The following is a 278229-nucleotide window of genomic DNA, read 5'->3' on the forward strand; positions in this document are numbered from 1 at the left end:
ATATAATACAACAAGATAAAAAAAGATACCGTCTCTGCCTTCAAGCCACTCACCATTCTTTACTAAGCACCTATTATGTGCCCTGGACTGGGCTAGGCTTTAGGGATACAAAGATGAATAAGCCTTGCTCATATAACCTAGTGGGAGGAGATAAGTACAAGGAAGTACTGGGGGGCTCTGTAGAAAAGTATTATATACAGAGAGGCAGGAAAGGGAGAGAAAGTGACAATCTGTCTTTTAAAAGATGAGGATTTGTCAGGTGGAAGCAGAAAGGGATCCCAGAATGAAGCAGAGCCTGGTTCCAGGAAGAACTGCATATAGGATGTGACTAGAAAACAGGGCCTAAGTCCTGCCAGCATTGAAGCTGGAGAGAGCACGAGCAAGGGCTGGAGGGGTCCTTGCTATACCGTGCTTAGTAGCCTATTCTCTCCGGAGCAGTGGGAAGCAAGACCATGAGCCTTGTGTTTGAGAAAGATCACTCTGGAAGTACCCTAGAGAATGAACTGGTAAGAGAAGGACTATTTGAGACTGGCAATATTGTCTCAGGCGGAATATGAGGAAGGCTAGGAACCATGGAGGCTAAAGAGCAAGACATGGATTTGAGAAAGTTCAAGGAGGTAGAATCTAGGGCACTGGGTTGCCATTTGTGTGAGAAAGAAGGGGTCAAAAAGGTTTCCCGGGTGTCTGGCAAGGAGATGTGATGAATTCGAGGTGATGCCTCCTACAGCAGGTAGGTGTGCAGAGTGGTTCAGCCCCGGGCTGGTGGGAGGTGACATAGGAGTTGAGAATCATCCAGTCTGCTTCCCTCTCCTAAACCGAGGAGAGGGGAAGAAAAGGGGCTGATGAGGACCCAGAGGCTTTTTTTGTCATTTACTAGCACGGCCCCACGGCTGACCCGCGCGGCTCTGCGGGCTCCCGGGGCGCACCGAACGCCCGGCTTCCCCGACCCCGCCCAGCGCTCCGGGGGGCGGCGCCGCTCGGCCAGCAGGGGGCGCCGGGCGGGCGGCGGAGCTGCGCAATGGCCGCCACGCGAGTGCTGCTGCTCCTGTCCGGGCGCGCGGAGTCGCCCGGCTTCGCGCACAGTGTGTGTCGCCTTCTGGGCGCCGGGCCAGGGCTTGGGCCGTGGAGCACGCACTGCGGCTTGAAGCGAGGACGACTCGTCCTTTCGGACGGGCCACTCCCGGGCGCTTCCACCAGGCTTCCGCTGCAGGTCGGGAAGCGGGGCCCCGGGGCAGGTCGGCGGGAGCTGGCGCGAGAGGCCGGGGGGCGGGCAAGGGCCGCCCAGACTCGACCTCCTCCTCCCGCGTCGCGCGGTGCTGCCCGTATTAACTCAGACGGCCACCCCCGCCAGCGGTCCCCGTTCTGCCCTTTCGCGGCGCTGGAGCAGCAGTTCGGGGCTCGGGCGGCCGAGCTGCCCACGAATCGAGGTGTGGACCTGGGTGTGGCCGTCATTCTGCAGTCCAGCGACCAGACTGTCCTGTTAACCCGAAGGACGAGCACCCTCAGCGTTTCTCCCAACCTCTGGGTACCCCCAGGTGAGTGCCCTGAGAACGAGATCCCCAAGTCCAAGGAAGAGGCTCCTCACCCAGCAGTGCTATTCCCAGTCTCAGGAGGGCAGAGAGGCAAGCCCAGAAATGCAGTAGGTCCCCTCTTCACAAGGAGTGCCGGTGACCTCCATGACCTCTATGCCCACCGGAGGAGGGGCAGCGCCAACAGTGCCCGGGGGTTCCTGGCCAGGAACACCGCCAGTTAACCGTCGCTCCCACTGTTGTTGCAGGTGGTCACGTGGAACTTGATGAAGAGGTAACCCATCTGCTAACCCCACCTTCCCCCTGCCCTGAAAGCAGAGGCCTCTGTATGGACTGAGAGGAGCAACAAAGGACCTGGAGGGGTCAGGCATCAGCCTCTCCCACCTGCCCTCTCTCTCTCTCACAGCTGTTGGACGGAGGTCTCCGAGAGCTTTGGGAGGAGAGTGGACTACAGCTGCCCCAGGGCCAATTCTCTTGGGTCCCTTTGGGGTTATGGGAGGTGAGACAGGAACCTGTAAAAGGTCCCTTCCTTTATTTGACCAAGAGCCCTCAACAACCTGGAATCCACCAAAGCCTATAGACCAGCCAGACACGCCTTGGCCACTGGGGAAACGACTGAGTGTGGGTGGGTGGTTTGGCGTCCCCAAGCCCACAATCCCCACCTGTGTCCCTCCCACACCATCTCTACCCTCCACTTCTTTAGCTGTCTTTACAAAGTCTCAAAAAGAGAGAGGAAGTTCTCATTTTTTGCTGTATTCTCTCTTAGTCTGCCTACCCTCCTAGGCTCAGCTGGGGTCTCCCCAAATACCATCACATCATTCTCTATCTACTCGTGGTCTCCCAGGAGTCACAACAGCAGCTGCAGGTAGGGCTGGCAGTGTAGGAAGGAAATGCCGGCTGAGACCCAAGCAGAAGGGTTCTGTGACTAAGGTGGTGGTGGTGGGGGGGGGGGGGGGGGTAGCATCAGAGATAACCAAGAAATCCAATAGCCTCTCCCCTTGCCCCTGCCCCAAGTCTATGTCCATTCCACCTGTGCGTAGGCTGTGATCAAGAACAGGCCTCCTAGGGAGGCCATGGCTAAGGGGTCTACATGTCTCCCCAGGCCCGGATCCAACCAAACCCAAGTGAGGTGAGTGCCTTTATGTGGCTGGGACCAGATGTAGCAGCTGCAGTGGCTGCCACAGAGGATGGCACAGAGACACCCAGGCATCTGCCGCAGGAGCTACCACCCTCTGTCCTGTAAGAGCTTTTGCCTGACCCTCCAGCACACCAACACATACTCATTGAGAAGTTCAATTTCTAACTCCTCCTTGGGGTAGGGGCTGTGGGGGTGTGTGTGGCGGATTTTGTGTTGTGGGAGTGTGTTGGCCAGCTGATGATGAAAGGGGCACAAGAGATCAAAGACACTGTCCATCCAACTCCAAGGGTTCCTGCTCCAACTGGCTAGTTCTAACTGGGCTTGAGTCCCACTCTCCCAGAGGGGCAAATCATTTAACCTTCCTTGAACCTGTTCCTTTCTGTGAAATGAGGTGAACATCCACCCACCCTTCTGCTGTGGTTGGGAGGGTTCCATGAAGAGGGCTAGGCCACAAGGCACAATCCAGACAGGAGCTGTTACTATGCAGTGCAGTGGAACTAGAGGAAGATGGAGGAACTCGACCTCTGGCCTTGCCTATGTCTACGCTGCTGCGGACAACCCCAACCACAGCTGAAGGCAAAGAGAGGGTCAGCACTGGGACCAAGTTTGCCCTCCGGCTCTGGCTGCAGCATCTGGGCAGGTAAGGGCAAAAGACTTGAGGGTTCTGCAGCATTGGGTTGAATGGTCTGGGAGGGAGATGGGGGGGGGGGGACAAATGCTCCTGGAAACCCCCAGTGGGACACCCCTACCATGTGCAAATGGACCCAGGGCCTGCAAGGAAGAACAGAACATGGGGCCCCTGCCCCCAACCCAGGGCTCTGGAAAACGAAGTACATAATCCCCTCCTCAGCCCACCTCCAAGACACTCCCAGACATTCACAACCTTTATTATGGGTAATAACTTTGCTACAACTTTGAGAATAAAAAGTAAAATTACAACATAAGTCCTAGGCCCTGGAGGAACCTGAAAAAGGAGAATAGGGAGGGCATGAGGGTCCTCCCACCTCCCAGGAAAGGTGCAGAATGAGCCAGACCGAACCACGAGGCTGTGGGCCTCTCCAAGCTCATGCCCCAAGCTGGTCAGCATATGAAACATTGTGAACTTAAATATATAAATAGAGAAAGACCTGGGTAATTGGCCAGGCCCTGCTCCCAAACCCCCTGGGGATCAGGGCTAAGGCCTTATCTCCTCCTCAGTCATACTGGGAAGTAAGGAGCAGGGGAAATCATCTTTGGAGTATTTTGGTTTTTCTCGTTTATGTACAAAAAAAAAAAAATCTGCAACCCAAAATAGAGTTCTCTGTCCGTGTGTCTGCCTGCCTCAGCTTCTCCACTTGTCTGTTTGGCCAAAGAGAACGGAATGGACACGAAGAGACAATGGCTGTGGGGAAGGAACAGAACCATAGGTTTGGGGAAAAGAAGGCATCTAGGGGACAAGAGAGACGCCCTTGCTCCACGAGGCTCTAGCAGATTCGGCCCTTCCCCCACCTCACACCCCATCCTGTGTGCCTCCCACTGCCTAGGTTAAGGTACCCAGAGGAATGTGCCAGCCATCTAAAGAACATTTCCAAAAATAGAACCCAAATGTCCTTAAAAAGAGGTTAAATATTAACCCTTTGGGTGCTGGCCTTGTCAGGCTGAGGGAAGGCCAAAAACAGGTATCCATGAAGGTCTTTCTGACCTTTGGCCAAAGCCCCCTGGGAGGTCAGAGTGGCCAGGAGTCCGGACCCACAGCGAACGTGCTCAGTGTTGGGTGGCAGTGAAGTTTCCATCATCCGGGGGACTTAGTCCAGGGAAATGATATCTGACCGGCAGCCAGTTAAAGAGGGACCCGCGGACAAGGCTCCTCCAGGCCCCTCCCTCAAGGGCCCCCCAGGGGCCACGATGCTACTGACGCGGCCAGAAGGGGGTGCTGGAGTGCCGCTGCGGTGAGAGCTCCCCAATGTGGGGGTGAGTGGGCCCAGGAAGTGGGAGGGCGTCCCTCGGTACTGGAAAAAGTGGCCAAGGGCATCCTGTTCATCTAGCGAGGTGATGACGGAGGGACCATAGTGCTGGGGGGAGGCAAGGGCACAGTTTCAGATTTTCCCCTGACTTCACCTGCCTCCCAATCACTCATCTCAGAAATATCCCAGGATAAATCAAACCCTCTGGATCCCCAGGTATCCTCTGAGAAACAGGAGAAGACTCTCTCTTTCCCCTACTTCCCTGCCCCACCCCTACCCTACCCAGACTCCCTGCCTTGAGACAGCCCCTCCAGCTTGCTAGGTTCTTGGCCTTGTGGGCGTCTGAAATGCATGGAATGTCCGGCTGGGGCAGGCATGGCACTCAAGTGCACAGGGGTGCGTGGGGGCGGGGGAGCAGTCAGGGGCAGAATTCTAAAAAGTCTGGAGACAGAAGAGTAATAGGGGATCCAAGAGACATGGGTGAGAATCTGAAGAAGCGCCAGTAGGGCCTAGGAGGGAAATAAACTACCCTCCCACCCCACATCCTCCTCCTCCAGCCCCTGCCTTCCCTCACAGAGCAGGTTTAGGTCTCAGGGGAAAATGACAGGTGGGGAGGGGCCCCTTAGTGCCTAAAAAGGACGTTTCAGAGATCTGACATCTTCATGGGGGCAGGGACCACTTACCTGACTCTCGGTCTGAAGGAAAGAGAATAAATCTAAACCTGATAGGAAAAGAAAAACCAGAATCAATCTCCTGTCTGACCCCTTCACAGCCAAAAGCAAAACAAAACAAAAAACAAAGAAGCCCCTTGCAAGAGAGCCAGAAGGCTTTGAAAAGGAGCAGGGGTTCTGATCTGGTTTGGGGGCAGATGTGGAGGGTACAGCCCACCTTGTGATCGGTGTCCTACCTTGGATATCGGCCCCCAGTGGGAAAGCAGGTGGGTACTCATGTAGCGGGAGACTGGACAGGAAATCCCCACCCAGAGTGCCCATAGCAGGGCTCCGGAGCACCGAAGATGGCTGGTGACCAGATGTCAGGACTCTGTGAGGAGAGAGGAGGAGCTGGGGCAGCCAGCGAACCACAGATGCCCTCACCCAGCTCAGCCTCCTGAGTTCCCTCTCTGCCCCAGGGTCTGTCTGGGGCTCAGAAAGCATTCGACTTCTTCTTCTGCCCCTTCTGCTGTGGACTCAGCCTATCTCCTCCTACCCTTTGCTTCCAGGTAGAGCCGGGATGGCAGCCGAAGTGACAGGACAGTGCTTTTTGGTCGGGGGCAGGTCCTCCTCATCTGATGAACTCTCTATTGTCAAGTCAATAACTTCAACCTTCTTCTTATTCTCTGATGGATTGCCCTCTTGGACTGGGCTGTACTGGAGGCCTGTGGGTGGTAAGAGGACTGTGTCTCAGAGAAGAGGCCATCAGAGATGTAATTCAGATGGGGGACAGGGGGTCACTCACCATCCAGCCCATACCCTGGCGGGGGGCAAACCTCAGATGCCTCCTTCTTGGGTTTCATGGGGCACCAGGATCCATCTTCCATGAACTGGATTTCATCACAATCCGAACAGGAATTAAGTATCTCCATGAATAAGCTGGGGGAAGGGAAGAGATGAGAATTCATGGGGCTAGGAGATGGCTGGGAACAGTAGCCAGGGAGTTCTGGGACTCACCTTCCTGAACCTGTTTCCTCATCTGTAAAATAGAGACATTATTCACCCTATTCAACTCTCTTGAGTTGTTGGAAATAAATAAATGGGATTCCTGGGTGGCTCCGCGGTTTAGCGCCTGCCTTTGGCCCAGGGCATGATCCTGGAGTCCTAGGATCGAGTCCCGTGTCAGGCTCCCAACATGGAGCCTGCTTCTCCCTCTACCTGTGTCTCTGCCTCTCTCTCTCATGAATAAATAAATAAAATCTTTTTTTTTTTTAAAGGAAAAGAGTAAACTAAGGTTTATAAAAGGGCTTTTAACTTTAAATGCTAAGTTTTACAAAAAATACATTCTAAGCACGTTTCATATAGTACTTGTGACAAGACAAAAGGGACAGAGATGCAGAACTCCATAAACCGTCTCAAAGAGGGCACTAAGAATGAGGAGAGGACCATAATTTAGGCTCTAGATGGGGGTTAGGACCAGCTAGACCAGTACATCCAGACCCTCAAAAGAACTTTCCTGCTGGGCTCAGTGGGGAGGTCAGGTTCTATGAGATACATTGTATCAGTTCAATACATTGACTCTGCCACTTACTAACAATCAGAACTTTAAGCAAGATAATCTAAGTCTCAGCTTCCTCACCTGTAATAACCATACTCCTCTCACAATGTTAATTATGAGGATTCCATGAGATGAGGCATGCAGAGTGCGCAGCACGATGCCTAACGCAGTAAATCCATACTGTTAGAAATATATACAGTTGACCGTGAACAACATGGGGGTATGAGCACTGATCCCACACGCAATCAAAAATCCATGGATAGGGGCACCTAGCTTGTGCAGTCAGTTGAGCATCCAACTCTTGATTTCGGCTCAGGTCATGATCTCAGGGTCGTAGGAGAGAGCCCCTATGTCAGGATCTGCTCTAGGTGTGGAGCTTGCTTAGGATTCTTTCTCCCTCTGCCCCATCCCCCCTTCCCCCCCCAAATACACATGCCCATTCACACTCTCTCTCTAAAGGAAAGAAAGAAAAAAAAATTTTTTTTTTTTTAAGGAAAGTCTTTACATCTTAAAAAAAAAAAAAAAAAAAATCCATGGGACGCCTGGGAGGCTCAGAAGTTGAGTGTCTGCCTTCAGCTCCAGGTGTGGTCCCAGGTCCAGGGATCAAGTCCCATATCTGGCTCCCGGTGGGGAGCCTGTTTCTCCCTCTTTCTATGTCTCTGCCTCTCTCTGTTTCTCATGAATAAATAAAATCTTAAAAAAAAAAAAAAATTCCGGGCAGCCCGGGTGGCTTAGCGGTTTAGCGCCGCCTTCAGCCCAGGGCGTGATCCTGGAGACCTGGGATCGAGTCCCACGTCGGGCTCCCTGCATGGGGCCTGCTTCTCCCTTTGCCTCTCTCTCTCTCTCTGTGTCTCTAATAAATAAATAAATAAATCTTTAAAAAAAAAAAAAATCCGTGAATAACTTTTAACTCCCCCCAAAACTTTTTTTTTAACCAGAAGCCTTACTGATAATATCAAGTCAATTAATATATGTCATGTGTATTACATACTGTATTCTTATAATACAGTAAGCTAGACAAAAGAAAATATTAAGAAAATCATAAAGAAGATATATTTATATTTGCTATACTGCACTGAAAAAAAACTCTGTATATAAGTGGACCCATGTTCAAGGGTCAACTGTATATTATAAAAGGACTGATAGGTTAAGAGTTGGGGTTCAGGGCAGCCCAGGTGGCTCAGCGGTTTAGCGCTGCATTCCACCCAGGGCCTGATCCTGGAGACCCAGGATCGGGTCCCATGTTGGGCTCCCTGTGTGGGGCCTGCTTCTCTCTCTGCCTGTGTCTCTGCCTTTCTCTCTGTCTCTCATGAATAAATAAATAAAATCTTAAAAAAAAAAAAAACGTTGGGGTTCATGGGAGGGGAGGGAAAGAAGGTCTCCTGATACATAGATGGGGATTCCTAGTGGATGTCCTAGGTAAAAGGAAGCAGAATGCAGAGTGACCCTACCCATCAATGATAAGAGATTCATAAGGAGCTTTCTTGTCACACACAGGACATGTCCATGTTGGCTTCTTTTCATTCATTTGTAGATAAAGGGCAGCATCGAAGCTCTGCAGGTGGGCGCAGGTGAGGGCACGACAAGGGACTGTCAGGCGCATCTTCCCTAGCTGAGAAGAGACAAATTCTCTGCTCAGAGTCCCTATATTCCCGGAAGTCTCACTCTGGTAGCCCTAGGAACCCTCAACTGGGTCCAGAGTTAAACCCAACCTCCCTCCCCCTTCTCATCTCCCTTGTACCTACCGGGCACATGAGTGACACCCGGAGACTTGTAGTGGCCACCTCACTGTCTGGGTCAGCGGTCAATTTCTCCTTGACTGAAACAAGAATGAGACCAGAGCCATGGGGTCAGCAGAGCTGGAGATGAAGCCTAGGAGGTGGTGAGGCCAGCAGCAGATGGCTCTGGCTGAGAAGCAGCTGGGTAGAGTGCCTTTGGGGGCCAATGGGATGTCATATGGGGGTGGTCTTTGAGGCCAGTAGGATATCACATGAAGACTGGGTGTGAAGGAGAGATTTCTCCATCCCTGAAGATGCTTAAATAAAGCTGGGTGACACTTTGGCAGAGATGACTTAGAGGGAACTGAGGCATAAGAGAGTTACATTACATGATCCTTAAGACTCTTCCAGTCTAAAGAAGCCATATCCCAGCAGGGCTGGAGACAGGGTCTGTGAGGTGCAAAGCAGATGTATAACTGAGAATGCAAGGATATCACTCAGTGCCTGGGAGTCCGCTAACTTCTCAACCATGAAGATTAGTAAGGGGATAGGGGGAGGATTGGGGTTCAGGTGAGACGTGAGGGATACTTGTCACAAGAGGGGAATGGGTTTGGTTTTAAAAGCTGGAGGACCAGGAAGACTTGGATCCAAATCAGAGCGGGAAAGAGGGGCAGGATGTTACTTACTCAGTGCCCGAGAGTGGTCTGGGTTCCGGATACCCTTTGCTCTCAGTTTTTGTAGAAGGGTCCCTGCAGTCAACTGCCTCACCAGGTACACAGACAAGGAATAGTTCTACTTGGAGGTAGGGGGAGACAGTTAGCCTCTGCTCTGCTCCTCGCAGCCACCACCACCACCACCACCACCACCACCACCACCCCAATCCTTTGTCCCATGAGGATCAGAGACAACGGGTTAAGGCAGAAAGACCCATAAAGAGGAAGATGTTTTCCCAACCCAGGACACTGGACGATGCCCCTCACCCCCTGCAGGCTTCTCCAGGCTCCCTGCCCCAGCCCTGCTCACCCGTCCAAACTCAGATGACCAGTTGACCACGATGGTGTTGGGAACAGTGGCTGAGAGTCGAGCCAGAGGTGTGATGTTGATGGGGCGGCTAGGCCTTTTGGGCTCAGCCCCATTCTTGGTAGGAGGAAGGTAACCCTAGGGAAGGGAGGGGCTGGTCAAGACATCTTGTCTCAGGTTACTCACTTCCTGGAAGGAAGACCAGCTCACTCACTGACCAGGGACATGGGGACCCATTCAGTGACTCACAAAACTGAAGCACTATCTAGGGTTGTGTGTGGGGTTCATTCCTGGGGAGAAAGGAGAGCTTATTTATTGACCAGGGAAATAGAAACCCACTCACTGAGCTCCTGAGGAGGAAGAATAGGGTTGCCCCACTACTTCTAACTTTCAGCTCTGAGGTCATCACTTCAGAGAAATCTTCCCTGAACCTTTGGGTTGAACTGATGTGCTTCCTCTGGGTTCTGACAGAACCCTTGTGCATCAACCCTATCTTAGTATCCTCTAGATTGTATCCATCACTCAATACGCTGAGTACCTACTATGTACCAGGCACTGTGCTACACACATCTCTTCATTAATACGTTTGTATTTAACATTTAAGAACTGAAAGAGGGAAGGGGTTACTGCCAGAAGAAGGGAAGAGCATTTACCGGCAGGGGGCACAGTTTCCCATTGACCTTGACAAAGAGGTTGGGGGGAAAATAATCCTCCTGGGGGCAGCTGGTCTCACAGAGACAGAATCTGGTAAGAGAAGAAAAGATGAAAGGGTGGGGGAGGTAGTCTCTTGAGTTGAAGCTGACAGAAAGGCAGGGAACCTCAGTCAGCCAGTCACAGATCTCTGTATCTGTAGCCCTCAGCACCCACAAGAGTCCCAGGGTCAGGGTGGACGTAGCACAGCAGGGCTATCTCCTAGCAGTGTCCGACATACCCTTATTTCATTCCCACCCCCAGTGGAAGCCCAGCAGGGAAGGAGGCGGGAGGATCAACTCACCTGAGCTGCACCTGGATAGTATAGTCACATTTAGCTCCTGGAAGAACCTCTCTATGACAGGGAGGAGAGGGAAACATGTCAGGATGTGGCCCCCAGAGGGCCAGGCTGAATAGACAGAGAAACAGTTACGTGTCCCAGAGATAGAGAAGAGATGCACAAGAGAATGAGAGATGACACAGGTGCAGAAGGATGGACAGGCAGGAGACGAGGACAGACGAGAAGAAAGGCAGAGAGCAGAGTCCCGGGATAACCACCCCAGGTCAGAGGTAGGAGGGTGGGAAGAGAGGTACCTGGATGTGAGAATCTGCTGCACTTGCTGGGGTGTGAGGGCAAACGTAAAGTGTGCCTCTTCAAACCGCTGGCTAGAAGTGGACGCTGAGGATACAAAGGAGCAGTTACTCCTGAGCCCATGACAGGCAGCCACAGACGCTACCCCCATCCCAGGCCACTGATCCCACAGGACTAAAGCCCAAGGCTTGGGCAAGAGGTAAGATTCAGGAAGATGGAGGAGGCAGAGCCATACCGAGGGTGGTGGGCCGGATGAGCTCCCCATAGACTTCATAGAAGGGCAATGGTTTCATGGTAACATCAGGGTGCACAGGCTGGGGCAGAGGAGGGTGCATGTCCACCTCACGCTTGGGGCCCAGCAGCGTGCCAGGGGCCAAGAGGGCAGGGGGAATGGGAGTAAGAGGGCCAGGGGAGCCGACAGGAGGGGGGCCAGGGGGCAGAGAGAGGAGGGAGAGATCAGAGGGGCCCAGGGTCTTCCGGGGAAAGCGTCGGCGATAAAGCTCCTTGATCTTCATCTGGACGCTGGGGGCACAGCTGGACTTGAGCAGGTGCAGGGCCTTGGCCAGGAGTTCGTGCTTTCGTCCACTCTTGTTCCGGCCAGCAAAGCCCAGCAGAACCTGAAGCTCAGACACCCGGAAGCTCATCACCATGTGCTGCAGAGAACAGAGACATTTGAGAATACTGCCAAAGAGGCAGTGCCTCCCCCGCCCCCCTCCCCAAGAGAAATATGCTTTGCAGCCAGTGATTACAGCCGGACAGCCAATCTGGCCAAAGGGACATCTCAGTCCCATTCAGCAGCCCTCAGGTCAACCTTACCACTGCCCCCCCCCCAGAGCCTGAGTAACCCTATCTCCCCGTGCCTGTAAGCTGGCCAGGTGGGGCAGGGTGCAGGCAGCAAGCCATCCACAGGCACACCTCCGAGTCCACTGTGGCCTCCTACTTCCAACCCTGCCTTGAGCCTAGACGCTCCTTTAAGCAGCTTATCTCCTCTCCTGCCCTTTCTCAGACTCTCAGACCCAACCCAGCCTCCTGGAAAGAGGGTAGGAGACAGGGAGAAGGAGGGGGAGAAGAGGAATCAGGCCAGACAGCCCCACAGGGAAGAAAGGGGGCAGGTGGCCAGAGGATTGTGCACCATGGCACACCCCTCCCAACACTTCAAGCCACCTCAGCTATTTTCCCCAAGCCTCTGAAGCGTCTGTGGCCAGGGTTTTCAGGTCAGGGTTCAATGCTTGTAACTTCCCCCCAAATCCTTTGTAAGCATCAACACCTTTCCCTCAGTCCTATTCTTCTAGGAGATAAGCGACCAAAACTTGGGGCAAAGGGGTTCATAGTAAATCACCCAGTCCAGGGTTACTTTCTTGTTTACCTGTTTACTCCATCTGCCAGGAACTAATATCCTGTTTCTCTCCTACATAGAGAAAATAAGTAATCCCCCCCCCCCCCATAGCCGTGGGAGAGGAGAGGGCTAAGCTGTAAGCAGGGGCCCTGGGGAGATGAGAAGGCTGGGGCGCCTTCCCAGCCTGGGGGCAGACCTGCAAGTTCTCCTGGGGCAGCTGGACCCAGGGACTAGCCCGCCAAAGACTACGGCTCCATTTCAAAAGGCAGAACAAAGCCAGGAGGCAGGGGGATGAACCCAGTGGTTTTTTTAAGGTTCTGTGAGATGTCCTCCGATAGGGGTACCCTCAAGCCTGTGTGGCAGTAGGCGGGCACCACACGCTCGCTCTCTCGCAAAAGGACACCCTCCGTGACTCCCCGGGAGCCCTGTCACGGGCGGGCTCTGCCAGCCGTCCACGAGTCGCCCCCTCCCAGGAGCCTCCCTGGCTTCGGGCCCCTTTTGAGGAATGCGGTGAAAAACTGGCCCATCTACCTTTCTCCCACCCTCATTTCCTCTGTCCGGTTTTCAGTTCTCCGTTAGCTTTGTCAAGAACGTCCCCTTTCCATCCCACAGCCTCACACTCCTGTACCTAAGCCCAAAGACCGATCCACCAGGGCAGCGGCTTCCTCGCCGCCCTCGAACCCGCAGCCCGCGCGGCCCCGCCCCCGGGATCTCCGCCGCCCGCGGTGCTCCCGAGGCTCGGAAGCCCGCGGCAGCCCCAGAGCTGCCATCCCCTCGGCGGCACCGCGCGGGCGCCTCCGCACCTCTGCCCGCGTCCCAGCCCCGCATCTGCCCCCTACTGTCGCGTCTCGCGGCCTCGGTGACTCGCCCCCCGCGCCCCCGCGGCAGCTGGGACCTCGGCCTTCCTCGGGCACCCGCCCCGACCACCGAGTCCGACCCGTACCCCCGCGTCCCCGCCCCCTGCGCCTCGGCCCCCGACAGCGGCAATTCCCCTCGGCCCCACCCCTGCATCTGCCCCGCGGCCCCGCCCCCGAGCCCGTGGCAGCCCGGTCCGCTCCCGCCGCCGCTCGGCTCCCGCTCGGGCAGCCGGTCTCCGCCACGTCTCCGCGCCCCCCGCCCCCGCCGAGCCCTCGGCACCCGGGCTCGGTCGCCTCCCAGACTCGGCGTTCCGCGGGCGCAGTCCACACGGGGCTGGGGGAGGGGGCCGGTACCTTTAACTCGCCCAGCTCCGCCATCTTGAGACATCGCCGGCGCCCGAGCCCGAGCCCGAGCCCAGGCCCAGGGACCGGCGCGCAACTCCCCACCCCGGCGCCCGCCGCAAAGGCCGCCTGCTCCGCCCCGCCCGGCCCCTGCGCCTCCCCTCCCGGCCCCGCCCGCCCGGCTCCGGACAGGCCCCGGCCTCGGCCCCTCCCTCCGCCCGACCCAGCCCCTGCGCGGCTCCGGCTGGGGTGCCAGAGCGGAGGGTCCCCGGGGGTGAGGAAGGGGAGGCGGGCCCGCAGCGCCCGAGGGAGGGCTCTGCCACGCCGGGACTGGGAGGGGGTGAGCTTTTAGAGAGCCAGAGACACTTGAAATACGGGGGGAAAGTAGCGAGAACTGCTCAATCTTAGAGAAATGGGGGAGGGGTGGCGAAGTTGGAGCAGACACCGTCATCTCCTCCTCGACGAGTTTAACCAGCTCAAGTCAAGAGTTCTACCAACTCGGGGAACGGGTGAGATCTGACCCGCTTCGGAGAAGCTGTGCAGTGGTGACGGTCAGGACGGCTGCTCTCGATTCCTCGCCCCCCACCCCCACCCCCACCCCCACCCCCACCCCCCTCCCGGCCAACCAACTACAGTGCTGCCTGGGGTCCCGCGGCAGGACTCAAACTCCGCAGCAAAAAAGTTTGGTGCGACGAGCGGGACTTACCAGCACAGCTGCGGGGAGCGGGGAGGGGGCTCGGGAGGCTCGGAGGGTGGGCCGGGGAGGTGGGGGGGCTGCAAGGCTGGAGGTCGGTCGGTCCGGCAGCTGGACGCTGCAGCGGCAGCTCCGCCCGGACGCGAGCTCCGCCCGGCCCGGCGCTGGGGCTGGGGCCGCCCCCTCCGGGTGAGCCCGCCAGGACCGCGGAGGCGGGGGCGGGGGCGGGGGCGGGGTCGGAAGCGGGGAGGGGAGGGGCTCCGAGACCCGCGCCCGGAGCTTAACTCCTTGAAAGGGTGCGTGAGCCAACGGGTGGGAAGGGAGGACGTTCTGGGGACTCAACCTGCTCACTGTTGCTCCGGCCCCTTGCGCTGCTCTGCCCGCCCGGCGCGATCATGCTGCGAGGAAGGCCGGGCCGACTGGGATTTGGCCGCCTGAAGAGGTTCCTACTTGGAACGAGACTCCTCTCCCTGGGGGAAAGCCTGGGCTGCTAGAATCTAAAGTGGACCTAAGCCCCAAGTCTCCCTGTGGTCCCTCACCCCCTACCCCAAATACTCAGACCGTCGCCGGAGACCCCACGCCTTTGGTGGGGCTGAAGGTGAACAGAGGGGAGGTTTTCTTCCCAAAACAGTCGTCTTTCTGCCCGTCTATGAATTGCCTACTTTTCTTCCAAAGCCTTTGCCCTTCCAGAGACCCCATTCTCTTTAAAATAGGGATCCCTGGGTGGCGCAGCGGCTTGGCGCCTGCCTTTGGCCCGGGGCGCAATCCTGGAGACCCAGGATCGAATCCCACGTCGGGATCCCGGTGCATGGAGCCTGCTTCTCTCTCTGCCTCTCTCTCTCTCTCTCTCTCTCTCTCTCTCTCTATATCATAAATAAAAGATAATAATAAAATATATATATTTACTTATTCATGAAAGACAGACACAGAGGGAAAAGCAGGCTTCCTGCCGGGAGCCTTATGCGAGACTAGACTCGATTCCCGGGGTCGCAGGATCATGACCTGAACTGAAGACAGATGTTCAACCACTGAGCCACCCAGGCATCCCCAGAGAGGCCATTCTCAACCAGGCTGATCACTCACATGCAGGTACCAATTCAAGCACCAAAATTAGGGCAGTTTACCCAAACTACATACTGGAAAAACTCAGCATTTTAGGTTAGTTGGCTGGGACCTAAGCCATTATGTCATTTGTTCAACAAACATTTGAATGCTGTTCAGAGATTGTTAGGTGCTGAGGAGATAAAAAGCTTTTCAGGAGCTCTTGGTCTAGCAGTGGCAGCAAGACAGTTAAACCTATAATTGGCATTAAAATAATAATAAATAACATGAATAACCCTCTCATATAGCTTAAACCTTCAGTATAATCCTTCCCATGAGACCCTACCCAAGCCACAAGAATGAAGGTACCAGCCTAGCAACCTCCTCAGATACCTGTTGAATTGGACCATGACCAACTACTTTGTGGATTTTGTCCATAGGGAAGATGTGTACCCTCTCCTGACACTCAGGTTCTTTCCCTGTTGCTATACTCCCTACTCCCAGGTAAGACCAAGCTAAACTCAAGCTCAAGTATTTGATTCTAAGTCTTAGCTGCCAGAGTGTCTAGGTGGCATAGTTGGTTAAGTCTCTGCCTTTGGTTCAGGTCAGGGTCCTGGGATCAAGCCCTGCAGTAGGCTCACTGCTCAGCAGGGCGTGTGCTTCTGCTGCTCCCCCTACTTGTTCTCTCTGTCAAATAAACAAAATCTAAAAAAAAAAAAAAAAAAATACCAACTGCCCCTTCCAACACTTGAGTTTTCATCAGGCCCAGAGCTTGTTTTTTGTTGTTGTTGTTGTTGTTGTTGTTGTTGTTGTGTTCAGTCCTCTAGGTCAAAAGTTACTATGAATTAGTTTGTATATCTCATAGAAATTTCAGTGATTTGGAGAGAAGGACGATTGAGAGGATAAAAAAAGAGAAGGGGGGATTCTTTGGGAGTGATAGATAAGTTCATTATCTTTTTATTAAAAAAAGATTTCATTTACTTATTTGAGAGAGAGAGAGCACGAGAAGGGAGCAGAGGCAGAGAGAGAGAGGGAGAAGCAGGCTCCCGGCTAAGCAGGGAGTCCATGTGGGGCTCAATCTCAGGACCCCAGGATCTTGGCTTGAGCTGAAGGAGGATGCTTAGCTGACTGAGCCACCCAGGGGCCCCAGATATGTTTGTTGTGTGATGGTTTTATGGGTATATACATATGTCAGAACTTACCAAACTGTACACTTTTAAATACATGCATTTATTGAATGTCAATTATTCTAACTCATTAAAGCTGTAAAAATGTAAAAGTAAAAAAAGAATGTCAACCTCAGCTTGAATCCTAATGGTTTTGTAAAGGAGGGCTCTTTTTTTTTTTAAGATTTTATTTATTTATTCATGAGAGACACACAGAGAGAGAGGCAGAGACATAGGCAGAGGGAGAAGCAGGCTCCTCTCAGGAAGCCCAATGCGGAACTCGATCCCAGGACCCCAGGATCACCACCTTAGCCAAAGGCAGATACTCAACCACTGAGCCACCCAGGCACCCCAAGAAGGGATCTCCTTTATTTTTTTTTTTAAGATTTTTATTCATTTACTCATGAGACACACACACACACACACACACACACACACACACACACACAGAGGCAGAGAGACAGGCAGAGGGAGAAGCAGGCTCCATGCAGGGGGCCCGACACGGGACTTGATCATGGGTCTCCAGGATCACACCCTGGACTGAAGGCGGCGCTAAACCGCTGAACCACCAGGGCTGTCCCAGGGCTCTCCTTTAATAGTTAATTTGAAGTTGTGAGTTCCAGCATCCCTACAGGATCGCTGAAAAGTAGGAACTAGGGTGCCTGAATTTGATCCTGTATTCCAGCTCAGCAAGGACAAGAATCTTTTAATCTTTTCTGTGGTGCTCACTCTCTATCCCCAGTGCCTGGCCCATAGTAGACTCATGAAATATCAGTTTAATGATTGAATGTTATCAAAGGAGGGAAACTGCAAATCAGGACCAAGTTCCAGATTGAAGGCATTCAAAGACATAGTCTGACCCCATTGTGGTGACCAAGCTTTACCTACTCCTACCCATATACTCCTACATGTGAAGCCTGAGGGACGAGGGGGGAGAGAAACAGGAGTAGGAAGTCCCTACTTAAGTCCCATTAGACCAACAGCCTGGGAGGAATGGGGGGGGGTGCACACAGTAGGACTAGAGTTACTTTGGGAAATAAAGATTTGTTTATGAAATCAAGGATAAATTTCAGGGTTTGGGGTTGTTGGGGTAAGAGTTTATGGGGTTGTATAAAGGAATATTGTTTGGGAAGCCCGGGGGATGGGGAAGGTTCCATCCTGTGTTAGCATTAACATCACTGACCATTCCCATAGCTCAGCCATCCTAGGATCAGCTTTACCAAAGCTGCTTCCTGCCTCATACTTGAACTTAGCCAAATAAGCTCCACCACCCCACCACCACCACCACCCCCCATCTGGACCCTCTCAGTTTTTTCATTCTTCCCACCCCACAATCCATAAATAATAAGGATTCTAACAGTCCTTTTATATTCTTTGGTAACTCAAAGAGCAGGAAGGAAAAGAGGTTCTGTTCCCCTTAATGGCAATGACTCGGATCTTTCTGATGCTCTTTTCGGGCAGCTGTACCCTCTTTCCCCATCAACCCCTCCGGTCCCCATTCTTCCTGCCTCAAAGCAGTCCTGTACCCAACCACATAAATCCCAAAGCTGACTGTCATCTTCTCTAGGATGTGATCTACACAGCTGCTCTCTTCTGGGCCAAACCCTGGAGCGGGCCCCCTATCTTCCGTTGCAGCCCCTCCCCAGTCTTCTTTCCACCCGGTCAGGCTCTTTACTGCCATACTGTGGCCTCCTCCGACCCAGCAAAACCCAGCAGGGGGTGGGCTGGGAGAAGGAACAGGGAGGGATCCAAACCGCAGTTCCAGATTGGGGAGGAATTCACTGCCTGGTGTCTCACCTAGCAGTCTGGCTGGTGGAGGGACAGGAAGGAGAGGAGACCCATGGGAAGTGGCCAAGAGAGGTATATTTTTTTTAGTCTGAGAACAGAACGGGAGCGAAAAAGCTAGCTCTGAGTATCCCTTCCCCCCTTTCCCGGGAATCAGACTTTGCATCCCACTTTGTACCTGGGCAAAGAACACAGACCATGTGAGCCCCTGTGCCTCATATCTAGATGCATAATTTGACACACAAATATTTTAGACTGTACAGCATGAAGAAAACCCAAGTCTCTCAATCTCTCCTCCTTAAAAAAGATAGTGGACGCAGGAATCACAAGATATAGAAAAAAGAAAGAGACAAATTTGAGAAAGAGAATATCAATCTCCATTTCTACAGAGAGCTGTTTTTCAAACGTGGGTCTTGACCCATTAGTAGGGGTATTTTGAGAAATATTTTTTTCCATGGAATATAATAGCAGAGAATATTATAAAATGAAAACAGTAAGGGTAAATACTATTTCAGATATATGCACCACCATATAGAGTGTATTTCTTACTGTGGCTCATAAAGTTTGAAAGCTGCTGACTTTTGGGGCCATTTGTGATAAAAAAAAAAAAAAAAAGGAATAAGAATGAAAAAGACTCCTTCCCCCACTCCCCTTCCAACAGAGAAAACCATGACACCCAACACCACACTGCCTCCTGCTTTATTTTCACAGAGCTGGCCTCCATGTGCACCTTCTCTGGTCTCATCCGTGATGATTCCAGGCTTCAGGTTCTCAGGTCTGGGCTCCATACTGTCAGGTGAAACCCCACCTACCCATCCTCACCGCCTGCCCCCTGCCCTTCTCCACATCCTGGTGGAGCCTCTGGCAACCAGGGATGCTCCTACTCCCTGAAAGAAGATATTCAAGGGTGAAATGCACACACATCTCCTCAGTCCCCTCCCACCCACGCCAAGATGCTAAAGGGCATGTCATCTACCTGGACTGGAAAAAACTGCCAGCTGAACAGGGGTGGCAAGAAGAGTCAGGGGTGACTGCTCTCTGAATGAGTAGTGTGTGAGCGAAGGAGAGATTCTGGAGTTCATGAGGTCCCACCCTGGCAAACAACTCCCTGCCACTCTGCCACCATGGCTACTTTTCACTGGCATCTCTAGCCTGGGCCTTAGGAGAGCCATTCAGCAAGTCTTTTTAGTCCCCTGCAGTGTACCTGTTCCCTAATTCCTGCTTCTACCCAGTGATTCCCCAGATTGTGTCTTCTCAACTGACTCACTTCAAATGCTCTATGCCCCACAGGGCTCCCCAGTGTCAGCCACAACCACAAGGAGCCAAAGAAGACTCCAAATCCCATCCGTAAGTCTCTCTCCCCAAGTCCTTTCTCCAGGTTCGTCCTTCGTCACCCTGATCCACAACTCACCACAGACAAATAGCACATCCCTCAGGGCACCAGCTGCCTTACTCTTCCTGGATGCTGAGGATTCGCAGCAAGATATTGTACACATCTTGTTCCATGTAGCCCTGTAAGTGGCAGGAAGGAAAGAAAAGGGGGCAAAGAAGAGAAAATGGGGAGAGACAGGCAAGGGAACATTCTGTGGTTTAGTGGAATGCTATTTACTACGCACCCTGGTTTACAGTGTGTGACTTCTCTATGGCTGTCTCCTGGTCTTTACAAGGAAGATAATAATGTCTACTTTCTGGGACTGCTGTGAGGGCTAAAAAGCCAATGACTATGAAGCAGAGCACCTGATACAGGATAAATGTTCTGTTCTTTGTAGTTACCATTCTTCCTAATAAAGGAGCAAGCCACCCAGCTCTTCTTCCTTGGTGAGACATATTTAGCTCAGGATGAAACTGAGAAAGGGTATAAGGGACAGGAAAAGGCCTTTCAGAGAGTTCACAAAGGATCAGGGAATTGGCAAGGAGGGGCAAACACTCTCTCCCCCTCACATTCATGCACATCCTCTCTTGATCTCTTGATCTACCTAATGAGATCTAGACACCTGGCACTGGAACATCTAAAGTCCAGCTTTCCAAGAAATGACAGGTATGTGCAGGTAAGAGGAAGGATCTCAAATGTAACACCCCCTGCCCAGCACTCTGTCTCTACTTCCTCCCTTGCTCACCTGAGCGGCATTCAGCAGATGGTTCCTGTAGGTGGAGATGATCTCTTCGTGGTTCTTCTGGGAATCCTGGGAGTGAGCGTCAATGAGAGATTATGTGCCCACCCTAGCACACCCACCCTGACACACACAGTCCCTCATGAGGAACAATAGAATGAACTGGTGAGCTGTTGGTAGGAATGCAAACTGGTGTAGCCACTCTGGAAAACAGTACAGAGGTTCCTCAAAAAGTTAAAAATAGAACTATCCCTATGGCCCAGCAATTGCACTAATAAGTATTTATTCAAAGGATACAAACATAGTGATCTGAAGGGCACTTGCCCCCAATGTGTGTGGCAGCAATATCCACAATAGCCAAACTATGGGAGGAACCCAGATGTCCACTGACAGAAGAATGGATAAAGAAGATGTGATATGTATACAATATAGAATACTACTCAGAATACTACTCAAAAAGAATTAAATCTTGCCTTTTGCAATGAGCCAAACTATGGGAGGAACCCAGATGTCCACTGACAGAAGAATGGATAAAGAAGATGTGATATGTATACAATATAGAATACTACTCAGAATACTACTCAAAAAGAATTAAATCTTGCCTTTTGCAATGACATGGATGGAACTGGAGGGTATTAAGCTAATCAAAACAAGTCAGAGAAAGACAAATACCACATGATTTCACTCATATGTGGATTTTTTAAAAGATTTTATTTATTCATGAGAAACAGAGAGAGAGAAAGAGAGGTAGAGACACAGGCAGAGGAAGAAACAGGCTCCATGTAGGGACCCTGACGTGGGACTCGATCCAGGGTCTCCAGGATCAGGCCCTGGGCTGAAGGCGACGCTAAACTGCCGAGCCACCCAGGCTGCCCTCATATATGGAATTTAAGAAACAAAAGAGATGAACAGGGCAGCCCGGGTGGCTCTGGCTCGGTGGTTTAGCGCCCCCAGGGCATGATCCTGAAGACCCCGAGATCGAGTCCCACATTGGGCTCCCTGTGTGGAGCCTGCTTCTTCTCCCTCTGCCTGTGTCTGTGCCCCTCTCTCTGTGTCTCTCATGAATAAATAAAAATTTTTTTAATTTTTTAATAAATAAGATCTTTAAAAAGAGAGAGAGAGATGAACATAGGGGAAGGGAAGGAAAAATAAAAACAGAGAGGGAGGCAAAATATAAGAGACTCAACTCTAGGAAACAAACGGTTGCTGGAGGGGAGGTGGAGGGGGGATGGGGCAACAGGACGATGAGCATTAGGAGAGCACTTATGGAATGAGTATCGGATGTTATATACAACGGATGAATCACTGAATTCTATTCCTAAAACTCATAATACCCTATATGTTAATTAAAATGAATTTAAATAAAAATTAGGGGGCAGCCCAGGTGGCTCAGCGGTTTAGCGCCGCCTTCAGCCCAGGGCGTGATCCTGGAGACCCGGGATCGAGTGTCATGTCAGGCTTCCTGCATGGAGCCTGCTCCTCCCTCTGCCTGTGTCTCTGCCTCCCCTCCCCCCACCGCCCCGTGTCTCTCATGAATACATAAATAAAATATTTAAAATAATTAAACAAAAATAAAAAAGAAGAATGAAGTGATCAGCTCAGTCTCCCTTAGCCCACCACTGCCCAGCCTGGCCCACTGCGTGGCCAGGCCTCTATAATTCCCAGAATCTTTCCCACACGTGCATCACTTCCATTGGCCACTCTTTTCTCTAGCAGCGTCTATTTCCCTGAGGGCAGAACATACCTGCAGCTGCAGAGCAAGGTGAGCATTTTCTCCCCGAACTGCTAAGACCTCCTCTGAAAGCTGCTCCAGCTTCTTCAACAACTCCTTGATCTGAAGCCACCAAGAAAGAAAGGGAACTGAGGAGGCCCAAGTCATTCCCCACTCCATACCACCCAGGGTCAAGGTCAACTTCCTTTTAGTGGATATGTACTATATGCCAGATACTTTTAACACTCAAGAAAGCTCTTCTTCTGTTCTGAGGAGAACAATGCTTCTCTGAGGGAAGTATTAGTATTCACATTTTGTAGATAAAGAGACTGAGTTAAGTGACTTGTCAAAACTATACAGCTAATAAGTAATGAAATAATGATTTGAACCAAGATCTCCTTGAATGCATGGTCCATGCTCTGAAGTATATACTCCCTATATGTTTTTTATATCATTCTACATTTGAGCATGTACACAACTTTTACTAAGACATCCGATTTCATCGATTTCATTCATTTCACAGGTAGTTCTAAAATTACTAAATTCGTTTGGAAATTGATTTTTTAGAATTCATTAGACATGTCTCCTAGAAGCATTACACTGACTTTGGGAGGAATCATTGGAAAACTCTGGTTTCTAACAGCGGTGTGTATGTATGTATGTCTTATTTATTTATTTATTTATTTATTTATTTATTTATTTATTTATTTATTTGCCTTGGTTTTCTCTTTGCCAGTGGAAATCTTTTGTAGAACTCACTCTGACTGAAGTGGGAGGGGAGAAGAGGAGCTTGGGGCTAGTCTACTTTTCCAAACCCATGGGCCCCCAAGTGACCTCCCCAGAACCCTAGCAAAACCACAACAACCCACCATATGATCAGGCCTCTTCCTGGGCTAATCTTTTGAAGCGAACACGTTAATAAGCCGCAGTACTCCAGGGCAGGGGCTCGCTAGCGCCGACGGCTCGGCTTCTGAATGCTGAATCCCAAACTTTAACACGGAAGCCCCGTTGTCTCTGCTAGTTATACCTTAGCCTCACCTCGCTCGGATCCCGACCCCCAAACCCCGAGACCCGGGGGAACACGGTGGTCCTTGCGAAGGCCTTGCTGTTGCGCTCAAGGTGTTCATCCGGCTAAACCAAGCTGGATGCACGTTAGCGGACCCCGAAGCACCCCTTGTCCGATGGTTGCCCGGCCGGCTCACCTTGGCCTCCTTGTCCCGGCAAGCGCCGATGAGATGCTCCACTTTGTCTTTGAACCGCTCGGCCGTTTCCTCAAACTGCTGGGAGCGGCCGCGCATCTCGCTGGCCCTGCGCTCCTGCTCGGCCGCCCGCGCCGCCAGCTCCCCGCTGCGGCGCCGCTCCTCGGCCACGGCCTCGCGCAGCGCCCCCGCCTCCCGGCACGCCGCGTTGTACTTTTCCAGCAGAGCCTTCAGCTCCTGGCCCCAGGCCTGGGCCTGGGCCACCAGCGACCCCCGGGTCTTCTCGTGCTGCCTCAGGCTGGCGGCCTCCCGGGCCCTCAGCTCGGCCACTTCCTCGGTGGCTTGGTAGAGCAGCTGCTTCAGCTTCCCGATCTCCTGACTCTTCCCGCTCATCGTGGCCTGGACGGCCCGCAGCTCCTCCTCCAGCTTCCCCAGGTCTTGCTCCAGAGCGGCCACCTCGGGGGGCGCCGGGGCCTTGGAGGAGGCGGCCGGGCCGGGGGGCCCCCGCAGCTGCCGGTTTTCGTGCTCCAGGCGGGCCAGCGCCTTCTGGCCTTCGCGGTGCCGCTGCACCAGGGCGCGGAGGCGGGCCCGCAGCTCCTCCAGGGGCTCCGCCGCCGCGCGCCCCGTGCTGCCCTCACCCACCAGGTCGGGCGGCAGGGAGTCCCACAGCCCCTGGAGGCCACTGGTCTGGGAAGCCAGGCGCTTCCGCAGTTTCTCGGTGGCCTCCTTCTCCAGGGCCAGTTCGTCTGTCAGCAGCCCCACACTCCGCCGCAACTGCATGAGCTGGACGTGCGCCTCGGGCTTGGGAACGAAATCCCGCTGCAGCCGCTGGCTCAGGGACTGCAGCTCCCCCTGCAACCGCCGCCTCTCCTGCCCCAGCTCCCCCAGCTCCTCCAGCAAGTTAGTATTGCTCAGTCTCAGTGCTGCTACCTCCTTCTCCAGCTGTCCCTGGGCCAGACCTCCTCCTCGCATCTGCTCCCCTCCAGGCTCCCCCGGGGCCCCGGGAGCCCTCTTCTGCCCGCCTTCATTCTCTTTGGTGATGGTCGCTGGCTCTGCCTTTGGGGCTCCCTCGCTGGGCTCCTGGGCAGCAGCCTGAGGTTTCACCTGTAATCCTGCCTTTGCCCGATCCAGCCTCACCAGCACCTGCTCCAGCCTGGCCTCCATCTTCTCCCAGGCAGCTGCTGCAGCCTCAGCCTGGGGTGTCCCCAGAGCTCCCTCCAGGACCCGTCTTGACAGAGCCCCCCGCGCAGCATCCTTTTCTCGCCACACCGCAGCCAGCTCTTCCCTCAGTTGTAGTAGGAGCTGATTCATGGCTGTTGTGCCCAGGGGTTCAGCCACTGTGCCTGTCGGTTCAGCCCCTGGGGCCCAGGGCCTCTCTTTCTGGCCGCCACATGGCTTGTCAGTATGATCAGGGCCAAGGGCCTGTCCACCGTTGGTGGTCAGCTGCTGTCCTGTGGCTTTCCCAATGGTCTCACAAGTTGGGCTCTGGGGTGGCTCTTGTTCTTCTGGTGGGAACCTTCTGGGGGCTTCATACTGAATCTCCCCTGTGGTTGAATCCTCAGCCTTCTTAGAAGCTAACACCAAGTTGGCTGGGGCTACAGCTGCTGCCTGCTGCCGCTTCCTTAGCTCTTGAATGCGCTGAGCCAGCAGGCCCAAGGGACAGCCATGCTCCATACCATCTCCTCCAGGCCGGAGACTAGAGCTCTGCCCTCCTGGAGCTCCAGGCTCTTGGGATAGGAGGAGCCCCAGCTCATGCACCTGCTCTCGAATATGGTTCTCCAGGCCCAGGTAGGCTGCAGCTTGAACCTTAGCCTCTTCAGTCTTTTGCACCAGCTCCTGCTCCAACTGGGAAACCTTCCTCTGCTCCTCTTCATACTTCCACCTCCACTCATCTGAGCATGGGTCTTCCTCCTCCTCTTCCTCCTGCTCCTCCTCGGGCTCTGCTCTGCATGGGCTCTTAGGTGGAGAACCCACGTGAGGCTCAGATGGAGAGGCCTACATAGAAAAAGGAATAGTGAGTTAAAGGCAGCAGCTAGTCTAGCCCCGGGAGGGCCTTTCCTCTCTTAGACTGTCTTGTTGTCCCCAAAGATCACTATTTGGGAGATGCCCCAGTGGGATAGCCTGGGGTGGGTCAGAAGCAAGAGACACATAGGGTCTTACCTGGGATGCAAGATCTGGATGTTGAACAAGCCCCTGACCTATATGAAAAAGCATGGGGAAAATGAAAGTGGAGACAGGTCTTCTTCTAGCCCACGCTTTATCTCCAGACTTCTTTCCGTTTTTCTTTTCTTTTCTAAGATTTTATTTATTCATGAGAGACAGAGAGAGGCAGAGACATAGGCAGAGGGACGAGCAGACTCCCTGCAAGAAGCCCGATGTGGGACTTGATCCCAGGACCCTAGGATCATGCCCTGAGTCAAAGGCAGATGCTCAACCGCTGAGCCACCCAGGTGTCCCTATCTCCAGTTTTTTTCTGAGAGGAACAGCCCCCAATGTGATGACTCTTCCCACACACATCTTTGTGGTTCCAGGAGCCACTGCTGTTGAATGGGTCCCCAAGTATCTAACATTCCTGGTTCCCTTAGCCCAGAGATAGGCTAGCTCATTCATTTTGTTTGCTCACTTATTTAATTGGACGCTGTGCCAGGCACTGATATAGGCACCAGGACCTCTGGTAAGCAGAACAGCCATGGCCTGTCATCTGGGGGGGGGGGGGGGGGGGTTCCGGTCTAGTAGGGAAGATGGAGATTGACTCACAAATCACACAAACAAATACACAATAACAACTCATAAATGCTAGCAGTAGTATAAGCCAGAGTTGCCTTCAGAGAGACAAGGCTGCATTCAGGAATTTTGTGACCATACTTTTGGGATATTGGGGTCATTTCACAGTAGCAGCAATAAATAAGTAAACCCTCACCTAAAGTGACAATTATTTTTCAGAGGGATTATTTCTATGGGAACAAATGGCATTCTAAGAAGCTTCTTTGATCCTAAGAAGAATTTTGAAGTTACAAAAGGGACTCAGCTTTACCTCCCCGCTGCCCCCGGCGGTTCAGAGCCTGCTGCAGCAGCTGGCACAGCACTTTGTCTTGTGTGCAGAGAGCGTAATGCAGAGCGCCGTGCCCCATGCTGTCCATTGCCCCTGCATCTGCTCCATGGCTCAGGAGCAGTTCGGCCACCTCAGCGCTGCCTTTCTCACAGGCCAGGATCAGAGCCGATCTGTGGGTTGGGACAAATCTAGGCATAGGCTTTCCCCAGGAAATCCAGGAGTCCTGGTTCCAGGAATTGCACTCCTGGAGTCAGATCTCACTCAGTGTGGTGAGGAGAACCACAAACCAACAACAAAAAGCATTAGACCAGACCAGAACTTTCCAAATGCTGTTTCTTGGAGCTGCAGCATCAGAAAGCCCAGGGCCAATTAGGAGGGCTCTATTTTCAACTACTGTATATATGGAGGTTCTGCATAAATTCCTTTTTTTTTTTTAAGATTTTGTGTTTATGTATCCAAGAGAGACACAGAGAGAGGTAGAGACACAGGCAGAGGGAGAAGCAGGCTCCCTGCAGGGAGCCCGATGCAGGACTAGATCCCAGTACCCCAGGATCATGCCCTGAGCCAAAGGCAGACGCTCAACCACTGAGTCACCCAGGCATCCCTCTGCATAAATTCTTCATTGGAAAAAGGATTCCATTGCTTAGAGGATAGTTTGAAAACCAGTAAATTGAACTAATGGATCCAGAAGAATGGATTCTACTTCCACAGTCATCTATGCCAGGAAAATGGTGGTGGTAGCAACTGAATAGGAAAGTCTAAGGAAAACTTTCTCAACTGCAAAACAGCAGCCAGAGCTCTTCCAAACAACTGCTCAGAATGAAGGAGGTTCCTGAGAAAACAGAGACCAATCTTCTTTCTTCCCCCAAACACACACATACACACACAGACATACACGTACACATGCACATGCAGACACATTTGCCCCGGGGCTCCTTTCTAGAGTGGCCAATGTCTGGATTTGGGATGGGGAGATAGAGAAGGCTCACTTGTCATCCTTGTCTGTGACATTAACTCGGGCACCTCTCTGCAGTAGCTGTGAGCAGATAGCTGCGTGACCACCCAGCGATGCAATCATCAGGGGTGTCCGTCCATCCTGCACAGATTGTGGGAAGGAAGTTCAAGAGGAGCCCAGGGGAGCCAGGGGCTTGACAATTCTACCAACTGCCCTCTCCCGACACGTCTCCAGAAAAAAGCCCAGATCCAGGGGCAAAATTCTCCTTTCTGAAAGGTTAGAAGCTCTCCAGAAGATAAGGACTAACCTCTCCATGAGAGAAAGGAGGAGGAGTGGAGGGAGAAGGAAGAGGAGATGTGCATAACCCCTGGTCAACAGAGCTTAGCTAGTCAAGCTCAGAGAGAACAACAGCCTCCCTGTGCAGGGCACTGCCCAGCTGACACTCACATTATCCAGGACGTCCAGGAAGGCTTCATGGTCACACAGCAGGAGCACACTTGACGCACAGCCAGAGGAGGCTGGGAGGGTTGAGGGATGATTGGGTTAAGGAGAAGCAGGAAGGACACCTACTCAGACTACAGCCCCGCATTCCCTCCAACCATTTTAGCAGTCAGCCCTGGTCTACCCTGCTCTCCAAATGTTGTCCTCCCCTCCCTTCCAGCCCCCTGGTTCCTACAGCCCTGTTTCCCACCAGCCCCTTGGCACACACCTGCCCAGTGCAATGGACTTCGGTTTTCTGCATCCACAGCATCTTCATTGGCACCATGCTGCAAAGAGCCACCAAGGGAGGCAGCATGGGGCATGGTAGTACCATCCTTATCACATACCCACCCTGTTGAGTCATCAACTTCCATAGTACTATGGGGAGGGAAAGGAGGACCTTGGCTCTGGCCAACTACTAGGCAAGCCCAGTCTACTCCTTGCAGAGGATAGGCAGCCTTGAATTTCAGCCCCAGTTCTTAAACCTAGGGCCTAAGAAAAATCAGATTATAGACAAATAGGCACATTAGGGAAAATGACTTCTGAGTCCATGACCGGTATCTTAGGATCATAATTGGGGAACTTGGAAAGGTCTGGAAAGAACAAAAGCAGAACAGCCATTCGCCCAGTGACCTGTTGAGCTATGCCTCTTGGACTTTTGGAGACCGGCTTACAGATTGTCCGCGTGTCATTTCACATATATATTTCTCTTAGTGCTCCCAGATTGCAAGCTCCTTAAAAGCAGACAGTGGAACACTGGATTAATTTGAACACTCCTGTCCTCCTCTCACTTGCCCACCTGCTGGGTGGTTAGTCTCTGCAGGGGCTCTGCCAATGGCATGTGGATGACTGGCAGGCAGTCCCCGGGAGCTCTGCTTTATAACCTGCCCTCAAGGGCAGCATTAAGTGTGGTGTCTGCCCATAGTAGGTGTTACATAAATATCTGTGAATTAATGAATACATGATGATCAGCTCTCTTACTTGGGATGAGAGGGGTCCTGTTGACCAAACATTGCTTGTGACCAGAAGACACAGAAGATTTAGAAGATTCTGGGCCCATTTCTTCCCTTCACAAAAGTAGTATCAAAAGGGTGCTCTTACCTGCAGCAGGACCTTGACACATTGTGGCTGGCAGGAGATGGTGGCCAGGTGCAGGGCAGTGCTTCCTGGAAAGAGAAAGAGGGGGAGATGGAAGGTGGGTGGCCCCACGCATGCCGATGACTCACAGGGAGGGAAGGCAAGAGACGCACAGATAATCAGGGGGAGATTAGAGAGAGAAGCTCTCAGCCACACAGGCCTGAAATTCCTGTTCCCCCAGTGCCTGGAACCTGTGCTGGAGGTGGGAGTGGAGGTGAGGTAAACCAGCTTGCAGGGAGAGGAGCCCCCGGAAGGATGCTGGCCAGAACTGATGGGGAGAGGAGTGGGAGACCACAGTTGGAACCTCCAGCAGTCAGCCCTCACCGCTGCTCCAATGAAGGGAGAGACCAGCAGTGCGGCCCAGCGCAAGACCTAACTCACCGTCCTCATTCTTGCTGTTGATGTCAGCCCCGTTTGCAAGCAGTATAGTTAGACATTCTGTCAGGCCTTTGGAGGCTGCCAGATGGAACCTGCTGGAATCAAGGCCAAGGGGCAGAAGGATGAAAGGACCAGCGGATGAGGGATACAAGAACCTTCATAAACACTGCCTGCTATGCTTCTTCACCCCAAAGCCAATCCCAAAAACAGACGGGGAAGTTCCCCTAGCCTGACTTCCTGAGGAAAAGGCCAGAGGAGGCTGGAAGCCAAAACAGAAATAAGAGCTACAGGTCTCAAGCCACCTAGACAATCGTGGGGTGTCCAGCGAACATGGAACTACCTGTTGCTCTGACCACAGGACCCTTAATAGCCTGGACTGTCATAGGAGGAGGCAGCTGGAGCAGACAGAAGGCTGGGTGGAAGGGACGAGGGATAATCTCCCTCCTGGCCTCACCATCCCACCTGGCCAGCTGATGCTCACGGCTACAACCACTTTGTTCCTAATTTCCCAAGCTACACACCCTCCTACTTGTGCAATAAGTAAACACTGTATTTAGGGAATGTATCAGTTTTCTGTTTGTTTCATGGGCTTGATGTCCTTTTGTTTTGGGGGCTTCCCCGCCAAGGTTTGTCAATCTGGGCCATGAGACGGATGGGACTCAGAGACGCTATCTCTCCCCTCCCTGTTTGCAGCACTTGATCCGTAGCAAACAATGATGGATATGTTTGCTGATTAAAACAAAAAAGGCTCTGGGGCTTTAGGCATTCCCTGGTCCTACCTCATATCAGGGTTGGAGGCTTTCGAAGGGAGCCACATATCAAGGGGGGCCCGGGAGGGCTTACTTACGGAGACTGGCCGTTGGAGTTCAGCTTGGTGGGTCGGGCAGACTTCCTTGAGGCCAGGGCAGCCACGCGTCCCACATCCCCCCGCTGCACCGCCTCTAGCAGCTTCTGATCACGGCGGTTCCATCTCTCCACCTGGTCCAGGGCCACAGATTGTATGAACACAGGGGGGTGGGGGTGGGGTAGAAAAAGGAAAGGAGATGGTTAGGATGTCTGGCCAGGGAAAAGAGACCTCTGCAGGCCACCGAGAAACTACTGCTGGGTATTGCCTGCCCTGGACCAAAAGGTACTTGGACTAGTGGATTAAAAATCGTGTTCTACAGGTGCCTGGATGGCTCAGTGATTGAGTGTCTGCCTTTGGCTCAGGTTGTGATCCCAGTGTCCTGGGATCGAGTCCCACATGGGGGCTTCCCTTGAGGAGCCTGCTTCTCCCTCTGCCTGTGTCGCTGCGTCTCTCTGTGTGTCTTATGAATGAATAAATAAATAAAATCTTTTTTAAAAAGTCATGTTCTAGCACTGAGGGCAGAGTTTTTCAGATGTCCTTTTTGTTTTTGTTTTTAATCATCATGTGATTATTGTTGTTAGGTGCACCAGCTCAGAGCAATCCTAGCCATGACTCCTTTCCCTTCTGCTCTCTAGGTCTTGCTGGAGCAAGCTGAGCCACGCTGACCACTCCCTTTTGGGCTCACATTACCTCTCACCTCCCCATGCTGCTCTGCTTCTTGTCCTCAGATTTATGAGAGATCAAGGCATCTAGCTTCACATTACAGCTAGGAGTCCAAATATCCAGCCATACCATCCAGTCTTTTGGCTGTGGGCCCCAAAACTGGGAGGGAAAGCAGAGTTTCTCTCTTCCCATCTCGTTTCTATGTCCTTTAGTTGATTGCTCTTCCCCTTCCATGGCACAACCACCCAAAGGCAAAAATAGGTCTCTAGCTAGGGTTGAGGAAGCAGCAAGAGGCAGCTCTCCTGCTCCTCCCTCCCCAACCCTCTCTTCTCTTTTCTCTGGCAGGGAGCAGCTGTCCCAGGCCACAGCCACACCTGGGCATGCATTGTTCTATCATTCCAGCTTGCCTTTTGAGGGTGGTAGGGTAATTACAATAATTGAGGTATCACAGGGTGTGAAAGAGAGAGAGAGCTGTGTAAAAACACCCAGGGCTGAAGGCACAGAATAGCCTGATTGGATCCAGAGAGGGGAAGGGGAAGGAAGACAGGATGCAAAAATCTGTGGGACGGTGGAAAGGGTCCTGGATGAATATTTTGTCAGCAGTCCTACTTTCTCAGCTATGTGACCCAGAGTAAGCGATTGAACACCTCCGTTTCCTCATCTATAACATGTGGGAAATAATAACTACCTCATCATGTTGTGAGCATTAAATGAGCTAACCTCATATGAGGTATATAAATTCTCTTCATAAACTGTAAAAAACCATACTAGTGCATGGTATCCTTATAACCAAACAGGAAGCAGTGAAGGATTGGTGGTGGCACATCACATTTTATGAGGTATAATCTCAACAAGAAAGAGGCTTTGGGAGGAGGTGGGAAAAAATAGGTTCTATGGAAGCCAAATAATTAATTTTCAAATACTGTCTACCTAGCCAGGGCAAATTATGTAGCAAAATCAGGGAAGATTTGAAATGCCCAAGCCATAAAATGATCTTGGGCTAGATGGATGATAAGGTAATACTCCGGTCCAGCACTTGTAATTCTTCATAGTCATTTCAAGTGCTGTTTCCATTAGCCTCTCCACATCCCCAGAAAGGAGTTAGGGCTGATATTATTTGATCTATTTGAAAGCAGAAGAAACTGAAGTGTGCTGAGGTTGGATAATTGTCCAGGTTCACATCACAAAATAGGGGTAAAATTGAAATTAGAACCCAGGCCACCTGACGGGCCCGACCTGGTTCTCACCAGCAGACCACATATACTATGACAGAGCCCTGGAGGAAGGTTTACTTATTACCATGCAAACAGTCTAAGACTGCCTCCAGGCCAAAGCCACCCACCCTCGAAGCTATTCCCTACACAGAGAAGAGTCTCTGAACAGGATAATTCTCAAAAGACAAAATAAGCCAAATGACTGGTCCACATACCAAACAGATTCTAGAATGTAGGAACATGTTATCCAATGTCCCTTAGGGACCAGTTACCCTCAGAAAAAGCAGAAAGCTATAATTATACCTCCACCACAGGATGCTGCCATCGGTTGACCTCTAATCTGAGGTTCTCTGTTTAAATCCTGATTCTAACACTTTCTATGCTGGTGAATTTAAGTATGTAACAACTTCTCCGAACTTCAGCTTCCTAGTGATATAACACACCACAAAGCACCTAGCACTGTCTGCCACAGAGTCGGTGCACAATAAATGCTGGGTCCAATCGTCAACCTTCCTAGCTTTGCTGGACACATTTTGGATGTACCAGCAATTCTGAATTCAGAGTTCTTCCCCCAGGGAAGTGAGAGGAAGGGATCTTGCTTGTATCAGCCAATGTATAACAGCCAGACTATAGAGATGGTAAAAGTGCTTCTTAGCAATGTAGAGACTTTTCTTTCCAACTAGACAGCTCTAAATCTATCCGATTTATTTCCTATAATCTTGTTACACTAAGAAGATTTTAGAATAGGTGGAAATTCATCATGGTCAAACCTCTGCAGAGCTAAGATGGAGAATAGAGGGATGCTTCCAAATTCCAAGATCCAGTCCTCGGAAGAGAGGCACTGGATCACCATCACAGCCTCAAGAGAAGAATCACCACATTAATCAGCAGACTCAAAAACAAGGATAAGCTCTGTATATATGTAGCCAAGATTAGGGGGCTTTTGTAGGAGTAATTGCAGCCTCTCCTTATCTCTGGCTGGGTGCCTATAAGCATCCTATTGAGATGGAACCCACCAACAGAAGAGAAAGAGTAGCTACCATTGTAGGACAGGTGAATGGATATAGAAAGGCTGCCCTAGAGGATCCAGGAACTGACTCTCAATATATATATTTTTAAATGCAATGGACATTCCTCTAAGTTGATTCCAGTAAGCACTGGCCAACTGTTCAAAGCTATTTTCTGGTCCACTTCCTACATAGGCAGGTAAGCTAATATATAAGACATCCTCAAAGGCATCCTCTATTTGACTAAAATAAAATGAGATTGTAAGAGCTGGTGTGTGTGTGTGTGTGTGTGCGTGTGACTTCCTAAATTTTGGATAACTTAGATTAATTTGAAAATGATCACTGATCTGTCAGTACTGGTCTCAATCAAAGGATGCAGGGCTCTGGCCCTGGACCCAGGGGCGGGAGTGAGGACAGGCAGGGGCAATCCTCTGGTATGACTGGGAAGCCAGGCTTTGGGAGTGGCCAGGAAGGCTGTTGCCCTATTTCTTTGACAAAGGGTTCAGAGTAGTTAGCCACCCAGGGAGTGGAGAAATTTATCATAAGGGTGAGGAAGTTTCAGGAGGAAACAATTTGCAGCTGACACTGGCCTATTTTTAACCTTTTTGCGATCCTATCCCGACTGAGAAAACAGCTCTTTCCAGCCAGATAGTTCTAAATCCACACAATTTACTTCCTATAAGCTTGTTACACTAAAGAGAGTTTAGAATGAGTGGAGATTCTTCATGGCCAAAACTCTGTAGAGCTGGGGTGAAGAACAGAGGGAGAGATATTTCCAAATTCCAACATTCAGCCCAGTGCTCACTCCACCACCTTGGAAAGACTGGAGCCCAAGGATTGGGGAATAGGATAAATGAAATAATCTCCCATTCCTAAGGGCAGGCAGACTCCACAGACGTGAAAGGGAAGGGCAATGCGGAGGACTCTCAGCCACTAAGGAAGAATCCGTGTGAATAAGAAAATCATTAACAGTTAAGATGGAGTTTCTGGTACCTGTTCTAGTCATCCAGTAAATGCATTTTGATTGGTTGATCTGTGCGTGGAGACCAGGTGAAGAAAAAATCCAAGTGGGACAAGAACAGGCCTCAACAGAGTCCCTACTCTTGCCTCATAGCTCACTCACTTCCAGGCTTCTGCGGCCTGCCCGTGAAGAGTGAGCTGAGCGTTTCTCATGTTTGCTTATGAATGACACTCCTAAGTCAGGTTCAGTTACATCATATTCCCACGGGTCATTGGCTACCTCACTTCTAAATGAGCCATCATCCCAACCTCCCCAGAAAATGCCATCCCCACATAGGAGGTCTCTCTCTAAGAGATCTTCAGGGAAGAGACAGCTACACCCTCTCTGTGCCCCACCTTCTGTAATCTATCTCGTGTTGTGTTCTGGGAGAATGTGGCGAGAAGAGGGACTTCTACTGGGAGCTCACAGAGTGCATCTACTCTATCCTCTTCTACTGTCACCTTTCCCCAACTCAGTCCAGAGAAGCGGAGAATACAAGCCCTAAGCAACTGGGAGGGTTTAGAATGAAGGAAGATTCTGGGGAGAAGAAGGCAGAAGGCCTTTGACTTGCCCAAGAACCAGTCTGATAACCAGACACTGCAGTGAGCTGGCTAGGGTGGATTCTGCAGGCAACTTACCCAGTTTCTTGGGGAGCAGCCAGACAACTATGCCTCCTCTGCCAGTGCCTGGGAGGATGGCGGAGTGCAAGACTAATCCACAGAGAGCAGGCAAAAGGAGGTTGGGGCAAAAGGGGGAAACGTGGTGTTGAACAACCACTGGAAAGAGAGGGGCAGCAGTTGAAGGGGGAACAGGAGGAGGCTGCACCTGTGTGGGAGCACCAATTGGAAAGAGGGTTGGAGTGATGTCAGAGAGCCAGTGGTGCTGATGAGAGAACAGGAGTAGAAGGGGTGAGGGGGCAAGGACAGAGAGAACTCTATGAAACAGGACTAGGGGAAGGCACCGGCCTGGGTGTTTGTTGGGCCAAGAGGAAATAGTAAGGACAGAGCCCTACGGGCTGGCAGGATTGTGAGGACAGGTCAGGGCTGAAAATGAGGCCTTGAGGCAGGACTTGGGAGATAGAGCAGGACCTGGGACTGAGCAGGGGCTGGGGATAGAGCAGACGTTTGGAGGTGTTCAGTCCTGGAAGACAGCAGAAGTAGACAGGACCTTCCGGGAGGGGCAGAGCCTGCAGGAAACATTTCAGAAGTTGGGGGTGTACATGCTAGGAGGACAAGAAAGGGCCAAGGGGAAGGAATTTGGGGAGAGCACAGGTTAGGAAGGCAAGTCAGAGGCGAGGAGACAGGGTCTTGAGGAAGGCAGGGCTGGCAGGCTGCACTGCGGGAGAGGAAGCGCTGGAAAGACCCATAAAGAGAAAAGGCGACGGTGCGTGAAGATGGGACTCAGGACTTCTGTCACCAGGGCTTGCCCAGCCCCATCCTCCCAGACATTTTGGCACCTACCGCCACCTGTGAGCTGGAGCAGGAGAAGAAGCGCTTCATGGCCGGGGCCGGGGCCACGGGGGGAAGGGGACGCGCAGAGAGCGGGGCTACAAGTTCCCGAACCCCGGGACTCGGCTGCGGCTCCGCGCGAGGGAGCTGTCAAAAGCAAAGTGGGACCCGCCCCAGGACCCGCCCCAGGACCCGCCCCAGGACCCGCTGGGCTCAATCAGATGCAAGAACCCGAGAACTGGGCTTCAAACTCCTCCCCTGGCCCTGCCCTAGTCTGACGTTGCAGAAGCCAAAAACCTGCAGTCTTTGGCTGAGATTTTGGACGAGGTGTCAAGCCTCGCCCTCCAAACCAAACCCGCCGGCAGCTCCGACCCGCTCGGGGGGAGAAGGTACCGCTCGGGCTCAAGCGAAAACTCCTCCCGCAGCCCCGCCCCGCCCCGCCCCGCCCCGCGGGCTCAGGCGCCCCCGCCCCCGCCCCCGCCAGCCGCCGCTCCAGGCGCCGCTGCTGGGCGGGTGGGGGGCGGCCAGGTCCGGGATTCGCTGGGTGTGCTGTGGTCTTACCAACTGTCACATTTAACCGCTGGTGACGACATTTTTATTATATCAAGAGCTCTCTGGCCCGCTTAGTTACCTCTGCTTCCTTCCTCCATTCCCTAACCAAAAACCCAAGCACCAAAGAGGCTTTGAAGAAGGAAGCTTGGAAACCAGAGGAGATTGTGGTGCAGAGCGGGGGGGGCTGAGCACGAATGATGCATGACCCTTCGCAACCTGGGAAATAAAACCTGAGGGAAGGGGGATCGGGCCTCCTATTGTAATGCAACCCCTAAGTTGGAAAATAGCAGAGGGGGAGGAGAGAACTCTTTATTTTAGGCAGCCCCTAGCTGAAATAAGCCCCACAGAACTGTCTTCCCTATTTGCACTGCCCTTTAAATTCAGATTCTCAGCAATTCTTGCTTGAACAGCCAGTTGCACCTAACTAGTCTGCCTGTCTCGTCCTTTTGATGAGGGACAAAAGTAGAAAAATATTCACCTTTAGCCCAGAAGGCTTACCTATAGCCTGCATCGTTTTGATTATGATCAGATAGGTGACGGTTGCTACATTTTTTTTAAAGATTTTATTTTTATTTGTTTGAGAGAGAGAGAGCACAAGCAGGAGGAGCAGCAGAGGGAGAGGTAAGCACTTTCCCAACTCAGGGATCGACCCCACCACCCTGGAATCAGGACTGGAACTGAAGACAGACACTTAACCAACTGAGCTACCCAGGCATCCCATGGTAGCTGCATTCTCAAAGGGTCTTACAAGTGCCTGTAAATCTCATTAATAGTTAATATAGAAATGAATGATAATCACCAGGGGAATCTTGTGAAAGCAGAGATTCAAAGAAGACATTTAAGATCTAGTACTTCCTGCTTGTCTATTCCCCCTTGAGCACTAAGCATATAACCATCAGCTTCTCGAAGCAAAAGTGCAGCTCTTCTGCCCACAGGTCCTATCCCTGTGCTACTTAAATAAACTTACCAAGTTGCACTGTACATCATCTCAAGAGTTCTTTCTTGACTATCACTCAACGATCCCACAACATTTTTGGTGACCTGTCTAGGGACAATGAAGTGAATACAAGAGTGCCCATGCAACTTAGTAAATCTTCTCCCCTCCCCCAGTGTGTTTCTTACCTGTTCTTTTTCTTTTTCAGAGATGTCCTAAATAGTATGACCCTTCAGAATGTGTCTTGGCCAAGTGCTCAGGAGAGGACCTCTTGAGCATGGCTATACTACAGTGAGGGATAGAGACTCTTGCTATCTGGCTGAACACTATTTCCTGGTCCTAAAGACATTGGGCTCAGAAATCAGATTCTCTTTATTTTTCCTGTTCTGTTAAGACATATATTCTTGTTAGGCATGGGACAGCCACATATGTCTTTAGGACAGCTGCCAATCTCAAGACTCCAGTGTAAGGTTTCCCCCTAAATAATAAGGCATGATCTCTTGATGAACATAAAAATCCAAGATACATCTGACTATGTGCTTCCCAAAAGCGACTGGTTGGAGCTATTACCTAGTTGGGGCACTCACCCAACAGGGGACTGCTTCCTTGGAACTGGCTTATAGATAAAGCTCAAACAAAATTGCCTAGGGGCATCTGGATGGCTCAATTGATAGAGCATGTGGCTCTCCATCTCAAGGTCATGAGTTCAAGCTCCATGTTGGGCATGGAGCCTACTTAAAGAAAGAAAAAAAGAAAGAAAACAGGAAAAGAAAAGAGAAAGTTGCCCAGATTAGATAGGAGTTCCATACTTTTGTTTTTTCATATCTATCATTTTGTCCTCACTCATAGGTTGTTTGGTGTTCTCCATCCTGCTCTCGGATTGAACGTACTTCTAGCTTAGATATATGATGCTTAATATGATATAAAATAGCTGCCCTTTCTTAACAAAGGCCTGGACCTCTAACCCATCCATTAATACTGGATCTAGAGGTTTCCAATTGGTACTATTATTGGTCAAATATATAGGCTCCCCCAAAATGGAAAGAGGCAGCGCCAGTGTCTGCATCATTTGAGTCCATTCACCAGCACCTGCTGTAGTCTGCAATGGGGAACTGAGGGGAGGTCGACATCCCTTCTCAGGTAATACAAAAGTGTCAGAACAGTCAAGAAAAAAAAACATCTCCCCCCACTCTGAACCCCAGGAACCTCCATCAATATTCCTGACAGGATGCCATTTGGAAGCCAAGGGGGATTTTGGTAATGGACTTCTAGTTAGTTCATGTGCTCTCCTCATTTGTTTTGTAGGAATTGACTATGGGTTCAATTTCCTCAATCCTGAAAGATTCCCCTATGCCCTGTCTCCTAACACACTGTAGTCAATTTGGACAACAGGGTTTAAAGAACCACCTTATCTTCTTCTATGATAATGCATGTCCTCAATATTCTCTGGAGAATGATGAAAAATGGCCCATTTATGGGTCCTTAAACTTCAATACTATTTATTAGTTAGACCTTTTTTGTGAGTGTCAAGGAAAGCGGACTGAAATCCCACATAGTCAGGCCTTTATGGCCCTGTACCAAAATCCTGATCTATTCCATACACCATTAGAGGGCCCCAGGACACCCCTCTCCTCGCCCTCAATCCACCATCAGCACAGCTGCCTGGAGCCCTCCGACTCCTGTTAATCCACCACTTGCCTGTGTTCTATCACGTTCTCTATGTGTTCCCCTTTGACTCTCTCGTAAACACAGGTTGCTGCCAAGATCATGTACATGCCTCCCTCTTTTTCCTGAGTCACTTGTTTCCCATCTGTTTGCTTTCTCTTTTGTGTAACAGAAATATATCTTGAGGGCAGCCCGGGCGGCTCAGCGGTTTAGTGCTGCCTTCAGCCCAGGGTGTCATCCTGAGACCAGGGATCTAGTCCCACAGCGGGTTCCAGCATGGAGCCTGCTTCTCCCTCTGCTTGTGTCTCTGCCTCTGTCTCTCTCTCTCTCTCTATGCCTCTCATGAATAAATAAATAAATAAAATCTTTTTTTTTTTTTTTCCCAAGAAATATATCTTGAGACTGCTGGATGAATGTTGAATGTTGCCTGACTCTTGTTGCATGGGGCGGGGAGTGGTCCCCCTCGTTCACTTCTGGGTTAATGGCTATGATAACTGGAGCCAGTTGTCTGTGGTTAGTCTATCTTGTGACAGGGACCTTGAGGAATATTCTCAAGCAACTGCCAAAACTCCTTTTGTATCCAGAAGGTTCCCTGTCTTCTCTGGCCCCACATGGGCCGTTTATTTTCACTTTTTTTGGTGTAAAGAAAACATGTGTCTGTTCATCTGTCTGAGCTGTTGAACTCTAGAACCAGGAGTCCCCTTTCTCTGCCTTTTGGGCTTTTACCCGCCTTCAGCCTTGATGGCCACACCTCATCTCCACTATCTCCACCTCCCTCTTCTGTTTCTGCACCGCCTGAGCAGGGCTTGCATAACTGACTTCTCTAGTGTTCTCTGCGTCTCCAGTGCTCACCATTGGCTTCTGCTCCTCCTACCCTTGCAATCAAGGAGAGGACAGCACCCCTCCTTGGACTTAAATGGCCCACTTAGATTTCCCCACAGGTGCCCCAGCTAAAAATTGACACTGACTTTTGAGTTGAAAAAAAGTGAAAAGTCACAGTGACTTTTTAAACAAATTGACTGACTTTTAAGTTGACCTATGTGCAACATACTCAGTACTTAAGCTAATGTAAGTTTGTTAGTTATGTAGACATGTCTTTAGTTATCAGCATTAAATAGAAAACTTTTATTCTACCAATGATTGCTAATGGTCAAATAAGCTCATGTTCTCTTTCAATTTGTCCCCAAAAATGGGTTAAAATGACAGTAAATTTTGTCTGTCTCAAAAAGTTCTCATGGGTAATTGTTAAAACAGCTTTCAAAATCTTTCCACCTGAAACCTTGACGTTTTGCTCAGTTAAATGATAAATTGTATTGAATTCATTGGATATCTAAATCTTTTCCAAATGAGATAAAATATTAAAGCATTGATTATTGAACATAGATTTACCTGCTTTGCCTTCTTATCACAGAGAAACTGAGGATAGTGAAGTCTCTTGGTAAATGTACTTTATGCTTTATTGAAATATTGTTCTATGGGAAAACATGTTTTTAGAAATTATGAAATATACTCATAGATTTCCGATCTAAAGAGTTTTGGTGTAATAGTTCACAGTTGGTTACTACTTAATTTTCACTGGAGACTAAGGTTTCTAAAAGTTAAAATTCTGCTAAATGTAATTAGGACTGATGGAATGAAGTAACTCTGTAGGTGGGAAAATAGGAAATATATAAGGAATGGAAATACATTTTGTTGAGGGGAAAAAGAAGGTAATTCTGTCTTAAAATGAGACTCCTTGTTTAGAGAGAAATGGCTTAGGACAAAATCTGAATGAAGTATAAAGTTGTACAAGGTTTCTAAAAGGAGATTTTCAGGGAAAGAATTTTTTTTTTAGTTTTTTTTTTTTTTAACTTTCATCCATGCTCTTCTTTTTATTTCTATTTTTTTTGTATATTTTTTATTGGAGTTCAATTTGCCAACATATAGCATAACACCCAGTGCTCATCCCGTCAAATGCCCCCCTCAGTGCCCGTCACCCGTCACCCCGTACCCCTGCCCACCTCCCCTTCTACTACCCCTTGTTCGTTTCTTAGAGTTAAGAGTCTCTCATGTTCTGTCTCCCTCTCTGATTTTTTTCTAATATTATCATTTAACATGCTGTTTTCTTGCAACCAGGTAATAATTCCGCACAGCATTTCTTAAAATAACACAAAATATTGCTTCAGGGACGCCTGGGTGGCTCAGCGGTTGAGCATCTGCCTTCAGCTCAGGGCGTGATCCTGGAGACTCAGGATCGAGTCCCGCATCAGTCTCCCTGTGTGGAGCCTGCTTCTCCCTCTGCCTGTGGCTCTGCCTCTCTCATGAATAAGTAAATAAAATCTTAAAAAAAAAAAATATATATATATATATATATGTATATATTGCTTCAAACTTCTAATGTGTTTTGATATGCTTGGTTGAGCAGAAATAGTCCACCTTGTCTTTTGATTTTATTTTTAAAGATTTTACTTATTTATGAGGAACACAGAGAGAGGCAGAGACATAGGCAGAGGGAGCAGCAGGCTCCCTGCAAGGAGCCTGATGTGGAACTCGATCCCAGGACGCTGGCACCACGCCTTGAGCTAAAGGCAGGCTTTCAACCGCTGAGCCACTTTTTTATTTTATTTTATTATTTTTTAAAATATTTTATTTATTTGAGAGACAGAGTGAGTGAGAGACGGAAAGAGCACATGAACAGAGGCAGAGGGAGTGAGAGAAGCAGACTCCCTACTAAGCAGGGACTCCAATGTGGGGCCCAATCCTGGGACTTCGGGATTGTGACTCAAGCCAAAAGCAGACACTCAACCAACTGAGCCAGCAGGTGCCCCCACTTTTTGATTTTATAATCCTACTGTCTTTACAGAAAGAACTAGCTGCAATACAACAATCTTTCCAGTTGAGCATTTAGTGATTACTATATATTCCTTAATTTGCTTAGGTATGCACCATTTGTCAATGAAAATTAGTGTTTTCTAGAATAAAAAGGAAGCCTTAGGGCAGCCCAGGTGGCTCAGCGGTTTAGCGCCGCCTTCAGCCCAGGGCGTGATCCTGAAGACCTGGGATTGAGTCCCACGTTGGGCTCCCTGCATGGAGCCTGCTTCTCCCTCTGCCTATGTCTCTGCCTCTCTCTCTGTGTCTCTCGTGAATAAATAAATAAAATCTTTTAAAAAAGGAAAAAAAAAGGAAGCCTTATGTTTATCAGAAAAGATCAGTGCAGGCACCTGTAAGAGTGAGATGAGAAAGAAAATCTCAAGGTTCCATATTGGCCTCTGAATAATCTCATAATCTGGTGACTAGATCAATTTTTACAGTTCTGCGAAGGTCCTCCTTTGTCTCTCACTTATGAGTTTTATTGTCGTGGAAGGTATAGAGATTCCGGAGCCAGACAAATCTAAGTGTTAATCGCACATTCACCACTACATGTAGTTGTACAGCATCAGGTACTTTGCTTAGCCTGGGCCTCAGTTTCTTCACTTACACAACGTAGACACTACTCCTTTCCCAGCCCACTTGTTGGGTGTTGGGTTGATAGATGGCATGGAGGTATGGAGCCTCTTCTATGAGGTTATTCCTGACAGGCTCCTGCCATACTGTTGATCAGACTCCTTTTATGTCCCATCTGCACCTGACAGGTGACTTCTATCATGGCAAAGATGAATAGCATGTGGTTCCTGCTCTCAAAAAGTTTATAATCATCAGTCAACCAAAAATTCTTTTATATAACCTTTTCTCTCTTGGGAGACAATTTTACTTGTGGTCAGGACTAAGCTTGAAATGAGTGGATTTTAAAAGTACACTGGTATAAGATTGAAATTTTGCTTTTCAGGGGCATGGGTGGTGACTCAGCTGGTTAAGCATCCGCTTTGGTTCAGGTCATGCATGACCTCAGCATCCTGGGATGGAGTCCCACTGGCAGCAGGTTCCCTGCCCCTACCCCCTACCCCACTTGTACTCTCTCTCTATTGCTCACTCTCTCTCAAATAAATAAATAAATAAATAAATAAATAAATAAATAAATAAACTTTAAAAAAAGAATCTGCTTTTCTCTTTGTTAAAAAGAGCAAGTTTTCTTGGCTTGTTGGCTTCCTCTTGATAAGAAAATGTAAACAGAGTTTTTTTTCTCTTTTCTTTTTCTATCAGCCCAGAAAAACCAAAGCTTCTATGTTTTCTCTTTGATTACCTAAGAAATTAAAAGATCTCAGTGTTAAAGGAGCTTACTAACAACTATAGAGCTTCCTGTAGAATCCTTTATTGCCCCCTTGGTTAAATGTTAGTATTAAATTTATAACAGTCTGTAATCCTTTTTAGATATGTGCCTTAAAACTTTCTAAGATTTTTAACACACTTCCTGAGATTTAAATGATAAATGAAGTTTTTGACTAGTTGTTAGACTTTTTTATTTGGTGTGTTAAGTGACACTGGAAGCACTGTTAAAGTAATAATGATAAGCATTAGCTAGCATTGTTCTGGTAAATGCTAGAATTGTTCTAAAAATTATACAAATTCCTTAAAGTTTTTGTTTTTAAGATTTCGAGATAGAGCCTGCGTGAGAGAGCAAGGTGGGGAAGAGAGGGGCAGAGGGAGGAGAAGCAGACTTCGAACTGAGCAGGGATCCCAGGAACCCCTGGGATCTCAGATCATGACCTGAGCGGAAGAGACAGATGCTTATCAGACTGAGTCACCCAGGTGCCCCAAATACAGTTTCTTACAACTCTTATTTGAAACATTGCTGGTTTTCTAATGTTTGCTCCTCCAGATGAATGAGTTTTCTATTAAAATATCCATAACTTATAGGAATATGATAAAATACTTTTTTATGAACAAATTTTTTAAATTTTTTATTTATTTATTTTTTTTATGAACAAATTGAAGCAATTTTTCTCCCTACCTAAACCTTCCAAAAATCAGAAACTCGTAATAAGTATTTTTTCTTCCATGGCAATTACAGTTATTTGCATTAGTTCATAAGAATCTGTTCTCCTTATAACAGGACACCATTGGAAACGTTGGTAGTATTACCAAGGCTTTAGCTGAAATGTCATGTTTGAGAGAGACATGCATAGACAGCTTTAAGGAACTAAGGTTGACTTTATGGAGCCAATAGAGCCTCTTGGAAATGGTGGCCTGATATCTTGCTCACAGAGTTCCCAACAGTCTTATCATGTGAGTAAAGAATGTCACTTCCTGGCAAGTGCAGGAACCTCAGGATATTTTGGGGACCTCGAGAAGAGGAACATACCCAAATCTACAGGTATTACAGGCAAGTCTGATGACATTTATTTGGATTGGCTCTGGCCTCCAGAGGCCACTAAAAGTTCAAGCTAGAGATTCCTTATAAAAAGTTCCAGCAAAGCAAATAAAAAAACAAAACAAAACCCTTACAAGATCAATCACTATTCTTGCTGAGCTTTTGTAAATATTGAGGCCAAGTTTGTTAAAGCTGGACTGATTTTAAAGCCGAATTAAAAATAAATAAATAAATAAATAAATAAATAAATAAATAAATAAATCCGAATTAGGGGACACCTGGGTGGCTCAGTGGTTGAACATCTGCCTTTGGCTCAGGTCCCGATCTCAGGGTGCTGGGATCAAGTTCTGTGTTGGGTTCCCCTCAGGGGGTCTGCTTCTCCCTCTGCCTATGTCTCTGCCTATCTGTGTAAATAAATAAATAAAATAAAATCTCATTTATAAATAAATAAAATCTTTAAAAATTAGTCTTGATTTGACTATCTCTGGAAATAAGGGTGAATTTAGAGAGAAAAACTGTTTCAGTAATACATCTTTTTTTCAATATTAGAATCTAGTTTTGATTAATTGTCTTCAAATATCTGTTGTTTGCCTAAGCTAGACAACTTGAGGTAAACTGCAGAGAGATTGTGATCATAGCTCATAAACAGAGAGCCTTTCTGCTTATTACTCTGTGGGGATAATAGAAGGGACCTCATGGACATATGATTATTTAAACAACTGGACAATGGGATGGAGTCCCCAACAATTGTGTAACTCAGCTGTCACCTTAATCAATTCTTTGTGGTTGGGATAACAAAATCATTTCTGGGATGCCTCGGTGGGTCAGTGGTTGAGTGTCTGCCTTCAGCTCAGGGCATGATCACAGAGTCCCGGGATCAAGTCCCTATCAGGCTTCCTGCATGGAGCCTGCTTCTCCCCCCTTTGCCTATGTCTCTGTGTCTCTCTCTCTGTGTCTCTTGTAAATAAATAAATAAAATCTTAAAAACAAACAAACAAAAAACAAAATCACTCCTTAAAGTCAAAGCATACGCCACTCCATGGGGTTAACTATGAACTTGTGGAGATAATGGATGGCCCCACCTTCTCTATAACTGGATTGAAGAATGCACTTGGGGATGCTCTTATCTCCCAGGACAAGTTATCTCCCACTTGCTAGTGATTTCTCATAAGTAGGATATTGCTAAGGTAGATGTCAGGCAAAGAAGGCTTCTTAATGGTTTTATCCCTTAGCCATATATGTCCTGGGAGCCACCTCTATTGATATAAAATGCAAGTAAAAGCATTGGCCAAGTATACATTAGTCACCTTTAACCAAACTCAACAGGAAGTCACTCCAATACCAGAATATACGGGGATATTTCTACTACTAAACAGAATGTTTTGGGATGCCTGGGTGGCTCAGTGGTTGAGCATCTATCTGCCTTTGGCTCAGGTCATGATCCTGGGGTCCTGGGATCAAGTGCTGTATCCGGCTCCCCAAAGGGAGCCTGCTTCTCCCTTTGTTTATGTCTCTGCTTCTCTCTGTGTGTCTCTCATGAATAAAAAAATAAAATAAAATAAAAATAAAAAATAAAAAGAATGTTTCTTTGCCTATGATGTTACATGGGACTCTCCAGGCCATAAGAAGATTTTCTCAGGGATCCCTGGGTGGCTCAGCGGTTTAGCGCCTGCCTTTGGCCCAGGGTGCAATCCTGGAGTCCTGGGATAGAGTCCCACATCGGGCTCCTGGCATGGAGCCTATTTCTCCCTCTGCCTGTGTTTCTGCCTCTCTATGTCTATCATGAATAAATAAATAAAATCTTAAAAAAAAAGAAGATTTTCTCTTATCCTCAAACTATCAAAATAATTTTTTTAAATGTTTTTATTTATTATTTATGATAGTCACACAGACAGAGAGAGAGAGAGAGAGGCAGAGACACAGGCAGAGGGAGAAGCAGGCTCCATGCACCGGGAGCCTGACGTGGGACTCGATCCCGGGTCTCCAGGATCGCGCCTTGGGCCAAAGGCAGGCACCAAACCGCTGCGCCACCCAGGGATCCCCTCAAAATAATTTTTTAAAGATTATTTATTTATTTGAGAGTGTGAGAGCAAGAGGGAGACTCCCCAGTGAGCAGAGTCCAATACAGGGCTCAATTCCAGGACCCCAAGATCATGACCTGAGCCGAAGGCAGATGCTTAACTGAGCCACCCAGCTACCCCTCAATCTATCAAAATAGATAGGCTCATGACAACAAATTCCCCAAGTATGTAGTTCTTCCTATCAAGGCACCCAGGAAAGATTATATGAGGTATAGGATGGATATATATGGCTTACTCCCACAATAGGACAATTAAGCCAAAAGACCCTTTTATGCTGGGAGAAGAAAAACCATACCCTTGATTCATGGTCCAATAGTACTTGCCAAATGGGATGGCTCCCCCCACCCCCCCTCAGAAGCCAGTGATTTTACCATCATTTTACAGGCAACCAATTGGTTTGCTACTGACTAGACAAGGTAACCAGATGTCAGATGGCTAGCGCCTAATGGAACACAATGGTTATGTGGGCCAAATTTGTGGCCATGGCTTCCACCAGGCTGGATTGGAAGATGTACTTTGGTTATGCCTGGATTCACAGCCGTAACACTAAAACTAGCACAAGTCCAGTTCATCTTCCATATCTAAAACAATGATAGACACGATCTGCGTTCCATTGGTATGACCATCTGACATCTATTTGTCTTCCATCAAAAGTTTTAGAAATTTCATATGGTACATGGAAGCCCTTGATAAGTACACAATTAAGGCCTTAAATGACTCTCAAAATAGCATTGCATTATTAAACACTAAAGTAACTCAAATGTGTAAAGCAATTCTACAAAATAGAATGGTATTAGATATCTTAACAGCAGCACCAGGAGGAACAGATGCCATTATTTAAGTAGAATGTTGGGTCTACATTCCAGATTATAACAAAAATATAAATAACCAAATCAGGCTCTTAAAGACTCTACATTATCTTAAAGACCTTAATGATTGGTTAAATTCCTGGTTGAGAGGTAGACTAGGTCAATCCTAAAGGATCTTATCACACTTCTTATTTTTATTATAATAAATATATAAATGAATCCTAACATGTTGTCTCTTTTGCTTTGTTCTCTCCTATTGTTGAGATACATGTAAAGAGTTCCTCACTCCTTTGTCCAGCCAATAGATGATTCTTAATACTCAAAACAAATTCACCCCAATGTACCCTCTAGACTCTATAGCAATGGCCTTCCGTAATAGTTCCTTGTAGGGACAGCTTATGATCAATTTCGGTCCACAAGCAGGGACATCTCTATAATTCTTGTCACTGTGAATAAGCTACAGAAGATGAGCCCTTTGCCTTTCAACAACCTTAAAGATTTAAGGACCCAAGAATGGTCAGGGGGAAATGATGAGGGATAGAAGCAGAAAAATGTTCACCTTTAGCCCAGAAGGCTCACCTATATGTCCTGCATAGTTTTGGTAAGGATCAAATGCATGCTGGTTGCTACATTCCTTTTTTTTTTTTTTTTTGGTTGCTACATTCCTAAAGGGTCTCATCACTGCCTATAAATCTCACTGATAGTTAATATTGAATTGAATGATAATTACCAAGGAAATCTTGTGAAGGTAGTTTTACAAGTACAAATGTGAAGAAGATCTATATCTTACACTATATCTATACTTATGATCTAATACTCCCTGCATGTCCCCTCCTCCTTGAGCACTAAGCATATAACTGCCAGCATCATTTGGCAAAAGCACAGCTGTTTCTGTCCACAGGTCGTATCCCTGTCCTACCTACAAAACTTACTAAGTTGCATCACACAACTTCTCAAGAATTCTTTCTTGGAGCACCTGGCTGACTCAGTAAGCCATGTGACTCTTGATCTCAGGGCTGTGAGTTCAAGCCCCATGTTGGACATGGAGCCTACTTAAAAAAAAAAAAAAAAAAAAAAAAAAGATTTCCCTCTTGACCATCATACTCAATGATCCCTCAACATTTTTTCTTCCCTCTAACCAGAGCCACCACTTAAAGGCAGACAAAAGCCAAAAATCTACCTTCTAAATCTCTGAATCCCTCAGGTGGTTGTGTGGCTCATCAGGAGCTACACCTTGCCTTCTCCAGTCTCATCTCTCACCACATTCACAAATAGCCCAATGCTCCAGCTGTTTCAATCCACTACAATTCCCTTTCTGAGTAGGGATTAATCCTTTCTGGAATGCCTCCTCTCATGCTTGCTGGCCCCTGAAGCCAATTTTTTTTTCCTGTAACTATTTCCTGGGGCACCTGGGTGGCTCAGTGGTTGAGTGTCTGCTTTGGCTCAGGTCGTGATCCTGGGGTCCCAGGATGAGTCCTGCATCAGGCTTGCTGTGGGGAGCCTGCTTCTCCCTCTGTCTATGTCTCTGTTTCTCTCTGTGTGTCTCTTATGAATAAATAAATAAAATCTTAAAAAAAAAAGATTTCTCTTACATCTCTGCCACCCCCCCAAAAAAAGTGTGTCTCTTGTGAGTGACACACTTCTAATACTATGCTATGTTGTATGTCAACCACCTTTCTGTATTTGCCATTATTTTTTTCCAAGTTTGTTTTTCCTACTAGACGAGGCTCTTTGATGGTAGGAGTTGTATTTTATATTGTTCTCATTGCCTGGCACATATTAGCTGCTTAATGTCTGGTGAGTGAATGAACTAAAGATGAAGGAGGGAATGAAGAAGCAACGAGAAGAAAGGAAGGCATACTCCTGTGTCTGAGGAGACCCTGCTGTTTCTACAGTGGCTTCTCAAACTGGCTCTGCTTCAGAGGCTTGTTTAAGAATAGGTTGGGTTAGAGAAAGTCCCACTCTGGAGCTGAAGGATAGAGAAGAACAGGATCTTTAGGTGGGGAAAAATACTTAAAATGTTCTTTTAATTAAATGGATAGAGAATTAAATGAACCAGTCCTCAAAGAGATGCATCTCCCTTTTGGTGCTGACTGGGAATAAAGAGGGAGATCTGTCCATATAACCATGGCCTCTGTTCCAGCCTCAGAAAACATGCTCCATAAAGGTTGATCAAGCGATAGCCTATATGAAGTGCACTAAGGGTCACTATAGACTCCCCCTACTACAAAAAACTCACCAGCGTGCCACAGAATGTCGTCCCTGCCTATTGGCCAGACCAGCCACCATTTTTGGAGTTAGACAAAGAGGGAAAGAAATGGTCTTAAGCACACATGTTCCTTGAAAGTACTAGAAGAATACTAGATGTCTAAAAAAAATCAAAGATATTTGATTTCTACCATTGGAAACTTCTAATTATCTCCTTAGTGGGCATGAGGGCTTCAAAGGGAATGAGGCGTAGGATGAGATTTAATGGCGGGACATGACTTAAGGAGCACTGGCTATTGTGTAAGACTGATGAATCACTGAACTCTACTTCTGAAACTAATAATACACTATACGTTAATTGAACTTAAATTTAAAAAAAAGATTTAGTGGCAGGAGACAATAGCACATAGGCAAAACAAATCTTCAGGACTTGTATGAAGTAGGAGTGGGTCACTAGATTAGGGGCACCACTTAGTGCTTCGATATACATTCTGACTTAACCCTCACAATACACAGCAAGGTAAATTATTTTATAATAAAATATTTTTATAACAACAGTTATCCTTTATTGAGTACTTAGTATATGCTTACTTTACTTATCTCCTTTGGCCCTCACAACCCTAGGAAGTTTAAAGTCAAGAAAGCCAAGACTTAAAGAAGTTAAATCTGTCCAAGGTCAAACAGGTTTTAAGTGGTATAGCTGAGATTTAAACCCGAGCCTCAGGGTAATTATGACTTGTCCAAGGCCGCACAGCTAATAAATGGCAGACCTGGGGTTTCAATCTAGGCCTACAACTCTGTAGTCACTTAGGTAGATGAGGATTGCAGGCTAGAATACATCTCCAGTGGGAGAATCACAGAAAACATTTCAATTATTTTATGACTTTGCCTTCCAGAAACTCAACTGTATAAGGTCTCAGGTGGTCCAAGAATTTCCCTCTCACCATTCCTTGAGCCATCCATATCCTTGGGAACTCAAAGAGAATCAGAAATCATTTGACACTGAACTTTTTGTTCTGACCAACTGATATACCTGTCCACCCTGCTAGGAAACAGAGACAAAGTCCTGTGCAAAAGGCCAGAGACATGCCAAGATAAACATTGTGGCCAGGCCTCAAGAGCAGCCCTGGAGAACAAGTTCTGTGGCTGCCAGTCAATTGCCCAGTCAGGCCTCCTCTCTTCTCAGCTCAAAACTGGTACTGATTCTTCAAATGGCCGTCAGAGCCAAGCCTTAGAGACCAATAATAGACCTTGGTGTCCAAAGTCTTGATTACAAAGAAATGTAAGTTACCCAGTTGTTGGTGAAAATCTAATTCTCTCTACTACTGGCCATGACCACAAAACGGGAGGAGAGGTGGTGAGGTGACCCAGAGATAGAAATTGGGAATTTCCAGTAAATATCAGGCAAGGCTGCCAAACTCATTCCACCAGAGAAGCCCTACAAGGAATGCCTACTGTTGCCCCAGAAACATTTTCCTAGAGCCACACAACCCATGCTAAGTGAGTGAGGGCTTACTCCCCAGAGACCTCCTTCCACCTACTTTGGCTTCTTCATTAATGTGGACCTGACTAGTTTAGATTCCATGGAACTGCTGCTTCCCAAAGCCGGTGAAAGGGTTTCCAACTATCAAGAAGTCATCTCCCTTCTCTCTTGTTTCTAAAAGGTGGCCCCAAAGAGGGCTCATGAGTAGGTGAGGCCCGCTGAGAGAGGAGAAAACACTGCCCACAGCTATTCAACTCTCCATGGCCAGGACCAAAACCCTGGGACTTTTCTCTGCTACTCCAGCTCTAGCCACCTGGGGGCCCCTGGCTCCGGAGAATCAGGCACTCAACCCTGGCTGTGCTCCCAGGGATAGCTGAGAGTTGGGAAACCCATGCCCAGCAGGCCCCGGGGCAGCTCAGTTTCACAGGCACCTGAGGGCGGGCTAGTGCACCATGAAGTCTCAGGTTTCAGGGGGATGGCGGTTGCCCGTCTAAAAGCTTCTCTGTTCCTTGGAATTGTACAGAATGTCTCTTGTGGCTTTTCCTCCTCCCTCCTTTTTTCCTGTTGACTCTCCCCATCCGGCTCTCTGAATCACCAGACTCCACAGGAAAGCAGCAGATGTTGACTTTACTTTCTGAAGCCAACGTCAGCTCCCTCTGTGGAGTATGGAGCAGGCAGGAAGGTGAGACTCCGGGAATGGAGGAAGATAGTCCTCATCCTTTCCAAACTTGAGGGAGGATGGAGGGGGATTCTAAAAGGAGTCAGGGAGCTGTGGCAAAAAAAAATCTTGGTTCCTGGGGCTAAGGAAAAAGGGGCCCCAAACCAAGGCCCCAGGGTTGGCTGTAGAACTGGGATCACGAAGCGGGAAGTACAGGGTGAAAGTGTTTCTGGTTTTGGTGACACCCTTTCTCGTCTGAGGTAAGGCCTCATCTCTTCCAGCAGCATCCTCATGACTCAAAAGTCAAGTCAGGCTGTAGGTCTGGGGAGACAGTCTAAAGGCTTCTTCTTGTCCATCTGAGCCCCCAAACCTTGGCTCTTATGCAAGTCTTTTGGAGAAGCTGCCAAGGAGGACTTTCTAGGGCGTTATTCTACATTCATTGCTCCAATTTCCCTTCTCTTTTTTCTTCCTCAGGGATTTTCTTACGGGTAAAGAAGCCAAGCTGTAGAGGAAGAGATAAGAGTCATCGCCAAATGTCCTGCCTGGGGACCTTGCCAACAGCCCTCAGACATATCTGAAATCTTCACTTTTCTTCTGCTTCCAAAAATGAGATTCTAGTTTATTTTATTTGGCTTAGATTAATCCAACCAACATTTGTAGACTAGAGTGAAAGAGATCCAGGCAGGACACCCACAGCCTACTTAGCTGGCCAGCACAAATCCAGTTCCCCCAGGTCTAATCAAGGAGCCCTAAACTCATGGGCACCATGCCCCATATTTCCCACCAAAGCAGTGCTTACCTTCCAAAGACAGAAGACAAGGAGAGCAAGTAGGAGAAGCCCTCCCAGGACACTGCCAATAAGGATCCATAGGGAGATGAGGACAGGGCGGGTCTGAATCACCTCCAGCAGGCTCTGTGTGGGGAGGAGAGCTGTTTGGTACTTGTACCCTTTGTCCCAGCTAGCCTCACTTCCCATTATTGGGGTGACATAGAAGAATAAAAGAAAGAAACTGAGGCAGGAATAAGGCAGTCAGACCCAAGCATCCTGATTTATCACTTCCAACTCCCCAGCTGCTGCCTAATGAGGAGGCCTGGCTTCTGAAAAGGCCTCCAGGTGCCCTTGCCCAAATCCCACCCTCACTCTTTCCACTGCTCTCAAACTCAGGCTCCTATCCCACCTCACTCCAACGAGAGGCTTCAGGCAGCCGTAGGACACTGCCCTCCTTAGCTCCCAGCTCAAAGGTGCTGACCACCGTCAGAGACTTGAATTTGGCCTGTGGAACAAGTGGATTGGAAGACATTTAAAGTGAGCCATCATCAGGTGATATGGTCTTAGAACCCCAACAGCAAAGATGAGGCTGGTAGGTACAATTTACAACATCTTCCAGACCAGAAGAAAAGGTTGGAGACCAATGGAGAAAGAGAGGAAGGGTGATAGATGGAAAGTCTCTGGCCCTTCATATGTGCTGTTTGCTCTACGTGGTATTATTTAACTCCCCTTTCTTTGGCTAGCCCCTACCCTTCCTTTAGGTTGAAATTTAGATGTCATCCACTCTGGAAATTAGAGAAATGTTTCCTCCTAACCCTCATCACCCTGGATTAGGTCTTATTATTCTGTTTACTTCTCTTTTACCACTGGACTATAAGGTCCTTGAGGTCAAGAGCTGTGTCTTACAAATGTATGTGTTTCTAGTGCCCGGTGCCTAGCACAGTACCAAGTACACATGAGTTCCTCAAGAAAGCTTTATTGAGAAAGTAGATAAATGAATGAAAAAGGATACTGAGGAGAGATAAAGAGAGAACCAGACTTAGAGAAGGATGGTATCTCAGACTTTCCCATAAAATATACCTACATCCCAGGGATCTTGTGCTATTCAAAGTAAATAGCCCCTAGTGAGAAATAGCTGTTATAATTAAGATGTCATTTCCCTGCTCAGAAAGTCACACTGACTGCTGACTGCCTATCATATTTAAGTTTAATTTCATCTCCCTAGCTTTGGAGAACTTTCATAACCTAGATCCCTTTAGCTCTACAATCTTGCCTCCCATTACCCTCCAATACTTATCATGCATATAATATCAACTATTTATTTACTTGTTTAAGAGAAATGCATTGAGTCACCATAATGAGTTAGGCATGGTGCTAAGTGTTGGGGACATTCTCCTCAGTATCTACCTAATACAGGTCCGTTTATATAGTAGGCATGTGATAGATTATTAACTGTTGGATTTAGATATCCTATAAATGTTGGTTATTGCCATAGCACCAAGGGATGATAAACAGAAGAAAATACAAGGATAATAACTACCTTTAATGAATCCATCTCCTTATTCATTTATTCTTTACAACTCCATGAAGTAGGTATTATATTCCCCATTTTAGAGATGAAGAGAAAGAATCAGAGAGAGATAAAATAACTTGTTCAAGGTCCAACAGATAGTAGGAGGCAAAGCTAGAACTTGAACATGAGTCTATTCCAAAGCCTATGAAGTTTCAGGTAGGAGTGGAAAGATGGTAGTAGAATAAAAGATTTTAAAAGAAAAAAAAAGAAAAGAAAAGATTTACCCTCCGGAAAAATTCATTGTGAACCAGTCTCAATAGTCCAACAGAGACCTCGGTCCCCTTTGCCAGTCGCCCAAGATGGCACCTCACGACCTGACACCGAGTGTTGCTCCCATTCTGCCAGAAGAGAGAGACAGATCAGGATCTTGGAGTGGAAAAATCGTCTATTCCCCACCCCAAGTTCTATTCCCTGCCCCAAGGCTCTGAAGTTTACTGCTCCCCTCTGCATTCCCACTCTGGACATCTTCTTCACCTTCTTGTGACTCATACCAGTCTGTTCATGTACTGAAACTCCTCTGGGTGCACAGGGGGCTGTGGAGGCTCGGTCAGGTTCTGTACTGTGCAGCTTGCCTAGAGGGAGATGCAATGTGAGAGACCCTCTTGATGGCAAGAGGCCAGCCATTCCAGGCTGAGCAGGAACATACTCCCACATTCTGTGGTTCTTCCCTGGGAATCCCTTTCTTTCTCCTCAAACAAGCCACATGTGTTAAAGAAAGGTCTTCCAGAGGAAGAAGCCCTGAGAGCGGTGACCCAGCAGATGGGAGGTTAGGTAAGTTCACCAGATAGAGATGGCAGGGATCCATCCACCCTTAGCCCAGACTCACATTGTTAGTGACGACTTGAGACAATGACAGGAAGTAGTTGCCCCCATGGGCTACAGCTGGAAGGAAGGCTGAGATGATGAGGCCACTGACCACATAGCAGCCAAGGTTCTGAACCTGAGAGGAGGATTGGAAATGGGAAGAAGTGGGAGATAGAAGATCCTTCCTCTTCTGTCCCTTTACTCTAGATGCCACTGGAAATCTGAGAGAGACTCCCCTCCTTTGCTCAGGACTCCTCCTCCTCCCCCTCCCCCTGCTCATGCCAAAGCCCCTCCAGCTTCTCACCCTAAGAGTGGTTTTGAATTCGGGACCCACTGGGAGGGTCCCATATGGGTGAACCTCATAGCGGTGCAGAGTGGACTCACTGCGTGGACACCAAGTCAGGAGGTACATGGTCACAGCCATGACACAGACACAGGGGCACATGATCAGCACACAGACACGGATTCAGGGAAGGCAGAGCCAGCACATGGATAAAGAGATGGGTGTACATAAAGAAGATCGAAATGGGACATGACGTAGACTTGGTACAAACTTTATGATCACAATACATTCTCCCCACCCCAGCTTCCCTCCCCAGGGCCTTGAGCAAAGCCCTATACCTAGGATGCATAGGTATACCTATACCTAGGAAAGTAAGATGTTTAAAAGTTTCAACTTGAGTGGGACTCACAGTAAAAAGATGGAGCAGCCCAAGAGTTTTGGGGGAAACACTGAAACACATGGAAGGAAAGGGAGGAAACATAGATTATGAGCCTGGGGTCAGAATGGGGTCATAGTGGGGAGCTGAGCCATACCTGGAGAACAGGAGGTGGGGCTCATATTGAATGTAGGCTGAGATCTGGGCTGTGTTATCTTGAAGGGTCCCGTTTTTCTCCAGGCTATTGCTGTAGGGTTAGGGGGAGAGGCTCACATCCTAGTCCCCTCTCAGACACCCCTTCCCCCACAAGACCCAACAGGAGAGGCCTGGGAGGAAGTTTCCTTTGTTCTCACCTTGAAGCAGTCAGCCTCACAAGGACCTGGCTCAGGAGGGAGGAGCAGCTAAACTCAAACTCCAGCAGGAAGGTCACCTGGGATCATATGGGGTCATGGTATATTCCTATTCATGAGGCCAGTAGAAGAACAAGAGCCCTTGTGTACCTCCTTCCCTAAACTCCCAGGCCCCACAGACTCCAGCACCTGCTCTCTCAGAGCCTCTTTCTCATTCTGGGCCCCCATTCACCTTGGCTCCAGTCCGAAAGACAGGGTGAGCCACACTGCAGAGCCGGACATGAGGGGAAGGGGCTGCACACTCCACCTTCACTGGGCTGTCCCTCTAAGAGCAGAGGAAGGGGGATGGGGCTGAAGCTGAGGCTGCAAGTGCTCTCCCACCTGCAGCCTCTGAACACTGAGCTTCCCTCTGGGCCTTCACAGCCCAGGCCCATACCCCTGTCTTCTCCTTCCTTTGGCTCTGACTCCTCCTAAACCACCCTCCATCCAGGTACCTGAGACGTGAAACTGGCCAGATGGAGGTTTCTGGAGAAGCTGAGACTCAGGCTAGTGTTGTAGGCATTTTCCTTCCTGTTCTCCAGAGTTGCTGACACCAGCACTTTCTGCCGACCTCCTCGAACCACGAATGGGTCCCTCCTAGGAGTGGTGGATAAGGGGAGAGCCCACGAGTTGAAAAACTGCCCAAAACATCACTTCTGCTTTCCTGGGCAACACACAACCCTCCAGCTCCCTGCAAGCTCCTTCCAGTCTGCTTCAGGTCACCCCAGTTTGGCCAGTTCATGTCTGTCCTACCTAGAGCCTCTGATGTCTACACTGGCTTGAAGCACCAGGTCTGTGATGCATTCATTGTCAGGGCCACAGTCCTTTGAGAAGGGGACCTAGAGGGGAAAGAAGGGGCTAAGGCCTGGTAGGAAGGCAAGGAGAAAGAAATGGAATTAGGGGAAAAGTGAAAAGAGAAGAGCGGGTGCCCAGATCAGATTTTGCCACAATATCAGGTCTCCACCCTCCACGCCTCTTGAAGTCACTGAGAAGGGCAGCATCGGGACTGAGAGACAGGGCTGGGCTTGGCACCACTGACCAGCTTTTGTATGGAGGTGGGTGAGCCCTCATCCAGCACAGGCCCTGGCTTCGTGGTGTTGTCCAATGCAAAGGTCACAGTCAAGGCCAGTGGCCGGAGGTAATCTGAGGTATCCTGAGGAAAACCAGAGTCAAGGATCATGGGGAGCCAGGGTTAGGGGTACAGCCCAGGCCCCATGAAGAATGTGATTGTTATAGTGATCATTTACCCAGCACCTTGCCTGTGCTGGGTACTGTCCTAAGGGTTTATCAATACTATTACATTTAATTCTACTCCCACAGTATAGGTGTTATTAGTGTCTCCTCCTGTCAGGCAAGGAACCTGAAGTTTGAAGGTTGTGTGACTTGAAGTAGACCAGTGGAGCTAGGCTTCAAACCCAGATCAGCCTGCTTCCAGAGGCTGAACTTCCTGGCTTTCTTGCCAATATAGCCAGAATTCCTCCTCCCATCAGTCCTCTCCTTCCTCCCAGGCCCTGATGAGAAGCACTTACTGCCCCTCCTCACCAGCACATGGAAGCGCAGCTGCTCACAGGTGACATTCCCTACGCTGAGCTGGAGCCTCCGAGGGGACAGCCTCTGGCCAGAGCCATCAAACACAGCCCGCGCCCCTGCCGTCCACTCATCTAGTGATGCTGTAAACCGCAAATCTGGACAGGGCAGGCAGGAACGACAGTGAAGGGGGGCAGGCAGAGACCAAGGCAGGTGGGGCTGAGAGTTGCTTAGGACGCTCCTGCCACTCACAGAATCGGCGATTCCAGCGGCCAGGAGTGCGAGAGGTCACTTGGAAGCAAAGGGCCGCAGAAAGGCAGGCTGCCTCTTGGCCTCGCCGGCTGCAGTTCTTCTGAACCACACTGATGGCTGGTGGGGTCACCTCCAGGGAGGGGCCCAGGTGCACAATGGGCCGGGAGCTGGAAGCAGGGTGGGAAAGAAATCCTAGCAGTAAGAGGAAAGCCCTGTGAAAAAGGCAATCCCCAGTGTTGGCCTCCCAGAGGTCAAAGAAAAGAACAAGGGGCTAGATGTATATGTGTCACCCTCCCCTGAACCTTCCAGTGGGAAGATAATAGCTGACATTGAAGAAATACTTGCCATGTGCTAGGCACTGTGTCAAGATCTTTACCCGAATGTGGCATTGGATCCTCACAACAAGCCTATGAGGTAGGCCCTACGATCATTCCCACTTTAAAAACTAGGAAATGGGGACGGCTGGGTGGCTCAGAGATTGGTCGGCTGCTTTTGGCTCAGGGTGTGATCCTGGGGTCCTGGGATCAAGTCCCACATCAGGCTCCCTGCATGGAGCCTGCTTCTCCCTCTGCCTCTCTCTCTCTCTCTCTCTCTCTCTCATGAATAAAGAAATAAAATCTTTAAAACAAAACAAAAAGAACTAGGAAATGGAGGAACAGAACAAGTTGTTCAAGAAATACAAATCCAAGTCTGACTCCCAAGCCCTTGCTTTTAACGGCCACGCCACGCTGTTCAGTCTCCAGAGCTGGGACCTCTCACCTGAGCAGGACAGCTGCCCCTTGGGCACCCACAGCCACATCTACCAGGTCATCTCCATCCAGATCCAGCCGGCCATCCACACTACGGCCAAAGTAGCTGAGGGCCTGTGGCATGGAGATGGCAGCAATCCTCTGAGAGGAAGAGAGGGGAGACTGAGCAGGGACTCTCATGCCTGGTGACCCAGGCCACCCACCAGGCACACAATAAAGAATAAGAATAAGAAGGAATAAGAGAAATTAGCTTGTGTTCAGGAGTCTCTAATACAGCAGCCTGTATCCTACTGTACCACCTCAGCTTTTTGACTACTGATAAAAAAGCACTTGTCCAGTTTGTGTCTCAAGGTCAGGGAAACATGGAGGAGCAAGGAGCATGCCCTCCACTCCTCCCACTTCCCTTCCTCCCACCCATGTCACTGCTTTATCTGGACACTCCTGACCTGGGCAGGACGGGGCCTGATTCCACTCTGGGTGCCATGATATAGGTACAGGGCTCCGTGATGCCCATCCTCCAGGGGCGCCCCCACAGCCACATCAGCAAAACCATCTTGGTTCAGATCAGGAATGGCACCCATGGCAAAGCCAAACCGAGCATCCTGGGGGGGTTCTGGCTGAAGCGTGCCCTGGAGTGTCAGCAAGGACTGCTGGTGGAGGGAGAAGAAGACAGAAGATGCTGGCTTGATAGTCCCAAGCTGTCAGTGAGCCCGTGAATGGAGGCGCCTTCTTTCCCTTCTTTCCTCCACTCCCCCAAGACAAGTTCAAGGGGATCCCAGCAAGTCTCACCTGCCCCACCAGATACACATAAACACGCCCCGTCTCCTTATTCTGGGGTCCCAGGAACATGGGAGCAGCCACAAGTAAGACATTGGTTGTTCCATCCCCATCTGTATCCAATGGGCAGAGCTCACTGCCAAAGTAGGAACCAATCTGGGGAATGGTGGAGAGTGGTGACCCCAGAGAAAAGACACAAGGTGATTATGGACAAATGAGAAGCATCTACCAGCCTGCTAGTCTGGTCCTCACACCCTTTGCAGATTCTGCCAACCAGAGTTCAGCAAAGACTTTTTGGGCTCCTCTCTTGACCCTTCCCTTTCCTCCCCACAGCCTGAAGGTCCCTCAGGATCCGAGGGTCCCACCCTTCCTTGGATGTCCTACCTGCTCCCCCTGGAGGCTCTGGGCAACCCTCACAGCCCCATCTTTCTTAAGCTGGAAGGCGATGACCTTTCCTCTGTGTCTAAACCGAGGAGCCCCTGAGAGAAAGAGGCGGCGTCCACCCCGCAAAAGCATGGAGGAAACAGAGTAACCTAGAGGTGGGCAGGGAATCAAGGGCGAAAGGGAAAGCAGATGGGGTCAGAGTAGGAGGGTTCGCCAAAGGCACAGGAGGAGGTTCCAAGGAGAGCAGCAGATTAGTGAGAAACTGCTCATACCCCCGCACGGGTGAAACATTTCCTCCTTGTCCCCCAGCCCCCTGCAACCCTCTGCTACTCACCCAAGTAGGCTGCATGGTTCTGGAAAGCAGGGGGGAACTCATCTTCCAGGGCTGTCCGTGGGGGGAAAAGGTGGTGACCCTCTTCGAGCCACAATACAGAGCCCCCCCAGTCGTAGGCCCCCACCATTCCAAAGAGAATCCCATCCTGTATGGCAGAAACAGATGGGGTCCCTTGAAAAGACATCAGGAAACAAGAAGTAAAAACCCCAGGAGTGAGAAGGCCACTAAGAGTACACTGGGGTCAGTTGGAAAGGCATGGGAAGGTCAGCATGTGCACCGGTTAAAGGAGCAATCTAGAAGAACCCTGAGTTGAAGTTGCCCGAGTCTCAAGTCTCAGGTTGGGAGAAGTCAAATGTTGAGAGAGGTCATAGTGGGGTCAGAGTCTGTCCAACCTTCAGCCGATGAGTGGAGAAACCAATCTGAGACATTTCCAGCCCGAAAGAGCTTTCATTTTCTCCATGGGACCCTTGAGCAAGAGAAAATATCAAGGCAGTATCAGGGAAGACATTTCCTTCAACTTACTGAACTCCCCACAGAACCCCACCTACACCCACAGCTCCCCTTCCCCTGTGCCCCATTTCTCCAGGGTCATTGTTACCCTCGAGGCCAAAAATCCGGTCTCCCAGGGCGTCTACAATGTCAGTCAGTGCAGCTTCATCTGTGACATTGAAGAAGAATCTCTCATCTGGGTCATTGGCAATCATTCGGATTTCCCGCAGGAAGGAAGTGGGGTCTCGCTGCCTCCGGAGATAGTGGCCAAGGACCTGAGGTCAGGAGAGCCAGGTGGGGTCAGCTAGCTGTGTGGAGTGGGATGTTAGGGCTGGCACAGGACACAGCCAATGAAAATGAAGGAGGGGCAGCATAGCTGATCTCTGGGAAGTGGTTGATGTCCATTTTCTTTGAGTTCTCTGTCCTCAATGTCACCACCCCCACTCCATCCTTCTGAATCCAGGGCAGCGTCTCACCGCGATCCCATAGCGGGTCACTCTTCCAGCCTCACAGGCCTTTAGTGCAGCGGGAAGCTCCTCCCCATCGTGTGACTCTCCATCCGTGACAACCACCAGTAGCCTGGCAGCCTCTGGTCGGCCACCACGGGACAGACTGAATCCTTCTGTGCTAAGAAGAGAGAAAAAAGAGTGAAGTGTGATCACATGTATGCAGACACACACACACACACACACACACACACACACACACCACTGTCAGCAGTTCACCGAGGTCAGGCATCTTGCCTTTCAGACCATCTCCCTGACAGTGTCTGGCATGGGGACCGGCACACGGTAAGAGCTGCAATGTTTGAATGTCAGAGAACACATAAAGCAGCATATCCTCAAAGCAAATATGTGTAAAATCCATTCATTCACAGATTCATTCAGCAAACGGCACACTGAAGAGAGGACACATACAGTCAGAGGATGTAAAATCAAGGAGAGTGGTCAGGACAAGGGAGTCTTCCCAGAGATGAGTCTTCAATCACTTTTGGCAAGTGGGCTAGGATGTGAGTGGTGGAGACCCTGAAGGCCAAGACCAAAGGGAGAGTGGAGAGAGAGAGAGAGTTCGGTCTACAGAGATAGCGAAATCAGAAACATGGAAAGACACAGACATCAACAGTTTGAAGAATGTGTTGAGAAGGGCATGCAGTGACAGCCGGCTTAGCCTTCCCCACCCACCAGAGTGTGCACAAAGAAAAGCATGCCAGACATCTTAGAATGGACGCCCTGCGCTCCAGACCCTCCCCTAAGCCTTCTAGGCCCTCCTCGCTCTGGCCTTCCAGGCTCCCCTTCCCAATGCCTCACCAGGCCACCAGGATTGCTTGGGCAGTCTTTGTTTCTCGTCCTTCTCGCCGACTCAGGTTCCTTGCTGCCCTCACCACTTCTTCCTTGGTTCGGAAATCTCCCAGGGACCACTCATGCACAGGGCTTTCCCCATACTGCACCAGTCCCACCTGAAATTGAAGTGTGTACTCACCTGGCATGTGTGTACTGAGGGTGAGGAGATGGGTGCTTGGATACTACTGAAGACACTACCTATATTCACCTCCTCTCTCCCCGTGTCTCCCTCTCCAAGCCCATCCAAATGGCCATCTCTTACCTGTACTTGCTCTGGGTCAATGAACAGTCTCCCTACCAGTCTTCGTAGGAAAGTCTGAACTTCAGACCAGGGATAGATGCTATTGGAGCCGTCCAAGACGATGACAACATCCATGTAGGTGGGACAGCCTAGGAGGAGGGGTGTTCTGATGAGGAACAGAGGTGTAGAAGGATACTGGGCATGAAGACAGCAAGGGAAAAGGTCACAGGAGGGCATTCAAACACTTTTTTTTTTTTTTTTTTTTTTTTTAGGCACTTCCGAACATGCAAGGAAGGTAGTATGCCAGGCCCTGGGTAAATGAAGAAATGAATAAAAGAGGGGTTGAGCATGCATACAACTTACAAGAGGAGGAGGAGGAGAAGAAGAAGGGAGGAAGAGGAGAAAGAGGAAGAATTTAAGTATTAGGTAAAACAGAGCACCGCGCTGTAGGAGAACAGGAGGGGCAGCCTGACGGTGGGGAATTGAAGGAGGCAGCCCTGAAGATGTTTGAGGAGAGGAGACTATAAGAAGATGCATTTACATGGAGAACACTTTAAATAAAAGGACACAGAGGTATAAAAATAGATGACAAAGAGGAGAATGGGGAGGGAACTGCTATGGCCAAGGTACAGTGTGTGGAGGGACAGAGTGACTTCACTTTATGGAGTCTTGATGCCCTGGCAAATAGTCTGAATTCAAATCTGTTAGGAGACATGGAACCTTTGCAGCACATCAAGTAACAAGGAGGAAAGCTGTGTGGGCCACCTGCCCAGCATCTACCCTATTGCCCCATCTTTTCCCCCCCTGCACTGGGTGCTGGCTCACGTTGTGCGGTGGGTGCCAGGCTGCCCTGGGGCCGGAATGAAGCATCTACGCGGGCACATATCCCAGAACTGAAGACAGAGGAGCCGCAAGCACGAGACCAGAGAGGGGCACAAGCCTGGGGATAGGTAGAGGAAATATTGCCCCCAGGCGTGGGAGGGGGGCATAGAAACCCCTCCCCGAGATTCCCCTCCTTTATCTCTAGGGTTTCAAACTTTTTTTTTGGGGGGGGGTTTCAAACTTCTTGACCACTCCACATAGACCCATCTCCCTCACCATACCGCCCTTTTCTCTGCCAAAATCCTTCAGAGACCCCTTTCCTTAGTCACCATGAATCCCCCATCGTTGTCTGTCTCTAGCAGAGACATTCCCAGGTGCATATTCACAGCAGGATGAGATGAATTTCCCAGTGGATAGTCACCTGGTTGGAAGGGGGTGGAAGAGAATGAGATCATGGGGTCACACGTGGAGTTCTTGAATTTAGGGTGATTTGGAAAGAGGATGAGGTCAGGATCAAGTCAAAGACAGAGTAGTGGGACATGGGGTTGAAGGTGAGGTGTGAGGGGTCAAAGGTCCTAGCATATCAGGTTAGGGGCTAGGAGTGGAAGAGTGAGGCACCGTCTTACCCAAATGGCCTTTGGCACATGGAGCACTGTGGGAGCCCCCGACAGGGCAGCGATAAACATCCCCCCTTCTGTCTCCTGAAGGCCCATCCCAGGGGGCGCCCACCAGCATCCTGGGAGGAAAACATGAGTATGAACTTTGTGTGAACATGACCTTTGAGATAGGACAGAGGGAAAATGCATGGAATAGCAAGTCCCGAACCCCAGCCACTTCCAAAAGACCAGATTTCTTTAGATTCCCATCTGTCTCGCCACCCTCTTTAAGATCTCTACCACAGTCCCAACCCCATGGCCCTCTGGTGTCTTTCCTCACCATCGACGGCCACCCCCGACATGTTGTAAGACACTATATCCAAATTCTGCCTCAGGTGGCCCTGGGAAGAGGCGCGGGTGATGCACATCCAGGTTAAAGGGGGAGCACAGACCTGGGAGGCAGGATCAGAAGAGTAGCAGGCAGCAGTCAGAGAGGCTAGTGAATGACTGGAGAGGCACAACCAGAGAGAAGCACGAAGGGAACGTCTTGATCTCAGTCTATCTCCCTGTTTCTTACTCACAAGTTGTCTTGGCCTCTGTCAATACCTTGTACTCAGAGCCTCCAAGCAAGGATGATCTGCTTCCTGTGTTTGGGTCCAGATATCTAACCTGTGGCCCTCTGCCATGCTGGTCACAGCTGTGTTTCCATTCCCACCCCTGAAATCTCATTCACAGATATGTCTGGAAGGGTCAGGTTCCTCTTTTGCACATCATTCCTCCTACACATCCTCCTTCTGAAGCTGCAAGAGTCATAGAGGGAGAGGGGCCTTTCTGCAGCCCAGAACAATTGTTCCTTCCAGATTCTCCCCCAAACACAGGACCCCAGAGAGGACAAGAGGAGGCTAGTGGGGACTGCATGGCAAGGTCTCCCGTCTGTCTCTTCATGACTCCCAGAGTCACTGTCACACTCTCAATCTGTTTCTCCACTGTCTAGATCTGTGCATGATTCCAGCCCTGAAAACCTCAGTGGTAATTAACTGGGTGGGGCCACTCGCCTGCCCACACACATGGTTTGCAACCATCCTTACCAAGGGTCCCATCACCCCAAAGTTCCCCACAGCCTGCTCCTTTCCTAACTCATCCACTCTCCCAACTGCTCCCCGCTTACTTGCACTTCTTCCATAACTTTCAGCCCACTCTAAAGACACCCCCTACTCTTGTCCTGGCTGATTCTCACCCCCCACCCTACCCCAATCCCTTTAAAATCAGATCTGGTATGGGGTGCCTGGCTGACTCAGCCAGTAACCACACTATTCTTGACCTCAGAGTCGTGAGTTCAAGCCCCATGCTGGGCATAGAATTTACTTAAAAATAAACAAAATTTAAAGAATTTAAAGAAATCAGAGCTGGTATTTTAGGAAACAAAGATTACAGGGCACTAGTGAGGAAATCGTCCAGGCCTCTGGTCCCTCCCATGGTTCTTCCTTGTCTGGCTCTCTCCTTTCAAACAACCTCCCCTCAGGCCACACCCACCCCTCCCCCCACATCCCACCACCAATAGCTATAAGCTGTCTTAAACCATGTTCCTTTTCAGAAAGGTGTTTTCTGTGTGAGCCTTTTTGCATCCGGGAAACTGGCAGGGCTCTATGACCAGCAACTGTAGCTCATTGGTTAGATAAACTGTTCTCACCACAGAGTTAGTTATGCCTCAGGCTCCAGAGGAGCTCCAGAAGTTGGATGGAGGATAATAAGAATCAGACTAGCCACGTGGAAGGTCACATCCTTCTTTTTGGTCCACTCACTCTTCTGGGGCTTAGGATAAAGATTTTAGATAACTGGACACCAGTCTGACACAAGGCCCTGCCTATCTCAATACTCAAGCACTCCTGTGTGGGCATAAAAATGAAGACACACACACATACACACAAACACACACACGTATACGCACAACACACAGACACACACCGTGCAGAATCAGTGTTAACTTTTCACTCTAACTCCCAAAGATTTTAATCCTAAAAGGTCCCAATGCCAAACAACCCATACACCTTTCTCCCCAGCAGGAATGGAGGTCAACCTCCCTCACCTGTCAGGAACACCACGGGCAAGAGCAGGTGAGGGATGAGGGGGAGTTCCATGCCTGGTTGTTCTCTGTCCGTTATGAGAAGTCCTCTGTGCCTCTGTCCCTCTCCTTTTCTGTTTTCTTTACTTTCCCTCCCATCCTGCCCCCTCCCACTGGCAGCTAAAAATAAAATGGGAGGAGTAATGGTGGGAACACCGGGGAGCCCCAGACCAAGGAAAGGAGAACTGAGCCATCTTAGCCTCTTTCCCTGCCCCGGTACTGCCCCCTGGAGGCATCATCTCAATATCCAAAGAACACAATTCTTGATTTCTGCAGTTTCTCTCTCCTTTTTCCCCTATTCTTTGGTGTTGCCAGGCAGTAATGCTTTCCTCAGCTTTGGAATAGATGCTAGGCGTGGGAGACAGAGACTTTTTTACTTCTTCTTCTTTTTTTTAATCTTTTTTTTTCTTTAGTTTTTATTTATTTATTCATGAGAGAGAGAGAGAAAGAGGCAGAGACACTGGCAGAGGGAGAAGCAGGCTCCATGCAGGGAGCCCGACATGGGACTCAATTCTGGGACCCCAGGATCAGGCCCTGGGCTGAAGGCGGTGCTAAACCGCTGAGCCACCCAGGCTGCCAGACTTTTTTACTTCTTAATCTTATTTATCTCACCCTGGGATATGGAAAATGAAAGAGCTGGTGACAGTGATATCATTTCCCCTCCCACCCAGGGGAGTCCCAACATGTGAACACAGCCAGCCCACAAACCAAACCTTGCCAGTCTCATTTCACTTAGTTCTGTCTGTGACTCAGCCTGTGCTGCCTTGCAGCATCATACCTTTTGGAAGGACTAGAAACTATGAACTGGTGTGGGGTGTGTGTTGTGGAATCCGTAGAATTACTTGAATTATTAGACCCCATCTTCTTTTTTTTTAAGATTTTATTTATTTATTCTTTTTAAAAAATATTTATTTATTTATTTATTTATTTATTTATTTATTTATTTATTTATTCATGAGAGACACAGAGAGACAGAGGCAGAGACAAAGGCAGAGGGAGAAGCAGGCTCCATGTAGAGAGCCCAACATGGGACTCAATCCCAGGATCATGCCTTGAGCCAAAGGCAGATACTCAACCACTGAGCCGCCTAGGCGTCCCTAGACCCCATCTTCTTAACTAGACTATAACTTCTAAAGTTGGGACCACGGAGCTTCTTAGCTTATTGTATCGCTACCTCTTAGTATTATGCCCTGCATAGTGTAGGTGCTCAATAAAAGCCTGTGGGTGATGATACTACTGGCTAATCCCATGGAGAACCCACACCCTGTAACAGGAATTAGAGACCTCTAATGACCAGAACACACAGGACCAAACCAAACATCGATGAGCAAACTGATCTTTAATGTGCTGACCTGGAAGGCTTGCTCTTCATTGTGGGCGTGGCCACAGCTATTTACACAGAATCACTGTACAATATTTACAGCAAGATGCTAGACACAGCATCCTTCTGGATAGGCAAGGAAAGGGTGAGAACAGGCTCGGGAATAAAGCCCTGAAATAAAAGTGTAAGCAGAAATCTGCAGATGTGAGTAGAGGGAAAAGGGCCAAGTCAGGAGGGAGGCTGGTGAGGTAGACATAAAGGAGGAAGTACCAAATCATCTCTGGTGCATGAGGAGAGAGTCCACTGGGACACAGAGTCTCTAAAATTATGATTTGGTGGCATCGGAAGGGGTAAATCTGCCACAAGTCACCTTTGTGAGGAGAAAGAAAACAGCAGTTAGAACTTTACAGACCACACCTTCTACCTTCCCTATCAAAAAAGTAATTCTGCTGATTAAATTCCTAGGACAGCAAATAGAGAAGATTAAAAAAAAATGCAGAGACAGAATCTTAAATAGACTTAAGAGACACAAAGTAAAAGGGGTCAAGGGAGACAAAGACATTGCAATGAAGGAGGAAAAAACAAAAGCTCCAGAAGATCCAAATGTTAGAATCATCCCATTGATTTCACAAGTCCCTGTTCTTCACCTCACCTTCCCCAAAGCTCCTCCCTCTACCCCTAAATCTTGGGATTTTAACTTTAACCAATGAGTACAATTAGAATGAGGCTGGTGCACTTGGGATGATCTAAGATTCCATCTTACCAATTCAGATCCCCTCCTTATCTTGTACCAGAATATCAGGGCTTGAGTCGTAGCCAAGGGCAGATTAGGGTAAGAATAGACAGGATGGAGGACACGAGGCCACAAAGCCCCACAATCCCAGGGCCACAGCGCCAGAGGCCTAGTTTGTCCAGTGGAATGAAAAGATCACAGGCATTTCTGACCACATCCAGCAGAAGTGGGGGATGACCTCGAAGAACCCGAGCTAAGAGCAGGACTCGGAGCTGTAGCTTAAGAGCTAGTTGAGGCAAACCTCCTCCTGGAGTCCCTGGACCCCCAGGTCCTGCAGTTTCAGTTCCTCCCATGGCTCCTCCTCCAGAGCCCTTCAGCCGCCGGCCATAAGCTGAAGACTCTTGTTCCATCAGTAGGCGAATTTCATAAGCATCACGGCTCAAATTCATGATGAGGGAAAACAGATAGTACCTGAGACAAACAGGCCAGGAAAATCAGTAAAGGCACATATAGCCACTTAGCACATCAAACAGAACACTTAAACATTTTCCCCCCATGGTGCAAAGGAATTATACATTAAAACACCAGCAGTAAGTGCTATTACCCACTATTAGGAATGTCTTCCCAGCTTTCTATAACTAATCTGCATTTACATGTACCTTAAGGTCCTGGCTTAAAATCATGAGCATCATCAAACCTTCCAAGAACAACCTCAAATTTCACTTGTCCGCTTGGCAACCCATTAGCACACACACATTCAACCTGAACGATAATGTAATGATGGAAATGTTTTCGGAGAACAAGCTTCAGTGGTTTCAGAGACTGGAACACATTGTAGATCTTTTAAATCCCATCTTTTTGTTAAAACAAACATAAACAAAAAGTGAGGCCCAGAAGTGTTAAGCAACTTGTTAGATGTGTTAGACTTATTAATTCCTTAAGAACAGTCTATGTTTGGGACACCTGGCTGGCTCAGTCAGTAAAGCAACTCTTCATCTTTGAGTAATGAGTTTAAGTCCCAAACTGTGTGTAAAGATTACTTAAAAAAACAAGCAAACAAGGCGCCTGGGTGGCTCAGTCAGTTAAGTGTGCAACTCTTGGTCTCAGTTTAGGTCTTGATCTCAGGGTCCTGGGTTCAGGCCCCACACTGGGCATGGAGCCTACTTAAAAAACAAACCATTAAACAGTCTATGCTATTGTTGTTTTAAAGATTTTATTTATTTAAGAGAGAGAAAAAGAATCTTTTTTTTTTTTTTTAAAGATTTTATTTATTCATGAGAGACAGAGAGAGAGAGAGAAAAAGAGAGAGAGAGAGAGGCAGAGACACAGGCAGAGGGAGAAGCAGGCTCCATGCAGGGATCCCGACGCGGGACTCAATCCTGGGTCTCCAGGATCATGCCCTGGGCTGAAGGCGGCACTAAACCGCTGAGCCATCCAGGCTGCCCGAGAGAGAAAGAATCTGAAGCAGACTTGCACTAAGTACGGAGTCTGAGGTAGAGGAGGAAGGGGCTCGATCCCACAACCAATTAACCAACCAGGAGATCAAGACCTGAGCCGAAACCAAGAGTCGGATGCTAAACTGACTGAGCTACCCAGGCATGCCAACAATCTATGTTTTTTTAAGTCCACTCTGACAATAGTGGTCTGAACTCAATATAATTGTCCTACCTCAAAAAACACCTCCTGAATCCAATCACATTTCTCTTATACCACACCAGCACAGTCTCAGCCACCAGCACCTCTTACTCGAACTACTGCTTTAGTTATTTGATTGGTCTCTCCATGGCCACTCTTGTCCCCTATCCCCCAACAATCTAATTTCACATAGTGAATCACACCATTACTCCCCTTCTAAACTCTCCACGGCTTTCTTCCTATCCCATTTAAAATGAAATTTAGGGGTGTCTCGGTGGTGCCTTAGTCCAAGCCAACAACATCTCTTGCCATATTAGGGTATCTCCTCTTTTGCCCTACTGCAATCCATTTTCCACTGCAGCAAGAGAGATGTTCTTTAAACACAATCTGAATCATGTCACATCCCTATTCAGAACCCATTGTACTTAGGATAAAATTTAAACAAAACTAACCCAAAAATCCTACATTGCCTAAGAGGCCTTGCATGAACGATCTGGTCCCGTCCATATCTCCAGTTTAAACTTATGCCCTTCACTCAATACTCTCCAACATGCTGGCTTTCTTTCTCTTTCTCTAATTCCACAAAATCTTTTTTGGTTTAAAGCCTTAGAATGGGCTATCTTCTGTTTGAGAAGGTCTTCTCTGCTGCTGTTTGCTTTGACTAACTTCTATTTAGACTTCAAGTCTGAATGAAAACGTTACTTCTCAGGGATGCCTGGGTGGTTCAGTGGTTGAGTGTCTGCCTTTGGTTCATGGTGTGATCCTGAAGTGCCCGGACCGAGTCTCACATCAGGCTCCCTACAGGGAGTCTGCTTCTCCCTCTGCCAACGTTTCTGCCTCTTTCTCTGTGTCTCTCATGAATAAATAAAACCTTTTTTAAAAAATAAAATAATACATTACTTCTCAAAGAGTTTTCAGAAGTTTTGACCTTTCAATCAAAATCAGCTCTCCTTGTTATATATCTTATAACACCCTGTACATTTCCACAAATACCTGGTTTGGTGAGTGTCTTAATATGACTCCCCCAGTAGACCAGAAGCTTAGTGAGAGTGGGAACCATATCTGACTCTGTGCTTTATTCCCTGACTCATAGTAAGCGCCTCCTAAATATTTTTAGAATGAATGAATGAGCAAGCAGTGAGAGGCATAACCTGTGGCATAGATAGCAGATTTAAAGCAATATAATGTCTTATCTTGCCCAATCTTAGTCATTCATCATGGAAGGGCATCTGTTTTCCATCTGCCTCCATTCACTATTCTCTGGTAGTTTAAAATCTAAATGAAGACCGGAAGCCAAGTGATTAAGATGTGTATATTCTGGGAAGACCCTGAAAGATCTTTCTCTCATAAAAGGCAAGCTATACAGTATGAGAAATACAAAAGGTCTTGTAGGATAAAAGGATATCAAACCTGAATGAACGCTGGGCCCACTTCTCCTGATCCACGCGAGGGGCTAGTCCAGATTTTCCAGCCCACAGGACATTGTCACAGGCGAAGTACAAGGCTCGATTGAGGTGACTAACAGTGATGCAGAATCTCAGGACAACATCTGATAAGTGCACAGCTCGTTTGGCTGACTCAAGGGCATCTGCTGAGTTACCCAGGCGTAGAACTTGTGGAGATTACCAAGGAGAAGCAAAGATTTGGAAGTAGAGGCAAATAGAGTGAGACGCAGAGAAAGAGGAAACAAGTAGGTGAAAGTCCAGCAAGTGACAGAAACAATAATTACAATTTTTTTAAAAAAGAAAAAAACAGTTCAAAAATATTTTTTTCTTCAAATTTTAGTTAATTTATATCCCAGTTTGGTTTTCTCAAACTTGCCCCATTCTCTCCAATCCTTCATTAGTCTCTTACCCCTGCTCTCTTCTCTCAATCAAGAGGCATGCAGAGGGTAAGTGCAGAGCTGAAAGAGGGGGAAGAACTGACAGAGAAGGTCAACAATGGGAAGAAAGGACTAGGAAGAATAGCTGGGGATGCAGTAATAAAAGCAAAAGCACGGTTACTTACGCTTTCTTCCTAGGCTCAGATGACCCTCCAATTGTCGAATTTGTTTCTGTAACTCAGGACTGGCCCCGTGTTTCTGCAGTGCATGGCCAAGAAGGGAGCAGGCATACTGGGCGGCCCTGGAGGAGAGGCCAGCAAGGTCAGGTGGAGACGTCCCTAACCTCCTCTCAAAATTGTCTTCCAAAAGGAAAGAACTGACTTCCCTTTTCCCCAGTTTGAGGCCATCCCCTTTTCTCCTCATTATGCCCATCTCTTACTGTTTCTCCCTCAGGCCAGGGGAAGGGAAGGCGTAAGGATAGAAAGGCGCCTAGAGAAGGGGTTGAGGGGCACTACTTGTAGTTGAGAAACTAAGAGATCTGGCGATGATGAAGTCTGAAGGGGACCGCGACGGCAGCAGAGGGTCCATCACAGGCACAGCAGGGTGAGCACGGACGGGATACTGAGGGAGTGGGGGCAGGTGGAGAGCAGATTACTCTTCAGAACAGGTGAACCAGGGGCTTTCAAGGCCCTTTGGCAGAATCGAGATCGGAAAACAGGGCGGAGGCAAAGGAGTTCCCGGATGACAGCAGCATGAGGGGACCAGGGAACCTGGAGCCGGTCAGCTCTGGGGGTAGAGCCTGGCTACCCATCGCGGGGAGAATGCCCCTCACGCCACCACCGCCCAGTGAGTAAGGTCTTGGTCTCATATGGACATGGCAGCGCTGAGCGGCCTCCCCGCTGGACCACTCGTGCCTCAGTTTCCCCATTTCTCGGCAGAGCAGAAACGAATCATCTCCCGACCCGCTCAGATCCGCGCCTGGCGGTCCGTCCGGGCCCCCGTAGCCTGAGCTGACCCTTTTTGACCCCCGTAGTGTGAACGGACCTCGCCTCACGAGGATCTTCTTCTGTCCCCACCCCCACCCGTGTTCGGGCCGCACCTACACAGCCGCTCCCGAGCCTGGCTCTGAGCACTGAAGCGAACCCAGGCGTCCATGACAGCGACAGCCCCGGCTCCGTAGCTCCCGCCTCACTTCCGCCCCACTTCCCGCCCCTCGTCACGCTTCCTGGACGATCAACGGTGTCTCGCGAGGGACGAATATCGCCAGGAAAGAGAGCGAGAGAGGCCGGCCTCGGAATTTCAGAACGAGAAGCGTTGGTCTCTCAACCACCACCGGCGTTTTGGAGCGTGTCTCTGTCAGAATATACTCGTATTGGATGGCCTCCATTTCCGAAGCACGCCTCCTCCGGCGGTACATTCTTTAAATATTCTGGACCGGGGGCGGGGCTTGCAGGTGTAGGGGCGGGGCAAGAAGGCACAGCAGCATCTATCCTCCGCGGCTGGAACGGGATTGACCCCCGGAAGCTTCCAAGACACGCCCCCCCAGCCCCAAACACACACGCACACGCGCTGCGGCTGTAGGGGCCAAAGAAGTCTATGGAGGTAGAAGCCAGTACCAGATCCCTGTTCGCTGCAGGACCCTGACAGTTGGGCATGTGACCTCCAGGATATAGATGGAGTCCCCGGAGACAGAAGCTTTAGTGGACCAAAGATCCTAATAAGGAGGACGAAGAATCAGTGGACAAAGCTAACCTCTTCATACTTATATCTCATCCTCCCATCCCTTTCCCTTCCAGGTCACCATGTGTGCAGGCAATGGCACCCCTCAGGGGTTAGCAGCGGGGGAGGAGGTCTGGGCAGGATAGGGAGTAGAGGTGGAGGGCTCAGAGCTGCCCACCTTCTCAGCTGTGCCAAGGTCCGAGTGGGAGTGACCATTGTGCTGTTCATTTCTTCAGCTGGAGCGAACCTGGCCACCCTGTGGTCAGTGACCCGGCCACAACCCAGTCATCTCCGCCCCTCCCACATACAACTCTTTGCCCACTTTGCAGCTGCAGACTCACTAGTCACTTTTGTGGTTATGGCCCTAGATGCCATTTGGAATACCACTGTCCAGTGGCTGGCTGGGGACATCGCTTGTCGGACACTCAGGTTTCTGAAACTAATGGCCACATATGCTGCAGCTTTTCTGCCAGTGGTCATTGGACTCGACCACCAGGAGGCTGTACTCCACCCACTTGGACCCCGCTCAGCTGGAAGGAAACTTCTGGGGACGGCCTGGGGACTTAGTTTCCTGCTCACCTTGCCCCAGGTGAGTGACTTCTTGGGACTCAAGCCTAGACTGGACAAGAATTTGGGTACACAGGAGTGTCTGGAGTCAAGTAGTGTGTTTGGCCAGTGTTCACTGATTAATCCTCAGAGAGCCTCTGTTTTGCAAATTAAGATCACTGCATGTTAATCTGTAGCTCTATTAAGAGCCTACCTCTTAAAAGCAGTACCCCAGGTGCGGGTACAGGTACACCTGCCTGGGTAGCTCAGCAGTTGAGCATCTGCCTTTGGCTCAGGTCGTGATCCTGGGTCCAGGGATGGAGCTCTGCATCAGGCTCCCTATAAGGAGCCTGCTTCTCCCTCTGCCTCTGTCTCTGCCTCTCTCATGCATAAATAAAATCTTAAAAAAACAACAGCCCCCCTAGCTATGCAAACGCTTAACCGACTGAGCCACTCAGGCAGCCAGTCTATGCCTCTTTAACTTTGTTTTGCTATGCTTGGCTCCCATCTTTTTGCATCCTCCCAGTTCCATCTTCTTCAGGAGACCATTGCAGAAAACTCTAGGGATTAAACATTTATGAAGGCCTATAAAGACAGTGAAATCAGGGGCTTTGGTTAAAACTCTGTGGAAATTCACTCTTCCATTCAATAAATAATGTACATCACCCCAGGTACATTCAAATGCTCTATCAAGGATTGAGCAGCAAAGACCTGCCTTCAGTAAACTTAGACTTAGTGCAAAAGACATGTTAGTGTCCAATTATAGTACAGCATGCAGTCAAGCATTATGCTAAAAGTAAGCATAAGGGGCTAAAGAACACTGAGGATGTTTCACCCACTCTTGGTTAGGGAAAACTTCTCAAAGACGTTAAAATTGATTGTTAAAATGAGAGAGGTGTCAGACAAGTTAAAGCAGAAGGAATGGGGATCCCTGGGTGGTGCAGTGGTTTAGCACCTGCCTTTGGCCCAGGGCGCGATCCTAGAGACCCGGAATCGAATCCCATGTCGGGCTCCCGGTGCATGGAGCCTGCTTCTCCCTGTGCCTATGTCTCTGCCTCTCTCTCTCTGTGACTATCATAAATAAATAAAAATTTAAAAAAAATTTTAAAAAAAAGCAGAAGGAATGCTGGGGAGGGTGGAAGGTAGAGGAATCAAAGTGGTTGCAGCTAAAGTTGAGGGCTAGACAAATGGGTAATGAGCCTGGATGGGAAGGAAGAGCCAGATTACAGATATTCAGCTTGTACTTTATCCTGAGGGCAGTGGAGAGTCATCAAGGTAGAAGGTGGAGAGTGACAAAGATTTGTATTTTTTCACTCTAGCTTTATTATGAAAACTAGAAAGAAAACGGAGCATCTGGACTTGAGTACCAGTTATCAAATCTCAAATATTGACAATGAACTAGAAATTTAGGGGAAGAAAACAAAATATGAAGCAATTCCTATAAGACCAAAATCAAAATCACCACCACCCTCTGAAGGGAAGTAGAGCAGCGTCTTGGGGACCAGGATTAGGATATTATCTAGAAGGGGCTCTAGAATGATAATGCATTATAGAATCAGATTTAAAAATTGATCCTTAAATCCTCAAATATTAGAAATGTAACTACAAAGTTAGTCTGATTCTAGTTCTAAGACAAAAAATAGTGCTTCCAACAATGTTGCAAACAGGACCTCTGCTACCCAAAGCATTAAAAAGCAGCACTGCTTCCTCAGTGCAAAAGGTATTAGTTTATATGAAGCAAGTTTTAGATGTGGACTGGGAGGTTAGAAGCCTGCTTTCGTTGTTCTGTTTTTTTCTGAGTCTAGGCTCTACTACTAACTCTAGCTATAGGACTTTGGCTAAATCACTTGAAACTAATGAGCCACAAGATATTGTATAGTTTTATCCTTTCTTACATTCTGACAACTGCAATCTCCATCTGCTTCAATGGCAAACTGATGACATTACATATGCAAAAGGTGCTATTTTTGGTTCCAAATTACCATCCTCTTGTATAAATTCTACATTGCCCATATGTTGTATTTAAAATGTTAATACTGCTCCAAGGACTAATAGGTCAATTAAAAAAAAAAAAACCAACCTTTTTATAACTGTGGTGTTAGTGTAGTGAAGGAGTACTGGAGTGGTTACAAATTACCTTTGAAGGCTCAAGTTTCTAAATATCACTAGTAGAAAGGAAGGTTTCTGTGGTAGGTGGAAAATTGCATATAATAGGGGGAAGGAAGAGAAGAAACAGGGCTACAGACCAAGCTCTTAAGTCCAGGAGCCTTGCCTATTTTAAACTCCTTTTCACAATTTGTCAGCTGTATCTAGGTACAGTGCAAAACAACCAAACCACCAAACAAAACCCCAGAAATAAATGGAACCAAGACAGGGGAACAAGAAAGACCACTTCCCAGCTAGCTCAAGAGTAGCTGATCATATCTCCAAGCTTGCGTTTATAAACCTGTATGTCTGTGGCTGATACTATTCACCTTTCCTAAAAGTCCCTCAGGCCTGCTGAAATCACTTTCCCAATGCCTTAGCTCTAGGAACCTGACATCCACTAGGCTTGCCTTTTATCAAACAGTGACTCAATCTGCCTTACCTGAACCAAGGTACTAACCCTGAAGCTCTAAACTGAAAAATATTCTAAGATTCAAACCCCAAACTCAACAAGTTACCAAAACGGGGGAGGAGCAGCCAACAGCATTTGGAAAATGTTAAATTTTATTAATATTGTTTCACTGTTATAGTTATTGTACATAAGACTATTTACTAAAGGTCACTTCACAGAGTGGCTGCAAAATGGCCTGAAATTTTAGCAGCACCCATTTTATACAAAAATTCTTCCACAGATTTAGACACATCAGAAAAATCATTTCAGCTAAAAATGTTGGTGAGGTGGCAGAAATATTCTTTTGCAAAGTGCAATGGACTTTAGAATGGTACTTGAGAAGGCAAGATTCCTTAAGTCCCAGGATTTAACAAACTTAAATGATTAGCTACATAGCCTAAGGGGAAGATAGGAATTCTCAAGTTTTTAACCTTTTAAATATGGCACTATGGATGGACGCAGCACTACACAGCTCTGCACAGAAGGAAGGATGAATTAGAATTCTGTGACTGGAGGGAAGGGTGAAGGGGGACCAGTTCTAATAGTCCTCAAACTCCTCTCTAGCTGTTCCTGTTCCACACTGTCCACCAAGCTGGCCCAGTCCCCTTCACTCAGTGTGTCACCAAAGGCAGCTTTGATGGCAAGAGATCACCTATAACCTCTTCACCTTCTGCTGCCTCTTTCTGCTGCCACTGACAGCCATGACCATCTGCTATAGCCCATGTCCTCAGTAGTGTGTCTGGTCTCCAGACAAGGAAGGGGAACTATGGTGAGACTACAATCCTTGGGCCCCAATCCATACCCTAAAAACTACTGCTTCTAGCCTGACAGCTATCAAACCAAAAATGGTATCATAACCATACCCCAGTACCTGATGCTGCCAGTATTTTCTAAATGCCTTCAATTCTAACCAGCCTCTAGCCACCCTCTGAAGCTGAGTTAGCTGGGCAAGGATTAAGGAGAAAGGTGATTAGTATTCTGCTTTAGTCTTAGACACCATCAAGTCTTCAAGTAGACTTAGTAGCTTCATAGAACACCACACCTCAATCAAAACCTCTTCTCCAGCATGTCTGTCATAATCCCTGAGGCGGGGGGGAGAGCATATATTCCCAGTTGGGGAAGAAGAGGATTTGCAGCATTACCACCTATTTGTCATATCCTCTTCCCTGTATCAGGAGAGCTCCAGCTCATCATCTCTGCCTATTCATCTGTTCACCCTACACTCAATTCAGAAACTGAGTGATTCTGAATTTGAGTATGTTTTCTAAAATCCCAGCCCCTGCCAGTGAATTTGCCCTCCGCCGCTCCTTAGACAACCGCTCCTGTGTACGTCTGCAGGCCCTGCGACTGGCCCTGCTGGTCTTGCTGACCTTCGTCTTCTGCCGGACACCTTATTACCTACTGGGCCTGTGGTACTGGTTCTCTCCCACCATGCTAAATGAAGTCCCCCCCCAGCCTCAGCCTCAGCCACATCCTTTTCCTTTTCGGCCTTCTCAATGCTCCTCTGTATCCTCTCTTCTATGGGGCCTTTACCCTTGGCTGTCAAAGAAGGCACCAAGAACTCAGTATAGACTCTTCTAAGGAAAAAAGATTCTGAGAGAATGCCCTGACAGGAAATGCAAACCCTTAGACAGCTGGAAGTACAAACAAATGTGGCAACAGAAAGGACAGGAGAAACAAGAGACATTCCTATAACATCCATTTGCTCAGACAGAGTATACAGGAACAAAGTAACTAAGCTTTTATAACACCTCACTTCTACCCCTGCTCTCTTAGCTTCTAAGAAAAAGAAATACTTTGACTCTGAGACTTGAGATATCTAATGTAGAAATTCACACAGAATTGAGTCCTTAGAAGTATCCTCATAGTGACCCATACTACCTTACTGTAAATAATGCTTCAGAGCTTGCAATGTTAGAAAAGGAAAGTAATTTTAAATGTACAAAACAAAAAATGGGACATTTATTCATAATTCAAAAAAAAAAACCCCACTAAGTAGGATAAGAGATTAAATATAAACAGTGAGTTCCACCTCAGCCCTATTTCTCCAAGGCTGCATGGTCAAAGAGAATCTCTGGAGAGAACATCTGGACAACAGAGGACCTGTCAGCGCCGCCTCCTGTCTGGACTCCTGCTGCGTCTTCGGCCACCTCTAGGGAAAAGGAAGGGTCCATCAGGAACATAATACAATGTCCTTATTCTGTTCTGCTCATGTTCCCTTCACCAAGATAGTTTGCCCTCTCCACTTTACCTCCTCTTGCCCTTTGGCGGACCCCGAACAAAACACCAGTCCACACTGATCGGCTGTCCCATCAAATCCTGGCCATTGAGTCCCTCCATAGCAGCCTGGGCTTCCTTGTATGTTTCATACTCAACTAAAGTATATCCCTGGGATAAGTGAAAAGACAGATCAAAACCCTCATATTCCAAACACTACTGAGCATCTTCTTCCTCAGATCTAAACTCATACTCAAATAGAAATATCTATAGACTTTATACAACAGATGTACATCATATATCCTTACTGTGTATATATTCAAAATATGTTTCCATCTCTTTGCTGTGTCTGACAAAATCAATTTTCTTTTTTTTTTTTTTTTTTTTTTTCAAAATCAATTTTCAATCTCATTTATTTCAACTTTGCTCTTTGGCCAATCAGAGAAAACATGGGAGAACTACCAAAGCTGTCTAAAGGTTGTGAGGGAAGAGAGGCAACAACAGTAGGATACCTTCAAGTATCCTGTACGCCTGTCCAGGTTGAGGTGGATATTTTTTATCTCCCCATATTCTGCAAATTTGTCATGGATGTCTTCTTCGGTGGCTTCCTCATGGACTCCAGTGACAAAGAGAATCCAGCCTTCAACAGCTGTTGGGGAAGGGAAGGAGGTTTGTGCACAAAAGAAAAACTTCAAGCAAGATCACAAGAGTGGATTAAGGTATCTCCGACCCCACTCCTACTGGGTTTTATTTCATAGGTCCATAATACACTAGTGTCCATCTCACTTACAGCGTTGCGGTCCGGGTTCATCTCCATCCTGCTCCACACTGTCATAATCCTCACGCATCCGCGCTCGAGACCCTTCTTCTATATGGAACATACAAGAGATCACCAGAAATCTCTTCTACCACTGTTCCCCATGAGTGTGAATGGGGACTCCAAAACTCGTAGCTGTCGCCATTCTACACCATTTTCCCCACAAACACTCACCGGAGCCAAAGCCGCGGCCCTTCCGTTTCTTTGCCTTTTCTTTCAATTTGTGGATGCTCTCTGGATCCCCAGAAGTGAAAGAATGAATAACAAAAATAACAGGTATTTACAACAATAGTCTCTTTACGGAGGCATTATCTGAAAGCAGCCCCACCACCTCCAGTCCCATTTCCCTCCCGGTCCCGCCCCCATTCCTCCCGAAGGGGGCGCAGTCTCTAATCCAATCGAAACTCAGTTCTACTCCCAGCCGCCCTGCCGGGAAGGGCAATTATTTTCCTATTACTCCCTTCTTTCGCACCTTCCCGGCTTCCCGCAGCTGCCTCCACTGTCCTCACCGTCCCCATCTTCATCCATGGCAAAATCCTCGCCCCCAGCCTCATGAAGGTCCAGCACGTCCGCCATCTTGCCTGCCTTCTTACTCTCGTCGGTGCCGCTCAGGCACTAGGCACCTCGGGAAACTGTCGCGGAGGGGAAAGGTCACTAGTCAAGCTGACCAATCAGAAGCTAAATCTAAGTCCCGCCCCCGGCGCGGTGAAAATACGCAAAAGAAGGCGGGCCTAGTTCCGGAAGATGTCGGAAGTGCTCCTGTAGCCATCTTGAGCAGGTGGCGAGCTGAATGGAGTGGTGCTCTAAGGGACAAGCTAGTGGGTAGGTGCAGGCAGCGGCTTCCTATTAATTAGGGCAACCAAGGAGAAATACTGTAGTCAGCGAAGCACAGCCCAGTTTCTCTATTAGAGGATTGTTTTCTGTCTCCTTGGACTCCATAGGAAATGGAAGTTGAATTTTTTTTCTCTCTCAAAACTTCTAGACCCGTAACCTGTTTTGAGGAGCAGCTAGCTGGGTCTGTGATGGAAACATTTTTAAAATAGTTCATTCAGCAATGCTAGCTCAAAAAGCCGAGTCTGGCTCGTACTGCAGCGGCGAATTTCTCTTAAGGAAGCTAATCTTGTGAATTAGGATTGCTGAGACGGCTATCGGCTGCCTTTTTTTTTTTTTTAAGATTTATTTATTTATTTTATGATAGACATAGAGAGAGGGGCAGAGACACAGGAGGAGGGAGAAGCAGGCTCCGTGCCTGGAGCCCGACGCGAGTCTCGATCCCAGGACCAAAGGCAGGCGCCAAATCGCTGAGCCACCCAGGGATCCTACCCCTCCCCCCCCCCGCTTTTTTTTTAAAGATAAACTCTCAAACTCTTCCCACCACCTCCAGGAATTTAAAAGAAAAAAAAAAATTAATGGCTTTCAACAAAATGGGGACTTTCAACAAAATGGGGACTCCGGCTTCTTTGGGAATGGTGTAGGTATTTCGTGTTTCAAGACCCATATTGCCCGCAAAGTTCGGAATCCTGATGTAGGCCTTCAGCAATAGTGGACTGCAGGTTTTCATATTATTTTTTTAAATTTTTTATTTATTTTTAATTATTTATGATAGTCACACAGAGAGAGAGAGACAGAGACACAGGCAGAGGGAGAAGCAGGCTCCATGCACTGGGAGCCCGACGTGGGACTCGATCCCGGGTCTCCAGGATCGCGCCCTGGGCCAAAGGCAGGCGCCAAACCGCTGCGCCACCCAGGGATCCCCTTCATATTATTTTTTAATCGAACAGTTATAATGTGTGTACCTAGTATTAGAGAAGGTGCTGGCAGTAGAGGAAAAATAATTACATTATCAACAATTACTTTATATAATTACATTATGATAGTGACAATTGCTATCACTAAGTGCTTAGGAAGTTTATAATAGGACTGGGAGCAAGAAGGCTTCCATTTGAACTGGGCCTTTAAGGCTGTGTAGTTTCCAGGTAAAGCAGTTGTACTGAGACTAGGAGGCACTAATTCTCCACAGTAGGTAATGTGATCTTTGGAAAAAATCAGCTGGTGATATCATTGCCCAAAACCTTTATTATTACACTTGGAATAAAATTAAAATACCACCTGCTCTGCCTGTCCCCCAGTGACTTCCATCACCAATTTTCCCTCCCATTAAGTTCTCTCTACACTTTTCAACTATGTTGTCTCTTTCCCATCTCAGGACTTTTGCAACTTTCTGCCTTTTATGCTCTTACTCCAGCTCTTCACATGGCTCGTTCAACCTCATTCTTTAGGTCTCCCTAAAATACTACCTCACCTGAAGGGTTCTTCTCTACTATCTTCACTATTTCCTTACCTTGTTTCCTTTCTATCTTGTTTATTGTCTGCTTTCTCTTTAGAGTGTAATCCTTGTGGCAGAGACTCTTATTTACAAAGATATCCCTACGGTTTATTTTTTTTTAAAGATTTTATTTATTTATTCATGAGAGACACAGAGAGAGAGAGAGAGAGGCAGAGACACAGGCAGAGGGAGAAGCAGGCTCCATGCAGGGAGCCCAACGTTGGACTCAATCCCAGGACTCCAGGATCAGGCAGGCCCTGTGCTGAAGGCAGCGCTAAACCGCTGAGCCATGCGGGCTGCCCTCCCTACAGTTTAGAACAGTATCTGGCTCACAGACACACAGACATTTGATACATACTGAAGGAACAAATATCAGAATGGCAAGAAATTCTGTTTACCTGATGCTACATGGCTAGGAAATAAAGCTGGAAGTACAGGTTGCTGCCAAAATGTATGCCATGCTAAGGATTTTGGAATTTTATCCCGTAGGCAATGATTTCTCGATTTCAGGTGTTTGAGTGTTCATGATTTTTCACAATTGCAGATAGCCCCCATGCTGTCTCTTGATTAGTATTTTTCCTTAAGTTGACTGACTTATTAAACAAGCTTATAGTGAATTTAAGTATCACTGCCATAAAGGTAAAATCTATATTTTTTTCTATTACAGTTTCAGATTAGAATATAAATGAAGATGAAAAATGTTTGCCCATCTACCACCTAAAATGTCTCAGATAATACCAGGGGTTCACATATAAAACTTTGGGGAATGCTGCTAAAGACAAAAATAGTTAAGTGATGGTTTAAGCATGATAGTGGTACACTACCAAGTATTTTAGAAAGAAGTCTGACAATAGTGTGGAGGATGTTAAGAATGAAGACAGAGCTAGTTAGGACGCTATTACAGTGGTCCAGTCCAGAGATGATAAATGATTGAGAACTAAGGCAGTAGATATGGACAGGACAGATTAAGTAGTTTATATAGGAGGGGCACCCAAGTGGCTCATTTGGTTAAGTGTCCGGCTCAGGTCACCATCTCAGGGTCCTGGGATCCAGCTCTGTGCTCAGCAGAGTCTGCTTGAGGATTCCCTCTCGTTCTCCCCTTGCTCCATCCTTGCTCAGATTCTCTGTCTTTCAAAGAAATAAATCTTTTTTTTCCTTCTGATTAGATCATGGTAGGGAAAAGTTGAGGATGGATCTAAGATTCTAACTTAGATAGTTGGGTAGATAAGAATCTGAATAACAGGGGCACCTGGATGGCTGTGTGGGTAAGCATCTGCCTTTGGCTAAGGGTGTGAGTCCCACATGGGGCTCCCCTAGAGGATCCTGCTTCTCCCTCTGCCTATGTCTCTGCCTCTCTCTGTGTCTCTCATAAATAAATAAATTCTTTTAAAAAGTCCTAATAATAGATTTGGGGAGAAAAAAGAGGAGCATATATGAAATAGCTTTTATTTTGAATATGAGTTCAAAGAGCTTGTGTTAATACATTTAGGTGGTGATGTCCAACATGTGGAAATATAGATGTAAAAGCTCAAAACAGTGAAAGAAATAGATTTGAGAATGGTATGTATTATAGAGTTGAAGTCACCATGGTGGGTAAGATTGCCAGTGGAAATGCATAGAGCTTCAGGTTGTGATCCCGGGGTCCTGGGATCGAGTCCCGCATTAGGCTCCTCACGGGGAGCTTGCTTCTCCCTCTGCTTGTGTCTCTGCCTCTCTCTGTGTATCTCATGAATAAATGAAATAAAATAAAAATAAGATTAAAAAAAAAAAAAGGAAATGCATAGAGCTTGAGAAGAAAGGACCAGTGAGAAAATCTAGGCTCCTGAAATATCTGGAGAAGGGGAGGCAGAACGCCTTCCCCCAACAGAACAATCTTATTTCTACTACCCGAAAAAACACTAATCAAAATTCTTTTAGTGTACTTGTAAAAGAAAGGGTCATTTTAGAGCTCCTCTGACATATAGGTCTCAAGAAAGAATCAATCTGGCTCACTAGACAAAAATCTGTTTTTAATTGTATAAAATTATACATATAAAATACATAGGAAGTACTAAAATGGTAAGTAAAATCTTTAACAATGAAAGTGGACAGATAAGGGAACAATTTTTCTCAAGTTCTTTGGGATCTTACTGGTTGTTATTTGAGAAAAATAATCCAAGAGGTGCAAGAAAAAGTTCTTCCCATAACTTACACCTCTTCACACTTCCCAGAGAAAGGAGCATAGGAGAAATGAGAGTTTATGATTTCTGGATTATAAATATCAATAAAAGCTGAATAGACATACCTACTATTTAATGTAGGAGCCTCTACTCCAACTCTATATGAGCTTCATGGTATACAGACATGGGGCTTAGAGAATTCAAGGAGGTCCCTTTCAAACACTAAAACAGTTGCTAGACTCCTTACTGCTGATCCCATATGTACTGGTCACCAAGATGATTTCAAAAGCAAAAAAGCAGACTTTCATCTTGTCCCTATCTAGTCCAAAACAGTAAATTGTGGCCTATTTCCTAATCTATTTCTAAGAACAAAGTGTATCATCATTAAATGAAAAGTCCAATTGCAGAAACATGAAACTCCCCAAACACATTTTAGAAAGTGCACTGAACTATCATACAATATAAAGGAGATTATAGAAACAAGGGGAAAATACATCTTTGAGAGACCTAGAAAATTTTCTCCCAAAGAGAAATGCTTTAGCTATACTCAAGATCATTTATCTCCTATTTCACCCAGGAGGGGGTGGGGGGAGGGAGTCTTAAAAACACAAATATTTAAAAAAAAAAAACAACAAAAAAAAACACACAAATAGTTGATCATCAAGTCTCTTTGCCCTCCTGCAGTCTCCCAAGGTTCCAATTAGGAAGTGCCATAATGCCAGGCTCATTTCCCTGATGGACTCATGTTCTCAACATGCAATCAACATGGAGAAAAGAGAAAAAACTGAATTTATGGACATCTAAGGTGGCAACAGCAGCAACTTTGAGGGAGAGAGAGAGGAACATAGCCTTCACCAAACAGGACAGCTGTTTCCAAAGAGCAAAATGATGGGAGGAGAGAGAGTAGGGAAATATGTTTTCCCTTTTACCAATCTCTGCAGGCAGGAAGGTCTAAATACTGGACTCAACTAAGCTGGGTGAGCACAGGAGGAGGAGTGAAAAGGGAATGTTGGAAGATAAGCAGCTTCAACCCTGATCCCTTCTGGAGCACAGAATACATCAAGAAAGCTAGTTTACCAGCGTGGTATGGTATCTATGCCCCAGAGGCATTTAGGTGATAAACACCGATGGACTGTGTTTCTAATTCCTCTCCTCTTTCTGGGAAGTTCCTCAGGAATGATTTTAACAATAAGACACCAAATTTCCACTTCCTTCCAAATAATAAAGGAAGCCTCAAAATGAAGTACCACTTGAAGTCAGAGGAGGAGTAAGATAGTGGTGGGGAGTCTAGGACAGGAAATACCTAGTTACTGAAGAACAACTCAGTACCAAGTAGGCTTAGATCAAGATAACAAAGCCAAAAGCTTCATACTCATACCCTGTTTGGAATCCATGAGAAAACAGGATAAGGGTGAGTGTGGGGCACATAGTCCTTATTCAAACTCCCTGTTATATGATAAGAACACTTTGTCAATCACCTTGTGCTACTGAAATGACTACAGAGTTACCAGGAGTGTTAAGAGCCAACAAAACTCTGAAGACAGCCTGCTCTTCTTACAAAGTGGAGTGGCAATGTTTCAAATGAAACTACATCCAAAAACTAGAAGAAAAGGGATCTCTCAGCAAATAGGAATCTGAGTGTAGAATTTATACATATATATATATATATTTATACATATATATATATATATTTTAAAGTATAAAATATATATATATGTAAAAGTATAAAATTGAGGAAGTATGTACAGAAATAAACTAAGTCTTAGAAAAGACATTATAAAAAAAGGCCTAGAGAGGATGGGGAGTATATGAGTGGATACCTAGCAGTTGGAAGAATGCATATTGCCCAACTGCCCAGCAGCCAGCAAGAGAATATCTTTCTTCTCCTTGTGGAAACGCAGCTCCTTGCCTGCCAGCCGGGCTTCATCCAGCTCCCGCTCAGTAGAGGCCAGCTCTCTAGACAGTGCCCCTGGCACACTTTGCTCCCGGCTCACCCAGTCTAATGCCATTTGGTGGCGAATATCATCATCCAGAGCCCGGTGTGAATAATGAGCCAACACTTCCTGGAAGGGGAGAGGAAAAGGAAGATCACTGACAAGGTCAGGGTTCATACCCCATTGACCCAACAGGACTAGGAACTCTTAGCCTTGGTGTCCCTAAGTGAAGTGAAGTTAGCACCCGCGTCCTCTAAGGAGGTTCTTTTTTTTTTTTTTTTTAGAGATTTTATTTATTTATTCATGAGAGACAGACAGAGAGAGAGAGAGAGAGACAGAGGCAGAGGCAGAGGGAGAAGCAGGCTCCATGCAGGGAGCCTGACAGTGGGACTTGATCCCTGGTCTCCAAGATCAGGCCCCAGGGTGAAGGCAGCACTAAACTGCTGAGCCACCGGGACTGCCCTCTAAGGAGATTCTTAAGGGAAACTTCCTGGTGGGTGAAGCAAGGCAGGCAAAAGAATCACAGCTAAGATCTTAATAAGAAAGATAGGAATGAAGAGGGCACTTTAAGTGAGGCTTTCAGTATTCACAAACTGGTAACTATAGGCCTGCTTATTTCTTTTTTTTTTTTTTTTTTAAAGATAACCCATCCAGGTTTCTTTTGTTTTTAATTTTTATTTATTTATGATAGTCACACAGAGAGAGGGAGAGGCAGAGACACAGGCAGAGGGAGAAGCAGGCTCCATGCACTGGGAGCCCGACGTGGGATTCGATCCAGGGTCTCCCGGATCGCGCCCTGGGCCAAAGGCAGGCGCCAAACTGCTGCGCCACCCAGGGATCCCGGCCTGCTTATTTCTAACAGAACAGCCACTTCAACATAGTCCTCCTGCCAGACTCTTCTCACCTATAGGACCTCTTACCTGACGAGAGCACTGTCTTTCCCTCATGGCCTTAAGGCTGCCATTCCAGTGCAGCAGTTGAAAAACTGTCATTAGTTCCTGGGGTAAGAAAATATGAAGTGTCAGGACAGTGATTTTATATTGAGAGGTTGCATCAGAATTACATGGGGAATTTTTTACAAAATGTATTTATGTGAGTACCTCATACCAATTCTGATATGCCCTTTGGGAATGGAAGGTACTTACATTTTAAAAAATAGGACACATAAAAAAAATAGGACACATATAAATATATATATATATATATATATTTATAGTAGGCGATGTTTTCAAATGAAACTATATATATATATATATATATATATATATATATATATATATATATATATATATGTATTTGCATATGTTGATCCATGTTATTAGAGCCAGAGAAGTACTGGAATAGTACCTGGAACTCCAACATTGACTTGCCCTTATTGGATTCCAACATGAATCGGAAGGCACCAATCCCTGTATTTGGGTTGTCAGCTTCCTCCCTGTTGCCCTGTAACAGAGGAAAGGAAAAGACAAATAGATTTCCAATTGGTATTATCACCTCAAGCAGCACTATCCAGTAAATATAATGCAAACCCCCAACCTAATTAAAAATGCCGTGGATGTCTGGGTGGCGTCTGACTTTTGGTTTAGGCTTGGGTCATGATCTCAGGGTTGTGGGGTCCAGCCGTGTAGGGCTCTGCACTCAGCATAGAGTGCGCTTGGGTTTCTCTCTCTCTCCTGCCCACCCACCCTGTGCACAGTGCAAGCTCCCTCTCTCTGAGATAAAAAAATCTTTAAAAAATAACATTTCCTAGTTGTCACATTAAACAGGTAAAACTAATTTTAGTAGCATGTTTTATTTAAGCTAATATATTCAAAATATTATTTTGACTATAGTTAGCATAAACGTTTTTAATGAAATATTTTACATTCTTATACTTAGGGTTCCAAAATCTGATGTCTCTTTCATGCTTACAGTACATCTCAATTCATACTAGCCACATATGAAGTGCTAATAGCTACATATGGCTGGTGGCTATTCTGCTGGTCAGCATAGACCTAGAAGACTCCAGAGTCATCACACATATTAACACAGGAGACAGAGGTCAATCTAATTTTTCCTATCTTACAAAGAGGGAACATTGGACATAAAAAAGAGTCTTGATTTAGCCAAAATAACAAAATGAGTTCAGCATATAGAATTGGACTAGCCTAAAGGAAAACTGGGCAAATGCATCTTATTATATTCTTAAAAGATTTTATTTATTTTTAAAAGATTTATTTATTCATTCATTCATTCATTCATTCATTCATGAGAGCCACAGAGAGAGAGTCAGAGACACAGGCAGAGGGAGAAGCAGGCTCCCCACAGAGAGCCCAATGGGGGATTCGATCCAGGGATCCGGGATCACACCCTGAGCCCAAAGCAGACACTCAACTACTGAGGTGTTGAGCAGCCACCCAGGTGTCCCAGAAGATAGTAAGTTCTTAAAACCAAAATTGGGAAAAGCAGAATTTAAGCTCCATTTTTATTTTGGATTTATTTCTAAAATTCCATAAATCTTGAATCAAAGGTTTCTAGATCCCAAAGAGACACAATGAAGGAGGCAAAATATCAACAAAAACATAAACATACACATAGAATCAGTGACTGAGACATAGGAAGCATGTAAAACACAACATCGCCATAGAATAAACAGAAAGGGGTACACACAGGAAAGAAAACAAGAACTCCTGCTCTGTTTCCCAGTGATTTACAAGACTTCCCAACCAGCCAGTTCTTCCAAACCCCATTCTCTTTTCTTTCAACTCCCAGTAACTTACATTGAAAGATGCCAGGGCCTCAGAGACACTCTTCTCAATGAACTCATCAGTGATTCTTCGGGAAGGATGTTCATTAAACACAGAGTTCATCAGTGCAATCTTTGCAGCACTCCTCCGGGCCTCAGCTTTTGTGGGGCAAAACTAGGCAGGGCAGAGAGAGAAAATACATATGTCCGTGTGTCCGAGAAAGGGGAAGGAACGCTGGGAGTGAAACACTGGGCTAGAAGACACTTGGACAGTGTTTGGATAAATCAGTTTGTTCAGCACACCCTCCAAAGTTTGTATTGTAAAATGGTTGAAGCATTTGGAAACATAATTTTCATTCAACATCCTGAAGTCATTAAGGAACTGGAGACGGCGATAGCTCATACCAAATTGAATCCAGAATGAAGAAGGCTGCTGAAGTCAGCATTATAATCACTGGATATAAAAAAAAATACCACAGTTTAAACTGTAGACAGAATTAATTACTCAAAAGCCAGATTCTGACCAGCCTGTTCAAAATCTGCAACTTGTTCTCCTGTTTTGTGCATAGGCAAGATTTGTTTTCATCCCTCTAGATAGCCTAAGAGTAGAACAAATCTGTGTCTAGGTTGCTTCTGCAGAAGAGACCTCTACTCTCCACCAGAAGCACCCATCTGGGATTGTTGGGCTTCACTTTTAGCTTCGAGCAGGCAGTTCCCCCAATAATGCAGTGAGTCAATGACCTATCCCTGAACAAAGTCCAAGGTCTGAAGAACGAATTTATAGTCTTTTTCCCCCATTAGAAGCAAGGAAGAGAGGGGTAGGAAGGGGAAGGAAAGCTGCTTGAACAAAGCAAGTAAAACTAAAAGTTAACTCATGTTTTTTACATTGAATCCAACATAGGTATCATAGAACAAGTCTGATTTTCAGAAGTATTAAATCCTTCAACCTCAAATCCCCAGACACCATAGCATTCCTTCATAATTCATCATCACTGGCGACCTCAAAGGCCTCTGTGCCCTCTGTCATTTATGATTAGGATTTACAGGAAAGGAAGAAAGGAATGTTACAGTTTTTAAAAGTAGATCACGGGATGCCTGGGTGGCTCAGTGGTTGAGCATCTGCCTTCTGCTCAGGGTGTGATCCCAGAATCCCAGGCTGGAGTCCTGCATTGGGCTCCCCGCATGGAGTCTGCTTCTCCTCTGTCTGCCTATGTCTCTGCCTCTCTCTCTCTCTCTGTCATGGATAAATAAATAAAATATTAAAAAAAAAGATCAGGATATGTTTGCTAATTAACTACCCTTAGTATCAATAACTCCCAATTTCCTTTAGCTAACAGGTCTCTCAGGATATGGTGCTTGGTGCATTAACCCTAAGTCATCATCTTCAATTTCTCTATTCGCTGGTCTGTCTCTACTCACTAGCCTGCTGCTTATTCTACAGTATGGTGCTATTCCTGAAAAGTCATCCATGAAGAAAACCAGCAGGAGAAATTTCACCTGCCAAAATGGGTATAAAAAAGTACAAGCTAAAAGAGGCCAAGATAGATAATTCTATTCTTTGGGGGAAAAAATCAAATTACTATAATGGTCCAATTATGGACATCACCATAAAATTATCAAACCCTTACTCAACAGTAAGATATGGTGAGAGAAGAGAGGAGAGATCTTATTCTCTACAAGAGAAAGTATAAACATTAGTCATCTTGGGCATATATTTATTTTCTTGAAATGGCTGGGGTTCTGAGGTAAAAACTTTAGTTACCATATTTGAAATGAAGTCTCCTTAGGATTTTTCTGTGTGTGAGGCAGGAACTGAACTACAATGGCCCTCATTCACGCCACGTATTTATTAAGTGCCTTCTCTTTGCTGGGTGATGAGTTGGTAGTAAGGATTTAAAACTGAACAAGAAAGAAGACACACACTATCTCTGCCTCCATGGAGCATAATCCATCAGGTGAGATAATCAATTATGATATGTTGTAATAAGTGATATGGGGCAGCCCGGGTGGCTCAGCGGTTTAGTACTGCCTTCAGCCCAGGGCCTGATCCTGGAGACCCAGGATCGAGTTCCATGTCAGGCTCCCTGCATGGAGCCTGCTTCTTCCTCTGCCCGTGTCTCTGCCTCTCTCTCTCTCTGTGTCTCTCATGAATAAATAAATAAAATCTTCTAAATAGGGATCCCTGGGTGGTGCAGTGGTTTGGCGCCTGCCTTTGGCCCAGGGCGCGATCCTGGAGACCTGGGATCGAGTCCCACGTCGGGCTCCCGGTGCATGGAGCCTGCTTCTCCCTCTGCCTGTGTCTCTGCCTCTCTCTCTCTCTCTCTCTGTATGACTATCATAAATTAAAAAAAAAATATTCTATATAAATCTTATTTATTTTTAATAAAATCTTTAAAAAAATAAGTGATATGATAAGGGAAGTTCAAGGTGCTATGGAAGCACATGGCAGGGGTTATAACTTTGTCTAAGGGTTATTCAAACCATAAAAAGAGAAAAAAATGTCTATTCTCTAAATTCCTGTTCAGACTCTAGTTGACATTTCAGCAGGCTACCTTCCTATGGGGAATGTAAAAAGTCCATCTTTGATGACAATATTCACACTAGTCAATTTTTTTAAATAAAAACAATCCCACAGCATTTACTGTCCTCTGGGACTAACATAAAGGTAATCAAAACAATGCAAACAAATATTTTAGAACTGCACTCCCAACAAAGGACATCTAAAAAAACAAACTACATGGCCTTCTCAAGAATTCTTCACTTCATTGATTGTTTCTAGTTGGAGACACTTTGGAGCAGGGTAATATTATCTCCTTATAGTATGACCCTACCCCATTGTTTTCCTGACTTTGTTTTAGAATGAATCTCTTCGGGCAGCCTGGGTGGCTCAGCGGTTTAGCGCTGGCTTCAGCCTAGGGCATGATCCTGGAGACCCAGGATCGAGTCCCACATCAAGCACCCTGCATGGAGCCTGCTTCTCCCTCTGCCTGTGTCTCCGCCTCTCTCTCTCTCTCTCTGTGTCTCTCATGAATAAATTAAAAAAAAATAGAATGAATCTCTTCGGCATCAACTAATAGGAGGCTGGCTCATGTACTCGTCAAAACCAATGATACACCCCTCTATCTTATGTTCACTTGCTCACAAGCCACACCTGAATCCAGGATCTATTGTGCAAGTATCTAATGATGAGGTTGATAGGCTGCACAACACCTTCTGCACTTTTTGGCCCGGGCCATGGTATGCCACGGTCCAAGCTGACAAAGTCCACTAGTCAAATTTCTTATTACTCTATAATAGCAACCACTCTTCATACATCACAGTTCTTTCAAATAATTGTAGAATGTTAGCACTGGAAAGACTTTAGAAATAAACTAACCTATCTCCTTCATGCTATAGATGGGGAAACTGAGGCCCAGGGAATTTATCTGACTTGCCCTGCTGGCAGTGAGGGGAATGAGAATTTGGATCTTCTAACTCAGATGAGCACTATTTTCACCATACATAGTTCTTCCCCTTTGACCTCTTAAAGAACTCAAACACTACTTTCTTTAGTAATTGCCTATGAAAAAGTCCTGGGGGTAGGGAATATTATTTTGTGTTCTCAAAAGAGATGGCAGGAAGTTGGACAGATTAGAACATGGGGAAGGTGCTGGTAGTCTGACACACTGAGTAAGGGCATATTCATCATCACTCCAATTCAAAGTGGATGTGAGTTTTTACAGGCTAAAGAAAGGCTAAATGAACCTCAGATGCTTACCAGAATGATCTGCCCAGAATTGGTTCAGGCCCTCAAATATGTGATTTCAGACAGAGATTTAATGGCCAAAGTGATGGAGAGAACCACTACTAGCAGCTAAGCATTTATCTTTGCTACTGCCACCTTGGAACTCTTACCTGGAAACTCCCAAAGCAGCTTCCCCCAGGCAGAGTGACGTAACAGACATAAGGAGGGCTGTTGGAGGGAACCATCTCATAAACCACCAGAGCCCCATTCTTCAAGTCTGCCCCACGGGACTGCTTCATCTGCCAGAATTCCTGAAGTGCCTCCACCACATTCACTACAAATAGAGAAGCAGTTAAATTCAGCAGTGAAAACATATCCAAAGTGGTTCTGTGCTTCAGTACGGTATCTGCAACCTGTACCTCCATTAAGAATCTAACCTGCCTTAGTTCCCTAACACCATTTAAATACATTTAAATTAATAAACCTAGACTGTGATTAAGGGGTTTGCATAGCAAGACCAGAGTATGCCTGGCCTCTCTCCACCTCTCTGGTTCACATTTCGATTAGTCCTGAACACCAAAGCTGAGTAACTTGAATACTGGAGGCAGAGTTTCCAGGTTAGCAGACCATTATCCCTGCTTCATGAAGTGCAAGTTGATCATTCCACAATTGGTCAGGTGGCCTAGAATAATAATTTCCAGCACAATAAGAAGTGCATTTACTGAACATTTCCTGTGTGTCATGCACAGCTATCAGGGCTTCACCTATTTAATCACAAAAGCCTTATGAGGCAGGTACTTTCATTATCCCCATTTTACAGATGAGTGAAAATGAGACATAGGGAAGTTAAACACCTTGCCCAAGGATGTAACAGCTAGAAAGTAGCAGAGTAAGAATTCAAACTTAGGCTATCCTGGTTCCAGAGTCAATGTTCCTAAACTTTGAGCAATCCTGCCACTCACAGAAATGTGACAATGGCCCTTTTAGCCATCGTCAAGTCTATGCTTCAGGTGAGCAAACCTATAGCCAGAGTCCTTTTCCATCCTGGAATATTATGTATATGTACACACTAGACTGTGTGTGTGTGTGTGTGTATGTGTGCATAAATTTGTCTTCTGAGGAGTTCTCTAGGTAAAAGAAATTTTGGGAGGAACTGTATATTGAGAGACACTCCTTCACAGGTCTTTTGTAATCCTTTTCCATCTTGCTAGGTATGCCAGGGTTTGAAGGACTTGGCTGCTCTTTACTTGGGTCATTTATCATGACTGTTTGCAGCAAGAAACCTGAGGGATGAGATAATGTCTCTCTCTAGGACAAAGAACAAGCCTGCTCTCTGCTTGTTAGGAAATGGCAGAAAGCTCAGCATTCCTCTTCTGTAATGCAACCTATGGCCTATGCAAGCATGGACCTTAGCCCTTCACATCAGACTTAGGAGGCAAGAGAAACTGATGCAAACAAATCTGATGCTTATGCTACCTGCTGTATTATGAATAAGAAGTCCTTTGTCTCTGACCCAGAAGTCTCTTGACTTCTGCCACCATTTGTCAAACAGTAACCGGCTAACATATTAGGATAAAATCAAACCCCAGACTCAAAACACTGTATTCCATAATAGTCCCCTTGTCCCCCAATACTTGGCTCAATCATTGCACAAATATGTATTGAGTACCTACTCTGTGCTAGACTACGTGTTGGATGCTAGGCCATAAGAGCGAGCAAAATCATACCCTGTTCCTTTTCCTTATGCAGTTTACAGCCTAAAGAGGGAGAGAGAGAGATTAACCAGAGGACCTCGAGCAAATGAAAAAGCGCTATAAAGGAGTTTGGTAAATGATAGGAAATGTGATAGGGGCATCTGACCTCGTTAAGAAGGTCAAAGACAGCCATCCCGACAAAGTGATATATAAATACAGATATGAGCACAAATTCACTAGGCAAAAAGGTGAGAGAATAGGGATCTGAACAGAAGGAACAACCTATAGAAAGGCTCTGTAGCAGCAGAGAAGATGGCAAATAAAAGGGACCAGTGTGTCTTGAGAAGAGAGAGTGAGGGAAAGTATAACAAGATTAGATTGCAAAAGTTAGCAGGGATGAGACCAAGTGGACCTTGCAGGCCACATCAGAGTACTGGATTTATCTTAAGAGCAGTGGGAAGCCATTGAAGGGTTTAAGACAGGAGGATGAAATCAGTTTTCTTTTGGAAAGGATCACTTTGTCTGCAGGGTTCCCAATATTTCAAGTGACTTTTTATTTTTATTTTTTTAAGATTTTATTTACTCATGAGAGACAGACAGAGAGAGAGAGAGAGACATAGACAGAAGGAGAAGCAGGCTCCCTGCAGTGAGCCTGATGTGGGACTTGATCCCAGGACCCTGGGGATCACGACCTAAGCCACATGCAAATGCTCAACCACTGAGCCACTCAGGCATCCTTCAAGTGGCTTTAATAAAGGACTCACAATAATAAATGATCACATGCATTCTCCAATATCCTCCAACATGACACTCTCTACTCTTAGTTATGAGGACTCATTCATTCTTTCATATTGTGTTAGTTTAGGTCTGCCAAGGAGAAGATATCAAGATTGGATACACAAGCAGATTTATTGGGGAGGAAGTAGGAGAAGGGAGAGGCTTCAGACCATGCTAAAGGTCTGACAACTGTAGAAAGGGTGTGTGGGAAGGAAGGAGATCTGCATGTGAGAATCTCCGTCAGCAGTGCAGTTCCAAGAAAGGTTTGGCCAGGCCAGTAGGAAGTCTACAAGCCAAAGGAAATCCACATCAGGATGTGCCTGAGTTAGTGCCCATGCTGGGCTCAGTCACTGGCTGGGGGCAGCTTGCACGATGTGTGGCTTCAGTGCAATGTGGTGGTGGACACAGAGGGGACGGCAGCTTAAGGCTGTCAGGCAGTTATGCCCCTGCAGCAGGAGACTTGAACAGCACATTTGTATGGCTGCTACACACACATTAAGCAGAAATGTGAGCACATAATATGTACATAGCTCTATTCTAAGCATTAGAGATGTAAAGATGAATAATACACATTGCCAGCCAGCGAGGCATTCAAAATCTAGTGGCCAATAACTGTTATCTCACCTGCTCTGCAACTGAAGCAAGCCCTCCATGTATCAGCTGGAGCTTGGATGCCACACAAGCTCTTTCCTAAAACCCTATATTTAACTGACTTTTTACAATGTTCATTCTTCCATTAAAAGGCAGCATGAAAAGGAAACTCTGTCTTTCCCACCCTTAGTTTTGGCAGGGGCTCTTCAAAGGTCACTGCTGCCCAGAAAGCTTAGCCATCTTTGTTCTTTCCATTGAGATCTTTTCAGCCCCAGTTCCCTCTCTGAGACAATTTAGCACAATGCGCTGGGTGACAGCTTTCCTGACATGCAAACAAGGGAGAATATTGAAATAAAGAGAAAGGGGAGGAAACCATTGTAACTGGGAAGGTCCTATTAAAAAGCATGTATCCAAAAAAAAAAAAAACAAAAAAAAAAAAAAAAACAAAAAAAACAAAAAAAAAACAAAAACAAACAAACAAAAAAAAGCATGTATCCAGTCTACATCCAGTTAAATCTCTCTTGGCACACAGTACAGGACTATTTTTTAATGATTACTCAAACCCAAAGGAAATAGGGAGTCTTGTTTTAGAAATGGACAAAATTGAAAATTGTGCAAAATGATCAGGAGAAAAGCAATAAATTGTGATCCACGTTTGAAACTGTTCACAGACTCATTGATTTTTAGAGGTGACAGGTATTTTGGAGATCATCTAGTCCAACACAGGTCACAAAAGGGGAAATGACCTGCTTGTGGTCACATGCTATGGCAGAGCCAGGGATTGAATGTAGACATCCCGATGCCAATGTTCTTTCCAATTTGGGGATCTTAACCCAGCATCCAAGATCAGGTCCATGACTGAGCTTCATGGGAGATCACAAGTCCCCTAAAATGCACAGTGAAATAGTACATGTGTGTAGACTATAGGGGGGGTGCCCATAGTTTTATCAGATTTTCAGGGAGGAACCATGCACCTAGTGGTTTACATGAGGATGGTTGAAGAACTGTGAGGTGGGAGGGGGCTGGCAGTGATTAAGACATACACATGTGACAGCTACAATTGCTTTTTAGTAGTAATTGGAAGATGCTGGGGTAAAAGACAAGCAAGACCAAGGTTCCAAGGAATATTTAAATGCTTGCCCCATGATGTTGAACAATAACAAAAAAGAATAATTCTGGTTTGGGTCCTTCGGAGATAAAATACAAATGTCGAAGTGCGATGAGAGATACAGATGAATCTATCTACCATACAGTGAAATCATTAAAACAACACATTAGGGGCACCTGGGTAGCTCAGTCCATTAGGCAGGAGGCTCTCAATTTCAATTCAGGTCATGATCTCAAGGTCCTAGGATCCAGTCCCTTGCGTCCCCCACATAGGGCTGAGCTCAGCAGGGAGTCTGCCTGAGATTCTCTCTCCCTCTGCCCTGCCTCTTCCCATGCACATGCTCTAATAAATAAATAAATCATTAAAAAAAAACCAACACCTGAAATTACAATAAAAAAAACTTTATGTCATAGGGATGCCTGGGTGGCTCAGTGGTTGAGCGTCTACCTTCGGCTCATGGTGTGATCTGGGAGTCCTGGGACAAAGTCCTGCATCGAGCTTCCTGCTGGGAGTCTGCTTCTCCCTCTGCCTGTGTCTCTGCCACTCTCTGTGTCTCTCATGAATAAATTAAATCTTTAAAAAAATTGTCATAAAAATAAATACAATTTTGTGGTGAGGGAGCACGGATAAATAGCTAATGCAAACTGATAGGTGAATGGGAAGGTTCTCGGTGATCAAATAAGATAGCGAGAATAGGCTGGCCCTGCTTAATTCACATTATTATGAAGACAGAGAAGCTGGTTAACAATATTCCATCTGGGATCCCTGGGTGGCGCAGCGGTTTAGCGCCTGCCTTTGGCCCAGGGCGCGATCCTGGAGACCCGGGATCGAATCCCACGTCGGGCTCCCTGCATGGAGCCTGCTTCTCCCTCTGCCTATGTCTCTGCCTCTCTCTCTGTGACTATCATAAATAAATAAAATTTAAAAAAAATAAAAAAAAAAACAATATTCCATCTGACATTTCCTGTTTCAACTTGGGGAAACAGGATGGCCCAGTGCATAGACTCATTGGAAGGGAGGAATTGCAAAATGACAGTGACTTTGGGCGAGGACTATAGGAGGCTGAAAAGTGCTCCCTGCTAAGATGTCCATGCCCTAATCCTTAAAACCTGTGAAGGTTACCTTAGGTGGCAAAAACTTGGCAGATGTGATTAAGGATTCTGAGATGGGGTGATTATCCTGGAGTATCCGGGTAGGGACTAACTGCAATCCCAGGGGTCCTTACGAAGGGGAACTGATAAAGCACAGAAGAGGAGAGGACACTGTGAACATGGAGGCAAAGATCAAAGTGATACAGTCACCAGCCAAGGAATGCTGGCAGCCTCCAGAAGCTGGGAGAGGCAAGGACACAAATTTTCCCCTAGAGCTTCTGGAGGGGGCACAGACCTGTTAACACCTTGATTTTGGCCCAGTGATACTGACTGTGGACTTCTGGCCTCCAGAACTGTGAGAGAATCAATTTCTGTTGTGGTTAGCCCCCAAATTTGCAATAATTTGTTAGAGCAGCTGCAGGAAACTACTACAGAATCTAATCCAATATTCCAAAAATTGGAAATATTCAGACTACCAATTTAACTCCACAGTCACTTGTAGACAAAGAAGCTGTCTGTGATTCCGAGGAAAAAGGAACAACAACTAAACAGAAAATATCACACAAGTTTCATTTGTTCAACTTGGTGCAGTAGCTGGGCAGCACTTCCAAGCATGTCAACATACTGTGATATAAAGAGAGAGCAGTAATTCAAAAACTACACATTTAAGGAGCGCAGGGCAGAAGCTCCAGACCAAGGAAAGTGACTTGATCAATCATGCCAGTGTTAGAGATTGTCAGCTGTCAAATATTAGAAAGGGACCACAGGCCATGTGTAAAAAGGGACAAAGGAAATGGGAATGTGACGAATACCTAGCATCTGCAGTTCTCCAAGGGTTTCCAAATGCATAATAACAGCAACTACTCACTGAGTAGTACTAACTATGTGCTGTGAGGCTTACACTCGTTTTCTCATTTAATCCACACAAAACTATCAAGGTAAGTTTCTAATAGACATTTTTTAAAAAAGTGAACAAGTTAAGGCACCTGGCTGACTCAGCCATCAGGGTGTGCAACTCGTGATCTCAGGATTGTCAGTTTGAGTCCGATGTTGGGTGGAAAGATTATTTAGCAACAAAATCTTAAAAAAAAAAAAAAAAAAGTAAACAAGTGAAGGCACAGGCCACAGTGGTAGACCCAGGATTTAGAACCAATGTTTGTTTCAAAGCTGACCCTTTTTCTATTGCCCTATCCTGCCTTATTGCACCATTAATCCTCACACATACTTGTGAAGTGGACTGTGAGCTCCATGAAGATGGGGACTGAGTGTCTTGTTCGCCATGGCATCTGGTGATCAATAAATATTTGTTGAATGAATGAAGTAGGTGGGGCCTAGAGAGATTAAGCAGTTTATTCAAAATCACACAGCCACTGTTTGACAGGATGAGGTTCTCTGATTGCAAACCCTATGCACCACAAGCTGATTAAGATCCTACAGCATACTGAGTTATGTGTGTATCTTAGGTGGAGCTTGGTGTGTGTGTCGGGGGGAGATATAGGACAAACAGGTGAAATAGCAGAAGAGTTTTCTTTTGTGTTTTTAAATAAATGCTGAGGTCCTACATGGGTACAGGTAAACCTAAAGGTGGAAAAGGTGAATTTAGAGCAGTCAGAAAGAAGGTAAAGAATGTGAATTGAAGATGATACAGTAAAGCATTGCTGTATCAGATAAAGGTCTAGGCAAAGATCAAAGTAAATTATATTCTGAGGGAATAGAGCCAGCCCCCAAATACCATGCCATCAGTCACAAGGGTATGTGGGCACATGCCAATGGCAGTTTTGCCTATTAATCGAAGCAGAATAAGTGATTCCATGTGGTGAAGGGCTTCTGAGCCAAATCGGCAGAGATTCTGCTTGCCTGAAGCTGAACTATCTGCCAAACTCTCCCAAAGTACTGGCTGGACATCCAGACTGGAAATGAGAAACTCAGGAATAATGAGGAGTGTGGTGGGAGCTAGGGAGGTTGGAGGAAGGAATTGTCACAGAGTCTGGAGCCAGGGTGATTGCTCTTTGTCAGTAAAATCCCCTTGCTCCTTCATCCTGTCTAAGGAAATGAAAAAGTTTTTACAGGACACTCAGTTTGGATGCCAAACCAGAGGCTCTCTAGGTAACACAGACAAGAAAAAGGGTACACTCTTATATAATTCTAATAAACACCTGTAAGTTTCCAAGAGGAAGGGTTCAGACTTAAGGAACTGCTCCTATGCTCAAAGGCAAAGACCTTCCATTGATCTCAATTTTAAAAAGACTGGAAGCAGCAGGACAATAGCTGACGACAGTTCCATCACAAAACCCTGTTAAATCTAGGAATTATATGAGACAAGTAATTATATTTCCCCATGATGAATTTCAGAACACACATTTCTGAATGTGCGTTTACATTCCCAGCACTTAGCAGAGTGCCAGCCCCATGGCAGGAGTTCAAAATGTTGAAGAACAAAAGGAATCTGATGGTAACCGTATCGTTGGGCACATATAACACATCGAGCTAAAAATCTGTTTTCCTTGGAATCTTTGCGTTTACACTGTCTGGGTCTAAGAATGAGAGAAAATGAGAATGAGACATGTTCTTTCCAAGGAAATATGAACCAATAAATTTGAGGTAATATTCATCATTTTTTAAGGTACCTATTACGTGCTAGGTGCAATATCTCATTTAATCCCCCTCAAAACCCTTGGGGAAACTGAAGCGTGGTGAAGTTAAGTCACTTCCCCAAAAACACAGCAGGCAAGTGACAGAGATTTAATTTGGGATTCAATCCATGCTTGTCTGACTCCAAAACCCGCATATGCTCTTTTCATTACACTTTCACAGGAAGAAAAAAAAAAGTCACTACTGTCCATAGAGAAAGCCCTACAACCTTTCTCTGTATTATTGTCCAACTAGAAGGTTAGAGATGTAGTCACTTCCAGGTCAGGCAAGATTTAACCAAACAGAAAGAAGTGATGTCTCAGGAATTCCAGACCTAAATTCTATATCCCACACCCCTGACTATTATTGTGTCTTGTTACACTATAAATCTGGAGCTCAAACTCAGGAAATTCTACACTGATTAAACAAAAACAACAAAGAAAATCCTCACATTCCCCTTCTCAGAAACCCCAGAAATTAGGCATGTGTAAGAAGAAGATTTTTAATGGAAATAGGTTTCTGTCTGGCTCATTTCCACAGAATTTAACATTGAGTGAGCCAAGGCCTCGGATTTATCCTCAGTTCCTGGGCAAGGGCCAGGAAAACAGAGCCAGACAGAGAGACCAGAGTTGTGAGGCTCCATACTAAGAGACACCAAAGTGAGGTACTAAGTCACAGGAAGCTGGTTTGGGCTCAATAGTATAGTTCCACCTTTAAAAGCACAATTATAAGTGACTTGTGAAGGCACCACCTAATACCCCAGCAAGTCTGATGTTGCATTGGAAATTTCAGAGTGAGAATAAGTAAGAAAAGAATTCAAAGGTCAAGATTAAGGAGATGGAGGGGCACCTGACTGGCTCAGTTGGTGGAGCATGCGACTCTTGATTCCAGGGTTATAAATTCGAGCCCCACGCTGGGTGTAGAGATCACTTAAAAAAAAAAATTAAAAATCTTAAAAAAAAAAAAAAAGGTTAAGGAGGTGGAGTAAATTAATGGAGGAGCCCAGGAGTTGTGGAGATCAGAGGAAAGGGTCTGGATGAGAAATATCTTGGGTATGAGATAAAGGATAGGACCCTACACAATGGGGACTGGTCCTCAAAGGCAAAGGGATGTGAAGGTATTAAGCTACAGGAAGAATTGCATTTCTGAAGGAGAAGAGGCTGGGAAGAAAAGATGGCTGTGTTTGTAAAAAGGAGTCCTTGGAGAATATAGTAGTAACTCAATAAAGGGGAGGAGGTGAGAGGTGTGTATGAGCTGTGCCTCTGTATGTGTGTGTGCGTCGCTCAGAAGGAAACTCCCCAAAAGGAAATGCATGTGCGGGCTCTGCGCCAGGAAAAGCGATCCGGAGGACTATGGGAGCAAGGCTCCTTCCCAGAGGGTGTCCCGTAGGAGGCCAGACCCGCAGACTCACCTCGGCCATAGCCCTGCGTGTGCTTGGCGAAGCTCCTGACCACCGCCTCCACGGCCTCCCGCAGCACGGCTGGGCTGCCGGCGGCGCCGGGGGGCAGCGGCAGCCCGGGGGCCCCCGACAGGAGCAGGGGCGGCGGGGGCGGGGCGGGGGGCGGCGGGGCGGGCGGGGGGCCTGCGGGGGGTGTGGCGGCGGCCGCCGCGGCCCCAGTTACCCCGGGCCGAAGCGCTCGCAGCGTGCCCCTGCCGCCGGCGCCCACTCCGGGCTGCAGCCGCTGCGCTCGCATCGTCTCCATCCCGGCCGCCCGCGGAGCAGCGGCCCGGAGCCTGCCAGCCTGGCGAGCTAACGGTCCCAGCCAACCCCGCCGGCGAGCGCCCGAGGACTGAGGCGGCGCCGCAGCCCAGCCGTCAGTCAAGCGGGGGCGGGGACGAGCCAGGTCCTGTGCCAATCACCGGAGTGGGCGGGAGCTGCCGCGCTCCAGCTCCGCCATAGGCGAGCTACTGAGGGGGGCGGAGTTCTGGGCAGCCAATTGCAAAGAGAAGAAGCGGCATCCTTTATAGCCGAGCCGCTGAGCTTGGGCGCTTCTTTGGGAGTCGAGTGGGGAGCCCTGGAAGACCAGCCAGATCCCTGGGGCGAAGCGTGTAGAGGGCGTGGGGGGAGCGGCGGGGAGACAGCCTGGATGCCAAGCTGAGGAGAACTGTAGGCAGAATGAGAGGATTCTTAGGGGTCATTTGTCCCATGACTTCATTTGATAGATGTGGATGAGGAGACAGATAAGTTATGTGACTTGTCCAAGGTCACATGCAATGGGCGGTGGAGCCAAAACAAGGAAAAGAATACATTTAATGAGCATATACTTGCTATATGTCAGACACGACACAATGTACTTTAGTGCATTGTCTTACCGAATGATCACAATGACTAGAGTTTATTATTTTACAGATAAGGAAACGGACACTCAGATAGGCTAGATAAATTAACCAAAATTAAAGCTAGAAGATGGCACAGAGGGGTTCAGACATAGGTCTTCTGATTCTCAATGTTTTGATCTTTCTGTTATACTATACGTCATTAGGTAATTTTCTGATTTTACCTATTCTAAATTGGGGGAACCTGTGAGGAGTGGAATGGGTTGCTCCCTTACCTCCCATTAGAGTAAGGGAGAATTGGAATATATGCAGAAACCAGAAAACTAAGAAGTCTAGGGGCAGATTAAAACAGCTACCCTGGGGAATCCCTGGGTGGCTCAGCGGTTTAGTGCCTGCCTTTGGCCCAGGGCGTGATTCTGGAGGTCCGGGATTGAGTCTCACGTCAGGCTCCCAGCATGGAGCCTTCTTCTCCATCCTCTGCCTCTCTTTTTCTCTCTCTATGTCTGTCATAAATAAATAAATCTTTTTAAAAAAAACAGTTACCCTTGTTCATAACCTGTCAGGCTGGGTTCCTCTGATTACTCTTACACAGATACACACTATGCATAATTTGTCAGTTGACCATCATGCCATTTTTACCTAGGTGAGGTTATGCTAGTTTTCTCTCTCTCTTTTCTCACTCTGCAGTGACTCGGGTTGGGGAAATAAAAGCCAGAAGTAAAAAAAAAAAAAAAAAAAAAAAGACCTGGCTGGCTCAGTCAGAAAATCATGCTACTCTTGATCTCGGGGTTGTGAGTTCAAGAGTTCAAGCCCCACTTTGTGTGTAGAGATTACATAAATAAATAAAAACTTTTTTAAAAGAGTAGAAAAAATGGATGAAATGCACCTGGTGAGATGAAAATTAGAACCCAAAGGAATAACTGGGAATGGTCATGAAATAAGAAACTTGAAAGAGGGATGGAATCTACTCGGGTATATCTGTTGATGGTGGAGAGAGGTAATTTTTGTAGGAAGTACTTTTGTAGAAATCTTAAAGAATTTGAGGATGGACATAGGGGAGACTGGGTCAATGAAAGCCTGTCAAATGCCTTAAAACCTTCAGGACACAGGACACTTATCTTTTCTTCTGCAATCATAGTTGGTCAGTTGGTCCCCCACAAAGGTGGCTGGAACCTCTAAGTATCCCCTAGATCATTATAGCTATAGTTAGCATCACCCTCCCTCCCCATTCCTCACTCCCCACACCCCACACCCTCAGGCAGAAGTGACAAAACACAGACTTCTGAACACATTTATTTGATATGTCAAGTGGAGAGAGGAGTGATTTAAGATTACTCCCCACTTCTACCTGTGGGGGTGTTCATAAGCTCAGACAGACAGAAGAGCAGCATAGAGCCCATGACCCACCCCTGGGAAAATGAGACAACCTGCTGTATTGTTTGGGGGAATGAGGTGGGATTAAAAAGCAGGAAGTTGAGAAGTAAAGCTGAGAGCAAAAAAGACAGCAGCAGAACTGAGGCTGGGAGTTGCTGCAGGAAAATCCCAAGGAGAGTGAAGAAGATATTCTGAAAAGTGGTTAGGGCTGGAAGCAGGGTGTGAACAAGGAGCCAGGCCTGGAGAGAGAAGCAAGACCTACACAACAGGATGGGATATCCAGGAAGGGGGTAGAGTGTGCAAAGTCATGAACGGGCTGTGTTGCAGGGCATACATGGAAAGTAGGGGATTGCTTCTGCAAGAGGGCAAAGAGATTGGAGACTATCCATAGGTAGGGGTTCCCTACTGCTTCTGAACAAGTGCAAGTGACTTTGGGACCCAGTAGGGGCCCTAGCACAAGTGGCCCTGTGTGTGCCATCCCTATGAATGGGTACACAAGTATCCCATATGCATGTGAAGTGACCAGGACATGAATGCACGTGTCTATACGCCCAGTAAAGAGAGTACTTACCCTTCCCTGCGAATAAGAGTACTGTGCTTGTGGACACTTTTTTTACCCATGTGTGCGTGCACCATGCCCAGGAGCACATGCAAGAGACCCCTATGTCCGTGGTGTGTATGTGTGTGTGTGTGTGTGTGTGTGTGTGTGTGTGTGTGTGTGAGAGAGAGAGCTGGTTCTGCCACCTGTCCCATCAAGGCCCTGATCCCCACCCTCCTCGGCTCCTCTCACTCCTCTCAGCGCCCTGGCTCCCCCGGCCCGCCTAGACTCTGGAAGCCCCCTAGCAGGCGGATCTGCTCAGTCTGCATGGAGTGGCGCCTCACCAACTTGCGCTTGGTCCTAGGAGAGCCTGGCGCCCCCGCATGGGGAGGGGCGGGCAGAGAAGGCGCCCGACCTCCGGGTTGGGGGCGAATGTCGGGGATGGGAGGGTGGGGGCTGACGTTGAGCGGGGGCAGGAAACCAGGCCGCGTTTGCGCAATGTGGTCCAGGAGCAACGTCCCCGAGCCCCTCCGCTCCAGCAGCCCGGGACTCCGCCTCCGTCCGCTGAGCGGAGACACAGCCCCGGGCAGACTCTCCTGGGACTGACGCGGGGAGGGAGCCGAGCCCGCTGGAGGGAGGGTCAGCGGGGAGGCGCTGTAGCGGCGGCGCTCCAGGGCCACGCGACTGCACTCCGGCGAGTCGGGGCACATATTCCCGGGGGTGTCGAGCTCCACCGGCTCCATGCGGCTCAGTTTCTGCCTCAGCCCTGAAGGGGGACCAGACTCCTGAGCTTCTGGCGCAGTGTTTCGGCGGGACAGAGGACCCCCACCCGTCACTTTCTCCGCCCACGGGGGCGGGTCCTCCGGGCCCTCAGTGCTGTGACGTCTGGACAGACGGGGTCGACCGGTCAGAGTCAGGCCGTTGAATTCCGCGGTCAGGCGCTCGATCCCCGGCCTCCCTTCAGCGGGCGGGACCGGTTGAGGAGGGGCCACTAGGCCCCAGGGCTCCGAGTTGAGCCTTTTGAGCGGTTTTGGAGGGTGACGGGGCGGTTTGGGTAGCGGCTCAGAAGGGGAGGAGTCATCAGGGGGCTTAGGAAGAGGGAATTCGAACACGTCCCGCTTCTCCTCTTCTTCCTGAGCGCGAGGAGACAGCAACCCCCGTCCTCCTCCTCCTCCTCCCCCTGCCCCTCCTCCTCCTCCTCCTCCTCCTCCTCCTCCTCCTCCTCCTCCTCCTCCTCCTCCTCCTCTTGCAGTCTGCAGTTGGATTTCGGAAGGCGACGTGCAGACCCCGGGGCTAGGAGGAGCGGGAGCGGGGTCCTCCACCCCCGGGGACGGTGGGGAATTGAGATACTGCCGTGTCTTCTTGGTCCCGGAGGGTGAGGTGTCGGTGGTGATGATGATGACCTCCGTGCCCTTGGCCTTACAGGCGTCCAGCAGCGTGGCGAGGGTCTCGCGGTCTCCGCGGTCCAGGGCGTGGACGAGCGCGGAGGCGCCCGCGTGATCGCGCACCGAGGGGTCCGCACCGTGGGCGAGGAGCAGCGAGGCCACGGCGGCGCCCCCACCCCCGGCGCAGGCGTGCATCAGCGCCGTGCGCCCCAGGCGGTCTGCGATGTTGGGGTCCGCGCCTTGCTCCAGGAGGTAGCGTACCATGCGCGCCTTGTTTTGGGGGTCGTCGTAACGGGCCCGACAGGCCGCCATTAGCGCAGTCTCCCCCTGGGCATCACCCTCATTCACGTAGGCGCCTCCCTCCAGAAGCAAACGGGCCAAGCGTAGCTTACCCTGACCCACCGCCCGGAGAAGAGCGTGGCCCTCGGTGTGCAGCATAGCTGCGGCAGGGGCGAGAGCACCAATGGAGCCGGGACTGGGGCCCGCCAAGGCTGTCTAGGGGCGTGGGGGTGGTGGCTGGCGGAGGCCTGGGGGCTCAGTGGCGAAGCCAATCCCTGCGAGAAAGAGAGAGAGAGATTATTGACGGAGTCAGGCAGGGAAACTGAGGCACCAGTGGACGGATACGGCGTGGGGTGATCTCTACGGCACCGGCACACAGCCCTTCCTTTATCTCATGCCTTTGAGCCGCCCCCTCCCCCCAGCGCATGCCTAAGGAGGTGGGAAGGGTGCACCCGCAATGAAGGACGAGCGCGCGTGCAAATGCGTACGTGCACGCGCAGGGATACCGCACCCCCACCCTCACCCCACGGCTTATCAGACCTTTCCAGCATCCCCCTTTTCTTACCCGCACTTGGAATACCCCTTCCTAGGATGCTGAACGCCACCCACCCACACACATGCACCCATACATTCACACACATAATTCCCATTCCTAACCTCTTTTAGGTTGCCACAGCCCCAAAAATTGAGTGGGGGGAGGGAAGCAGCTTGCATTTGGGACCTAAAACGGGTGGGGGGGGGAGAATTGGGGGTTTCTTTTGCCCCTGCTAGGTTCCCCATCACTCCTTGCTCTTTCCCTCCCAGGCTATGCGCCCAAATAGGTACCTGAATGTCCGCAGCATCTCCGCCGGGCCAGGACTGAGGCCAGGGCCATGGGGCAGCCTGGGTGGCGGAGCTGGGTTCCCGGGGGCCCACATGGCGTGGGGAGGGGCACCCGGATTCCCTTGGTGTCAGTATCTGCGCCCGGGCACCGGATCCTGGTCCCTCCTCCTGGTGCGCCCCGGGCACGGCGCCGGCTCGGGAGGAGAGAAACTGGGGGGGGGGGGGGGGGGCGGAGCTCTGCTTTGCTATTTATAGCCTAGTCTCTGCGGGTGGGGGCGTCGGGCACCAAACCGTTCCCCCACCCATGCAGACATAAAGCCTGAAAACCTAGAGGCTCCAATCCTGACTTCTCTTGCTTAGCCGACCTCCCCTCATCCCCAACAAACCTAAATGTTTTTTATGAGACTCCTCCGCGACCCAGACTGGGACCATCCCAATTCTTCGTTGAGCAGAGCCCCATTCTCCGCGCTGGGTGTGTTTAAGCGCGCCTGTGCGCCAGATCTGACCTGCCACACACAGCACATGGCACACTGTGCAGAGGTGGAGAGAGGCGATTGGGATCCCCAGCCAGGTCCATACTGCGCAGAGAGAAGCAAGAGATCTGGCTGCCTCCTTGCAGTTTACATGTCAGGGAGAGCTGGAGCCAGACACAGCGCCGTACATTCTCACTCTATCTCCCCCAAAACGGAGCACAGCACAGATACACTTGGACCTCAGATCCCTTGTACAGACTTCAGATAAGTATGAGGAGAGTGGATATATGAGGTCATTTTAAGGTATACCATGGGGCATTCCCAGATGCTTTCCTCCCCATATTCTTGGAGGGGAAGAGGGAGAAGGAAAAGGGGGCAGAATCTTGTAACACATCCCTTTCTCATTGCATCTCTTTACATTCAATCTTGCTTAGACTCATTATTTTTCCATGTTGCTTGGAGGTCCTTGTCCAATCACTCCTTAAGTCTTCTCTGCCTATTTGTGGCAATCCTAATTGGTCTCTTCTGCTGCCTGTCTCTGCCTCTCCTAGCCACCTGCCCTATCTCCATGGTTACCATAGCTTCCATCTGCATATTTTAGGAAGGAGTTTGTGTCCAGCTGGAATGCATGAGGGGAAGTGGAGAATGAGGAAAAACATCCCAAGGATTTGGAAAACTCACCTGAGATAATTGAGACCAGAAGATACTAAAGATACTAAAGACACAAGATACTAAAAATAATGTTCCTGGAGAAGGAGAGGGAGAAATATTGCAGGGAAGCTACCCATTTTTCCTAGCTACCATTTACTAGACACCAACTGTATGCTAAGTACTTCACATACCTTATTTCCAATCCTCACAATATTGTAAGGTAGGAATCTCCTTGTTATAGGTGAAAAAGCTGAGGCTTAGTAAGGTTAAGCAAGTTCTCCAAAGCTTCATAGCTCTGTTTCTGTCCTATTCAAAGACTGGGCACTTGCCACTACACCTACAGCCTTCCAAGTCCAGAGGCTTCACTCCCAGCAACATTTTCTCTGACGTCTGGGATTATTTTCTTGACTAACTCCTACATTTTTATCACCACTCTGAATTATTATTGCTCTGTTTCTGGAGTTGTTTTGTGGGGGTTTGTTATGTGTGGGTGTGAAAGTAGGATTCCTTTCCACCACCACCACCCCCCCATCCACACTTGCCACCGTGCCCCCTTCACCAAGGGCTAGGAGGAGCTGGAAGAAAATAGAAAGTGAGGGAAACACTGGGCTTTGTCCTACTTCCCCAACTCTGGTTCTCTGATTCCTAATCCTTCCTTCCCCAAACTTTCCTCCCATCTTCTCGCAGACATGACAGCAACGCACAGGGAAAAAATAAAATTAGAAAAGAAGTATTCATTTGTGGCGCTAGAGGGAAGCAATGTAGGATTAGTAGGGAAGGTCGGAGTCACGGAGGAGAGGCCAGGCTGTGAAGCCCATGTCACAAAAAGGCTGATCCCTAAAGAACCAACAGATCATTTATCTGGGAGCTTCTTCAACAGAGTTCCTCGGTGAGATCTAAGTGTCAGGTTCCCTCTGTGGACTCTCGCTAGCCAGCAGTTCCCCCATTTGAGATGAGTTCGGAAATAACCGACTCCTCGTTGACTTTGCAACCCCATCTGCCATCACGCTGCGCGGGGCTTCCCAAGCCTGGGTTCAGGCTGCCTCTCCCCCTCCCTGCCTCTCTTCGGCTTCAAGTGGGCGGATCTCCCTCCTCGTCTTCTCCTAGATTGGCCGGGAGGACGCACCAATGGGGAGCTCTGAGAGGCGGACCTACAGCGCCACCAGCTAGAGGAAGACCAGCAAATTTCAAGTTGGCTGCGACGTGGGCTCCGCGTGGGGGAGGGGCAGCAGGTAAGGCTTGGTCCTGGGGGCTCTGACCTGGTCCAGTCCCACACCTCCCGAACTAGTTCACCAGGGCCAAGCTGCGAGACAGACAACGCTTTCCGGGAGGCTGCTGGATCCAGCCCCCTCTGGTTTCCTACTCTTCTTCCCTTTCCCTTAAGGGCTCCTATTGCTGTACCGATTATATATACCAGAGAACTGCAGTTTTCTTTCATGCATACAGGAGAGATATTAAAGCACAAAGTGTGGAAGGCTCACCTTGTATTCCTGACTCTTTGCTACGGCATCAGCTTCCCCTGAATCTATTAATAATATTTCCTTGTCTAAGAGTCTGACGAACGCCTGTTACCTATCAAGACTCAGCTGAAATATTACCTCCTACCTGTAGCTTTCCTCGACTGCCTTTTTTCTTCTTTTCCTCCTCCTCCTCTACTTCTTCTCCTTCTCCCCCCCCCCCCCCCAATAGCCGTTCCCCAGTCTGACGGTAGTATTTACGCATACCTCCATTAGAGCACTTACTGAGCTCTCTAATGTTTCTGTTCTGAGACTATAAGATTTTGCAGGCAGGTTCTTGTACTTAATAGGAAGTGCCCAATAAAGGTTAATTGAATGGAATTGGTTGGGAAGGCAGAATTTAAACTCCTAACGTAATTGGAGAACAATTAATAAAAGACAATTAAAATGCAATACAGTAATCTAATTAAGATCTCTTAAATTAGTGGTTTGTGATATAATAGCACCCATAGGCCAGAAAAGGGAGAAAGCTAGGAGGACTGGGATGGTAAGGGGAGACTTGATAAATCACAAGGTCTCAAGTGTGGAAGAGCTCTCAGAAATCATGTATTCATTCATTCATTCATTCATTCAACAAATATTTATTGAGCACCTACTGTAACCCAGACACAGCTAGACAGTGGGGATCATAGTGAATCCTCGACTTTAGACATGCATCCTTACTCTGATAAACTATAGTTAGTAAATTGTTACCTCATTTCTATTTTAAAAAGGACTTCCTACCTCAATTTGCAGGTCATTCCATTTTTGATATTTGTTCTTCAATTAATGTCCAAAAAATATTCTAAACAAATATGTAGTCAACGAAATGCATTCCTTACTTTCATTGTAAAAGAGGGAGAGCTGTCCCAGTGGTAGCATTCTTAAAAATAAAGAAAACTATCCCTTTTGGTTTCTGATTAAAGAACTAATATGTATTTATTCTAGAATATTTGGAAACTATAAAGGTATAAATAAAAATGCCTATTCTAGAAAATTTGGAAACACATAGTGTATAAATAAAAATGCCTATTGTTTCATGACCATGATCTAGTGATAATCATTATTATTTTTTAAAGATTTTATTTATTTATTCATGATAGACACACAGAGAGAGGCAGAGACATAGGCAGAGGGAGAAGCAGACTCCATGCAGGGACCCCGACGTGGGACTTGATCCTGGGACTCCAGGATCACGCCATGGGCTGAAGGCAGGCGCTAAACTGCTGAGCCACCCGGGGATCCCTGATAACCATTATTATTACTTTAATATTTATCCTTTCGATTTCTTTTCTGTATACATATGTGTGTGTGTGTATATATATTACATAAGTCAGGCTATACAACAAATACAATTTTATATCATGTTTCCCTCCACTTTATATCGTGAACATTTTTTGCCTTTAAATATTATTTGAAAAAAATATTATTTGAAGTCATTTTTCTTTCTATATAATAATCTAAAATGGATATTTGATTTTTTTTTTTTTTTACCATTCATTTTTCATTGGCCCATTTAGGTTATTTCAGAAGTTTTGCTACCATGGATAGTTCTATGGAACCATCCTTATATATCTGATTTTATATATGATGATTTCTTTAGGATGGATTATTTTTAAAGTGGGACTATTGGATTAAGGCTATGAACATTTAAAAGGCTGTTGATTCAAATGGCCAAATAGCTCCCCTGAAAGATTGTGTATAAACACAATCCTTCCAATGAGGTATGAGAATGTCCATCTCAAAAAAACCTGGCAGCCTGATTATTTTTTAAGTCTTTGTCAATTTAGTAGGTGAAGGGCAGCCCGGGTGGCTCAGCGGTTTGGCGCCGCCTTCAGCCCAGGGTTTGATCCTGGAGACCAAGGATGGAGTCCCACATCAGGCTCCCTGCATGGGGCCTGATTCTCCCTCTGCCTGTGTCTCTGCCTCTCTCTCTGTCTCTCATGAATAAATAAATAAAATCTTTAAAAAAATTTTGGTAGGTGAAGAGCAGTTTTATTAATTACTCTTTTGTCAATTGCCTATTAGTGTCCTTTGCACTTATTCTATTGGTATGATTTTTTTCATTTGGATTTCCATAAGTTCTCATATAATGAGTATTAACTCTTTGTCTTATTTATCACAAATAGAGCAAATCCTAAGTATTAGAGTGCTCTAGGCTTCAGCTTCTGGATCTCTTCTTTCCTCTGTTCACATCTACCCTGTTAGGCATTCCACCTAGTCTCAGGCCTTGAAATATTTGTATATTGATAACTCCACCAGAATGTAAGCTCCATCTTACATGGGCAAAGCAGTTTTTGTTTTGCTCACTGCTATATCCCTAGCTCTTGGAACAGTGTCTGACATATAACAAGCACCCAGTAAATATTTGTTGAATGAGTTAAGATGTTTTTATTATTATTCCCATTTACAGATGAAGAAACAGATTTAGAGATATTAAATAAACTGCTGGAGGTTGTATAGCTAGGAAATGACAGAATTCAAATTCATGTTCTTTTTTTTTTAAAGATTTATTTATTTATTTATTTATTCATTCATTCATTCATTCATTCAGAGAGAGTGAGAGAGAGGCAGAGACACAGGCAGAAGGAGAAGCAGGCTCCATGCAGGGAGCCTGATGTGGGACTCGATCCGGGACCTCCAGGATCACACCCCGGGCTTCAGGCAGCGCCAAACCGCTGCGCCACCGGGGCTGCCCCAAACTCATGTTCTTAACCACTACATATACTGTCTTTGTATGTTTTGTTGAAGCCTGCTTCTTAGTAATTTCTACCACAATATAGCACAGTCAGTATCATATATATGAGATGTTATTTGGGGGAAAGGCAGTATAAGGGTGAGCTCTAGGGAGGGTTGATGATAAGGAAAAGCTGTTTGGGACCAGATTATAGAAGACCCTAAATATCTCAAGAATTTAGACTCAATCACAATCTTTAATAGAAGAGACACACCGTAGATTCCTGACCCAAGTGAAGTAGAGATGGATGGTTTACAGTTTTCCAACCACCAGTTTATTGTCTCAATTAAATAAAATTTTGTCTTCCTTTTACCCCATGTCCTTGGGTTAGTATCTAGAAGTGGAGTCTTTTCTTGACTCCTTATTGCACCACAATCAAACCAGTTATCATCCCCACTGCTAGACCTGGGTTTGTCAGGTGAAAAGATACCTGAACCAGTTGGTTAGAGTGTCTTTTCCTTTGAAAGGGCCTGAAGACATGCTCATAAATTCTTTCTCCTTCTCTAGTGTTGTTGAAACATCCTTTCTCCCCTAATATGTTCTTTCAATCAGATCACAGTTTAATCTATTAACTAATAGCCATTTTTCCTTACATTTTTTGTTGGACCTAAAACTTTGCAAATTCTTCAGACACACATTTTTCCACTCCCTCCTTCTTCTGATATATATTAATCTCATCTGCTGTTCTGTTGCTATATTTTTAATTATTATTTTTCTCTTATTACAAAAGCAATACCTATTCAGTATAGAAAACAAACTTTAAAATACACAGAACCCCCCAAAAATGCAAAACCCTATGACTTCAAATTAACCAACATTAATTTTCAGTGTGTATCCTTTAAGAACAACTTTTTTTCATCATAAGTGTGTATGTATGTGTTTGACAAAATAGATGATCTTATACATATTTCTAAATCTTTTTTTTTTTTCATGAACCAGGGCATTTTGTTGAGCCATATATTTCTTGTTTAGAGTATTTGCTGGATATTAATTGAAGAACAAATATCCAAAAATGGAATAATATGCAAAGTGAGCTAGAGAGCCCTCTTACTAAAGATGTTTAAATTTTTTTTTTTATGATAGTCACAGAGCGAGAGAGAGAGAGAGAGAGAGAGGCAGAGACACAGGCTGAGAGAGAAGCAGGCTCCATGCACCGGGAGCCCGACGTGGGACACGATCCCGGGTCTCCAGGATCACGCCCTGGGCCAAAGGCAGGCGCTAAACCGCTGCACCACCCAGGGATCCCAAGACGTTTAAATAGAAACTGGAAAACAACTTACTAAATATGGTTTATCAGAGGAAGGATACATGTCTAGAGTAGAGGATTCACTATGATCTCCATTGTCTAGCATTATGTCTGGCATATAGTAAATGCTCAATAATTATTTGTTGAATGAATGATTACATGATTTCTGAAGCTCTTCCAAACTTGAGACCTTGTAATGCATCAAGCCTCCTCTCACCATCCCAGTCTTCCTAGCTTTCTCCCTTCTCTCATCATATTAAGGGTATGTACCCTTACTAGCAACATAATTTAATATTGTTGATTTTGACCTTGGTCACCTAACTAAAGTAGTGTTTGTTTAGTTTCTCCACTGTAGAGTTAGTTACTCCCCCCTTTCCAAAGCTGAATTAGACAAAATTCCCTATGTATAGCCTACACTTAAAGACTGAAAAGTTGGGATACCTGGGTAGCCCACCGGTTGAACATCTGCCTTCGACCCAGGGCATGATCCTGGATGGAGCCTGCTTCTCCCTCTGCCTGCATTGAGCCTGCTTCTCCCTCTGCCTGTGTCTCAGCCTCTTTCTCTCTCTCTCTCTCTGTCTCTCATGAATAAATAAATAAAATTTTAAAAAGAATAAAAAAAAAAAAAAAATAAAGAGTGGAAAGTTATACTCGTTATACTCTTTCTTTTCAAGGTGGAGTCTACATAATTTATTTGGAATCCTGTACGAGAGGTTTGTCTTTTCTCCCCCATAACTTATTTAATCGCTTATTTATATCAGTATGGACTTGTGGATATTTATATTATACTTTAGGATTATAATCTAATACTACTTTATTTTATTTCATTGTCAAATTCTTCCAGCTTTGGCCATTGGGAGGTCTTTCAGTTGACTTTTGTGCCCCTTTGACATAGCCCCACCAATGTATGCGTGTTGTAGTTTTGAGTACTTCTTTGCTTTCCAGTACCAGAATATGCTTCAGGCTCACCTTATATGTTTCCTTCCCAACCCTAGAATCAGCCATTCCTCCAAGAAGCCCTGATTCCTTTTGTTGGTAAATGGTATTAGAGACCAAGATGTGGGTGCTAGGTGTGCTCTTTGTCACTGGAATATCATTTCTTGGAAGTTTCATTTTCATTTGGTAACTTTACCCTCCATCCTGTCTGCTTCTGACTGGCCCCTCAAGGTTGGTGACAAGAAGCAGAGTTCAGTCTAGTAGTAGAAGAAACTTGCAGTTCATCAGAGTTGGTCACTATGGGATGGGCGGCCTTGGGGAAGAATGAACACCCTCTCAATAGAAAATGCCACTGGAATTTGAATGACTAAGAACGTACAGAGTGGAGTACTGCATTGGGAAGGGGTTTAGACTACATACTTCTATCGGTCCCTCCAATTCTAAGATTCTGTGCTTCTCAGTGGTATTTCAAATAATAATAAGTTGATTGTAATGATTCTCTTCACCCCTACCTCCCACCACTGACAGTGAGACTGATGACTGACCTCTCCCTGTGCCCCTACAGTGCCTGGCACACTACCTTTTCCATAGTAGATGCTTAATAAATGTTTTGCTAAATTCACTGCATTAGCTTGAATTGGGGCCCAATTGGGTGTAGAAAGCCAGGGAGAGAAAAAGTTCAAAGATTATATAGAGATATGCAGATGGTGACAAATATCAAATTATCTTGGGGATGGAAGGAAATTTTGTCCAAGGGTCTAATCACTTTCACCTTAAAAAAAAAAAAAAAGATTTATTTATTGGAGAAAGAAAGAAAGAGTGGGGCGGGGGTGGGGGGGTAGAGAGAGAGAGAGAATCCAAGCAGACTCTGCACTGAGTGTGGAGCCAATGCAGGGCTCCATGACCCAGAGATCATGACCCTGAGATCGTGACCCGAGCCAGAATCAAGGAGTCTTAACCAACTGAGCCACTCAGGCATCCCTACTTTTCTTTCTGTTCTACAGTTATACTATATTGCAAATATCTGTCCTGTTGGGATCATATCTCATCCATATCTGTATTTCCAGAAATACCCTCCTTGGTACAATGCCTTCCCCACCAAAATTTGTTGAATTATACTGGCTTTTTGGATCTTAAGGAGAAAAAATTGAGTATCTTGTACCTCCCTGGCTTCCTATCATTCTACTATACTTTTTGTTTTTGTCTTTATCAGGTTTTTCTCACTGGATCACTGAATACCCAGGCCCCCTCCACCATGGCCAGTCGGGGTGGGGGCCGGGGTCGTGGCCGGGGCCAGCTGACCTTCAACATGGAAGCTGTGGGCATTGGGAAGGGCGATGCTCTGCCTCCACCCACCCTGCAGCCTTCTCCACTCTTCCCTGTGAGTGTCTCCCCCACTTGTGTGCCCCTGGCTGACTGTATATGATCCTGGATTCCTCGTGGGCCACTATAAAACTCATCTTGCCTCTTCCTGTCTCTGTGCTTCCAACCCACATGGGATGTTTTCTAGGCAAAGTAGTTTCTTACACTCCCAGCTCCCCAGCTTTCAAAATGCTGTGTTGTTCTCCCCATTTTTCTTTGGCCGTCTGTTCAGTGGGAGCATTGGATTGCATGAGGGGGAGAGACCCTTCTAGGTTTGTACTCTAGTGTTTCACCCCCGCCTGAACTGACCACTGCCCCTGTTTCCTTAGCCCTTGGAGTTCCGCCCCGTGCCTCTGACCTCAGGAGAGGAAGGGGAATATGTCCTGGCACTGAAGCAGGAGCTACGAGGGGCCATGAGGCAGCTCCCCTACTTCATCCGGCCAGCTGTCCCCAAGAGAGGTCAGTTGGAATGTTAGCATCATGTTCTGAGTGCCTTTCATGAGCAGTGTCCTAGACACAGCGCCATGGAGGGCCAGAGAGGCCAGAAGAGGCACAGGAAGCTCACTGTCTAACTGGGGAGATGATAACAATTACCCCTGCCTTTGAAAGGTATTATAGTATTCGTGGTTTGTTCTGAGTCTCACAACAGTCTTAGGATAGTAGGAGGTTAAACATCAGGGTGCTCATTTCATAGGTATAAGTGAGATACATCAACATTTTTAACAGTTTGGATGTTACAAGCACCAAGCAATAAGAAGGGAGGCTAATGCTGGGTGTCTGAGAAGCCCTCCTAAGGTCAGCAGGATTATGGAGAGGTCAGGGAGACCAGGAGGGACCAGAGAAGGGGAGTCTCTTAGGAGGCTTGGGATAATGGCTATTCACCAACAAGTGTGCAAGTGCAGTGTTTGAGTATATTGACAAATAGTGCTTTCCAGTTGAAGCCTTAGAAGCTGCAGCTCAGGGGTGAAAGGACTTGCCTGGTAGCCCTATTAACAGAGAGAAAGGGAAGACTGAAACCCTGATCTCTTGCTCTTTAGTATATTTTCCCATGAACCAAACTACCTCTCAGTATGGCTGTGCCTTTGGGTTAAGGGAGAGAACAAAAACATTATAATTTGGGGTGGCAAAGGGACAAGGTAGAAGAGTGTTGAAGATCCTCACTGAAGCTGACCACCTGGGCTCTGGGTTTGGGGTGAAGGAACAGACAATGCATGCTGAGTATTGAGAGGGCTGGGCCCTTAGGAACAACCCTGTTCTAGGGCTCTGAAAGGATAAAACTTTGACCCTTGGCCTCTAACCCCTCAGATGTGGAGCGTTACTCAGACAAATATCAGATGTCAGGGCCGATTGACAATGCCATTGATTGGAACCCTGGTAAGTGATGGCCCTTTCATTGACTGCCTTTTGGCTGCCAAAAGCCACCAACCCATTCACCTTTCTCTGTCCACCTCCTCCTCCCCCACTCTACTCAGTATTTATAAACTGGAGTCCTAGTTGTACTACAAAACACTCTCAGACTCTACCTGAAAATCTATGAAATAGCCCCTCTTCCCTGGAGGCATCCAAACCACAGTTTTGTTCTCAGTAACTTTGACCCGACCCCTTCCTTCCTCACCATCATCCTGACTCTTACCTTTCTTTAAAACCAATTATTCATAGGAGACCCCAGGCAGGGTCTTTCTGACTTTTATGTCCCCACTGTTCCCAGATTGGCGACGTTTACCTCGGGAGCTAAAGATCCGAGTGCGGAAGCTACAGAAGGAACGTGAGTGTATCTGGGAAAAGGAGGCAGAGGAGAGATTTCCTTCATCAGCTGGAGGGCAGAGGCTGTCTGTGGTCTTGCCTGCCCTCCCAGTTTCTAACCGGTTCCACCCAGTATTGTAGCTGGATGCCATGGTGGCCACATGAGGGCAGCAGAGTGACATTGTCTCTGCAAGAGCTTTCTAATAAGCTCTAATAAGCTAAAAAAGAAGTTTGCTAAAAAAGAAAAAAAGAAGTTTGTTCTAATGGTTCACCTTTTGATTCTTTGGCCAGGGACCACCATCCTAATCCCCAAGAGGCCCCCTAAGAACACAGAAGATAAGGAAGAAACAATACAGAAACTGGAGGTAAGGGGGAAGTGTGCGTAGAGACCACCTGGACCCCAGTCCCATTTCCTGCCCTTTGGCCCATGTGTGCCTCACTCTTTTCCCTCCTCTGAGCTGCGTCTGAGTTTCTCCTTCTATTCATCTCCATGTAAGACCCTGGAGAAGAAGGAGGAAGAAGTGACTTCAGAGGAAGATGAGGAAAAAGAAGAAGAAGAAGAGAAGGAAGAGGAAGAAGAAGAGGAGTATGATGAAGAAGAACATGAAGAGGTGAAAGCGCTCTCCTTCCACCTTTAGGTCCCCTCTCTTCCTCATAAGCTCTGTGGGTCTCAACTCGGTCCTCCAGGGTTGTTCTCTCTAGAGGGTAGGAGAGCCAAAGGACATGTGCTATAGAGAATAGTGGCCTCCACTTCATGTGTCCCTAGGTTCTTCTAAAGAAGAAACTGTATAAGAAGGGACTTCCCAGGCCTGGGATGGTTTCTTGGGGAGGGGGGGAAGGAGAAGGCCCAAAGCATGCCTGACTTTGATTCCTTTTTGTTCTGTTTCAGGAAACTGATTACATCATGTCGTATTTTGACAATGGAGAGGACTTTGGGGGTGACAGTGATGACAATATGGATGAGGCTATATACTGAAGAAGGACCCTGAATGATACCCTGGACCTTCGGCTCTTTCTTGATTTAAGATAGAGAGAGTAACTGTGCCTATTATTTGGCTTTATGGACAGGCAAAGCATTTGCTTAGAGTCCAGAGAAACTCTTTGGCCCTGGAGACAGAAGTGAAAAATGATGACGGATAGCTCTCTTTTCTACTCTTCCTCTCCCTCCACCCTTGTGTCACCTCTCTTAGCTTGGGAAAAGGGCAAAAGACCAATGTCTGAATTGTATGAAAGAAAGAAGGGTCGAAAGAAACGAGTTGTTAGAGCTGAAACAGCTGTACATGTGTCCCCACCCACTTTTTTTTCCCCAGCCACTTTTTTATAGTGAAAGATCATTGAGGGTGTGTGCAGTTAGGAGGCGTAAGGCCAGTTTTATATTTTTAAATAAAATGTTTTTATCTGTCTCTCTGTCCAGGGTGAGGCCTGGTGGGCGAGGCCTTGAGGGAAACGAAGGTTGCCTAGCTAGGCCATTCTTTCCTTATCCATCAGAGTCCAGTGTGACACACTGGGGGGTGCAGCTTTCCTGTCCTTTACCCCTGCCCTCCCACTCCCATGTAGGACACTCCCAATCTAGCCCTGCCAGGGAATATTCAGGAACTCATCGCTGAGGCTGTGCAGAGTGAGTAGGAGAGAATAGCCTCATGCCCTGAAGACCCGCTGGCTTCTGAGCCCCTGGTCCTCAGGCCATGGGACACAATTGTCTCTTTCCATATGTGGACACGGCCCTCTCTTTCCCACACTTGACCTTGATCTTGTCCTTGTTTACAAGGAAAGATTACAGCTATTTTTGTGAGAGTCAAGAAAGCCAGGTGCAGGGAGGGAGGAGGGAAGAGGTGCTGATTCTTCCTCAGCACACACCCTCTTCCAGGCATGGGGGATTCCACATTGAAAGATAGGTCTCTGAAAAGGGAATCCCCATTCTCTACTTCCAGAAGCTGCTTTATGGCTGACTTGCAGCTTCTCTTTTGGTTCTTCCTTTGTGGAATTTAGTTAGCCTTTCCTACTGCCTTCTTGGGGTAGAGGGGTAGGCGGTATTACTTTACAGGAAGTAAGGAGGGTGGGGAGGAGGGGAGTGACTTAGGGACACTCATAGCTCTGAGAGATGCTTTCTCGCCCACACAGCTCTCCCTGGGGTGAGGTCACTTCCCTACGCTCTGATTGGCTTCCTATGAAGCCCTCGATGAGCTGATTGGTTGCAGCCACTTGACATGCAACAGTCACGGGCGAGCTGCGTGTCCAGAATAGGGACTGAATAACGAGGCAGGCACCGAAAGCTGGTATGCTGTCATAGCGACCCTTCTAAACAGTTGAAAGTCCTAAAGAGGGGATGCAAGAGAACCTTCAAGAAATTTTCCAACCATATTCAGGCAGGCAAACTGAATCTTCAGCTTCAAGTGATAGAGATTGGCAATGTCATGCTAGATATTTCTGACCCCATTGTAAAAAATGGATAGAGGCTGTGACTCCATTGAGGGAAAGCACCTTGAAACCCTGGTGTGGCCATGGTAATAGATGTTAAGGTAGAGGCAGCCAAGAGAACAGAGGAGGAAGCCGGCATTGAAAGAGAACATTCCAGAGTTACTGAGCAATTTGCAGTGATCTGTGTGTTTCCTTTTCTAGCTCTCCAAGGTGCTTGGTGAGTGGAATGGTGGGGGAGGGACCAAGGGACCTGTTACACTTTAGCCTGTGACTGTGGCTGTGGAGAAGTCAGCAAGAAACAAATGTAAAAGACACTGAAAAATCTCCTTTTGCCTCCTGTCCTCCTCCTCCACATATACCAGTCCTAACCTAACCAGCTATCTCTGTGTCCATGTTGGGGGCACAGCCATCCCCCCAAATCGCACCTATTGCCAACCTGAGACTTTAAAAGAGTGGATACAAGATTCTAAACAGTAGAGGAGGATGGGAACACACTCCTGCTCCCACCTCTACATACACATGCATCTTTTCCCCTTGAAAAGGGAGAAAGGAGGGCAAAGGTGAGAGTGACCACTTGGGTTCAGTTGTACTGCCTCAAAAACAAAGTGGCAAAAAGATCAGACCATTCTTGGATTCTTTCCTATCTGGCATCCTGCCACTCTTGGCAGGTGACCTTGCTGAACAAAGCCAGAGACATGGGATCTAGCAACTTCCCCAGATTCCAGAACTGTTCCAAGCATAGCTAGATTGTTTCCATTGACCTCTCCCCTACTTTCCATAGGTTCCCTGAGCAGGCTGAGGCTGAAGTCTAAGGTCTAGTAACCAATCACAAGTGCTTATATCCCAGGAAGACCACCTGAGAGGTTAAAGGTTGAGCATCTGTTTGCAAACATTTAGAGAGGACTGCACAGTGCTTGCTCAGCCCTGTGCTACCCCCTTGCCTGCTAGGGCCTGCTTTATGTTGAACAGATTGCTCCCATACCCACAGCCAGGCCCATGCTGGCCTCCGGCTGAGGGGGGTTCTCTGGCAAGAATCCTACCCTTCACTACCCTATGTTCCATCCATAACTTCTGGTCCCCTCCTACCTTGGGCAGGAAGCTTTAGAGTTGGGGTCTGCAAACTCCACAGGAACCCAAGTGAGGTGAAGGAGGGCTGAATGGAAAACCTGGATGCAACATGTTGTTGAGAAGATTGGGAATGGAGACCCAAGAAAATTGGAAGGTCAGATATCAGGTAGATAGGGCCCCTGTGGTGTAGTGAGGAAAAGACACTTATTTCCCTCAATTCACTTTTATTGCTATTTGAACTTTGAAAGGAAGGAAGGGTGGCCTATAGGCATAGGCTGGTTGAGATTAAGCCAAAGGGAAGGGCTGCTGTCTCAACTGAGCAAAGCAGTAGTTATGGTCATATGTTTATGGAGTTATGGTTTATGGGATTTCACCATTCCACAGCCTTGTGCCTTGGGAAAGTCACCACAAGTCTGCAGGCCTCACGCATGGGACAGAATTTGGATTAGAGATCCACTATGAATCCTTCAAAGCGATGCCGATCCACCTGCCAGAGTCTAAATGGTTTTGAGAACAAAGGTCAGGATGTGTCCAGCTCTTGCTGAGCTCATTCCATTCTCTGGATTTCCCCACCTATTTTCAGCTTGGGCAAGCTAAACATACCTCAGGCATCTAGCCAGTCCTTTCCAAGAAACTGCCTCAGCCCCAGTAGCAGGAGGATCAGCAATTCTATCAACTATTGAGGGAGGTGATAACCCCTGCAGGAGAGTTCAAGGTCACAGTCTGCAAGTCAGGACTCAAATCAAACCATTTGATGGAGAAATTTCTGAATGAGGAAGGGGCTAGTGGGGGCAGGGCTTCTTTATCTCTAGGCATTTTGCAAGTCTGGCCAGAGGACAGAGAAGAGAAATGAGCTAGACAGGAATAGCTCAGTTAGCTAATTGGGCCAGACAAGTATAACCCCTTCTCCAGTGACCTTTCCCCTACTGAGCCCCACTATCTCCTCAAGGTCATTTGGGATCAGAATGCTGAAAATAAGAAGTTCTAGTATCACCTCAGAAAGCCCTTTGCTGGGATCCCTGGGTGGCGCAGCGGTTTGGCGCCTGCCTTTGGCCCAGGGTGCGATCCTGGAGACCTGGGATTGAATCCCATATCAGGCTCCTGATGCATGGAGCCTGCTTCTCCCTCTGCCTGTGTCTCTGCCTCTCTCTCTCTCTGTGACTATCATAAGTAAATAAATAAAAATTTAAAAAAAAAAAAGCCCTTTGCTTTATCTCCAACAGAACTTAATTTGCTGTTTTGTGTCTTAAAGGGAAGGAAGGTTCTCCTGGCCAGCCTAAGGGGACTCAGTGGGAAGACAGTGATCGGCTCAAACTGCAGGACCTGAGAGGCTAAGGCCCAAGACTTTTAAGACCTTTTTAAGGAGCAAGGGTCCTCAGACCCAGGCCTGACCAATGCAGGGAGAGGCTGTGTCCCCACGATCTCTGAGTCTGGGACTATTCCCTATTCTCAAAGCCCTCCTTCCTAGATCCTCAGCTATGAACCAAGCTTCCCAAAATTTGGACCCCCGCCTCTCCCTGAATCTTCCCCATCCTGTGAGTCCATCTTTCTTGGTATAAAATGGTCAAGGGAAAACATCCAAATCCTGTCTTTGACCTTCTTTGTTACATTCAGGGCAGCATTGATAGTACTAGAAGAGGAGGGAGATTAGTTAGACCTGTCTTCACCTTACCAATGAGGGTGGTCATGGTGAGGGATAAACTCACCCAAGTCAGGGACACAGATCTGGAGTATTTCCTATCTTGGGGAGAGAAAAGATGAAACCCCATTTGGACAGGGAAAGAAGCCTGGGACTCATCTTCCTTCTGCTCCTCTATGGCGGGAGATGTAGCCATTCTGGAAAGGAGAGTCCCTCATCTAAGGAGGGCAAGGTAACTCTTTTACTTCATTTTTCTGAGGCACTGGATGGTAAGAGGAAGTAAAACAAAGATGGGCTCAGTGGGAGAAAGGGTAAATGCTGAGCAGCCCTTTTCTCAGCCTTCCACTTCCTGTCCCCAAGCCTCTCTCCTGGCCCTTAAACAATCTTTTCCATCTGACCATACTTGGCTGCTCTTGGCCCCTCACCTCTCCCTTACTTGGCCTGGCTCCTGTTTTGAGACTTGCTTTTCTCTGTGAGCTACCACTCTAACACCTGTCCAGAGACATCAGGGATGTCTACAAACTTCCAGAGGCTGGACTAGGCCTGGTCAGGAGGTGGAACTTAGGGCCAGAAAGAGCTTATCACTCAGTCTTATTGTCTTTTATATTCTTTTCCTCTTGTTGACTCTCTTGCTCCATGTCTTTCTTTCCATGTCTCTCTTTGCTTCCTGCTTAACTTGGGTTATTTATGGGTGATGCGGTGAGAAATATTTGGAGTTGCAGAATACACACAGTACATCTTCCAGGCTGGCAATTTTACTTTTAAGATTTGGTGGAGGAAGATAAAATTATTATGTTAAACTACACAAATATAGTGTATGTTATTAATTGAAAGGTGCACTCTTTATACATAAAATAGGTACTTCAACAACATTTTAAGCTTCTGACAGGCTACTTTGAGGGTTCCAGAAGCTCTGAGGGAAATGGTTCATTCTCCCTAATCTTAGGGGTCCCCTCAGAGGAAATATTTGAGAAGCTCTACGTAGAGGTAAGAACTTAAGAGAAACCTAAATACCACATACAGGAGTCAGGCAGGTATAAAAGGGTAAAGCAGGTGAGTTTGAAACAACAGGGAGTGTGAGACAACAAACTGGCAAATGAGAGCCTGTCTGGTCCCTTTGGCTCTCTTGGGTGGACGCCATGAAGGAATGCAGGCTGCTTTTTAAGAGAGGCCAGAACAGTAGAGTTTGGTGAAATCTGGTTTTGAAATGTTTACCACTAATTCAAATTTTTAGAAAGAAACTGTATAGGTTTCTAAATCTTTTTTTTTTAATTTTTTATTTATTTATGATAGTCACAGAGAGAGAGAGAGGCAGAGACATAGGCAGAGGGAGAAGCAGGCTCCATGCACCAGGAGCCCGACGTGGGAATTGATCCCGGGTCTCCAGAATCACGCCCTGGGCCAAAGGCAGGCGCCAAACCGCTGCACCACCCAGGGATCCCGCTGTACAGGTTTCTAAATGTCTGCAAGCTGATTCCACCAATGACCCTCTGGTTTGCTGCCCCTGATCTCAACTAATATTTCTTCTACTTTTATATGAGGCTCATCTTAGCTTTCAAGATCTCAAATTCTGTTCCCAAGGGTTCCAGAGCAGTGAGGTGTGTGAAGTTGCAAGGGAGTTCGGAGCTCTCCTACAGGGTAGCTTGAAGAACTAGGGCTGAAGAGAAGTCTCTTGGTACCACTAGCAGACTTCTTTCTTCAAGAGAAGCAAGGCAGCCATTGGCCACAGACTGACCACCCTTTCCTTGATCTACAGGGATATGGTGCTAAAAACATTTTGGGGTCTTGCACAGAAAGCAAAGTTTCCTTAGAGTTGGAAGGTATGACAGGCAAGAAAAACCACGAATGGAGTGAAATTGGAGAAGGAGAGACAAAGGAGACAAAGGAAGGATTCATTTTGAATGGGGCAGAGGAAAGAGGAAGTCAGAATTTAGACAGGTGAAGTAGAGAGGGAGGGTCTTCAGCCACAGAACCATATAAGGGAAACATAGTTCTCACGCCCCTGGCCCCCACCTCACCTCCCAGCAACTGAAATCCTTCCTCTGTCCATCTGTCCAGAAAGTTAAAAATATCCAAGCTGGGCACCTGGCCAAGCCCGGACATTTCCAAGAACCTGTTTACTGACCATTTGATTGACTTAGAGAGGTAGTTAGCAGCTCCATCACCTCAATGAAGAATGAGAGTGGACCTTGCTTGACATCCCAGGACTCAAGGCACATGAGAGTCAAAATCCTGGACCCTTGCTCTTTCTGTTCTCCTCTTCCCAGTCGATTCCGTTGCGACTGACTGGAAGATGGAGATGACCAATCAACTGGGAGTCAAAAATTCCAGCCTTCAAAGCCTGTTCATTCTTTTCTCCTTACAGAAGGGGCCCAGGAAAGAATACAGCAGGGTCAAGCCAAGGGAAAGGTCAAGACAAGACAGAAATAGCCTAAACAGGCTAAATTGGGCCTCAACAGAGGGCTCACCTCCACTAGCTTTTGTGCCACTCACTCTAGTCCATCTAAGGAAAAAAAAAATTGAATGGGATGCATTACCTTCAAATAAGGAGTCTGAGAGTTCTTTGTTGTGTCACATTGTTTGCGCAGCACTCTCTGTTCCTCAGTTTATGACTCTAAATGGTGGGAAGCTTTCCTCCGAAGTTGTATACTGAAAAGTTAAGAAAGCTCAGTTAATTTCCAGAAGGTGACAGGGTTAATCCAGAGGCTGGTGAAGCATTCCCCGAGTATGAGAGAGAAAACTCTAGTATTCCCTGAGCTCTACCATGAGGTGCTGGGAGTGTGTAGAGGGCCTGTCCTGGTCTGGAGATGGGAGTCCCAACCTCTTCCCTACCACAATTAACTCCAGGCTGAGTCAGCTTCCATACATGGACTTCTTCTCATGCTGTTTTGTTCCCTTAACACGGGAAGGGAATCAAGAGGAGCAAAGAGAGAATGGCCTTACTTCTGCTAGGTCACAGAAAAAGAACAATTTTGGAGACATGCCTGGAACTGAACTAAGGTGGTAGTGGATACACCTCTTCTTTTATTTTAAATAGCAAGCACTGGTTTGCCATTGTTCTAACACTTCACATTTATTTTTAAAACCCTCACAACAATCTTCTTTATTTATTTTTTAAGATTTTATTTATTTATTCACGAGAGACACAGAGAGAGGCAGAGAGAGAAGCAGGCTTCCTGAGAGGAGCCTGATGTGGGATTCAACCCCAGGACCCCAGGATCAGGGCCTGAATGAAGGGCAGACACTGAACCACTGAGCCATCCAGGTACCTACAACAATCTTCTGAGATTTCAAGATATCAAACCATAGCTCTGAAAGCTTAAACAAGTGGCCCAAGCTTATACAGCTTGTTAAATGGTGGAATTAGGATTGGGGTTTAGATAGTTTGACTCCACACTGTATTATTTCTCCTTAATAGTATAAGAAGCCTGATCCCTAAACTTTTTCTAGGCTATAGAAAAGCCTATTGGGCTGGGATCTGCAGCCCTGGACCTATAGGCACTCTGCAGGGTGGTTTGCAAGTTAGGAAATGGAGGTGAGGGCAGCCCCGGTGGCACAACGGTTTGGCGCCGCCTGCAGCCCAGGGCGTGATCCTGGAGACCCTGGATCAAGTCCCACGTCAGGCTCTCTGCGTGGAGCCTGCTTCTCCCTCTGCCTGTGTCTCTGCCTCTCATTCTCTCTCTGTGTTTCTATGAATAAATAAAATCTTAAAAAAAAAAAAAAGGAAATGTCAGGCTCTCTGTGTGGAGCCTGCTTCTCCCTCTGCCTGTGTCTCTGCCTCTCATTCTCTCTCTGTGTTTCTATGAATAAATAAAATCTTAAAAAAAAAAAAAGAAATGTCAGGCTCTCTGCGTGGAGCCTGCTTCTCCCTCTGCCTGTGTCTCTGCCTCTCATTCTCTCTCTGTGTTTCTGTGAATAAATAAAATCTTAAAAAAAAGAAAAAAAAGGAAATGGAGGTGAGTGAGGAGGGTAAGAATAGAGAAGGAGACAAAAATTTCTGCTCTTCTAGTCCAGAACTGTTGAAGTCAGGGGGCTTGGGACAGGGATTTCAGCCATTGGAGGGTCAGTAAAATATTTTCCTGATCTACCTTACGTATTCCATAGTCTAGAGATATATAATCCAAGGAAAGAATTCTAGGAAGGGGTCTGTAGGCTGTTGAGAGAACCGGGCAAAAGATACTCCTTCACCCCTCTCCAGACCCTTCAGCTCCTATATGATTATTTTTGTTGACGAGGTGCTCAGACAGATCTCTCCACACTTCTCCCTCCCAGAGGCTCAGCCCAAATTACACCCTTGTGTTTTCAGTCTGTTCAGAGGTATCAAGGTAGCCAAGGACCCCGGTTGTGGAAGTACCTGCCCTTTCCTTCTTAATTTTACTTTCTCTAGCTCTTTTCTCCCATTAGTTCGTTTTCTTGCTGTCTTCTCTCAGGTCTTTGTATATCAGGTTGGACCTAATGAATAAATGATACTAAGAACTGGATCTCCTCTAACGGCTCTACATGTAGGTTTTGGTTCTTTAAAAATTAAAAGGCAGAGGCACCTGGGTGGCTCAGTGGTTGAGCATCTGCCTTTGCTTCAGGTCATGATCCTGGGGTCCTGGGATGGAGTCCCACATCGAGCTCCCAGCAGGGAGCCTGCTTCTCCCTTTGCATGTGTCTCTGCCTCTCTCTCTTTCATGAATAAATAAATAAAATCTTTGAAAAAAAATTAAAAGGCATATGAGAAGAGCACTGGAAAGAATGACCCCCAAATCTACCCGCTTAAGTAGCTGGGTCAGTACCCAGGGAAGTATACTTAAAGGAGCCTCTCTGCGAAAAATGTCCTGAGTTAAGTTAGAAGTTGTGTGTAGAAGGTAAAAGAAAGTCGGAGTGGAGCCTTTTGTGCTCTAAGGGAAGGATGAGTTTCCTCTGAGTGAATAGCTTCTTTCCTTCTTCATATTTTGCTACACTGCTCAAGATGGTTGTCACTAGTCACACATGGAGCTAATTAAATTTAAATTAATTCAACAAAAATTAAAATTCAGTTAATCAGTCACACCACCACATTCAGAGCTCAATTGCCACTCCATCATCACAGAAAGTTCTATTAGACAGTGCTGAGTTTGAGGCATTATGGTATCAGGAGAGGATGCATATGCTCTGGCTGTTAGAAAATCAGATCTCTAACAGAACTTAGGTGTAAGTTATCTACCTTCTCCCTGCTATCCTCTTCTCAGATCTTGTCCCATTAGCCAGGCTGTTTACAAGAACAGTCAGGCTTTCTCTCCATCTCTTCCTCCTGCCCTCTGGCCTGCTCTCCTCCTTGCCCCACCCCTCCAGTCCCTGGAAAACAAGCTGGGCAAAAAACTTTCCATCAACTTTGACCTAGTTTTCTGGTCAAATTCAGGGGAAAGGGGAGGAGCCACTAAACTCTTGAACAGGTAAGAAAAGGAGGCAGCTGAGGTATGAGTAGAGTTACTACAGCAACAAGGAGCTAGAGCCACATACCTTGGGAAAGAAAAAGAAGAAAAGAGAGAAGAAATAGCTCCTGAGAATTAAAGACAGATGAACAAAGACTGAAGTAGGAAAGAATCTTTTCAATCTCACCTTGTGCTCAATTCACACTGATTTTATGAACTTTCAGGAGTCTGAGATTTGGAATTAAAGCCAACCCCCAAATACCCAAATAAGGGCCAGGACTAGATCTGTCTACAAAAGTTTAAATAAGCCAGAAACCAGAAAGTACATTAACTACTCTGCAGTCTCAGGGTTGCTCATCCCCATCTCCCCCTTTAAGAGTAATAAAAATCATTTCAGGTAGAGGGGCAGTTGTGGTAACCATTTATTGTTATCACTCTATAAGGAATAGGAACTCCAGAAGCATGTCCTAAGGGATGATGGTGGGGTTAAATATTCAGCAAACATTTGCAGTTACGCTCATGTGTTTGATAGAACTGTAATAGGAACATAGGAGATGGTAGATGCCCTTCAACAAATACAAGTCTAGAGCAGCCCCGGTGGCTCAGCAGTTTAGCACTGCCTTCAGCCCAGGGCCTGATCCTGGGGTCCCAGGATCAAGTCCTGCATCAGTCTCCCTGCATGGAGCCTGCTTCTCCCTCTGCCTGTGTCTCTACCTCTGTCTCTCATAAATAAATAAATAAAATCTTTAAAAAACAAATACAAGTCTAGATCCTTAAGTCCTGAATAATTATCTTCTATCTTACTGTATACAAGCCAGGTTTAGCCAAAAGTAAACTCTACGATGAAACCAAACTATAAAATAGGGAGCCATAACCTTTCCTTTCAAATCCCATCACCAATGTTTGTGTATTTCAAGACCTCATTTTATTTTTCAAAAGATTTTTTTTTAATTTTATTTATTCATGAGAAACAGAGAGAGAGGCAGAGGGAGAAGCAGGCTCCTCACAGGGAGCCCGATGCAAGATTCGATCTCTAGACCTTGGGATCAGGCCCTGAGCCAAAGGCAGAGGCTCAACCACTGAGCCACCCAGGAGTCCCTATTTTTCAAAAGATCTTATTTTTAAGTAACCTCTGCACCCAGCGTGGGGCTCAAATTCTCAATTCTGAGATCAAGAGTCACATGCTCTCCTGATGGAGCCAGCCAGGTGCCCCAAGAGTTCATCTTTTAAAAGTCATGCACTCCAAAATTGAAGGCATTTCATCATGAGTATCTACAGGTGCAGAGAACTAGCCTGTACCACTAGACTGTCCCACTATAGTTTAGTTCCTTGGAATTAAGATTAAATGTAGCTCAAATTCCTTCCCTTTTCACCCCAACCCCCACTCTAACTATAGTCATTAGGGCCTTGTATCATAGGGAGTGTTTTCTCCACAGGGTATCCCAAACTGTGAAGTAGTAGGGGCAGGCTCCTTCAGGCACACTTCCTAATAGCTTCAACACCATCTCACAAGAAAGCCATTTTTTTCATGAAAAAACTTTTATTTTTATTTTATTTTTTTTACAAAGAATACCCCCCACTTGGGGTGAAAATATATCTGGTTAAGTACAAAATATAGTTTTTATCATACAAAAAGATATACAATTAAAAAACAAATGAACCACCTTCAGCCGACATACTTTCTCAGAAAAGGGTGGAGCTCAGTGCTCTGACACAGGACAGTGAACAAAGTGCTAAGGCTGAGGGTGACTGACCAAGTGCTAGGGGCTGCAGTGAGAGGGCTGTCGACATCCCTGCCTCCTAACATTGGGAAGAAAGGGAGCCCTGGGGGCTTTGGGTGAAGACACTTGCCCTCTCATTTCTCAAGGCAATGTCTGGAAGCTCTGATCACAGTGCTGTGGGCATCAATCTAGAGAGTTCCTCCTTCGGTGTGGAGAAGTCACAGTGGGCAAGGCTGATAGCAGCAACCCTTCTCAGAGAATTAGTGTCAGAATCACAGAATTCTGTACACTGGGACAAAGTCTCAGAAGTGAGGAATAACACTATATTTTTTTGTCATTGTGCTTACCCCTAGAAACATAGTAGACCAGATTTAGCTTACTTTTGATATAGGGAAAAAACAAAAAAAAAAAAACCACAACCCAAAATTTGACAGGAACTAAAGTGCTAAGAATGATCACCTCAGAATCCATTCCAAGGAGTCACATGAAAAGAAAAACACTCTCCCACATGAAAATGTTTGTCAACAGGAGAACACAGTGCAAAAGGCTCTAAAAACAGCTTTTAAGACCTTTGGTGGGGCATAGTTACAACTGCTTTAAGCCAGATTAAAGCACATTCTAAGCAAAGACAACCTTAGAGCTGCTTCTCTTTAAGTCTTGGGAAGAAGCTCTCTCCAAAGTTCAAACCAAATCTGCTCTGGAAGGTTTTTTTCCCCCCCGTAAGTGTACAAAGGGCAAACGATTTTGTCCTAAAAATTTGGCCATGATTTTTTTGTTTTCCTAGTTTGCTAAATTGGCACCAACATTCAAGATATACAATCTCCTCCAAAAAACCTGGGGAAGACCACATCAGGAGGCCACCAAGATTTGACAAAATTGGGATGGGCCGGAGTTTTTCTAGCGTGTTTTTAAACCCATCCAGCAGACACTCCCATATCACAACTTCACATCATCTCGCTGGCTGAGGATGTGTGCGCACCATCATTTAAGGTCCTGGAGATGGCCTGCTGAGCACCTCCTACACTGGGGAGTCAGAGGCTGGGGTGGACCCATACCCCAACTGTAGAGACTGTTCAGTCTCTGAGAAAGTAAGAGTCCAGGAAGAGAGGCAGAAAGAAACATGTTAAGTACAGCTGCTTCTTTTCTTCCACAAGTTCACTGCACATTGTTGTTGAGGATGGAGGGATCCACCTGGAGTGGGGGGAAGAGAAACAAAAGAAACGATTATTTTAGTTTGGGTAAGAACTAAAACAACCACCCAGTTTAGCAGTCCTTCCCATTCAACTTCCTGTAAGAGGCTTAGAGGACAATTTGTAAAATGGCAATGATCACCTCTGTGTAAGTCGGTGGTGGCATGAACTTGAACTCAGGAGCATACATAAAAATAGGGCTGTCTTGGGAACCATCTGTGTCATCTAGTAGAGGAGTAGTGGGGCTCTCCAATCGGTGATCTTCAGGAATGATATCCATATAGCAAGGAGGAGCTAGAGAAAACATAGGCATAAGAAGTTTGGCCAAGAAATGCCTGACCGTCACAATTTCACAAACCCAAGCAGGTCAAAAAGGAAGAAAAAACATTAGGTCTGGCTCACCTTCTGGGGTATCGGGAATATTGAGATCTATCCAACTCATTTCAGAGCTGGTTCGACTGGCCATGCTCGATGTCCGACTGCTCAGACCTGATCTGCTACCGATTACCAGGGGCAGATCAAGGATGACCTTCTTGGAGCCAGGAACACTAACATAGATCTAGAAAGGAAAAATGACAGTTAGTTAGACTAGAGGTTTGGAGAAATGACTATTTTGACAGATGAACAATTTCTTGGACTCCATTCACTCACCAATAAGGAGTATTCAACTCGAAGGATGTTGCAGCCCAGGATAGAAGGCCTGATCTTTTGCACCCGAAGGCTCTTGCCACGCCACGATGCACAGGTTCCTGAAATGATGTGATTGCCTCTGACAGATGACAACTTCTGTGTCAGCACTTTGGTTTGACCATTGGCAAGGTAAGTGTGGCGTGCTACTATGGCAGCTTTGGGAACCATGATGCGCGAACATGTATTTTCAAAGTCAGCATGGATGGAAATTTCATCACCTAACAATGATAAAGACAAAAACTTATTAGCTGACGCTTAATACAATTAAGGACTTCTACCCCTATAGCCTGCCCTCACTCCCAAACCCACAGTTCCTGTTTTATCAGACTACCTTTTTAATTAAGTTTTTACCTTCACAAAATCCTTTTCTGTCAATTCGGGCAGAGACAGACACTTGTCCATCAGGAATAAACATGCAGGAAACTTTCTTCTCCTTTTTAGCAGACACAGGAGCCTGTGTTAAATAGGGGTAAAAAGACATTTTGAGACTTTCTAGAGATCCTTCTCTTTTTTCTTTCTACTCCTTACCTAGAATAGGCAACTTTCCCTCCCACCTTGGTAATCCATTTAGGACTGGATCCCCTGAGGTACATCAGTCTAATGCCTAAGACACTTGACTTACGACTTACCATCCCCGAAACCCAAGAAAACATAATTTTTAAATGAACCTCACCATTAAATCAGGAGTGTTGACATCCACTAAATCCATCACTTCAAAGAATTTCTTTGTCTCTTGAGTTGGCTGGCTGGGGCGATCAAGAAAAGCCTTCACCCAGTAGTCTACACACCCATATTTTCCTTTGAAAGATGTTCCCAAAGGCCTGTGTCAAGAAAAAAGAAGCAATCTAAAACTGTTCTCCAAGAACAGGTGATCAAAGGTGGCGAATTTTAGAGATAAGAAAGTCCAAAGATGCATTTAGTAGACACCTACCCCTGAGGAAGCTCAAAGCCGAACTTGTACTCGTATTTGTTTCCAGGTCTCATGATCACCATCTCATTCTCACCTGAGAAGAAAGAAGAAAGAATAGCCCATCAGGTTTCTTGTTTCACTTCAAATGCATCTGTGTGATAAGGAATTCCTGGGCAGCATGCAAGTCTATTGCAGGTCCCCTATTTTCACCCCCTTCTGTTCTTGAGAGATCCTGATGCATTTCGTTGGGCAAAAAGTTTCAAAGCCTTGCAATGATGAAAGGCTCAACCAGGGCAGTGAAGCTACTACCCTCTCAAACCGGAAACGAGCGAAGAATATGCAACTTATGCACACAGAAAACCTTTAAATAGTTAAGGCAGCATACCTCAGGATCACCTTCAGAACAGAACACTGTAAGAAACTGTACAAATCACCCCCCCCCTTTTTTTAGGAGTCTGCAAGTTAAAACTAAAAAAGGAAACAACATACAAGTCAAGCTACTCAACCTTAGCAGCTTGAAATATTCAGCATAAGCTGCAAGCATTCGTTTCAACTCTATTCTCAAATCAGCTTTCACCCTCCCGACAAACAACGGGGCCACTCACCTGTTGGCTGGTCTTCCAGGAGAAGCGTGTCTTCGAAGCGCAGGTATTCAGAGGTCTGTTTGCACTGTTGGGATCCCTGCATCCACAGGACTTTGGCCACTCCGCAAGCCAGGATCCTGACAGCTTTAACTCGAGTCACTTCGCACACCTCCACGACCACCCGGCCGGCCACTTTCTCCCCGCTGCCATACACCTTTTCAGGGTCGTTAAAGACCACCTCAAAAGACTTGATTTTCTTGAACATCACCATGATTGGCTGGGCTGCCTTGACAGTTATAAACGGGGGGGAGAGAAAAAACAAAACTCCAAATCCAAAAATGCTCTGCAAAAAAATTATTTCACTCTTCAACTCTCCGCTAAGATTTCAAAAAGATTTTGGAAAAAAATGTAAGCTGTGGGTGATGCCGAAGGATCCCCGGGGGAAAAAAAAAAAAAATCAGCTTTCTGTTCTTTTCTCCGACAGCTGGAGGAGCGCCCCGACTCTAGGAGAGCCCGAACGGCCCACCCCGCCAGAGGAGACGGAAGGAGAGTTGCGGGGAGCAGCCGGAAACTGCTTTATATAGTCGCCCGGGCTCGCCCGGCCACGCGAGCGCTAGCCCTGAGGCTCGTGCTGCCCTCGTGCACAGCCCTCCCATTGGCTGCCCGCCCCTTGTTTACCAGGAGCCCAACCAATCAGCGAGGCCGCAGCGGCGCGTGGACACGGTGTGCTCCTGGCGGGGAAAATGGTTGTTGTGCACGGCAGCCTCGCCGGGAGGAGGGAGCGGAGGGGCTGCGGGGCCGCCTCCCTCCGCCCGAGGACGCCCAGGGGAAGCCCGGAGGGAGCGGGCCCTCGCGGACCCTAGCATTTATCACGGGGGGTGGCCGTCGGGGGGCGGGTGCAGATGCTTCTGGGGTGGGAGCAGCGTTTGAAGCGAAAAGAAAATGTGCTTATGTGGGAATTTCGTGCCTAACCTCAGCCAGTGCAATAAATTTAGAGGCGACCGTTTATTTCCGGCTCACAAGTCGCAAGTCCGGTGAAAAATAATCCCTTAACTCCAAGAATACTTCAGAATTGGGGCAGAGGCCAGGGAGCTTTGGTGTGACTGTTGAGGAAGAGCCCCTTTGTCTTTCTCTTGCCCCCGGGTCTCTATCCAAACCCCTAAATACCGTGACAGAAAGGGGAACTTGTCACAAATTGTAAAGCTCTTCTCCGTCGTGGGTGGGCAGCGGTCCGGGGCGCTGCTCGGCTTTCGCGCTCCCTTTCCGGCGCCCCCGAACCTGGAAGCCCCTGTACCCTCTCTCTCCGTTCGCTCTGTTCTCCCTGGAACGGAATCAGGGCGTGTTCACATCCTGTTCCTTTCCCCCTCATCTCTTCAGTTTCTACCTGCAAAGTTGGGGGAACACTTTGTTTCTATTCCCCCAGTTACCAATATATTACTCTTTTAGTAAGGTATGTACTTGAAACAAGATGCTTCCCTCGTTTCACTTTCCTCCTCAGCTGCTTGCACTCTTCCTTGTCTTCATCCCCTCTGCAACTCACCAAATCAGAGGCGCATCTCTAAATCCGTAGCCCACACTCCTCACAGCCGAGTTAAAAGTTCTCTTGTTTATATGATCAAAGTGTCAGTAAAGAGATGGCTGCATTCCTGTTTGAAGGAAGAGTTTCCGTATCTTTTAAAAGTGTTTTTCTAAGCCCTTTATTTTAGAAATCCCAGTGAGGAAAGAAGACAAAAGGATCACTGTATTCAAGCTAAAAGAGACCCTGACTGATCACTCTTTATTGTCATTTGTCAGATTCCCCCCTCCCCCCAACCTGGCATGAGATGCCTTAAGGACCTGACTCCTGAGAAATTACTCATAAATGCAAAAACAAACAAACTTGCAGAGATAAAGGCACACATGGACGCACCCTTTTTTTTTTATTTTTATTTTTATTTTTTTTTGATTCTTGGGCCTCTCCTGTCTGTGTTGAAGTATCAGGAGATTTTTACCTCATTTTTTTTTTGTCCTGGCAAGAGGAAGACAGTGTTTCCAAGATTGAGATGGGGAAGTAAATAAGACGTATGTGGGTGTACAGAACTCTTATTCTCAGCAAAGAATGCTATCCATTGCAATTAAGGATCCTTCTTCCTTCTTCATACACCATAACTGGGTTGACACCCTAAGGCTAACAAGTTACAACTCAGCACCGCTATTAAGCAAGCCCAAGACTCAGGCGTCAAAACTCAGTTGGAACACACACACACACTATCCACCACCACCCCACCCCCGGGAACAAAAAGGGGAACATGTTGATCCTTAGGATGTGAGTTTGAGGTGGCACTGTTTTAGAAACCCAGTCAACAAGACCTGAGTTGTTTTTCAGTCAATCGACAATATTGATTGAATTATCAGGAGCAGGCAGGGTAGGACTCTCACCAAAATAGTTTTAAAAACTCAAAATTGTGGCTTCTGAGAGAACTTTCAATTTGATGGCTATGAAAGTGTACATAAATATGAAACATCAAAATGTTTACAAAGAATTAAATGGGGATCCCTGGGTGGTGCAGAGGTTTGGCGCCTGCCTTTGGCCCAGGGCGCGATCCTGGAGACCTGGGATCGAATCCCACGTCGGGCTCCCGGTGCATGGAGCCTGCTTCTCCCTCTGCCTATGTCTCTGCCTCTCTCTCTCTCTCTCTCTGTGTGACTATCATAAAAAAAAAAAAAAAAAAAAAAAGGAATTAAATGAGTCAGGGGCGCCTGACTGGCTCCCTTCGTGGACTCTGTGACTGTTGATTAGGGGTTATAAATTTGAGCCTCGAACTGGGTATAGAGACTATGTAAAAATAAAATCTTAGAAAAAGAGAGATGAATCAATATTGTTAAACTGTGGGATATGTAGCTACATAGATTTTGAGGGGAAAGGAGGAGAGGTGGATAAAAATAGATCAGGGTGGTTGGTGTTGATTCTGGACATCTTAGGGAAAAGGGAATGCTGATATTTATTTGAGCACATCTAGGAAGGGCTGAATTTTTTGAGCTTTTAAAAGTCAAGCAATTCTTACTATAAATTTCTCTTTGGGATCAGGGTTTTTCTTTCTTTTCCATTTTGTAGAACTCAGTACAGACCACTTGTTTGCTCTGTGCTATGTCTGGGTTCCCTTAAATGAGAGAAAACTATTTAGCTTTGGCAATAAGCAGCTGCCTACCAGGCCCCTGGCCAACGCATGTTCTGAAAGGAAGCCCTTGGACAGAGTTGTTTATGACCTTTCACCTTATAACCCGGTATTCCGATAAAAAAAAATTTTGCTCCCTGACTCTTCTTTTTCAGTTCCTGAGTCAAAGGAAGAAAAAAAATCTTGTAAGTTCCTGTCCTGCGAACAGGGTACAAGCACATGTGAGGTGTGGGGGTGGGAGTGAGGAGGGCAGATCCAGGAAGAAGAGCAAGTCCAGGAGTTTTGCAAGTGAGATCATCTCTACCTGGGTCTTCCCCACCCTCTTCTACCTCTCTGCCAATAAAAAACCAAATTGTGATAGTTGTTTGTTTTACTGGAGTTGGTTGAGTAAAGTCAAAGCTTTCAGAGAGAATTGTCTTCTCTATTCTGTTGCCAGTGAGAGTCAGAGCTGGTTGCAGTTCTCTTTTCCTTAACTTCTGGCCTGAGGAACATTTAGAACTCTAGAGCCTCATAGTTCCTAATGCAAAACAAACCCCTTTGTCACCTCCACCTGTGGACTTCCATTCCCTTTCCTAACCTATCAGGTTTTCCCATTTTTCCCCTAGGCAATGTTAGTTTGGTGACAAATAAAGGTGGAAAGGAAATGTGGAATTCCAGGCTGCTCAACTGTGTGCACCTCCAAGTCGTTAATAAGGTTACATTAATAATTGTATAGCATCTTAGAGTTCAAAGTGACTTTTTTGTCATTTATTGAGCACTATAATGGACCAGGTCCTTAACATAACTATTTCAATGACATCTTATTTATAAATGAATCTGTCATCCTCTTACAGAAAGGATTTAAGGTGAGATTATTTCATTGACTTCTCACACTAACTCTGTGACTCAGGGTTGATTAAGTCAGGCTCAGAGGGTTAAGTAATTTGCCTGAGGTCACAGATTTTGTAAAGAGAGCAAGATCTTGAACCCAAGTTTGTCTGGTCTAAAGTACGAACTCTTTCTTTCTTTAGGATTTTTATTTATTTATTCATGAGAGACAGACAGAGACACAGGCAGAGAGAGAAGCAGGCTCCATGCAGGGAGCCCGATGCGGGACTCGATCCCAGGACTCGATCCCAGGACTCGATCCCAGGACTCCAGGGCCGCGCCACGGGCCAAAGGCAGGCGCTAAACTGCCCCGAACTCCTTCTAATGCGCTATCCTGCCTCTCAGTACTTCAACACATTCTATCTTACTTGATCCTTGCTGTAAAGGATTCAGGGCAAGACTCATAACATCTTAGAGTCAAAGTGGACTCCAGCAGTCTTCAAAAAACAACCCCCCCCCCCACACACACACTCACACACACACATGCCCTAGGACAAACAGCTAGTACCTGGTGGAGCCATTCTCCAAACCCAGGATTCTTAACACTTAACTTAGAACTCTTGTCTCTAGGATGCTTTCTGAGAAATCTTGTGTTTTTTCATTTAGCTTAAATTATTAAAAATACCTTATCTGGGGATGCCTTGGTGGCTCAGTGGTTGAGCATCTGCCTTTGGCTCAGGGCGTGATCCCGGAGTCCCTGGATCCATCCAGTCCCATATCAGGCTCCCTGCATGGAGCCTTCTTCTCCCTCTGCCTGTCTCTCTGCCTCTCTCTCTCTCTCTCTCTCTCTCTCATAAATAAATAAAATCTTTTAAAAATAATACCTTATCTGGAAGCCCACATTTCATGTTTATTGGAGTTTATTTTTCTACTATATGGAAGAAAGAATGGACATCTAGGAGTTGCCCAACTTCAGGGAAAGATGGGGAAAAGGAGCTTAATTTATTCAGGATTTCTGTAGACTCATTTAAGATACTTCTTAAAGTTGACTTATTATATCAAAAATGTATTTCCCTTCTCATGCTATCACTCCTCTGTTTTCTTTCCTTTAGTATTAAAACTTTTTAAAGATTTTATTTATTTATTTATTTATTTATTTATTTATTTATTGAGACACACAGAGAGAGGCAGAGACATAGGCAGAGGGAGAAGCAGGCTCCTCCTAGGGAGCCCAATGTGGGACTCTATCCCAGACCCTGGGATCATGACCTGAGCCAAAGGCAAATGCTCAATCACTGAGTCACCTGGGTGCCCCTACTATTAAATTTCTTAAGAGAATAACTTATACCAGCTTTCTGCATTGATTAAATTTGTCCCTTTGTAGTCTGACTTCTGCCTCCACTAAAATAGTTTTCTTCAAGGTTTCCAGAGGAAACCAGAGTGGTTTTTTTGGCTTTATTCCCCTTGGCTCCTATATAATTTGAAAACTGCCATCTTTTTAAAATTTAGACATTCATCTGGACTTTTGGACTTTCTCCTTTTCCAGCAATTTCTTTTTTTCTCTGTTCCTGAGAGCTTTTCTCGAGGACTTGTCCTCGGCCCTCTCCTTTTCTTCCTTTAAGCTTTGCTCTTCAGTTTGCCCATCTGTACATCATTTGTGTAAAATTTATACTTTACCTTTAGCCTGTTTCCATAGTTCCAGGTGGCATCTCAAATTCAACTTGTCCATATAGAATTCATAATCTTCCCTGTGTGCTCAAAATCAGTCCTTCCCTTTGTTTCTTTTAATGGAACTATTCTACATTCTCCCAATTATCAAGGCTTAAAATCCAAGAATTGCTTTTGATCCCTTCCTCTATGACATTCCCCACATCCAAACAATTGCCAAATTATATGGAGGCCATCTTTCCAGTGTTTCTAGAATTTACTTCTTTATTATTCCACTGCCAGGACTCTGATTCATGTCCTTATTACTTTTGCCCAGATTGTTTTATTTTATTTTATTTTATTTTATTTTATTTTATTTTATTTTATTTTATTTTATTATTTTTTCATGAGAGAGAGAGAGGCAGAGACATAGGCTAAAGGAGAAGAAGGCTCCCTGTGGAAAGCCCGATGTGGGACTCGATCCCAGGATGCTGGTATCACAACCTGAGCTGAAGACTGATGCTCAACCACTGAGCCATCCAGGTGCCCATTGCTTATATTATTTTAATACCTTATAACAGATCTTTTTGCTATAATCTATAGACCACAAGGAGATTAATCTAACAATATTGAATTCCTGTCTTCCTGTGATGCTCCGAAACCCATTGACTACTGAATCAAACCCAAATGCTTCAACCTGGCCTTTAAAGCCTTCACAAATTGGCCTCAATCAAACTTTCCAGTCCCATTTCCCATACTTCCTCATATATGTACTCTATACCTCGGCCAAACCTGAGTACTCACTGTTCCCCAATACATCCTCCTCTGCCTTTGCCTCTTTGGTCGTGTTTTTCTCTTTACTTGGAATGCCTGCCCTTCCTCCCCCATCTCTGTGTTTTGAAATCCTACCCACTTTTCCGTAGACAGCCAAATGACTTTTCTTCTATGAAATCTTTCTTGATTCCCAATCCCCTCATCGTTCACCTTGTAACTAAGTAGAATTTTACTCTCTTTTAAGTGTTCTGCGACACAAATGTTACTTATATTTCTCATATAAAACCTACATATGAATTTCCTTTTCTCTCCGGGATAATGAATTCCTAGAGAGCAGAAAGTATACCTTTTTAATCTTTGTGTTCCTTATAGCATCTAGCTGAATACATTTCATAGGTTAATATATTATTAAATATATTGTGTAAATTAGCCTGTTTATTAAATTTAATTTGGTAGATTGGGGTGTGTCTCTAATCAGAAAGTAGTATTGTTTCTTATCAGTGTTAGACTTTAAACTTCAACCTCACGTCCTTCAGCTGTACTGGAACATATATAACCAGTGTCTCCTCAAAGCCTGTGGCCCAATTGTATATCAGAGCAAGGGTGGTAAGGCAGTGAGAGGCAATGGTTTGTTTTTCTTTTTTTTTTTTTTTTTTTAATTTTTATTTATTTATGATAGTTACAGAGAGAGAGAGAGGCAGAGACACAGGCAGAGGGAGAAGCAGGCTCCATGCACCGGGAGCCCGATGTGGGATTCGATCCCGGGTCTCCAGGATCACGCCCTGGGCCAAAGGCAAGCGCCAAACCGCTGCGCCACCCAGGGATCCCCTGGTTTGTTTTTCTGAGGGGAAAATTGGACTATGTTGATGTTTATAAGCATGAGAGACACAGGACATTGTGTGCTTAGCCCAACTTCCTCTTTTCTGAGAATTTTTTTCTTACACAATTCAGGAATCCATTTGGTTCAGCCCTGCCACCCAGTGGATGGACTAATGTACTGTCAAGATCCTTAGTCCAAAAATTGTCTCAAATGCACTGAAGCTCTTCTGACACCTGAAACCCTGAGTGATGAAGATATTTCTTTGTAAGAAGGAGTAGAGGAAAGAATATGATATTCATGACTGAGTGGAAGAAACTATATATATATATATATTTTAAATATTTTTGTTTATTTATTCATGAGAGACACAGAGAGAGAGAGAGAGACAGACAGACAGATACAGGCAGAGGGAGAAGCAGGCTCCATGCAGGGAGCCCGATGCAGGACTCAATCCTGGGTCTCCAGGATCACGCCCTGGACTGAAGGCGGTGCCAAACCGCTGAGCCACTCGGGCTGCCCAAGAAACTATATATTAAACCAGTTTTCTATTTTTTATCCAGACTGACACTTAACAATACTTTCGTTGTTAATAGCATTTTATTTATTTATTTATTTATTTATTTATTTATTTATTTATTAAAGATTCACTTACTTATTCATGAGAGACACAGAGACACAGGCAGAGGGAGAAGCAGGCTCCATGCACCGGGAGCCCAACGTGGGACTCGATTCCTGGTCTCCAGGGTCGCGCTCTCGGCCAAAAGCAGGGGCCAAACCACTGCGCCACCTAGGGATCCCCGTTAATAGCATTTTAAAGTGTATACAGAGCTATTTACACGTGTGCATTATAAGGCAATTGCATAAACATTTGATTCTCACTAAATAGGCAGGCAGAACTTTTGCAGGAGAGAATATTGTGATTCAGAGAGTTCAAGTGACTTGCCTCAAGGTCCTACAGCTAGGAGAAAATTCACCTGACAGCGCTGAAAGATCTCTCTAATAGTCTATCTCTGCTTCTTTTTTTTTTTTTTTAAAGGGTGTTGATTTTTTTTTTAAGTTTTATTTATTTATGATAGTCACAGAGAGAGAAAGAGAGGCAGAGACACAGGCAGAGGGAGAAGCAGGCTCCATGCACCGGGAGCCCGACGTGGGATTCAATCCCAGGTCTCCAGGATCGCGCCCTGGGCCAAAGGCAGGCGCCAAACCGCTGTGCCACCCAGGGATCCCTATCTCTGCTTCTTAAACAAAGAAAATTCATCTCCTTTGTAAAGATTTCTCTGATTTCTACAAACAGATTTAATTGCCACCTTCTTTGTATCCCTACAGTATGTTGGACATACTTCTAAATATCATTAATATTTATCATTTATCTTATAATTATCTGTTTATCTGTCTGTTTCTTCCCACCTAAATCATGCTTCCCAAAGGTAGGAACCATGTTTGTCTTATGGCCTGGCATAACTTAGGTGCTTTAAAAATTCTAAACAAGAGTCAAAATCAATCAGTAGGGTTATTTTAGCCTGATAAGCTAATGTGTCGATATAGAGCCCATTGCTCATCCTGATTCTTGTCTGTTCTCCAACACCGATGGTGTTGTGTTCCCCTGAAGCTGTAGGGCTTGACTGTGGGAGGTGCAGGGCTATCTCCTCCATATAGAGAAAATACCGCAGCAGAACATTTTCTGTTGTAGATGCCATAGTTTTCGCAAAGGGCCTGTCAATTCTTGGCTGGGGTAAGGTGGGGTGAGAGGGAAGGATGAAGAAGCTGATTGGTTTTTTAAAATTCTTACAACTCGTTTCTCAGAGGTAGGAGTTGAAGAAAAATGCTATATCAAAGACCGATTACATGAAGATGTGGTATATGCATGCAATATAATGTTACTCAGCCATTAAAACAAAAAAGATATATTGCCCTCAGTGACAACATGGACCGACAGGGTATTATGCTGAGTGAAATAAGTCTGGCAGGGAAAGATAAATACCATATGATTCCACTTATATGTGGAATCTAAAAAAAAAAAAGAAATGAACAAACGAATGAATGAACAGACCCATAAATACAAAGAACAAAATGATAGTTACCAGAGGGGAGGGTATGAAGATGGGCAAAATGGATGAAGAGGAATGGGAGGTACAGGCTTCCAGTGATGAGTGAATAAGTCATGGGGATGAAAAGTACAACACAAGGAATATAGTCAACGATATTGTATAGTGTTGCATGGTGACAGATGGTGACTACCCTTGTGGTGAGTATAGTACTAACCTATAAACTTGTTGAATCACTACATTGTATACCTGAAACTAATGTAACATTGTGTCATATATATAATGTATATATACATATATATATAGTTTTATATGTATACTTATATGCAGTTATATGTAGTTACATATATAGTTATATATATACATGTGTATATATATAATTGATGTGTATATATATATATGTATGTATACATATATAATTGATTCTTTGAACCAAGAGCAGAAAATGATTCCAAAATCATTAGCCCTGTAGTGAAGGCAGAGTCCCGTTATCCTGCCTGATTCCCCTTTCACTTTCTCAAAGCCCACTCTCCATTCACATACAAGTTTTATCTCAGGAAACATACGTACCTTATTTCTTCCTATTGGGAAGGATGATGAATAATTGGTTTGGGAGTAGGCAGAAAAACTGAGGAAGGTCTTTTATGTTCTATGCGTTGCCTTCTTTCCTTTCCTTTGTGCTGGTGCAGTTTCCTGGCACTGATTTTGGGAACCGTGATTACTGGACCACGGAAATTACCTGTTTCCTTGAGAAGAAGCATGGGAAAGAATTTGCCATCAAGCATACAAGGTGGGTGAAGTGGATAGGGAGGTGTTGAGTGGACCTAAGAGGTGGCTGAAGTGGCCACAAGTTAATAAGTTAAGGGGAAAAGCTCAGGACTGGCCAAGGCAGGAATGCCCTCCCTTTCAAAAATCAAAATAACATAACATAATGTAGTTTAAAGTCACAGAATATTTAGAGCTTACACAAAGAACGTCAGTTCTCATGCCCTCCTACTGAGACATTCAATAGAGTCTCTTCCAATTCTTTTAGCTTTTTTATCTGGCACTTACTTCATATTTCTCTTATTTTATTTCTTAATTCACAAATAGTAAACATAGCTTTTGCTTTTTTGTTATAGTAATTGGAATGTCGTCTTTCACATCATGTTGTAGATCTGCCTTCTCCTTCCTCTGTTCCCTCATCCTCCTGATAGTTATACAATTTGTATATCAATACATAGTGTTTGCATTACTGTTGCCGTGTAAATAATATCCACTGTGGAGCCAAGTAGTGTATTTTTATTGTTTTCTGTCTTGAACAACCCTTTGTTGTGAGGTTATAATAATTTATGTAAATAATGTATTTGTTTAACTGTGCCCCATCTCCAATTTATTCCCAAAATGCTTATTCTGTCAAATGTTTGTTAGACTTTTCTGTCAAATGATCAACATATCTAATAATCTAAGAAATCAAATTTCTTCTTCTGGGACACTTGCCCCAGCTCCACTGAGAATTCTTTTTAGTCACCATCGCCATCTGCTGACTGTTGGTGGAATGGAAAGACGGAATTATGAGGTGCAGGGCTGGTATTTTTAAGCCAGAAAATGTCCTTACTATGGTATTTGACCTTTGGAATGACAATCTGGAGGAAGGAATATGTCCCTGTGATAGGACTAGAAAAGAGCATATAAAATCTTGAAATATTCTCTCTCCCTTATCCCGTCATCTTCTTCTTTTCTGTGTTTTTCTAGAAGAACGAGTTTGTTCTAAAATTCCTTGTGATGCTGTGGTCATTCTGAACCTTTGTCTGATCCAACAAAGGAAAAACGAAAGATGGGTTACCTGTTTTTTGTTTTGTTTTGTTTTTTAAAATTACAGCTTCATTGGGTATAGTTGATGTAAGATAAACTACACATATTTAAAGTATATAATTTCAGGGGCTCCTGGGTGGCTCAGTGGTTGAGTGTCTGCCTTTGGCTCAGGGCGTGATCAGGGGGTCCTAGGATCAAGTCCCACATTGGGCTCCCCACCGGGAGCCTGCTTCTCCCTCTGACTATGTCTCTGCCTCTCTCTGTGTCTCTATGAATAAATAAATAAAATATTTTTAAAATGAAGTATATAATTTCATGGGCTTTGACATATGTATACCCATGAAATTGCTGCCACAATCAAGTTAATGAACATGTTGCTCCTAAAATTTCCCCTTGCCTCTTTGTAAACCATCCCTCTCTCCCTTAACCCGTTCCCAAGCAACCACTGGTCTCCTTTCTGTTGGTGTGTATTAGTTTACATTTCCTAACACTTTATAAAAACAGAAACAAGCAATATATACTTTCTACTTTCTGTTGTTGTTTGGCTTATTTGCTTGCATGATTATTTTGAGATTCATCGTGTTATGTGCATTAGTAGTTTATTTCATTTTATTGCTGACTGATATTCTATTGTCTGGATTTGTCACAATTGATATATCCATTCATCTGTTGATGGATATTTGAGTTGTTTCCAATTTTTTTGGTTATTACAGGGAAAACTATAATGAATATTTGTGCTTAAGCCTTTGTGCTGACATATGCTATCACTTCCCTTGGGTCACTACTTAGGAGTGGAATGTTTAGATCATATGGTAGGCGTATGCTTAACTTTAATTCAAAGAAACTGCCAGACCATTTTTACAAACTGGTTGTACCATTTTACATTCTCACCAGGATCTTGTGAGAGTTCCACTTCTTGCCAATACTTGATATGGTCAGTCTTTTTAATTTTAGCTATTGTAGTAGTTGTGTAGTGTTTTCTCATTGCAATGAATCCGATTTGCACTTTCCTAATGACTAATGATGTTGAGCATCTTTTCACGTGCTTATTTTGACCTACTCATTTTTAAATACTTCACTGGTATTTAAACAGGGCTGACCTTAATTTTGAGCAAAGGAGATGATATTACATGACAGGTACCATAGAAGAATCTCATTCACCAGTTGGCTATGAAATTCTTAACTGACTTGAAATTCCCACACCTGAGGGATAAAGTTACTCTTTTGAGTTAAGAGAACCAATATAAGGAGCGGTTTCTACAAAAGATGTTTTGAGGAAAAATGAAGGGACAGCCTTGGATGTTTTCTCCCCCATTTTCTTCCATTAGAACAGATTGTTTTCTAGATTAGCCTCGGGTCATTTCAGAAAGTATAGAGAGTGTGCTTTGAGGGTATGGCAGAGTGGCTGTAGTCCTTAGAGGAGATAGAGAGGGAGGAATAGGGGATGAAGAACTGCAAAGGAATTTGAAGTGGCAGGCCAGATAGTACACCCTGCCTGGTAAGCTCTGGGGGAGTTCAGGGGGTGTATGGCCAGGTGGGTGAGACTAAGAGAAGAAGAGGAAGAAAAGTGTGAACACTTGACTAGGTCAGGAAAGGCAGGCCCCAGATAATGGAGTACCAGAAGGGGGAGACTAAGACCAGAAACAGGGGGGCAATGCCGAATATAAAAAGTACCTGCTTCATAGATTTATTCAGAGCAGCGTTTGTTACTTTAGAACATCCTAGATTAGAACAGCTTCTATCCTCAGTCTTCTCTTCTACAAACTAGATTCCTTCAACTTTGGGCTTTTGTGTCCCGTTGTCCCCCCACCCCCTGCTTTCCCAGCATTCCCTTTGGGCTTCATGTAACAAAAGAAGGATGTTGCTTAATGTGGAGGCAGCCACAGCCACAGCTCACTTCCTTGCCCACCTACCTCCATAACCAGAATCTTCAGTGGCTGTTTCCTTGACAACACAGTGTAGTGATTAAGAGTTAAGGCTCTTGGAGCCCACCTGCCTGAGTTGAACAATTATTGTCAATTAATGAATTAGTTAGTGTTCAACCATTTATCAGCTGTAACTGTGGGCAGGTTGCTTAATCTTGCTCTACCTCAATTTCTTTATATGAAAGTAAAGATGAGACTATTAACCTTCCTTAGAGAGTTGTGAAAATTAAATGAATTCATATTTTAAAAATGTTTCAAACATTGCCTGGTAGGTTTCAAGCTCTCAAGTGTTAGCTATTAAGTTAAACTCCTTAGACCACTTTCAAAGTGCCTCTAATTTGGCCTCTTCCCACTTTCCATTCCATTGCTTCCTATCTACTTCAAGTTTTGCTGGTTTCCTCACTGAAGCATGAATCTAGGCACAGCTCTAGGTGGGTTTCTTTGCCCTGGAAGGCCCTTAACAATTCAAATCCTACTCAATCTTCAAAGATCACTTCAAATCCCATCCCTTCTATTGCCTCTTATTATTATTTCTTTAGTTCTCATCAACTATCTTCCCATCTGAATTCATAGCACCACAGAATTTAGGGAATGATTGCACACTCATCACTTCTTCATGTGAATCAGTCTTTTTCCTGAATAGCCTGTAAACATCCTGAGGGGTGGAAGTAATACCTGATTCTGCTGAGCCCTCTTTCAATGGAGTGAATACATTGTCTTTACTCCATTTCAAGCATCTGTAAAGAGATTCAACACAGGCAACAGAAGAGCATGTGAAGAATTCATAGCTTTATTTTTTTTTAAGATTTTATTTATTTATTCATGAGAGACACAGAGAAAGAGGCAGAGACACAGGCAGAGGGAGAAGCAGGCTTCATGCAGGGAGCCTGATGCATGACTTGACCCCAGGACCCCAGAATCACTACGGGAACCAAAGGCAGACATTTAACTACTGAGCCACACAGGCATCCCAATTCATAGCCTTAATAAAGATTAGTTAGGGGTGGGAATGCTAGCTTCTTTCCTATCTGTGCCATTCTCCAAAGGCAGAGTTTTCTTTCTCCTAAGATCCAGACAACCCCTATTTCATTTCTGAACCAAGAAAGAACACATCTTACTCACTTTTATTTGTCAAATAGACTCCATCCTTAATAATTTCCTCCTCTTTCCATCTTCTAAGAGAAAATATCGTTACATTTTTAAATCTCTCATAGGTAAATGATCATGTCTTCCTCTTCCAACTCTTTCCTCTTGAACAAGTTTTCTACTGGTCATCAAGCTTCTAAGTTTGTTGGGGTGATTTCAGGAGTAGCTAGACTAGAACAATCGCTTATTATAACTGGGCCTGGGAAAATTGACGAAGAGCACTTATAGAGATCTAGATTGCAAAAGCTTTGCCCAGAATCCTTATTCTGTGATCGTTTCAATCCTGGACTGCAGCCTTATCTGACTCTGGTTAAATGTCATTATTTCAGGTGTCTTTTTTTTTTTTAAGACTTTATTTATTCATGAGAGACACACAGAGAGAGGCAGAGACACAGGCAGAGGGAGAAGCAGGCTCCCTGCAGGAAGACCTGTGTGGGATTCGATCCCGGGATCATTCCCTGAGCCAAAGGCAGACGCTCTATCACTGAGTCACCCAGGCATCCTTTTCAGGTGTCTTCTAGTTCCCAATGTTCCCTTCACTGATTTCTTCATGTTCTTCCCTGTCTCTAACCCCTGATCATTTCTGCACCAGCCACAGGGTTGCTGGCCTAGTTACTGAATGCAAAGCCACAGAACAAAGAGCCCAGACATGAGTGAAGCCAGGAGGGTTCCTGAGGAAAGAGGAACCCCAGCATCTGAGGGGAAGAGGTGCAGTTTTTCTAAGTCTGGCAGGAAAGCTCGGGCATCCTCCAAAGCTGCCTGAGCTGCCATAGTGAAGTTGGGGTCACCAGAGATCAAAACATCAAAGACACAGGAATGGAAGTAAGCATCTTCAACTGGCAGCCCTTCCTTGCACAGCTGTTTAGCAGTATCAATGTTTATAGCTCCCCGACGACTGCGATCTGAGCGGGAGAGTCGCTGACTTGGGGGGCACCCCCCGACACAGAGCTGCAGGTCCTGCTCAGCTGAGAAGGCCCTGGCCACATCCTCTGCTACCTTGATGGAGAAGGAGAGCTGCCCGGCTGATTGTCGAATGATTATAGTTGTGCCAATATAGGCAGCTCGGATCTCCACGTGATTCCCAGGGTTAGCAGTTCGAATGGACAAACTTGAACCCCCAGGTCGGTGGCCTCCATTGATAGAACCATCTTCAAAGGCTGCTGGAAGATTGTCCACCTCAGCCTGGTAGACCTTCTGGTCAATGCATTCCTGCATGTTCTTAAATATAATGGTGAGCTGTGAAGGCAAGCAGGAAACAGTTCATTTTGGGCTCAGTGCTTCCTCCACTTACCACAATCAGCCCTCCACCAGTCAGGGATCTGATCAGGGCAGAGACGCCAGGCTTACTGCTGGGGGCGGGGGGTGTCTACCCCCACTCTGATCCCTTCTCTTGGTGCTCTAGAATTGCCCCAGCCCCACTCCACCCCTCCCTCTCCTTTCTGGTCTCAATCTCAGCAACTCACAGGGGAAGGGAGTTTCCCTCTCTAACTCCTCAACCTAGGACTCCTCCACTCTCCTCTCAACGTTCTCTTGTGTCTTCTGCATCTGCGTGACACTCCCAGCCGGGGAAAGTGACTTGAGGAGCAAGTTCTTGGTGGGAGGGGGTGGCGGGAGATGCGGGAGCAGTCAGGAGGAGAGGGAATAGCGAGCGTCTCTGCGGAACCGTGGGGATGGGAGGGAGTGGTACCGTGGGGCGACCGTGACGGGGCCTGGAGGAGCTGCTGAGTCCCTGACCTTCCGCGTGGCGGTGGCGTTGGCCCCCGATGCCACGGGGGAGCTGGTGGCCTGGACAAAAAGGAAGTCATTATCCAGCAGGGGCCAAGCTCCCTGGACACGGCACGTGTGAAAGTGGTGGTGGAAGCTGCGCACGTGGGGGTCCCCGAAGGAGGCGCAATGCAGGAAGCCCGGGGGACGACCGTGCAGCCGGGAAAACTGGCCTTCGTAGTCACAGGGGTCCGGGGCTGGGGGGCCAGAGGAGCGGACAGGGCCCGAGCCCGGAAGGGCTGGGCCGCGGGGCGGGGGAGGGGCCGTGGGGCCCTGGCGGGAGCAGTTGTGCTGGATCATCAGGTCTTCGATGCCGTGCACGGCCGAATGGAAGGCCAGGTCTCCGCGGCAGGTGCGGGCGGTGCGCCGGGTGCAGAGAGCGTAGGAGCGGAGGGCTCGGCACAGGCCGCCGGAGCCCACGGCTCCACCCCGGCCCCCAGCTTCTGCCCCTCCTCCTGCTCCTCCAGCTCCTCCAGCTCCTCCAGCTCCTCCAGCTCCTCCTCCTCCTCCCCCTCCCCCTCTCCTTCCTCCTCCTCCTCCTCCTCCTCCTCCTCCTCCTCCTCCTCGAAGCGCTCCCGGTGAACCCCCACCTCTAAGGCTCAGGGTGGATGATACATACTCAGCATTGCAGCGGAGGATCTTGCATTGAGAGTGAGCTGAGGACAAAGGGAGAGGATTGTGAGATGGCTCTTGGATCCCCACTTAATTCTCCCAAATCTGATGAAGGAAATTTCAGCTGCTCCTAAAACCCAACTGATCCCAAGTTCCAGTCCAGTCCCTGGTCCTCAGCCCCCAGCTCCCTAGTTCCTGTGTTCACTACGTCTTGCTAAAAATGTGTAAGCCCGCTAGGTCTCTTCTCCCTACGGATCAAGCGCTTTTCCAGTGTCCTTCCCCAAGGCGAATGGGAAATAAAATATATATCTATTTGAGAGCCAGGCGAGTGACTGGAACTCTCCAGCACCTGTCCCTTCTCTACACACATGCTCACCTGCCCACCCTTGCACAGCAGAGGACCCTCTAGGTTCCCCAGCCCTTCCCTAGCCCTTCCTTACCATGTCCACAGAGAAGGAGCAGGAGGGTGAGAGTGCTTAGAGTTGGGGGGCTGCCATGGGGAGACCAGCCTGGATCCCCCATACCTATGCGGCCAGGTCCCCCCAGGCTCCGGCTTTTTCCAGCTGACGACCCTCCTACCTAGTGAATTTTGACCGGACCTCCTGTAAAGGACTGAAAAAAGAAACTTGGCTGGGCATGGGGAGAGAAAAGAGTCGAAGATCATTCAGGATTATATGAAGAGAATCTGGGAAGATCAGGAAAAAGGATGAGCGGTCGGGAGTTTGGGGAGAATAGGGCTCTCCCAACTGTAAGTGTGGCTGTTAAGCCTCTGTGCCTTGTTCTTGTGGCCACTTTCAGGTCCCTTATGCAACACCCTGAGGTGGGGGTGGAAGGAAGGTTGACTAGACTGGCGGGGGGGGGGGGGGGGGGGGCGCGGGCAGAGTCCACTGTATTGCCCCATCCTGAGCTACCAAACAGCAGAATGTCAAAAAAAAAAAAAAAAAAAAAAAAAAAGGAGGAATTGTGGGGATGGATCAGACCCCAGTCATCCCAGTGGGCTCCTCAATATAATTAGGATTTAAAAATATTTCAAAAACACACCTCTTATTTGCTTCTCCCCATCCAGAGGGGACACTCTCCAGGGGTCATTCATTTCTCTTCCTCCTTTGTGTCAGAATGTTTTAGCAAGAAGGAGTGAGGGTGGAATACCCATTCCCTCTTTAGAACATCAGTATTCAAATGAAAAGGGACCAATCTCTTTCATCTGAGACAGCTAAGATTATAATCCCTCTCTCTCACAGAATAACGGGATGCAAACCAAGCATGCAAATCCATTCTTGTGTGTGTTGAGTCCACAGTTCTTGCATTTTTTTTATTTTTCCAAATCTGACTGAAGAATCACTCTTTTCATCTTTCCTTTGCAAATTCAGAAGTTCTCAGTCTTGCAGAGGACAGGCCTTGGGGCCTTGGGGCCTGTCCTCTGCAAAACTCCTCCTGCAAAACCCCTCCTGCCAAACTCCCCATTCTTGGCGTAAGGGTATGATTGGGGTCAAAGTCATGCAGGAGGGAGAATAGGGTGGGAAGACTGGAGTGTGTAAATAAATAATTTACAACAAGACATAGCCCCTACCCTTGGAAGCCCAATGTGAAGGTCACTGCCAAGTAGGGGCAGGTAGAAGGGTACCAGTGACTAATCATCTGAGGCTAAATCTGGCCATGGTGAGAAAACTACAGAATAGGGCATATAGGAAACTCCTAAAACTTCACCAGAAGTCTGAGGCAACAGAGTAAGGAGAGAGCTAAAACGGCCAGAGGAGAGACAGAAGATGAAACTTCAAGAGGCAAGTGGCCAGCAGCCAGAAAGAAATAAGACAGGAGGAGAAATGGAGATGGGGCACCTTGGTATGAAAAGAGATCCTAGCTTTTGGACTAGAGACATTCAAGTAGGTGTCATAATTTTCTGAAAGTCTAACTTCATTCCAAAAGCGTATTAAAGGAATTGCAATTTCATTTTGACTTACTGTTTCCAGAGGACAAACATTACTCTGATATCCAATTCTCCAGCCATGACTGCCTACTCTGTCGGTCAGCTCCAGCCAGGGGATCCCCCGTCTTTCTCCATGTCTCCCCCAGGTCCCCAGACTGGCTGCAATCTCACTGAGGTTAGGGAACCAGAGAAGATTTGGGTGGGGGGAAGGGGAAGTAAATGGCTGGCCAGAGTACTGGACAGCTGAGCGGGGGAGGGAGGTGGCTACTGAGTTGACTGTTTTAAAAATAGCTAAGTCCAAAATTCCAGGAACGTCAGTGGCGGTAGGGTGTGGGTTGGGGGGATGGGGAGGGTAGAAGGATTAGAAAGAATATGGAATATAGAGTGCCAAGTGGGGAAGGGGCGACAGAAATATTATAGGCAAGTCAGATATCCACTTCCAGGTTATGTGACTCTAGTCACTGCCTACTCCAGGCAGCCCTCCAGCATTCTCAGTAATGAGCTCCCAGCCTTTAAAAAGTAGAGTGGGAAATTACACTCTTTCTTTCACCGCTTTCATCCCTGCTATATTGAAGATTGCATTTAGTTTCTATTGGTCACATCTAGAAGGTAGGTGACTTCAGATAGGGTCCATAGCAGAGGTAGTTCACACCCCTTCCCCCATCTTTGCAGAGTATTTCAGAAGGACTAAAAAAGCCAGCTGTCCAGTGGAGAAATCCGAGCTCTGAGTTGCCTAGGTCTGTTTCAGTCTACCAGAACAGATCCTTGCAGCTGTCTATCCCCCTGTCTCCTCCATTTCATTCTCTTAGTTTATACAGTAATTCCTCTTCCTTCCCTCTTAACCAATTCACACACAAAATATAAGCTCCCTAGTTGTTAGAGGAGGAGGCTAACAGAGGCAAAAAGGTGAAGAAGGAATAAGAATAGAGTTTTTTGAAGGTTATTAATCCACAGCGTTGGGGGGGTGGATTGGGACTTGGAAAGATAAAGTGAGATAAGAAGAGATTCAGAAAGATACTTTTGTGGAATAACATAATCTTGTGACCTTTTAAGATATTGCAACCAAGGAATTTAGCCATATCTTATTTTTGCAGTTATAGGCATCTGGGATCATCATCTTATATTTGCCAAGTGAAGTGAACACAAAGCCTGATTCCAAATAGTGTCACTAAGGCATTTGCTTAATTGGTTTGCATTTAATTCAGAATCTAGCAGTCTGCACAGTACTCTTATTATGCATATATTTCTGAAAAATTTAGATTTCTCTCAACCACATGAGTCCATAGCACAAGGATTTTATTGCAAAAATATGAAATGCCAACCAAACTATTCAAGTGACTTTAAAACACGGTAATTTGACTATGACATCCCAAGTGGGATTTACTCTAGGGACAAAAAGAAATGCAAAAATATTTTCAAGTAGTCATATTGTTGGTGGTAGTATTGGTATTGTTATTGTGCAACTATTGTGGGTGGTAGTATTGGTATTGGTATTGTGCAACTATCATGGGTGTTATTGTGCAATTACCATTGTAAAATAAACAAACAAGGATTAATGCTAGCATCTTTGTGAACCAGGATTTTTGGTGTAGAATAAGGAGATGCAGATTTATCATTGATGAAATTAAGTAAAAACTCTGTAATTCTGATTTAAATTGGAAATAAAACTGTGAGCTTGAGGCATATTTTATCCTAAAACATTTCCTAGCTTATGCTGATAAGGCCTAGAAATGATAACCCAATGGCCATGCCTACATCCAAATTGAGCTTTCTAAACACCATTTCCCACTGAAAGGAACTCATTAGAGAAATGGCTCATTTCAGGTATGAGTGAGGAATTGTCCAAGCTAAGCAAGGAAACCTTCAAAAACTATTAGGATTGCATCAGAAGGACTCAGAAACAACTGAATAGTTTGCACTGGCCAAAGATGAGACAATTTGAGTGTCAAAAGGATACTATTTGCGTATTTGATATGTTCAACTATCGTATTTGTATCAAATATGTTTAAATCTATGAGTTTCCAACAATACTTAAAAACACAAACTCCTTACTGGAGAATGCTAGGGGATCAACTCATTATTTTGAAAACTGCTAGTAATTGGAAAGAATCAAACGTTTATCCTATTCTTACTGTGGGAATTCAAGATGAGGGGGAAATTTCTCTTTATAGAAGTTTTCTAGCAGATAACTGAAAAAGGAATGGCATAATTAGAAAATCTACATTTATAGTTCTCTCTTCTAGAATTTGGGCCTCTTTTGGATACTTCTGAACTAGAGTTTAGCATAGTAAGGGCCAATTTTGGAGTGAATATTGCCAAGAAGCAGAGTTATTTCAATGATTGGGTATATACTTGGGAGGCAAAAGAACTGAACAGGGATTGGAACTGAAACTGGTTAAAACAACGACAAAAAAGCAGCAATTACTCATGTTAGTCAGAAGAGGGGATGATTCCTCATTTTTGTGGTTGCAGAGGGTCTTGTCTGTATTTTATTCCAAACTCAGTTGTGGAGAGTCTGATAAGCTGAGAGATAATAATTATCAACCTTGACTTCTATACTCAGCTTAAGTATTATTCCAGAATTAAAAATAAGAAAAACATTTCAAACAAAACAAGAGCACCAATAAATCCACATCAAAAGAACCATTAAAAAGATTTACTAGCAAGAATGATTTTGAGCAAAGAAGGATGGATTAAGGTGAGAGAAGGAATGGTAAACAAAGAAATACATATGTGATTGAATCTAAATACTGAATACTGTATGTTTAAAAATGACTGCCTTGGCAGTAAACACAATAATAACACATAAAACAGAATGGGACTTGTAATTAAAGCTGTTTGAGCTTTTCATATTGTTTGGGAAGAATGTGTCAAAACTGATTTTATGCTTTAATTAATATTTAAGTCTGTGTTGTAAGGGTAGGCACCAAAATAATAGAAAACATAAAGGAGGAAAAGGGAATTAAGATAACAAAACAAGACAAAAACTTGATCAATCCAAAAGAAGACAAGAAAGGAGAAAAAAAGAAAAGAAAACGTGTACATTAAATCACAATAATAATTCACAATCTAAATTTTAAAACTGGGGAATTCTCACTGCTCTGTAGATATGATTTTGGAGAAAGGAAGGGTTGGAAGCAAAGTCCCCCATCCAGGACTATGACTGTGGTCAGGAAACAGTGAGAAGTAGGCAGTGTTGAGACATATTTTAAAGGTAAAGCTACAGGACTTTTTGATGCTCAGATGTTCCCAGGACTGATTTTTACTAGTTTTGACAATGACTGATTTTTGAAGTAAATGAGATCATTTCTTTCATGATTGTTTTCTTGTAAGGCCTTAAATTGCTCTGTTTTCTATAATTCCATGGCCCTTGACAGGAAAAGTTTCCCAACTCTTCAAGAAGATGGCCACTAGTTCTTTGTTGCACCCCTCAGGATGATTCAGAACATGGTTCAAGTCATTTAGATCTTTCCCATCCCATTTACAGACCCATCACCTTTACCCCTTTGGGGTCACCTCTACAATACTTTTAAGTTACTGCATGGTCCTTCGGGGTTACAAAGCTGTAAAGAAGCTGCACCAGGAAAGGTAGTGGAACCAGCTAGATAACATATTATTTGTACTAGCGTGAAAAATCCCACCCGTGGCTAAGAGGTGAGCAACATTTGAAAGCACAGACAAGGTTAAATGACAGGAGAAACACAGCAAGAGGATGTCGTGTGGGTTTTAGAAATGAGTACAGAGAATTGTCATGAGACACATTAAAATGGATCTACCTGGACAAGGGTACTCATCATAGTAGAAATAGTTTATCGTTGATCATCTACTGGTACCACATGCTATGCTGAGTGATCTGATGATAGCATTAATAATCCTTACAACAATGATGAATGGCAAATATTAACCGCATTTTATAGAAGCTAAAGCTCAGAGAGACCATCTGTCAAAGGTTATTTAATTCAGGGATGCCTGTGTGGCTCAGTAGTTAAATGTCTGCCTTTGGCTCGGGTCGTGATTCCGGGGTCCTGGGGTCAAGTCATGCATCAGGCTCCCTGCATGAAGCCTGCTTCTCCCTCTGCCTGTGTCTCTGCCTCTTTCTCTGTGTCTCTCATGAATAAATAAATAAAATCTTAAAAAAAAATAAAGCTATGAATTCTTCACATGCTCTTCTGTTGCCTGTGTTGAATCTCTTTACAGATGCTTGAAATGGAGTAAAGACAATGTATTCACTCCATTGAAAGAGGGCTCAGCAGAATCAGGTATTACTTCCACCCCTCAGGATGTTTACAGGCTATTCAGGAAAAAGACTGATTCACATGAAGAAGTGATGAGTGTGCAATCATTCCCTAAATTCTGTGGTGCTATGAATTCAGATGGGAAGATAGTTGATGAGAACTAAAGAAATAATAATAAGAGGCAATAGAAGGGATGGGATTTGAAGTGATCTTTGAAGATTGAGTAGGATTTGAATTGTTAAGGGCCTTCCAGGGCAAAGAAACCCACCTAGAGCTGTGCCTAGATTCATGCTTCAGTGAGGAAACCAGCAAAACTTGAAGTAGATAGGAAGCAATGGAATGGAAAGTGGGAAGAGGCCAAATTAGAGGCACTTTGAAAGTGGTCTAAGGAGTTTAACTTAATAGCTAACACTTGAGAGCTTGAAACCTACCAGGCAATGTTTGAAACATTTTTAAAATATGAATTCATTTAATTTTCACAACTCTCTAAGGAAGGTTAATAGTCTCATCTTTACTTTCATATAAAGAAATTGAGGTAGAGCAAGATTAAGCAACCTGCCCACAGTTACAGCTGATAAATGGTTGAACACTAACTAATTCATTAATTGACAATAATTGTTCAACTCAAGCAGGTGGGCTCCAAGAGCCTTAACTCTTAATCACTACACTGTGTTGTCAAGGAAACAGCCACTGAAGATTCTGGTTATGGAGGTAGGTGGGCAAGGAAGTGAGCTGTGGCTGTGGCTGCCTCCACATTAAGCAACATCCTTCTTTTGTTACATGAAGCCCAAAGGGAATGCTGGGAAAGCAGGGGGTGGGGGGACAACGGGACACAAAAGCCCAAAGTTGAAGGAATCTAGTTTGTAGAAGAGAAGACTGAGGATAGAAGCTGTTCTAATCTAGGATGTTCTAAAGTAACAAACGCTGCTCTGAATAAATCTATGAAGCAGGTACTTTTTATATTCGGCATTGCCCCCCTGTTTCTGGTCTTAGTCTCCCCCTTCTGGTACTCCATTATCTGGGGCCTGCCTTTCCTGACCTAGTCAAGTGTTCACACTTTTCTTCCTCTTCTTCTCTTAGTCTCACCCACCTGGCCATACACCCCCTGAACTCCCCCAGAGCTTACCAGGCAGGGTGTACTATCTGGCCTGCCACTTCAAATTCCTTTGCAGTTCTTCATCCCCTATTCCTCCCTCTCTATCTCCTCTAAGGACTACAGCCACTCTGCCATACCCTCAAAGCACACTCTCTATACTTTCTGAAATGACCCGAGGCTAATCTAGAAAACAATCTGTTCTAATGGAAGAAAATGGGGGAGAAAACATCCAAGGCTGTCCCTTCATTTTTCCTCAAAACATCTTTTGTAGAAACCGCTCCTTATATTGGTTCTCTTAACTCAAAAGAGTAACTTTATCCCTCAGGTGTGGGAATTTCAAGTCAGTTAAGAATTTCATAGCCAACTGGTGAATGAGATTCTTCTATGGTACCTGTCATGTAATATCATCTCCTTTGCTCAAAATTAAGGTCAGCCCTGTTTAAATACCAGTGAAGTATTTAAAAATGAGTAGGTCAAAATAAGCACGTGAAAAGATGCTCAACATCATTAGTCATTAGGAAAGTGCAAATCGGATTCATTGCAATGAGAAAACACTACACAACTACTACAATAGCTAAAATTAAAAAGACTGACCATATCAAGTATTGGCAAGAAGTGGAACTCTCACAAGATCCTGGTGAGAATGTAAAATGGTACAACCAGTTTGTAAAAATGGTCTGGCAGTTTCTTTGAATTAAAGTTAAGCATACGCCTACCATATGATCTAAACATTCCACTCCTAAGTAGTGACCCAAGGGAAGTGATAGCATATGTCAGCACAAAGGCTTAAGCACAAATATTCATTATAGTTTTCTCTGTAATAACCAAAAAAATTGGAAACAACTCAAATATCCATCAACAGATGAATGGATATATCAATTGTGACAAATCCAGACAATAGAATATCAGTCAGCAATAAAATGAAATAAACTACTAATGCACATAACACGATGAATCTCAAAATAATCATGCAAGCAAATAAGCCAAACAACAACAGAAAGTATATATTGCTTGTTTCTGTTTTTATAAAGTGTTAGGAAATGTAAACTAATACACACCAACAGAAAGGAGACCAGTGGTTGCTTGGGAACGGGTTAAGGGAGAGAGAGATGGTTTACAAAGAGGCAAGGGGAAATTTTAGGAGCAACATGTTCATTAACTTGATTGTGGCAGCAATTTCATGGGTATACATATGTCAAAGCCCATGAAATTATATACTTCATTTTAAAAATATTTTATTTATTTATTCATAGAGACACAGAGAGAGGCAGAGACATAGTCAGAGGGAGAAGCAGGCTCCCGGTGGGGAGCCCAATGTGGGACTTGATCCCAGGACCCCATGATCACGCCCTGAGCCAAAGGCAGACATTCAACCACTGAGCCACCCAGGAGCCCCTGAAATTATATACTTTAAATATGTGTAGTTTATCTTACATCAACTATACCCAATGAAGCTGTAATTTTAAAAAACAAAACAAAACAAAAAACAGGTAGCCCATCTTTCGTTTTTCCTTTGTTGGATCAGACAAAGGTTCAGAATGACCACAGCATCACAAGGAATTTTAGAACAAACTCGTTCTTCTAGAAAAACACAGAAAAGAAGAAGATGACGGGATAAGGGAGAGAGAATATTTCAAGATTTTATATGCTCTTTTCTAGTCCTATCACAGGGACATATTCCTTCCTCCAGATTGTCATTCCAAAGGTCAAATACCATAGTAAGGACGTTTTCTGGCTTAAAAATACCAGCCCTGCACCTCATAATTCCGTCTTTCCATTCCACCAACAGTCAGCAGATGGCGATGGTGACTAAAAAGAATTCTCAGTGGAGCTGGGGCAAGTGTCCCAGAAGAAGAAATTTGATTTCTTAGATTATTAGATATGTTGATCATTTGAGGGAAAAGTCTAATAAACATTTGACAGAATAAGCATTTCGGGAATAAATTGGAGATGGGGCACAGTTAAACAAATACATTATTTACATAAATTATTATAACCTCACAACAAAGGGTTGTTCAAGACAGAAAACAATAAAAATCCACTACTTGGCTCCACAGTGGATATTATTTACACGGCAACAGTAATGCAAACACTATGTATTGATATACAAATTGTATAACTATCAGGAGGATGAGGGAACAGAGGAAGGAGAAGGCAGATCTACAACATGATGTGAAAGCCGACATTCCAATTACTATAACAAAAAAGCAAAAGCTATGTTTACTATTTGTGAATTAAGAAATAAAATAAGAGAAATATGAAGTAAGTGCCAGATAAAAAAGCTAAAAGAATTGGAAGAGACTCTATTGAATGTCTCAGTAGGGGGGGCATGAGAACTGACGTTCTTTGTGTAAGCTCTAAATATTCTGTGATTTTAAACTACATTATGTTATGTTATTTTGACTTTTGAAAGGGAGGGCATTCCTGCCTTGGCCAGTCCTGAGCTTTTCCCCTTAACTTATTAACTTGTGGCCACTTCAGCCACCTCTTAGGTCCACTCAACACCTCCCTATCCACTTCACCCACCTTGTATGCTTGATGGCAAATTCTTTCCCATGCTTCTTCTCAAGGAAACAGGTAATTTCCGTGGTCCAGTAATCACGGTTCCCAAAATCAGTGCCAGGAAACTGCACCAGCACAAAGGAAAGGAAAGAAGGCAACGCATAGAACATAAAAGACCTTCCTCAGTTTTTCTGCCTACTCCCAAACCAATTATTCATCATCCTTCCCAATAGGAAGAAATAAGGTACATATGTTTCCTGAGATAAAACTTGTATGTGAATGGAGAGTGGGCTTTGAGAAAGTGAAAGGGGAATCAGGCAGGATAACGGGACTCTGCCTTCACTACAGGGCTAATGATTTTGGAATCATTTTCTGCTCTTGGTTCAAAGAATCAATTATATATGTATACATACATATATATACACATCAATTATATATATACACATGTATATATATAACTATATATGTAACTACATATAACTGCATATAAGTATACATATAAAACTATATATATATGTATATATACATTATATATATGACACAATGTTACATTAGTTTCAGGTATACAATGTAGTGATTCAACAAGTTTATAGGTTAGTACTATACTCACCACAAGGGTAGTCACCATCTGTCACCATGCAACACTATACAATATCGTTGACTATATTCCTTGTGTTGTACTTTTCATCCCCATGACTTATTCACTCATCACTGGAAGCCTGTACCTCCCATTCCTCTTCATCCATTTTGCCCATCTTCATACCCTCCCCTCTGGTAACTATCATTTTGTTCTTTGTATTTATGGGTCTGTTCATTCATTCGTTTGTTTGTTTGTTCATTTCTTTTTTTATTTTTAGATTCCACATATAAGTGGAATCATATGGTATTTATCTTTCCCTGCCAGACTTATTTCACTCAGCATAATACCCTGTCGGTCCATGTTGTCACTGAGGGCAATATATCTTTTTTGTTTTAATGGCTGAGTAACATTATATTGCATGCATATACCACATCTTCATGTAATCGGTCTTTGATATAGCATTTTTCTTCAACTCCTACCTCTGAGAAACGAGTTGTAAGAATTTAAAAAAACCAATCAGCTTCTTCATCCTTCCCTCTCACCCCACCTTACCCCAGCCAAGAATTGACAGGCCCTTTGCGAAAACTATGGCATCTACAACAGAAAATGTTCTGCTGCGGTATTTTCTCTATATGGAGGAGATAGCCCTGCACCTCCCACAGTCAAGCCCTACAGCTTCAGGGGAACACAACACCATCGGTGTTGGAGAACAGACAAGAATCAGGATGAGCAATGGGCTCTATATTGACACATTAGCTTATCAGGCTAAAATAACCCTACTGATTGATTTTGACTCTTGTTTAGAATTTTTAAAGCACCTAAGTTATGCCAGGCCATAAGACAAACATGGTTCCTACCTTTGGGAAGCATGATTTAGGTGGGAAGAAACAGACAGATAAACAGATAATTATAAGATAAATGATAAATATTAATGATATTTAGAAGTATGTCCAACATACTGTAGGGATACAAAGAAGGTGGCAATTAAATCTGTTTGTAGAAATCAGAGAAATCTTTACAAAGGAGATGAATTTTCTTTGTTTAAGAAGCAGAGATAGACTATTAGAGAGATCTTTCAGCGCTAAGTCAGGTGAATTTTGTCCTACCTGTAGGACCTTGAGGCAAGTCACTTGAACTCTCTGAATCACAATATTCTCTCCTGCAAAAGTTCTGCCTGCCTATTTAGTGAGAATCAAATGTTTATGCAATTGCCTAATAATGCACACGTGTAAATAGCTCTGTATACACTTTAAAATGCTATTAACAATGAAAGTATTGTTAAATGTCAGTCTGGATAAAAAATAGAAAACTGGTTTAATATATAGTTTCTTGGGCAGCCCGGGTGGCTCAGCGGTTTGGCACCGCCTTTAGTCCAGGGCGTGATTCTGGAGACCCAGAATCGAGTCCCGCATCCGGCTCCTTGCATGGAGCCTGCTTCTCCCTCTGCCTGTATTTTTGCCTCTCTCTCTCTCTATGTCTCTCATGAATAAATAAATAAAATCTTTAACAAGGTTATCTAATTCAAACCTAAATTTATCAGCCCCAGAAGTCAATACTTTTGCATTATAGCATCTTCTATAGATTCCCAGGCAGATCAATGTAGATGAAGAAAAGAAAAAAACAAAAGATACAGATTTATTTATTTTTAAAGATTTTTAAAAATTTATTTATTCATGAGAGACACAGAGACACAGGCAGAGCAAGAAGCAGGCTGCATGCAGGGAGCCTGATGTGGTGGGACTTGATCCCAAAACCCCGGGATCACACCCTGAGCCAAAGGTAGACGCTCAGCCCTGAGCCACCCAGGCATCCCCAAAAGATACAAATTTAGAGAGGATGTGAGAGATAGTACACCAGAGAAAACAGTCCCTAGATCTTCAAATTAGAGTGCTGGCTAGGAGAATGAGCCTATCACTGAGGATGAGAAAGAGACAGGCTGGCATCCAGCTTTTATATACCTAAGGAGTTCAAAAGAATTCTAATATACGGGGCACCTGGGTTGCTCAGTGGTTTGGTGCCTGCCTTTGGCCCAGAGCATGATCTTGGAGTCCCAGGATTGAGTCCCACATCAAGCTCCCTGCATGGAGCCTGCTTCTGTCTCTGCCTCTCTCTGTGTCTCTCATGAATAAATAAATAAAATAAAAAAAAGAATTCTAATATATTTCAAATATATTAGAAATAAATTCTAAATTCTAAATTCAAATATTTAGAAAATATTTAAGAAAAATTTGCCTTTTTTGGCAGCTTGACGTTTCCTTTGAAGAGGTGATGAGAATTCTACAACTCATTTTCTTCCTCACTGTTTCAAAATTCAGAGGAAAATATAATACTCGGTTACAGTATTTATATAAGCTTGGCTTTTTGTTATATATTTTGTCTTTTCTATAGCTTTTGAATTTTCTATGTTTTAAAAGATTATTTATTTATTTATTCATGAGAGAGAGGCAGAGACACAGGCAGAGGGAGAAGCAGGTCTATGCAGGGCAGACACTCAACCACTGAGCCACCCAGGCGTCCCTTGAATTTTCTATTTTTATGTTGGTTGTCACGTGTTATATTTGTTTTGGTTACATGTGAGGTGTTGCTTACCTTTTTGTAAGTCTCTATAAAACTCTTTTGGATAAATTAAAGTTAAGGTAAAAGCAAACCAAATATTTTTGGAAGTCTAGATTTAAATGTAAGTTAAATAAAAACCTGTTCATTTTTCATAGCTTGGAATTTTACCATTTTGCTCACTTGAAACTAGTACATAAAGACATACTATTTACTTTGTACCACCTTTACCTACATGTTTGGTGTTTTTATCATTTCCTGGAAAGGTGAAGAAAGCAGTGCTTGCATTTCCCTGCATTAAGAAGAGAATTCCAGGGATGCCTGGGTGCTTCAGTGGCCAAACATCTGCCTTTGGCTCAGGTTCTGATCCAGGGTCCTGGGATGGAGTCCCACAGCAGGCTTCCTGCAGGGAGCCTGCTTATGTCTCTTTTCTCTGTGTCTCTCAAGAATAAATAAATAAAATCTTTTTTTTTTTCTTTAAGAGAGTTCCAAAAATAAAATGCTTGTAAAATCCAAGACTGCTGATGCAGTAAAAAGACAGGTTTCCTTTGGTTGAACTTATTAGGGCATTGGCAGTGTGAGATTATTTGGGATGGAGAGTTTTTATAAATCTATGGTTCTCAGGCAGCCCCGGTGGCGCAGCGGTTTAGCGCTGCCTGCAGCCCAGGGCGTGACCCTGGAGACCCTGAATCCAGTCCCAGGTCAGGCTCTCTGCATGGAGTCTGCTCCTCCCTCTGCCTGTGTCTCTGCCTTTCTCTCTCTCTCTCTCTCTCTCTCTCTCTCTGTCTGTCTCTATGAATGAATAAATAAAATCTTAAAGGAAAAAAAATAAATCTATGGTTCTCACTTTGGGTGATCACAAACTCCTTCTGAAAATTGAATGAGAGATATTAGCCCTGTTCTCAAAAGAAAAAATTCTCAAATATGTGCCTTGACATTTTAACTACAATTTCTTGGTGGGGGGGCGGGTGTACATATACCTCCTGCTAGAGGGCTGGAAGAGACATGACTCCTTCACTGTGCAAGCACTGAATCCTGGCCCCCAGACTACCAAGGAGCTTTACTATGGATAGTGGTGAGAGTGAGGTAGATAGATACTTGAGTAAGACTGTCAATACCCACCTCAAAGCAACAATAGAACCATAGGAAGATTCTGCTCTTCCTGCTCCAAGGATGTTTCACAATGGCTTTGAAGTAATTCTATTCTGGACATCAAGTAGTTCTGAAAAATATTTGGGTTGCTAAAGAGTATCCATTACAGTATATGCCCTTACAGATTTAGTTTTGTTTATTTGATTTATCTTAATTTCTGTCTTGAGGTGTTGTAGAAGGGAAAGCCCTCTGTTAACTATTTGGATAAGAACTCAATTGTGTCATGTTGCTGTAAAATGTTTTTATGTTTTAGTTTCCCTACCTTCTGGTGAATAATTAGGCACACTATTAAAAACATTATTTTTTTACAATGGCCCTGATTATGTTTGTCAGCCAGCTACCAGTGGCCCCTGGCCTCCTGAGAGCTGCAGGTCTTCTAACATCTGAAAAAAGGATTATTTTCCTGATTGAGAAGGTGAATGTGAGTAACTATTAAGGGTAGAACAGAGGCAGTGAAAGTAATAAGAGAGAGAGATTAAGGTTCAGTTGTGATGGAACATAATAAGATGTGTCATAGGGATCTTTTCCCTCCCTTTTTAGCCCATTCTCTGCCCACCTCCCCTCTAGCAACTTTCAGGTTTTTCTCTATAGTTAGGAGTCTCTTATGGATTGCCCCCTCTCTCTTTTTTCCCCCTTCTCCTATGTTAATGTTTTATTTCTTAAAACTCCACATATGAGTGAAACCATATGGTATTTGTCTTTCTCTGGCTGACTTATTTGGTTTAGCATAATACCTTCTAATCCAGTCACATCATTGCAGATCGCAAGATTTCATTCTTTTTGATGGCTTAGTAATATTCCATTATTACATCTTCTTTATCCATTCATCAGTCAATGGACATTTGAGTTCTTTCTATAATCTGGCTGGGTTTTTTGTTTGTTTTTAAAGATTTTATTTATTTATTCATAAGAGACACACAGAGAGAGGCAGAGACATAGGCAGAGGGAGAAGCAGGCTCCCTGCAGGGAACCCAATGCAGGACTTGATACTGGGACTTCAGGATCACGCCCTGAGCTGAAGGTAGACACTCAACCACTGAACCACCCAGGTGTCCCTATAATTTGGCTGTTGTTGACAAGGCTGCTATAAGCATCAGGGTGCATGTGCCCCTTTGAATTAGTGTTTTTGTGTCCTTTGGGCAAACAGCTAGTATTGCAATTGCTGGGCTATAGGGTAGCTCTATTTTTAACTTCTTGAAGAACTTCATTCTGTTTTCCAGAGTGGCTGCACCAGTTTGCAAGAGGGTTCTCCTTTCTTTGTTTCCTCACTGACATCTGTTGTGCAGTTAAATCTGTTAATTTTAGCCGTTCTGACAGGTGTAAGGTGGTATCTCATCATGGTTTTGATTTCTATTTCCCTGATGATAAGTGATGCTGAGCATTTTTTCATATGTCTGTTGGCCATCTGGATGTCTTCTTTGAGAAAATGTCTATTCATGTCTTCTGCCTATTTCTTAACTGGATTATTTGGGGTTTTTACAGGGTGTTGAATTTGATAAGTTCTCACTTATCAGAGGGCTGCCATGCGTGCTCTGCTTGGCGTGGGGTGCCCTGCTGCCCTTTGGGACTGGGGTCCGGTGCAGAGAGCCACTCCTCCTGGGAAACGGGGCGTCGCTTGAAAGGGCCCCCCCACCACACAAGGCATGTTGGTGGGGAACCTGGTGCTAAACCATTCCTGGACAACCTGCTTCTGCGTCGGGGTTTCCTATGAGCAGCTCCCTCACTGCAATCTATTGAAAGTCAGCCCTCGACACAAGGGTTTGTAAATTTTTAAAAGGGAAAAAAAAATTTTTTTTAAGAATTTGATAAATTCTTTATAGACTTTGGATACTAACCTTTTATCTGATAAGTCTTTTGCAAATATCCTCTCTCATTCCATAGGTTGCCTTCTAGTTTGTTGATTCTTTTGCTGTGCAGAAGCTTTATATCTTGATAAAGTCCCAACAGTTCATTTTTGCTGTTGTTTGTCTTGCCTCCAGAGAGGTGTCTAGTAAGAAGTTACTACAGCTAAGGTCAAAGAGATTACTTCGTGTGTTCTCCTCCTGTGTTCTCCTCTAGGATTTTGATGGTTTCTTGCCTCACATTTAGGTCTTTAATCCATTTTGAATTTATTTTTGTGTATGGTGTAAGAAAGTGGTCCAGTTTCATTCTTTTGTATGTTGTTGTCCAGCTTTCCCAGCAGTATTTGTTGAAGAGACTGTCTTTTTTTTCCATTGGATATTCTTTCCTGCTTTGTCAAAGATTAGTTGACCATAGAATTGTGGGTCTATTTCTGGGTTCTCTATTCTGTTCCACTGATTTATGTGTCTGTTTCTGTGCCAGTACCATACTGTCTTGATTGACTATAGTTTTGTACTATAACTTGAAGTCTGGAATTGTGATGCTTCCGGTTTTGCTTTCCTTTTTCAAGATTCCTTTGGCTACTTGGGGGTCTTTTGTGGTTCCATACAAATTTTAGGAGTGTATTATCCTCTGTGAAAAAGTGTCAAGGGGATCTAGAGTGTAAAATAACCCAAATCTTTTAGGCTTCCTCATCTTCAGTGTTTCTCAGGGGGGGGTTCTATTGACATTGTGGGCGGGACAATTCTTTGTTTTGTGGAACTGAACAGCCCAGTGCAGGCCAGTTAGCATTTTTGTCTCTCCTCTCCTGCTAAGTGCCATTTTTATGTCCAGTCAATGTAAAATTTTAAAGTATCCCTGCATATTTCCAAAGCCCCACCCCACCCCAAAGGTGATACCACTCTGGTTGAGGAAACCTAGATATTCTCAATCCCAAGTGGTTTCACATTACCATGACCTAAACTGGCTCAGTAGAGATGTTTTTACCTTATGGACCATCCTCGCTTTAGAAACAGTCGTTTTTGGTTTTGAGGGTTTTGTTTTTGTTTTTGTTTTTGTTTTTTAAAGATCAAAGTGGCTTCTTTATTCACCAATTCATGAGTCAAGCAGCATCCCTCCAGCAGACAGAAAGATAGAAAGTAGCTCCAAAGAACTGTTTAAAATGGGAGAATTTAAAGGCACAGGACAATAGGGACAAGGAAAGAGTGGAGGACCACATCTTTCTGTGGAGGAGGGAGGGATCTATCAGGCGTATTACCTCACTAGGCTGACCAGGAAATTCTAGACTTACTATCTGAAAATTACAACCTTGGGACAGGTTGAAACTAGTTAGATTAGGATTTTTGAGGGGTTTCTTTGTTTTTGTTTTTGTTTGTTTTTGTGTGTGTGTGTGTGGAGCTCAAGGACATGACCTTCCCACTACTCTCCTATAAGAGAGATGGTTGATTCCTTTTATTTTTTTTTTAAGATTTTATTTATTTATTTGAGAGAGAGAAGGAGCAGAGGGAGGGGCAGAGGGAAAAGCAGACTCCCCACTGAGCAGGGAGTTGGATGTAGGGCTGGACCCCAGGACTCTGGGATCATGACCCAACCTGAAGGCAAGCATCAACCAACTGAGAAGGCCCTCGTTGATTCCTTTTAATTCACATACTTAGCTTCTCTACAGAGCCTCCCAAGGACAGGACCACACAAACTTAAACCTCAGCTCTACCTTCTACCCCCTTTACCCGTAGAATTTGGATTTCAAACCCACACTCCTAGACTTGTAGGGGTTTCCTACACCCCAGTCCAAACAGAGCAGCTCTGTTTTAAGTTGTTTTAGATTCTGGGATTTGGGGTATGCTTTCATTAAGAAAAAAGAGTTCTATTGCTTAAGTGGATTGAAAAACCAACAGATTATATGTTTCTAAGTATCTTATTTGGTGCCAAGTCTTTATAATTACGGCTCTTCCCTTGTCCCCTCATTTGAGGAGAACTTGGAATCTGAGTGGGCACTCGGGACATTTATACTGGTAAATTACACAGCAGGCTATCTCCTCTGTATGTCAGGCATTTTAGGTCTCCTGGACATAGATTATTGAAAATTATCAGAACCCAGGAGATAGTATAAGGGGAGCTTGGATTTTTAGTTATACAGTGGTGATATCCACCTAGACTGTTCCCTCAGAAGGCCTTTGGGTGTTTCTGGTTGATTCCTGGACTCCAGCATACATAGGCTCCTCTGTCTTGTGAAGAACTCTTGACATACTTATCATGATGTTGTGGATAAAACAAATCAAACTGGTAGGAGAATTTATCATGAGAAACAAATAGTAATTAAGGTTGATGATTGATACCCTGTGGGTTTTTTTGTTGTTGTTCCCAGACATTTATTGCTAATCAGGCAAAGATTTCTCAGTTATTTAGGCCTGGACTTTGGCCACTGCTCTATCAGGAATAATGTCTGTTATTCCCTCCAACTGTTAGTTTTTTATCTCCTTCCTTTGTTCCATCTTAGATTTGGACTGTATTAATTAGCCAAAATTAACCTGGATCCTGGTGCCAAGCCAAGGAATATTCTCAGCTGGTTGAGAATTCTTCAAGCATCGATCAAGCACCTCAAATTTCCTAGAAATATTTGGTAGGATTAAGGCCTTATTACAGCCTTGCCATGGAGACAAATATACACAAATGAAAAATAACAATCTAACGCAAGATAAATGTAATATAGTGCTTAATGGAAAAAAGTACTATTTGGTGCCTGAAGCAGCACCTTTTAACTTGGGTTGCATGCTATATTCATCTGGGGAGGTTTACAAAATTCTGATGCTCAGATTATACCTCAGACCAATTAAATAAGAATTCCTAGGGGTGGAACCCAACCACCAGGATTTTTTTGTTGTTAGTACTCCCTGTGTGATTTCATGTGGGGCAAAGTTGAGAACCTCTAGTCTAAAAGGATGATGAAGACAGAAAAGTCCATGCAGACAGGCATTTCTGTGGACAGTAGGAGTTGAGATTGTTGCCATCTGGCATTATGTGGGAAAATCTGATTTCAGGAAGGGGTTAGGAGCTCATAGGGATCTTTAAGCCCAAGCAAAAGAGAATCTCAAACAATTTGGAGAGGAGCTCTGAATTCTACTGCTGCCTTTGCTCCCAGTGGGTAACAGTGTTTTCAGAGTTTCTTCACTCCCTCTGGTGGAATTAACTGTACTTTGTCCCATTCAATTCTAGTTTTTGTGTGTAAAATCCTTCTGCTCTTCAATTAAACCTTTTTTGTTTCTCTATAAAATTTTTAATTGTGGTAAAATACACATAAAATAAAATTTACTATCTTAACCATTTGTATTTTTTATTTTTTAAAAAAGATTTTATTTATTCATGAGAGACACAGGGAGAGAGAGAGGCAGAGACATAGGCAGAGGGAGAAGCAGGCTCTGTGCAGGAAGCCCAATGTGGGACTCAATCCCAGGACCCCAGGATCACACCCTGAGCTGAAGGCAGACGCTCAACCACTGAGCCACCCAGGCATCCCTTAACCATTTTTAAATATACAGTTCAGTAGTGTTAAGTACATTCATATTGTGCAACTAAATCTCCAGAACTCTATCTTGCAAAACTATACTCATTAAACATAAACTTTTCCTTTTGAGATAATTGTAGCTCTATATGCAATTATAAGAAATAATACAGAGATCCCATGTACCCTTTACCCAGTTTCCCCCAATGGTAACCCTCTGGGAAACTATAGTACAATATTACAATCAAGATATTAACATGGATGCAGTCATGATATAGGTCATCTCCATCACAAAGATCCCTCATATCGCCATACCTTCTTCCCTCCCATCTCCATCCTTACCTTAACATTAGTAAAATCTAATCTGTTCTCCATTTCTATAATTTTGTCATCTTAAAAGTGTTGTATAGACAATCATATAGTGTATAATCTTTTAGGATTGGCTTTTTTCTCTCAGCATAATTCTCTGGAGATTCATCCAAGTCATGTGTGTATCAGTAGTTTGTTCTCTTTTATTGCTGAGTAGTATTCCATGCTGTTGATGTACCACAGTATGTACCACTTGTCTATTGAATGACATCTGCCTTGTTTCAAGTTTTTGGCTATTATTAATAAATCTGCTATAAACATTTGTGTACAGATTGGATGTGTGTGTGTGTGTGTGTGTGTGTACAGGTTTTGTGTGAACATTAGTTTTTATTTCTTTAGCATAAATGTCCAGGAGTGCAAATGCTGGGTCATATGAAAATTGCATCTTTAGAGATTTTTTTTGTCTGTTCATTTAATAAACTGCCAAACTGTTTTCCAGGGTGGCAGTGCCATTTTACATGCTCAGAAGCAATGGATGAGTGATCCAGTTTCTCTCCATTCTCACCATTTGATGTTTGTTGGATGTCATTTCTTTTTAATTTTAGCCATTCTGATAGGTATGTAGTGATATCTAATTGTGATTTCAATTTATATTTTCCTAATGGCTAATAATGTTGAACATCTTTTTATGTGCTTATTTGCTATCTGTATATTCTTTTTGGTGAAATGTCCCTTCATGTCTTTTGACCATTTTATCATTGGATTTTTTTTTCTTTTACTGTTGAGTTTGAGAGTTCTTTATATATTCTAGGTAATGGTAATAGTCCTCTGTTGTATATGTGGTTTGCAAATATTTTCTCCCAATCACTGCTTGTCTTCTCATTCTCATAACAGGGTCTTTTGCAAAGCAAATATGTTTAATTTTGATAAAGTGTTATTTATTAGTTTTTCTTTGTATGGATCATGCTTCTGGTGTCAAATCTTTGACTAGTCTTTGCTTATGAAGAGCTATCTTTTTCTTTTGAAAGTTTTACACTTACACTTCACATTTAAGTTAGTTATCTAGTATGAGTTAGTTTTTTAAAAAGCTATGAAACTGAAGTTGAGAGGTTTTGTCTTGTTTTTTTTTTTGACTCTTGATGTACAATTTCTTCAGCAATGTATATTGAAGAAGCTATTCTTTCTTCATTTAATTGCTTCTGCACCTTTGTAAAAAAAATCAGTTGGACATATTTGTGTGGGCCTATTGCTGAGTTTTTTATTCTGTTTCATTGATCTATATATTTATCCTTCTGCCAATACCACATCATCTTGACTACTGTAGTCTTGAAAATGGGTATGCCTATTCTTCCCACTTAATTCTTCTTTTTCAAACTGTTTTAGCCATTCTAGTCCTTTTGCCTTTTCACTGAACTTTTAGGATAATTTTGTCCATATCCACAAAAAAACTCTTGCTAGGATTTCTCCTTCACTGTTGTTGTTGTTATTGTGGTAACATACACATAACATAAAGTTCACAATTTTAACATTTTAAAGTGTAAAATTCAGTGGCATATAATACATTCAAAATGTTGAGCAGCAGTCACCACTATCAAGTTCCAGAGTGTTTTATCGCCCCAAAAGGAAACTCTGTATCCATAGGAAACTCTGTATCCATTACTCAGTCATTCCCCAACATCTGGCAATGACTAGTCTGCTCTCTGTCTCTATGGATTTGCATATTCTCAGCATTTCCTATAAATGGAGTCATATAATATGTGATCTTTTGTGTCTGACTTCTTTCTTTTAGCATAATGTTTTCAAAGTTCATCCATACTGCAGCCAATATCAGTACCTCATTCCTTCTTATTGTTCAAACAATGTGCCATTGTATCTACCTACTATAGTTGTTTAACAATGCATTTATTGATTGATATTTGGGTTGTTTCTACTTTGGCTACCATGAATAGCATGCTGCTATGAATGCGCATGTATAGGATTTCTTTTGAGTATCTGTTTTCAGTTCTTTGGGGGGTATAGTGTACCTAGGAGTGGAATTACTGGATCATATACTATGTTTAATTTTTTGAGGAACTACCAAACTGTTTTCCACAGCAGTTGAAACATTTTACATTCCCACCAGCAATGTATACGGGTACCAATTTCTCCTCATCCTCACTAATACTTGTTATTTTCCATAATTGTAGCCACCCCAAACGTGTGAATGGTATCTTATTGTGGTATTGACTTGCATTTCCCTAAGGATCAATGACATTGAGCATCTTTTCATGTGCTTGCTGTTTGTTATGAAGATCTTCTTTGGAGATCTCTATTCATTTGCTCATTTGAAAATTGGGTTGTCTTTTTGTTATTGAATTATATTCCCTTTACTCTTTTTAAAAAAGATTTTATTTATTTATTTGAGAGAGAGAGGAAAAGCACAAGTGGGAGGGGGAGGCAGAGAGAGAGGGAGAAGCAGACTCCCTACTGAGTAAGGGATCCTGATGCAGGGCTTGATCCCAGGGCCCTGGGATCATGACCAGAGCCAAAGCAGATGTTTAACCAACTGAGCCACCCAGGCACCCTCCCTTTACTCTTAACGGATATTTTCATTGGATATAGGAATCTGGGTTGACAGTCTTCTCTTTCAGTGCTTGAACAATTTTGTGCCACTTTCTCTGGCCTCTGTGGTTTCCGATGAGAAATCTGCTGTCATTGTTTCTTCCTACAAGTAAGGTATTATTTTTCATTGCTTTCAAGAATTTTTCTTTGTTTTTAACTTTCAGTAGTTTGACTCTGATGTGTCCTGGCATGAATTTGTTTGGGTTTATCATTTTTGGAGTTTGCTCCGCTTCTTGAATGCCTAGGTTTTATCCCCCTGCCAAATTTGGGGAGTTTTCAGCCATTATTTCTTTTACAACTTTTTTCCAGTCCTGTTCTTTTTTTCTTCTCCTTCTGGAAATCTGACGTACAATAAATCTGTTGTTATAATCCCACAAGTCCCTGAGACTCTGCTCTTTTATTTTCCCATTTTATTTGTTTTCCATGTTAATTTTTATTGTTCTATCTTCTAGTTCACTGATTCCTTCCATTGCCCCCTTCCTCTGCTGTTGAAGCCATCTACTGAGATGGTTTGGTTTGGTTATTGCATTCTTTAGTTCTAAAGTTTCCATTTAGTTCTTCTTTATATCTTCTGTTTCTTTCCTGAAATTTAATTTCTCTCCTGGGACTTTGTATTTCTTTATTTGTTTCAAGCATGTTTGTAATTGCTGATTGAAACATTTTTATGACGACCGTTTAAAATCTTTGTCAGAGAATTCTAACATCTATCATCTTAGGTGTGATTTGTTTTCATTCAGTTGAAGATCTTTCTCATTGGTATGAGGAGTGCTATTTTAATAAAACCTGGACATTTCAAACTCTGGATCTTATTTAAACCTTCTGTTTTAGTTGGCTTTCTCTGATACTACTCTGGCAGAGAAGTAGGGGTGAGTGTTTTGTTACAGCTAGGTAGGTGTGGGCTTCTGGGTTCCCCACTCAGCCTCCACTGACACCTGCAGGCAGGGCTTCTCATTACAGCTTAGAGGAGGGCAGGAGTTTTTCAGCTGCCCATTAGGCTTCCACTGACACTAACCTGCTGGGAGAAGTAGGAAGGCCTTCCTACTCCTCCCCACATGGCCTCGAGGGACAGTGGGGAAAGAAGTTGGCCTTGTTATCACTGGGTGCTGGAGAAAGTGCTGACTCTTTACTTTGTCTTCTCTGGAAGCAATCCAGCAGAGAAAGGAAGGTGCACTTCCTAAAAGGCCTGGTGAAAGAAGTCTAGGCATTTCATTCAACCTTTACTAGTGTGTGTAGGAGTGAGCCACACTCTTTCTGTGGTGTTTGACTGGAGTAGAGTAGTTATTATCTAGAAGTTTTCTGTTTTGCTAGGCTGCCTCTTTCCTGGTCCTTTGGCTAGAAAGAACAAGCTTTTGTTGGTTTGGTTTGGTTTTGTTTTTTTCCTTTGGCTGTCCCTACTGGCATTTCCAAGTTGCTGGCTTCTTCAGCACCATATCTGGGATACATGAGACAAAAAGAACACTCAGGGAAATCACCAATGTGTGGTTCCTTAGGTTCTGAGGCCCCTACCTTGTCTACCTCCTTTTCTCTGCCTTTCAAGTCTCTTATGTTTGTTTCATATGCAATGTCCAACGTTTTAGTTGTATTAGCAGGAAGAATAGGAAAAAGTACATCTACTTAATCTCCCTTGATCCATTTTCTTTTATTCACTAGTTTTTTTTTTTTTGGTTTTCCATTTGATTATGATGTTTTTAAAATTAATTTATTTAAGTAATCTCTATACCCAACGTTCAACTCAAACTCACAACCCCAAGATCAAGAGTTGCATGCTCTTCCAACGGAGCTAGCCAAGTGCCCCCTGATTATGAGCTCATTAAGTATATTTTTGTGACTTCAATACCTAGTCTGGCACATGATCTGTAAATGTATGGAAAAAGGAAAAAATAAAATAGAACATGGAGTGAATTGAATGAATCGCCCTCCTCCCTCATCCATCCTTAGATGTATGATGTCAGAAGAGGAGGAGGCTTAAGCCTGTCCTGAATGATGAGGCTTCTCCTGCTATTTTGATTTTGAGAAAGGTGGCTACCACCTCGAGCTGATACTTTCTTTCCTGGGTTCTCATGTGTTACCAAAAATTACTAGCAAGTGACAGAATAATAGATAAAAAATGGACTATTGACCAGAACATAAGAAGGTAGATTTCCTCTGACATAAAGAAATAAATTCTCTTACCCAACCCAGGTACAATTCCAAAATGTTGCTCTGAAAGTTACTTTTTTTCAGCCTTGAGGAATAGGTTGCTGTTCGGTGGGAAGAGAGCTGGAGTAAATAAGTGAGCTCTGTTAGGCTCCATGGTGACATATGACAACAGGATTACTAGTTTTTGTGAAAATAAATATCTAGCATTTAGTTACTCTTCTCCCTAAATTCTGGCATTTAAACCCATAGGAAAGGTGGAGATTGTATGCTTTTCTTAAACACTAACAAATTTTAACACTGATACTTTAAAAGCGAAGCAAAACAAAAGTCCCACAAACACCCCATGTCCTATCACTCATTTCTTCTGTCAGGCCCTGCTGACATGCATACATCGTTGGTGATTCAATATTTAAATTCACCTTTTCATTCATTATTAAAAGTATTTTCTGATGTTAATGTGGAGGGAGATAGCTTTTAAAAACTTGTTTAAAAAAATTTCTGTTTTAACTCAGGTGCAAAGAGTTAATCACATTATAGTCATCTGACAAAAAAAAAAGAAAGAAAGAAAAAGAAAAAAAAAAGAGGCCTGAGAGGAGCCTTTTGTTTGTTTCATTCTTGTTTTTCTCAATTTTTTTTTTAAATTTTAAACCTACAGAACACTTGAAAGAATAAAACAATGAACACTTGATTACTCCTCACCTTGATTCATTGTATTTTGTTACATTTGCTTTCTTTTCTCTCTCTCATATAGTTAAAAAAATAATTTATATACATTGATGGGTATGATTTAAAAGTCTCATTCATTTGGGGAATATAAAAAATAGTGAAAGGGAATAAAGGGGAAAGGAGAAAAAATGAGTGGGAAATATCAGAAAGGGAGACAGAACATGAGAGACTCCTAACTCTGGGAAACGAACTAGGGGTGGTGGAAGCGGTGGGCGGGGGGGTGGGGGTGACTGGGTGACGGGCACTGAGGGGGGCACTTGACAGGATGAGCACTGGGTGTTATTCTATATGTTGGCAAATTGAACACCAATAAAAAAATTTATATATATAAAAAAAGAACATATATGTAATAAGAAAAAAAATAATAAAAGTTCTTTCAGTGGAGGCATGCACCTCATTTCTTTTTTCCTCCTTTCCTCCCACTCTCTTCATATAAAAATTGTAAAGCTCCAAACCCATGCCCTTCTCTTTTGATTTTTTTTTAATTTTTAAATTTATTTCATTTATTTATTTTTTTCCATGCCCTTCTCTTAGTCTCCCACCGGAGAGGTAAGCTCGGGTCGGGCTGACCACCAAGGTAGGCCCAGTGACTTTCACTTGTCTGTAATATTTGTTTTGGCCAACAGAATTTGGTCTAAGTTCACAGACAAGAGTAAAGCTGCAATAAGATCAGGATTTCCTAGCTTAGTCACAAGACAACCTTTCTATTTCTTAAAGAAAATTTCCTGGTCAATTGGACAAAGGTCCAGATGAAGATCTTTACTTTTCTCCTGATCACAATTCAGGAAATCATTGCAACTACACGAAACGAGAGTTTCTTTTCTCTCTGTCTCTCCTGTGGTTATTTGTCTCTGGTCTCGGGGACTGTGACGGTGTTAGGATCATCCCTCAGCTCTAGGAGCCAAGCTTCCGGGTTCTCTCGCGGGTTTTCTAGATTCAAAAAATAAACGCGAAGAGGCAATTTCGACTGAGGAAGGCCCAGTAAGGCAGATAGAATAACATACAGAACAAGAAGGGTTAAATGGAAATACATATTCACCATGATATAGTTTTTATCAGCAACTTTCTTCAGCTTCCCTGGTGGTCTAGTGGTTAGGATTCGGCGCTCTCACCGCCGCGGCCCGGGTTCGATTCCCGGTCAGGGAATGACGTTTTTTAAAACTATTCCACAGAATCCTTTTAATAATTAACATTGTTTCTCCTAGTCAATTCCCCCATTGGTCCAAAGCTGAAATATAGGTAACACAGAAATATACGAAGTGAAAGTTGTTCACAATTCTACCAACCTGTTAACTGTTGACGCCCAATTTTAAAAACAGACCTGGAATTACGTTATTCAGACTATTTTATTACCAGGTATTTTTTTTTTTGGGGGGGGTTATTACCAGGTATTTTTAAAGTTAATATATTTCCAACACTTGCCAATGGAAATAAACATTCGTCATTAACGTCTTTTAATTTAATTTAGTTTTTGAAAAGGTAATATATTTACATAATTTAGGATTCAAATATGCAAAGGATATAACTGACAAACCTAATTTTGACCTCTTCCATCCTGTTTCCCTCTAATAAGGCAAACAATGTTATGTTTCATATCTATAATGATGTAAATATTTTATGCAAATACAAGTACATGCCTAGATATTTATATATTTAAATATGCTCCCCCCTTGCACAAATGATAACGATCGATACACGCTTTTCTGCACTTTGCCTTTTTCACTCAACAATATATTTTGAAATATATTAGACAGATTGTATGTGAATATTAGGCATTAATTTCCTCATTCTTTTTTACGGCACATAGTATTTCTCATAGCACAATTCCATTGTATTGATGATATTCCATAATTAATTGAACCAACTTCCTTTTAATGGACACTTAGATTATTTCTAATCCTTTGCTACTACAAACAATGCTGCCATAAATAATCTTGTATGTAGGTCATTTTGCACGTGTGGAATAAAATGCCCAGGAATTGAAATACTGGTTGAAAAGATATGTGTATTTGTAGATAGATATTGCCAGTATGCCTTGCATCAAGGTCATCCCAATTTACACTCCCACCAGCAGTGTATAATGTATATAGAATTAGAACAAAAACAAAACCAAAAAAACCTCATGTGGGTTTTCTTCAAAGTGGATTTAATCTAACTTATTTCTGGAATTTTAGTCCCTACCCCCTAAAATTTTGGCTTTACCGATAACAGTTTGATGAACATTTGTGTAGGTACATCTTTGTGTTTATCCCTATTTCCTTAGGATAATTTCATGGAAGTAGAATTACTACCTCATACCATATGCTAAACTAATTAAAGAATTAAATTCAAGAGTAGAAACAATGAAAAAGCTAAGAAAAATACATAGTTATCTTAGTATGGGATAGAAGACTTTTCCAAGACAAAAACAAAAACGGAAATGATAAAGGATAAAACTTAAGTGAGACTACGTAACAGAAAATTGCCCATTTAAAACTCCTATAAATAATATTAAAAGTCCAATGACAAAGTAGTATAAATCAGTAATATCAATATAAAGAATTAATAGAAAAATAGACAAAGCATATGACTTAGTAATTCTCAAAACTAATACAAAAAATCGGTAAGTCTGAAAAATGGTCAACCTCAATAGTAATAGAATAAAAGCAAATTGAGATAAGACTTTTTATCCTGCACTTTTGTGAAGGTGGAAAGCATAACGAGATCCCGCTGACTGATGTGATATGGTAATAGCGAAAACAGGTGTTATCGCCACCTAGCAATTTGGCGATATGTATTCAAAGTTTTAAAATGCGCATGCTTTCTCATTTGCAATTTTGCCTTAATGCATTTGCCCTGTGAAAACACTCTGAAATGCCTAATGACTCCCTCAGGGTAGCCTTCACTCCTTAACTGGATTTCAGACGCCCCCTTCAAACGACAAAAGCTAAAGCTAGAATTGGCTTTTTTTTAAACGTGTGAATCCATAAGAAGCCGCCAAAGAATTTTTAATATAATCATAGGAGAAATGCTAGAGAGCTTCTCTTCTACGTCCTCCTTTCGCTTTGTGTTAGTAATCCCCTAATACAGCTCCCGGGGAATTGCATGACCAAGCTCTGCACCAGATACTCCTCATAATGAAATCGACCCGCGCCTCCCGGCACCGCGTTGGTGGTATAGTGGTGAGCATAGCTGCCTTCCAAGCAGTTGACCCGGGTTCGATTCCCGGCCAACGCATCTGCTGCCCTCCCTTTTACTCCCCCATATTCGAAGTCCAATTCAGTAAAGCAGTGGGGAAAGGAAAGCCTTTTGATCATCCTTGCGTTCTAAGATTACTGGTTTTGGGGGAGTCTCTCCTAAAAAAAAGCCTCCGGGATGTTGGCGGCTGCAACCCTCGGCCAAGTTCGTGTGCTGGGTTCGGCCGCTGGGGTCGCACCACCGGTTTACGGTAACTAGCCTTTGGGGACCTTTAGGGAAGTGTCTGAAACAGAGACTGCTCGGATTTGTTTTCCTAAGTCCTCAGATGTGACTCGAGTTCACTGAGAAATCAGAATAAAGAAGTCAGCCCCAGGGGCCGCAGCTCCCGAGACAGCGCCACGTCGCTTGCAAAGGCGAGGGCAGCGAGAGGAACGAGAGGAGGGCCGCTTCCGGTCCCACCATTCTGGGGACAGGAGCCTCTACTCCAGGCCACGAGCTGGAGGTGCAAACAGGGAAATCCTCGGGGCGGCTTGGTTCTTTTGGGAGGAGGGAAGAGGAGTTCGGGGGTGGGGGTGCTGGGATGGTCCCCGGCCGCTGCCCCGCCGACGGACGATGCTGGCGCCCGCACGCGGGATTCGAGCTCAGACCCAGATTCGGGGATGGAGACATCGAGATTGTGGAGTGGAAACATTTGTTGGGCGTTTTGAGTGATGCAGACCGTTTGAATCGGGCAGATGACACGGCCGCTCGTAAGGGGTCCTGTTAAAGGGCTAAAATTAAGCCGCAGTGTGTCGCCTGGCGGGTGGCGCGCCGTGATCGTATAGTGGTTAGTACTCTGCGTTGTGGCCGCAGCAACCTCGGTTCGAATCCGAGTCACGGCACATAATGTCTCCTTGGCGAGCCTGGCGTTTTACTTCTATTTTACGGTTGAAAACAGTTTTACTCTCTTTTGGTTCTAAGCAGGCTCCCTGAAGTGCAATCCACGAACTGGGTGAATTGCTTTTGTTCCGCTCCTTCCGAGGCTCGCCCACCCGAGGCAGACTCACCTACCCAGTTCTGGCAGCGACGCGCTTCAGGGCGGTGTAGGGGGCCTCGGGGTTGCCACCAAGCCTGCAGACGAGAGGATCCTTCGCTTCTGACTCTGAATTCAGCGCCTGTACCGGACGCGGGAAAAACGAAGAGTTGGGAGCGCAAAGTGAGATCGCCTGGCGCTCTGTCTCCCCTCTGACTTGAAATCTCGCTGGAACGTTCACACCTAATAAATACAGTCTTTTACTTAAGCCACGCAAGATTTTAGTATTTAAAAACAAATTCGTGTCCTCAGTGATGCGTCCCTCAGCCCCACTTGCACCCACCACCCTGGGTCTGCAGGGTTTAGGACGAGAAGCCAGGGGCTGGATTCCCAAGGTCCGGGGAGAGCGAGCCCCCACGCCCCACCTCCCCGGCTGTCTGCGCCTCTCATCCCCGGGCCCTCGCGCTCTTTCGCCTCCTCCTCAAGGGTCCGCACGCCTTAAGTCCGGCTGTCAAAGCAGCCCGGTCCACGCGGACTTTGCGGAAACACGGAGATTTTAGGCCTCCTAATTCCCCGTCTTCTGGCCCCGCGCAATCCCCATCACTCTCTCCAAGCCTCAGTCCTGGGACTGCAAAGCTACTATTGTGTTCACAAAATCTTAGAGCCAGAGGGCTTGAAAGAACGAGTAACTAGCGAGTATATGGACCTTGCGGCCTGTCTCTCCAAAGAAATGATATTTCTAAAGAGAAGCCAACCGACCAGCGCCCGGCTAGCTCAGTCGGTAGAGCATGAGACTCTTAATCTCAGGGTCGTGGGTTCGAGCCCCACGTTGGGCGCGAGCACGTTTTTTTAACTATTCAGTTCCTATCAAATCCTCTGTTGACAATCAACAATTATGAACTTATAAAAAGTCATTGCGGCCACTATTGTTTTAAACTTCCGTAAGGTCTTCCAGGAATCTTCTCTATTCCCTCCAAATTGAGGAAAAATAAGGAATCCGAACCGGGGATCCTGGTCATTGATACAAGGATCCCTGACCTACTGCTGGGGGGAGAGGAGGCTTCTCCGGGGGGCGAAAGTGTCAAGAGCTGGAGCTCCTGCCCCCGGGGGTCCCCCTACGTCCTGCTGCGACTCTGCTCCACCGAGAAGACGCCTTAGGACAGGACGGGATGGAAACACTCTCCTCCTCTTCCGCTCAGTGGTGGGAAATTTTGGATTCACTTCTCGAAGGCCCTTCTTAGCTAGTTAAAATGTTCTCCACTAGGTGCCAAGGAGCATCTGCTTTTGCTTTTCAGGTTTTGAAGCGTTCACCAGCCTCAAAGGGCTGTGAAATAAAATTCGTTTACTAAGATCTCGAACCGGGGGGAAAAAAGGGGGTTCCCTGGAAAATGATCTGGGGAGGCGGAGGAGGGACGCGGAAGAGCCAGGGAAGGGAGGGCGTGCGCCGACCGCAGGCTCGAGTGGGCGGGGCGCGAGGGGGCGCGAGGGGGCGCGAGGGGCGCAGGCGCGAGCGAGCGGGCAGCGGGGTGGGGTCTGGGCTGCGCAGTCTCTGAGCGTGCGGCCGGGCGCTCTGCAGCGTTGTGCTCGCTGGGAGGCCTTTGTTTTGCTCCGCAAAGTCTGAACTTGAACCAATAATTCTAATCATCAGTTTTGAATAACGAAGTAGGTGTTTAGGGAAAAATAATGGTCAGTGAATATCATGGCCTGTATATAAGGGTAAATTCCAAATCAATCAAAGATTTAAATGGTAATAAAGAACACTCATGATGAGAACCAGCTGTGTATGGAATTGTTGAATCACTAAATTATACACCTGAAACTAATATAACACTATGTTAACTGGAATTAAAAACTTGGAAAAATAATAAAGAGGAACATAAAAGTTCTTGTAGAAACATGAAACGATTATTTATCATGTTGGGTGTGTGTGAAAAAAGCTGTTTATGACATAAACTCAGAAATCTTGAGAAAAATATCAGGTCATTTGACTACATAAATCAAATGATATCCGCATAAGTCCAAACACAAACAACAAATTTGAGAAATATTTGCAACTCGCACTGCATTAAAAATCCTCCATTTTAAGTTCATGCATTGGTGGTTAACATCCTTTTCACTGCCCTAGTTGTGAACTCACATCCCAAAACAGCTGAAACCCCTTGATAACAAACGCAAATCGCTGGACTCTAACTTCCCCTTCCTGTCTTCTTCCTCACCCACAACCTTGCTTCCCATTCTCTCCATACCTCTCTTGGTTTGCTTTCCGTGGACCCCACCCAAGACCCAGTAGAGACTTAGGTCCACAGGTCCTCCTGTCTCTACTACTCCGCCTGTGAAATTGAGCACCCTGCTGGTTATGCCTCTATGTGGCCCTGTGCTGCACAACATGACCCCCCTCTTTGGGACTGTGAGTATAATAAACTTCTTCCTTTCAAGCCTGTTTCTCTTCTCCTGTGGCTGCACCAACTTCACCAAACCATACCCAACATCTGCATTCTTAGAACATACATATATACAAAAGACTGGTTTTCCTAATATTTACAGAACTACAAACCAATAAGAAATAAGCCAACAACCCAATAAAAATAGCAAACATATAAAGAATAGAAAATATAAATTTCTATTGTTCATAAAGAAAGATATTCAACATTCAAGGGTAAATTGGCCCAAGTTCTACAGGGTGCCTTTTAAACAACATCTATCAAAAATTTAAATAAGCTTTTTTAAAAAACTTTTTAAATCCACATTTAGAAATTTATCCCATGATATACCTACACGTTTGAAATTAAACATATACAAGGTTACTCATGGAACACTTTTCATTAAGTAAAAGAGTGGAAACCTCTCTAAATGTCCACCAGTCTGGGGAGGGTAACCAAATATACAACTAAATGTACAACTGTACAACTAAATATGGTTCCGCTAGCTGTAAAAAAAAAAAAAAAATGAGGAAGTTCCTGATACTCCAATGCGGTGTGATTGAAAAGAAATGGTTGTAATATTTTGCAGCTCCTCCCATCAGGAGGTGGAGCTTATTTGTCTCCCGTCTGTATCTTGGATTGGCTCTATGACTTGCTTTGGTCAACGTTGGCGCCGTAGTAAACCTGATGCAAACACAGGCTTGAAAAATGCTTGCACTTTGAGGATTAACCTCCTTTTGTTGCCTTTGGAATCCTAAAATCATGATCTGAAGACCCTCAAGCTAGTCTGCTGTAGAGATCACAAGGAGAAAAAGATTCATCCCAGCTCTTCTAGGCAATTCAACTATGCCTCAGACAGATGATTGAGCCATCCATCCTTCAACAGCCAGCCCCAAATTAGTTGGCTCAGAACAGAAAAACTTCAACTCACGGAAGCACTAAAAAGTAACACATTATTGTTATTCTAAGACAATAAGTTTGGAATGGCTTGTTATACAGCAAAAGCTAACTTAAACTCACAGAGATATAAATCAAGTGAAGATCCCAAAGTGAGGAATGATCCTATAACGTGCAATCATTTGTATCAAAAGGGAAATAATGGTAGTTGCAAGAGATATACACTTTTACCTGTATATACATAAACCTCTCTGGAGGGATACACAAGAAATCCAAGTTCCCCTATTGAAAGGACCATTCAAGTTCCCAGTATAGTGGCTAAAAATAGACCAGTTTCAAAACAGTAGGGACAAAGAGGAGATGCTGTAAGCTTTTGGGAAGGGAGATGAAAGAACAGTTTAATGTAAATAGTCAAGAATCAGAGTGACATCTGCCTTCCCTACAATGTTGATACCCTCCAGTATATAACCATCAGGAACAAACTTGTAATCAAAGTTGGATTTGGCCCATTGCAACAAAGGAGACAACATACACCATGGGGAACTGTGGGGGCAATTCTACCTTTGGAAATCTTAGTAACTTTTATTCAAAAAGTGGGAGGAGTGGAACAGAGCCAAATGTGAAACTGTAAAGAAGTAACAGTAGCTATTAGTGGTTGAGAAAGGAAGAGGAAGGTTGGTTATTTTATGTGGTTTGGACTGTGTGCTGTTCATGCTCAGACATGATCACTGTGGGCATACTGGCCATACTGACTCCGGTTTTGGCCGGCATTTTGATTTGTCCTTTTGGTGCTCTTTCTATTGTTATGTTCTTCAAAAGCCCCTGCTCCCCCAGATGTCTTGTGATCTCAGAGGAGACAAGAGCACCAAGAGTACCTTGATACAAACCTCGATAACATAGTTTTGGCCTCCTGATGCACAGATGTCGGCAGGAGGTCTGTTAATGTTAGCTAATGATCACAATTGTGTGAACACTTGGATCTCACTGTTAGGGTCTCCCTCAGGTCCCATCTCCTTCCAATCTGTGAGTGAAGGTCTGGATTTTTGTGGAGAATAGCTGAGCAGCTGACTGGTGGGCCAATTCCCCACCCCCCAACCCTGTCAGTTAAGTTACCCAGTATAGAAACTGTAAACTGTCGTCTGATTTGTCTTTCCAACTCAAAGTGCCTTCTCAGTTTGGGGGATGCTTTACAGTTCTTCTGCCTCCGAACAATCATGAAGTACTTCTTTTTTTCTTTCTTTCTTTCTTTCTTTCTTTCTTTCTTTCTTTCTTTCTTTCTTTCTTTCTTTCTTTCTTTTCTCTCTCTCTCTCTCTCTCTCTTTTTTTTTTTTTTTGCTTTGCTTTGCTTCATCGTGATTATAGAGTGATTTTATCTGATGTTGGTGTTCTGGGAAGTTTCCTAGTTTTACCAGGGAAACAAGACAGCCTAGGTGAAAAATATAAGGGAAAATGATTTCACCCTAACATTCTCTATTTAGTAAAATATCAATTAATGGATATAATACAGATATGGATATAATAGACATTTTCAGACATACAATGTCTCCAAGAGTTTAGTCCTTAAGCAACTTCTTTACAGAAGTTATTGGAGAATATACACCATAAACAGGAAGGAAGGAATGAAGAAAGGAGACCACTTGCAACCCCTGAAGCAAAGGACCTAACAAAAGAGGGGCAATGGAACCCCCAAGCTGATGGTGAAGTAAAGGGAGGTATTATGACAGCTGTCAAGTAGTCCAGACTAGGGGCAGCCCCAGTGGCCCAGCGGTTTAGCGCTGCCTTCAGCAGAGGGCCTGATCCTGGAGACCCAGGATTGAATCCCACAACAGGCTCCTTACATGGAGCCTGCTTCTCCCTCTGCTTTTCTCTCTCTCTCTCTCTCTCTCTGTGTTTCTCATAATAAATAGATTTTTAAAAAAGCAGTCCAGACTGGAGGAGATAGGAATGTGTCAGGAGAGATTTCTTGAAAAACAAACAAAACACAACTATGTGTGTTTCAATGTGTCAAGGGGAGATTTACAGAACTGGAAAAAAACCGGTTATAACCTAGTAACAAATGCATGGAAAACTAAGCAAATGGAAAAATAAGGTAATTGTTAGTGCCAGGAGAAAATGTTACACAGAAATTGATCACATTTAATTATGAGTTATATAAATATATATACATACCTAGGAGATATATATGTGTATATAAAATCTCTATACTTGTATCTATATATCTATATATTTATTTATTGGAAAGAGAGAGAGATAAATTTTTATTTTAAGGAATTAGCTCATGTGATTGTGGAGGCTGTTCAATCCAAAGTCTTCAGGATAGGCCAACAAGCTGGAGGCCCAGGGAAGAGCTGATGTTGTAGCTCTAATCTTGGAGCGGAGTCTGGAAGCAGAATTCCTCCCTCTTTGGGGGACCTCAGTCTTCTTCCCCTAAGGCCTTCGACTGATTAGCTGAGGCCCACTGTCATTATGGAGAATAATCTGTTTTACTCAAAGTCGACTGATTTAAATGTTAATCTCATCTAAAAAATACCTTCACAAGAACATCTAGACTGATGTTTGACCAAACATCTGGGTACCTTGGCCTAGCCAAGTAGACACATAAAATTAATCATCACAATTAGGAAGATAGGGAAGTGGGAAATGTGTGTGTGTGGTAATTGTAGAGGGAGTAGGTGGAAGAGAAAGTACCTAAAACTAGAAAATGAAGAATTGGGATACCTGGGTAGCTCAACAGTTGGGCATCTGCCTTCGGCTCAGGGCGTGATCCTGCGGTCCTGGGATCGAGTCCCGCATGGGGCCTGCTTCTCCCTCTGACTATGTCTCTGCCTCTCTGTCTATCTCTGTGTCTCTTATGAATAAATAAAATCTTTAAAAAAGAAAGTGAAGAATTAACAATATTTGTTCCCAGAGATGGAAATAACCAATCAATTTGATCTCTGGCAGTGAGCTCCCAGGTGCTTTTGTGGCACATTCTCTGAGGCTTTCTGAAAGCCAGCCCTGCTGAGGATTAAGGGGGTTTCCCGGGACTTCCCAGCTCAGCTCAGCGCAGGATTCCTGGGCCCCACTGGGGAATGTAATCACTGACAAGATGGTGTGGTGTCCCAGCAATATCAACAGTGGAGACCCATTACTAGCCTGAATGGGCAAGGGGAGAAAGATGTTTCTGGAACCTGGAAAAGTGATCGTTGTAGCTAAGGCAGTAGTATAGGGCCATCAAACAACAGCTCTGGCTTTTGAAGCATAGCAGAGAACACAATCACTGTCAACCTGCAGAAAATAATCACCCTGACCTCATAGTCTTCCTGCCCTGCCAACCCCAATCCATGCCTCCCATGGGCTGTAGCTAACAGGAAGCCAGTGGGCAGAGGAGCCCCTTTATGTTCAAAAAGATTAACTTTCTGGGGCATATAGTAAGGTGGATAATGGTGAGAATGGATCTGAAGCAACAAATACAGAGTACCAAGCAAATATGGCTTTTTCATTCTTGAGGTTTTAAACAAGTTAATAGACTTTATTTCTTGGAGCAGTTTTAGGTTGACCGAAAAACTGAACAGAAAGTATGGAGTTCCCATATAATCCCTCTCCATCTGCCTAGCTCCCCTGTTATTAATACCTTGCACTGGTGTGGTACATTTGTTACAACTGAACCATACTGATAGATTATTATTAATAAAAGTCCTAGTTTTCATTAGGACTCATGCTTTGTATTGTACTATTCTATATTTCTGAGATTTTCATTATAATTTCATCATTAGTTGAATTTTGGTGTCAAATAGGTTTTTTCAAAAATATTTTGTATTGGGGCACCTGAGTGGCTCAATGGTTGAGTGTCTGCCTTTGGCTCAGTCATGATCCTGGGGTCCTGGGATCAAGTCCCGCATCAAGCTGCCCTCAGGGAGGCTGCTTCTTTCTCTGCCTATGTCTCTGCCTCTCTCTCTCTCTCATGAATAATAAATAAATAAAATCTTTTAAAAATATTTTGTATCTCCTGAATTATTTCATTTATTTGAGCATATCTGCTTGTTCTCTTTAGACCTCTATGATGTCTGGACTGGAGCCATATAAGTATTTCTTTCCCTTAGATCATTATAAACCCTAGGTTAAATTTTCCTCCCATCTTTGTCAGAACCCTATTTTCTTATGAGAGCTTTCCAACTTTATTAGAACAAAGTATGTTTTTCCTACCATAACTGGATTTTCTTTTCCACAAAAATACTGGCAATGTGGCTAGAATCTTGAAGTGTAGAAATCTTTTTAAGATTTTTTTTTTTGGAGGTAGATATTACTATCTGTTTTTAGCTCAGAGCAGACAAGCAGATAAGGAAAGAAAGAAAAAATCCTGTGGAACTTATGGATCATGATGCTTTAAGAACTTCTGGATCATTATGCTTAAAAAATTTCCCAGAGAGGGATCCCTGGGTGGCTCAGCGGTTTGGCACCTGCCTTGGGCCCAGGGCATGATCCTGGAGACCCTGGATCTCCGTCGGGCTCCCTACATGAAGCCTGCTTCTCCCTCTGCCTGTGTCTCTGCCTTTCTCTCTGTGTCTCTCATGAATAAATAAATAAAATCTTTAAAAAAAATTTTTCCCAGAGAATGTGGCTTGCCCACGGTGTCAGAGGACCAGCTGTCATTGTGGGTTAACGGCCTGCCCTGTGGCTTCAGCAGCCATAGGCAAGTTTGAGTTATAGCATGTAAAGATAGCCTGTTTCATCTGAGGTTTTTAATCTATACTTACAAAATAGGTGGTTACTTTGTTATAAAAGTAATAAAGCCATACTTGTTGACTTTACTGAAAAATAAAATTGTTTATAAAAAACAATCATTAGTATACATTTTGCCTTTGGGAACTGGGAGCTTGAGCAAAGGAAATAAGAATTTTTTCATGTATCTCTCTGTAATCCCTTTTCTGTTCTCTCTCTCTCTCTCTCTCTCTCTCTCTCACACACACACACACACACACACACACACAATTCCTCTAGGAGGAAAAGATCAAAGAACTACAGAACAAGTTCTACTCCCAGAACTTTTTTTACTTGACATTTTTAAGTATTATAAGCCTTCTGTTTCCACTTCTCTGGTACGATTTTTTAGCAGCACAATTGGAATCCTCAGATCAACTTTTTAGCTGGCTCTGTGGCCTGTGTCCCTGAATTCAGTCTGGCCCCATTGCTGACCACACAGAATGGACAGGGCTGAATGTGACCTGCTTCCAGTGAAGATCTTCACAGGCTACTTCGTGCTCACTTCAGACAGACCAGAGATTCCAGAAACTTCAAACGCGGTTTGTTCATGAGTATATAAATGGCCACAGATTTATATAATTGAACAGTGTTTTCACTTTTGAAAGTAAGTGGGGCCAAATAAGAGGTAGCGGGATAAGGTGAAAGGTGGACTGGGATATCTTTGCCAACTCTCAGAAGAATCCAGGTCTTAATCTTAGCTTAGTTTTAAGGGCTTCAGGAACTAGCCAAATATGAGGAGAAGCAGGCCAGATTAGGATTTCCAGAAATCAATATTGGGAGCCTCTTTTTCTACATCCTGCAATGTGAGCTAAATCCATACTCCCTTCTGTAGGCTGTAAGTCTGTCCTTGAACATAGTTATTTGTAAATGAGTTCTTTTAAAATCATTAAAGCAATTATAGGTAAAAAAAAAAAAAGTGACTATTCTCAAGTCTTCAATCTGGCCACTTTATATGAAGGGACTTTTAAAAACTCAGGAAATGCCTCTTTATGTTCCCACTTGTTACGGATTGAATGTCTGTGTTCCTCCCAAATTCCTTTTTTTTTTTTTAAGTTTTTATTTATTTATTCATGAGAGACACACAGAGAGAATGAGAGGCAGAGACACAGGCAGAGGGAGAAGCAGGCTCCATGCAGGGAGCCCAACGTGGGTCTCGATTCCAGGTCTCCAGGATCACACCCCATCCCAGGTCTCCAGGATCACACCCTGGGCTGCAGGCGACACTAAACCGCTGCGCCACCGGGGCTGCCCTCATCCCAAATTCCTATGTTGAAGCCCTAACCGCAGTGTGATAGTATTAGGAGGTAAAGCCTTTAGGAGGTAAATAGGTTTAAATGAGTCATGAAGGTGGCATCCCATGATGGAACTAGTGACCTTATAAAAATAGGAAGAGTCACCAGATTCTCCTCTCTCTCTGCCCTCTGAAGATCCTCTGAGAAGGTAGCCATCTGCAAGCCAGAAAGAGGGATCTCACCAAGAACTGAATCTGCCACCCTCTTTACTTTTGACTTTTCAATCCCCAGAACTGTGAGAAATATATGTCTGTTGTTTAAGTCACCAAATCTGTGGTATTTTGATATAGCAGCCAGAGCTAGGACACCACCCAAAACCTCTGAAAAGATCAAAATAAGATTTTAGAAATCTATATGAGAATGCATCCCCTATTTCTCTTTTCTATGAGAAGTTTCCTTTAGCTACTTGTTCACCTCAGCTCACCAGACAAGGTTTTATAACAAGTGTCACATACCAGTATTAAAACAGTTCCACAAGATCAACAGAATAGCCACTATCACTAAATTCCCCCAAATAAAATCCTGAGAATGCAGTCTCTCCTCTTGGTATGTAAGAAAAATTTTAGAAGACCCATTATCTGAAGTTTCAATCCTTTTTAAAAATATTTATTTATTTATTTATTTATTTATTTATTTATTTATTTATTTATTTATTTGAGAGAGGGAGCCAGCATGAGTGGGGTGAGGGACAGAGGGGGAAGCAGACTCCTCGCTGAACAGGGAACCCGGTGGACCCTGGAATTTCGGGATCATGATCTGAGCCAAAGGCAGAGGCCCAACCAACTGAGCTACCGAGGCACCCGTCTGAAGTCTCAATCTGATGAAAATTTTAAACATCTCTCCTTTCCAATTTTTATTTGGCTCAGGGCCACGGGTGAAGGCCCCACTCTGAAAGGTGAGTTCTTGGTTCTTCTTCCCCAGCAGAAGCCTGAGCTCCGTGTCCAACAATTAAGGAATGTTTGTATATACAATAATCCATCCATACCATGAAAAGATATGCACTTGTTTAAGATGAAGGAAATAACAGAAGTGGTGATGAGATGCCATTGAAAAGAGTTACAGTAGCTAACATTTAACAAACATTTATTAAGTGGTCAAATGATTTATGTGCATATCTCATCACAGTTTAAATTAACCCATGAAGGAAATAGTCCTATTTGTCCCCTCTTATAGACAAAGAAATCGAGGCACAGAAAATTCATGATTTGTTCAAACCACGTGATGGAAGAACCAAAATTGCCACCCGGAACTAGGGGCTTCACACCCAACAGAAGATGGGTTTGTTGTTCTCAATTCTTGGGATTTTCTAGTTTCCAGGATGTGCAGTTGTAAAAACCCAGCTTCGGGAACTGAGGAATTCTGCAGCGCCTCTGGGATAAAGCCCAGAGGCGGGCTATTGAAAAAAATACCTTTGCTGAAAAATTCCTTCTTTTAGGCTCATTTATGCAACTTCAGTCTTCGGGCAGCATACTTGGGAGTGTGCTTTAGCGCGGACAGAAGGCCGGATGCTGCTCGTAAAAGAGACCAGACCGTCCCTGGGTGGGCTCGAACCACCAACCTTTCGGTTAACAGCCGAACGCGCTAACCGATTGCGCCACAGAGACACGGAAGCTCCTTCTCCTAAACCCATTTCCTGATCTCAGAAATTGCTTTTCAGCCTCTGGCTGGGGCCCTCCTTCCCATTCTTCTACCCCGGAGGCCGGAGGCGCGGGAGGCACTGAGGCCAAAGGGTGGTGTCACCGGGCGTGTCTGAACGTGAACACCGGCCGCAGTCCCGGGGAGCGCGGGGGGCGAGCCGCTGCCTCCCCGCTGCCTCCCCGCTGCCTCCCCGCTGCCTCCCCGCTGCCTCCCCGCCGGCTCCTCGCCGCCTGCACAGCCCTCCCCGCAGCCTCTCGGGCTGAGCCCGTCCGCCCTCTCTCGGCCCCCTCGGCCCCCGCCGCTAGAATGTGGACGCGGCAGGCGGGACTCGGGCTCGGCTCGCGCTGCGCCCCGCGCCCCGCGCCCCCGGGCAGGCCGGGCACCTAGGGGCCGCTCGCTAAGCGCTGAGTGAAGGGTCCGTGGTGCAAGGTGGGGGCCCGGGCAGCCAAGGGTCTCAGTGGGGGCTTTGAAGCGCTTAGTCCTACGAGGGGCTCAGGAAAGGTTTCTCAGAGGCGGACGCGCGCTTTGTCCCGGAGCTGGTGGGGAAAGCCCCGACTTCGGACTGGCGCGCACCGGGACGCCACCGAGCTCCGCACCGGGCCCGCCCGGTAGCCTCCGTCCCGCGTGGTCGGTGCGGGGCGTGGGTGCGGAGGGTTGGACCGGGAAAGGCAGAGAAGGGAAGGAGGCGGGCGGGCGGGCGGGAGACCGCTAAAGGAAACGACCAACGGGAAACTGAAAATACCGATTTTCCTACATTTCGATCACCCGCCACTGGCCTCCTCTTTGGCGGCCACCGCTCCGCAACCGTGTGCGGTTGGTGCTCTCCCCTCCGAAGAGACATTCGTCTTTTAAATGATGGGTTTAAAGACGGCACCGCTGTTGGAGGTCACCCTTGGGACGCAGCAACTTCCCGAGAGTGGGCGTGAGGGCCGCTGGGGGGCGCATCACCCCGGCTCACAGCCGCTGCAAACTTCCGCCCCGCCCCGCCCCGCCCCGCCCCTGCCCCTCTCCCCCAGCCCGGAGCAGCCCCGCCCCCACCCCCACGCCCCGGGGACCTGGACCCGCCCCTCCCCGCGCCTGCGCCCTGCAGGCCGCTGCTGACCGATGGGACGAGCCGTCTGCACATCTAGCAGATCCGCTCTCCCAGGCCGATGGAGAACTCTAAGGAGCGGGCGTCCGACTGACTGATCCTAGTATTATTGCCGGAATAAACTGAGTAATGCTCGTACTGAGAGTAGGACGCTGACAGCTGTAGCTTGAATTCCACATAAATAATGCTGAAAGTTCGCTATAGTTTTGTACCCATTTGCGGGCACCTTGTAAGCACGCATGCCCTCAGATATTTTTTCTTTATAAATGTATCTTATAATATTCTATTTATTGATATGTATGTTCCTTGGAGTCTCCATGTATTTCCCCAACAGCCCCCAAAAGGAGAGGCGAGCCCGCGGGGCTGGGGCACAGAAAGTGCACTCGGCACCATGTCAACTTTCACCTGTGCCTTAAGAGCTTGCAGAAAAGCGCCCACATTGTCCTGGAGGGTTGGGAAATTCTGGTAACAGGGCTGAGGAGGTGAGAGGATCCGTGGTAAGACTCGGCGGCACCCTCGGGATGGAGTGAAAATCCTTTTATCCCGGACGTCCTCTCCGTGGAAGTCGGGTTCGGCCTGGGCGGGAACCAGCACCGGGAGAGGCCGGAGAGGGCTGGAGTTGCGCGGCAGCTGGGCCCCGCCTCGGCTCGGCGCTTTCTGTCCACTCCGCTGGTCCCTCCTCGAGCTCAGGAAGCCGGAAGATCGTAGGCCTGGATTGTGAGTTAGTGCCCATCCGCCGTGGGCCGCGGGAAATCCATTAAACTCTCTACAAACCTATTTCCTGACCAGCAACACGCTGAGGCTGCCTTCGCTCTTGGCTCAGATACTTTACCTTTGGGCAATGATCCCAGCTGCTAGGGAAAAAAGAAGCGCATCTACTTCGCGTCGTCCTGCTAGCTCAGTTCGTAGCGCTCACGACTTCTAATTTTAAGGTCTTGAGCATCGCCCAGCGTCCAGTGCATTTTATTTGGTTGTCATCGGGTTGGGTCCCCGCCGTGGCCGGTGCTGAGTGGGTCCTTGCCGGGGCCACTAGGGGCGGGGGGCGCCGCCCGGTCCCTTGGAACTCGGGTCCCGGGAACCACTCCTTTTTTTTTTTTTTTTTTCAGTTTGGATCGTAAAGAATAATGATGCCCAGTTGATTCACTTTCTCTGAGACTGGCGGGACCCAAGATTCTTATTTTTTGTCCCCCCCCCCCCAACTCTAGGATTGTCTTGAGTCGGGGCATGGGAGGTTGACTGCATCAGCTCAGATGCCAAGCTCAGATGCTGCCTCTCTGCGGCTATCAAAACTATGGGAAAAGGCACAAAGACAACTGAATTTTGAAAGTAACTTAATTCCTTTGTAATTTTAAATGTTCTATCCATTAAAAGGCTTTATTCCTGGGGCGCCAGGGTCTGAGTCAATTTCAGCTCAGGTCATGATCTCAGGGTGGTGAGATGGAGCCTGGTGTGCGGCTCCTGGCTCAGCTAGGAGTCTGCTTAACATTCTTCCAACCTCTGCTACTTTCCCCTTCAAATAATCTTTAAAAGCCTTATTCCAAGAAGGATGTGCAGGTTTCAGCAGATCACAAAAAGAGTCCTCAGTAGAAAAGAGGTTTAAAATCTGCATGCTTGGGAGAAAAGAACTGGTGCACCCAGGAGCTCGGGTGGGGAAGACAATGGGAAGGAAGATTCAGAACAGAGTGACAAAATTGGAGAAGGGAAGAAAGAGACACATTCCAAGGACTGGTCCCCACTAAGGACAGCTTATCTTTCTGAGCCTCCTTTCCCACCGTTGTCTTTTCAGGGCATCCTCTCACTCTTCCACCCAACGGATTCTGGGAATTCTAGCATTTTCTACTAGGTCTACTAGGCCCACACAATGTTCCCTCTACCAGGACCAGGTCTGGCACCTTACAGTTGTCCTTTTGCTGATCCTCTCTTTTGTGGACTGTAGGTAAACCAAAACCTTATCTTTACCCTCTCAGGGACTCCAAATGGGCCTGAGAATTAAGTTGACATAAGATAGATTAATAGGAGAAAAGCACATTGATTTTTACGTGTACATAAGAGGTCCGATAGGAAAATGGAAAATTCAAAGAAGTGGGTAAGCCTAAGTATTTTTATACTAGGTTGAACAATTGAAGCAATTGTGAAAAAGCGAAGTATATGGGAAGATTAAAGGAAGATAGGAGTTATTTTAACAAGGTCTGTACAGATTTCTCTGGGCCCTGACTTTCTGTGTCACATGACAAGAACTGTTTCTTTCCATCTGGTAGAGGGAGGGCATCTTTCACATGGGAGTTTATCTCCTGCTTTCAGGAAGGAAAGGGGAGGTCAAATCACTCTTCTTGAACCTGCTGTTTTCCAAGTACCTTGAGCTCAAAACAATCCTTATGTCAAAATGGCATATTTTGGGGGTGGCGTATCCTGCCACCCTTCAAGTTAAAGCATGGGAATATGACCAGAGAACAGGATAGGTAGCTCAGATCTCCTTGTGGTGCTGTGGGGTCACCATGCTAAAAGTGAGTTCAGCAGTCCCAGATTATTCTTAGTTTTTGTTAAAGTAAAAACAAAATCATAGGGCTAGGTCATTTGTAAATGTGGAAAATAATATTAAAATTATTTAGAAATCAGTAATCTATTTTATCTTTTTTTCTATTTTATCTTTTTAAAAATGTTTCAAAGCACTTTAAAAAAATTTTAATTAAAAAAACAATCATCTCTATACCCAATGTGGGGTTTAAACTCACAACTCAAAATCAAGAGTCATATGTTCTACTGAGTGCGCCAGCCAAGCACCTCTAAAATCCTTCATTTTATTTTTATATTTAGATTTTATTTTTAGGAATGCCTGCGTGGTTCAGCAGTTGAGCATCTGCCTTTGGCTCAGGGTGTGATATCGGGGTTCTGGGATCGAGTCCCACATCAGGCTCCCTGCATGGAGCCTGCTTCTCCCTCTGCCTATGTCTCTGCCTCTGTGTGTGTGTGTGTGTCTCATGAATAAATAAACAAAATCTTTTTAAGTAATCTCTACACCCACCTTGGGGCTCAAACTTATAACCCCAAGATCACATGTTCCACCAACTGAGCCAGCCATTTAGGCGCCCTCATCTTTAAAGGTACTCGCAGGAATTCAGGGCTTCTACCCACAACTATAACATAGCAATACTACCAGATTGGTCTTCTTGCTTTAACCAACCATAAAAATGCCCAAAATATGTGAAGCCCCTGTTTGCAGACACTGGCCAGAGGTAGTGCAAGACTGTGATCCCCTGAGAGAGGGGTGGGAAAGCCAGAATCTCAGCAGAGCATGGTGTTCACACTGAACTTCGAAGGCAGAGATCAAAATTAGGGCAGCTGAAACGAAGGGAATCTTCAGAGTAGAGCATCAGAAAGGAGAAAAGAATTTAGATGCCAGTTTTCAGAAGTCTGCATTGGGTCCCCTATAGGTCATTTTAATGAGTGTAGGGCCACTCATGCGCAGAGAGCTACTATCCAAGGCTTACCAGATGACAGATGCCACAAGATGGAAAACAGAAGAGATCTTAGAGATTGGCACTGGCAACACTGGGATTCAGGCCTTGTTAACTCTATCATTCTGAGCATTCAGCTGATACTCCAGAAATGCTCTGTTTTAGGTGTGAAAACCACACCTTAGTGTAAGGCTTACTCTTGACTCTCCCTAACAAATATTAAAACCAAGCCCTGATAAGATTAACAGAGGAGCTGGGCTTTCCAAGTTGAGTCACACCAAGTTAGAGAGCTTTGAGAAACACCTTGGACTTTCCAAAGATCTACCTAAACAAAACATAAATCCAGTGCTGCACAAATTCGAGGTCATCAGCTAGTAATCAAATTGCTCAGTGGGGCAGCCCCGGTGGCGCAGCGGTTTAGGGCTGCCTGCAACCCAGAGTGTGATCCTGGACACCCCACCCGGGGTCGAGTCCCACCTCAGGCTCTCTGCATGGAGCCTGCTTCTCCCTCTGCCTGTGTCTCTGCCTCTCTTTCTCTGTGTTTCTATGAATAAATAAATAATTTTTTTAAAATTACTCAGTGGAACAAATATTGATACTCTTCGGAGAAAGATATCAGAATCTGGATTCTTTTAATGTATCATTCAAAGTGTGGTATAAATAATAAAAACCATAAAGAAATAAAAAATAAGATAAACAAAAACAAAACAATAAAAAGTACAGACATATGAAAAAAAATGAGGTCCATTTAATTCATACTTAAGAGAAAAATAGCAGTCAAAAGAAACCAACTCCCAGATTTCCCAGATACTAAATTTAGCAGACTTCAACATACATTATATGTATGCATTATATATGTATATTTTATATAATTATATAAACAATATACATGAAACAAAAGGACTATACAATGTCATTGCGTATCCTAGTTTTCTTTTTAAAGATTTATTTATGTATTTTGAGAGAGAGAGAGCACACCAGTAAGAGGGGTAGAGGGAGAGGGAGAGAGATTCAGAAGAAGGAGACTTCTTGCAGAGTCTGAGACCACGACCTGAGCCGAAAACTGAGAATCAGATGCTTATCCAACTGCTCCACCCAGAAGCCCCTGTTCTGTGTTCTTCTTTTTAAGATTTTTATTTACTTGTGAGAGACACAGAGAGAGGCAGAGACATAGGCAGAGAGATAAGCAGGCTTCCTGCAGGGAGCCCGATGCAAGACTCGATCCCAGGATCCTAGGATCACGACCTTAGCCAAAGGCAGACGCTCAACCCCTGAGCCACCCAGTGGTTCTGTTTTCTAATAAAGAATCTCACACACAAAAATGGAAATCATAAAAAAGAATCAAATGGGAATTCTAGAACTGCCCAATGGGCACACAAATAAGCAGAGATGCAGATTCTGCTTGGTTTCCACAACATGGGTGCCATTCTCCGTGACTAATCTGGCTACAACCACTACTGAGTGCCCAACAGCCAAGAGCAAAGAACAACCAGCCTATGATATGTTATCAGTCCCCAGTTGGCAAGCAGGGAAGTTATTAGCACAGGGCAGCTGGTTGATCACAAAGGACCTTTGCATCATGGGAGGGGCAGCAATTTTGTTCTCACTGGAAAAGATACTTTTATTTTTTATTAAAGATTTTATTTATTTATTCATGAGAGAGAGAGAGAGAGAGGTAGAGACATAGGCAGAGGGAGAAGCAGGCTCAACACAAGGAACCTGATGTGGGCCTCAATCCCTGGATTCCGGGAACACACCCTGAGTGGAAGGCAGACGCTGAGCCACCCAGATGTCCCAATACTCACTTTTATTATGGTTTTGCCTTCTCTGCCTGCAATGGTTCTACTAAAACAACCATTTTGTGTGTACTTCCAGAATGCCTCTTCTATATCATGAAACTCCAGACAGTATTGCTGCTGACCAAGAACTCATTCGTTTGACAGTTGCCCTGGGTTCACGCTCACTCACCAGTTTTACCCTGAAGAAGCTAACCTGATGGAACGTGTTTTTGAAAATTCAGTTTCAGTGCCAGCTGGATGACAATGCCTTGAGGAGCCAGATATTTCACAGGAGGGTCTATACCCTAAATTAGCAACCAATATAAGGAGCTGTTCCTGGAAGGTAGGAAATGGGAGTGGTTCCTCTCACTATTACCACTAAGGATATACTAGTGAACATTTTGCTTCCCACCCACCTCTGTAACTTTGGGATCTGTTGACCTAGAAATCTTAGTTCCCAAGAGAAAAATGCTTTCACCAACAGGTGCAAAAATGGCTGTATTGAAGTGGACACTGAGCCTGCCCCCTGGCCAATTGGAGGTCCTCATGACAGGGTGTCAACAGGTAAAGAAGGTTACTTTACTAAGTGGGATGACTGATCCTGACCAGCTGGGTTGCTACTACACAATGGAAGTAGGGAGGAGTATTTGAGGAATGCAGGAAAGCCCTTGGAGGACTCTTTGGAACTCATTGCCCTCTGCTTAAAAGTCAATGGAAAACTCCAACAATCCAGTACAGGCAAGACAGAAATGGTCTGGAGACTTTGGGAATGAGGGCCTACAAATCACTACCAGGCGAGAAACCTGTTAACATTGAGGTATGGTGCTTGCTGAGGGCAAAGGAAATATGGAATGAATAATGAATGAAGAAGACAGTAATAAATACCTGTGACAGTTGCAGAAGTGAGGACTGTAATAGATATGACTATTTCTTGCTTATTTTGATGTAAATATTTTTGTGTATGTGTATATTACTCAATATTTTTCTTTCCTCTTCCATCCCACTACCAGCTAACATAAGATGTATTGATAGTAGTAAACTTTTAATCTAAGTATTTAGATGAGGATATCAAAGGGGGAATGAATGTGATTCAACTGGAAAAGATTTTATTCTTTTGGAGAAAGTTTTGGCCTGTTTTCATTGTTTGAAGAAAACACGATTTTCCTATTGTCTTTATTTGAAAGTTAAGAATGGTTTTAAAAGGAGCAAGAGGAATACCACACAGACAACAAGTCCACAAGAGGTGAACAATGGTGGATTTGTGTCAGTTTTCATTCCTAAACTGGAAGAACATTTCCCAGATTTCCCATCCCTGCAAAGTTTTGCGCTAGCTGGACATATTGATTTGGAAGGTGGAAATAAACAGAAGTGGCTGCCATATTCTTCTAAAACTGAGCAGAGGTCACCAGCTCACACGTGCAACTTATTGCTGGTTTATCTTATGGGCATGTGGTGGCAGGAAGGCTTGCAGCAACTACAATTCCCACCGCATCTCTTTTAGGGCTTCCCTGCTCCCTGGGCCTGCTGGATGTTTAACTCCTTGACAGTAAGTGCCAGCTGGACATTCCTTTCTTTAAGGTTGAGAGTTCCGAGTGCTGAGAGACTGAGACAACTTCTACAACTATCCTTTTTTTTTATGGGGTTCACTGTTCCACTTTGTCCCCTGCAAAAGTTGGCCCAGGATCCCAGAAAGCTTTGTTGAATCCTATCTTATGCAAACTCCTATTATTAGTGAAGCCCTGGGATGCTTTTGGGACACCCTTTTTAAGAAACCAAATATGGAAAGTTCTAAAGGAATATAGTTATCAGCCGGTAAAACCAAAATAAAATGACAAGGCTTTTCCAAAAAGCACACTTTATATCGCAGTTCTAGATTAATGGAAGCAAGGTCTACATAAGACTCCTGGTTTTTTGAGTTGTGTAAAAGCTGATCTTCATCAATGTTTAGCAACCTATAGTGAACATCAAGTAAAATTAAAGCTTGGGTGTAAGATATCAAACTGAAAACAGTGGCAAAAATGTATAAATTCAAAAGCACAATATAGACACTGAAAAAAATTTAATTTATATAAATCTGAGGCACCTGTGGCTCAGTGGTTGAGCCTCTGCCTTTGGCTCAGGTCGTGATCCCGGGGTCCAGGGATTGAGTCCCACATTGGGCTCCCTGCATGGAGCCTGCTTCTCCCTCTGCCTATGTTTCTGCCTCTCCCTGTGTCTCTCATGAATAAATAAATTTTAAAAATCTTTTAAAAAATAATTTATATAAATCTATTGTTTTTCACAAATTATCAAGGGGATACAAGGACATTGTGGATCAGAAGTGAGCAAGATAAGACAACATCCTGGGAAAGAGACTGGCAAACACAACTGCCCACAGCTGCCAACACTGGACCTGGTTGGTTTTCTTATGAACTGCAGTACAATGTAAGGGCATTTACAGATAGGGAAAATCTAAAATTCTGCACCTTCAGCCTGTAGGGAACCTGTGTGTCTGGCAGGCTACTGATGCCCATGTGCCTTTTTTTCAAATGATGCTTTACAAAGTGTGGAGTAGAACACTTAGGATTACAAAGGAAACAGGTTCCTTTCAAATCCAGTTTTCTTTGTGATTGCAGCACTGTGTGTGTCTATTAAAATTCATTAAGCTTCACAACTCGTGGGGAAATCTATTCCATTTTTGAAAGTCAGTTTTATTCACAGAATATTTCATTAATTTCACTTTCAACCCTTAGATGTGGGAAAGTGTTTTGTATTTTCTTTTTCTAGTCCCTTTCTGGAACACATATTATTCTGTAAGCAGAAAGAGTTGAGGGTCCTCAGAAAAAAGAAAGCCTAGAGGTAGCTTTCCTGACACAAGAGAAGGCATTTTGTGTTCCTGGCTATTTTCCGTGATCTATGATGCCCTACCTCTCCACTTGCCTAAGCACACTTCTCCGGAGAACTTGCTAGGAGGTCTCAGAACTACAAAGAAATGCAAAACTTTCAGTAGTTAAGGATTTTAAGAGAATTAAAGGGAGTGCAAAAACTGACAGTCTCTACCAGGCTAGGAAATAGCCTAACCATCTCAGAGACAATAAATCAGTGGTAAAACTCCCAGTACCTTTTCAAAAGTAAGGGAGGCCCTGCATTCGTTACCAGGGATAAGGAGCCCAAGAATCCACCCAGTATGCCCATAGCCCCGTCCCCTTGCCAATTACCTCTGTTTCATTAAAATGAAAAGGCAGGTGCTCAACCATTGAGCCACCAGGTGCCCCCTTTCCCTACTTTTTTAATGCTCTCTCTCCTTCTTCCAAAACCTTTCTTTTGTTTCAACTCAGTGGAGCTCCTCTCTACTTGCTAGATGGAATGCTGCCTATTCATGAATTGTTTAATAATAAAACTAATTGGATCTTCAAATGTACTTGGTTGAATTTAGCTTTTAAACAGGTATTAGGGTAAAGTTTGCCTCATAGAATGTGCCCAGAAATGTTTTTTTGTCTTCTATTTTCTGAAAGATATTGTAGGTGATTGGTATCATTTCTTTAAATGTTTGGTAGAATTCACCAGTGAAACTACCTAATCTAAGTGTGGTTTTGTTTTCAAAAGCTTATTAACTGCTGATTCAGGGACACCTGGGTGGCTCAGCGGTTGAGCATCTGCCTTCAGCTCAGTGCGCGATCCTGGGGTTCTGGGATCGAGTCCCGCATTGGGCTCCTCGCATGGAGCCTGCTTCTCCCTCTGCCCATGTCTCTGCCTCTCTTTCTGTATCTCTCATGAATAAATAAATAAAGTCTTTTTTTAAAAAAATTGCTGATTCAGTTTAGGCCTATTTAGATGATCAATTTCTCCTTGTGTGAGTTTTGGAGAATTGTGTCTTTTGAAGATTTGGTTCATTTCATCTAAATTATCAAATTTGTGAGCAGTTGTTCATTATAGTCCTTTATTATAATTTAATGTCCATGGAATCAGCACTAAGGCTCCTTCTTTCATTTCTGGTATTAGTAATTTGTATCTTCTCTATGTCTTGTTTAGTCTGGCTGGAGGGTTGTCAATTTTATTCATCATGCCAATGTACTAGCTTTTGATTTCATTGATTTTTCTCTATTAATTTCCTGGTTTTAATTTTATTGATTTCTGCTCTAATTTTTATTATTTCTTCTTGTCTGCTTACTTTGAATTTAATTTGTTCTTTTTTAAATTTCTAAAAGTGGAAGCTTAGATTATTGATTTTAGATCTTTCTTTGCTAACACACACATTCAATATTATTAATTTCCCTCTAAGCACTACTTTTGCTTCATCCCACACATTTTTCTTCTTAAGATTTTATTTATTTATTTGAGAGAGAGATAGTGAGAGAGGAGGGGAGCACTCAGGTAGATGGAGGGACAGAAGTAGAAGCAGACTCCCCACTGAGCAGGGAGCCTGACTCAGGACTGGATCCCAGAACCCTAGGATCATGGACTGAGCTACAGGCAGACACTTAACCAACTGAGCCACCCAGGTGGTCCCATATCACACATTTTTATAAACTGAATTATCATTTTCATTTAGCTCAAAATAATTTCTCTTGAGAATTTTTCTTTGACCCATATATTATTCAGAGTGTGCTGTATAATCTTCAAATTTGGGGTTTTTCAGCTATTTTTCTGTTACTGATTTCCAGTTTCATTCCATTGTGATCTGAGAGTGTGTATTGTATTTCTAGTCTTTTAAATTTGTTGAGATGTGTTTTATGGTCCAGAATGTGGTCTATCTTGGTGAATGGTCCATGTAAGCTTGAAAAGAATGTGTATTCTACTATTGTTGGATGAAGTAACATATACATGCCAATTAGATTCACTTGATTGATGTTATTCAGTTCAATTACATCCTCACTGATTTTCTGCCCACTAGATTTGTTAATTACTAATAAAGAGATGCTGAAATTTCCAAGTCTAATAGTAAATTTGTTTATTTCTCCTTACAGTTCTATCAGTTTTTGCCTTATGTATTCTGATGTTCTGCTGTTAGGCACATACTCATCAAGCGTTGTTATACCTTCTGGATAACTGACCCCTTTATCATTATATAATGCCACTTGTTATTATAATTTTTCTTGCTCTGGGACACCTGGGTGGTTTAGCGGTTGAGCATCTGCCTTTGGCTCAGGTCCTGATTCTGGGATCTGGGATCGAGTCCCATGCTGGGCTCCTTTTGGGAGCCTGCTTCTCCTTCTGCCTATGTCTCTGCCTCTCTCTCTCTTTCTCTCTCTGTGTCTCTCATGAATAAATAAATAAAGTCTTTAAAAATATTTTTTTTCTTGCTCTGAAGTATATTCTGAAATTAATAGAACCATTCCAGTTTTCTTTTGATTAATATCAATATGGTATATCTTTCTCTATGTCTTTACTTTTATTTTTTTGTCTTTACTTTTAATTTATCTGTGTCTTTATATTTAAAGTTTCTTATAGACAACATATAATTGGGTCTTGTTTACCACTCTGATAGTCTCTGTTTTTTAATTGATGTATTTAGACCGTTCATATTTAAAGTAATTATTGATATAGTTGAATTAATATCTACTATACTTGTAACTGTTTCTATTCATTGCCTTTGTTAATTGTCTCTTTCTTCTTCCATTCTTTTTCAACCTTCCCTGGTATTAAGTGAGCATTTTACATGATTCTATTTTCTCTTCTCTCAGAATATCACTTATGTTCCTTTTAAACATGTTTTAGTGACTGCCCTGTAGTTTGCAATATACATTTACAAGTAATCTAAGTCAACTTGCAAACAACACTATAAGGTTTCATGGGTAGTACGGGTCCTTATAACAGCATTCCTAGCTCCCTCTACTGTCCCTTATAATGTTGCTGTCCATTCATTTATTTTTTCTACAAGGTATAATCATCAAATGCATTTTTGCTATATTACCATTTTGAGCAAATTGTCATCTGTTAGATCAATTAGCAATAAGAAAAATAAAATATTTTATTTATTTTCATTTATGCCTTTTCATTCTATTCTTTCTAATGTTCTTCCTTTTTTTTTGTTCTTCCTTTCTTTATGCAAATATGAGCTTCTGACCTATATCATTTTCTTCTCTGAAGAACTTCTTTTAACATTTTTTGCAAGGCAGATTTACTGGCAACAAAGTCCTCAATTTTTGCCTGTCTCAATGTCTTTATTTCTCCTTTACTTTTGAAGGGCACTTTTGTAGGATACAGAATTCTAGTTGGTGGAGATTTTCTTACAACACTTTAAACATTTCACTGTATTCTCTTCTTGCTTGGAAGGTTTCTGAAGAGAATTCTGATGTAATACTGATGCTTGTTAGTCTATAGATAAGGTGTTTTTTTTTTTTTTTTTTTGCCCTTCAGGCTTCTTTCAAGATGCTTTGTCTTTGGTTTTGTGCACTTTATGAGTGTTATATGCTGCGATGGTTAATTTTCTGTGCCAAAGTGGCTGGGCCATACTGTCCAGATATTTAGTCAAACATTATTCTGGATGTTTCTGGGAAGGTGTTTTTTAGATAGGAATAACATTTCAACCAGTGGACTTTTAGTAAAGGAGAACTCCCCATACTGCGGGTGGGTCTCATCCAGTCAGTTAAAGGCTTTAATAGAACAAGCAAGAAGGAGCTCCCCCAGCAGGCTGCCTTTAGACACCAACCACAACTCAGTCTCCAGCCTGTTGTGCTGTCTTACTAGGTTGGATTCATCAAGCTTCTACAGTCCCATAAGCCATCTTGGTATAAGGAGTTGTTCTAGAGGAACAGAATCCTAAGAATGTCTTTTATTTTTTTTTAAGATTTTATTTATTTATTTGTGAGAGACACAGAGGCAGAGACATAAGCAGAGAGAGAAGCAGGCTCCCTGCAAGAACCTGATGTGGGACGCGATGTCGGACCCGATCCAGGGACTCCAGGCATCCCCTAAGAAGGTCTTTTAATTCGTTCTGGAGTTTCTGGAATTGGCCCTCTGATCTGATTAACTTAAAAACACTAAAAACTCTATTCCACTAGTAAAAACTGCACTGGTAGTCCATGGCACGATGTGGCAATAGAGATGTGCAAAATATCACTGAATATTCCTACTCAAGCACTTAGAAAAGGCAAGTATCTGGGGGGACTATGTATATGATACCTTTGAACATTTTTGTCAAACTAACAAGTATAATGAGATTGGCTCATTCCATTATCAAACAGAAATGGTATATACAAGGGACATCTGGGTGGCTCAGTGGTTGAGCATCTGCCTTCGGGTCAGAGTGTGATTCCAGGATTGACTCCCACATTGGGCTCCTCGCCGGGAGCCTGCTTCTCCCTCTGCCTATGTCTCTGCCTCTCTCTGTGTTTCTCATAAATAAATAAAATCTTTACCAAAAAAAAAAAAAAAGGGAGAGAAATTGTGTATACAAGATAGGGCTCAAGTAAGCCCTGAAGGTACAAGGAAGTTACTCAAAGAAGTGGCACAAATGCCCACAGTCCCCATTCCTGCTACACTACCTTTTCTCTCACAGCCCACATCTATGGCCTCATGGGGAGTTCCCTACAGTTTTCGTGGAAAAAGAAGACTGGAGCCTTGTTTACAGATGGTTCTGCATGACTTGCAGGCACCACCCAAAAACAGACAGCTATAGCACCACACCTGCTTTCTGGGACAGCCTCGAAGGACAGTAGTGAAAGGCAACCCTTCCGGTGGGTAGAACTTTGAGTAGTCTACCTGGTTGTTCATTTTACTTAGAAGGGACATGTTTGAAAAATTGGTGACAGGGAAGTCTGGAGAAGAAGTGTGTGGATAGACCTCTTAGAATGAGTGAAAACATGAAGATATGTGTCCCAGTTGAATGCTCACCAAAAGGTGGCCTCAGCAGAGGAAAATTTTAATAATAATGTGGATAAGATGACCTGTTCTCTGGATAGCAGTCAACCTCTTTCCCCAGCCACCCTGTCATCACACAATGGGCTCATGAATGGGCCATGGTGACAGAAATGGAGGTTATGTGTAGGTTCAGCAACATAGACCTCTACTCACCAAGGCTGACCTGCCTACAGTTCCTGCTGATCGCCCCATCTGCCAGGAGCACAGACCAACACTTAGTCACCATTCCCCAGGGTGATCAGCCAACTACCTAGCAGCAGATCAATTACATTGGGCCACTTCATTATGGATGGCACAGTCTTTTGTTCTTACTGGAAAAGACACTTACTCTGAATGCAGATTTGCCTTCCTGCACACAATGTTTCTGCCAAAATACTATCCCATGCATTTGTAGAATGGCTTATCCACCCATATGGCATTCCATGCAGGATTGTTTCTGGTTATGAACTGAATTGTGCCTCTCCAACCACCAAATTCAGATGAGGATGCTTAGTTCCCAATGTGCTGTTTGTGGGGATGGGACCTTTAAGGAGGTAACCAAGGTTATATGAGGTCTGGTGGGGCCCTAATCCAATAGGACTGGTGTCCTTATAAGAAGAGGAAGAGAAAAAAAAAAAAAGAAGAGGAAGAGACACCAGAGTTAGCTGTGTATGTGTTTGTGTGTGTATATGCATGTGCACACCCATGCACAGAGGAAAGGTCCACATGAGGACACAGAAAAGGCAGCTCAGGAAGGTAGTCTTCACCCAACAACCCTGTTAGTACCATGATGATCTTTGACTTTTAGCTTCCAGAACTGTGAAAAATAAACCTCTGTTGTTTAAGTCACCTGTCTATGGTATTTTGTTATGACAGCCCAAGCTAACTAATACACTTTAAAAAAATATTTAATTTATTTATTCATGAGAGACAGAAAGAGAGAGAGGCAGAAACATAGGCAAAGGGAGAAGCATGCTCCTTGCTGGGAACCCGATGCATAACTTGATCCCAGGACCCCAGGATCACGACCTGAACCGAAGGCAGACACTCAACCACTGAGCCACCCAGGTGTCCCCAAACTAATACACTTCTGATCAAGGAACTCACTTCACAGAATATGAAGTATAACGGTGAGCCCATGCTGGTGGAATTCACTAGTCTTACCATGATCCACACCATCCTGAAGCAGCTGACTTGAGACACCAGTGGAAAGGCCTTCTGAAGACTCAGTTACAGTGCCACTGGTTGCAATACCTTGAAGGGTTGAGCAAGATTCTCCAGGAGGCTGTATATGCTCTGAATTGACATCCAGTATGTGGTACTATTTCTCCCATAGCTAGGATTCATGGGTTCAGGCATCAAAGAATAGAAATAGGAGTGGTACCACTCACTAGTACTTCTAGTGACGCCAGCAAAACTTTGGCTTCCTGTCCTTGCAGCCTTGTGCTCTCCCATTTGACCTACCTTCTTTTCTGTATTACCATGCTTTCCAGCTCAGCTGTGCAGTTCTAATCATAGAACCAGTAATATCAGCAGGCTTGCAAACCCTTAGCCCCACCACTAGGCAAGTGTTATAGGATTTGACAGGACCGTCCTTGTTTGGTGTTATAGACTGAATTGTGCTCCTCACTGTCACCTCAAATTCTTATGTTGAAGCCCTAAACCTCAATGTGACTGTATTTGGAGGTAGGGCCTCTAAGGAGGTAATTATGGTTAAATGGGGTAATAAGAACAGGTTCCTAATCCAATAGAACTGGTGTCCATGTAAGAGGAGGAAGAGACACTAGAGATCTCTCTCCATGCACAGAGAAAAAGCCATTCAAGGACACAGTGAGAAGGCAGCCTTCTGCAAATGCCAGAAAGAAGTCTCATCAGAAGCCAACTCTGGTCTTCTGGCCTGTTGTTTAAGCCACTCAACCTGTGCTATCTTGTTATTGCAGCCCAAGGAGACTAATATAATACTTAGTAACCAGGTTGTATTCACTTAATCTGGCTACATAAGGGAAAGTATGTTTAGAATAAGCATTATCCAATTTCATGCTATGAATATCATGTCTTTTGCACTGACATTGCCTTCCTTAGTTACACATATATTTATGCCCGGAGCAGCTGGGAACCACAAAATCAGGCAAGATGGGAAAAAAAAAATTGGATGAAAAAGATACAAAGTTTCTTACATCCTCCCATCACCTTCAGACCTTAGAAACTTTTTCAATGAAGTCCATACTTTAGGTACCCTCATATTCAGTCTGAGTACACAATCATATAAGCACCTAAGTCAGTTTTTCCAGCTTCAATCTCACGTGCTTGGAGAAACAAGCATTTCAATTACCTATTCCCATTTCATTGAGACCACTGTTCTAAGGGTGATGTGTAATATTGCATCTCATCTAAGGGTGATAAAGAGACATAATATTATGTCTCTTTGTCCTTTTTCCAAAACCACAATGTCATCTTCATTCTGCTGTTCTCCTGATTTGACCACAAACTGGAATCCCAGCAACTCTTAACAGCCTCTAGAAAATCTGACCTAATATAACCCCAATCTCCAACTTGTACAAAGGGAAGTATGGTAATTAAGGAGAAAGAGCTTCATTACCAAAACTCGACTATAGCTGTGGATGATAATTTTAAGTTTCAACTGGTCTGTAGAAGGTTTCTGTTCAGCACTAAATATACAGGCCTGTTCATTTGCAAGGATCTTCGTGGTGCTCATTATCCCCACCTAATGGCCTCATGACAAGTTGTCATCAGTTGAAGGAACTGATGTGGTATACTAAAAGGAAATTAGTTCAGAAGCAGATGAAAAGACAAAGGTTTCATAAAAAGGAAGTGTGACTCCACATGTGCTTAAGAGATAGAAAAGTGTAAGAGAAAGTTGTTTCTACTTGGACAAGATAAAGCTGGATGATCTACCAAAGCATGCCTGTGTTGAGTCCACCAGAGAGCTGAGATTGCAAAACCACTTGGTAAACTGAAGTCCAAAGCACAATAAACCTCTCAAAGAGGCACATGCACATGAACCATATCATCTCCCACAGATAATGAAAAGGAAAGATGGCAGCCATAAAAGCTGTGAAAAAGAAAAGTAACTGAAATTTTAACCATTTCTTAAAAGCTAAGTGTGGGCTATCATGATAGTTTACAATCTCAGAGGCTCATAAGAAAAGCAAGCTTTTGCCCATTTTTCAAGGTTTTTAAAATATTTTATTTATTTGTTTAAGAGAAGGAGCATGGGGGGGGGGATGGTGTGGGAGGGCAAAGGGAGAAGGAGAAGCAGGCTCCTCGCTGAGCAGGGAGCCCAACATGGGGCTTGATCCCAGGACCCTACTAGCTAGGCTCATGATCTGAGCCAAAAGCAGATGCTTAACCAACTGAGCCACCCAGATGCCCCATCAGGTGTTTTTCTCAGACTTCCACTAAGGCCTCTTAACTGCCTCTGGAAAATCTGGCCTAACATAACCCCAATCTCCAAATTGTACAGGGTGGGGTAGGAGACTCCAGGTTGCCTCAGGGGTGTAGGCATGCAGATCATGATCTACCACTGGCACAAAACCCAGTCACTTCTCTCATTTGAAATAAAAGTCACCTACCATTGATGTTGGAGCAAGAAACCCTGCCTACCCTTGGTTTCAGGTATTGGTCCACTCCAGTGAGGGGTTAACCCGGGCTGGGGCAAGGGGCTGAGGAGAAAGAGAGTGAGGAAGATGGGAGAGATGAGAGATACAGCAGTAGAATTGGAGGAGGAATAGAGAGGAGGCAGGAGGAGTCAATAGAGGCAGAAGAGGACTTACGTTCCTGGGCCGTTCTGTTCATAACAGCACCCGCGCCCCCAAATCCCCACCTCTCACCTTCAGCTCTCAGACCCCACAAGGACAGTCTCTCCACCCATCGCAGTTTCCAACCTCATTTGTTCCTCTCCCCACTCCTTGTCAGAGCCTGGCTCTCTGGGTTTCCCCACCCTTCTGTGATCTCTCAACATCCTTTCAACAGATTTCTTTTCTTCTGAAATCAGCCAGAGTCTATTTCTGTTCCTTGCAGTCGTAAACCTTAACTCATCTTAAAGTTCTGGAGGAATGCTTTGTGATGGTACTTACTTCTCAACTTTTTCATTTTTTTATTCAGCTCTAAATATACAGGCCTATGTTAATTTCCACTTCATCTTCTCCTCAAACTTTGAGGAGAACACCTTCCTCTTCCTAACAAGAGTAGCCCCTTTGCCTCCTTCCTTGATTCAAGCCTTATCCATCTCTAGAAACAAAATAACTTCCAGAGCACTGGGCATCTTTCTGACTCTGTTCTTCAGCCAGTGGCTTTTTTCTTTCAATATCAATTTGTTGTTGTTGTTCTGTGTATTGGGTAAGAGAAGGAATGGCTTTGGGATAAAATAAAGAGGTAAAGGGGAATGAAATACACAGATTGTTATTTTGAGATGTAATGTGGATTTATATATATTATGTGTGTAAATATTTAGTGTGGTGGTATTTTGTGTATATAAGTAATGTACACACTGTAAGACACCTTGGGTACACATACCCTGTGGCCCAGTAATGGGTACTCTTGGGTACACTGATACATGTTTTTTTTTTAAGACGTGAAGTTTCTAGGTCATAATATATCGAGAAATTGGAAGGAAGTTGACTTGGCCAAACTCTCAGAAAACAGCCTGTGAGTGTCTAAGAGTCACAGCCCTGCCTTGTGGCCTCAATGGCATGTGGTTGATTTTGAGTCAACGCAAGTGAGTTTGGTCTGATTTGTCTGAGTGTTCAGTGTAAACCTTAAACATGGCTGATTACTTTGTATTGTGGATCTGACGAATATAGAAACATAAGAAAAACTTACAATAGCAGCAACAACAAAACCCAGAAGTGTATGAAAAAAAAAAAGGAAGGTTCTCCTGCCTCCCAGTCCCACTCCACTGCTGACACATCTTTACATATTATACCTAGGAGTCGGTGGTGGCTTTGGAGTGTGATGGGTGCTACGTAGCCAAGGAAGTCCCAAGTCTTGCCTTGACAAATCATCTGCCCTCTCTGGGCAATGAGAAAAGTGTGAAGGCAAGGAAGAGGAAAAAACTGTACTACTTGCAGAAATGTCACCTCTGGACAGGAAACTCTGGATAAAACTAGGACAGAATATGTGGTTTATGAGCTCTTCCCTAGCCCTAGGCCCAGAGTGGCTTTACTTTGTTTTCTGAGGTGGAAGTGACATGAGAGAATTCAATCAAAGGAGGGGGACAGAGAGAAGGCAGGACAGATGGCCACCCAGGTCAACTGTACTCTAGTCGTGTCAAGTTAGTAGGAAAAATACTTGGGGTTATGTGTGGGGGTATGGACGCTAAATCCGTACTTACACTCCTCTAGCAAGGGATTGCCTGCTGCCCTACATGGGTTCCATGGTGTAATGGTGAGCACTCTGGACTCTGAATCCAGCGATCCGAGTTCAAATCTCGGTGGGACCTTTCCCTTTAACCGGAATAAGGGTGATTTTTTTACTGTGGATGGGCCTTTTGGGTCCCAGGAGCACAATCCAGGGGACCCGCGCCCCCTTCCTCCCCCTCCCTCGCAGCCGCATCCCCCGCGCTCTGCCTCCTGGTCCTCAGGAATCGAGGACCCCGCAGCCTGCTTCTCAGAGTTGGGGTTACCGTGGGGCCTGTGGGGCCTCCGGAGAGGGGGTGTAGAGGCTGAAGCTGCGGCCTCTAAACTCTCCACCGCGAGGGGCTCCCGCCGCGTCCTATAACTGCACCCACTGTCTGAGAGGCAGCTTGTGAAGCGGGTGCTCAGTCTCTGGAGGCTGTTTTGTTCTGAGGTTGATGGTTCAGAGACCTAAGCTGGAAGTACAATGTGGGTATTTTTGAACCAAGAAATTGAAACCTTATTCCCTTTTTATGGAGCTGGTCAGATGAGCTAATAAAGTCCGGGATGCTCCCAGGCCAGATTGCAGTTGCTAAGAGAGCATGACTTCACTCTCCTAGGAGGGGCCACAGCCACTGAAAAGCGTCACTGGTGCCACTTGAATAAAATCAGTTTTCATCACATCCAGTCTTCAGGTAGTATCGCCTCCCCAATACAAGACACCCTATGAATGATTTTATGCGAAGTGCCATTTCCCAGGGTCTACAAGCTAAAATGTGCTTACTCACTGACTCCTTTCAACAGGACCATCTCCTATCAGTATCCTCATTTTCCATCTGAGAACACTGAGAAAGGAAAGGTGAAATAACCTGTCCAGTCACTCAGCCAGTGAGTGGGATTTGAAAGCAGAAATTGGAACCCAAGACAGCCTGGCTCCAGATGATAGGCTCAGAACCACCATGTTTACACTCCTCCTAATTAAAAAAAAAAAAAAAAAAAAAAAAAGGTAAAATACTTGACAAGAAATATAAGTCTGTGTATTTATTTTGAAAAAATACCTAGGGGAATCATGCAACAAGCATAAACCTATCCTAAATATCCTTATGACCCCCACCCCCTGCCTCTCAAATACCCTTCTTACCTAATGGCTGCTCCTGCAAACTCTCCAACTTAAACACACTTTGTGCCACAACCAGGTGTTTCCTCCCCTTAAAATTTTCCTCCCACCTACCCCATACCTCTTCCATATCTATTCTGTTCTTTCACTTCCAGGACGTTCATTTTTTTATATTTAAAAATATGAAAAATAGGGGTCCTGGCTGGCTTAGTCAATAGAGCAAGTGACTTGGCCTCTGTGTTGTGAATTCAACTCCTACCTTGGGCATGGAGCCTATTTAAAATAAACAAATAAATGAAAAATACATAAAGAAGATAAGCTGTCACCCCTATTCCCACCACCTGGAATTAACTACGTCTACCATCTTTACTTATTTTTCTTCAAATCTATTTTTTAAGTTATTCTAATTTTTTGCAAAAGTTATACACGTTTATTGTACAAATGGCAAAATTCAAATGATGCAGAAAATGCATATATGTAAAATTCTGAAACATCTTAAAATCAGAAATAACTTTGTATACATTAGGTAATTATTAATGGAGTTACACTTGGTATATTTATAGTGAAAATGATATATTTATAAATATGCTTTTATAAAATTGAGCTCTTATAGGTCTATTTTTATTTGAAAGTATTCAATTTAATAGGGCATGAACTTAACTGAAGAAAAGAGATACAAAACAAGTATGAAGGAATTGTTGAATGTTCAATCAAATTGTTCACCACATGAGATACTTTTCTAAAAGAACTCTCCAAGGCTAAAGACAAGAATAATAATGAATTAAAATTAAGACAGTAAAATTTGAATGATTTCTTATTTTTAAAATCAAATTTCTTAACATGCAGTTTTGTAAATAATACAATGCATTCATTTCAAGTTTGATGACTTTTGACAAGTGGGTGCACCCTGTAACCATTACCCCGTTCTAGAAAAAAGAACGTTTCCATTGCTCCAAAATGTCTTGTATCCCTTTGCAGCCTATCCTCGCACCATTCCTCATGCTAGGCAATCAACGATCTAGTTGTGTCATTATGAATTAGTTTTGTCTGTTCTAGAAATTCACATAAATGGAACCATTTATGTATGGTACTCTTAGTATGTACTCAGCATGATATTTTTGAGATTCTTATTGTTGCCACATATCAGGAATCTGTTCCATTGCACTGAAGAGTCGTATTCCTTTGTATGAATATATCACAATTATATCCATTCACTTCTTGATGGACATTTAATTATGTTTCCAGGGGCACTTGGGTGGCTCAGTGGGTTAAGTATCCAGCTCTTGATTTCGGCTCAGATCATGATACCAGGGTTGTGAGATAGAGCCCTGTGTTGGCCTCTGAGCTGGGTGTGGAGCCTGCTTAAGATTCTCTCTCTCCCTCTGCCCATCCCGCTCCATTTCTCCCTCTCTTTAAAAATAAAATGGTTATGTTTCCAGTTTGGGGACTGTTATAAACATGTTCCTTTTTTAGGCATATGTTTTATAAATTCCATTTAAAATTTAATTTTTTAATACTAACTTATTTTGTGAATGGATGTTACACTCACAAATACAAAATTCACTCAAATGTTACAAAACTCTTAAGCAGAAGTCTACACATTTTTCTTTATATTTCATAATTAAGAGGAAAAAACCTTATTTTGGATCTATGCAACAATTCTTCTTTGAGGTACTTAATATTTTCATATGACATTTGCAAAATTGGCCTAGCAACAGAAGGAACTGGCCCAAGGTCAAACAAAAGGCAAATAAATGGTGGAGCCAGGACTGAAAGGGAGGCCTCCCAGAGCCTGTGCTCCTAACCACAAACTGAACCTAATATGTCTGTAATAACAACCTTGGTGTTTGATTAGGCTTGGAAATCAATATCCAAGTGCTGTATCGGTCTTCTGTTTGTTCAGAAACATTCTGATCAGGAAGCATAACGGTGCTGACAACTGAGGCTGGGAAATCCGTTTAACACTCTAGAAACCCAAGTTTTCTCATCAGTAAGGCACACACTGAAAGTTGACTTCAGTCTTGGTTCAGACTTTTTAAAAAAGATTTATTTATTTATTTGAGAGACAGAGAAGGGGGTGGAAGGGGTCGTCAGAGGAGAGACCATCCTGAAGCTGACTCCTCACCGATGACTGGGCTCCATCCCAGAACTCTGAGATCATGACCTGAATCGAAATCATGAGTCTGACGCTCAACAGACTGGGCCACCCAGGCACCCCTTGGTTTGGACACTTTATATTTGTTTATCCTGCTGCTGGGGAGAAGTTCCCGGCTCTTCTTCATCAAACTAGATCAGTCTATAGGACGTAAGACTTTCTCTTTCAGTGTCCTGGATACTCAATAGGCATTCCCTGCTTTTTAGGTGGTTTTCTTTGGACCTGCCCTTTTGTACCATCTCTTCCCCACCTCCACTCCCAACACCTTGTGTCATAGGTGGTCTCAGTAACTTCTGGGCTGAACAGATCTTAATATTGTTCCTAAGGTGGCCAATAGGGAGGTGTGATAATCATTTGGGACATGGCCATGACTTTGTTTGGCTAAGTAATTTCTGTTTGCCAGGACATTGTGGATTGGAAGTGAACAAGGTAAGACAACACCCTGCGAAAGAGACTAGTAAACACGACTGCCCATAGCTGCCAACACTGGACCTGTTTTTTTTTTTTTTTTTCCTGGTTGGTTTTCTTATGAACCAGTTTTCATTGAACCAGTTCAATTTAAGGGCATTTTCAGATAGGGAAAATCTAAAATTACCTCTGACAATTGAAAAAAAAAAAAAAAAAAAAAACCAACCTGTTATTTACAATTCCTACTGCCATTTAAGAAGGAATATTAAGGAAGCTTCCTAATTTGCCAAGCTACTGAAGCATGTCAGGTACAAACTGGAGGTTTAGAAAGAGCTATTATTTTTCTATATATGAAAGTATTAAGAGAGAGCCTGAGAGAAGAGGTGGGAGGAAGAGGAAACCGAAGCCAGAAATACGAAGAAGCTGCTTTGGGGTAGGAAGGATGGGTGGGTGCTGTCTTGGGAACTGGCTAGCCATGGCTGTAAGGTGTAAAAGCAAGACATTAATTAAGCAAGGCAGCTAATACTTAAAAAATGAAGGCTAAGGCAAGATTAGATATTTAAAGGACAGGAGATGGGAAGACAGCTTAGTTGCACCTCTCACAAGATAAGCAGATAAGACACTGGTCACCATTCACTCCCAACACCCTTTATTTTATGTTCCTGGAAGCATCACAGGGCATTCAACCAAGGTTCAGGTCTGACTTGTGTGGACTCTGTGTCCAAGACCCGGATGTCAGGGGCCGCTTCCTTGCATAGAATGAGAGTATGTGACATTTCAAGTAAATCAAGACACATGGGACACCTGGGTGACTCAGCGGTTTAGCGCCTGCCTTTGGCCCAGGGCATGACCCTGGGGTCCTGGGATCAAGGTCCACATCAGACTCCCTGCGTGGAGCCTGCTTCTCTCTATGTCTCTGCCTCTTTCTCTCAGTCTCTCATTAATAAACAAAGCAAAACAAAACAAAAACAAAACAAAACAAACAAAAAAACAAAACAAACGCCCAAGACACAAATTGACCCGTTGCAGGCAGCTTTTACCTTGCACTTTGAAGTGAGAGCGCCTCCTATCCTAAGACCCAGCAAATGTTCCTTGGACTCTGTTGTGAAGAAAAGCAGCTGGGTAGAGAAGTACACCTAATTCTGAGATATGGGAACAATGCTAGATTTAACCCCACCTTCTCCACGTGGGGTTAAAGTGAACAACCTGAAACATAAACCAGCAAGCAAAATATTCCACCAAGAAGGAGCCTGAGTGCCCACCAAAAGATGGATGGATGTGGTCTATATATACAATGGAATACTACTCAGCCATTAGAAACGACAAATACCCATTTGCTTCGACGTGGATGGAACTGGAGGGTATGATGCTGAGTGAAGTAAGTCAAGGACAATCATTATATGGTTTTACTCATAAGGGGAATATAAAACTAGTGAAACTATTTCACATAAAAAATAGTGAAAGGGATTAAAGGGGAAAGGAGAGAAAATGAGTGGGAAATATCAGGGAGACAGAACATGAGAGACTCCTAACTCTGGGAAACGAACAAGGGGTGGTGGAAGGGGAGGGGAGCGGGGGGTGGGGGTGACTGGGTGACGGGCACTGAGGGGGGCCCTTGACGGGATGAGCACTGGGTGTTATGCTATATGTTGGCAAATTGAACTCCAATAAAAAATATGCATATTAAAAAAATTAGGTTCATAAAAAAAAATAGCTGCATCTACTTGAAAACAGAAAATAAAAGGTATCTTCCCGCGCTATTTCTTTGTACTGTAGAAACCAAGGGAAAGGGCCAACACATTACCAGCCCCCCACAAATTATACAGCCGAGTCTCCCCACATTTGAGGAAATCGCAGGGGTCGGCACATCCTGAGGGTAACAGACAGAACTCGCTCTGGGAAAACCACCTCCCCGACTGTATCTCCCCAACCAAGGAAGTAAAACTCGCGTTGCCCCGCGGCCCAACACACCCTCACACGACCTACACTGTGCACACGCTCGCTTTGCTCCCCGCGCCTCTCAGCCTCCTTGGCTCTCTCACACCCGCAACACACGCAGCTTCGACCAACACTCCCAGACTCCCTCCCGCACCTCCCGATACTGTCTGTGGGCCGCAGGGGCCCCGGCGGTAGCCGCGCGAGGCCATATTTATCCAGGACCCGCCCCGTCTGTGACGTCACGGGAGCGGCCCCACCCCCGCCCCTTGCCCCGCCCACTCCTCCCTCCTCCTGCGGCGTCCCGCGGACCCAGCGGCGGGCGGCGGGCGGGGGGCGGGGGGGGGGGAGTGACGCCCGCCTCTCGCTCCTGCGCTCCCGCCCTCCCACCCCCACCCGCTGCGGCGGAGGGCGCGGGGTCTGCACCTGCAGCCTGCGGGGAACCTGCGTGTCTGTCCGGCTGCTGACGCCCCCGTGCCTTTTTTCAAATGATGCCTTACGAAGTGTGGAGTAGAACATTTAGGATTACAAAGGAAACGGGTTCCTTTCACATCCTCTCAATTATTTTTGTGATACGGGATCTCAATTAAAATTTGGAAGTCAGACCCTGTCTGTCTTTTGCCTCCTATATTTTGGTTACTTTTTCACGATTTCTACTCTTGGCTCAAACTGGTGCATAAGCACTTAGGCCTAACACTTTTTGGGTCTTTATTTTTTTAGATTTTCTAATATGGCGCTAACACATTTAAGTATTAGTTTAGTTTAGTTTCTCTGTAATAAGTTTCTCTGTAATAAGAAGCCAAAAGTAGATAAACCTACTACTTAGGAATTAACGTTTTAGTATTTTGGCTGTGATCAATTAATTGTAAGCACCACTGCACTCGGACCAGCCCGTTTTAGTATTTTGTCGTATTTGGAAATGATCTAGATATTTATTAAATTTAACTTCCTGTTTAACCTAACTTAGCAAAACTGTAAGGTTACCAAAAAGATTTGGGAAAACTATTTAAGCTGACACAACATGAATTTATTTGGCTAGTAAACTCCAGTAGAATAAAAGTTTTATATTTAATGCTGGAACTCTAAAGATGTCTCTTTTAACTAAACCATCAACCTTAAACTAGCTTTTATAATTTAGTATTTTTCCAGATCATATAAACTTGAAAAACTCTTGGGTTAGTTTTTTTTTTTTTTTCTTTTCCTTTCTTTTTTAGAGAGGAAGGGATTGAAGGCAGAGAGAGAGGGAGAGAGAGAATCCTAAGCAGGCTCCACTCACAGCATGGAGCCTGATGTGGGGCTGATCTCATGACCCTGAGATTTAGACCTGAGTGGGGAGGCGACAGATCTGAGCTGAAATCAAGAGCACCAACCAGGCACCCCAATTTCTAGGTTTTCAAACCAAGTAAATAGAGCTCTTTTATAAATTAATTTTAACAATACTGTGGCCTCTGGGTAGCTTAGTCGGTTAAGCATCTGCCTTGGGCTCAGGTCATGATCTCAGGGTTTTATGACAGAGCCACATGTCGGCTGGCTGCTCAGTGGGAAGTACTCCCTCTGCTGCTCCCCTTGCTTGTGTGCGTACTCTCTCTGTCAAATAAATAAAATCTTTTAAAAAACTAAATTAATTTCAACAATACCATCCAAAAGTAGAAAAATATTTGACATTTACAATATATATACAGACACACACAGATGGGTGCGAAGACTCTATAGTTACTAATATTTCTAGAGATTTTATGATTTGTATTTGTCCCTGAAATTAATTTTACGGAGACTGTGCTAGACGTTTGGGCATCAAGTCCCTTTTGGCAGTTTGTATTTTATGTGGCCTCTCCCTTTTTTTCTCTCCTTTAGTCTCAGGTGATTGTGGGCTGTGTTTACATTTCAAAGACATAAGATGCGTAACTTCAAGGGACAGAGAAAGAATCTAAGTTTCTCCAAGAAGGACTTTGTTTTTTTAAGGCAAATATTTTACAAGTCTTTTTCAGATAAAGAGGGGAAGTGTGGGGATTGGGAAGGAATACGTGAATTCTGAATTGCTTCTAAAACTAACTTTTGTTTTGCAAAAAGATACGTAAGGTAAGGACAGTTGCTATCAGTTTCTCAAAGATTGGGTTTTAAGTTAAATGACACCTTTGGCTGAGCCACCTATCCAACTACATTATCTGCTTTGTTTCTTTCCCTCTGGGTACAGGGTTTTAATTTTAAATATTTCTGGCAGTATTGAATAACCCTCCTTGGGTGTAAGCTGGGTCCCTAAAGAGGGTGCAAAGGATATTACCTTTCCAAAATCCAAAGTCACTCTCAAAGGCAGCCAGACAAAGAACCAATAACTTGTATGCCCCAGGCAGACAAAAAGCCTAGCCCAGTAAGCAAAACCAGATGAACAAGAAGACAATAGCTATCCCAAGGAAAGAAAGGATCACTATAATGGGTTTGGATTTGAAAAGAAAGAGACAATGTGAAATTTTATTTTTCCTCTCTCAGTTGGGCACTACAGATAGAGATTCAGAACTGATTCTGGTAAGAATTTTCACCCTTCACTGGCTTCTGCCAGTTTTTCCAGGATCCCCTCTGCAGGCTCTAGTATCTACCAATTTCCCCAGGTCTGTTTAAAGGAATAATACAGCAGTTTACCAGAAAATCACTCATTTTCATCAACTCTAGGAGGGGCCCATATGGTGCCCCCCTTTGAAGGTAGGTATGGAAGTGTCTATAAGGCCATCGAATTGGAGGACTTTTATTTACAGTTGTGTAGTGTTTTCAGAGTGGAAAAACAATTCAGACAGAGGATTAGTAAAATGAGTACCCAAAGGAGTATAGAGGGGAGCAATAATAGTATAGTAGTTACAGCAGTGTTACAGTTTTTTGTTTTAGGTATCTATCTATCTATCTACCTATCTATCTATCTGTCTATCTATCTATCTATCTATCTATCTATCTATCTATCTAAAAGATTTTTATTTATTTATTTGACAGAGAGAGAGGAGGAGAGAGCAAGTGAGCACAAGCAGGGGGAGCGGCAGAGGGAGAGGGAGAAGCAGGCTCCCTCTGTGGAGCAGCGAGCCCCATGTGGGGCTCAATCCCAGGACCCTGGGATTATGACCTGAGCAGAAGGCAGACGCCCAACCAACTGAGCCACCCAGGTGGCCCTCATGTACCTCTTATACCCTTAATTTTCCATGAGCCCTTCGCAATGAATCTTTCAATGAACTGGAAGACTTCTGGAGGCTTTTGCTTGCCAATTAAAACAGGTATCCCATTCTGTTTAATTTGACAACCCTTGGGCAGTCCTGGTGGCTCAGAGGTTTAGCGCCGCCTTCAGCCCAGGGTGTGATCCTGGAGACCCGGGATTGAGTCCCATGTCAGGCTCCCTGCATGGAGCCTGCTTCTCCCTCTGCCTGTGTCTGTTCCTCCTCTGTTCCTGTGTCTGTCTCTCTCTCTCTGTGTCTTTCATGAATAAATAAAATCTTTTAAAAAAAATCTACAACCCTGACTTTTAAATACACTTCTCAAACTATCTTACCTATTTGGAATGTTCCACATCTTGGCCCTTGTAATCCCAAGTTGTTTTTAGTAAAATTTTGCCATTTCTACAGCTAGTCACACAGCTCCTGGTACCAGAGTTTTCAGATGTAAAGTAAGCAGGTGTGCCAGAAGGTGGCGTGCTTGACTCTTCAGAATTTCAAAATCCTATCCGCTAAGCCTTTGTTCACCCAAAACAAGACAAACCAGGGCACTTCAACACACCAGCGGTAACCTAAAGAAGTTACTGGCAAAGGGAAGGCCCTGCACACCACCGGCAATTCCCAGCGTGGGCAAAACCAGTAGATTCCAGTAAAATGGAGAGTGGACAGAAAATGAGCAAAGGACCAACCTGCAATCCTAGCAAATGGAAACTGTGGACTGGAAAGGACTCCAACCTGGAACTGCCCAGTGGACTGAACCAAGGGCTAAGGATTGCCCCTCTGGCAGAGCCTCCTGTCAGTCTAGACTACCCGGTTACTCTTGGGCTGGAAGCTACCTAGATTCTTAGTAGCTCGAACTGAAGTAAAAAAAGAGAAGCTCAAAGCAAGAGAGACTTACCCATAGTCCTCTGAAACGGCAAGACCCTGAGCTCAAAGGACACCATGCTTGTTTTTCACTGTCCCTGAAAGCCACCAAGAGTTCACTTTGAATCCCTATGCTGCACCAAATCTGTTAAAAATACCAAATTTAAGTTTGAGTTTAAATAGAACAAACGTTTTTAATTTTTTATTATTTTTTTAATTAATTAATTTATTTATTTATGATAGTCACAGAGAGAGAGAGAGAGGCAGAGACACAGGCAGAGGGAGAAGCAGGCTCCATGCACCGGGAGCCCGACGTGGGATTCGATCCCGGGTCTCCAGGATCGCGCCCTGGGCCAAAGGCAGGTGCCAAACCGCTGCGCCACCCAGGAATCCCAAACAAATGTTTTTAAAGACAGAGAGAGGGCATAAAAATAAAAGAAAGGAATTTTTGAGCAAGAAATGCATAGTTTGGGCAAGGCTGCCCCCTTAGGAAGAGAGAGAGGGGTCTCTCAGTGAAATTCCTAGTATTGACCAGGAAATTCCAGATTGACTGGTCTAAGGTTACATTTCTGGGAGGTTGAACTGCAATTAGATTAGGTAGTAAGTCTTGTCTTACTGGGTTGGGGTCTCAACCTAAGTGATACCATTTGGGCCTGGTTTTCTTTTTAACATACTATTGAGGAGTGAACTGGGGAGACCCCAAGCCCTGGGGCCTCAATCCAGCCAGTCTTGAAGAGAGGGAGAGAAAGAGTGAAGAGTGACAGTGAGAACCAGAGCAAGAGGGAACAGCATGCCTTAAGGGATGGGTTTCTATCTTTTATTGACAGTTGTTAACTAAGGGGTGGAATATTTAGTACCTGGAGTAGGAAGCCAGGTTTCCCAATGTTTTTTCTTACTTTAGTCAGAGGTTTCCTGTCATGGCATCCGCCAGGCTTGGGCCTGTCTGTTTTGATCCAGCTTCTTGTGGAGCACGGTCAGGACAGGCCTCTGACCTTCCCAGTAGCCGCCCATGACTTCCTCATTGCTGACCTAACTGCCTACTCTGGCAATACCTAAACCAGACAAATGATACAGGAAGTTGAACTAGTTTGGGCTGCTAACCAGCTCCTCAAAAATCCACCCTGGATTTTTCTTATAGAAGCAAGAAAGAAACATGACCTACAAGAATTATAAAAAATTATAAACCTCCATTGAGACTGAAGGCTATTTTGAACTGTTGTGTATGGAAGGTTGATGTTCAGAGGTAGCAAAGAGACAAGATGGAGGAAAGTATTGTAAGTTCTGCTCTTGCATCTCACTCCGATGGCACTGTCTCAATCATTTCTTAACCCTTCAAAAATGAAATTATCAGTGGCACTTAATTGCCAAAGGGACAGGTGCAGTTTGATACCCTGGACCCACATAAGCTTTGTTGAGGAAAATAGATGAAATGTCGACAAACCTGATGGACCCTAGGATTTCTTTTTCCAGAGTCTCTTCCTCCAAAACTCCAGAGCCAATGATTGGAATGGCCTCCCCTCAGGGCTGCTTACCCATCCATAAGTATAAGCATAAAAACGATCCTCTGAGTAGAAAATTTCTCTGAAGGACTATAAAACAATAATGATGTAAATTATTTTATTGTAAGTGCTGCTCTACACTCGGGCATTCATCCTTGATTTTACCAAGACCACCAAAGACAGGTCCACCTCTACTGAGTTCCTCTCATCTCCCTGTGGATTCTTCTCCATCGTCTCCCCCTTCCTGGGAACCCTAATTCCTTCCCATCCACTGGGTTTCTGACAAACCCTGCAGCTTCTCTCTATTTGAGAATTTCATTTCTTGATCCCCACTCCATAGTGAGACATGGTCCAACGATCTGTCCAAGTCCAGCATGTGAATCAGTGACCAGATGACTCTTTAGATTCCAGGAACCAGCAGGAGAAAAAATAAAAGTAACACTGAATTTAGACCCAAATACTCAAAACTTCAGAGACCCATCAGACACACCTACCACTTGAAGGACACAGCCTCTCTGAAGTCCCAGGCGCTAACTGGAGAGGTTTAGTTCCCACTTTCCTCCCCTAATGTGCCAGCTGTTCCCTGAAGGTCAGAATCTCTAAGGGACCTAACTTGCCTGAACAACAGATAGTTCAAAGCAAACCTACTGAACATTGGCTGGGATTTGAGCCCAGGCCTCCCAAGGGGGAGGCCAGCACCCTACCACTGAAACACCAATACTGTCCAGTGATGTGCTATACTAGGTCAAATCAGAAAGAGTCAAGGGGAAGGACTTCGAAAAAGCAACTGTCAACTAGATTTTCACAGTGCTCTCTTTGAACAACATAGTCAAAAAACAAAAAGACACCCAGAGCAAAGGCTTGCATAAGAGATTTAATGTCAAGCAATGCTATGAAGTTTTGACATTTGAATCTAAATATAGGATTTGAAAAAGCCTAATTCTAAAGTAAGCTCTTTACAAGTTGGTAACAGATCTCTGTAGAGAAGCATCAAGATTCATCTTGTTTCTTGTCTCTGGTCCATATCTATCATGGACCTGTGGAAAGTTGACTCCTTTGCTTGCTGACACATTCTCTTTGCTCACCCATTGCTTTGTATCTCCCAAACCCTTTCCTCCCACCCTGGGGATGAACACCAGTTCTTTTCCCCAAGCAGGTGTTCAGTATCCAGTGATGGTTCAGGAGGCTAGACTGGTGGGCGAGGATGTGTCTGACTTAATCCAGAAGATCTGGGTGATAACTGAGTTTCTCTCCTTCTAGGCTTCTTTGGAGTCCCTGGAAAAGGCCAAGGATTGACTCTTGCTTTTAAATTCTTCTGCCAGACACAGACCTCTATAAAATCGAATAAAAGAAAAATTTTCCAATATTTCCTCCCTTCATCATATGCTCTGACCTGGCCACCCAGAAAGGCTAGTTCAGAGAAGTATCCCAAATTTACATAGATACTCAACCCTCCTTAACTGTGAGCTACTCACACTGACTCCCTTTACTCCAAGGAAATGGGGTAAAAAGTTATTTTTACAGTGGAGAAGCCTAACAAACACTACCTCAGCTAGCTAATCAAGATTAACATCAACAGTGGTAAGTTATGGTAACAGTACATATTGTTAAATAAAGTTCAGGGATACCTGGGTGGCTCAGTCCATTGACAGTCAGATTCTTGGTTTTGGTGAAGGTCATGATCTCAGGTTTGTGGGATCAAGCCTTGGGTCTAGCTCTGGGCTCAGGAGGAAATCTGCTTCTTTCCCTCCTCCAACCCCAACTCCCATGTGTGTGTTCTCTAAAATAAATTAATTTAAAAAAAAGTTCAACCAAGTAAAATTGAAGACAGAATTGGGGTTTGGTTTGTTTGTATGTTTTTGCATTTCTTCTATGCAGAATTTTCAGTTTCTTCAGTTTTTTTCTGGGATATGTTTTTCTTCTGTGCAACCTTCTCTTCTGGTTTAGGAACAATCTTCTCTTTTTCAATAACGATCATCTCAATGTGGCAGGGAGAGCTCATGTATGGGTTAATCTGGCCATGAGCCCTGTAAGTTCTATGCTGCATCTTGGGGGCTCTGTTCACCTGGATGCACAAAAATGACTAGAGAATCTACATCTAAACTGTTACGTTCAGCATTACTCTGCATTTTTAAGCATACACAGTAGAAGTTCAGTGCTCCTTCTTGAGCCACCTAACCTTGTGTCTAGCCCCACTGTCTGGCCTGGACAGGCCTACCAAATCCAGTGACAGAATGGCACACACTCCTTCTGCAAAGTGACATCTTTCAGATACTCAGTGGCTTTTCGGATATGCATCCCCTCCCCTCGACGGCCTGGGCAGTTTCACAGGTGTTCTTAAAGTGAACACGGAGGCTTGAACCTTTTGATTTGCATGATTTTGTAGGATTTTCTGGATCAAGTGATAGCGAACAATTTTCAGAGGTTACCTCATGCTGCTTCAGGGAAGAGGCTTGAATTGGCTTTTTAAAAAGATTCCTTAATCAGGCAGCATCTCAACCAGCAAGCAGAGGAGGGCTCTGCTGGGCTAAGCAAAGGGAAGTTTTGTTGTTGTTGTTGTTGTTTTAAAGACTTATTTATTTGAGAAAGAGAGGGGAGCCGTGGGGAGGGGCAGAGCAAGAGGGAGAGTGAATCCCAAGCGGACTCCACACTCCGCGCAGAGCCCCAATGCGAGCGGATGCCATGGCCTTGAGTTCACCACCCTGGGATCAGGACTTGAGCAGAAACCAAGAGTCATATGTTTAACCAACTGTCTCACTCAGGCGCCCCCTAAAGGAAGTTTTTAAAGACAAAGAGAAGGCATTAAAAAAAAAAAAGAAAGACAGGCAGCCCGGGTGGCACAGCGGTTTAGCGCTGCCTTTAGCCCAGGGCATGATCCTGAAGGCCCCAGATCGAGTTCCATGTCGGGCTCCCAGCATGGAGCCTGTTTCTCCCTCTGCCCCTGTCTCTGCCTCTCTCTCTCTCTCTGTCTCTCATGAATAAATAAATAAAATATTTTTAAAAAAGAAGAAGAATCAGCAAAGAATGTATTATTTAGGCAAGGTTGCCCTCCTAAGGTAAGAGAAGGGGGTCTACCAGTAAAGTTCCTAGTATTGACCAAGAAATTCCATGTTGACTGGTTAAAGGCTACATTTCTGGGTTAAAACTGCAGTTAGATTAGGTAGTAAGTTTCAGTTTACTTACCTGGGGCTTTAACCTAAATGATGCCATTTGGGGCCTGTGGTTTCCTTTTTAACAGTACCCATAATACCAAGTGATAAGAATAGTACTTTACCTCCCCAAACCCATAACCCCAATCAGATCATGAGAAAAACATCTGACAAATCCCAGTTGAGGGACATTCTACAAAGTACCTGACTTGTACTCCTGAGAATTTTCAAAATCATCAATAACAGGAAATCTGAGAAACTGTGACAGTCAAGAGGACTGTAGGGAGAATATAATGGGATCTTCTAGGTGGAATCCTGGAATAGGGAAAGGTCATTATGTAAAAACTAAGGAAGTCTGAATAAAATACGAACTTCAGTTAATAATAATGTATTCATTCAATTATGACAAATGTACTCTTCTAATGTGAGATGCTAATTGTAGGGGAAACAGAATGCAGGGTCCATAGGAATCTTCTGTACTATCTTCTCAACTCTTCTATAAATCTAAATCTATTCTAATACAAAGAGTAACAAAAAAAAAAAAGAAAAGGTCAGTCCAATTGTAAAAGTCATTGTCATGAACAAAACACTTAAAATATCTTCACAAAAGATTTCTTTATGGCCAAGGAGCATAAATAAATAAATAAATAACCACGATTAATTAATTAATTAATTAATTAAAATACCATGATAAATCATTACATACCTATCAAAATGGGTAAAATTTAAGAGACAGAACACTCATGCTGACAAAAATGTGTTAGCAACTTTATCTCTTGTTGCTGGTGAGAGAGTAAAATAGTTCAACCATTCTGGGAAACTGATAGATCCTAATAAAGTCAAAAATAAAAATATCCATAGGTGCCTGAGTGGCACAGTTAAGCAACTGACTCGGTTTAGGTTCAGGTTGTGATCTCCAGGTGGTGATCTCAGCATTGTGATCTCAGGGTGGTGAGATCAAGCCCCATGTCGAGCTCCATATTGGTTCTGTGCTGGGCATGGAGTGTGCCTGGGATTCTCCCTCCATTCTCCCTCTACTCTTCCCCACCACATTCTCTCTCTAATAAATAAATAAATCTCTTTAAAAATATACAAATATCCCATAACCCAGCAATTCTACCACTAGGTTTATACTCAAACAAAATGAACATAAAAGTGCACAAAAAGATTCCTACAAGAATATTCATAGCATAAACCCTCATGTGATTGCAAAAAAAAAAAATTCATAGCAGCTTTATTCACAATATCCAAAACCAAAAATAGCCCAATTGTCCATCAACTATATTGTATTCACACATTGGAATAACACTCATTGATAATACCAAAACGGTCTAGTGATACACATGACAAAATGGACGCATTTCAAAAATATTATGTTGCGTGAAAAAATATATACACAGAAAGTATATTCGTTTATGAGAATTTCCAGAAAAGGCAAAATCAGTCTGTGGGTATATAAATCAGAATAGTGATTGCTTCAATGGGGATGGGGTGAGGACTGACTGTAGTAAAAAACAAAATTTAACTGCTAAATTTGAATTTTTTAAAAAAGATTTTATTTATTCATTCATGAGAGACAGAGAGAGAGAGAGGCAGAGACATAGGCAGAGGGGAAAGTAGGCTCCCCATAGGGAGCCCGATATGGGACTGGATCCGGGGTCCCGGGATCACACTCCGAGCTGAAGGCAGACACTCAACTATTGAGCCACCCAGGCATCCCAAAATTTGAAGATCTAATTGGCTTTATTAAGCCATCATGAATCGGGCAGTATCCCATGTAGCAAACAAGATGCTCCAAGGAATTGTACAAAATGAAAGGTTTTTATAGGAAAGAAGTTATTAGCCAAAGAAAGGAAAGTTGTACTGTATGTTTTTACCAGAAAAAATAATTTCCAACCCTCAGGGACAGAGGCCAAGCTATTAATTCAGGTATCTCATGAGTATGGTTTGTTCTGGCACAAATCAATAGTCAGGTTTGTAGAGCCAGAGAGTTTTTTGCAGGGTAGAGCAAGAAGGTATAATAAGGCTTCACCATTAGCAATGAGGGTCACAATAAAAAATAATATGTTAACCCAGGAATTAAAATTTATTCCTAATAACAGGCCATTGTTAGAAGAACTTAGATAAAAATAGATATTTTGGCTAGTATATGAGTTTCAGGCAAGATAGACGAATTAACAAGTAAGAGATTCAGTCCATACAGCAAATAACCTATGAAAGCAGTGACTTTTTCAATATTACAGAGTTTTACCACCAAAGGAGTCTTACTGTGTGTAATATAGCAACAAGCATTAGCATACTTACTAGGACAAATAAGAGCCCAAATACCTCAATCCAACAGTACTTCATGATTAATTCCCCAAAGAATCTGAAGGGTGTTCTCCAAATTAAAATGCCAAATATAAGATGATCTCAGGGTGGTGCAGAATTCTTCATTTCATGCAAATAGGTCCACAAGAAGGACACATGTTACACATACTGTCATATTACTTCACAGAAAAATAGATAAAGGAGCTTCCCCCAATAAAATTATTATGAAAAGTGTTACCAAAAAAATACCAAGTTATTGGTTAAAAAAAAAAAAGACAGTGTACCTGTCAATTGTGCAGCCCTATAAATATATCTTCTGCCATATTGTTTCATGAGATTTCTATGTTTATCAGCTGCACAGTGGGTCAGGTGATGAGTCATTTCCATCAGGTGTCTTTTCACAGACTGTGGAAAGACAGGTTTCTTGTTTGGGCCATATAATAAATTAGTCTGTGGCCTGAACCTACAACTGTTGTCAGCCCAATATGATTTTTCTTCATGGGATGCCCTAGATTGACCATCCTTGAAAAGGAGTTTTAGATTTTCCTTCAGGAGTTAATTAATATTGCCTATGAGGATTTTGGTTTTGCTAGATTTTAAGGCAGTGGTCCTTGCTGCTTGATCAACCAAAAATTTGTCTTTGCTTCTCCTGAGTCTAATTTTTTTTTTCCTGAGTCAAATTTTGAGTGTCCAGAAACCTTGATAATGGCCAAGACAGATGCAAGTTTGTAAAAAATATCAAAAGGTTTTTAGACACTTGGCTATGAATTCAGATTATGATCAATACTTAATAATTATGTATTTGACCACAGTGACAATAAAATATTTTAAAGACAAATACCAAGAGGCTACATAGTTGAGCATAACCCATAAAAGCCCTGAAAAAGCACAGAAAATTATTTTGATAAAACACAAAATCTTTGCTTTCCTTTTTAAATCTCCTCTCAGGTTGCAGACCAATAGTACAGGAAAACTTTGTCCTTTTAGCGGATGAAAGAATATTAAGTTTTAGTTTTACAGTATGAAATTCATTCATTTTTATAGATTCATCTTGACATTGTTTTGTTAGACTGGGAATGACAGAACAGGCAGGGGCAACAGGATTCCCATATTGTTGAAGAGGGTTGCTCTAAGTTGAGTAAGCAGAATAAAGATTTGAAAAATAGAACAAGTTCTGGACAGATGGCAGATGGTATAAATATCAAAGAAGCCATCACCAGAATCCCAGCCTTACAAGTAGTTTTTTAAAATGGGGGAAGTTCTTTTATTGTATTTTTTTTCATTTTAAAACTTATCTTTTTGGGGCATCTGGGTGGCTCAGTGGTTGAGCCACTGCCTTTGGCTTCTGTTGTAATCCTGGGGTCCTGGGATCAAGTCCTGCATCAGGCTCCCTGCAGGGAGCCTGCTTCTTCCTCTGCCCATGTCTCTGTCTCTTTCTCTGTGTCTCTCATGAATAAATAAAATCTGAAAAAAAAAACTTTTATAAAAAACAATGTATTTTTTTTACTATAGAAAATTTGGAAAATATAGGGACACCTGGGTGGCTCAGTGGTTCAGTGTCTGCCTTTAGCTCAGGGTGTGATCCCAGAGTCTGGGGATCGAGTCCCACATCGGGCTCCCTGCAGGGAGCCTGCTTCTCCCTCTGTCTGTGTCTCTGCCTCTCTGTGTGTCTCTCATGAATAAATAAATAAAATCTTAAAAAAAAACAAACAAACAGACTCCTCCAGAGGCATAATGAGCGTCCCTCTCTGAGCAGTCACCCACCTGATCCCTAAGAAAGGCCATGATCTCAGAGGAATCCAAGATGGCAGAGAAGTAGGAAACTTATATTTTGTCTGGTCCTAGGAATTGAGCTAGATAGCTATTACATAATTCTGAACACCAGAGAACTCAACCGGAGATCTAAGAATAGAATGGCTGCAACTCTACAAATAAAAAACCAACCACTTTCTGCAAGAATGACAAGACAGAAAAACTAACCTCAAAAAAGAGAACAAGAGTCAATACTGACTTTCAGGGACCTAATCAGAATGGATATAAGTAAGGGGTCAGAACTAGAGTTCAGAACAACAATTATAAAGATACTAGCTGGGCCTGGGTGCATCTGGGTGCCTCAATCAGTTAAGAGTCTGCCTTTGGCTCAGGCCATAATCCCAGCATCCTGGAATCGAGCCCCTCCCTGCCCCTACCACCCATAGGAGTCTGCTTCTCTCTCCTACTCTTGGGCTCTTTCTCAACTCTCACTCTCTCCCCCACCAGATCAATCAATCAATCAATCAAATCTTAAAAAAGAAAAACAACAATATTAGCTGGGCTTGATAAAAGCATAGAAGACACTAGCCAATCCCTTCTGGGAGGAAATAAAAGAACTAAAATCTAATCAAGTTGAAATAAAAAAGGCTATTAATGACATGCAATCAAAAATGGAGGCTCTCACTGCGAGGATAAATGGGGCAGAAGAAAAAATTAGTGATATAGAAGATAAAATGATGCAGAATAAAGAAGCTGAGAAAAAGAGATAAATAATAAGCAGATCACCAGCAGAGAATTCAAGAGATAAGTGATACCATAAAGCAAAACTATAGTGGAATAATTGGGATCCCAGAACAGGAAAGGGGGATGGCAGAAGGTATACTGGAGCAAATTATAGCAGAGAACTTTCCTAATCTGGGGAAGGAAACAGGCATTCAAGTCCAGGAGGCACAGAGAACACTCCTCAAAATCAATAAAACAAGGTCAACACCTCAACATATAACAGTGAAGCTTGCAAATCTCAGAGATTTGGCTTCTGTTGTAATCCTGCTGTCAGAGACAAGCAGAAAATCCTGAAAGCAGCTCAGGACAAGAGGCTCATAACCTACAAGGGTAGAAACATAGACTGGCAGCAGACCTATCCACAGAGACCTGGCAGGCCAGAAAGGACTGGCATGATATATTTAGGGTGCTAAATGAGAAAAATATGCAGCCAAGAATATTTTATCCAGCAAGGCTGTCATTCAAATAGGAGAGATAAAAAGCTTCCAGGACAAACTGAAACTAAAGAATTTGTGATCACTACACCAGCCCAGCAAGAAATATTATAGGGGGTCCTTTATGTGAAAAGAGAGCCCAAAAGTAACATGGACCAGAAAGGATCAGAGACAATATACAGAAACAGTGACTTTACACGTAATACAATGGCACTAAATTCATATCTTTCAGTAGTTATTCAGAATGTAAATGGGTTAAAGGCCCCAATCAAGAGATCCCTGGGTGGCTCAGCAGTTTAGCGCCTGCTTTCGGCCCAGGGCACGAACCCTGGAGTCCCGGGATCGAGTCCCTCATTGGGCTCCCTGCATGGAGCCTGCTTCTCCCTCTGCCTGTGTCTCTACCTCTCTCTCTCTCTCATGAATAAATAAATAAAATCTTTTAAAAAGGCCCCAATCAAAAGACATAGGGTATCAGATTGGATAAAAAAGCAAGATGCATCCATATGCTATCTGCAAATGACTCACTTTAGACCTGAAAACACAACCATATTGAAAGTGAGAGGGTAGAAAACCATTTATCATGCTAATGGACATCAATAGAAAGTGGGGATAGCAATCCTTATATCAGGAAAATTAGATTTTAAATCAAAGACTGTAGTAAGGGAGCAGCCCAGGTGGCTCAGCGGTTTAGCACCGCCTTCAGCCCAGGGTGTGATCCTGGAGACCCGGGATTGAGTCCCATGTTGGGCTCCTTGCATGGAGCCTGCTTCTCCCTTTGCCTGTGTCTCTGACTCTCTGTGTGTCTCTCATGCGTAAATAAATAAAATAGAAAAGAAAAAAAAAAAGACTGTAGTAAGGGCTAGGGATGAAGAGGGACACTATATCATAATTAAAGAGTCTACTCAATAAGAAGATCTAACAATTATAAATATTTATGCCCCTAACTTGGGAGCAGCCAATTATATAAAAAATTAATAACAAAAAAAAATTAATAACAAAATTAAAGAAACACATTGATAATAATACAAAAATAGTAGGGGACTTTAATACCCTACTCACACATAAAAAAAAAATACCCTACTCACACAGTGGACAGATTATCTAAGCAGAAGATCAACAAGGAAACAAGGGCTTTGAATGACACACTAGACCAGATGAACTTCATAGATATATTCAGAGCACTCCATCCCACAGCAACAGAACACACATCCTTCTTGAGTGCACATGGAACACTCTCCAGAATAGATCACACACAGGGTCACAAATCAGGTCTCAACTGGTACCAAAAGACTGGGATCATTCCCTGCATATTTTCAGACCACAATGCTTTGAAACTTGAACTCAATCACAAGAGGAAATTTGGGAAGAAATTGAAAGACGTGGAAGCTAAAGAACATCCTACTAAAGAATGAATAGGTCAACCAGAAAATTAAAGAAGATTTTTAAAAATTCTTGGAAACAAATGAAAATGCAACTGTTTAAAACTTTTGGGATGCAGCAAAGGTGGTCCTAAGAGGCATGCATATAGCAATACAAGCCTTTCTCAAACAAGAAAGGTCTCAAATACACAACCTAACCTTATACCTAAAGGAGCTGGAGAAAAAAACAGCAATAAAGCCTAAACCCAGCAGGAGAAGAGAAATAATAAAGATTAGAGCAGAAATCATTAAAATAGAAAACAAAAGAGGGATCCCTGGGTGGCGCAGCGGTTTGGCACCTGCCTTTGGCCCGGGGCGTGATCCTGGAGACCCGGGATCGAGTCCCACGTCGGGCTCCCAGTGCATGGAGCCTGCTTCTCCCTCTGCCTGTGTCTCTGCCTCTCTCTCTCTCTGTGTGACTATCATAAATAAATAAAAAAAAAAGACAAAGAAAATAAAAAGAAAACAAAAGAACAGTAGAACAGACCAATGAAAGTAGGACTGGTTCTTTGAAAGAATCAATAAGATTAATAAACCTCGAGCCAGACTTATCAAAAAGAAAAGAGAAAGGACCCAAATAAATGAAATCATGAATGAAAGAGGAGAGATCACAAATAACATTGAAGAAATACAAACAATTCTAAGAACATATTATGAACAACTATACACCAACAAATTAGACAATCTGGAAGAAATGGTTGCATTCCTAGAGAAATATAAACAACCAAAACTGAGACAAGAAGAAATAGAAAACCTGAACAAACCCATAACCATCAAGGAAACGGAAGCAGTCATCAAAAAGCTCTCAACAAACAAGAGTCCAGGGCCAGATGGCTTCCCAGGGAAATTCTACCAAGCATTTAAAGAAGAATCAAAACAAATAAACAAACATACAAAAAATAAAGAAAAATCAATATCTATTCTTCTGAAGTTGTTTCAAAAAATAGAAATGGAAGTAAACTTCCAAACCCTTTCTATGAGGGCAGGATTACCTTGATCCCAAAACCAGACAAAAACCTGAGAGGAGAATGATAGATCAATACTCTGATGAACATGGATGCCAAAATTCTCACCAAGATACTAGTCAATAGGATCCAACAGTACATTAAAAGGATTATTCACCTCGACCAAGTGGGATTTATTCCTTGGTTTCCAGGGTGGTTCAACATCTGCAAATCAATGTGATACACTACATTAATAAGGGAAAGGACAAGAACTGTATGATCCTCTCAATAGATTCAGAAAAAGCATTTTACAAAGTTCAGCATCCTTTCTTTACTAAAACTCTTCACAGTGTAGGGATAGAGGAAACATACCTCAAATCTTAAAAGCCATATATGAAAAGCCCACAGTGAATATTATTCTCAATAGGGAAAAACTGAGAGCTCTCCCTCTAAGGTCAGGAACACAACAGGGATGTCCACTCTCACCACTGTTTTCAACATAGTACTAGAAGTCCTAGTCTTAGCAATCACACAACAAAAAGAAATAAAAGGCATCCAGATTGGCAAAGAAGTAGTCAAACTCTCACTCTTTGCAGATGACTTGATACTCTATGGAAAACCCAAAAGACTCCACCCCAAAATTGCTGCTCATACAGGAACTCAGCAAAGTGGCAGGATATAAAATCAATGCACAGAAATCAGTTGCATTTCTATACACTAACAATGAGACAGAAGAAAGAAATATTAAGGAGTCGATCCCATTTACAAGGTCACCAAAACCCATAAGATATCAAGGAATAAACCTAACCAAAGAGGCAAAGGATCCATACTCAGAAAACTATAGAACACTCATGAAAGAAATTGAGGAAGACACAAAGAAATGGAAAAACAACATTCCATACTCATGGATTGAAAGAATAAATGTTGTTAAAATGTCTATGCTACCTATAGCAATCTATACATTCAAGGAAATCCGTATCCAAATACCATCAACTTTTTTTCACCGAGCTGAAACAAACAATCCTAAAATTTGTATGGAACCAGAAAAGACCCCAAATAGCCAATAGAATGTTGAAAAAGAAAACCAAAGCTGGTGGCATCACAATTATGGACTTCAAGCTTTATTACAAAGCTATTACAAAATCATCAAGACAGTATGATACCAGAACAAAAACAGACATCTAAATCAATGGAACAGAATAGAGAACCCAGAAATGGACCTTCAACTCTATGGTCAACTAGTCTCTGACAAAGCAGGAAAGAATATCCAACAGAAAAAAAGTCTTTTCAACAAATAGTGTTGGAAAAATTGGATAGCCACATACAGAAGAATGAAACTGGATCATTTCTTCACACCATACACAAAAATAGACTCAAAATGGATAAAAGACCTAAATGTGAGACAGGAATCCATCAAAATCCTAGAGGAGAACACAGGCAGCAACCCCTGTGACCTCAGCCACAGCAACTTCTTTCTAGATACATCTTCAAAGGAAAGGGAAACAAGGACAAAAATGAATATTGAGACTTCATCAAGATAAAAAGCTTTTGCACAGCAACGGAAACAGTCGACAAAACCAAGACAACTGCCAGAATGGGAGAAGATATTTGCAAATGACCTATCAGATAAAGGGCTAGTATCCAAAATCTCTAAAGAATTTATCAAACTCAACACCCAACAAATAATCCATTCAAGAAATGGGCAGAAGCCATGGACAGACATTTGTCTAAAGAAGATATGCAAATGGCAAAAAGACAGATGAAAAAATGCTCCACATCATTTGTCATCAGGGAAATACAAATGAAAACCACATTGAGATTCCATCTCACACCAGTCAGAATGGCTAAAATTAACAAGTCAGGAAATGACAGATGTTGGTAAGGATGCAGAGAAATGGGAACCCTCATACACTGTTGGTGGGAATGCAAGCTGGAGCAGCCACTCTCAAGTAGATAGTGAGGAACAGTATGGAGGTTTCTCAAAAAGTTGAAAATAGAGCTATCCTACGACCTAGCACTACTAGGGATTTACCCCAATTATACAAATGTAGTGATCCAAAGGAGCACCTGCACCCCAACATTTATAGCAGCAATTTCCACAGTAGCCAAACTATGAAAAGAGTCCAGATGTCCATCGACAGATGAATGGATAAAGAAGACGTGGTATACACATGCAATGGAATATTAACCATCAAAAAAAAAGAAATCTTGCCATTTGCAATGATGTGGATGGAACTAGGGGGTATTATGCTGAGCAAAATAAGTTAATCAGAGAAAAACAATTATATGATCTCACTCACATGTGGAATTTAAACAAAACAGGGTCATAGAGGAAGAGAGGGAAAAATAAAAAAAGACAAAACTAGCAAGGGAGACAAGCCATAAGAGACTCTAAACCATAGGAAACAAACAGGGTTGCTTGAGAGGAGGTGGTGGCAGGAAAGGGGACCTGGAAGATGGACATTAAGGAGGGCATGTGTTGTAATGAACACTGGATATTTTTTAAAAGATTGTGTTTTGTTTGTTTGTTTATTTATTTATGGGAGACACAGAAAGAGAGAGACATAGGCAGAGGGAGAAGCAGAGTTCCTGCAGGGAGCCAGATGAGGGCCTCGATTCCAGGACCCCAGGACCATGACCAGAGCCAAAGGCAGACGCTCAACCACTGAGCCACCCAGGCATCCCAGCACTAGGTATTTTATAAGATTGACAAATCACTGACTTCTACTTCTGAAACTAACAATACATTATATGTTAATTGATTAAATTTAAACTAAAAATAAATAAATGTTTAAAATGAATGAGAAGTAAATCCCATGAAAATTCAAAAAGAAAGAAAGAAAGGAAGGAAGAAAGGCAACGACCTCAACCAAAGGAGGGAAGTCCGTATCTAAGAGGGCTCAGTGCAAATAGAAGGCTTTCCATATACAGGCAGTGAGCACAAGTCTCTTGTGATTATTACTACACCGGATTCCGGAAGACACTGGCCCTGCCATGCTGAAATCACCCCAGGTCCTGCTTCTGAGAGCAAGCATGTCAACCTAAAATCGTCAGGAAGCAATAATTAAGCAAGAGTATTTATTTGGGATCAAATAATTGCCTTTTGGCATACACATATTTGATTAGCAACGCTAATAGTTATTTAAATATTTTAGTTGCTTAGTGAGAATTTTTTAGGCTCTACTCTGCAACGAGTTCAGAGTCCAATACAGGGCTTGAACTCAAGACCTTGGGATCCAGGATATGGTGCATTAATCCCCAAATGTCCTATAATAAGAACTTTTGATTGGTGTTGATGGCAGAAAGCTAATTTTGACTAATAATTGATTGCTAAGACTATCACTAAGCAAAGTCTCTTCCTATGGCAATTTACAGGTTTTTGGAATCAGTTCTCATAATATTTGGGGTTTGAGGCAATTGAAAATTTCCTGGTTCCGGAGGCCTGAGTGGCTCAGCGGCTGAGCGCCTGCCTTTGGCTTAGTCAGGATCCAGTCCCACATCCGGTTCCTTGTGAGGAGCCTGCTTCTCCCTCTGCCTGTGTCTCTGCCTTTCTCTCTCTCTCTGTGTCTCTCTCTCTCTCTGTGTGTCTCTCATGAATAAAAAAAAAAAAAAAAGTTCCTGGTTCTACCCAGTGGAGAGGTGCTTAAAGCCCATCTCCTTAATGGCTTCCTGGCTCATTTTAAAACCCCTTCACGCAAGTGGCCCAATTCCATTGCATCTTTCAGATTTTTTAACAACTGGAAAGGCGTTCTAAATTTCTGGACTAATATAAATTTTCCCTAATTTTATCTGGATACCAGTTACTTTTAGCAAAATTCACTGGACTGTGGACTTAAGATTTGTGTACTCTATGTTCAATCGTTTACTGTTCAAAAAAAAAAATTGGGGTGGAGGGAAATGTCATCAAATTAAGATTTTATTTTATTTATCAGATTTTATTTAAAGTATTCAGTTGGAGTGCGAACTCCCATTTCATCTCATTTCTTTTTTGGTCTAAGAAGGTCCCGCTGTTTGAAATATCTCGACGAGAAAAATGACTGTAGCCTCACCATTCATTTTTAGGAAGATATCAACGCCGGATGGCACGTCCCTCACCTCCTTCCAGGCCTGGGGCAGTGCAGCATTTCAAGATGCCTGTGACTCAAGGGTGCACCGTGGGGTTTCCCCTTGTCTGGAGCAGCACCCCGGGAGTCACAGGAAACCGGGAAACCGTGCTCTTGAGCCTCTGGCGAGGGGCGCCCCTCACGCAGGTTTTTATCCCTCGCCACAACCTGACATATTGCTTTGAGGGGGATTGGAACCGAGCTTGCTAAGAAGTACGAGGCAGAGTACCCACAGAGACCCAGAGACCCAGAGACCACAGAGACCCAGAGACCCAGAGACCACAGAGACCCAGGGCCGGGCGGCCTGCAGCTGTGTTTTGAAGTTCTATCTAAAAGCCTTCGGGGACGCCTGGGTGGCTCAGCGTTTGAGCATCTGCCTTTAGCTGGGGCATGATTCTGCGGTCTGGGATCGAGTCCCGCAAGGGGCTCCCTGCACGGAGCCTGCTTCTGCCTCTGTGTCTCTAATGAATAAATATCTTAAAGCAAGCAAAAGTAACTAAAAGCTTCTATATTTTGCTGGGTTTTGTTTTTAACTTGTTTACTCACAGAGAGAGAGGCCGAGGGAAAAGCAGGCTCCACGCAGGGAGCCCAATGTGGGACTCGATTCTGGGTCCCCAGGATCACACCCCGGGCTGCAGGCGGCGCTAAACCGCTGCCCTCGTTTTGTTTTGTTTTTAAGAGAGCTCCAGGTCTACGCAGGTTTTGTTCTTTCGGGGTCTCTTTTTCCTTCCTTCCTCCTCATTCAGCTACGTTAAAACAGCCATTGTCCTCTCTCCAGGATCCCGCCCTTACCGCTTGCGCAAGGCCGTCTAGGAGGTCTGGTTGACCCCGGACGAGCCTCCTCAGTTTCTCGGCCTCCGTTCGCCACGCTCCTGTCTCGGGACGTTTAGGCGACCCCCGCCCCCCACCTCTGCTCCCCTCCCCCCGGCGCTGAGCTCGCCTGCGGGGAAGCTGCTCGTGCGGAGCCCCACGTGCGGCTGGCGCGCGGCGGCCTTTCCTGCTGCCGGCGCTGGAGACGCTGCACAATGAACGGTGACAAGTTTGAGAAGTTTGAAAAAGAAATTTCAGCTTTGAAAAGCTTTTCATTATTCCCATTCACGGGGCTCTTCGGTTCGTCACGGGCCTAAGAGCTAAAGAGGACAATGGAATTCATTCAACGAGCCCCAGTGGAGCGTCTTGGTGAAGGTGGAACCTGCTCCCCGCATGGGGACGCAAGAGCGATCACTGCCCTCGTAGAGCTTCCCTGCCTGGCACAGGACACGAAGAAGGAAGCCACCTCTCAGGTGACGAACACGCTGCGTGGGCTCCAACTCCTAGCCCCCGGTTTACCGAGGCTTTGGAACTTACACTGCCTGGTGGTGGGCACGTCCCCGAGGTTAGTAGGTACTCACTACCTAAGAAGGCCCGGGGTGCAGAGCGCCCTGTGTCTCTGTGGCGCAATCGGTTAGCGCGTTCGGCTGTTAACCGAAAGGTTGGTGGTTCGAGCCCACCCAGGGACGGAGTGAGTGCCTTGTCAGACTTTTAATTCAGTGCTGCACCTGCACTCTGCGTCACATAAAAACTACAGTACCGGAAGCTGGGTCCCAGCCAACTCACAGAAGCTCACTCTTAAAAGCACCCACCTCCCCAACCTGATTCCCTTACAGTACCTGCTGGGCTGTCAGTTTTATAGCTCTAAACCGAACTCCTCAAACAGATATAAGAACCCAGATTCCAGTGGGTAAAATTTTTTCTATTCTGCCCTGAAAGAGTGGATGAATAAGTTACACTTTAATTTTTAAAAAATAAAATCTAAAATTGTTTGCAAACATTTTTCTAAACTGCTGACTTTGGGAAGATTGTTCTTAAGGGTACTTACATTTTTTTAAATTAAGACTTTGTTTTTTATTAAAGATTTTTATTTATCCATTCATGAGAGACACACACACACACAGAGGCAGAGACAGGCAGAGGGAGAAGCAGGGTCCCTGTGGGGAGCCCCATATGAGACTCCTTTCGGTGACTCTGGGATGGGATCACGCCCTGAGCCAAAGGCCTATGCTCAACTGCTGAGCCGCCTAGGCCTCCCAAGACTTTATTGTTTTTTAGAGAAGTTTTGGGTTCACAGCAAATTGAGGGGAAGGTACAGAGATTTCCCATATACTTCCTACCACCCACCCCATGTATAGACTCCCTCATTGTCAACACGCCCCAAGGAAGTGATGTATTTGCTACAACTAGTGAACCTACATTAATACATCATAATCACGCAAAGGCCATAGTTTATTGGGGTTCACTCTTGATGTTGTACATTCTGTGGGTTTGGACAAATGTAAAATGAAAGCATTATGGTATCACACAAAGTAGTTTCACTACCCTAAAAATCCTCTGTGCCCCCTTTCTGGCAACCACTGATCCTTTTAGCTTCCACAGTGTTGCCTTTCCAGAATGTTATATAGTTGGAATCCTACAGTATGTAGCCTTTTCAAATATCCTTCTTTCACTTAGTGATACACATTTAAGATTCCTCAATGTCTTTTCATGGGTTGGCTACTCATTTCTTTTTACTCCTGAGTAATAATTCATTGTCTGTATGTGTCACAGTTCATTTATCCCTTCACCTATTAAACGACATCTTGATTGCTTCTAAGTTTTGGCAATTGTGAGTGAAGCTGCTCTTGGCATCCTTGGGCAGGTTCCTGTGTGGATGTAACTTTGCAACTCCTCTGGCTAAAAGCAGGGAACCTGATTACTGGCTCACATATTAAGAATATTTTTAGTTTTGTTAGGAATTGCCAAACTGTCTTCCAAAGTGGCTGTACCATTTTTAATTCCCTCCAGCAATGAATGAGGGTTCTGTTGCTCCACATCTTCGCCAACATTTGGTGTTGATGTGCTTCAGTTTCTTCATGTGTAGCATGAGGTCAACAATGGTAACCTGTCCCCAGGAAGTGCCTGGATTTGGTAATTGCTCTATCAATAATATTGTAATCAGTGGAATCCTCATCATAATTATCCTCTGCATTTTTTGGACAGAAGCATTTCTCCCATAGTATATGTAATATTTATTTTACCTCTTTCATATTGCTTTTGCAATTAAGTTGGTTTTATGCTTTTGTGATTATGAAATGTAAGCACCATCATTTTTGTACACCTATCTTTGGCTACCTGTGCAGGTGTTTCTATAGTGTACAAAACTGGAAGTGCAACTACTATATTATAGTATTCATATGCTTCCAATTTTAGGAAATCCTGCAAACTTGCCTTCCATAGAAGCAGTATCAAATTATATTCCAATTTCTTTCCCAGCCTATCAATGTCCCTTTCTTCATTTACTTGCGAAGACAACAATCTTTCTGAACCTCTATCTATGATATTCTGATAAGGGAAGTGGTACCCTCCTGACTTAACTAAAGAGCAGGTACAACGGAGGGACATTGTGAACATTACAGAGGCATTCTATTGCATATGTTGGACAGCTAAACTTTCAGGATGCAGTCATTGAATACAAAGTCCTCGAATTACTGTCATTGTTTTCTGTAGTCAGCTGAATCTAGGGCAGAGGGCTCAGGGTGATTGCTTTGCTTCCTCCCAAGTAGCTTATCCAAGGGGAGAAAAATCTGACTCCAGATGGCTTTTCTTCTTTTTAAAAAGGAATCTTGGGGGCACCTGGCTGGCTTAGTTGGAGGAGCATGTGACTCTTGATCTCAGGGTCTTGGAGGTGCCTGGCTGGCTCAGTTGGAAGAGTATGTGACTCCTGATCTTGAGATGGTGAGTTTGAGCCCCATGTTGGCTGTAGAGATCACTTAAATAAATAAAACTTTTAAAAAAGGAAATCTTGGTTTTGCTTTTATTTGATGACAAGACTCTAATGCCTGTTCTCCTTGCTATGCAGTGGTGAGTTGGCATGCACATAACTGTCTCTGTATTTTTCCTTGACAGTTTTGTCTTGCTGTGTCCATAAAAATGAGCCCATCTGAAACATATCCTAGAATATGTTTATGTTATTATGAACATATCCTAGAATATGTTCAGTAGAATCCTACCCTTGACTGGCTCCTCTTACACACCTGGACCGTGTTGCTATTGGCTCAGTTCTTCTGTTGAATCTCATGAACGGCAAGTGAGCTTCTTGCCTTTCATACACTTAGTCGGGTGATTGGAAAAGTTTTTTTTTTTCTTTCTTATTTTTGCATCATTATTTCCCTCTATTAGCAGGCATCAGTGCATGATTTTTTTAAAGATTTTATTTACTTATTCATGAGACACACAGAGAGAGAGAGAGAGAGAGAGAGGCAGAGACATAGGCAGAAGGAGAAGCAGGCTCCAAGCAGGAAGCCAGATGTGGGACTCCATCTGACACCCTGAGCCAAAGGCAAATGCTCAACTGCTAAGCCACCCAGGCGTCCCATGTTTTAATTCTACAAAATCAATTCCTGAGGCTAATCTTTGTTGAGTGGTAGTTGACAGAGATCTATTCCCTGTTAGGTAGATGACAACTCATGTAGCCTGAGTCTTTTTGATTGTCTGTTGTGCTGAGGATTCTGGTCGGTATTTTCTGGCATTTGAGATTACAACAAGTTGTTCACATCTTGTCCTTCCAAAATTTGGTATGAACCTAATACTTGTCAATACTTGCAAGAGTGGAATGCCAATGATAAGGATGATCTTCATCCACAGTGATGTCCCTGTAGGAACTCTTGGCTTTAATAAACTGCTATATCTAAAAGAGATCTTAGCACAGGAAGAAAACAATTTTTTTTAACTTGCAAGGGGCAACCTTCTTTGATTGGAATACTTAGGTTTCTAAATAGTTGAAAAAATGTTAATGTCCATTAAGGATTGTATTTTAAATCAGAGCACAAAGTAAGGAAAGACATTTGTATCATAACAGACAAGAAATTAAATCAACAGCATGTGCTTTTCTGACAAATTAATATTCATTACCACTTTCTATAATTGTAAGTTTGGCTTGATAAAAATGGATGAAAGCAATGACTTCAGGCACAGATCTATCACCTGGAAGAGACTGCCCTGTGAGACTCAAAAGGGTATCACAGAATTACTCAGATTATCAGCAATGGGGATCCTTCAAGGAGGTCATTTTGCTTAATCATTTTCTTCTGTGTCCTTCACTGTTAACCCTTGTTCATAGATTCTATTGGCCTTTGTTTCCACATTAAATGCTGTTACTTACCACACTTGGGAATGCCCACTAGTCTGATGGAATTCTTCCCTTTTATACATATTTTCTTAGAAACAAATCAGTAGGGGAATCCCTGGGTGGCTCAGTGGTTGAGTGTCTGCCTTCAGCCCAGAGCCTGATCCTGAAGACCCGGGATCGAGTCCCACATTGAGTTCCACATGGGGCTCCCTGCATGGAGCCTGCTTGTGTCTCTGCCTCTCTCTGTGTGTCTCTCATTAATAAATAAATAAATAAAATCTTAAGAAAGAAAGAAATCAGTATACTTTTTCTTCCTCTGCAGAGAAAAAAACAGATTAGGCCTCTAAACATCTAACTAGTCAGGGTAATCATAATCACTTATGTAAATTTATACTTACGTAAATTTAAAATAAAACTAAGAATGTCTAGAAAAATGTTATTGTGTATGCTTTAAATGTGATATTTCCTTTATTTTAATTTAATATTATTTATTTTAATTATTTTTTCATATAGACTCCACCCCCAAAGTGGGGCTTGAAGTCACGACCCTGAGATCAAGAGGCCCATGTTCTATCAACTGAGTCTGCCAGGTGCCCCTAAAGGGGATATTTCCTTAAAGAAAAATTTCAAAATCATATCCTTGGTGTTATGCACTGCACAGCTTCTCAGACCTCAAACTGCCACCTTCATTCCTTGTCACACATTGATTTTTTTTTTTTTTTTTTTTTTGCGTGGTGCTTGCTTTTATCACAGCAACCACCAAAATCCAGTTTTGTGAAGATATCATTGAAGAGAAAGTAGCATAATCTAATGTTCATGAATTTTATTGCATGTAAAATACATCTCAATAAACCTGACTTTTAAAAAGACTGACAATCACAAATGCTGACAGGATGAGGAGCATTGGAGACCCTTAATTCTGGAAAGAGTAAATTCTAAAAATTTTGGAAAAAAATTTGGTCGTGCCAACTAAGGGTCACATATTCATGGTCATATATTGTAGCCCAGAAATACTACTTTTAACTACATACCTCAGTCCTGTGCTGTCCAGTATGATAGACACAAGCTACTTGAAGCTACTGAACACGTGAAATGTTGTTAGTATCACATGTTGCAATGACAGTATTTTTGGTGTAGTAGGTCTATTACAATAATAGTAAGATAGATTTATCTCTTTCATTTTACTTTTTAAAATGTGCTAGAAAATTGAGAATTATATGTGACTGGCATTATACTTCATTGAAATGGGCTGTCCTAGAGAAATATATATGGCCACTGAGAGACCTATCAAAGAATATTCATATCAATCCAAAATATCATAAATTGGAACCAACTCAAATGTCCAAGAGCAGAATACATATATTGAGATACAATTCACACAAGGAATATGGAAACAAGAAGTACAGAGAAAACATGGATAAAAATCACAGACGTGATGTTGAGTACAAGTCAGACCAGTGCTTCTCTCCCAACAAAAATGATTCAATTTATGTGAATGTAAAGGGCAAGAAGAATTAACATCTATTGTTATAGGTAGGGGTTATAAGGAGGGGTGTGGTATGGAGATTACTCTGTGAGACCTGAGATGGGAAAAGACATGAGAAAGATTTCTGTGGCCTGTTAATGTTCTATACTTCAATTGGTACTACATCAGTAGTTATTCAGGTTGGCTTACATTGGTAATGGTTTTGTAATGGTACAGGTTTATATTTAATACATCTTGGTTTAAAAAAGTTTGGGGGAAAAATAAAGTTTGGGTGTGGGGATCCCTGGGCGGCTCGGTGGTTTGGCACCTGCCTTTGGCCCAGGGTGTGATCCTGGAGTCCCAGAATTGAGTCCCGCGTCGGGCTCCCGGCATGGAGCCTGCTTCTCCCTCTTCCTGTGTCTGCCTCTCTCTCTCTCTCTCTCTCTCTCTCTCTCTCACTGCCTATCATAAATAAATATTTTTTAAAAAATAAAAAAAATAAAAAGTTTGGGGGTGCCTAGGTGGTTCAGTCGGTTAAGCCTCTGACTTTGGCTCAGATCATGATCTCAGGGTCCTGGCATAAAGCACCACATTGGGCTCCCTCCTAAGCAAGGAGTCCGCTTCTCCCTTTGCCCTCCACCCCCCCTCCATAAGTAAATAAAATCTTAAAGATATGAAAGAATCTTTCTTTCACAAAGGAAGTTGGGGAGAGGGGAGTCACCATACTCATTCCACGACTAAACTTTCAAAAACTTTTGGAGCATTCACAAATGGCTTGGGTGGCTCAGCAGTTGAGGTCTGCTTTAGCTCGGGGAGGGGGGGGTGTCGGCCGGGTGGGGGGAGGGTGGGTGATCTTGGAGTCCCAGGATGGAGTCCCACATTGGGCTCCTTCCATGGAGCCTGCTTCTCCCTCTCCCTAAGTCTCTGTCTGTCTGTATGTCTATATCTCTTTCTACCTCTGTGTCTCTCATGAAAAAATAAATAAAATCTTAAAAAAAATAAAATTCAAACAGTTATACTTTGTCCCAGTTCTCAATAATATGGGGGAGGGAAAAATTCCCTTTAAAAAACAAAAAACAGGGCAGCCCAGGTGGCTCAGCGGTTTAGTGCCGCCTTCGTCCAGGGCATGATCCTACAGTCCCACTTTGGGCTCCCTGCATTGAGCCTGCTTCTCCCTCTAACTGTGTCTCTGCCTCTCTTTATCTATCTCTGTGTCTCCCATGAATAAATAAATAAAATCTTAAAAATAAAAATAAAAAGCAAAAAACAAATAGCCGAAAAGTTGATCTGACGGGTTGGTCAGCTTCACCAGAATGAACTGTCCAGACTAGCTATTTGCTGGCTTTCAGCTCATCTGTCTGCCAAGGAAAGGAAAAAAAAAAAAAACAACAACTCCCCATTCTCGAACCTTCTGTGTTTGTTTGTTTGTTTGTTTTTTTCCTTTCTGCTCTCTTTCCCATCTCTCTTATAAATCCTGGCTTTGTCTTTGTTTAATGACATTCTTATAACTGTTCCAATTTCTGTAAGTCAACAATGAGAGATAACTCATTCAAAATCTCTTTACTACTAAGATTGACATATAATTTTCATATTCATCTCTGTATATACATCATAGCTCGGAGGTGGAGATGCTTCTGAGGAAAATGTAGCCATTGGACCATCCCAAGACAGATCCTTTCTAGTCTTGAAACAAAGCCAGTTCCCAATTAGAGGGTATGGTTCACATGCCCACTGTAATTTTCTCTGTCACTCTCCATTCTGGTCCTTTGTGTCCCACTCTCAGCTTCTGGTGGATCTGAGAGACCTGTTGTTTGCTTTGCTCTAGGATACTCTTTCATTCTGGGACAGACTTGGGGAGTGAAGGGTATTGGCATCCAGAGTCAAAGCTCCTAAAGTGCCAGAGCTTTGCTGGCAACCTTTGGTTCCCATCGAAGGCCAAGACCTCCCCATCACTATTTAAGTCCTACCTCAGAATTGTGTCTTTACTTGTCCATCACGACCATTGTTTCTGTGGCTTCCATTTTTGTTCTGCGGTCTTGGCTGTGCTATAGAGAAATTAGCTTTGCAAAATTGAGTAAAAATGCTGCTCTTGGAAATCAAACGCAGTGACCTGGGGAAGGGACAAAAATTCTACCAGAGACCCTCAATGGCTGACATGACTCTCTGATTCCTTGCATCAATCACCTAATCCACACAGAGATTGCATGGCTCTGTATGGCCTCCTGCCAGCAAGAGCCTGGAGTCATGCTCTTGTCCCAGGAACTTTCAAAAACAAGGAAACTTCTGCACCGTACAACAGTGGACCAACACAGAGCTTCAGCAACATCAGTCAAACCCGGGAGGAAAGGCATGAAGCCACCACCTGGTGGCTGGCCGAATGACCAGCCAAGGGACTGAGACCCCATCTGTGAGAGAGCAGGACTGGCTGAGGCTCCCTTGACTCGGGAAGGTGTATGGCTCTGATGAGGAAGCAGAGACAGCTGGGGACATATGGTCCCTAGGGTTGAACTGACGTTCAGCTGTACCTAGGCAGCTGAAAAAAGCCCTCGAGAATTGTTACTGGGGGCTCCTGGGTGGTGCAGTCCATTAAGCATCAGACTCTTGGTTTTGCCTCAGGTCTTGATCTGTTGGGCTCTGCACTCAGCAGAGTCTGCTTAAGACTCTACCTCCTTCTCCCTTGGCACTTCCCTTCACGCATGCTTGCTTGTGTGTGTCCTCTCTCTCTCTCAAAGGCATCTTTAGAAAGAATTATTATTAGATGTGAAGTGTCATTACTTTGCTTACTGCCACAGAGAAATAAGGCAGATGATTTTATGGTATGATGATTATTCTCTAACCTGTGTTATCTCTGCTCTAGCCACTGGCCACGTGTAGCTATTTAAACTGAACTAGGAAGTACAAAAAACAAATTTGAAACTTCGCTTTCTCAGCACTAGCCACAATGCAAGCACTCAACTGCCATATGTGTCCAGTGGCCTCCGCATTTGAAAATGCACATCTGGCTCTTTCATCTGGTTTGTCAGTTGCACATAAGATGATTTTATTTCAAAGTCCTGACTTCGTCTTCACCATTAGATTCATTTTAGTCCATCTGGTACATCCCTAGCACCAGCAGCTCCTGTGTCTGTACTGATCTCTTGGTTTTTCCCTGAGCTTTATTTGAGGGGAGGGCTCTCTGCTTTTCCCTTGGCTGCTAAAGAAGCCAGCATGTCATGTTTTCCCTTGGCTGGCAAAGAAGAACCATTCCATGCCCTGGCTACTGCAGGGCAGTGGTAAAACCGGGCATGACCGGGGTTTTCTTGTGTTGATCATTCCAGCCCCAGCATTGCTCTAGGTTACTGTAAGGCTGCCTCAAGGGAAAGCTTGTGGAGGCTCCTGAGCTCTGCTGATTACCTCTGTTCTTAACCATAACTACAAGATTTTTTCCTTTTATGTAATTTTATAGTTACATCCTGTTTGTGCCAATGCCTACTGGTGTTAGAATTGTGATGCTGATATACAATTAATTTTTAAAATAAATTTACTGCATAAAAGATGTAAATCAAAGTATGGAAAATATTACCTAATCGATGCTAAAGGTCCATGGATGTGGCCAAATATGGAAGTGCTATGTTCATTAATGAACTTTGAAAAGCATGGTTCTGTCTCATCTTTATGGGATACCCTCCCTTCCGCTTGTCACTCCAAAGCACTCCCTTTGCCCTAAGTCAGTAGGCAGGAGTGCTCAGCGTCTGTCTCCTCTACACTTTGAACACAAAAGGCAGTCTTTTTTTTTTTTTTTTTTCCGTCAAGCTTCAAGGGAGCTTCCATGTTCAGACCATTAAGAAGAGTCGGGATTTAGAGAGAAGATGACTGGGAAAAATTAGAGAGGGTGACAAAACATGACAGACTCTGGGAAATGAACAAAGGGTAGTGGAAGGGGAAGGAGAAGTGGGCGGAGGGATGGGGTGACTGGGTGACAGGCACTGAGGGGGGCACTTGACGGGATGAGCACTGGGTGTTATACTATATATTGGCATATCGAACTTCAATAAAAAATATTTTTAAACTTTAAAAATTAAAAAAGAAAGAAGAATCGAGATTTAATAAAAAGTCCTGGTTGGGACATGTGATTGCATGGTCTCTGGAGCCATGGAGTCTGTTTCGGGGGAAGACTAAATTGCTGTGTGTGTTCTTTCTCCTTTATTTCACCAAATGATTCTCAGTGTTTCGTAGGCTTTACTTTGAATCTTCTCTCTCTCTCTCTCTCTCTCTCTCTTTCAAAATCAGGGAGGTTAAGAAAAAAAAAATCAGGGAGGTTGGGCAAGAAGGAGGGGAAGCAAATCTTGGTGAAGTCTTCTCAGTTAACACTGGCAGGATGGTCAAGCCCAATGGCTCTGGAGGCAAACTGCCTGGCTCTGAGTGCCAGCTCTCACCATCCCAGGGCTAGGGCCCTTTGAAAGTCAGCTCGGCCTTTCAGTGTCTGGGTACTCACACCTGCAACGAAGGGTGGTAATAAGCTACGCTATCTCAGGTCGTTACGTGGACTAGACAAGTTATACACGGTACAGCACGGAGGGACGTTGTGCTGGTAACACAGTGAAGCTCTGAGAAAACAGTTAATAGTATTATAATTAAGACTTTTCTTTCCACCTAACTGCACCACTGCTGACTTTCGACATTCCCCAGAATAAATGAGGAGTATTAAAAGGTTTAGTTGGCCTCTTCCCCTCCATATTGGTGAGTAGCACTTGGACAACCGGTTACTTGATAATTTTGATGGTGATTTAACTGACAGTGGAGATGGCATGGCAGGGAACTGGATCCAACTTCATGAAATCCTTGTAGCTTGGACAACCATGATGAGATGGTTTAGCTCATGGAGGACAGTCTTCTGCACATGCTTCTAGCAAGTGCTTTTAATATCCAGCCAGGCTTACCCTAAATATTATTAGAAAATTTCAAATATGCACCAGTGATCCCCTCCTATTTTAAGAAGAGGGAGAAGGAGAAGAAGAAAGAAGAAGAAAGAAGAAAAAAAGAAAGAAGAAGAAAGAAGAAGAAAGAAGAAGAAGAAGAAGAAGAAGAAGAAGAAGAAGAAGAAGAAGAAGAAGAAGAAGAAGGAGGGGGAGGGGGAGGGGGAGGGGGAGGAGGAGGAGGAGGAGGAGGAGGAGGAGGAGAAGAATTATTATTTATCTGGAAGATGTAGATTTCCTCTTTCAGTGATGATGGAGTATTTGTAGTAAACCAGTATTCACCCTGAAAGGCAAGAAATAAAAATAGATAACAAGATAAAAATTTTCATCAGAGAAACAGAATCAATCATATTTTTTCAGGTCTGCTGTGAAGCCACAGAGAGACTCCAAGGCAGCCCACCCAGTAGAAACGGCCCTGCCCTCCGCAGTCACGGCTATGCCACTCGTGGGCTCTGTGCCACTTAGAACGGTTTCTCGCACTTCCTTTTCATCCCTCCGTTCCAAGGCCTGGATTTCTCTGGACACTGTTCGACGGTAATGGCCACAGGCCTCCTGTCAGCGGCTTTAAAGCAGCCCAGGCAGGAACCCAAGGGACCACTTTTGCCCAGAGGGTACCAGAGTCTCCCCCTTCATCCCAGAGGACCGCGGAGGAGCGCACAGCGAAGGGCTGGGAACCGAGGCGCTCAGGGCCGGGGCCGCGGGGCCCGCGGGGGCGGGGGGAGCCGGTCCCCGGGCTCCTGGGAGGATTCCCAGCCCCGAGCGCTGACCGCCCCGCGGGGACCGCCCCGGCGACCGCCCCGGAGGGCGGGTGACCCCAAGGGGGCGGCGGGGGCGCCTGGGGCTCGGACGCAGCTGACCCGCCCCCCCTTCTCCCGGAAGGGGGTCCCAGCACTGGGGTCCCTCCAATCGGATCTGGAAACCCTGCGTTGGATGCGGATCCCGAAGCCGGACTGCCGAGGCCCCCAGAGTCTTGGGCGCCCGGGATGGTGGAGACGCGGAACCCCAGCCGGGCCGCTCGGGGCTGCGGTCCCCCGGCCTGCAGGCTCGCGGGTGCTCCCAGGGGCCTTTGCACTCGGCAAAGAAACTGGTGGGCAGAACAGTAGTGGCAGCACCAGGCTTTTCAGGGTCCTGGCAGAGGGCGCCGCCGGCGGCCTGGTTTCCGTAGTGTAGTGGTTATCACGTTCGCCTCACACGCGAAAGGTCCCCGGTTCGAAACCGGGCGGAAACAGCCCTCTTTCTTACCCCAAGTTCTATTCTTGCTCCAAACACGCAAAGGACCATGGGCTCGGCCAATGGGGCCTGGGCCTGCTTGCGCAGCTCCCTTTGCCATTCAGAAATAAACAAACAAAACAAACCTCACGCCTGAGGCTGGATGGGGTTCTGCTGCTGCCTGAAAGACTCAGACGCGCCAGCACTTAACAACCTGACTGGCCTCCTTGGTCTGCTCCCCCTCACGCTGGAGATCAGGCCAAGAAGAGCACACAGGGCAACCTGGACTTCAGGTTACTTTTACATCCAGAAGACCCCTGATCTGCTCCTCTGGCCCTAAGTCTCCTCTACAGGCTGACGGGTGCTATGGTCTGAAAGCCAACACGTTCTTCCCTGTGCAGCAACCTTGGGCAGCAACCTTGGCTTTCCCCCCAACCGCCCCCCCCCCACACCCCACCATTACTGAAAGGTAGATTTCCCTGTCAGAACTATAGAAAACCAACTGCACCTGGGACTCAAGCCAAAGATGCGAAGATTAAGAGCTTTGGGCTCCACCTAATGAGCCCACGGGGACGCCAAAGGAGCCTTTCAGGTACCGTCCTCAGGAGGGCCCTTGGACTAGTTCGAGGTCATGAAGTAGAGGGACTCTGCTCCTTGCCTGCTGAGAGCCAAGGCCGCCCCTTACTCCTAAGGAAACGGAGGCTCAGAAAGAGAGCATGGCCCTGGCTCTGCCACACACAGGGCTAAGCTAGACCAGAATGCAGCACAGGCCAGTGCCCTCGTGGTCAGGCCTCAGAGCCCCAGGTGTGGCTGAGGCTGGGAGAGGTGAGGAGCAGGGGGTAGGGCTGGGAGCCATTGGCAGCTGGATTCAGCCCTGGGCCCATGGGACACCTCCCCACCCCGCTGTTGCTCTCTCTGACTGGGAAATCTAACCTTTATTTTCTGGGTTTTCATCTGCTGGCGCCAAAGCAGGGGTCCCTTTGGGACTACACTCTGTCACTCCTCTAAGGCCAACAAGCAAACTTTGAAACATACAGAACAAGTTGCAGGGGTGGTAATATACTGTATCCCTCCCCTAAGTGCACCAGTGAACATTTCCCCGCATTTACATTCTCCCTCCATCCTCATATTTACAGACTGGACATCATTTGAAGGCACCTGGCAGACATCTCCAGACAATTGGTTAGGCTGCTCTTGCTCCCTCCCTTGGGCAATGTCCCTCCAAACCGGCATGACCTTTCTTCAGAGGCCAGGGGAGGGCTTTGTCCTCTGGAGGAGACCGGCTTGTCCCTTCAGGAACCAGACATCTCTTGCCTCCAGGCTGCAGAGAAGCTTCAGGCAGGTGGAGTGTTATTTGCCTCTTCCGGGATAGTGCAGGCCAGGTGTGCCCTGTGCTTGTAGGAACAGGATTAGGTGTCCATGCCCCCAGCACCGCCTGCCCTCTGGGCTCCTTCTGGTGGGCAGTGGGTCTAGGGTCAGCCTGAGCTCTAGAACCTTCCCACCCCGGGGAGAGACCCTTCAGGGAAGAGCAGCTGCCCCCTTGGCTCCTGCCCTCCTGGCTCTCTCTTCCCTACAGGGATCTTAGAGGGTCCTGGCCCAGCCAAAGTTGAAGAATCCTTTCCTGGGGTGGGAGGGGGAAGGGAGCAGGTGGAAAATTCTCCAAAGGGAAGGGAAAAGTTTTCAAGAGCTTTCTGGAATTATCTGCATTGGTGCTGTCAGGTAGGTGGCTGCCCTGTGATGATGGGGCTTAGTCTTGTCCTGGCCTTGAGTTGGTCCCAGCTCCAGTCTGAGTCCAAACAGACACAGGCAACCTGATTTGAGGTGTGTATTCAATTGTGCCTCTCCCCAAAGTGGGGTAGTGACGGAGCTTCTATTTCTGGGACCCCCACTGGGGGTCCAAAGATGCTATTGATGGGGTTTCCTTCCTTCCTTCCTTCTTTCTTTCCTTCCTTGTTTTCTTCCTTCTCCCTCTTTCTTTCCCTCTCTATCTTTCTCTCTTTCTTGCTTTCTTCTGGTGTTATTTTTAAGTAATCACTACACCCAAGGTGTGTCAGCTAGAGCTCACAGTCCTGAGATCAAGAGTGAAGAGTCCCATGCTCTACCAAGTGAGCTAGCCAGGTGCCCCTCACATTTCCTTTCCCGCTGAATCTGTGACTCAGGGAAGGAAACAAAAACAAAACCAAGAAATAGTTTAGCTGTAGATAAATGAGTCGTCTCAGTGCTAGGTACAAGAACAAAACATCAGGTGGACAGTAAGGATGAATCTCAAATACTTAAACACTTCAAAGGATTTTAATATTTTCTATATAATGGCACAGAAGATGTATATATCATGTCATATTTCATAAAAGGACTCCTAGTGTGCATCAGATTGGTTTGATGATTTTGATCTAAAAACTGCTTTATGTTGCCTTCTAGATTTACTAATAATGCAGAAAATATTGGTAGATATTATTGTAGTTTACACAAGTCTTGGGCTTATTTTCTCTTCAAACTCCTAGGGACACTTAGCTGCCTAAATTTCCTCTACTGGTCTAACGAACACGCTTTCCTTCCAATACTATTTAAGAGCTTATACGATACCAAAGTATGTATTTCAGTAAGTTACATATATGATAAAATTTAATGGAGATTAAGTCTTATAATTCTGGCCATCATACTGACTTGTTATTCTTACAGTTTGGGGGGGGGGGTGGGGACGGCGGGTAAACCTTTTAAGGTATCTTATATGAATCCGAACATGCATTTCTCCATTATTTGTCAAGTCAATCTGCAATTTCAAGGTCTAGTGTCATCTTTAAGTTCTTCCAATGATATTAAATTGGAGGAATGTGAAGAGGTAGGAGATGGCTTGGAGGGAGGCTGGTAAGTTACAGGTGTGTGCTGCTATGAAGCCTGAAGCGGTCGCTGAAATAACAAAAGAAAGAGTTATAACTAACCCGTCAACAGGGAAAAACAAATTGGATGATATAGGAACCGTGGAAAGACTATGTTAGAGTAATTGCTCTTCCGGGCCTCTACCCTGCAGAAATATTTGTCAGGTGGCCAAAAATATGTGCACGAGAACGAGGATGACAGCCGTTATCTGTAACCATAAACACCTAGGACCAACTTACCGGAAAGAGTATAAGGAAAGGGACAAAGGATGGCAGCAACTGCACTGTTAAAAGGCATTTAGAGGGTTGCAGCCCTTCGAGGATTTCCGGATTCTCAGCCATGGGTTTTCCTCCTCCAGAGTCCGCGATGGCCTTATGGCCGGCCTCGGCCTCGGCCTCGGCCTCGGCGTCAGCCCTCCGGTGGTGCCCCCGCCAAAGGACGTTTTCTAGGTTCTAAAAAGGCCGCCTCGTCCCTGGGTGGGCTCGAACCACCAACCTCTCGGTTAACAGCCGAGCGCGCTAACCGATTGCGCCACAGAGACCTGCGGGCAGTCCCCGCCCACGTCCCACTAGAGAGCGAGCTGTCACTCGGCGCTAGGGGGAGCCACCCGCCTTCCGTCGGCGGCGACCGGGCAGGGCGAGGCAGACGTCCGCGGCTCCCGGACGGTTCCTCCCTCCTGTCCCTCCCTCACCCACCTTGGGTGCCGGTGGCGCTCGGCTCACTCCCCTCCACGGCGGTCGGAGCTGGGGAGCTGCGGTGGTGCTGGAGGGGGTGGTCAACAGGGGCAAACGCCCAGGGCCGCGCGGGGCAGCGGGGGGAGGGGGTGGGGGCGAGGTGGCGCGGGCCGCCGGACATCCCCAGGACCCCGTGCCGAGGCTCGGGCCGGATGGGGGTCAGGAGATGGAGGCTGGGGGTTCTTCGCCGCGCATCGGCGTCGAGGGGAAGGGGAGGTGTATCCCCTCCCCAGGGTGGTGGGCCCGCAGGGGACGGCGGCAGCAGCCCTGCGGTTTCTTCGGAAGGAACGCGGCGCCGTACCTGGAACGACTTTGCGTCCAGAGGCCCCGCAGCGGCGGCCGAGCCCGCGGCCGGAAGGGTGGCGCGCCGTGATCGTATAGTGGTTAGTACTCTGCGTTGTGGCCGCAGCAACCTCGGTTCGAATCCGAGTCACGGCACTCTTCCCGGGCGCTCGCCGCCTCTCCCTTTTACCTGGCGTGGAAACCCGCCCGCGGCGCTGGTCCCGGGGAGGGGGGGGCGCAGACGGCCCGGGGCGCCAGCAGGCCTTCCCCCGGAGCAGAGGGAAACTCCTCAGTGCACTGACCCGGGCACCGTCTCCTTCTGAGTCTGAGCGCAAGGAACCTGAAGAAATGCTTCCCCCCGCCCCCTTGGTGGTTTTTTTTTCCCCTGCAAAAAGCTTTATTGCCTCCATTTGGTCCACGTTTTGGGAAAGGGCTCCAGGATGGTTAAAAAGCTGCCTAAGTGGCTGCAGGGCCTAAGGTTCAGGCACAAACCCTGGCACGGGGGGGGGAGGGGCTGGGTGTGCCAGAGGAGCCCCTCAAAGCCTGCTGGTCTCCAGAGGCTCCTAGTCGTGCTTGAGAGTGAGCCTTTCGAAAAGACAGTCGCCCAGCCCAGCCTGGGGGGGCAGCTGCGGAGGTTAGTCAGGTGGTCGCCCATCTTCCTGATGAGTTTTACCTCCTCATCTAGGAAGTGGTTCTCCAGGAAGTCACAGAGAGGGGGATCCGCGCGGGCAGAACCCAGGCCCCGAATCACCACAGTCGTCGGCCCCCGACCGGCCTGCAGGGAGCCGCGGGGCCGCAGTGGCCCGGAGGCGGCGTCTCCGGGTTCCTCACTGCCTGCAGGAGCTGAGAGGCCCGAGAAAACTTCCGGTCGGATTAGCGACGCCTCCTCCGTAGACCCGCTGAGCCGCTCGAGCCCCGGCTCCGGGGAATCCGCTTCGGGGCCTTTTTCAGTCAGTTCCTGGCTGGCGCCCTCCCTACCGTGCGCACAGTAGCGCCTCCAGTGACACCGGCTACGCCCTCCGGGACTGTGAGATGCCGGCGGGCACACACCCCCACGCCACAAGGGGTTTATTCCTCAGGAGACCCCCCGAGGGATCTCGGTCCCACGTCTTGGCCAAGACTGGGGTTTCCTGCCTGTCCTCACAGCTTGAGCCGCGCTGCTGGGAGAGTGGTGAGCGGTGCTGCCTCCGCGGGATGCGAATAGCCAGCGTCCCTGACGGCTGAACACGCGGGCACTGTCTTAGCGCTTTGCTGGCCTGCGTGTCTTCTTTCCCCACGGAGCTGTGCCATGGCCTCTGCCCCCCTAAAACACGGGGGCCAGTTGGCAGGAGCTCCTGACACATTATAGTTACAGGTTTGGGGATTTGCTCGCCTGCTTGTCTTGTCAGATTCGTCGTGGGAACATCGTCGCCCTGTCTGTGGCTTGCTGCTTTCACGGTCTTGCTGGCCTCTGCAGGAGCAGATATGCTTACGGTTGATGGGGTCTGATTCATCAGGTCTTTTTTTATATATACACATTTTCCCTGGGTCCTGTTTAGTAAACCGTTCCCTGCCAAGGGAACCTTTCCTGGGACTTCGGAGTCCCAAAGTCTCCTCAAAAACTGCTTTAGACCGTCAACCTCTATGTCTCATGAGGCACCTCCAATTAATTTTTGTGTGTAGTGTGAGGTAGAAATAAAGCTGTTCTCCCCGCCCCCAAACATTGATCCTATTTTCTTTCCACGAGGACATGTTTTCATTGAAAGCGAACTCACCGGGTCAGCTGTTCGGCAGTTTCAGGGTCTCGGTCCATTTATCTGGTTGTGTCTCCTGATGCCACTGGCACATTGCGCGGTCCGAAGGGGCTCAGAGTCGGTCCTCACGTCGGTAGCGTAGCGTCAGCCCCCCCCCCCCGCCCCCCGGGTCTGTGCGTTTTCACACAGCGCAGTACGTTTTGAAACGACTAACTCATCAGACCGTCACCCAGACCCAGACACGCGTTCACTTCATCCCTCTCACCTCAGGGTGGGGCACGTCCCTCTCCCCGCCCCGTCCCCCAGGGGTCTAAGGGCCTCTCTCGTACCGAACCGCCCCCCCCCCCCAAGGTGAATGAGGCTCCGGTTGTCTGCAGGGCGGATGAACAGGCCCAGCGTCGTGGGAAAGCTACAGGGGCCGCAGGTTGTGGCGGAGACCCGGGGTCCAGCTGGGCCGCCCGGCCTTCCTTGAGGCGGTCTCCGTCCGCGCGGCTCGGCGGCCGCGTCCCTCGGGGTCCTCCGGGCGATGCCCCCCCCCCCCCGGGTCTCACGCCGGCGCCTCCCCTCCCGCGCCCTCGCGGCTCCTCGTGTCCGCCCGCGGCCGCCTCCCAAAGGTGCGTCTCCGCGGCAGCCCCGAGGTGCGGCCGGACGTGTGGACCTGGCGGGGCTCGGGGCCTCGGGGCCCTGGCGCGTCTCCCGCGGGCTCTCGTTTGGAGACACGGGGAGGGCATGCCATCCTGAAAGGGCTCCTGGGAGGCCGGGGGACCTCCTAGAGGCCGGACGCCTCCCCCAGCGCGGGGGAAACGGTCCCTCCCGTGGGAGGCCCCCGGGAGAGGGAACTGGCACCGTCTCCCTGGTGGTCTAGTGGCTAGGATTCGGCGCTTTCACCGCCGCGGCCCGGGTTCGATTCCCGGTCAGGGAATCACCTTTTGCCCGTCGCGCGAAGGGACTTTCTTTCCTCTCCGGAGGTCCGCGCGGTGTGCGCCCCGCCCCGAGTCTCCAACTTCCGCGGGCCGGGCGGGGATGGGGGTGGCGGAGACGATACCGGGCCCCTTCTCAGGGCGCACGGTGCTTGCTGCCCTCCAGTCAACCGCCTGCAGAAGCGGCTTCAGAGGCTCCCCGGCGGCCAGCTCGGGTATATGCTCCGCCGCAGAGCTTCAGATCCTGCGGGGATGCCCCAGGGGCGCAGATCCGGCTCTGCTCCGAAAAACTGAGCTCCGGGGGCCAAGCCACGTCGCGGTGTTGGTGTGCACCCCGGACAGCGGCCGGTGGGCCCAGCTCCCGCAGCTCGGCTCTTGCTGAGCATAAAAGGCTTGCTACGCGTTCGCGCGTTCGCGTTCGGAACAGGCGCCTGGACCCGACGGCCGCGAGAGTTGGGAGGAAGAGCCGCGGTGGGAGGGGTGCGGTCCTCCTCCAGGGCCGTCCCATTCGCAGATTGAGCGGTGTAGGGAAGTGAGGTTACTGACCCAACAAAGGCAGCAGGTGAGGTGTGCACAAGATGGAAAACTCTTACTGCTTCCTTCAGCCGAAGGTAAGAGTAAACATCAACACCAGGACATCAAAAACGATGATACCGCAGGCAGATCCCACAGTTTCTTCCGGGGCCGTTGCATTTAAACCTTGTAGACTCTTCCCAGGCGCTGGGCATACTTTCCCATTTTACCTTTGATACTGACTCCGAACACCTGTGGGGATGAAAGCGACGTCTATCCTGAAGCACGAAGACAGCAGCGGGGCCCGGGGAGGTCTGTGCACCCAGGCTGCAGACGCAGCAGGTGCGGTAGGAGACGCGGCAGCGCGGGGGTGCGGGGCGGGGCCGTTGGATGCGGTGGGTGCGAGCGGCTGCTGAAAGGCGGACGGTCTAGGCGGCGAACTCGTGGATTCAGGTGAGGCGGGGGCGGAGGGGGGTGAGTAGCCTGAAGTCTTTTGGGAAGCGGTTTGGAGGAATGGCGAGGGTTGAGTGGCGATCAAGTTGGTGACCCTGTGCGTCTGAGGCCGCTAGCCGGTCCTCCCCCCAAACCCCCCGCGGGGGTCCTAGGATTCTGAGTGTGGGTCTTCCGGGGGAGCTCCGTCTGGTGCATTCTGGCTGCTCTTGCCCCCTGCGGGTCCCTCGAGCGTGGGGGACTCAGCTGCACGAATGCTGTGGGTCGGGACCGGGGCTGGCGCTTTCCCGCGACGTCTCCCAGTCCCGGACTGATGCCGGCTCTTCCGTGGCGTCACCCGGTTCTCCTCCTGCCTTCTCGGGCCGCCCTGCCACTTCCCTTGTGCCCGCGCTGGTGACCGGGAGTCGCCGAGCTCAGAGTTGGCGGACGCCTATCACCGGCCTCCTGCTGGTTTTCTTTCCTTAGCAGCAAAATTGCGATGGTCCCGAGAGCCTTTCCGGAAACCCTGGGGCTCGCGCCCTCCCCTCTCCCACGGGCCTAACCTTGGGCCGAGAGTCCCAGAATCACTCGCCCAAGTAAGTGAGGTGTTTTTGTTTTGTTTTGTTTTTTTGCCCCCTGTGTGCTTTGCGGATCTTTCCTCCTGGGGTTGTCAAACGGAGGGCCAAACTTGCTCCTTTCCCCTTTTGTTGGTTCATACTCAGACCCAGGGCTTGTGCGCAGTGTGGCATCGAGAGGCTGCTTTTGAAGAGACGTTCCGCGGATGGAGCGTGGATGCTGTATTGCAGGTGAGACCACCTGGCTCTGGCAGGCCAGCGGGCAAGCCGGCACCGGAGGTTCTCGCAGGCTTCCTTCCCTGGTGTTTCACTCCAAGAAGTCCAGGAATTTTAAGTCCATTCCTGTCATCCTGGGTAACCTAATGGTAGACTTCTCAAAGTAAGAGAATACAGGCTATTTCATTTTCGATTGCAAAGTCTTTTTGGTGTTCGTTTGTATGTTTTTCCTTAAGCTGGTCGGGATCTTTGAGAGAGAGAGAGAGAGAGAGAGAGAGAGCCTAAAGGTAGATGGCAACCTTACCACTAACATTTGCAGGTGCCAGTGCAAAGAGTAAAAAAGAGAGGCAACAAAGCTCCTTAGGCTGCTGGGTGGATTGCCAGGGTAGCTTATTTTGTCTTCTATTCGTGGTCCTCGAGGGCCAGGAACAAGGAAATCGACTTCTCAGTCCCAGGCTCGCGCTAGAAGGATTATAGCAGGTCCTCACTACAATAAGGTGGGATTCCCAAGGTCTAACTAAGCCCTTGGGGGTAGGGGTGATCATATCTAGTCCTGCCCCTTCCGGTCCCAGGGCTCTTTGGACAAGGCGGCCTTGGCGCTACAAATAATATAAGGAAAAGGAATGTTGAAAAAGCCCTTGAGAATAAATAAATAAGGAAGGAAGCCCAGAAGCCAGCAGGCACCTGGCTGGCTCACTGGGTAGACCATGGGACTCTTGATCCTTGGGGTTCTAAGTTCCAGCCCCACGATTGCGCGTAGAGATGACTTAAAAATAAAATCTTTAAAGATGAAATAAAATACTTATAAGCCCCTGAGGAAATGTGGCCACGGGCTTGACCTCTAGTGAATTTAGCCTTGAGTACACATAGCCCGGGTAGTATGGGAAACCTTAGGCCATCAACTTGTTTCCCAGTCTTAACAAACCCCAAGAGCCTGCCAGAGGATGACATATTCTAAGGAGAACATATTCATCCTGGTGCTGTAGGGGTACCCTCCAATGACATTTATTTCAAGAGAATCAACTAGCATCTCAAATTCAGTTATGAGACATAAGAACAAAATCTCATGTATCTGGAATTTTAGAGATGCTTCTATCAATCCTTGTATCAAAGCAGACATGACGACGGAAATTAGGAAATAATTCTGAATCAAACAAAACTGAAAATACTACAGCTACTGCCCATGAGGTGGCAAAACCAGTCTTCGAGGACAATACACAGCTTTAAATGTAAATCAGGACGATTAGGGCGGATCCCTAATGAGCTAAACCTCCATCTCAAAAAGTTACAAAAAGAATGACAAGAACAGCAGAAGCAGATGGGACCAGAAATGAAATAGAAAAGCAGGAATTTGAAACTTAGAAATAAATGTTAAAATTTTAAAAAGAAATAAAATGAAAAAAGAACATTGGAAATAAATATACAAAAGAGAAAAATGAACGGTTGGATCTTTGAAAAGACTGCTCTGATAAAACCGGGAAGAGGAAAGAAGGAAGTCACGACTATTGAACTGCTAGACATAAGGAAACAATACGTGAATATCATAAACACGTGTATGCCAACCAATTAAAGGCTTTAGAGGAAATGTAGGTATATTGCCATAGCGATTTGGGCAGGGGTGGGGAGGAGGACTAGTCCCTACAAGCTTCACATTAAAAAAAAAAAAATTAGAATTCAAAAGTCTTCCAGCAAAGAAAGCTCAAGGACCAAAAAAGTTCATTAGAAGAAGTGACTCCAAAAGCAAAGAAATTCTAAAAACATCAAAGAGCGGCAGAATTCCCCAACTTGGTGTTATGAGTTTGGGTTGAAACCAAAAACTCCAGAAAGGCAATTTGTGAGAAACAGAAATGAGAGGCCCGACTTATTGCTGAATATCCATAGCTTCAAAAATTATTTAAAATACTGAATCGCGGGGCGCCTGGGTGGCTCAGTAGTTGAGCATCTGCCTCTGGCTCGGGTTGTCATCCTGGGGGGAGAGGGGGTCCAGGGATTGAGTCCCGCATCAGGATCCCCACAGGGAGCCTGCTTCTCCCTTTGCCCATGTCTCTGCCTCTCTCTGTGTCTCTCTTGAATAAATTAATAAAAGCTTTTTTAAAAAAATGAAGTACTGAATCAAGATATATATTTTTAAAATATGTCGTGATGAAATTGGTCTTACACCGGGGAAACAGTTGGTTATCATTAGAAAATAGAGTAATTCATCACATTAACGACTTAGAGAGGAAAATCATAATCACTAAAAACACAGAAAAGGTGTTTGAAAAAATTCATTATCAGCTTATGATTTTTAAAAGCCTCTTAGCATAACAGGAATAGAAGGAGCAGCCCTAATCTGCTAAAGGGAAGCTTCCAAACTAAAAACAAACAAAAAACCTTCAGCGTGTTAGAGTTGATGATAAGATGACCTTCTCCACCACCACCCTACCAATTAGGAACCATCAGGAAGCAGACAAATAGGCCCCCTGCAACCACTTCTCTTCCCCACTGTGATGGAGATCTTAGCCAGTAAGAAAACGCAAGAAAAGGTATGAGAAGTGAAAATGAAAAATGAATACTATAATTATTTACATCTATGGAATAAGTTACTAAAAGCATTAAGGAGAATCGAGTTTCTTTGATATGTCCACAAATAGAATCAGAGAAAGCGGGCTAAATTGAGGATTCAAAAAACAAAGGAATTAAAAACATTATAAATGTTCAATGATTATAGCATATAATAATTCGATCCCATGTAGGAGGTGGGGGGGGGTGGTTGACAAGGGAGGATGAAATGTGATCCCTATCTCCACCATAAGCAAAATCACTTCTAACATGGATCAGGCACCAAAATGTGAGACGATAAGGCAGATGATTTTAGTTGGTATTAATGTAGCAGCGTATTCCCATGATCCCAAGCGTAAGCAAGGATCTAAAAAATAAGACAGAAAGACTAATTCTTAATGAAGAGGCTGAATCTCTGTCCATCACAACACAGAATCGAGAGTAAAAGGTCAAGTCACAATTTGGGCGAACTTATTTGCAGTCAGCATAATCAACTGGTACCGAAGATACTTAATGAGATCTTGCAAAACAAGAAGAAAAAGTCAGACCTATAGGAAAATCACCAAGGTTGGGAAAGAAACAGGGAAAATTCAGCTGGCTAACAAATACATAATGGTGCTCAAATTCATTACCCCTAAGGGCTTTCACAATGAAACCCTAATGATAGAACACTACAGAGAGGAAAAATAACACCACCACCACTAAGGATTAAATGGGAGTAGGGGGACACTTCTGGGCGTCTCAGCGGTTGAGAGTCTGCCTTGGGCTCAGGGCATGATCCCGGACTTCCCAGGATCCAGGGAAGCCTGCAGGGAGCCTGCTTCTCCCTCTGCCTTCTCTCTGTGTCTCTGATGAATAAATAAATAAAATCATTAGAAAAATAAATAAATGGAAGTAGGGGATGAGGTAGAAGGTTATGACCCAGTAAAGCATGGGAGTGATACTATTTTACCTCTTCATCTGTGTGTAGATTACACAGGCGTGTGCGTTGTAATCTTTTGTGATATGATACATACAGGTTCTGTGCACTTTACCTTATGTTTGTTACAATTTTTCAACAACACCCCCTCCCCGCCAGCCTCAGTCCTCCCAACCCCCAGTCCTCCCCAGGCCACCCCCAATGAATGACAGAGAGGATGTTGTTGAGATTCCAAGATTTTGTTTCAAGAGAAAGATGTGGACATTACTCTTTATGACATACCTCCAAAGACAACCCTATGCAGACCAGGCCCATGAAGTTGACTTTTGGGTTGATGTGAGCTCAGAGACTGCTCTCCAAGAACCAACCCTAATTGAAAATACCTGTAAAGGCTAAATTCCTTTAGTCCTATTATTGGAATACTCTGAAAAGGCTACTGTAGGCAGGAGCCTCCTTTGCTTTCTCCTTGTTTATTTCACAACTCTTTTTCCTCCTCTCCCTCTCCTCTAAGCTTTCCAGAAATTTCTCCTGCAGTCCTGTCCTTGTGGGTCTCCTCCCTGCCCCCCCACCCCCACCCCACCAACTTCCTCCAGCTTCCTCCTTGAAGATGGAGAAGGAAGAGGGGGAGGAAGGGGAGACCGCCTGAATAGGAAACAAGCATCTCACAGGCCAGGAAGAGGGGAAGGAAAGGAGGCAAGGACAATGGGTCTCAGCAAACAGTAAAGGGGAAATTTGGGGGATGGTACAGCCCTTAAAACCTTTACTCCACCCAGTGAGTGAGTCATCCATCATTTCCTTTACATGAATCAGAACTCCTCCTCCCTGCCCAGACCCCCACCATCTAAATCCCAATTCCTGTTTCCAGAGAAAAGTGTGTATCACTGTTCAGAATGTATTCATTAAAATTTCGGATTTCCAAGAGTTTAAAAATAATGGCTGAAACAACTTCTGTGGTTCTAACGTAGTATCGCCATCATTCTATACTCAAAGGTACAAGGACATCTACGGGAATAACAAAATTCTTGAAATTGAACAAATTTCAAGTTATTTTTAAAATTTTTAAAGAAAAATTGTGTCTATTTATTTGAGAGAGAGACAGAGACAGAGAAGGAGGGGGTGGGGGTTGAGAGAGCCTGAGCTGGGGAAGGAGCAGAAGGAAAGGGAGAAGCCAAATCCCCCTGAGCAGGGCCCCCCAGGCGGGCTGGATCCCAGGACCCCGAAATCACCACTGTGCTCAGGGCAGCCGCCTTAACCAACTCAGGCGCCCCTAAAATCAAGTTTATTTTTTTAAATGGCAAGGGGGGAACCTCCTCCAATGTCACTGATCTTCGATTTTAAGCTATTGTTAGGCAGGTGAATCCTCCAAAGATTTTCCGGTGAAAATTAATCACCCGACGTGTCTAACGCAGTGGTGCCCTCGAATCCGAATCCTTTCCGAGGAGCTTCCAAGAGCCAGAAAACAAACCCGGTCAACAGTCCCCAGAGTCTTTAGTTCCTTCTCCCTTTTTAAAAATAGACTCTCCGGGCTGACACCTGTTGGGGCGCATCGCCCGGCCGGCGGCCTCCTCCCGGGGAAACGCGACGCGCCCGCAGGAGGAGCTCAGGCCGCGGCGGCCGCCGACGGCAACCAGCTGGGCGGCAGGTGTGGGGGCGGCGGCGCGACCGGGGGCCTGGGGGCGCAGCTCCCCTCGCGTCCACGCGGGTCCCTCTCCGCCTGCCTCTGCCTTCCTCGGGCGGCCGGCGCTGCCGACCTCCCCCCTCCCCCCCGGGGGGTGTCTGCGGGACCCCGCGGCAGCTCTCCTCCGGGGACCTTCCTGTCTCCATCCTCGCTCGGTGGTGGTGAGACGTGGACCAACAGGCGACCCCAGGCCCAGCACGCGCATCAGTGACCCGGTGGCTCTTTGGGTTCCGTGGGTCCTCCAGGGCTGGAGGCTGGAAGTAACTGTGGTCTTAGGTCCAAATGGTCTACACCGCAACCCCCGCGGAGACACCTGCTCGTGGCAAGGTAAGAACTCGCGCGTGAGGTGGTTGCTGTGCCGCGCGCCAAATGCTCTTCCACGTAGGCCCAACCCCGGTGTAGATCGACTCCTTATTGCTCATGGATTCCTCTCCTCAGAGTTGCCCTGAGGACTTGGGGTCTCATTTCCCTGCTCCTGGAGGCCAGAATCACGAAATCACGGGACTTGCCCTGTGTGACGGGAAAGCAAGGAGGGGACGCCTGGTGGGAGGTCACAGGTCTGGGTGGAATAAAAAGACAAGCGAGGCAGGATGCATTGACCGGGAATCGAACCCGGGTCTCCCGCGTGGGAGGCGAGAATTCTACCACTGAACCATCAATGCTGCGCTCGGACAGCTACCCCGGGTAGGTCGGTCTGTAGAAAGAACTTCCAGAGTGACCCCGGGGTGGGGCGGAGGAAACGAACACGCTCCACAACAGGTCTACGCGGTCGTCTTTGGAAGACTGAGCTAACAAACCCACAGGCACTCGAACCAAAAGCTTGAGAAGGAGACTTCCATCAGACAACAGCACGACGTGGTGTTTGAACCAAATAGCAAAATCAGCTGTTTCGTTGGCTCACCCCACTACTCTGAGAAAGGCTCTTTCCTACTGTACGGCAGAGCCCTGCAAGAAAACGTTGGGAATTCATCCGGACCCCTTGAGGACTACCCCAGACCTTCAACCCTCAACCTCGGGCTGTCACCTTAGAGAGTCTGACAAAAGTTGCCTCGCTTGCCAGTTTAGGCAAGTGAAATCTCTAAGGGGGTGGGGGTGGTGGTGGACGGGGAGACGCAGAAGCAGATTGGAATTAGAAGAAGGAAAGCCAAAAAAAAAAAAAAAAAAAAAGAAGAAGAAGAAGAATCTCTCTATGCTTCAAGTCATCAAGGGACCAATATGTGAACAGTTCAACCATCAATAGTTTTCTAAAAATCAGCCTGCTCCTTATATGGTCAATACGCCAAGGCGTGTGCTTCATATGCATCTCAGAGTCAGCAAATGCAGCAGGGATTCCAGTTTAGGAGATTAGAGTCTCCCAGGATCGATTAGTTATCCATCACAAGCCTACTATTAATCTCGTCAAAATTATGATACAACGCATATCCATCGAAATGCTTTGAACAGCTGAAAAGGCAAACGCGCGCAATTGTTATCATGATCACAAGACTGACTTCTAGTTCTTGTGCAAAAGGACGGTTCGAAAGAATTCATTCCATTGACCGAAATGCATCCCTCCATCAGCTCTGTTTTGATTCGGGGGCTTTCCTTCTTCTTCTTCTTCTTTTTTTTTTTTTTTGGCTTTCCTTCTTCTAAGTCTCCTTCTCAAGCTTTTGGTTCGAGTGCCTGTGGGTTTGTTAGCTCAGTCTTCCAAAGACGACCGCGTAGACCTGTTGTGGAGCGTGTTCGTTTCCTCCGCCCCACCCCGGGGTCACTCTGGAAGTTCTTTCTACAGACCGACCTACCCGGGGTAGCTGTCCGAGCGCAGCATTGATGGTTCAGTGGTAGAATTCTCGCCTCCCACGCGGGAGACCCGGGTTCGATTCCCGGTCAATGCATCCTGCCTCGCTTGTCTTTTTATTCCACCCAGACCTGTGACCTCCCACCAGGCGTCCCCTCCTTGCTTTCCCGTCACACAGGGCAAGTCCCGTGATTTCGTGATTCTGGCCTCCAGGAGCAGGGAAATGAGACCCCAAGTCCTCAGGGCAACTCTGAGGAGAGGAATCCATGAGCAATAAGGAGTCGATCTACACCGGGGTTGGGCCTACGTGGAAGAGCATTTGGCGCGCGGCACAGCAACCACCTCACGCGCGAGTTCTTACCTTGCCACGAGCAGGTGTCTCCGCGGGGGTTGCGGTGTAGACCATTTGGACCTAAGACCACAGTTACTTCCAGCCTCCAGCCCTGGAGGACCCACGGAACCCAAAGAGCCACCGGGTCACTGATGCGCGTGCTGGGCCTGGGGTCGCCTGTTGGTCCACGTCTCACCACCACCGAGCGAGGATGGAGACAGGAAGGTCCCCGGAGGAGAGCTGCCGCGGGGTCCCGCAGACACCCCCCGGGGGGGAGGGGGGAGGTCGGCAGCGCCGGCCGCCCGAGGAAGGCAGAGGCAGGCGGAGAGGGACCCGCGTGGACGCGAGGGGAGCTGCGCCCCCAGGCCCCCGGTCGCGCCGCCGCCCCCACACCTGCCGCCCAGCTGGTTGCCGTCGGCGGCCGCCGCGGCCTGAGCTCCTCCTGCGGGCGCGTCGCGTTTCCCCGGGAGGAGGCCGCCGGCCGGGCGATGCGCCCCAACAGGTGTCAGCCCGGAGAGTCTATTTTTAAAAAGGGAGAAGGAACTAAAGACTCTGGGGACTGTTGACCGGGTTTGTTTTCTGGCTCTTGGAAGCTCCTCGGAAAGGATTCGGATTCGAGGGCACCACTGCGTTAGACACGTCGGGTGATTAATTTTCACCGGAAAATCTTTGGAGGATTCACCTGCCTAACAATAGCTTAAAATCGAAGATCAGTGACATTGGAGGAGGTTCCCCCCTTGCCATTTAAAAAAATAAACTTGATTTTAGGGGCGCCTGAGTTGGTTAAGGCGGCTGCCCTGAGCACAGTGGTGATTTCGGGGTCCTGGGATCCAGCCCGCCTGGGGGGCCCTGCTCAGGGGGATTTGGCTTCTCCCTTTCCTTCTGCTCCTTCCCCAGCTCAGGCTCTCTCAACCCCCACCCCCTCCTTCTCTGTCTCTGTCTCTCTCTCAAATAAATAGACACAATTTTTCTTTAAAAATTTTAAAAATAACTTGAAATTTGTTCAATTTCAAGAATTTTGTTATTCCCGTAGATGTCCTTGTACCTTTGAGTATAGAATGATGGCGATACTACGTTAGAACCACAGAAGTTGTTTCAGCCATTATTTTTAAACTCTTGGAAATCCGAAATTTTAATGAATACATTCTGAACAGTGATACACACTTTTCTCTGGAAACAGGAATTGGGATTTAGATGGTGGGGGTCTGGGCAGGGAGGAGGAGTTCTGATTCATGTAAAGGAAATGATGGATGACTCACTCACTGGGTGGAGTAAAGGTTTTAAGGGCTGTACCATCCCCCAAATTTCCCCTTTACTGTTTGCTGAGACCCATTGTCCTTGCCTCCTTTCCTTCCCCTCTTCCTGGCCTGTGAGATGCTTGTTTCCTATTCAGGCGGTCTCCCCTTCCTCCCCCTCTTCCTTCTCCATCTTCAAGGAGGAAGCTGGAGGAAGTTGGTGGGGTGGGGGTGGGGGGGCAGGGAGGAGACCCACAAGGACAGGACTGCAGGAGAAATTTCTGGAAAGCTTAGAGGAGAGGGAGAGGAGGAAAAAGAGTTGTGAAATAAACAAGGAGAAAGCAAAGGAGGCTCCTGCCTACAGTAGCCTTTTCAGAGTATTCCAATAATAGGACTAAAGGAATTTAGCCTTTACAGGTATTTTCAATTAGGGTTGGTTCTTGGAGAGCAGTCTCTGAGCTCACATCAACCCAAAAGTCAACTTCATGGGCCTGGTCTGCATAGGGTTGTCTTTGGAGGTATGTCATAAAGAGTAATGTCCACATCTTTCTCTTGAAACAAAATCTTGGAATCTCAACAACATCCTCTCTGTCATTCATTGGGGGTGGCCTGGGGAGGACTGGGGGTTGGGAGGACTGAGGCTGGCGGGGAGGGGGTGTTGTTGAAAAATTGTAACAAACATAAGGTAAAGTGCACAGAACCTGTATGTATCATATCACAAAAGATTACAACGCACACGCCTGTGTAATCTACACACAGATGAAGAGGTAAAATAGTATCACTCCCATGCTTTACTGGGTCATAACCTTCTACCTCATCCCCTACTTCCATTTATTTATTTTTCTAATGATTTTATTTATTTATTCATCAGAGACACAGAGAGAAGGCAGAGGGAGAAGCAGGCTCCCTGCAGGCTTCCCTGGATCCTGGGAAGTCCGGGATCATGCCCTGAGCCCAAGGCAGACTCTCAACCGCTGAGACGCCCAGAAGTGTCCCCCTACTCCCATTTAATCCTTAGTGGTGGTGGTGTTATTTTTCCTCTCTGTAGTGTTCTATCATTAGGGTTTCATTGTGAAAGCCCTTAGGGGTAATGAATTTGAGCACCATTATGTATTTGTTAGCCAGCTGAATTTTCCCTGTTTCTTTCCCAACCTTGGTGATTTTCCTATAGGTCTGACTTTTTCTTCTTGTTTTGCAAGATCTCATTAAGTATCTTCGGTACCAGTTGATTATGCTGACTGCAAATAAGTTCGCCCAAATTGTGACTTGACCTTTTACTCTCGATTCTGTGTTGTGATGGACAGAGATTCAGCCTCTTCATTAAGAATTAGTCTTTCTGTCTTATTTTTTAGATCCTTGCTTACGCTTGGGATCATGGGAATACGCTGCTACATTAATACCAACTAAAATCATCTGCCTTATCGTCTCACATTTTGGTGCCTGATCCATGTTAGAAGTGATTTTGCTTATGGTGGAGATAGGGATCACATTTCATCCTCCCTTGTCAACCACCCCCCCCCCACCTCCTACATGGGATCGAATTATTATATGCTATAATCATTGAACATTTATAATGTTTTTAATTCCTTTGTTTTTTGAATCCTCAATTTAGCCCGCTTTCTCTGATTCTATTTGTGGACATATCAAAGAAACTCGATTCTCCTTAATGCTTTTAGTAACTTATTCCATAGATGTAAATAATTATAGTATTCATTTTGCATTTTCACTTCTCATACCTTTTCTTGCGTTTTCTTACTGGCTAAGATCTCCATCACAGTGGGGAAGAGAAGTGGTTGCAGGGGGCCTATTTGTCTGCTTCCTGATGGTTCCTAATTGGTAGGGTGGTGGTGGAGAAGGTCATCTTATCATCAACTCTAACACGCTGAAGGTTTTTTGTTTGTTTTTAGTTTGGAAGCTTCCCTTTAGCAGATTAGGGCTGCTCCTTCTATTCCTGTTATGCTAAGAGGCTTTTAAAAATCATAAGCTGATAATGAATTTTTTCAAACACCTTTTCTGTGTTTTTAGTGATTATGATTTTCCTCTCTAAGTCGTTAATGTGATGAATTACTCTATTTTCTAATGATAACCAACTGTTTCCCCGGTGTAAGACCAATTTCATCACGACATATTTTAAAAATATATATCTTGATTCAGTACTTCATTTTTTTAAAAAAGCTTTTATTAATTTATTCAAGAGAGACACAGAGAGAGGCAGAGACATGGGCAAAGGGAGAAGCAGGCTCCCTGTGGGGATCCTGATGCGGGACTCAATCCCTGGACCCCCTCTCCCCCCAGGATGACAACCCGAGCCAGAGGCAGATGCTCAACTACTGAGCCACCCAGGCGCCCCGCGATTCAGTATTTTAAATAATTTTTGAAGCTATGGATATTCAGCAATAAGTCGGGCCTCTCATTTCTGTTTCTCACAAATTGCCTTTCTGGAGTTTTTGGTTTCAACCCAAACTCATAACACCAAGTTGGGGAATTCTGCCGCTCTTTGATGTTTTTAGAATTTCTTTGCTTTTGGAGTCACTTCTTCTAATGAACTTTTTTGGTCCTTGAGCTTTCTTTGCTGGAAGACTTTTGAATTCTAATTTTTTTTTTTTTTAATGTGAAGCTTGTAGGGACTAGTCCTCCTCCCCACCCCTGCCCAAATCGCTATGGCAATATACCTACATTTCCTCTAAAGCCTTTAATTGGTTGGCATACACGTGTTTATGATATTCACGTATTGTTTCCTTATGTCTAGCAGTTCAATAGTCGTGACTTCCTTCTTTCCTCTTCCCGGTTTTATCAGAGCAGTCTTTTCAAAGATCCAACCGTTCACTTTTCTCTTTTGTATATTTATTTCCAATGTTCTTTTTTCATTTTATTTCTTTTTAAAATTTTAACATTTATTTCTAAGTTTCAAATTCCTGCTTTTCTATTTCATTTCTGGTCCCATCTGCTTCTGCTGTTCTTGTCATTCTTTTTGTAACTTTTTGAGATGGAGGTTTAGCTCATTAGGGATCCGCCCTAATCGTCCTGATTTACATTTAAAGCTGTGTATTGTCCTCGAAGACTGGTTTTGCCACCTCATGGGCAGTAGCTGTAGTATTTTCAGTTTTGTTTGATTCAGAATTATTTCCTAATTTCCGTCTTCATGTCTGCTTTGATACAAGGATTGATAGAAGCATCTCTAAAATTCCAGATACATGAGATTTTGTTCTTATGTCTCATAACTGAATTTGAGATGCTAGTTGATTCTCTTGAAATAAATGTCATTGGAGGGTACCCCTACAGCACCAGGATGAATATGTTCTCCTTAGAATATGTCATCCTCTGGCAGGCTCTTGGGGTTTGTTAAGACTGGGAAACAAGTTGATGGCCTAAGGTTTCCCATACTACCCGGGCTATGTGTACTCAAGGCTAAATTCACTAGAGGTCAAGCCCGTGGCCACATTTCCTCAGGGGCTTATAAGTATTTTATTTCATCTTTAAAGATTTTATTTTTAAGTCATCTCTACGCGCAATCGTGGGGCTGGAACTTAGAACCCCAAGGATCAAGAGTCCCATGGTCTACCCAGTGAGCCAGCCAGGTGCCTGCTGGCTTCTGGGCTTCCTTCCTTATTTATTTATTCTCAAGGGCTTTTTCAACATTCCTTTTCCTTATATTATTTGTAGCGCCAAGGCCGCCTTGTCCAAAGAGCCCTGGGACCGGAAGGGGCAGGACTAGATATGATCACCCCTACCCCCAAGGGCTTAGTTAGACCTTGGGAATCCCACCTTATTGTAGTGAGGACCTGCTATAATCCTTCTAGCGCGAGCCTGGGACTGAGAAGTCGATTTCCTTGTTCCTGGCCCTCGAGGACCACGAATAGAAGACAAAATAAGCTACCCTGGCAATCCACCCAGCAGCCTAAGGAGCTTTGTTGCCTCTCTTTTTTACTCTTTGCACTGGCACCTGCAAATGTTAGTGGTAAGGTTGCCATCTACCTTTAGGCTCTCTCTCTCTCTCTCTCTCTCTCAAAGATCCCGACCAGCTTAAGGAAAAACATACAAACGAACACCAAAAAGACTTTGCAATCGAAAATGAAATAGCCTGTATTCTCTTACTTTGAGAAGTCTACCATTAGGTTACCCAGGATGACAGGAATGGACTTAAAATTCCTGGACTTCTTGGAGTGAAACACCAGGGAAGGAAGCCTGCGAGAACCTCCGGTGCCGGCTTGCCCGCTGGCCTGCCAGAGCCAGGTGGTCTCACCTGCAATACAGCATCCACGCTCCATCCGCGGAACGTCTCTTCAAAAGCAGCCTCTCGATGCCACACTGCGCACAAGCCCTGGGTCTGAGTATGAACCAACAAAAGGGGAAAGGAGCAAGTTTGGCCCTCCGTTTGACAACCCCAGGAGGAAAGATCCGCAAAGCACACAGGGGGCAAAAAAACAAAACAAAACAAAAACACCTCACTTACTTGGGCGAGTGATTCTGGGACTCTCGGCCCAAGGTTAGGCCCGTGGGAGAGGGGAGGGCGCGAGCCCCAGGGTTTCCGGAAAGGCTCTCGGGACCATCGCAATTTTGCTGCTAAGGAAAGAAAACCAGCAGGAGGCCGGTGATAGGCGTCCGCCAACTCTGAGCTCGGCGACTCCCGGTCACCAGCGCGGGCACAAGGGAAGTGGCAGTGCGGCCCGAGAAGGCAGGAGGAGAACCGGGTGACGCCACGGAAGAGCCGGCATCAGTCCGGGACTGGGAGACGTCGCGGGAAAGCGCCAGCCCCGGTCCCGACCCACAGCATTCGTGCAGCTGAGTCCCCCACGCTCGAGGGACCCGCAGGGGGCAAGAGCAGCCAGAATGCACCAGACGGAGCTCCCCCGGAAGACCCACACTCAGAATCCTAGGACCCCCGCGGGGGGTTTGGGGGGAGGACCGGCTAGCGGCCTCAGACGCACAGGGTCACCAACTTGATCGCCACTCAACCCTCGCCATTCCTCCAAACCGCTTCCCAAAAGACTTCAGGCTACTCACCCCCCTCCGCCCCCGCCTCACCTGAATCCACGAGTTCGCCGCCTAGACCGTCCGCCTTTCAGCAGCCGCTCGCACCCACCGCATCCAACGGCCCCGCCCCGCACCCCCGCGCTGCCGCGTCTCCTACCGCACCTGCTGCGTCTGCAGCCTGGGTGCACAGACCTCCCCGGGCCCCGCTGCTGTCTTCGTGCTTCAGGATAGACGTCGCTTTCATCCCCACAGGTGTTCGGAGTCAGTATCAGAGGTAAAATGGGAAAGTATGCCCAGCGCCTGGGAAGAGTCTACAAGGTTTAAATGCAACGGCCCCGGAAGAAACTGTGGGATCTGCCTGCGGTATCATCGTTTTTGATGTCCTGGTGTTGATGTTTACTCTTACCTTCGGCTGAAGGAAGCAGTAAGAGTTTTCCATCTTGTGCACACCTCACCTGCTGCCTTTGTTGGGTCAGTAACCTCACTTCCCTACACCGCTCAATCTGCGAATGGGACGGCCCTGGAGGAGGACCGCACCCCTCCCACCGCGGCTCTTCCTCCCAACTCTCGCGGCCGTCGGGTCCAGGCGCCTGTTCCGAACGCGAACGCGCGAACGCGTAGCAAGCCTTTTATGCTCAGCAAGAGCCGAGCTGCGGGAGCTGGGCCCACCGGCCGCTGTCCGGGGTGCACACCAACACCGCGACGTGGCTTGGCCCCCGGAGCTCAGTTTTTCGGAGCAGAGCCGGATCTGCGCCCCTGGGGCATCCCCGCAGGATCTGAAGCTCTGCGGCGGAGCATATACCCGAGCTGGCCGCCGGGGAGCCTCTGAAGCCGCTTCTGCAGGCGGTTGACTGGAGGGCAGCAAGCACCGTGCGCCCTGAGAAGGGGCCCGGTATCGTCTCCGCCACCCCCATCCCCGCCCGGCCCGCGGAAGTTGGAGACTCGGGGCGGGGCGCACACCGCGCGGACCTCCGGAGAGGAAAGAAAGTCCCTTCGCGCGACGGGCAAAAGGTGATTCCCTGACCGGGAATCGAACCCGGGCCGCGGCGGTGAAAGCGCCGAATCCTAGCCACTAGACCACCAGGGAGACGGTGCCAGTTCCCTCTCCCGGGGGCCTCCCACGGGAGGGACCGTTTCCCCCGCGCTGGGGGAGGCGTCCGGCCTCTAGGAGGTCCCCCGGCCTCCCAGGAGCCCTTTCAGGATGGCATGCCCTCCCCGTGTCTCCAAACGAGAGCCCGCGGGAGACGCGCCAGGGCCCCGAGGCCCCGAGCCCCGCCAGGTCCACACGTCCGGCCGCACCTCGGGGCTGCCGCGGAGACGCACCTTTGGGAGGCGGCCGCGGGCGGACACGAGGAGCCGCGAGGGCGCGGGAGGGGAGGCGCCGGCGTGAGACCCGGGGGGGGGGGGCATCGCCCGGAGGACCCCGAGGGACGCGGCCGCCGAGCCGCGCGGACGGAGACCGCCTCAAGGAAGGCCGGGCGGCCCAGCTGGACCCCGGGTCTCCGCCACAACCTGCGGCCCCTGTAGCTTTCCCACGACGCTGGGCCTGTTCATCCGCCCTGCAGACAACCGGAGCCTCATTCACCTTGGGGGGGGGGGGCGGTTCGGTACGAGAGAGGCCCTTAGACCCCTGGGGGACGGGGCGGGGAGAGGGACGTGCCCCACCCTGAGGTGAGAGGGATGAAGTGAACGCGTGTCTGGGTCTGGGTGACGGTCTGATGAGTTAGTCGTTTCAAAACGTACTGCGCTGTGTGAAAACGCACAGACCCGGGGGGCGGGGGGGGGGGGGCTGACGCTACGCTACCGACGTGAGGACCGACTCTGAGCCCCTTCGGACCGCGCAATGTGCCAGTGGCATCAGGAGACACAACCAGATAAATGGACCGAGACCCTGAAACTGCCGAACAGCTGACCCGGTGAGTTCGCTTTCAATGAAAACATGTCCTCGTGGAAAGAAAATAGGATCAATGTTTGGGGGCGGGGAGAACAGCTTTATTTCTACCTCACACTACACACAAAAATTAATTGGAGGTGCCTCATGAGACATAGAGGTTGACGGTCTAAAGCAGTTTTTGAGGAGACTTTGGGACTCCGAAGTCCCAGGAAAGGTTCCCTTGGCAGGGAACGGTTTACTAAACAGGACCCAGGGAAAATGTGTATATATAAAAAAAGACCTGATGAATCAGACCCCATCAACCGTAAGCATATCTGCTCCTGCAGAGGCCAGCAAGACCGTGAAAGCAGCAAGCCACAGACAGGGCGACGATGTTCCCACGACGAATCTGACAAGACAAGCAGGCGAGCAAATCCCCAAACCTGTAACTATAATGTGTCAGGAGCTCCTGCCAACTGGCCCCCGTGTTTTAGGGGGGCAGAGGCCATGGCACAGCTCCGTGGGGAAAGAAGACACGCAGGCCAGCAAAGCGCTAAGACAGTGCCCGCGTGTTCAGCCGTCAGGGACGCTGGCTATTCGCATCCCGCGGAGGCAGCACCGCTCACCACTCTCCCAGCAGCGCGGCTCAAGCTGTGAGGACAGGCAGGAAACCCCAGTCTTGGCCAAGACGTGGGACCGAGATCCCTCGGGGGGTCTCCTGAGGAATAAACCCCTTGTGGCGTGGGGTGGCTGCCCGCCGGCATCTCACAGTCCCGGAGGGCGTAGCCGGTGTCACTGGAGGCGCTACTGTGCGCACGGTAGGGAGGGCGCCAGCCAGGAACTGACTGAAAAAGGCCCCGAAGCGGATTCCCCGGAGCCGGGGCTCGAGCGGCTCAGCGGGTCTACGGAGGAGGCGTCGCTAATCCGACCGGAAGTTTTCTCGGGCCTCTCAGCTCCTGCAGGCAGTGAGGAACCCGGAGACGCCGCCTCCGGGCCACTGCGGCCCCGCGGCTCCCTGCAGGCCGGTCGGGGGCCGACGACTGTGGTGATTCGGGGCCTGGGTTCTGCCCGCGCGGATCCCCCTCTCTGTGACTTCCTGGAGAACCACTTCCTAGATGAGGAGGTAAAACTCATCAGGAAGATGGGCGACCACCTGACTAACCTCCGCAGCTGCCCCCCCAGGCTGGGCTGGGCGACTGTCTTTTCGAAAGGCTCACTCTCAAGCACGACTAGGAGCCTCTGGAGACCAGCAGGCTTTGAGGGGCTCCTCTGGCACACCCAGCCCCTCCCCCCCCCGTGCCAGGGTTTGTGCCTGAACCTTAGGCCCTGCAGCCACTTAGGCAGCTTTTAACCATCCTGGAGCCCTTTCCCAAAACGTGGACCAAATGGAGGCAATAAAGATTTTTGCAGGGGAAAAAAAAAAAAAAAAAAACCACCAAGGGGGCGGGGGGAAGCATTTCTTCAGGTTCCTTGCGCTCAGACTCAGAAGGAGACGGTGCCCGGGTCAGTGCACTGAGGAGTTTCCCTCTGCTCCGGGGGAAGGCCTGCTGGCGCCCCGGGCCGTCTGCGCCCCCCCCTCCCCGGGACCAGCGCCGCGGGCGGGTTTCCACGCCAGGTAAAAGGGAGAGGCGGCGAGCGCCCGGGAAGAGTGCCGTGACTCGGATTCGAACCGAGGTTGCTGCGGCCACAACGCAGAGTACTAACCACTATACGATCACGGCGCGCCACCCTTCCGGCCGCGGGCTCGGCCGCCGCTGCGGGGCCTCTGGACGCAAAGTCGTTCCAGGTACGGCGCCGCGTTCCTTCCGAAGAAACCGCAGGGCTGCTGCCGCCGTCCCCTGCGGGCCCACCACCCTGGGGAGGGGATACACCTCCCCTTCCCCTCGACGCCGATGCGCGGCGCAGAACCCCCAGCCTCCATCTCCTGACCCCCATCCGGCCCGAGCCTCGGCACGGGGTCCTGGGGATCTCCGGCGGCCCGCGCCACCTCGCCCCCACCCCCTCCCCCCGCTGCCCCGCGCGGCCCTGGGCGTTTGCCCCTGTTGACCACCCCCTCCAGCACCACCGCAGCTCCCCAGCTCCGACCGCCGTGGAGGGGAGTGAGCCGAGCGCCACCGGCACCCAAGGTGGGTGAGGGAGGGACAGGAGGGAGGAACCGTCCGGGAGCCGCGGGCGTCTGCCTCGCCCTGCCCGGTCGCCGCCGACGGAAGGCGGGTGGCTCCCCCTAGCGCCGAGTGACAGCTCGCTCTCTAGTGGGACGTGGGCGGGGACTGCCCGCAGGTCTCTGTGGCGCAATCGGTTAGCGCGCTCGGCTGTTAACCGAGAGGTTGGTGGTTCGAGCCCACCCAGGGACGAGGCGGCCTTTTTAGAACCTAGAAAACGTCCTTTGGCGGGGGCACCACCGGAGGGCTGACGCCGAGGCCGAGGCCGAGGCCGAGGCCGGCCATAAGGCCATCGCGGACTCTGGAGGAGGAAAACCCATGGCTGAGAATCCGGAAATCCTCGAAGGGCTGCAACCCTCTAAATGCCTTTTAACAGTGCAGTTGCTGCCATCCTTTGTCCCTTTCCTTATACTCTTTCCGGTAAGTTGGTCCTAGGTGTTTATGGTTACAGATAACGGCTGTCATCCTCGTTCTCGTGCACATATTTTTGGCCACCTGACAAATATTTCTGCAGGGTAGAGGCCCGGAAGAGCAATTACTCTAACATAGTCTTTCCACGGTTCCTATATCATCCAATTTGTTTTTCCCTGTTGACGGGTTAGTTATAACTCTTTCTTTTGTTATTTCAGCGACCGCTTCAGGCTTCATAGCAGCACACACCTGTAACTTACCAGCCTCCCTCCAAGCCATCTCCTACCTCTTCACATTCCTCCAATTTAATATCATTGGAAGAACTTAAAGATGACACTAGACCTTGAAATTGCAGATTGACTTGACAAATAATGGAGAAATGCATGTTCGGATTTATATAAGATACCTTAAAAGGTTTACCCGCCGTCCCCACCCCCCCCCCCAAACTGTAAGAATAACAAGTCAGTATGATGGCCAGAATTATAAGACTTAATCTCCATTAAATTTTATCATATATGTAACTTACTGAAATACATACTTTGGTATCGTATAAGCTCTTAAATAGTATTGGAAGGAAAGCGTGTTCGTTAGACCAGTAGAGTAAATTTAGGCAGCTAAGTGTCCCTAGGAGTTTGAAAAGAAAATAAGCCCAAGACTTGTATAAACTACAATACTATCTACCAATATTTTCTGCATTATTAGTAAATCTAGAAGGCAACATAAAGCAGTTTTTAGATCAAAATCATCAAACCAATCTGATGCACACTAGGAGTCCTTTTATGAAATATGACATGATATATACATCTTCTGTGCCATTATATAGAAAATATTAAAATCCTTTGAAGTGTTTAAGTATTTGAGATTCATCCTTACTGTCCACCTGATTTTCTGTTCTTGTACCTAGCACTGAGACGACTCATTTATCTACAGCTAAACTATTTCTTGGTTTTGTTTTTGTTTCCTTCCCTGAGTCACAGATTCAGCGGGAAAGGAAATGTGAGGGGCACCTGGCTAGCTCACTTGGTAGAGCATGGGACTCTTCACTCTTGATCTCAGGACTGTGAGCTCTAGCTGACACACCTTGGGTGTAGTGATTACTTAAATATAACACCAGAAGAAAGTAAGAAAGAGAGAAAGAAAGAGAGGGATAGAAAGAAGGAGAAGGAAGAAAACAAGGAAGGAAGGAAGGAAGGAAGGAAGGAAGGAAGGAAGGAAGGAAGGAAGGAAACCCCATCAATAGCATCTTTGGACCCCCAGTGGGGGTCCGAGAAATAGAAGCTCCGTCACTACCCCACTTTGGGGAGAGGCACAATTGAATACACACCTCAAATCAGGTTGCCTGTGTCTGTTTGGACTCAGACTGGAGCTGGGACCAACTCAAGGCCAGGACAAGACTAAGCCCCATCATCACAGGGCAGCCACCTACCTGACAGCACCAATGCAGATAATTCCAGAAAGCTCTTGAAAACTTTTCCCTTCCCTTTGGAGAATTTTCCACCTGCTCCCTTCCCCCTCCCACCCCAGGAAAGGATTCTTCAACTTTGGCTGGGCCAGGACCCTCTAAGATCCCTGTAGGGAAGAGAGAGCCAGGAGGGCAGGAGCCAAGGGGGCAGCTGCACTTCCCTGAAGGGTCTCTCCCCGGGGTGGGAAGGTTCTAGAGCTCAGGCTGACCCTAGACCCACTGCCCACCAGAAGGAGCCCAGAGGGCAGGCAGTGCTGGGGGCATGGTCACCTAATCCTGTTCCTACAAACACAGGGAACACCTGGCCTGCACTATCCCGGAAGAGGCAAATAACACTCCACCTGCCTGAAGCTTCCTTGCAGCCTGGAGGCAAGAGATGTCTGGTTCCTGAAGGGACAAGCCGGTCTCCTCCAGAGGACAAAGCCCTCCCCTGGCCTCTGAAGAAAGGTCATGCCGGTTTGGAGGGACATTGCCCAAGGGAGGGAGCAAGAGCAGCCTAACCAATTGTCTGGAGATGTCTGCCAGGTGCCTTCAAATGATGTCCAGTCTGTAAATATGAGGATGGAGGGAGAATGTAAATGCGGGGAAATGTTCACTGGTGCACTTAGGGGAGGGATACAGTATATTACCACCCCTGCAACTTGTTCTGTATGTTTCAAAGTTTGCTTGTTGGCCTTAGAGGAGTGACAGAGTGTAGTCCCAAAGGGACCCCTGCTTTGGCGCCAGCAGATGAAAACCCAGAAAATAAAGGTTAGATTTCCCAGTCAGAGAGAGCAACAGCGGGGTGGGGAGGTGTCCCATGGGCCCAGGGCTGAATCCAGCTGCCAATGGCTCCCAGCCCTACCCCCTGCTCCTCACCTCTCCCAGCCTCAGCCACACCTGGGGCTCTGAGGCCTGACCACGAGGGCACTGGCCTGTGCTGCATTCTGGTCTAGCTTAGCCCTGTGTGTGGCAGAGCCAGGGCCATGCTCTCTTTCTGAGCCTCCGTTTCCTTAGGAGTAAGGGGCGGCCTTGGCTCTCAGCAGGCAAGGAGCAGAGTCCCTCTACTTCATGACCTCGAACTAGTCCAAGGGCCCTCCTGAGGACGGTACCTGAAAGGCTCCTTTGGCGTCCCTGTGGGCTCATTAGGTGGAGCCCAAAGCTCTTAATCTTCGCATCTTTGGCTTGAGTCCCAGGTGCAGTTGGTTTTCTATAGTTCTGACAGGCAAATCTACCTTTCAGTAATGGTGGGGTATGTGTGGGGGGGGCGGTTGGGGGGGAAGCCAAGGTTGCTGCCCAAGGTTGCTGCACAGGGAAGAACGTGTTGGCTTTCATAGCCATAGCACCCGTCAGCCTGTAGAGGAGACTTAGGGCCAGAGGAGCAGATCAGGGGTCTTCTGGATGTAAAAGTAACCTGAAGTCCAGGTTGCCCTGTGTGCTCTTCTTGGCCTGATCTCCAGCGTGAGGGGGAGCAGACCAAGGAGGCCAGTCAGGTTGTTAAGTGCTGGCGCGTCTGAGTCTTTCAGGCAGCAGCAGAACCCCATCCAGCCTCAGGCGTGAGGTTTGTTTTGTTTGTTTATTTCTGAATGGCAAAGGGAGCTGCGCAAGCAGGCCCAGGCCCCATTGGCCGAGCCCATGGTCCTTTGTGTGTTTGGAGCAAGAATAGAACTTGGGGTAAGAAAGAGGGCTGTTTCCGCCCGGTTTCGAACCGGGGACCTTTCGCGTGTGAGGCGAACGTGATAACCACTACACTACGGAAACCAGGCCGCCGGCGGCGCCCTCTGCCAGGACCCTGAAAAGCCTGGTGCTGCCACTACTGTTCTGCCCACCAGTTTCTTTGCCGAGTGCAAAGGCCCCTGGGAGCACCCGCGAGCCTGCAGGCCGGGGGACCGCAGCCCCGAGCGGCCCGGCTGGGGTTCCGCGTCTCCACCATCCCGGGCGCCCAAGACTCTGGGGGCCTCGGCAGTCCGGCTTCGGGATCCGCATCCAACGCAGGGTTTCCAGATCCGATTGGAGGGACCCCAGTGCTGGGACCCCCTTCCGGGAGAAGGGGGGGCGGGTCAGCTGCGTCCGAGCCCCAGGCGCCCCCGCCGCCCCCTTGGGGTCACCCGCCCTCTGGGGCGGTCGCCGGGACGGTCCCCGCGGGGCGGTCAGCGCTCGGGGCTGGGAATCCTCCCAGGAGCCCGGGGACCGGCTCCCCCCGCCCCCGCGGGCCCCGCGGCCCCGGCCCTGAGCGCCTCGGTTCCCAGCCCTTCGCTGTGCGCTCCTCCGCGGTCCTCTGGGATGAAGGGGGAGACTCTGGTACCCTCTGGGCAAAAGTGGTCCCTTGGGTTCCTGCCTGGGCTGCTTTAAAGCCGCTGACAGGAGGCCTGTGGCCATTACCGTCGAACAGTGTCCAGAGAAATCCAGGCCTTGGAACGGAGGGATGAAAAGGAAGTGCGAGAAACCGTTCTAAGTGGCACAGAGCCCACGAGTGGCATAGCCGTGACTGCGGAGGGCAGGGCCGTTTCTACTGGGTGGGCTGCCTTGGAGTCTCTCTGTGGCTTCACAGCAGACCTGAAGAAAATAAGATTGATTCTGTTTCTCTGATGAAAATTTTTATCTTGTTATCTATTTTTATTTCTTGCCTTTCAGGGTGAATACTGGTTTACTACAAATACTCCATCATCACTGAAAGAGGAAATCTACATCTTTTAGATAAATAATAATTCTCCTCCTCCTCCTCCTCCTCCTCCTCCTCCTCCTTCTTCTTCTTCTTTTCTTCTTCTTTCTTCTTCTTCTTCTCCTTCTCCCTCTTCTTAAAATAGGAGGGGATCACTGGTGCATATTTGAAATTTTCTAATAATATTTAGGGTAAGCCTGGCTGGATATTAAAAGCACTTGCTAGAAGCATGTGCAGAAGACTGTCCTCCATGAGCTAAACCATCTCATCATGGTTGTCCAAGCTACAAGGATTTCATGAAGTTGGATCCAGTTCCCTGCCATGCCATCTCCACTGTCAGTTAAATCACCATCAAAATTATCAAGTAACCGGTTGTCCAAGTGCTACTCACCAATATGGAGGGGAAGAGGCCAACTAAACCTTTTAATACTCCTCATTTATTCTGGGGAATGTCGAAAGTCAGCAGTGGTGCAGTTAGGTGGAAAGAAAAGTCTTTTTTTTTTTAATTTTTAAAATTCTTTATTTATTTATGATAGTCACACAGAGAGAGAGAGAGAGAGAGAGAAGCAGAGACATAGGCAGAGGGAGAAGCAGGCTCCATACACTGGGAGCCCGACGTGGGATTCGATCCCGGGTCTCCAGGATCGCGCCCTGGGCCAAAGGCAGGCACCAAACCGCTGCGCCACCCAGGGATCCCAAAAAGTCTTAATTATAATACTATTAACTGTTTTCTCAGAGCTTCACTGTGTGACCAGCACAACGTCCCTCCGTGCTGTACCGCGTATAACTTGTCTAGTCCACGTAACGACCTGAGATAGCGTAGCTTATTACCACCCTTCGTTGCAGGTGTGAATACCCAGACACTGAAAGGCCGAGCTGACTTTCAAAGGGCCCTAGCCCTGGGATGGTGAGAGCTGGCACTCAGAGCCAGGCAGTTTGCCTCCAGAGCCATTGGGCTTGACCATCCTGCCAGTGTTAACTG

General features: G+C 45.7%; 12 protein-coding genes, 4 long non-coding RNA genes, 18 other non-coding genes and 1 pseudogene across 72 annotated transcripts; 16 read left to right on the plus strand and 19 right to left on the minus strand.

Moving 5' to 3' along the window:
- Positions 1-1002: 1002 nt before the first annotated feature.
- On the plus strand, positions 1003-6371 carry NUDT17 (nudix hydrolase 17). Of its 5 annotated transcripts, XM_038562031.1 has the most exons (8): positions 1003-1210; positions 1352-1535; positions 1778-1803; positions 1936-2028; positions 2296-2394; positions 2632-2768; positions 3155-3307; positions 5830-6371. In XM_038562031.1, exons 1-8 carry the CDS (start codon positions 1019-1021, stop codon positions 5831-5833), a joined length of 888 nt encoding a protein of 295 aa, XP_038417959.1. In that variant the 5' UTR covers positions 1003-1018; the 3' UTR covers positions 5834-6371. The 5 variants fall into 5 exon arrangements, 3 of the variants coding, with proteins under 3 accessions (XP_038417959.1, XP_038417957.1, XP_038417958.1); XR_005372706.1 differs by having other exon boundaries at positions 1003-1535; positions 3160-3307; XR_005372707.1 differs by having other exon boundaries at positions 1003-1535; positions 2632-2658.
- PIAS3 (protein inhibitor of activated STAT 3) lies at positions 3539-14208 on the minus strand. 4 transcript variants are annotated; one of them, XM_038562026.1, is made up of 14 exons: positions 14080-14208; positions 11074-11491; positions 10841-10925; positions 10551-10601; positions 10210-10300; positions 9560-9694; positions 9223-9328; positions 8564-8637; positions 8270-8430; positions 6066-6199; positions 5817-5985; positions 5518-5651; positions 5294-5331; positions 3539-4718 (listed from the first exon to the last, which is right to left on the minus strand). In XM_038562026.1, the coding sequence occupies exons 2-14, from the start codon at positions 11486-11488 to the stop codon at positions 4452-4454; spliced, it is 1860 nt and encodes a 619-aa protein (XP_038417954.1). In that variant the 5' UTR covers positions 11489-11491; positions 14080-14208; the 3' UTR covers positions 3539-4451. The 4 variants fall into 4 exon arrangements, with proteins under 4 accessions (XP_038417954.1, XP_038417956.1, XP_038417953.1 ...); XM_038562028.1 differs by lacking the exon at positions 14080-14208 and adding an exon at positions 13386-13487 and having other exon boundaries at positions 3539-4048; XM_038562025.1 differs by lacking the exon at positions 14080-14208 and adding an exon at positions 13386-13487.
- A 4531-nt stretch (positions 14209-18739) lies between these two features.
- ANKRD35 (ankyrin repeat domain 35) lies at positions 18740-35675 on the minus strand. The gene is made up of 14 exons (XM_038562032.1): positions 35274-35675; positions 29930-30060; positions 29086-29174; positions 28669-28733; positions 27797-27854; positions 27535-27605; positions 27122-27228; positions 26115-26302; positions 25241-25278; positions 23084-25075; positions 21915-22004; positions 20177-20242; positions 19471-19571; positions 18740-18946 (listed from the first exon to the last, which is right to left on the minus strand). The coding sequence occupies exons 1-13, from the start codon at positions 35310-35312 to the stop codon at positions 19509-19511; spliced, it is 2997 nt and encodes a 998-aa protein (XP_038417960.1). The 5' UTR covers positions 35313-35675; the 3' UTR covers positions 18740-18946; positions 19471-19508.
- Positions 35676-48529: 12854 nt separating this feature from the next.
- ITGA10 (integrin subunit alpha 10) lies at positions 48530-65104 on the minus strand. Of its 6 annotated transcripts, none has more exons than XM_038562034.1 (30): positions 64670-65103; positions 62924-63035; positions 62614-62723; positions 62308-62408; positions 61991-62105; positions 61187-61314; positions 60892-61040; positions 60061-60211; positions 59694-59859; positions 59488-59561; positions 59096-59240; positions 58762-58910; positions 58390-58533; positions 58047-58247; positions 57611-57741; positions 56852-57018; positions 56615-56757; positions 56112-56225; positions 55826-55911; positions 55528-55669; positions 55266-55358; positions 55037-55113; positions 54841-54930; positions 54329-54407; positions 54047-54160; positions 53712-53792; positions 53445-53558; positions 52057-52152; positions 51678-51791; positions 48530-51380 (listed from the first exon to the last, which is right to left on the minus strand). In XM_038562034.1, the coding sequence occupies exons 1-30, from the start codon at positions 64719-64721 to the stop codon at positions 51315-51317; spliced, it is 3504 nt and encodes a 1167-aa protein (XP_038417962.1). In that variant the 5' UTR covers positions 64722-65103; the 3' UTR covers positions 48530-51314. The 6 variants fall into 6 exon arrangements, 5 of the variants coding, with proteins under 5 accessions (XP_038417962.1, XP_038417961.1, XP_038417963.1 ...); XM_038562033.1 differs by having other exon boundaries at positions 58047-58250; positions 64670-65102; XM_038562035.1 differs by having other exon boundaries at positions 58047-58250; positions 62317-62408; positions 64670-65101.
- A 921-nt stretch (positions 65105-66025) lies between these two features.
- On the minus strand, positions 66026-71616 carry PEX11B (peroxisomal biogenesis factor 11 beta). Of its 5 annotated transcripts, none has more exons than XM_038562041.1 (5): positions 71316-71616; positions 70402-70517; positions 69805-70006; positions 67061-67230; positions 66026-66396 (listed from the first exon to the last, which is right to left on the minus strand). In XM_038562041.1, the coding sequence occupies exons 1-5, from the start codon at positions 71369-71371 to the stop codon at positions 66095-66097; spliced, it is 846 nt and encodes a 281-aa protein (XP_038417969.1). In that variant the 5' UTR covers positions 71372-71616; the 3' UTR covers positions 66026-66094. The 5 variants fall into 5 exon arrangements, with proteins under 5 accessions (XP_038417969.1, XP_038417972.1, XP_038417970.1 ...); XM_038562044.1 differs by having other exon boundaries at positions 66790-67230; positions 71316-71612; XM_038562042.1 differs by lacking the exon at positions 71316-71616 and adding an exon at positions 71131-71251.
- LOC483161 lies at positions 71262-76825 on the plus strand (annotated as a pseudogene).
- On the minus strand, positions 75173-78749 carry RBM8A (RNA binding motif protein 8A). Of its 2 annotated transcripts, none has more exons than XM_038562047.1 (6): positions 78621-78749; positions 78286-78345; positions 78085-78159; positions 77807-77943; positions 77329-77465; positions 75173-77229 (listed from the first exon to the last, which is right to left on the minus strand). In XM_038562047.1, exons 1-6 carry the CDS (start codon positions 78685-78687, stop codon positions 77184-77186), a joined length of 522 nt encoding a protein of 173 aa, XP_038417975.1. In that variant the 5' UTR covers positions 78688-78749; the 3' UTR covers positions 75173-77183. The 2 variants fall into 2 exon arrangements, with proteins under 2 accessions (XP_038417975.1, XP_038417974.1); XM_038562046.1 differs by having other exon boundaries at positions 78085-78162.
- On the minus strand, positions 78621-100589 carry LIX1L (limb and CNS expressed 1 like). Of its 3 annotated transcripts, none has more exons than XM_038562040.1 (7): positions 100283-100589; positions 91150-91313; positions 87290-87430; positions 85878-85973; positions 85451-85528; positions 84417-84659; positions 78621-78743 (listed from the first exon to the last, which is right to left on the minus strand). In XM_038562040.1, exons 1-6 carry the CDS (start codon positions 100572-100574, stop codon positions 84417-84419), a joined length of 1014 nt encoding a protein of 337 aa, XP_038417968.1. In that variant the 5' UTR covers positions 100575-100589; the 3' UTR covers positions 78621-78743. The 3 variants fall into 3 exon arrangements, with proteins under 3 accessions (XP_038417968.1, XP_038417967.1, XP_038417966.1); XM_038562039.1 differs by lacking the exon at positions 78621-78743 and adding an exon at positions 81868-82153; XM_038562038.1 differs by lacking the exon at positions 78621-78743 and adding an exon at positions 81868-82161.
- Positions 100590-102425: 1836 nt separating this feature from the next.
- On the minus strand, positions 102426-124251 carry ANKRD34A (ankyrin repeat domain 34A). 12 transcript variants are annotated; one of them, XM_038562051.1, is made up of 5 exons: positions 124079-124226; positions 123853-123964; positions 123441-123601; positions 105382-105445; positions 102426-104999 (listed from the first exon to the last, which is right to left on the minus strand). In XM_038562051.1, the coding sequence occupies exon 5, from the start codon at positions 104881-104883 to the stop codon at positions 103318-103320; it is 1566 nt and encodes a 521-aa protein (XP_038417979.1). In that variant the 5' UTR covers positions 104884-104999; positions 105382-105445; positions 123441-123601; positions 123853-123964; positions 124079-124226; the 3' UTR covers positions 102426-103317. The 12 variants fall into 12 exon arrangements, 10 of the variants coding, with proteins under 10 accessions (XP_038417979.1, XP_038417981.1, XP_038417984.1 ...); XR_005372710.1 differs by lacking the exons at positions 102426-104999; positions 105382-105445 and adding exons at positions 117520-120173; positions 120280-120374 and having other exon boundaries at positions 124079-124228; XM_038562053.1 differs by lacking the exon at positions 105382-105445 and having other exon boundaries at positions 124148-124251.
- POLR3GL (RNA polymerase III subunit GL) lies at positions 104543-118778 on the plus strand. 2 transcript variants are annotated; one of them, XM_038562059.1, is made up of 10 exons: positions 104549-104697; positions 107778-107902; positions 112824-112862; positions 114299-114466; positions 114777-114906; positions 115753-115821; positions 116156-116212; positions 116482-116555; positions 116688-116801; positions 117080-118778. In XM_038562059.1, exons 4-10 carry the CDS (start codon positions 114341-114343, stop codon positions 117164-117166), a joined length of 657 nt encoding a protein of 218 aa, XP_038417987.1. In that variant the 5' UTR covers positions 104549-104697; positions 107778-107902; positions 112824-112862; positions 114299-114340; the 3' UTR covers positions 117167-118778. The 2 variants fall into 2 exon arrangements, with proteins under 2 accessions (XP_038417986.1, XP_038417987.1); XM_038562058.1 differs by lacking the exon at positions 112824-112862 and having other exon boundaries at positions 104543-104697.
- A 3983-nt stretch (positions 124252-128234) lies between the features above and the next one.
- On the minus strand, positions 128235-132369 carry TXNIP (thioredoxin interacting protein). Its single transcript, XM_038562060.1, has 8 exons — positions 131831-132369; positions 131247-131319; positions 130989-131136; positions 130667-130769; positions 130277-130533; positions 130028-130184; positions 129768-129919; positions 128235-129626 (listed from the first exon to the last, which is right to left on the minus strand). Exons 1-8 carry the CDS (start codon positions 132078-132080, stop codon positions 129591-129593), a joined length of 1176 nt encoding a protein of 391 aa, XP_038417988.1. The 5' UTR covers positions 132081-132369; the 3' UTR covers positions 128235-129590.
- A 7369-nt stretch (positions 132370-139738) lies between these two features.
- On the minus strand, positions 139739-144772 carry LOC119874807. Its single transcript, XR_005371918.1, has 3 exons — positions 144526-144772; positions 141628-141803; positions 139739-139799 (listed from the first exon to the last, which is right to left on the minus strand). It is a non-coding gene; the product is annotated as an uncharacterized LOC119874807 (long non-coding RNA).
- An 851-nt stretch (positions 144773-145623) lies between these two features.
- Positions 145624-150470, minus strand: HJV (hemojuvelin BMP co-receptor). Of its 8 annotated transcripts, none has more exons than XM_038560618.1 (5): positions 150260-150470; positions 148739-148910; positions 148240-148342; positions 147657-148125; positions 145624-147158 (listed from the first exon to the last, which is right to left on the minus strand). In XM_038560618.1, the coding sequence occupies exons 2-5, from the start codon at positions 148818-148820 to the stop codon at positions 146535-146537; spliced, it is 1278 nt and encodes a 425-aa protein (XP_038416546.1). In that variant the 5' UTR covers positions 148821-148910; positions 150260-150470; the 3' UTR covers positions 145624-146534. The 8 variants fall into 8 exon arrangements, with proteins under 8 accessions (XP_038416546.1, XP_038416541.1, XP_038416539.1 ...); XM_038560613.1 differs by having other exon boundaries at positions 147657-147707; positions 148306-148342; positions 150260-150466; XM_038560611.1 differs by having other exon boundaries at positions 147610-147707; positions 148306-148342; positions 150260-150466.
- A 24060-nt stretch (positions 150471-174530) lies between these two features.
- TRNAE-CUC lies at positions 174531-174602 on the plus strand. Its single transcript has one exon. It is a non-coding gene; the product is annotated as a tRNA-Glu (tRNA).
- Positions 174603-176309: 1707 nt separating this feature from the next.
- On the plus strand, positions 176310-178555 carry LOC111090706. The gene is made up of 2 exons (XR_005371919.1): positions 176310-177135; positions 177597-178555. It is a non-coding gene; the product is annotated as an uncharacterized LOC111090706 (long non-coding RNA).
- TRNAG-UCC lies at positions 176601-176672 on the plus strand. The gene has a single exon. It is a non-coding gene; the product is annotated as a tRNA-Gly (tRNA).
- Positions 177443-177514, plus strand: TRNAH-GUG. Its single transcript has one exon. It is a non-coding gene; the product is annotated as a tRNA-His (tRNA).
- Positions 178409-178481, plus strand: TRNAK-CUU. The gene has a single exon. It is a non-coding gene; the product is annotated as a tRNA-Lys (tRNA).
- Positions 178556-188527: 9972 nt separating the features above from the next.
- On the minus strand, positions 188528-188601 carry TRNAN-GUU. Its single transcript has one exon. It is a non-coding gene; the product is annotated as a tRNA-Asn (tRNA).
- Positions 188602-190089: 1488 nt separating this feature from the next.
- On the plus strand, positions 190090-197085 carry LOC119877137. Its single transcript, XR_005371920.1, has 3 exons — positions 190090-190442; positions 195056-195301; positions 195443-197085. It is a non-coding gene; the product is annotated as an uncharacterized LOC119877137 (long non-coding RNA).
- An 11083-nt stretch (positions 197086-208168) lies between these two features.
- On the plus strand, positions 208169-208240 carry TRNAQ-CUG. Its single transcript has one exon. It is a non-coding gene; the product is annotated as a tRNA-Gln (tRNA).
- A 1656-nt stretch (positions 208241-209896) lies between these two features.
- LOC119869759 lies at positions 209897-218834 on the minus strand. Its single transcript, XR_005371921.1, has 3 exons — positions 218697-218834; positions 217835-217945; positions 209897-210008 (listed from the first exon to the last, which is right to left on the minus strand). It is a non-coding gene; the product is annotated as an uncharacterized LOC119869759 (long non-coding RNA).
- Positions 213594-213755, minus strand: LOC119864021. Its single transcript, XR_005372823.1, has one exon. It is a non-coding gene; the product is annotated as a U1 spliceosomal RNA (small nuclear RNA).
- Positions 218835-235617: 16783 nt separating the features above from the next.
- Positions 235618-235691, plus strand: TRNAN-GUU. Its single transcript has one exon. It is a non-coding gene; the product is annotated as a tRNA-Asn (tRNA).
- Positions 235692-246910: 11219 nt separating this feature from the next.
- TRNAV-CAC lies at positions 246911-246983 on the plus strand. The gene has a single exon. It is a non-coding gene; the product is annotated as a tRNA-Val (tRNA).
- A 3325-nt stretch (positions 246984-250308) lies between these two features.
- Positions 250309-250382, minus strand: TRNAN-GUU. Its single transcript has one exon. It is a non-coding gene; the product is annotated as a tRNA-Asn (tRNA).
- A 559-nt stretch (positions 250383-250941) lies between these two features.
- TRNAH-GUG lies at positions 250942-251013 on the plus strand. Its single transcript has one exon. It is a non-coding gene; the product is annotated as a tRNA-His (tRNA).
- Positions 251014-253440: 2427 nt separating this feature from the next.
- On the plus strand, positions 253441-253512 carry TRNAE-UUC. Its single transcript has one exon. It is a non-coding gene; the product is annotated as a tRNA-Glu (tRNA).
- A 7460-nt stretch (positions 253513-260972) lies between these two features.
- On the minus strand, positions 260973-261043 carry TRNAG-CCC. Its single transcript has one exon. It is a non-coding gene; the product is annotated as a tRNA-Gly (tRNA).
- Positions 261044-262184: 1141 nt separating this feature from the next.
- TRNAG-CCC lies at positions 262185-262255 on the plus strand. The gene has a single exon. It is a non-coding gene; the product is annotated as a tRNA-Gly (tRNA).
- Positions 262256-269713: 7458 nt separating this feature from the next.
- On the minus strand, positions 269714-269785 carry TRNAE-UUC. Its single transcript has one exon. It is a non-coding gene; the product is annotated as a tRNA-Glu (tRNA).
- A 2268-nt stretch (positions 269786-272053) lies between these two features.
- Positions 272054-276571, minus strand: LOC119877198 (translation initiation factor IF-2-like). Its single transcript, XM_038562413.1, has 2 exons — positions 276341-276571; positions 272054-273034 (listed from the first exon to the last, which is right to left on the minus strand). Exons 1-2 carry the CDS (start codon positions 276569-276571, stop codon positions 272054-272056), a joined length of 1212 nt encoding a protein of 403 aa, XP_038418341.1.
- Positions 272221-272292, minus strand: TRNAH-GUG. Its single transcript has one exon. It is a non-coding gene; the product is annotated as a tRNA-His (tRNA).
- TRNAN-GUU lies at positions 272852-272925 on the plus strand. The gene has a single exon. It is a non-coding gene; the product is annotated as a tRNA-Asn (tRNA).
- Positions 276274-276346, minus strand: TRNAV-CAC. Its single transcript has one exon. It is a non-coding gene; the product is annotated as a tRNA-Val (tRNA).
- Positions 276572-278229: the final 1658 nt, after the last annotated feature.

Source organism: Canis lupus, chromosome 17 (genome assembly GCF_011100685.1).
Source record: "Canis lupus familiaris isolate Mischka breed German Shepherd chromosome 17, alternate assembly UU_Cfam_GSD_1.0, whole genome shotgun sequence".
Taxonomy (NCBI): Eukaryota; Metazoa; Chordata; class Mammalia; order Carnivora; family Canidae; genus Canis; species Canis lupus.

Coding starts and splice junctions, on each gene's coding strand:
- NUDT17 (XM_038562029.1), top strand. CDS start 1,019: ATGGCCGCCACGCGAGTGCTGCTGCTCCTGTCCGGGCGCGCGGAGTCG. Junction 2,395..2,631: donor AGTCACAACAGCAGCTGCAG/GTAGGGCTGGCA, acceptor ATGTCTCCCCAG/GCCCGGATCCAACCAAACCC. Junction 2,769..3,154: donor GAGCTACCACCCTCTGTCCT/GTAAGAGCTTTT, acceptor GTTACTATGCAG/TGCAGTGGAACTAGAGGAAG.
- PIAS3 (XM_038562025.1), bottom strand. CDS start 13,409: ATGGCGGAGCTGGGCGAGTTAAAG. Junction 6,200..8,269: donor GAATCTCTTATCATTGATGG/GTAGGGTCACTC, acceptor CCCTTCCCCCAG/CTTATTCATGGAGATACTTA. Junction 5,332..5,517: donor ACTGGGGGCCGATATCCAAG/GTAGGACACCGA, acceptor TTTTCCTATCAG/GTTTAGATTTATTCTCTTTC.
- ANKRD35 (XM_038562032.1), bottom strand. CDS start 35,312: ATGAAGCGCTTCTTCTCCTGCTCCAGCTCACAGGTGGCG. Junction 27,855..28,668: donor GTGTCAAGGTCCTGCTGCAG/GTAAGAGCACCC, acceptor GGCTCTTTGCAG/CATGGTGCCAATGAAGATGC. Junction 27,229..27,534: donor TCCTGGACGTCCTGGATAAT/GTGAGTGTCAGC, acceptor CAATCTGTGCAG/GATGGACGGACACCCCTGAT.
- ITGA10 (XM_038562033.1), bottom strand. CDS start 64,721: ATGGAACTCCCCCTCATCCCTCACCTGCTCTTGCCCGTGGTGTTCCTG. Junction 58,911..59,095: donor GAACCATGCAGCCTACTTGG/GTGAGTAGCAGA, acceptor GCCCACCTCTAG/GTTACTCTGTTTCCTCCATG. Junction 54,931..55,036: donor GTGAGGCTGACTGCTTCAAG/GTGAGAACAAAG, acceptor CTAACCCTACAG/CAATAGCCTGGAGAAAAACG.
- PEX11B (XM_038562041.1), bottom strand. CDS start 71,371: ATGGACGCCTGGGTTCGCTTCAGTGCTCAGAGCCAGGCTCGGGAGCGG. Junction 67,231..69,804: donor TGGGCCCAGCGTTCATTCAG/GTTTGATATCCT, acceptor TGTTTGTCTCAG/GTACTATCTGTTTTCCCTCA. Junction 66,397..67,060: donor TCCAGGGACTCCAGGAGGAG/GTTTGCCTCAAC, acceptor CTCCTCACAAAG/GTGACTTGTGGCAGATTTAC.
- RBM8A (XM_038562046.1), bottom strand. CDS start 78,687: ATGGCGGACGTGCTGGACCTTCATGAGGCTGGGGGCGAGGATTTTGCC. Junction 78,163..78,285: donor GGGCCGCGGCTTTGGCTCCG/GTGAGTGTTTGT, acceptor TGTTCCATATAG/AAGAAGGGTCTCGAGCGCGG. Junction 77,944..78,084: donor TGAACCCGGACCGCAACGCT/GTAAGTGAGATG, acceptor CTTCCCCAACAG/CTGTTGAAGGCTGGATTCTC.
- LIX1L (XM_038562040.1), bottom strand. CDS start 100,574: ATGGAGACGATGCGAGCGCAGCGGCTGCAGCCCGGAGTGGGCGCCGGC. Junction 85,974..87,289: donor AGGCCCTGGCATCTTTCAAT/GTAAGTTACTGG, acceptor CCTCTGTTACAG/GGCAACAGGGAGGAAGCTGA. Junction 84,660..85,450: donor AAAGACAGTGCTCTCGTCAG/GTAAGAGGTCCT, acceptor CTCCCCTTCCAG/GAAGTGTTGGCTCATTATTC.
- ANKRD34A (XM_038562053.1), bottom strand. CDS start 104,883: ATGCTGCACACCGAGGGCCACGCTCTTCTCCGGGCGGTGGGTCAGGGT.
- POLR3GL (XM_038562058.1), top strand. CDS start 114,341: ATGGCCAGTCGGGGTGGGGGCCGGGGTCGTGGCCGGGGCCAGCTGACC. Junction 114,907..115,752: donor GCCAGCTGTCCCCAAGAGAG/GTCAGTTGGAAT, acceptor CTAACCCCTCAG/ATGTGGAGCGTTACTCAGAC. Junction 116,213..116,481: donor GCGGAAGCTACAGAAGGAAC/GTGAGTGTATCT, acceptor TTCTTTGGCCAG/GGACCACCATCCTAATCCCC.
- TXNIP (XM_038562060.1), bottom strand. CDS start 132,080: ATGGTGATGTTCAAGAAAATCAAGTCTTTTGAGGTGGTCTTTAACGAC. Junction 130,770..130,988: donor TCAACACTCCTGATTTAATG/GTGAGGTTCATT, acceptor TATTTAACACAG/GCTCCTGTGTCTGCTAAAAA. Junction 130,185..130,276: donor GAGTTGAATACTCCTTATTG/GTGAGTGAATGG, acceptor TTTCCTTTCTAG/ATCTATGTTAGTGTTCCTGG.
- HJV (XM_038560618.1), bottom strand. CDS start 148,820: ATGGGGGATCCAGGCTGGTCTCCCCATGGCAGCCCCCCAACTCTAAGC. Junction 148,126..148,239: donor GCGCTTCGAGGAGGAGGAGG/AGGAGGAGGAGG, acceptor AGGGGCAGAAGC/TGGGGGCCGGGGTGGAGCCG. Junction 147,159..147,656: donor ACGCCACCGCCACGCGGAAG/GTCAGGGACTCA, acceptor TTGCCTTCACAG/CTCACCATTATATTTAAGAA.
- LOC119877198 (XM_038562413.1), bottom strand. CDS start 276,571: ATGCGGATCCCGAAGCCGGACTGCCGAGGCCCCCAGAGTCTTGGGCGC. Junction 273,035..276,340: donor CCGCCGGCGGCCTGGTTTCC/GTAGTGTAGTGG, acceptor TTCCTCCTCCAG/AGTCCGCGATGGCCTTATGG.